At 35.1% G+C, this 288,358-nt stretch overlaps 3 protein-coding genes and 2 pseudogenes across 10 annotated transcripts; 2 read left to right on the forward strand and 3 right to left on the reverse strand.

The window, feature by feature from the left end:
• Positions 1-37,813: 37,813 nt before the first annotated feature.
• Positions 37,814-83,835, reverse strand: DNAAF6 (dynein axonemal assembly factor 6). Of its 2 annotated transcripts, XM_079124972.1 has the most exons (8): positions 83,747-83,816; positions 83,065-83,344; positions 75,185-75,355; positions 71,491-71,563; positions 68,938-69,043; positions 66,574-66,670; positions 44,702-44,787; positions 37,814-39,702 (listed from the first exon to the last, which is right to left on the reverse strand). In XM_079124972.1, the coding sequence occupies exons 3-8, from the start codon at positions 75,350-75,352 to the stop codon at positions 39,573-39,575; spliced, it is 660 nt and encodes a 219-aa protein (XP_078981098.1). In that variant the 5' UTR covers positions 75,353-75,355; positions 83,065-83,344; positions 83,747-83,816; the 3' UTR covers positions 37,814-39,572. The 2 variants fall into 2 exon arrangements, with proteins under 2 accessions (XP_078981098.1, XP_078981097.1); XM_079124971.1 differs by lacking the exon at positions 83,065-83,344 and having other exon boundaries at positions 37,815-39,702; positions 83,747-83,835.
• Positions 83,836-84,016: 181 nt separating this feature from the next.
• NUP62CL (nucleoporin 62 C-terminal like) lies at positions 84,017-159,739 on the forward strand. Of its 2 annotated transcripts, none has more exons than XM_079124970.1 (9): positions 84,017-84,152; positions 112,085-112,194; positions 121,786-121,942; positions 126,864-127,014; positions 127,272-127,321; positions 127,443-127,577; positions 129,540-129,651; positions 132,823-132,889; positions 157,945-159,739. In XM_079124970.1, the coding sequence occupies exons 2-9, from the start codon at positions 112,137-112,139 to the stop codon at positions 158,037-158,039; spliced, it is 825 nt and encodes a 274-aa protein (XP_078981096.1). In that variant the 5' UTR covers positions 84,017-84,152; positions 112,085-112,136; the 3' UTR covers positions 158,040-159,739. The 2 variants fall into 2 exon arrangements, with proteins under 2 accessions (XP_078981096.1, XP_078981095.1); XM_079124969.1 differs by lacking the exon at positions 84,017-84,152 and adding an exon at positions 111,272-111,411 and having other exon boundaries at positions 112,087-112,194.
• On the reverse strand, positions 149,643-153,399 carry LOC306651080 (vimentin-like; annotated as a pseudogene). Its single transcript has 2 exons — positions 153,287-153,399; positions 149,643-151,241 (listed from the first exon to the last, which is right to left on the reverse strand). The product of its transcript is annotated as a vimentin-like (transcript).
• A 3,848-nt stretch (positions 159,740-163,587) lies between the features above and the next one.
• RBM41 (RNA binding motif protein 41) lies at positions 163,588-232,765 on the forward strand. Of its 4 annotated transcripts, none has more exons than XR_013761184.1 (9): positions 163,588-163,647; positions 166,604-166,720; positions 167,272-167,464; positions 167,762-167,966; positions 169,823-169,894; positions 200,664-201,067; positions 220,474-220,621; positions 222,560-224,632; positions 228,234-232,765. XR_013761184.1 is itself a non-coding variant. In XM_079124417.1 (8 exons), the coding sequence occupies exons 1-8, from the start codon at positions 163,589-163,591 to the stop codon at positions 222,724-222,726; spliced, it is 1,365 nt and encodes a 454-aa protein (XP_078980543.1). In that variant the 5' UTR covers position 163,588; the 3' UTR covers positions 222,727-228,200. The 4 variants fall into 4 exon arrangements, 2 of the variants coding, with proteins under 2 accessions (XP_078980543.1, XP_078980544.1); XR_013761185.1 differs by lacking the exon at positions 228,234-232,765 and having other exon boundaries at positions 222,560-224,389; positions 224,527-228,200; XM_079124417.1 differs by lacking the exon at positions 228,234-232,765 and having other exon boundaries at positions 222,560-228,200.
• On the reverse strand, positions 191,121-191,943 carry LOC306651698 (eukaryotic translation initiation factor 1-like; annotated as a pseudogene). The gene has a single exon. The product of its transcript is annotated as a eukaryotic translation initiation factor 1-like (transcript).
• Positions 232,766-288,358: the final 55,593 nt, after the last annotated feature.

Below are 288,358 nucleotides of genomic sequence, written 5' to 3' on the forward strand. Positions count from 1 at the left end.
TGAACATTGGTGTGCTTGTATCTTTACAGAATGCTGACTTCAGTTCTTTTGGGTATGTAGAGATATGTTTACGGCTGTTTGAGGCAGTAGCTCTAAGATGGTGGCTGGCGTTGGGCTAAGAAGTGGCGCATAATTAGTGTTAATGTGGCAGTGATCTCTCATGACCTTTTGCCTGATTGGTTGATGTCTCTTCCACGCTCGTGGTCAACACATGTTCCTCATTCTTTCTTAATTGGTACTGTGGTGTGTGCTCCTATCATGCTACTTAATCCTAAGCTGATTGGCTGCCTTAGACATTCTCTTCCTCTGGGAGAAGGAAGCACCTCTGATAGGCTGCACCTCTAGAAAGAAAGCACCCCTGAGAGAAGAAGCACCTCTGAAAGCAAAGCACCACTGGAAAAAAAAAAAAAGCAGCACCTCCAAGAAGCTAGCACCTCGGAGAAAAATAAAGAAGTTGTTCATTCCAAGTCCGCCTCTAATTCTTTCCTGTGGTCTCGTTGCTGCAGGCAGCAACAGGGTAAATACTGAGGAGTGGTATAGCTGGATCATATGGTGGTCTTATTCCTAGTCTTTAGAGTAACCTCCATACTGATTTCCATAATAGCTGTATTAATTTACATTCCTACCTACAGTACATAAAATTTCCTCCCTGTCAGGCGCATTGGTGCACACCTGTAATCCCAGTGGCTCCGGAGACTGAGGCAGGATGATTTTAAGTTCAAAGCCGGTCTCAGCAACTTAGCAAGGGCCTAAGCAACTCAGCAAGACCCTGTTTCTAAATAAAATATAAAAAGGACTGGGAATGTGGCTCAGTGATTAAGCACCCCTGGGTTCAATCCCCAGTACCAAAAAGAAGAAAAAAATAGAAAGAACAAGAAAAAGAAAAGTTCCTCCCTACTCCCATCCTCACCAGCATTTATTGTTATTTGCATTCTTGATGCCTGCTATTCTAACTAGAGTGAGGTGAAACCTCAGTGTAGTTTTGATTTGCAATTCCCTGATGGCTAGAGATGTGGAACATTTTTCATATAATTACTGGCCATTTGTACTTCTTTTAAGAAGTGTCTGTTTAGTCATTTGTCCATTTATTGAACAGGTTTTTTGTGGGTTTATTTTTTGATATTCAGTTTTTCTATTATTTTTTATTCTTTATGTACTCTAGATATTAATCCTTTGTTAGAAGAGCAGTTGGCAAAGATTTTTCTCCAATTCTGTAGGTTCTGTCTTTGCACTGTTTTTTTTCCTGTGCAGAAGGTTTTAAGTTTGATGGCATCCGATTTATTCTTTTTTTATTGTAAACAAATGGGATACATGTTGTTTCTCTGTTTGTACATGGAGTCAAGGCATACCATTTGTGTAATCATAAATTTACATAGAGCAATGTTGTTTGATTCATTCTGTTATTTTTCCCTTCCCCCCACCCCTCCCATCCCTCTTTTCCCTCTATACAGTCCTTCCTTCCTCCATTCTTGCCCCCCTCCCTAACCCTAACTCTAACCCCTTCCTCCCCCCATTATGTGTCATCATCCACTTATTAGCGATATCATTTGTCCTTTGGTTTTTTGAGATTGGCTTATCTCACTTGGCATGATATTCTCCAATTTCATCCATTTGCCTGCAAATGCCATAATTTTATCATTCTTTATGGCTGAGTAATATTCCATTACATATATATACCACAGTTTCTTTATCCATTCATCAATTGAAGGACATCTAGGTTGGTTCCACAATCTGGCTATTGTGAATTGAGCAGCTATGAATATTGATGTGGCTGTATCTCTGTAGTATGCTGATTTTAAGTCCTTTGGGTATAGGCCAAGGAGTGGGAGAGCTGGGTCAAATGGTGGTTCCATTTCAAGTTTTCTAAGGAATCTCCACACTGCTTTCCAGAGTGGCTGCACTAATTTGCAACCCCACCAGCAACGTATGAGTGTACCTTTTTCCCCACATCCTCGCCAACACCTATTGTTGCTTGTATTCTTGATAATCGCCATTCTAATTGGGGTGAGATGGAATCTTAGGGTGGTTTTGATTTGCATTTCTCTTATTACTAGAGATGTTGAACATTTTTCCATATGTTTGTTGATTGCTTGTAGATCTTCTTCTGTGAAGTGTCTATTCATTTCCTTAGCCCATTTGTCGATTGGATTATTTGCATTCTTGGTGTAGAGTTTTTTGAGTTCTTTATAGATTCTGGAGATAAGTGCTCTATCTGAAGTATGATTGGCAAAGATTTTCTCCCAATCTGTAGGCTCTTCCTTCGCATTGCTGACAGTTTCCTTTGCTGAGAGAAAGCTTTTTAGTTTGAATCTATCCCAGTTATTGATTCTTGCTTTTATTTCTTGTGCTATGGGAGTCCTGTTGAGGAAGTCAGGTCCTAAGCCGACATGTTGAAGATCTGGACCTACTTTTTCTTCTATAAGATGCAGGGTCTCTGGTCTGATTCCGAGGTCCTTAATCCATTTTGAGTTTAGTTTCATGCATGGTGAGAGGTAGGGGTTTAGTTTCATTCTGTTGCATATGGATTTCCAGTTTTCCCAGCACCATTTGTTGAAGAGGCTATCTTTTCTCCATTGCATATTTTTGGTCCCTTTGTCTAGTATGAGAAAATTGTATTTATTTGGGTTTGTGTCCGTGTCCTCTATTCTGTACCATTGATCTACCTTTCTATTTTGGTACCAATACCATGCTGGTTTTGTTACTAATGCTTTGTAGTATTAGTATTGCAATACCCCCTGTTTCACTCTTCGTGCTAAGGATTGCTTTAGCTATTCTGGGTTTCTTATTCTTCCAGATGAATTTCATAATTGCTTGCTCTATTTCTGTAAGGTACATCATTGGGATTTTAATTGGAATTGCATTGAATCTGTATAGCACTTTAGGTAGTATGGCCATTTTGACAATATTAATTCTTCCTATCCAAGAACATGGGAGATCTTTCCATCTTCTAAGGTTTTCTTCAATTTCTTTCTTTAGTGTGCTGTAGTTCTCATTGTAGAGGTCTTTCACCTCTTTTGTGAGATTGATTCCCAAGTATTTTATTTTTTTTGAGGCTATTGTGAATGGGGTAGTTTTCCTAATTATTCATTCCAAAGATTCATCACTTATGTATAAAAATGCATTAGATTTATGTGCATTGATCTTATATCATGCTACTGTACTGAATTCACTTATGAGTTCTAGAAGTTTTCTGGTGGAATTTCCTGGTTCCTGTAAGTATATAATCATATCATCAGCAAATAATGATACTTTGAGTTCTTCTTTTCCTATTCATATCCCTTTAATTTCTTTGGTCTGTCTAATTGCTCTGGCTAGAGTTTCAAGGATGATATTGAATAGAAGTGGTGAAAGAGGGCATCCCTGCCTGGTTCCAGTTTTTAGGGAGAATGCTTTCAGTTTTTCACCATTTAGAATGATATTAGCCATGGGCTTAGCATAAATGGCCTTTACAACGTTAAGGAATGTTCCCACTATCCCTATTTTTTCTAGTGTTTTGAGCATGAAGGGGTGCTGTATTTTATCAAATGCTTTTTCTGCATCTATCGAAATAATCATGTGATTCTTGACTTTAAGTCTATTGATATGGTGAATTACATTTATTGATTTCCTGATGTTGAACCAACCTTACATCCCTGGGATGAAACCCACTTGATCATGGTACACTATCCTTTTAATATGTTTTTGTATGTGATTTGCTAAAATTTTGTTGAGAATTTTTGCATCAATGTTCATTAAGGATATTGGTCTGAAATTTTCTTTCCTCCATGTGTCTCTGTCTGGTTTAGGTATCAGTGTGATATTGGCTTCATAGAATGAGTTTGGGAGGGTTCCCTCCTCTTCTATTTTATGGAATACTTTGAGAAGTATTGGAATGAGCTCTTCTTTAAAGGTTTTGTAGAACTCGGCTGAGAACCCATCTGGTCCCAGACTTTTCTTTGTTGGTAGGCTTTTGATGACTTCTTCTATTTCAGTACTTGAAATTGGTCTATTTAAATTGTGTATGTCCTCCTCGTTCAGTTTAGGCAATTCATATGTCTCTAGAAACCTGTTGATGTCTTCAAAATTTTCTATTTTGTGGGAGTATAGATTTTCAAAATAGCTTCTAATTATGTTTTGTATTTCAGTCCTGTCTGTTGTGATATTTCCTTGTTCATTCCGAATTTTAGTGATTTGGGTTTTCTCTCGTCTTCTCTTTGTTAGTGTGGCTAAAGGTTTATCAATTTTGTTTATTTTTTTGAAGAACCAACTATTTATTTTGTCAATTTTTTGTATTGTTTCTTTTGTTTCAATTTTGTTTTCAGCTCTGAGTTTAACTATTTCCTGTCTTCTACTACTTTTGGTGCTGGTCTATTCTTCTTTTTCTAGGGCTTTGAGCTCTAGTGTTAGGTCGTTTATTTGTTGAGTTTTACTTCTTTTATTAAATGTGCTCCATGAAATAAATTTTCCTCTAAGTACTGCTTTCATAGTGTCCCAGAGATTTTGATCTGATGTTTCTTTGTTCTCATTTACCTCTAAGAATTTTTTAATTTCCTTCCTAATATCTTCTGTTATCCATTCATCATATAATGGCATATTGTTTAATCTCCAGATGTTGGAATAGTTTCTGTGTTTTACTCTTTCATTTTTTTCTAACTTCAATCCATTATGATCTGATAGAATACATGCTAGTGTCTCTATCTTCTTGTATTTGCTAACATGAGCTTTGTGGCATAATATATGGTCTATTTTAGAGAAGGATCCATGTGCTCTTGAGAAGAAAGTGTATTCGCTCTTGGTTGGATGGTATATTCTATAAATGTCTGTTAAGTCTAAATTATTGATTGTGTTATTGAGATCTATGGTTTCTTTGTTCAATTTTTGTTTGGAAGACCTGTCCAGTGATGAGAGAGGCATGTTAAAATCACCTAGTATTATTGTGTTATGGTCTATTTGGTTTCTGAAATTGAGAAGGATTTGTTTGACATACATGGATGAGCCACTGTTTGGGGCATAGATGTTTATGATTGTTATATCTTGCTGATTTATGCTTCCCTTAAGCAGTATGAAATGTCCTTCTTTATCCCTTCTGACTAACTTTGGCTTGAAGTCCACATTATCTGAAATGAGGATGGATACTCCAGCTTTTTTGCTGAGTCCATGTGCATGGTATGTTTTTCCTCATCCTTTCACCTTTAGTCTATGGGTATCTTTTCCTATGAGGTGAGTCTCTTGCAGGCAACATATTGTTGGATCTTTCTTTTTGATCTAATCTGCCAGTCTATGTCTTTTGATTGATGAATTCAGGCCATTAACATTCAGGGTTATTATAGAGATATGATTTGTATTCCTGGTCATTTGGTTCATTTATTTTATTTTATTTATTTATTTGACACGACTTGGTTCCTCCTTTATTTGACAATTCCTTTAGGATAATTCCTCCCGTTGCTGATTTGCATCGTTGTTTTTCATCTCTTCCTCATGAAATATTTTGCTGAGAATATTCTGTAATGCTGGCTTTCTTTTTGTAAATTCTTTTAGCTTTTGTTTATCATGGAAGGATTTTATTTCATCATCAAATTTGAAGGTAAGTTTTGCTGGGTATAAGATTCTTGGTTGGCATCCATTTTCTTTCAGGGCTTGGTAAATGTTGTTCCAGGCCCTTCTAGCTTTTAGCGTCTGGATTGAAAAATCTGCTGATATCCGTATTGGTTTTCCCCTGAATGTAATTTGGTTCTTTTCTCTCACAGCCTTTAAAATTCTGTCTTTATTTTGTATGCTAGGTATCTTCATTATAATGTGCCTTGGTGTGGGTCTGTTCTAATTTTGTGTATTTGGAGTCCTATAAGCCTCTTGTACTTGATTTTCATTTCATTCTTCAGATTTGGGAAATTTTCTGATATTATTTCATTGAATAGATTGTTCATTCCTTTGGGTTTCTCTAGGCCTTCCTCAACCCCAATAATTCTTAAATTTGGCCTTTACATGATATCCCATAGTTCTTGTAGATTCTGTTCATGATTTCTTACCATCTTCTCTGTTTGTTCAACTTTGTTTTCAAGGTTGAATATTTTGTCTTCAATGTCTGAGATTCTGTCTTCCAGGTGTTCTATACTATTGGATATGCTTTCTATGGAGTTCTTAATTTGGTTTACTGTTTCCTTCATTTTAAGGATTTCTGTTTGATTTTTTTTCAATATCTCTAACTCTTTATTGAAATGATCTTTTGCTTCCTGTATTTGCTCTTTTAACTGTCGATTGGTGCGATCATTCAATTGCTCTTTCATCTCATCGTTTGCTTCCCTGATCATTTTAATTATGCACACTCTGAACTCCTTTTCTGTCATTTCTTCTGCCATGCTGTCATTAGGTTTTATTGATGTAACATCTAGATTTGTTTGGGGCATTTTCTTCCCTTGTTTTCTCATATTGTTCAGGTATCAGTGGACCGTTGAGATATTGCACATATCCTCTATTGACTTATAATGTCCCTGAAGATTTCTAGTATATCCCTTCTTCAGTGGGCTGAAGCCTTGGAGGAAGTTGATAGTGCCATGCTCCACAAGGAAGCTGCCTCTCCACAAGGAAGGTGGTGGCCTTCAGGTGGGGTGTATTCCATGCTAGTGGGCAGAGGTGCCTCCACTTGTTGACCAATGGTCATCCAAAGGGGAACTAGGCTGTGGGCTGAGGCAAGGCCTGTTTGGGCCTGTGTCTCTGATTTTACCGTCCTTGTGGGAAAACCTCACCCAGCAGGGAAGACTCACCCGGTGGGGAGGTCTTGCTGGTCAGTTCCCCTCCTAGAGGTTCCCCTCAATCTACAACTACTGCCTGGGCTGGGCTGCCTTTCGATGCAATGTTCCCAGGGGCCCGGACCTACCTCCTGGGCCTGGGAGCCTCACCCTTCGCAGACGAGTCTCCTTAGGCTGCCTCTCCTCAGAGAATCTGCCTGCAGTCCTGGAACCTTCACTCTGCCCCTAAGCGTGTCTCTGTGCGGCTCTTCCACCAAGAAGCCGCCTAGGTCCTGGGACCCTGCTGTGCACCTAATCGCCTGGCTATGCGGCCCCTCCTCTGAGCAGCCACCTGGAGCCCCGTACAATCTCTCTGAGTCCCAGCGACCCGCCACACGCCTCTTCCTCCGGACAGCTGCCCGGTGTTCCGGTGCCGTCTCTCGGAGTCCAAGCAACTCACTGCGTGCCTCCTCTTCCCTCCAAACGCCCGTAGCCCTGGGCAGTCACTCCGAGTCCAAGTGACCCGCCCCGTTCCTCCTCCTCCTCTGGGTAGCCCCCCGGGTGTTCAGGAGCGGTCACGCTGAGTCGCTCTAAGTCCAAGCAACCCGCTGCATGCCTCCTGCGAGCAGCTGCCCAGAGCTCTGGTGCAGCCACTGGAGACCAAGCAACCCACCGCACTCACCTCCAGGCACCCCCCCGGTGTTTTGGAGCGGTCGCTTTGAGTCCAAACAACTCACCAATCACCTCCTCCTCTGAGCAGCCACCTGGAGCTCTAATGCAGTCACTGCGAGTCCAAGCGACCCGCCACGCTCCTCTTCCTCCTCCAGGCAGCCCCCCGGTGTTCAGAAGTGGTCTCTCTGAGTGCAAACAGCTCGCCGCGCAGCTCCTCCTCTGTTACCGCCTGTAGCTCTGGTATAGTCACTCCGAATCCAAGCGGCCACGCTCCTCCTCCTCCTCCTCCTCCTCCTCCGGGCAGGCCCTGGTGTTCAGAAGCGGTCTCTGTGAGTCCAAACAGTTTGCTGTGCAGCTCCTCCTTTGGCAACCACCTGTAGCTCTGGTGCAGTTGCTCCAAGTCCAAGTGACCTGCCGCACTCCTCCTCCTCCTCCTCTTCCTCCTCCGCGCAGGCCTCGGTGTTCAGAAGCGGCTGCTCTGAGTCCAAACAGCTCGCCTTGCAGCTCCTCCTCTGGCGACCGCCTGTAGCTCTGGTGCAGTTACTCCGAGTCCAAGCAGCCGCGCTCCTCCTCCTCCTCCTCAGGGCAGGTCCTGGCATCAGGAGTGGTCACTCTGAGTCCAAACAGCTCTCCTCGCAGCCCCTCCTCTGGGCCGCTGCCTGGAGCCCCAGTGGTGGCTCCGAGTCCCAGCGCTATGCTGAGTGGCCTCCTCTATGATGCTCCAAGTTGTCCAAGTTCACTGCTCCAGCGGGGGGAGGGGTGTCTCGCTGGCGGCTCTACTTCACAAAGTTCCCTGCGTTCCGGGACTATCGCCCCATCCGGGACGCCTCCCCAACTGGAGAGACTCACCCGGCTGCTTTGAGTTGGTCACAAGTCTCTCAATATCTCCTCTTTTGAATCCTGAGTCCTGGGGCAACATGAAATGCAGCCACCCTCTAGTCTGCCATCTTGAAAATCCGATTTATTCTTTAGGCATAGGAGAAGATAAGTAATTGCTTTGTGGTTTTAGGGCAACTGGCTCCCAGATGAATGGAGATTTTTTTATTGCAAAATATCAAAATGGTTTTCTAGGCAAAACCAGTTCAATAGAACTTAAATTGAATCAGTAAGAACTCTTATGTCCACAAAATTTCAAAACATTTTCCTTTCTCTAGTTTACCTCTTTTCAAAATAAAGAATTAATATCACTACATACCTATCGAAAAGACTAACAAAATATAATGATGCTGCTAAATGATGGTGAGGATATAGAGAAACTGGATCACATATTCATTACTGGTTGGTATGTATGAAAGGATAGCCACCCTGGAAAATTGATAGTTTCGCTCTTAAATCTAAACCATGCAACTGCCATGTCCCCCATTCCTTGGCATCTATCCCAGAGAAATGAAATTTTATATTCATGCAGAGACCTGTACATAAATGTTCATAATGGCTTTCATCATAATAGTTACATGGACCACATGTTTGTATAACCCCTCCCAACAAATTCCTAAGTTGAAACTCTCCAATGTGATAGTTTTAGAAGTTGTGGGACCTTTGGGTGGTAAATAGGTCATGAGTGCAGAGTCCTCATAATTGAGATGAATGCCTTATAAATAGGACACCAGAGAACTTTCTTATCCTCTTTCCACCAATGTGAAGATACAAGAAGTAGGCAGTCTGCATTCAGGAAGATGGCCCTCACAAGAGCCCAACAATGCCAACAGACTTGATCTCAGACTTCCAACCTCCTGTCTTAGCCTCTTTTAGGCAGGTGCAACAGAATACCTAACACTGGACAATTTCCAAAGAATACAGATTTATTTCTTACAGTTGTAGAGTCTGGGAAGCCCAAGACTAAGGGGCCCATATACGATGAAGAATCATGTTTGGTGTCATCTCATGGCAGAAGGGCAAGAGAGCATGAGAAAGACAGAGATCAAACTCACAGCTGTAAGACCTTTTAGAATCAGCATTAATATATATGAGCATGAAACCTAAACTCTCATTAGGCTCCACCTCCCAACATTGTTGCCTTGAGGAATTAGCTTCAAGCACATACTTTTTTGGCACATATGCAAACCATAGCAGTCACCTAATCTATTGCACTTTACTACAGTAGCCCGAACAAGACAAACCAAAGTTGGAAACCCAGATATTCATCAACAGGTGAATGGTTAAACAAACTGTGGTACATCCATACTATGGAATACTATATAGTAATAGGAAGGAACAACTATTAATTCATGCAGTGACTTGGATGAATCTCCAGACAAATTATGCTGAGTGAAAAAAGCTGATAACAAAAGGTTTTGCACTTATATAATATTCTTGTGTTGACAAATTTATAGAGATGGAGAACAGATTAGTGGTTGTCAGGGGTCAGGAACAGGAAATGATGAGACGTGAAAGATGAGTTAGTCTATAAAAGGCCACATGAGTGTTGATCTGTTCAATATCTCAGCTGTGGTAATGAATACATGAACCTACACAGGTGATAGACTTGCATAGAATGTAACGCATAAACATACACCATGATGTCAGGTAAAACGGGGGAAATCTGATTAAGATCAGTGAATTATATCAAAGTCAATATCCAGGTTGTGGTATCATACTATCATTTTGCAAGATGTTATCATAGGTGAAATCAGAAAAGGTATACAACTGATCCTTGTCATTTCCCCCTCTTTTTTTGGTTTTTTTTTTTTTTTTTTTTTTTTGGTACTGGGGATTGAATGGCTTTACCATTGAGTCACATCCCCAACCCTTTTTATTTTTAATTTTGAGACAGGGTCTCACTAAGTTGCTTAGGCCTTGCCATATTACTGAGGCTGACTCTCTGTTGTTCTTATAACCATAAGAGATAACTGTTATTTCTTTTTTTTTCTGTTACTTCTTATAACCATATGTAAATCAATAATTCTGAATTAAAATTTCAACTAAAAAGAAGTTATGGGAAAAAAAGTAAAGAAAAGAAAAAAATGTTCTTGATTCCACTTGACTCCAGGGTTCTCCATTGAGCAGACTTAATCTAATACAGGCATTTAATCCACTTGCTTCCTCCAGATGTCCCATCTTTCAGCACTGGCCTTTTTCTCCATCAATGTCTTCATTGAAGTGACTATATTTTTCCACTTTCTCCCAATTTACTACAGTGAGTTGTGTGCTTGAAGCAACATGTTTCTTGTTCATCTTCTCATGTCTCTCATCTTATACTTAATTTCACTTTTAGTTTTCCCATTGGTGGACTTTCTTGTCTTTTTTTCTTATGGTTCTTCTAACTTATACATGACAGTAGGATCCATTTTGATAAAATTATACAAGCAAGGGATATATCTTATTCTAGTTAGGAACTCATTCTTGTGGGTGGACACAATGGTGTTTTTTTTTTTCTGTCATTGTTGTTTGTTTTTTATAAATCTGATATAGAATCAACAATGATGACAACACTGGTCCAGGGCATTTTACTTCCAGTCTGTCTGAATCTGATCTGGCAGCGTCATCCAGGGCAAGCTTTTCTTAAACCATGTCACTCTAATGCATCTTATTTACAGGAAGGTAGTCTAGGAAAATCTTATTTTTAGTCACTTTGGAGTATTCTGATTAGGAGCAAGAGCTGTAAAATTAGACCTAGGTTTAAACCAAGGGTTTTTTACTTATTAGCTGTAATCTCAGACCACTGAGCCCATTTCCTCATTTATAAAATGAGGATAATAATAATATCTATCTCATAGGCTGTTGTGGAGATTAAATGAGATAATGCATATCAAGCACCTAGTATACAGTAATTGCTCACTTATTGTTATTCCATTATTCTTGTTCTTTCTGTCCTTAGACCTCACAGCATGTCCACCTTAGTATCCACGTGCCTGTATGTATATCCAAGCCAGGATCCATTTCTTTACTCTTTTGCTTCCCAATGTCTTGCATGCTTTTGCTACCTTTGAAAAGTTAAAACAGAAGTCTGGACAGAATGTGGTTACTGACCAGATATATTTGAAGGTTCAGTTCCACACTTTTTGAATCTTAAACATAGATTAAACATACCTGTGCATAATTTTCTTGCTTTATTCACCCTGGAATGGGTCTAATAATGTCCCATGTGGGCCACCATAGACATGGGATAAACATCAAAAAGCTGGTACCCTTATCCTTTTCTTTTCAGTCCTATCATACCCTCAGGCTCTAGAGCTCAACCAATGCATCCTATACTAGACAGAAATAGATAATTCTGGATAGGTGAGTGGAATAATTCTTTCCCAATAAACTAATGCAGAGTCCTTTAGAGTCCAGTGGATGGAGCAAGGAATGCCAAGAGAATCACAAACCTTTCTTTTCCCATGAGAGGTAATAAATGGTAGGATAGTGATTCTCAAAGTGAACTAGCAGCCTCAGCATGACCTGGAAGTCTGTTAGAGACAAAAAAAAAAATCTTGAGCCTAATTCAAGACCTTTTGAGTCAGAAACTCTGGGTGTTAGCAAACTCTACAGATGACTCTGAAAAACACTAATGTTTGAGAACCACTGGTGTCATGGTTAGATTCTGAAGATAGATTATTGTGGTTTAAATCCCTGCTCTTCCATGACAGGCTATGTAATCTCAGGCAAACTACTTGTAATTCCATGCCTCAGTTACTTTATATGTAAAATGGTATTTTTTTCCTCAGTATTTGTAATAGTATTTTTTCTCCTGTTTTTCCCTCCTCTTGGCTTCAGAGATCCTGCACTTTTTTTGGTTTCTCTTATGCCTTATTGGTCCCTTCGTCTCTTTTGCTGGACCCTTGTCCTCTGCTTGACTTCTAAATGTTGGAGTCTTCAGAGCTCTCTTCAGGAACTTCTCTTCCTTGTTTTCATTCTATTTTCTCTCTAGATAATGTCATGCAATTCCAAGGCTTTAAATGCTATCTATTTGCTGTTGACTCCAAAATTAATATCTGCGACTCTGATGTGACTCAGAACTTGAGACATGCACATATATTGGACACCTCCATTTGGAATTTTATTGGACATCTGAGTCTTTAGATATCTAAAATAGAACTCTTGGTACCTGACCATCCCTTCTCCACATCCTTGTCCTCTAGTCTTCAGTGTTTTAGTAAATAATTTCACCATTCACTCAAGTCAAGAAAAAGGGGAATACTCTCAAGACTTTTCTTTTACATCCTCCATACTAACCATCATCAAAATCTGGTGGCCCTAACTCCATAATACATACAGAATTGCCTTTGACTATGTTCCTCTTCACCTTACTCCAAATCTACCACCTCTCCTATTGTCTACTTGCAGTAGTCTCCTAGTTGTTTTTTGTTTCCTCACTCACACTATTACAGTCTATTCTCCAAAAGTATTGGGGGAATCTTTAAAAATGTATATCTGATCACCTCACTCCTCTGCTTTAGAACTTCCAATATCATCCTTGAACAAATAAATGTTCAGAACAAGAATGCAGGCCAAGTTCCCCATCAAGGCCCACAAGCCCTCCATGACGTGTGCTTTGCCTCCCTCTCCAACATTGTTCTAGACACTCCTGTCAAACCAATCTTCTATGCATTTCTTAAACATGCCTTCAAGCTCATGTATTAGGTATGCCCCAAACTGGAACATTTCTACCCTGGGTCTGCAACTGGCTGGATTTTTATCATTCAGATCTTGACTCAAATGTCACCTCCTTAGCCATTCACTTATTGACTAATTAAAAGTGGATCCTCCATTTCAATTACATAACTCCCTGTTTTTATTTTTTCAAAGGGCTTATCAAGGCATCTGTCATTATATATTTGTTTATGTGTTTATTTGTCTTATCACATTGGAATGTAAGGTCCATAAGAAAAGGAACCTTGACTGAGATGCTTACTGTTTTATCCCAGTGCCTTGCACGGTGCCAGTACACAAAATGACCTAAATAAACATTTGCTGAATTAATACATATTCTCAAATAGTTATAGCTATTGAAAAATGGTCACTCCTCCAACTTTTTGTGGAAACATGCCAGACAAGCTTCGTGTGGTAGCGCATGCCTGTAATCACAGCAATTCAGGAGTCTAAGGCAGGATGATTGCATGTCCAAGGCCAACCTCAGCAACTTACCAAGAACTTGTCTCAAAATAAAAATAAAAAAGGGCTTGTCAGGGATTTTAGCTTAGTGGTAGAGCACTTGCCTAGTACATATGAGGCATTGGGTTTGATCCTCAGGACCCCATACAAATAAATAAATTAAATAAAGGTGTTGTGTCCATCTACATCTAAAAATCATTTTAAAAGGGGGTGCTGAGGGTGTGGCTTAAGTGGTACAACACCCCTGAGTTAAATATCCAGTACCCCAAAAAAGAAATATGGATACCAGACATATGCCTATACTTAACCTTAGGCATTATTTTGCTCTGAGTGACTTATGGCATATGGCAAAGTGCTCAATAAATGTCCACTGAATGAATAAATGAAAGAATGAACTTCTACAACCTCCTCAGAAATGAGCAACAGTGATGATTTGATTACTTCCTTAGCCATCTTCAGGGCATTACTTTAAATGTGCTGCCCTCCAAATGAAGGACTAGGGATGCCTATATGTACTGATGGAAAACGTAACAGTTAGAAAAGGCAGAACCAGTGTGAGCTGCAGGCTGGCAGTGGCTGGGAAGTGGTGGTTCTCAGTGGGGAGTGTAGATGAAGTGCTTTGGTCACTGTGGTAATTCTCAAATTTCAATAGTGTAGGAAAGTCATAGTTCTGGGGGCTGGGGTTGTAGCTCACTGCTACAGCACTTGCCTAGAATGTGGGAGGCACTGGATTCCAACCTCAGCACCACAAACAAAATAAATAAATAAATAAAAGCATTGTGTCTACCTACAACTAAAAATTTAAAAAAGAATTGCATTTTTTTTTTTAAAGCCTTAATTCTGATTTGGTAGGTCTGATATATGGTGACCACCAATCCTGGTTTTTCCAAAGCTTTCCCAGTTTTATCACTGAGTGTACAAGTCCAAGGGAATCCCCAGTCCTGGGAAAACGCACCCTATCTCTGGGGTGAGTTATTTTAAATCAACATTACCAGGTGTTTCTGATGTAGGTGAAACCCAGGCCAGACATGGAGACACTGCACCATGGGCTAAAAGCTTGGTGCTGTGGCTAGGGTTGTGGCTTAGTGGTAGAACACTTGCTGGTATGTATGGGGCACTGGGTTCGATTCTTGGCACCATATAAAAACAAATAAATAAAGGTATTGTGTCCATCTAAAACTGAGAAAGATTTTTAAAAAGGGCTTGGTGGCAGCCCAACATACTTCACTAACTCTGATCTCTGCACTGATCCCAAATAATAGGGTTGGCTCAGCTGCTGCTGTTCTCTTTCCAACCTTAGCTAAAAGGAACACTTTGTAAGGCTTCAATTGATTCAAGAAGATTGAAAATGCAGGGCTAAGTGATTAAACCTCTTACAGATGGAAGAACATTTAAATGCCTAAATTGCTTGAGTACTTTAAAAATAGGGAGGAATGGCCAAATTGTATCACCCAAAAAGTTCTCAAATAATCAACTAAAAGGAACCACTCAGAATGTGAGTGGCATAGTGTCATTTCTTCTCAGTCGGCTGACCTCTTCACTTCAATGGCTATGGGCAGAGTTGTTAAGTGATCTATGAAATGTTAACCTTTCTAACAAGGCTGCAGATGCTGTCACTGGAATAAATTTGAATTCAGTCGATGAAAGGGTGTCAAAGGACACCAATCTCTCTTTCCTAAATCATCTCCGATTCTTTCAAAGATTTTCTGCTCAGTTGTCACTGTGGCTTGAGATCCATTCCAGTTTCTTCACCTTAGATTTCATAGTTGAAGTGTGTACAATTAAGGATACAACATTTAGTTTCAAATAAGCCAGGGAAAAGCAGGCCAACTACCTAAGTAAAGGTATATTTCCAATATACGTGTTTTCTATGGTTTGTGGTAAGTGTTGGTGGAGATATGGAAGAATTCTAACCCTCATATATTCCTGGTAGGAATGTAAAATGGTGCAACCATTGTGGAAGATTTTGGCAGTTCAGCAAACAGTGCACCATAGAATTATCATATGACTCAGTAATTCGACTCCTAGGTATATGCCCCAAAGAATTGAAAATAGAGACTCAAACAGATACTCATTCAAATGTTCATAGCAGCATTATTCACAACAGCAAAAGGTGGAAACTACCCAAATGCCCACTGGTGGATGAATGGATAAACAAATCATGCCATATACAAACAATGGAATATTATTCAGCGATAAAAGGAAAGAAATTCTGATATACATATAATATTATGGTTTTGGGTTTGTCCCCAAAAGCTCATGGGTGAGACAATGCAAGAAAGATTAGAGGTGAAATGATTGGGTTATATGATTCTTAACCTAATCAGTACATTAATCCCCTGATAGGGATGAACTGCATGATGGCAACCTTAGGCAGGTAGGGTGTGGCTGGAGGAAGTGAGTCATTGCAGGGCGTGACTTTGGGGGCTATATTTTGTTCTTGGTAAGCAGAGCTCTCTCTCTCTCTGCTTCTTGGTGGCCATGTTCTGACCAGTTTTCCTCTGCCACACGGTTTTGCCATGATGTTCTGCCACACGTCAAGCCTGGAGAAATGGATTAGTTGTCCTTGAATTGAGACCTCCAAAACTGTGAGTGACAAATAAACTTTCCTTTTCTAAAATTGTTCTTGTCAGGTTATTCGGTCATAGCAGTGATAAAACTGACTAAAACATTTAACAATACAGATGTACATTGTGCTGAGTGAAATAGCCCAGACACAAAAGGAAAAATGTTGTATGATTCCAGTTTTGGGGGTGATGAAACCACTATAAAAATAGATTGAGAGAGCCCACCGTGTCTGCTTGCTGCCCCAAATACCAACTAACCAATCATCTGCCCCAAGTCTCCCTGCCAAGATTTCAACAGACCTCACCAATGTATGTTCTCAAATGAAAAACACCATGGAAACCATGATGTTTATATTTCACAACTATTTAACCAAGAAAAGTGGTTACCCAAGTGTACTCATGGAAAAGGCATTCCATGTAATTTTGAAAATTCAAAAGGATAATCTACTATAATCCCAATGATTTGGGAGATTGAGGCAGGAGGATTACAAGTTCAAAGCCAGCCTTAGCAACTTTTCAAGGCCTTAGCAACTTAGCAAGCCTCTGTCTCAAAAATAAAATAAAAAGGGCTGGGGATGAGGCTCAGTGGTTAAGTGCCCTTGGGTTTAATCCCTGTTCCCCCCCCCAAAAAAAAAAAGACACTCTGTGGAAAAAATAATGAAGGACCTGGATCAGTGCTGAGATGGCAAAATGGGTATCTGAGTATCCGGAGCTTATTTTCGATATTTGCAGGACTCATCATTGCATGCAGTAACTATTTTGTAGTGCAAATGAAGAAGAAGGCAAAGAAGCAGGCAAAATCCAGCGATCAATTCCATCCTGATAAAGAGTTCTCCCAAGGGTGACTTAAGGAATCTGCCCTGCAACTTACCCTTGGGTAAAGATTTCATGAGAAATTTAGCACCCTTAGAAAATGTGTAAATAACGTCAAACTTCCATACAACAAGCAGAGAAAACAAGTTAAAGATTTTGATATTTATATTGTTTACATCCTCTTTCCCTCAATAAATAAAGTCTATTTTTTAGTTCTGAAAAAATAGATCATGGTAATAGTTGTACAACAAAATTAATGTTATTAATGTCTCAGAATTATATACTTAAGCAGGTGCACACCTGTAATCCCAGTGGCTTGGGAGGCTGAGGCAGGAGGATCATGAGTTGAAAGACAGTCTCACCAACTGAGCAAGGCACATAGTAACTCAAATATTAAAAAGCTCAGTGGTTAAGCGCCCCTAGGTTCAATCCTCAGTACAAAATAAATAAATAAATAAACACTTAAAATGAACACTTTAATGTCATATATATTTCACCACATTTTTTTTAAAAAGGTGTGATGGCAAATGGGAAAGAGGAAGATAGGGTGGCAGTGGGTTGGGAGACAGAATGAGTAGCCTGATGCCCAGAAGGTAGTTTCCTGGGAAGCCTGGCAGCTTTGAAGAAGGGAGTTATGTAGGGCCTGAAGCATTATAAGCCACAAAGATATATACAGAAGGTGCTATATTTCATTTGCATGCTTAATAAGCCACTCCTTACTAAGGAGTCACTTCCTTAATAAGGAAGGTGAGTCATGCAGTTGGTCCTTGGAGCACATTTCCATCAGCTCCAGAGTCCTTGAATGGGTAAGTGGTATAAGTCTTGCTAAGTGGGAATTTGAATGAGTGAATGAGTATCATGGAACCTAGCACAGCACCTAGCAGGTTCTGCAAAAATTGTGTTGCATTATTGGTTGATGGGAGAAGATGGAAGACTCAATAAATATTTTTTAATAAATGAATTTGCTATTGCTTCTTTTCGAAAGGCCTTTGCCCTCCCATCTCTGGGAAAATCCTGCCATATAACTCAAAACTTGGTCTAAACACAGTCTTTTCTGTGAAACTCAATTTCATGTTCCCTACCCCACGTAAATGTGACATCATCTATGACTATGAGGGGTTAAGGAGAGGCATTAGTGATGGGGTTCAGGGGAGTATTAGGAACACTGAGAAAGGCACCTGAGCTGAAAATGTCAGGAAGGAACACAAATTTGCATTTGGAGTTTGTATACTGGAGTCAGGGTTGGTACAAGCTTAGGAAACTGTCAACAAACAGCATAGTAAATGAGGCCAAGCCCTGTGATTGGGCACAAAACATGAATAAAATCACAAACTTGAGGTAAACTGTTAGAACAGTGTGAAGGTAACCCAGGCCTAACCCCTTGATTTGTCCCAGTGGCAAATTAAAACTACAATGCAACTGCATTCTTTAAATTTACAGTAATGTTCTTGCCTCCTTCTTTGTTTCTCACCTCTGCATGTGGAAAACCTGCCCTGTTCTTCAAGGGCATATTAAAGCCCCTTCTATGAAGCTTTCTCGGCTTCACATCTCCCATCCCTAAAAGGAAATTGAGCATGGGACACCAGTCCTGTGGTGCTGGACAATGTTGGAAGTGCTGGAATAAGAGAAATGGGATAGTGCTAGAAGGAACACTTTAGATTTGTGTACCAAGACATCTTGGCTCAGGTTGTGGTTACTGTAAATAGCAAAGTAACCAACGTGTGCCTCTGACAGTAACAATGAGGTAGTATAATACAGGGACTAGGTACTCACAATGACACCTGAAAAAGGAAAGTGAAACTACAAATAGACAGAGCTGGAATCTGAACCCAGGTTCTTCAAACTCTGAAACCCATGCCATTAACTTCTATATCAATTGTTCTCAGACTTTAGTATGTATTAGAATTACTTGAGTAGCTAGCTAAGATACACATTCCTGAGTCTCATACCTGAAAGTTTGGTTCACTTAAAGGGGAACAGGAATTGGAATTTTAATTAAGTCCTTAATTGATCCTGAATTCAATAATCCAAGGACCCACTCTGAGAAATTCTCTATTTCCTTGGTACCAATGGTCTCAATCCTCACCCCACTTTTGATACTCATGTTGAGCAGTGTCACAGACACCTCGATTTAGGAAAGACTATTTTACTACATTGATTGGTCTTAGCACCCTTGTTGCAAATCAACTGAACACAATATATGGGTTTGTGACTAGACTTTTGATCCTATCTCAATTTATAATAGATCTCAATTACTTATATGTCTATCTTATGTTTCTACCATACATCCATTTTATATGAAGGCAAAGTTCATGTTACATAAAATTGACCATTGTAACCATTTTAAGTATGTGATTTAGTGTCTTTTAGTACATTCACAATGCCATGCAATCATTACCAATATCTGATTCCAGAAAACCAAAAAGAAGCCTTGTACTCATGGAGCCATTATTGCTAACTCTTCTTTCCCTTCAGCCCATGGCAAATATTAATCTGCTTTCCATGTCTATGAATTTGCTTGTTCTGGGCATTTCATCCAGAGAATCATAAATACATGAATGTGTTTTCAAGGTTCATCCATGTTGTAGAATGTATCAACATTTTATTCCTTTTTATAGTTGAATAATATTCCATTAAACAGATATACCTTATTTTATGGATCCATTAATCTGTTGATGGACAGTTGGGTGTTTTCCACTCTTTACACTTATGAATAATTCTGCTATCAATATTCATACACAATTTTGTGTGAACACATGCTTTTATTTCTCTTGAAGTAGAATTGCTGGGTCATGTGGTAATTTAATTTTCAAGGAATGTCCAAAATGTTTTCCACAATCATTGCACCATTTACATTCCTATTGGCAATGTACAATGTTTCCAATTTCTCCACACTTGTTATTTTCTTTTCTAAATTAAATCCAGTTTAATCAATGCTAAATGGTATCTTGTGGCTTGATTTTCATTTTTCTATTGAGTACCTTTTCATGTGTTTGTTGAACATTTGTAAATATTCTTTGTATAATGTGTAATCAAATCTTTTGCCAATTATAAAACTGGATTGTCTTTTTGTTGAGCTGTACAGGTTCTTCACGTAAACTATAGACTAGAACTTTATCAACTATATGGTATGCAAATACTTTCTGTCATTCTGTGGGTTGTATTTTTACTTTTGGCATAGTGTCCTTTAATGCCCCAAAGTTCAAATTTCGTTGAAGTTTAATTTATTTACTCTTTTCATTTGTTGTTTTTGTTTTTGTCATATCTAATAATCCATTGCAAACTTCAATGCCATGAAGATTTTATCTCTAAGATGTTTACTTCTTTGAAACTTAAAATTTTAGTTCTTGCATTTAGGTCTTTATTCCTTGTTTCACTAATTTTTACATGGTGTGAGGTAGAAACCCAACTTCATTCTTTGGCATGTGCACATTCAATTATCCCAGCACCATTTATTAAAGAGACTATTCTTTCTCCAATGCATGATCATGGCACCTCTTTGAATATCAATTCACCTTAGAAATATGGGTTATCATGTGACTTTCTTTTTTTTCACTTCTGGTCCAAAGGATGCATGTATTTATTTATTTATTCTTTTTAGTTATACATGACATTAAAGTGTATTTTGACATATTGTACATACATGGAGTTAACTTGTATATTCATACATGAATATAGGAAAGTTATGCTCAATTCAGTCTGTGTTTCTTATTCCCATTCCCCCTCCCTTCCCTTCATTCCCCTGTGTCTAACCAATTGAACTTCTATTCTCCCCCCACCATTGTTTGTTAGCATCCAAATATCAGAGAGAATATTTAGCCTTTGTTTTTTTAGGATTGGCTTATTTTGCTAAGCATGATAGCTCTCAGTTCCATCCATTTACCAGCAAATGCTATAAGTTCATTCTTCTTATGACTGAGTAATATTCCATTGTGTATATATACCACATTTTCTTTATTCATTCACCTGTTGAAGGGCACCTAGGTTGGTTCCATAGCTTAGCTATTGTTAATTGAGCTGCCATAAACTTTGATGTGACTGTATCTCTGTAGTATGCTGATTTTAAGACCTTTGGGTATTAACCGAGGAATGGGATAGCTGGGTCAAATGGTGGCTCCATTCCAAGTTTTCTGAGGACTCTCCATATTGCTTTCCAGAGTGGTTGCACCAATTTGCAATCCCACCAGCAATGTATGAGTGTACTTGTTTCCCCACATCCTCTCTAATATTTATTGTTGCTTGCATTTTTGATTATTGCCATTCTGACTGGAGTGAGATGGAATCTCAGTGTAGTTTTCATTTACATTTCTCTGATAGAGATGTTGAAAATTTTTTCATATATTTGCTGACCATTCACATTTCTTCTTCTGAAAAGTGCCTGTTCAGTTCCTTTGCCCATTTATCAATTGGGTTATTTGGTTTTTTTGGTGTTAAGTTTTTTGAGTTCTTTATATATCCTGGAGATTAATGCTCTATCTGAGGTGCAGGCAGCAAAAATTTTCTCCCATTCTGTAGGCTCTTTGTTCACATTCGTGATTGTTTCCTTTGCTGTGAAGAAGCTTTTTATTTTGATACTATTATCTGACTTTCAATTCTAATTTCATGGACCTCTATGTCTATTCTTATGCCAGTACAATACTGATTGATTATTCTAGGTTGTGGTAAGTTTCAGAGTTGAGAAGTCCTAGTCTTCCAACTTTATTCTTTTTCAACAAAATTTTGGTTATTTAGGGTCACTTGCAGTTCCATATAAATTTTAAGATCATCTTGTTCTTTCCTGCAAAAAAAGGCAATTGCATTTTGATAGGGATGGAATTGAATCTGTAGGTAGCTTTATATAATATTGCCATCTTAACAATATCAAGTTACTCAATCCATGAACACAGGATGCCTTTCCATTTATTTATTTAGGCATTTAAAATTTATTTCAATGCCGTTTTAGATTTCAGTATATCAGTCTTGCACTTCCTTGGTTAGATTTATTACTAAATATTTAATTCTTTTTTATTTTATTTTAAGTATACTTTCTCTCTCTCTCTCTCTGACTCTCTCTCTCTCTCTCTCTCTCTCTCTCTCTCTCACACACACTTCCTCCCTCTCCCTTCCTCTCTCCTTGCCCCTCCCTCTCCCTCTTTCTTTCTTTCATGGTGTTGGTGAGTGAACCTAGGACTCCAGGCATGCTAGGCACAAGTTATGTACCCAACCCTATTTGTCTTCTTAGTTTCTTTTTCAGATTATTCATTACAAGTGAATAAAATACAAATAAATTTCATATGCTGATCTTGTATCCTGCAACTTTGCTGAATTTATTTATGAGCTCTGGAAATTTTTTACAAAATTCTTAAGGGTTTTATATATATAAGATCATATCTTCTGTAGATATATTTACTTTTCCTTTATTCATTTGGGTGACTCTTTGTTTTTATACTTGTTGACTAAATTTTGGTCTTGTTGATTTTCTCTATTGTTTTTATTTTTTCCCACAGTTTTATTGAAATACAACTGTGTTATGGACCAGGCTATATGGGCAATGACCAAACAGACTCAATTTTACCCTGAGACTCCATGTCATGGAAAAAATGCTTCTCTCATGGGAAAACCCGACCTCTGTACCCACCAACAGTTGCTTAGCATAGCATATTTGGCAACACAAAATGGCAATTCTTATACGCTGTACTTGTGCAATGTACCCTAATTGCATAGAATGTCAGAGAATGTTTGTCTAGATGTTAGCAGCAATTCTTTAAATTGTACTCAACTAGGGTTGTTTTAACCCATTTCCCCTTCTGCTTATGATTTTAGATCTCATGATTTTTGCTTATGGTTTTACATCATAGCAATGGTCACTTATGATGAATGTACTGACATGCTTTACTTGTGGTTTTGAACTGTAAAAGACTTGTTCTAATCCCTGGAGGGGTCAAAGAGTGTAGACTTGCAGCTTGCCTCTTTGCCTGCCAGCTGATGAATAAATTCTATCTCCCACTTCAAGATTGACTCAGTGATTTATTGCAACCTCTCCATAACATCTGACAAAAATTGTATATATTCCATTTGTACAACATTGTGATTTGATGTATATATAAATTGGGAAATGATTAACACAACCAAATTAATTAACACAGTGTATTATTCCATTTCTGTTACTACAATGAAATACCTGAAGCAGGCTAACTTCACAAATTAAAGAGGTTTATTTGCTTTGTAGTTTTGAAAACTGAAAATCCAAGATTGGATAGATTTAGTCTCTGGTGAGGGCCTAATGGCAGATGGCATCATCATGGGAGCACATGGAGGAGTGAGAGACAATATCATCAGACAGGAAGAGAGAGTTTGGTGCTGCCTGGTTTGTCTTACATAGCAAACCTGTCTCTTGAGTATTAACAAAGAGGTCTCACAAGAATTACATTAATCCCCTCCGAGGCCAGCTCACTGAATGACCCAAAGAGCTCCCAGTGGGCCCCACCCCTTAAAGGTCCACACCACTTCTCAACATTGCCACACAGGAAACAAGCTTCTAACACATGGACCATTGGGCGACAAACCAAGTTCAAATTATAGCATACATACATCACCACACTTAATTATCATTTTACGTGTATGGGTGTGTGTGTGTATCTGTTAAACACACTTAAGATCTACTAACTTTGCAAGTTTCAAATAAGTAAGAGAGTATAAGTATACAGCTATGGTCACCATGCGGTATATATACATTTATACATTTATTATGTGTGTGTGAACACACAGAGCACTATTATACACCCACACACACAAGCATATATGTATGTATAATACATATGTATATATATAATTTTTTTAAATTAATTTGTGGTATGGGAGATCAAATCCAGGGATGCCTCATCATTGAGCTACATCCACAGACCTTTTTATTTTTTATTTTGAGAAAGGGTCTCACTAAGTTTGTTCAGGCTATTCTTGAACTTGTGATTCTCATAACTCAGCCTCTTGAGTTGCTTGGATTGTAGACATGCACCATCATATATTAAATCTTAAATTTCCAGAATGTATTCATCTTATACTGAAAGTTTGTACTTTTTGGCCAATACTTGCCAGTTCCTCTACCCCTGCCAGACTCTTGCAACTACTATTCTACTCTGCCTTAATAAGCATGACTTGTATTTTATGGATGAATAATATCCATAATGTATCTTATAATACATTTCCTTTATCAATTAATTTGCCAATGGCCACTGAGGCTGTTTCCATATCTTGGCTATTGTGAATAATGCTGAAATAAGCATGTGAATACAGATATTTCTTTTAGATACTGATTTCATTTCTTTTGATATATACCAGGATTGCTGGATAGTATGGTACTTCTATTTTAATATTTTGAGGAAACTCCATACTGTATTCACCACTGAATATATCAATTTACATTCCTACCAATAGTGTAGGAGGTTTCCCTTTTATCCTCACCCTTGTCCATACTTTGTATTGCTTCTCATTTCAAAAATAGAAATCCTAGCAGGTATTAGGTGGTATCTCATTGTGATTTTTGGTTTGCATTTCCTTGATGATTAGTGATTTGGGGCACATTTCCATATACTTGTTGTCCATTTGTATGTCTTCTTTGGAAAATGTCTATTCAGGTCCTTTGCCCATTTTTCAATTAGGTTATTTGCTCTTTTGGCATTTAGTTATATGAGTTCCTTATAAATTTTGGATATAACTCCTTATCAGATACCCCAGGGATCCATGCCATTAAAACCCTTGCCTCTGAATATTGAGAATACTCTTTGGGGGATGTGTCACTCAACTTTTTGTCACTATGATCAAAGTACCTGACAAGAACAACTCGGAGGAGGAAATGTTTATTTGGTATCACAGTTTTAGAGGTTCAGTGCATGGTCAGCCAATGCCAACACTCTGGGCTTGAGGTAAAGCATAACATCATGGCAGAAGGGTGTATTGAAGGAAAGCTTGATTCATGGCAGCAAGGAATCAGAAAGAGTAAGAGAGGAACCAAGAACAAAATAAAAACACTCCCCAAAGGTACATCCCCAGTGACCTTCTTCCTCTAGTCATGCCCCACCTACCTACAGTTACCACCCAGTAATCTATTCAAATTTTTATTTCATCAAAATTAAATGACAGGGGGGACACCTTGTATCCAAAACACAACAGGGATGAACTGTTGGGACTGTGCTACTGATAAAGACAGGCCTTTCAAGCTAGTCTTCCAGGAAGACTCTGAAAAGATCAAATAATGACAATTTTGGCGGGATGAGTTCTGTTCTGCTCTCTTCAGTGCTGGGAATATAGGCTGTCATTCTGAAGAACACTGGCAAGCCAGTGAAGGGGAAATGGAATGTGTAAGTTAAAATGCCACGAATATCACTGTTCTTAATGAGAGTCAGCCACTATTTTGATTATATGCTTCCCAGATTGTTGTAAGACTTTGGTTAATTTCCAGAGTTCTGAAAAAGTTGAGTCTGACAGGTTGTTTTTTTTTTTTTTTTTTGTCAGTTTTTCTTTGTTTTAATGGAGGGGTAGAATTTTGAAGTTCCTTACTCTACAATTTTCACTGACATTATTCCAGTAAATATTTTAAAAGTATACTTAGTAACACTTTAGAATCACTTGTCCCTTGATCTCCCTAGACCAACTAAATTCTCTCTCTTTCCCTTGAACACTACTAGAGATAGTTGCAAACAAGTGAAGGTCATGGTCCACTATTTATTTATGCTATCCAACTTGATTATTTTATCCATATTGTAGTCTTTTCAATCCTTACTTATTGAGTACAGGTAGTTGTTCCAAATCTCTTCCATTCTTTTCAAGCTTTCAATCCCAGTCCTACCTATCTCACTTTGTACTTACAAATTTCACAACCTGAAATCTGTTTTTTATCTTATTTGGATTTCTCTTAGTAATAGAGGCCTGAGGTCAAACTGTCTTGATTCTGTCACTGTGTTTGTGCTTATTAGCTGTGTGACATTGAACACATTATCAATACTCTTTATCTCAGTTTTCTCATACCCAAAGGGCCAGTGTGAGGATTAAATGAAATTATCTCTGTACCACTCTTAAAATAGTGCCTCCATTAAATTTTAGTATTATTACCACCATCATCATATCATTATCATCATCCCTATCACTCAACTGTAAGGAACGTGTCTATCCTCAATACCATCACCTGTGTTCACTTGACCCCATTTCTTCTATTACTTGAATCCTTAGTATTGACTTCTTTTCCTTGGCCTATATCTTATTCATGTATCCAGATTCTTAAAATTCAAAAACAAAAATGAAAGCAGAAATAAAACAATACATCTATCTTCATCTTCTCCCACAAACTGTTGTTTCGTCTTTTCCTTTCCTGCCCAATTTCTCCAAAGTTCCATCTTGTTATTCATCTCCCTCTTTCTTTGTGGCTTCTACCTCCCAACATTTTCCCAATTCCTATTTTCCCATTTTCCTATTTCCTTAATTCAAATAATCATTTGTTTTTATTTTGCAGATTCTGTATAACATCTAATATTCTTCACTTAGTTTTCCTTAACACTAACTTCTTCTGGTCTTTTCCCAACTCATTCTGGCTCTCTTAGGGTCACAGGGGTCAGCTGTTAGTTACTTGTCTAGGTAATAAGAACACCTTCATATCCCTAGTCTTTCCCCTTAGTTTAATTATACATCTTTGTTCTGGTCCTATCAGTAGGGGGAAGTATGCAACACTTGTCTATGCCAAACTTGTAAAACCTATGCTATTTGAACTATCATCTGTGTGCTAGAATATAAAGGATCCACAGCATCTTTTAATGTTACCTGTGGATTCCTGTAATATTATCTCAGCATGTATACCCTTCCATTAATCCTGCTGACTATTGCTAGAATTTTCCTGAAACACAAAGATGCTAACATGGTCATATTTGGGAGGGACAGGAAAAGGAGGAAGGGGAGAGGAAGAAGAGGAAAGAGTAGAAAATTCTGGAGGAATAAAAAGCAGCAACAGGGCTGGGGTTGTGGCTGAATGGTAGAGCGCATGCCTAGCATGTGTAAGGCACTGGGTTCAATTCTCAGCACCACATATAAATAAAACAAAATAGAAGTCCATCGAAAAAGCAGCAACAGCCTTAGATATCAGATTTATATAAATGTAATTAAGATGCATTTTATAATTTCACATAATTATAGTAATAAACAGTGCCACTCCCCTCTTACCCCAAGTTATGCTGTGATTTCAGTAACCCACAGTCAACAATGGTCCAAACTATTAACAGAAAATTACAGAAATAAACCATCCTAAATTTTAGATCATGAGCTGTTCATAGTAGCATGATGAAATCTCACATCATTCTGGTCTATCCTACCTGAGGACATGAATTATCCCTTTGTCCAGTGTACCCATTCTGTATACACTACCTCCCCATTAGTCACTTAGTAGCCATCTCAGTTATCAGAGCACCATCATGGTGTCATAGTGCTTGTGTTTAGTAATCCTTAGAAGTAGCCTAATGCTACTTCACAATACCTATTTCATTCACTTCACTTCATCTCAACGCATAGCCATTGCTTCATCTCAAATCATCACAAGAAGATGGATGAGTTCAGTATAGTATGATTTTGAGAAAAAGAGAAAGATCACATTTATAGAATTTTTAATATAATTAGTGTTACAGTTCTATTTTATTAGTACTTATTGTTAATCTCTTCCTATGCCTAATTTTTAAATTAGATTTGATACAATGTATAATGAAGTTGTTTTAAACAAAAAGTAAAATTTTATCATAGTTATGTCTGAATATGAAGAAATGTAGTATATGTAGGATTTGGTACTATTTGAGGATTCAGGCACTCACCGGGGGTCTTAGAAAACAACCCCCATGGATAATGGAGGACTGTGATTATTAGCCTTTTATATTCAATTGTTGACATAGGCTTTCTGAAAAGGTTTATTACTAGGCATCCTTCTAGCTCTAGCTTTTACACTAAAAGAAGACAAGTGCTAAAGTCTTCGTAAAGTTAATTTCTCAGTACTCTGAGGCAATGTATCATTTTGTTCACATTATTTACTAGAAAAGTAATGGAAGGTAGATTTTAGCTCAGCTCAGGATAAACTATTTCAAAACAAATTTCCTAAGGATTTTAAATGTAGCTGAGGATCAGGCTAGCGAACTTTACCAGAGCCTTGTTGTTCAATCATTCTAGGCTTACAAAGAGAAATATTTAGAACAAACAGAAGTGGGAGAGTGCTTGCACAGTTCAAAAGAAAATGACAATAATGCCCTGCCCTACCACGATTGAAAGATACTAATTTCAAATCTGTGAAATAGTAAAGGTACAATGGTCATGGCGGAAACAGTCTGAGCCATGTTTTAGTTATAGGCCTGTCTTATGCTAGAGTTTTTTTTTCCTCCCAGTGCTGAAGATTGAACCCAGGCACTCACACAGGCTAGGTAAACACTCTACCATTGAACTACATGCCCAGCCGAAGGGCTTATATGCCCCTCTCCCTGGTACTAAGGAATGAATTCAGGGATGTTCTACTACTGAGCTATATTCCCAGTCCTTTTTATCTTTTAAGGCAGGGTCTCACTTAATTGCCCAGGTGGGCCTCCAACTTACCATCCTCTGGCTGCAGCCTCCTGAGTAACTGGGATCCCAGGCATGGCCACTGTGCCCAGCTTAGAACCTGTGTTTTTAAATTACTAGCTAATATACTTCCTTTCCAGTCTGTATATCATGTCAATTCTCTGACAAAAATATGGATTTACTAAGTGAAAATTAAACTCTGCTGATTTTCAAGGTCCTTAACTTTTTTTCCCTCACCTACTTAGCCAATCTTATTCTATGTTAATTTCTAAAGTAATCATTATTCAGATCAGTTTCCTTACATAAACCAAATCTGCCATGCTCATTTCTAATTCTGGGCCTCAACTTACCTGGAATCCCCAAATCTTAGCCATTCTTTAAAGCTAAATCAAGACCTATTTTTAAGAAGCCTTCCCCGTTCTCTTATTTCTCTGAATACCTACAGAATTTATCATCTATAGCACACACGTTTTTCATCTAGTCTTTCAAAATGATTTTTAATCGAGTTGTAATTCACGATCCATAAAATTTGCCCTTTTAGAGTGTGCAATTCAGTGGTTTTTAGTATATTCACAAAGATCTGTAACCATGTTTTGATTGCTTGCTCTTCACCCATAAGTGAGGGAGAGAGTGTCACCCTAGGATTATAGGGATGGTGAAAAGCATGATACCTGACACTGGGCATATGAGATTAAGAGCACTACATTAATTGCACATACTCAAAGCCCAAGGGAGTACATAGCATGTCACAGAGGGCCACACAGGAGTTGTACTCAGGAACAGAGTGAGTAAATGGGGAGAAACTGGGAGGTTGCTTCATAATATTGAGAAAGTACCCCCTGATTCCCACGGGGGATGTAATTGGCTTGTTTGAATAATTTCACAGACTAGCAGAGAACTGAAATCTGCTACTCAGGGAAAAGCAGGAATTTTGACTGAGGATAGCTTATATATAGGCCATTAGAGCTACACCCTGCCTCTCATTTCAGTTGTCAAAGTAGCACATAATCTTTAACCTTAATTTTAGATCTTACACAACAAACCATCACTACTTTTTATATATAGAATCTTTTATTCACCCCACAATGATCCCTATGCTCACAAGCAGTCATTACATATCTTTGTTTGAGGTGCTCTCACAAAGTGCCACAAAGGTGGCTTATAAATAACAGAAATTATTTCTTGCTGGAAGTAAGATCAGGGTGCCAGCATGGTTGTGTTCTGAAGAGGTTGTAGACCTCTTCTAGGTGGCAGATTGCTAACTTCTTGTTGTATCCTCATATGGTCTAGTGACTTTTTATTAGGACACTAATCCCATTCATGAGGGCTCCACCTTCATAGCCTCATTACCTTGCAGTTCCAAGAAAGAGTTGTAACAATTATTTGTATTTTTTTAAAAAAATATTTTTCTTAGATTTTATGGGCACAATGCCTTTATTTATTTTTTTGTGGTGCTAAGGACTGAACTCAGTGCCTCACACATGCTAGGCAAGCGCTCTACCACTGAGCCACAACCCCAGCCCCACAATTCTTTATATATTCTCAATGTTCCTTATCAGATGTATGATTTACAAATATTTTCTCCCATTCTCTGTGTTAGCTTTTTCCTTTCTTAATAGTATCCTTTGAAGCACTAATATTTTTTCATTTTCGTGAAATCCAATTTATCTTTGTTTCTTTGATTGCTCAGAAGTTTTGTATCATATCTAAGAAAAAGTTGCCTAGCACAGGTCATAACATTTTACACCACATCATTACCTAATCCAAGATTATTACAAATTACACCTGTATTTTCTCCTAAGCATTTTAGTTTTAGTTTTGTATTTAGGACATTGATCCACTTTGAAATAACTTTTATATATGGTATGATGTCAGGATCTAATTTCATTCATTAGCATGTGGGTGTTCAATTTTAACAGGTCCATTTGTTGAAAAGACTATTCTTTCCCTCATTGAATAGTTTGGCATCCTTACTGAAAATCAACAGACCATAAAAGTATGGTTCCATTTCTAGGATATCAATTCTATTGCATTTGTCTATATAATTATTCTTATGCCAGGACTGCATATTTAAAATGTACCTTTGTAGTATGTTTAAAATTGAGATGTGAGTTCAACTTTGTTCCTCTTAATCAAGATTGAGCAATTCTGAGTTCCTCCTATTTCCATGTGAATTGTAGAATCTGCTTGCCAATTTCTTCAATAAAGCCAGTTGAGATGTTGATAGGGCTTGTGTTGAATCTGAAGATTGAGAGTATTACCATGTTAACAATATTAAGTCTCTCAATCCATGTCTATGGAATGTCTTTTCATTTATATCTGTCCTCTTTAATTCCTTTCAATAATGTTTTATAGTTTTCTATGTACAAGTCATGCTGTTATTTAATTCCTAAATATTTTATTATTTTTGATGTTATTGTACATGGTATTGTTCCTAATTCTTACTATTTGAAATACAAATGACTTTTATGTTGATCTTGTTCCCTACAGCTTTGCAGACTTGTTTATTAGCTATGAATTTTTAAAAAAAGATTCTTTGTATTTTTCCATGCATAAGATCTTGTCATCTGTGAATATAATTGGTTTTCCTTTTCAGTGTGGATGCCTTTTATTTCTTTTTCTTGCCTAATTGTCCCAACTAGAACTGCTAGTCAAATACTGAATGGAAGTATAAGAGTGGTCATTCTTGTCTTGTTCCTTAAGTTAACTGTGGGTTTTTCATAGTTGAATTTTATTGGGGTGAGGAAATCCCCTTATTACTAACTTGTTGAGTGTTTTTACCAGGGTTTTTACATTTGTGAAATGCTTTTTCTGTATCTATTGAGATAATCATGTACTCCCCCCTTTATTCTATTAGTATAATGTATTACATTAGTTGATACTCATTTATTGAACCAATCTTCCATTCCTGAGTTAAATCCCAATTGGTCATGGTATATGCTCCTTTTTGCATGTTGCTGGCATGTTGTTGAGGATTTTTGCATGCATGTTTGCAAGGGATATTGACCTACAGTCTTTTCTTGTGCTCTCTCTCTCTCTCTCTCTCTCTCTCTCTGTATATATATATACATATATTATAATCATAATATATTATATATAATATGTAATATATATATTATAATCAGAGTGACTCTGGGTGTGGAACTTTGAAGGAGTTCCAACCACATTTTGTACCCTCCAGTGGTTTCTAGGTTGCTTGTTTTTACGGTGATTGTGGTCCATTGATTTTCAGAACTACTATAGAACAGAGGTTGGTTTAAGAGTGGCAAGAGGGTAAGTTAAAATGCCACAAATCTTGCTACATTTACTCAGATTCAGCCATTTCTTTTGAATAAATATTCCCTGAATTGTTGCAAACTTTTAATTTCCAGAGTTCTGAGAAACTAAATTTTTAGAGTTTTTGCTGATGTTCTCATGGCATTTATGGAAGAACAGATTTTTAGACATTCTTACCCCACCATTTTTACTAATGTCATTCTTACTCCACATTTTAACACTTAAATATTGTCTTGTGTGTTTTCTTTTGTATTCTGGGTGCTACTCATGTCTTCCAACTAATTGTAAATTTTTTTGATAACATAATTCACATAGTGTCTAGCAAAGAAGTTCATTAATCTACCTTATCAGAGTTGTTATTCAGCTCATTATTTATGTTTCTATGTTGAACAGGGTGTATTTGGGAAATAAAAACAGCTGTCATCCACAAATGGATTCCTCGTATGGTGCAATATATGCAGCAGAATTGGAAACACACCATAGGTGAGAATAGGTGAGAATGGCAGAGTTCAGAACTACAAAGGAAGATAAAACAGTGGTGCTAGAATCAAAATCCTGTAACTGCATTTCTTCCCTGCTTGATTTTTAAAATAAACTTTTTATTTGGAAGTAATTTTAGATCCAGAAAAAGTGGCAAAAATTATACAGATATGTCATATTCCCTTCACTCAGCTTACCCTAATGTTAATATCTTGCATAACCATAGTACAATGGTCAAAACTGAGAAATTAACATTGATACAATACTATTAACTAAATTACAGGCTTTATTCAGACTCCTCAACTGACCTTTAAAGTCTAGTCCAGCAAGCATTGAAAAGGAAATTTAGAAAGGAGGATGCAGAGAAGGTTATGTGGGGCCAACAGCATCTAAGCAAGACAGAGCAAAGGGAAATGAAAATTGCATAGCATGCACTGTTGACTGCTTCTTTCTAATTCAGTCTCCCTGGGGTGGGAGTGGGGGTGGTTTTTTGTAATTTGTTTGTTTGTGGAGGGTGACCTTTTGTCAATGGTGGGAGGCTTTTCATATTTGCATATAGTTCCAAGTTAACTTTGGCTTTCCTTTTCCATGAACTCTGTGTTATCCACACAGAAAAGGTTCTAAACAAAAATAATTAGCTTTTACCCTCACTATCCATCCATTGAAGAATATTCACATGGTATATATAAATTAAAAACACAGCTTAGATTGAAAGGTGAAAATGTCTTTTCCTGCATGGGGTAAGAAACAAACAACAAAACATTTAAACAGATTGGCAGGGTAAGGAAAGTTGTTTCCTTTCCAACATCTCTCAAGTTAGATGTTCATAATGAGGCTTCCGAAATTTGGACTGGTATAAATTTAGTGTAAGACCTATCTATGTGGGGGGGATGCATTTTAAAGTCAAATAGAAACATTTAAAAATTATCTTGTCAGGGAAGTTGACTAAAAGTGCATTGCACTCAAATTCCCTTGCTTTATAATATATTACGAATCATATATTACAAATCATCAACTGCTGTTTTAGCAGCAAAATTTATGGATGATTTCATGGTAAAAATAAATGGGAGAATGCAGAGTGTGACAGTGAATGTTTTAAACATATTTTATAATGTTCAAGTCTAGAATTAGGAGGCCAAAAAGTAATTGTCCCAAAATAAATTCCAGATTGATAGAGTTGAAAAGACCTTTAAATTACAATAATAAAAAATGTGAATAACCTAAGAATATGCAACATAAAAATAAAAAAAACCTTCCTATTAAAAATAGTAAGGTGCTGGGGTGCAACTCAGTGGTAGATCACTTGCCTAGCATGTACGTGGTCCTGGTTTCCACCCCTGGTTTCTATCCCCAGCACTGCAAAACAAAACAAAAAAAAATCTACAAACAAAATTAAAAGGCAAAGAACATCCTTGGGGAAATATTTATAAAATATATTACCAATAGCTTACTTAAATATTCTTAATATATATAAGAAGCTTTTATAAATCAATAAGAAAATGTTAAATATTCTAATAGAAAAATGAGAAAGAGACAAGAATAAATAATCCTCAAAATCAAATCATAAATGGCCAATAAATATATGAAAAATTGCTCAACCTCATCAGTATGTCAAGGAACAGAATTTCTAAAAATAATGTTATGTTATTTTTCCTTATTAAATTAGAAATGATGAAAAAGGATTATGATATTCAGAGTTTCTTAAGGTATAAAGAATGCATATCAGTACAAACTTATTGATGATTTGGCTGAATTTATCAAAATATTTTAAAATGTGCATATGTATTTCATCTCTAGGACTTTAACCTAAGGGGAAAAATACAAGATGCAAATGAAGAGACTGTATAATAATGCTCATGACAGTATTCATATAGAAAAATTAGAAATATCCAATCCATGATTATTGGACATTAGAGTTAAGAGTCAGTAAGGGGTGTGTGTGTGTGTTTAGCTAGTTATGTTGCTGGAACAAAATACCAGAGGTAAAGAACATATAAGAAGGAAGAACATATTTCAGCAAATGATTTCAGAGAGTTTCAATGCATAGTCACTTGGCTCCATATACCTCCATTTAATTCACAATCACGCTGAAGAGTATTTGCTAATATGCAAAGATATTTGAAATATGTTAAGAAGACCAGCCATTTCCAGCAATATCGTAAATTAAATTAGCTGAAAATTCCTTTGATACAAACTTCCATAAGTGCAAGATAAAATATACAAAAAGTGTTTTAATTGCAGAGCCACGCCCCCAAGAAATAAAGGAAAACCTGGAGATGCCAGAAATAAGGAAAAAACCCCATGGAAACGACAGTGATAATCTTATAATTGGAAACTGTGTTTGCCTCAAGAAGGAAGTTTCAATTTTCAAAAACCATAGAGACAGAAGATGAGGTCTTGGGCCCAAGGGTCCTTTCATAAAACTGGGTTCCTGGGAGGGCAGTATCCTCTGTAAAAGTTAGGGTATAACAAGAATTTGCATCCTGGAACAGGGAAAAGGAGTCTTACGTGTTTCTGTCTAAGCTCAAGGTGGAAGGATAAAGGTCATCTGATAATAAAGCACAAGCCTGGAACTCATGTAGGTTTTAATCTATGCTACATGCATGGCTGGGAACTATTTTCCTGAGACTTTTAGCAGAAGCAATGGCAAAACTTCTTTGAGGGGATTCTCCCTCAATGTAGACCACAAGATATTTTCAAATAATTTTTAAAAACCCCATTAAAGAAGATATCATAAGAAAAACTATATGAGTACATTATCTACTGTGAATGAGAGTCAGTGGACATAATCATCAGCAAGATTAGGAACCGGAGAATTATTGAAATAAGGAATAATTTTAAGAAAAATTATCCAATATTAAGAGCAAAGAAAGATGTAAATTATAACAAAGAAGCTAAAATTCATGGGGTATAGATTGAAAGGTTCAACCTTTATCAAGAGGAGTTCCAGAAGAAAACTAGAGAAAGTGAGAGAAAGGTAATCTTCCAAGAGACAATGTCTGAGAATTTTCTGGGATTGATAAAAGACTTAAGAAGCACAAATACAAATAAAACAAAAAAAAAAAAATCTCGGCCAAGACATATCATAAACAATTTTCAGAACCCTACCCCCCCCCCCCAAAAAAAAAAAAGAGCAAGCAATCTTTAAAATTACCAGAGAGGAAAAATAGATTACCTACAAAGGAACAACAATGAAACAGATGAGAGACTTTTAAGTTGCAACAATATAGGTCAGAATAGGTAAATAACATCTTCAGAATTCTGAGGGAAAATAACCATTAACCTAGGTTTCTAAACCCAGCTAAATTATTATTCTAGAGTTATGGCAATAAAAACACAGAAATGAACTGAGAGAATCAAGAATTCACAAATTCTTGCTGAAGAAAATGCTAAAGTATATACCTGAAAAATGAAACAGTAAGGTGGAACAACGAATGGTAAACAGATAACAGTAAACGTGGATAAATCTAAACAAGTATAGACTGTAAAAATGATGAGGATGAATAATTTGGAGATATACAAACAAAGCAGGAGAGGTATGGGTGGGTTAAAAGTAAGTCCTCATATTATTTTAAGAGAGAGTACAACTACTGACAAACTTTAGACATTTAAGTTTTTAAAAAAAAGGAACACAACAGAATGTACAGCTTCTAACACTTTAGTTAAGGGGAAATAATAATTTAGAAAATTGACTAATGGGAAAATGCAAGAAAGGAGAAAAAAGTATAGATAAAGCACAAGAAAAGACAACTCCTATGATAATATAAATTAATCCAAATGCACCATTAGTCACAGTAAGTGCAACTGGACTAAAACTTGTGAGCTTAAAAACAATCTTGTGGGAATAGTGGTGCATGCCTGTAATCCCAGCTATTCTGGAGGCTGAGGTGGGATGATTGCAAGTTTCAGGCCAGCCACAGCTATTTGGTGAGGCCCTGTCTCAAAATAAAAAATAAAGGGAGCAATGGGGTGTAGCTCAGTGGTAGAATATCTCTGGTAAGAAAAAAATCGCTTCTAAACACAGAATCTTGGTTGAATTAAAAATCGCAAATTTTGGCTACATGCTGTTCATGTTATCTAAAACATGGAAAGCATGAAAAGTGATGTAATAAGATAACAATTATTATAAGGGACAAAGAATCACAACATACTAATAGAAGGAATAATCTACCAGGAAGATACAGCAATTCTAAATCTCGCTACCTAAAAACACAGTCCCCCAAATTCACAGAATTACAAGGAGAAACTGACATATCTATTATCAGTGGTAAATTATAATATACCTCTCCATGTTGAAAAAGCAGACCAAAAATTAACAAGAATGTAGATGATTTGAACATCAGAATTTAAAAAGTACTTGAACTGACATATACAGAATTCTGTACTTAACAATTATAGAATGTTCATTCTTTTAAAATACTCGTAGATCATTTACCACACTGTTTTACTATAATGCAATAAAATTAGAATTCAGGAACAAATGATAATTGACAATGAATGCACTTGGGAATTTTAAAAAGTAGGTTATAAAACCAGTTTGTGCAACATCATCCCATTTGAGAAAAAGTACCTATGGTATGCACTGGGAAAAACAAACTGGAAATAGCACTAGCTTACAGGTATTTTCTAGTTTTGCTTTATTTTAGAGTTTTTTAATATTGTTAAGGTTTCTGGGTTTAGTGTTATCATCATGAATTTTTTCCTAACTAGAAAAAATTAGGAATAAATTTTACTCAGGAGAACACATGGAATAATAACTTGCCTGAGCTATTGCAATAGTCATCCAATTGCTCTCCTTTTTTCTCATTCTTGCTTCCTAATATATTCTCTTCCTCTAAGCACTGAGAATAAAATTCAGTTCCTAACCTTAGCCTAAAAGAATCTATAAGATACTGCTCCAGCCTAATTTTCCAACCTTACTTACCTCCATTCACATTCCCCCAGGTTCAATCTACTCTAGCCTAGAGTTCTCCATGTTCTTTCCACCATATCTTCCCATTTGCTACTCTTTGTACCAAATAGAAGCCTTTTTACTCTCCTTCCTGCAATGCCATCTTTACCCAATTCCTAGGTATTCTTCTCTTATTAGTTGACGTGTTAAATCCTTAAAGAAGCCTTTTTCTACTCCCCTTTCTCAGACTAGGTTTGGTTTCTTTGGGAGATATTCTCACATAGCCATTCTTTGTCTTCATAACAGTAATAACAACTTGGAAATATATGTTTTTGTGTTTATTTATTTTTTTGTCTCCTCACTAAAACTGCTCCATGAGGGCAGAAACCACATCTGGTTTGCTCATTCCTACAGCCACAGCACCTATCGCTTTGCCAAGCATGTGGCATGGATATTTGTTGAAAGAATGTATAAATGAGTGAGTGAATGAATAAATGAACCCCCATAGCATCTGTTGGAGATTCTGGAACCCAAAAATGAGCCGAGGAAGTTCATGAAGGAGAAGCATATGTAAGCTATGTACAACAGTGCTTTTAATTCACAGTTCTCCTAGTAATGACTCAGATTCACTGAAAAATGCTGACTGTCTTTTCTACATTTGATTTAGTGGACTATTCCTTTTCAAAGGAGAAAAGTTCTATGAATTAGTTCAAAAACAAAATAACAATATAACTACTATAGTTTTTACTTCTAAGGCCAAGGACAGTGAAGTAGAATGATTTCTAGATGGGATAAATTACTGAATCACATTTCATTGTTCTTAAAGTTCTGTTTCATTAAATAATAGATACAGCATGACATAACCAAGAGCCCAATTCAAGTTGGCCTGAATATGCTCTATGTTATCTTCCAGAGACAACTTGTACATGTTCAGTAGGTTTGAGTAATAGTGGTCTTTGTAACTAGGGCCACTGTATAGGAAAAAGAGATACATTTTCCACTGTCTATCTATAAAAGAAAAATATTGGTTAGACTTGCCCCAGAGTATACACTTTAGGTTATAATCTAAAATTCTTAAAATGCTCCCTTTTAAAAAGATGCTAAGGAAACCAAAGTAGGGTTTTTAACATTATTTTGGTTTTATAACATCATGGACATTCACATTCACAACACTAGCTTCCACCCTCAACTCTTGCCCCCACAGAAACAAGTCATGGTGGTAGTTTCAGTGACAAATTCTTTTAGTTTAGTTTTAATCCAATCACTTTTTCTAAAATCTCAGTCTGATCCTTCTATTTAATCAAGTCACAAACTAGATGTTTGATAGTTATTTACATAATTAACTCCAGAAAACATCGTTTTTAGTATTTCTTCCCTTAATAGTTCACATGGAATTGATAAACATATTTTAGTTGTTCATTTCTTTTCAAAAGTTACTCCCAACTAATTCTACAGTGCTATAATGATGTGTAAGTTCTACTCATACCAGTTTAAAAATATAATTTATTCATAAACAATTATGAAACAAACTTATGCAATAATACAAAAAAGACAGGGGACTGCCACAATTCATAAAAATAGGCATGTCCAATTAAGAAGAAAGCTAGGAAATGAGAGAACAGGATCTGTAAATGTGTCATTTTTTAATAATATTCCTTTTAAATGTCAAGGATTTCAGTTGACTAAACAGAAACATAGTATGCCAAAAGGCATGACTGTCAATTATTATTGCAGATAAAGTATTTAATTTTTTGGTGATAGGGATTGAATCCAGGGCCTAGCATATGCTAAGATCATGCTTTGCCACTGAGCTGTACCCTCAAGAAATATTTTAACTTAACTATTCAAGCACTGAAAGCATGATTAGGGAATCCAAATAATACTGTATGCTTAAGAGTATTACTTACTCAAGTAAATATGTGTCTGGTATGATGCTTCAAATTATTTATAATACTTTGTTATCTGTATTTTTTCCACAGTTTTATTGGTGCATTGTAGTTGCACATCATGGTGGGATTTGTTGTTACATATTTGCACATGCACACAATATAACAATATAATTTGGCCAGTATCACTGTTATCTGTATATTACAGAATAATATTGATAGCCTAGACAGAATACTCTAAATCATTTGATCAAATCAATGAAAAAGCAACCAAATGAATTTCTCTGGTGATAATAATGGCCAATTTCTATACAATCAATTATATTGTAGTCTAATTAATTGGCTTAAGTTCTTCAGATTGCTGAACTAAGTGGATCAACTATTTTGCCATCATATTTGTTCTGAAATTGATCATGTAGTAATCTAATCTAATAGTAATCTAATTGGTTAGACTCTAAATATTCTATTCAGTAATCAGTATAAAAATGGAATAGCTCATTAGTATGAGGGAACACTTCCTAACATAGAGTAACAGAAATGACTGTTAATGATCAGAATATCACTAGGATTATATATCAGCCATTTAAAAATTGTCAGAATAATAGGACAATATGGAAAATGTTAACCAAAATTTTCAGTCTTTTAATTTTATCAATGACATTTTACCACCTTTTCTCATATTCATGCAGTTTCAGAAGAAATTAACAAAATCCAACTCTCTTTGCATAGTCATGGTGATTTCAAGTGTCTCAGTCTCCAAAATATAGAATGCTTTAGCACTACTGCATTCCACAGGCTGGGGAAGGGTCACCAACAGCTTCCTAAAAATAAAATATAAAATAAGATAAAAACCTAGAATTAGCCTCTTAAAAATGACATATCACTTTCAATAAGGCAACAGAAAGCAATATATATCACCAGAATATTTGAACCCCACTCCAAAAAAATCCCCAGCAATATTTAGACAGCAAAAATACTGGATCAAAAATATGCCAAGTAACACAGATAGTATACCATTTTTGGCCTTAAAATATTTTTTACTCCTTATCTGTAAAAAAACTGACCTCATGTTGCATTGTATAAACATCATCTCAGGCAATGTTTTTAAGAATAGAAATAGAACCATGTAACTTTAAGTTTGTTGGACAGATCTGTTGCTAGTCATATTTATGTAGAGATGGAATCGTCTGACTGATACAAATCTGAAAATTGGAGTAGTTATATAACACTTCTGCTAACACAGCTTTAGGTTGAGATTCTACTACAGGTGTAGCTTTTGAAAATCAGGCTTCGAGTTATTGTAATATCAGATCAATGAAAGTGCTTTTCTCTGCTTGCTGTTGATTCTTTCAGGTACACATTGACAAAAATTCCCTCTGATACATTGCTGGGTTTATTTTGTGGTTTATGGCTCAGCTGCTGATAGTTGTATGCTTCAGATGCATTGCTGGGATGAGACATCCATAATTCTGTCCTAGTGCTATGAATCTGAATTATGCATGGGGTCAGCACATGCTGGTATCAGAAGAAAATTAAATGCCTAGAACACTTGTTACCTCATATTCTCAGTACAGAAGGCCTGAGTGTCTCTACAAAAGGTGGACAGAAAAGATTTTTTAGACACAAATCTGTAAAGGATTCTGGCATTTTTTAAAGAGGCACTTCTTGGATACTTGAATAGAGAACTAGTATTTCTTCCCTCATTTGCAAAGACCTAAGTTCAGGGGACTGGGCTTATTAAAAGTATTTATTATACATTCCTATGAGAAATCTTGTGTGACTCTTGTTCCATTTCAGACGGGGTACAGTTCCCTCTACCTGAAGTAATTAAATGGCAAAGTATTTTAATGTCACTTGAAATATTTGGCATCTCAAAACAGTAAGTGCACAAAACACTTAGAGTCCATCCTTTAAAGCTATTTAAAATATAGTTTGTACTAGAGTTACATTTGCTTCATCCTATATTCTATACATGATAAAATATTTAGTTTAAAAAGAAGGCAAAGCTTAATATGGTAGCTTCATTGCACTAAAAGATATCTATAAATCAGCTCAAGAAGGAATTCCAATGATAATGTGCACTTCTCTGTCCAGAGAGAAATAAATTCCAAAGAGGCAGTTAGAGGCCATTGGAATGATCCATCTATCCCTGCATTTCTGTCTAGTCCTGAGTAGTATGGCCTCACACACTAAAATTTTGAACTATAGAATCATGAAAGTTGTCAAAGCTCTTAGGAAAATGAAGTATTTTTATCTAGTTTGTTTTACTGTCTAATATCTGTATAGAGATTTATATATAAACAAAATGAAAATTCTACAAATACTTAACTATGTACAATTCATTGAAGGACAACACTGGTGATCCCCTAGTATCTGGCAGACTATAAATGTTGATTGAATTAATAAATAAATGAATGAAAACCAAATATTCAGGTGAGCAACAAATCACATTTTGAATAATTACCAGACAATGGTAGTATAAAATATGAATGAACATTTAAACCCAAACCCAATGCCTTTATATTGATAATATGTTTGCTTTGTAAGTTGTTACACTTTAGGCACTAATCAAATGCTCATCCAGTTTTAATTTGCATTAGAAACTAAGTGCAAAAAATATATGAAAGTGAAAACAAAAAAACTATAGTATAAACTCAACTTTAGAGACTTACATATTGAGATTTATATTAGAGAGTTTAAATTGATGTTACTTGGAAGACATTTAAATAAAGGACAATACTGTTCTGTTCATGAACAACTGAGTTTTTATTTTTATGTAATCAACAAAGTTATTTGGTTTGAATAGCTAGGTTAAAAACAAATGTGGCCTTTTTAAGGTTTCCTATAGGGGACATACTATTTTCAAAGAAATTGCAGATATTCTTGAGCTACAATTCTGCTATTCCATTTAGGAAAAAAAATTATGTATCAGTGTCTTTGAATATCAGTTAATCCTCAATCTAAATTAAAGAGGCACAGCAAAGGCATGAATAATCTAAAGCAGCACTTGACCAAAAATTAGATTAGACATCTTTACAATGTACATTCAAAGTGTTCATTTAGGATATTCTAATAATTCGCTTTAAAAAAACAATGTAACCTCATGTGAAGATGAGGGATGCAGATTCTGGGAAACTACCTAATTTCCTCCATATTTTCTCGTTTACATCTATTCCATGTGGGAAATCTACATGCCAAAATGATCAACTGGAAAAAAAATTAAGAATTCTATAAACTATTATGTTTGGTTGTATAATGCTAAATATCTTGGCTTTATGGATAATGCCAATGTCATTGACTATTGTTTGACTGAAATCACTAGTCAATTCAGTTAAAATAAATTAACTTGTTCTGCCTTATAGATACATGAACAGAAGAATGTTTTCTCTTAAATCTTTCTTGGTAGCCAGGTGTGGTACCGTGTGCACTTGTAGTCCTAGCTACTCTGGAACTGGAGGTGGGAAGATCACTTGAGCCCAGAATTTCAAGACCAGGGATTAAACCCAGGGCCTCACTCATAATAGGCAAGCACTCTACCACTGAGATACATCCCCAGCCCCAACAAAATTTTTCTCAGAGTAAATAAACATATAGTGTTATAGGATGTCAAAGTTAGAAACTAAAGAAAGTATGTATGAATATCAATACACTAAAAAAACCACATTTCTGATAATAAAATTTGGATAAGAGCCTGACATGGTAGTGCATGCTTGTAATCCCAGTGACTAGGGAGGCTGAGGCAGAGGGATCACAAATTCAAAGCCAGCCTCAACAATTTAGTGAGGCCCTAAGCAACTCGGTGAGACCCTGTCTCCAAATAAAAACCAAAAAGGTCTGGGAATGTAGCTCAGTGATAAAGTGCCCCTGGGTTCAATCCCCAATACGAAAAAGAAAAAAAAATGGATAATAGCATAGATGTAAAGGTGCTCAGATATTTAGGAAAAGTGATAAAATACATCTATTTTCTACCATCTATCTTAATTAAGTTTTCTTAAGAGATTGTACCTCTGTGCACTTAGCATTTATTATTAAAGTGCAGTATGTACAGTATTTATCATTTGTGTATATCAGTTATATAATTTAATATATAAGTACAGTATACAAATGACCTGAGCAGCCCACACTCTGTGTGGAAAAGTACCTCTGTGTGAGACTTTCATTTAGTGGGTTTTGATAGATATCTGAAATGACAGCATATCCAGAGCAGCTGCCTAAAGATTGATGGAGACAGTGAGAACTGCTAGGGAAACGGAAATTAACTCCATGGTGGGTAGATATGTGTGTGCTTTTAACAAGCGTGCAAATATAACAGAAGACTGTTCACTTAACCAACTTTCCTTGCAAGGTTGTGTGGAAGAGGAAACGTGTATAAAATACAATACTCCTTGAAGTGAATGGTAAGAATAGTGAATGTAATTTTTTATACCATAAGGCTTTTTTTGGTGAGAAATACTTTTTTGAAATGATGTAAAATAATGAGAAAATATTTGTTGTATATTCTTTTGTGGATCATTTTGGGTTAAATGCATCTATTATAGCAATCAAGATTAAGCTATGTATGTACATTAGATTGTTTGAATATAGTAGTCTTCCATAGGAGAGGTCTCCTTTTTATCTTCTTAAATCCCTAAGTTCAACAAAGGAGAACTATAGGTACTGATAATGGAAGAATGAGAATGTGCCAATAACTGGCTATTCCTCAAACTCTGAAATGTTCATGAATTACAGAGAAAGGACTACTGCAGGTAACCAATGTGTGCTTACTACTTTATACATCGAGATGAAGAGTGAATAAAACTGACAAATTTAGCTATTTTATCTAACACATACCAGGTTCCATCAATTCCCTTTTTAAAGAGTTAGTTTTGAGACAGTACTGATTTATCCATTCTTCATGAAAAACACTTTATATCAGAATTTTACTATTTGTATTATTTTGGCAACATGATTTATATCTCTAATAAATAACAATCCTGTAATAACAAGACTATGTTTGACAATATAAAAACATTTTTTATATTTTTAGTTGTAGATGGACACCATATATTTATTTTACTGTTATTTTTATGTGGCCCTGAGAATCAAACCCAGTGCCTCATCCACTAGGGACAAGTACTCTACCACTGAGCTACAACCTGAAAACATTCAACAGAATTATTCTTCATCTATATTATTTTAAAATGTGTTCAAGCAATCTGAGGATCTAGTAATAAATTTGTTGTTAGAATTTTTGTTTTTAAGTAACTAATGACAAGACTTTTATTGATTTTCTTTAGATGAACATAATCAAGTTTTAGCTTGTAGCTCCACAACATCAGAAAAGTTAAAAGCTACTCTTTCTCTTATGCCATCACTATACAAAAAAAAAAATCATATATAAGACTTAAAACTTGGGCTGGGGTTGTGGTTTAGTGGTAGATCACTTGCCTAGCATATGTGAGGAACTGGGTTTGAGTCTCAGCACCACATATAAATAAAGGTCCATCAACAACTAAAAAAAATATTTAAAAAAGACTTAAAACTTAAGGGATTTTCACTTCTAGCTATTTTTTCTGACAGATAAACTATCTGAATGTTAAGGATTATATTTTCATGGTATCAATCCCTCCAAATATATAAATGCAAAGTGGAAAAAAATCTAAGTATTTCCAAACATGTGTATTTATACTATGTAGGTCAAGCATCTGAATAATTAACTGAAATTTCTCTGTTCTTAGGACTTTAGGGGGTGAGGCATAATAACTGTGTACACTCTCTAAAAGATTATTTACTACTAAAGACTCATTAATATTACAATATATTATTCTAAGTTTTACTCACTTATTAGGAGTCCGAAGATCAATGATCATTTCCTGGATATCAATTTTAATTTCAGAAGGGTTTGTATTGGGCAGTTTAATTTTAACCTGAGAAAAAATGAGAAGAAAAATACTGTTATCTTAGAGAGCACTTAATTTGAAAAGTGTAATTATATATGAACAAGGGAAAACTAATATGTATTAAGTGCCAACTATATGCCATGTATGCCTTCTGCTTATATCAATCTTGAGAAGCAAGGATTCTTAGCTCCATTTTACAGATGGAGAAACAGAAAGGTTTAGTGAGTTACTCAAGGGCAACTGTCTGTAATTTGACTAAGGTTTATCTGACTCCAAAGTTATACAGAAACAGTGAGGTTACTTGCCTGTAACCTTCATTGTCTAAAGCGCACTGCCAGAGTTCTTGGGGACCTTTGACCACCTTTATATCAGTGGGTAATTTGTATTAAAAAAATGTCATGTTATTTGTGGGCTAGTGATGCATCTTGTAGTCTCCTGGTAAAAAACTCACATACCAAATTTCCTAGGGAGGTGTAGGAATCCAGAAATGTTGTTAACATAACAAAGAGAAACAATAGTATGGCCTCCACCTCCCAAAAAGGACTACTTTCTGGTTTAGTTAGATTCCACTTACAAATGTCTCATCTGAATTAGCACAAGGTCCAGCAATTTCACTCCTGGTTAAATATACCTGAGAGCATTGCAAACAAGTGCTCAAACAAAAACATGTACATAAAGTTTTTGTTCATAGCAACACTATTTGCAATAGGCGAAAGATAGAAACAACCCAAATATGTATCAACCAGTGAATGGATAAATAAAAGTAGTCTATCCAAACAATGGAATATTATTCAGTCATAAAAGGAATAAAGTTCTCTTATATTGATGAACCCTAAAAACATGCTAAATGAAATAAGTCAGACATAAAAGACATGTTTTTAAGATTCTATTTGTATGAAATGTCCAGAATAGGCAAACCCAAAGAAACAAAAAGTAGATTGGAGGACCAGGAACTGGAAAAATGAAGAAAAGGGGAGTGTGAGGTTTCCTTCTGAGTTTAAGAAAATGTTCTGGAATTAGATATTGGCAATGGTCGAACAACATTGTGAATGTACTAAATGTCAGTAATGGTCACTGTGTATTTTACTACCAAAATCTCATCTCTAATTTACATTCATTCTCTTTTTGATGGATTTTTTTCTTTCTCTCTGACATGGCATAAGGTTTCTGTAACAGTGAAACAAAGAAAAATGCAATCTAAGCTTCAGGTAAATCAAGAAGCCTTGTCTAAAATAAGCTAGACATGAAATCTTGAGTGTTTGGAGATTTCATGGCTAGAATGACCAGAATGAAAGTAGCAAGTTATGAGGGAAATACATATCAACTAATTAATGGGACAAATTGGAATTCCTTATAAAAAGCTCAAGGTAGGCACAACATTTTTGTAGTACCATGTATATGGACCAAAATATTCTTGTGAGTTTTATGCTATCTTATTAAATCTGTATTCAAATAAAACTTTGCATATAGAACTCTAGAGGTGCTACTATCTAAATATTTCATGTCATTAATATTTTTATTAAACAAATAATTATTTTCTAATATATTTCAAAAATTCACAACTTCATATTTGGAAATGCTTTAAGTAAAGGAAACAGAACATTTCTCAAAAGGTAGTTAGACATGCTCTGACTCAAAGTAAATGATTATTCTATTGTACAAAAATGTCCCACTTTTACTGTATTACATTCAGGTTGGAGAGTCAAAGAACATCTCATGTTGACTCATATCACTTGGATCAAGGGATACAAATATTTGCTTCTTTACTCTGAAATGTTTACATCTTTCGAGGTAAAATATTATTTCCCCAGGGTTGAAATGACAATTGAGGAAGGAAATGAATTATGATTTACATGAAATTTAGGTACAGATTTTAGGGAGAACTTCAAAGTGGTACTTAAAGTCTTTTGTGGTTCTAGTGAAGAGTAATTCAGAAACAACTCACTAATTTTCCCTTAAGGAAATTAAAATTGCATACTAAAATGGTTTCAGAGAAGAAACAAGAAAAGGAACAGATTAGGTGGAATGGTGCACATTATTTCCTAATTCCATTAGGAATCTTAACAGAAAAACCCCTGATGAAACATAAGTCAGATTTCCTTGTAATTCATACTTTCAGTGAATTCATGGGAAATAGACATGACTATTAACTGACGTCTGATTGTGTCCAAAACCTTACTTGTTTTACTAACTTGTATCTACTAACACTAGTAAATACAGGATGTCATTGATCAAACAAATTCATTTCAAAGAAATATTCAAACAAATATTCAAACAAATTCATTTCAAAGAAATATTTTAATAAGTAAATTTAAAAAACTGCTAAAATTTTCATGGGGAAACTTTCAACTTTTTGGGGAGCTCCACCTTTGCAGTCAGACTTGGGTTTGAATTCTGTCACTTACTAGCTATTTACTGTCTACTACTCATCTATTATTGTATAACCAAATACCCCCAAATTTGTGGTAAAAACAACAACAAATAGTTATCATTTCACACAATTTCAGTAGATCAGGAACTTGGGAGTGCCTTAGCTTAGTGGTTCTGGCTTAGGGTCTTTCATGAATTTGTAGTAAATATATTGGCTGGGGTTGTAGAAATATGAAGGTTTCACTGAGCCCAGAGGATCTGCATCTAAGACAGCTCATTCACATGCCTGTTGGCAGGAGAGTTCAGCTCTTTATTGCATGGATTTCTTCATAGGGTTGCTTGAGTGTCTTATGGCTCAACAGCTATATTCTCCCCAGAATGAATAATCCAAAGGTCAAAGCAGTAATAATGCCCTTTAAAATCCAACCTAAGAAATTACACTCTTTCATTTTTGTAGTATCTTGTTGGTTATTCAGGTCAGCCCTATTCAATATGGAAGGGGACTGTACAGAGGGAAGAATATCAGGAGTGAAACTGTTTATAAATAACTTTAGTCCAAACATCTGCCTTCTAGTCTGGTAAGAGAAAATTAACAGGAACAGTGTTCACTAATTAAAGGTTTATGAGATCCTCTCTTTCCACTTTCACCTTCTCTCAGGCAAGTATGAAAAAAACTATTCAGTATTTTTACTCTCGAGGAATTCACTTTAAGGGTTTCCTGGAAAGAGGCAGAAGTAGGTCAAAGTGCTCACAAAATATTTCCATAAGCATTCATTTATTATCCTATATGTTTTGTAATAGAGCTGGCCCATTAAATCAGTCTTTGGTGGGGTCATTATTGTGGGATTATCATTTTGAGTTTTAAATCTCTTATTTCTTTTCTTGTTCTTATGAGAGATTTATGTGACAAGATGATTCCTGAAAGATTATCTTTCTATAACCTGTAAGTGATTAACAAAGGCTCCTGAGCTCCTCAGATAAGTATATTTGATCTTATTACAAGATGTTTGAAAATTGACATGAGAAGTCCAAATAGCAGGTATTCTGTGGAGTTCATTTGTTCTAGGTTTTCTCTTGAACTGTCATTTTGTCAGTACCAGAAGAAAAAAAAAATTAAATACCTCATATGTTACTTGGCCAGTCTAAGCTATTTATTGAAATTAAAGTGAAACTTAAATATATACAGAAAGTTTTGGGTTAATACTTTGGAAGATATCCTAAATTAATATATGGGTTATAGATATTTCTAAAATATTTCTGTTTGATAGAAATACATAAATAACTGTCAAAACATTTGGTTCTTAGGAAAGAAGTTAAGACCACCTGAGTTTCCGTTTGAAACTAAACATTAGAAAGTCCAGATTAACAGAAAATAATTGGGTAGTTTCATTCTGAATTGTTTCAGTTATTTAATTTACCATCATTTAGCTATGGAAACACACATGAAATATTTTTTAGTGCAGCCATGCTAAATATAAAAATTATCATGAGCAGTAAAAACCTGTAGAACCCCCCAAAAAGTGGTAGATCCCTACCTTGAAGTTATATGAATATCTGCCTCCATATAACAAAAATATCGAAGTGTGTATTCTCTAAAACTAGGACACAAAACCATTAGATTTTCTTTTTAAATTAATGGATACATTTTCTATAATCTTACCATTTTTAAACATTCCAGTACTATATCCTCATGACTGTCTTTTTAAAAAAATAGATCCTGGAAGCATGACTCCACTCTTATTTCAGGAGTCAAGTAAGCTTCCTGCTCATTCTGGACTTTTATCTACTAACACTAGTAGCAGTAGTAGTAACACATTTCATCCACAGGTCTCCTTACCTCCACTGGCATTCACCATACCTCAAACACTCATAATCTCGATACCACTATGTGCCTTGAGATCATTAGAACTAAATTCATTATGCATGTATTTCTATTTTCTATTTGTTAGTAACCACAGAAAGTCTCAGATTTCCAAGTCACTTCATATCACCTAATAATTACCATATGGATCTTAATATCTCCTATTTTGTCTCATTTTCTACCCCTCATCAACCCCTGAAACTCTTCCATTAGGTCCCCTGTAACATGAAGTACATCATCCCTTATTGTTTATCTCTTTGAAGTTTTTCTTTTCTTTTTTTTTCTTTTGTGGTGCCAGGGATTGAACTCAGGGCCTCACATGTGCTAGGCAAGTGCTTATACCACTGAGCCACAACCCCAGTCCTGAATATTTTCTTAAACAGTTTTAGTTCAGCTGAAATCTGGATCTTCCCTAATGACACTGCTTTCCCTAGTCTTCTCAGATGTTGCCTGTTTCATTCCTCCAACCTCCCTATAACACTGCTTGTCCCTTCCCTTTCATTTAAAGAAATCTCATGTCCTTTATCATGCTAAGTGAAAAAGTCATATACAAAAAGAAAAATACTGTGATGATTCCTTTAATATGTGGACTCTTTTTTAAAAAAAGGGCTAATACACAGAAATAATGGCAGTTATCAGAGGTGGGAGAATGGGAGATGCAGGTCAGAGGTAAAAAGTTTTGGTTATGCAGGATGAATAAATCTGGAAATCTAAAGAACAGCATGAGTACTACAGTTAACAATATTATACTGTATACTGTAAACTTTCTAAGAGAGTAGATTTTAGGTTCTTTTACCATACACATACACATGCATTCCAGATGTGTTATGGTTTAGATATATGTCTCCTAAAAGCTCATGTGCAAGACAAAGACAAGGCAAGGTTTAGAGGTGAGATGAGTAGGTTATGACTGTCTTACCCCAAACAGTGAATTGATCACCTAATTGGGACTAACTGAAAGGTAACTTCAGGCAGGTAGGTTATGGCTAGAGAAGGTGGGTCCCTAGGGATGTGCCTTTGGGGATATATATTTTGTCTTTTTGAACAGAGCTCTCTGTGCTTCCTATGTGATATCTTGAGATGCTTTCCTCTACCACATTCTTTGCCATGATGTTCTGCTTCACTTTGGGCCCAGAGCAACCCAGTCAGCCATCCATGGATTAAGACATTTGAAAACATGAGCCCCAAAATAAACATTTCCTCCTCTAATTTTCTTGTCAGGTCTTTGGTCACAACAGTGAAAAGCTGACTTAAACAAGGTGGAATGAACAACAAGGAATCAGGAAATAAAGGATCAGAAACAAGGCCAGGGTAAGTAGAATATAATCAACAATGAAGAAAATGTGACATCATATGAAATTAAAAGTAGGTAAACATGAGCTCATTTAGGATGTCATAGCTTAAGATAAGGACTTTGGATTTTATTCTAATTGCAATAGGAAGCCATTAAGGGTTTTGAGCAAAGAAGCAACATGAACTGATTTACTTTGAAAGACGATCTCTGAAATTCCATCTCACTCCAGTCAGAATGGTAATTATGAAGAATACAAGTAACAATAAATGTTGGTGAGGATATGGGGAGAAAGGTACTCTCATACATTTTTGGTGGAACTGCAAATTGGTGCAACCACTATGGAAAGCAGTATGGAGATTCCTTGGAAAACTTGGAATGTAATCACTATTTGACCCAACTATTGCACTCCTTGATCTATACCCAAAGGACTTAAAAACAGCATACTATGGTGGCACAGCCACGTCAATGTACAGAACCAACCTAGATGCTCTTTGACAGATGGATGAATAAAGAAAATGTGGTATATATACACAATGGAATATTACTCATCCATAAGGAAGAATGCAATTATGGAATTTGCTGGTAAATGGATGGAACTGGAGAATATCATGCTAAATGAAATAGACCAGACTCAGAAAGTCAAGGATCAAATATTCTCTCTGATGTGTGGTAACCCAAAACAAGGGAGGGGAATAATAGAAATCCATTGGATAAGACAAAGGGAAATGAAGGGAAGGGAGGCAGAAGGGCATAGGAAAGACAGTAGACTTAACCAGATATAACTTTCTTAGCTTTGTATTTGAATCATGACCAGGGTAACCATGCATTGTGTACAACCAAAAGAATGGGATCCTAAATAGAATAAGTTATACCCTATGTATGTACAATTTGCCAAAATACATTCTGCTGTCATGTATAACTAAAAAGAACAAATAAATTTTTTTAAAAAAGAAAGATGATCTTAGGCTTTTTGGAAAGGCTGAATCAGTAAAAGACTTAAAGCAGGGAGATGAGATGAGTCAAGAGAGAACCATCTCCTGAGATTCATGCCCAGGTGAGACATGATGGTGGTTTATAACATGAAAGCAGTTGTAGTTGTAATGAAAACCAGATGAATTTATAATATATTTTGAATGTAGAGCAAGTAAGGTTTGCTGATGTATTGAATATGAGGTATTAAGGAAAAAGGAATGAAGGGTGATTTTGATTTTTAGCTTGAGCAACTGGGTGAATGTTATTGCCTTAAGGATGATAAATGGGAAAGAGGTTTGAGGAAAACAATTGAGTTCTGTTTCAGGCATGTTAAGTTTGAATTGCCTATTAAACAAGTGGGAGATGCTAAGTGAGCACTTGAGGGATAAACTCTTTAAAGCTATGGGACTAGATGGAAGAGAACAGATAAAGAAAAAATGATGCAGTTCAGGGCTGGGGATATAATTCAGCAGCAGAATGCTCGCCTACCATGTTCAGGGCCCTGTGTTCCATCCCCAGCACTGCCCACTGCCAGAGAGGGTGGGGGAGAGAGAAGGAGAGAGAGAACGTGCATGCATGAAAGTACACAAGCACCAAAGGTCAAAGCTTAAGAAAACTGTAGACAAAAGAGGAAGAGGCAGTGATTTCGGAGCAAAGGAGGGGAGGATTTCCCAGTGATTTTGGAAGAAAATCAGGAGTAGGATCATTAAAGAGAAAGCTGTGTTTCAAGAAGGAGGAAATAGTCAAGGTGGAATCCTGCTGAATGGACAATCTCATACTCTTTTTCTAATCAGTGTTTCTAAATCAGAGAGAAGCAATATTGGTGTTATTGTATAGGACAATTCTTCACTTTTCAAGCCTGCCCATTTTGTGGCAGGGTTTAAAGCATCCCTGGCCCCTGAGTACTAAATGACAATAATATTCTGTAATCATTGTGACAACTGAAAATGCATTCACCCTTTTCTAAAAGTCCCCTAAGGGCTCATACCATGACTAATTTTTTTTTACTGTTTGATCATTAGCTATAGTGATGTACAGCAGGAACTAAATAAATATTACATGAATGAATCTTTGTTATCAACTGAAAAGCATACTTAAAACTCCTATCCTAAAAAAATCCCTAAATTGTGCCTCGTCCTCAATACTTTTCTCTTTTCCTACACTGGTAAACTTCTTCAAAAGACAATCTGTATTTGCTGCCTTCCCTTCTTCACTTCCTCTTCATTTCCCAACTTTCAATCCACCATTAGCCATGACACTGAAGTTCCTTCTCTTCCACCCATCACTGAACACTTAATTGACAAATCTAGAAGTTCCTTCCATATCCCAATCCTGTTCTACTTCTATTGCAGCACTAGACACTATTATGGTTTCCTTCCCACCTCTGAGAATCCTTCTCAGTTCCTCTTCCTTTTTTTACTTTTAAATTTATTTTTAAACTGATATATAAACCCATAAAAATTACACATAACATTGGGGTACCATGTGATATTTCAATTCATGTATATATTGATTAATATTTAAATCAGATTAGACATATCTATTTCCTCAAACATTCATCTGTTTGGTGAAAAAATTCAAAATCATTTCTTCCAGCTTTTTGAGATATACAGAACATTACTGTTAACTATAGTCACCCCACTGTATCATCACACACAAAAACCTCTCACTCTTATCTAACTATAATTTAGACCCACTCATTCCTTCCCCACCTCAAATGTCTCCAAATGCTGGTAACCACCATTCTACTCTCAACTTGAACAACATTAGCTTTTTTATGTCCCATGAATCCTCCTTTGTTCATCCATCAAATATTGGTATTTTCTAAGGTCAGTCTATGAAACCTCTTGCATTGAATTAAAAAGTTTCTGCCAATTTCAGATCAATGATTCTGGACCATGTACTTTAGATATTTTGATGAAACACCCTCAAAATGACATCATCAAAATGTAAAATTACTGGAGGATTCAAGATGGCGGACTAGAGGGTGACTGCATCTCCCGTCACTCCAGAACCCAGGATTCAAGAAGGGGAGGCATTGAGAGACTTGGACCAATATAGAGCCGCGGGATGAGTCTCTCCCACCAGGTGAAGCTCGGCCCGGGCGGCAGGCCCGGACAGGGGCAGCTTCTCAGAGCAGGGCAGGGCAGCTAGAGTCTTCCCCATGCAGCCCTGCTTTCTCCGGCAGCAGGTTCCATCCACAGCAGCTTCTAGGAGGAGGCCTGCACAGTGAGAGCTTTTCCACACAGAACCAACCCCAAATCCTGAACCCAGCAGTGGGCCCCGGCCCGTAGGCAGCTTCTCAGAGCAGGACAGGGCAGCCAGAGACTTCCCCAAGCAGCCCTGCTCCCTCCAGCGGCAGGCTCGATCCATAGCCAGCTTCTGGGAGCAGACCCGCCTAGTGAGAGCTTTTCCGCACAGAGCCAACCCCAAGCCCCGGACCCAGCGGCAGGCCCTGACCTGCAGGCTGCTTCGAGGACCAGGGCAGGGCAGCCAGAGATTTCCCCAAGCATTCCTGCTCCCCGGCAGCACACAGGGTCCACAGCCAGCTTCTTGGAGCAGGCCCACCCAGTAAGAGCTTTTCTGCACAGAGCCAACCCCAAGCCCTAAACCCAGCAGCGGGCCCTGGCCCACAGGTGACTTCTGGGACCAAGGCAGGACAGGGAGAGGCTTTCCCCGAACAGCCTGGCTCCCTCAGGCGGGGGCAGGCCCTGTCTATAGCCAGCTTCTAGAAGTAGGACCGCCCAGTGAGAGGATTTCCACGCAGAACCAGCCCCCAGACCTGGACCCAGTAGCGGGCTAAGGGCAGCTTTCTTCGGAAGCACTGCATTATCAAGTTCCTCCAATTATTGGGATTGAGGAAGGCTTAGAGAAACAAACCAAAGGAATGAACAATCTATTCAATGAAATAATATCAGAAAATTTCACAAATCTGAAGAATGAAATGGAAAATCAAGTACAAGAGGCTTATAGGACTCCAAATATACAAAATTAGAACAGACCCACACCAAGGCACATTATTATGAAAATACCTAACATACAAAATAAAGACAGAATTTTAAAGGCCGTGAGAGAAAAGAATCAAATTACATTCAGGGGGAAACCAATAAAAATATCAGCAGATTTTCAATCCAGACCCTAAAAGCTAGAAGGGCCTGGAACAACATTTACCAAGCCCTGAAAGAAAATGGATGCCAACCAAGAATCTTATACCCAGCGAAACTTACTTTCAGATTTGACGACGAAATAAGATCCTTCCATGATCAACAAAAGCTAAAGGAATTTACAAAAAGAAAGTCGGCATTACAGAACATTCTCAGCAAAATATTCCATGAGGAAGAGATGAAAAACAACGATGCAAATCAGCAACGGGAGGAACTAGCCTAAAGGAATAGCCAAATAAAGGAGAAATCAAATCATGTCAAAAAACAAAAATGAGTCAAATGACTGGGAATACAAATCATATCACAATAATAACCCTGAATGTTAATGGCCTGAACTCATCAATCAAAAGACATAGACTGGCAGATTGGATTAAAAAGAAAAATCCAACAATATGGTGCCTGCAAGAGACTCATCTCATAGAAAGAGATACCCATAGACTAAAGGTGAAAGGATGGGAAAAAACATTCCATGCACATGGACACAGCAAAAAAGCTGGAGTATCCATCCTCATTTCAGATAATGTGGACTTCAAGCCAAAACTAGTCAGAAGGGATAAAGAAGGACATTACATACTGCTTAAGGGAACCATAAATCAGCAAGACATAACAATCATAAATATCTATGCCCTGAACATTGGCTCATCCATGTACGTCAAACAAATCCTTCTCAATTCCAGAAATCAAATAGACCACAACACAATAATACTAGGCGATTTTAACACACCTCTCTCACCACTTGATAGATCTTCCAAACAAAAATTGAATAAAGAAACCATAGATCTCAATAACGCAATCAACAATTTAGACTTAACAGACATATATAGAATATACCATCCAACAAAGAACGAATACACTTTCTTCTCAGTAGCACATGAATCCTTCTCTAAAATAGACCATATTTTATGCCACAAAGCTACTGTTAGCAAATACAAGAAGATAGAGATACTACCTTGTATTTTATCAGATCATAATGGATTGAAATTAGAAATAAATGGCAGAATAAAAAACAGAAACTTCTCCAATACCTGGAGATTAAATAATACACTATTATATGATGAATGGATAACAGAAGACATCAGGAGGGAAATAAAAAGATTCTTAGAAGTAAACGAGAACAAAGACACATCATATCAAAATCTCTGGGACACTATGAAAGCAGTACTTAGAGGAAGATTTATATCATGGGGTGCATTCAACAAAAGAAGTAGAAATCAACAAACGACTTAATGCTACAGCTCAAAGCCCTAGAAAAAGAAGAGCAGACCAACACCAAAAGTAGTAGAAGACAGGAAATAGTTAAAATCAGAGCCGAAATCAATGAAATTGAAACAAAAGAAACAATCAGAAAAATTAACAAAATAAAGAGTTTTGGAAAAATTAAACAAAATTGATAAACCCTTAGCCACACTAACGAAGAGAAAGAGAGAGAAAACTCAAATTACTAAAATTTGGAATGAACAAGGAAATATCACAACAGACATGAGTGAAATACAAAACATAATCAGAAGCTATTTTGAAAATCTATATTTCAATAAAACAGAAAACCTCGAAGACATCAACAAGTTTCTAGAGACATATAAATTACCTAAACTGAACCAGGAGGACATACACAATTTCAAGCAATGAAATAGAAGAGGTCGTCAAAAGCCTACCAACAAAGAAATGTCCAGGACCAGATGTATTCTCAGCCGAGTTCTACAAAACTTTAAAGAATAGCTCATTCCAATACTTCTCAAAGTATTCCATGAAATAGAAGAGGAGGGAACCCTCCCAAACTCATCCTATGAAGCCAATATCACACTGATACCTAAACTAGAAAGAGACACATCGAGGAAAGAAAATTTCAGACCAATATCCTTAATGAACATCGACGCAAAAATTCTCAACAAAATTTTAGCAAATCACATAGAAAAATATATTAAAATGGTAGTGCACTACGATCAAGTGGGTTTTATCCCAGGGATCCAAGGTTGGTTCAACATCCAGAAATCAATAAATGTCATTCACCATATCAGCAGACTTAAAGTTAAGAATCACATGATTATTTCAATAGATGCAGAAAAAGCACTCGACAAAATACAACATCCCTTCATGCTCAAAACACTAGAAAAAATAGGGATAGCGGGAATATTCCTTAACATTGTAAAGGACATCTACGCTAAGACCATGGCCAATATCATTCTAAATTGTGAAAAACTGAAAGCATCCCCCCTAAAAAGTGGAACAAGGAAGAGATGCCCTCTTTCACCACTTCTATTCAACATCGTTCTTGAAACTCTAGCCAGAGCAATTAGACACACCAAAGAAATTAAAGGGATATGAATAGGAAAAGAAGAACTCAAAGTATCACTATTTGCTGATGATGTGATTATATACTTAGAGGAACCAGGAAATTCCACCAGAAAACTTTTAGAACTCATAAGTGAATTCAGTAAAGTAGCAGGATATAAGATCAATGCACATAAATCTAATGCATTTTTATACATAAGTGATGAATCTTTGGAAAGAATAATTAGGAAAACTACCGCATTCACAATAGCCTCAAAAAAATAAAATACTTGGGAATCAATCTCACAAAAGAGGTGAAAGACCTCTACAATGAGAACTACAGAACACTAAAGAAAGAAATTGAAGAAAACCTTAGAAGATGGAAAGATCTCCCATGTTCCTGGATAGGCAGAATTAATATTGTCAAAATGGCCATACTACCTAAAGGGCTATACAGATTCAATGCAATTCCAATTAAAATCCCAATGATGTACCTTACAGAAATAGAGCAAGCAATTATGAAATTCATCTGGAAGAATAAGAAACCCAGAATAGCTAAAGCAATCCTTAGCAGGAAGAGTGAAACAGATCGCAATACCAGATCTTCAACTCTACTACAAAGCAATAGTAACAAAAACAGCATGGTATTGGTACCAAAATAGACAGGTAGATCAATGGTACAGAATAGAGGACCCAGACACAGACCTAAATCAATACAATTTTCTCATTAGACAAAGGGGCCAAAAATATGCAATGGAGAAAAGATAGCCTCTTCAACAAATGGTGCTGGGAAAACTGGAAATGCATATGCAACAGAATGAAATTAAACCCCTATCTCTCACCCTGCACAAAACTTAACTCAAAATAGATCAAGGACCTCAGAATCAGACCAGAGACCCTGCATCTTATAGAAGAAAAAGTAGGTCCAAATCTTCAACATGTCAACTTAGGATCAGACTTCCTTAACAGGACTCCCATAGCATAAGAAATAAAAGCAAGAATCAACAACTGGGATAGATTCAAACTCAAAAGCTTTCTCTCAGCAAAGGAAACTATCAGTAATGTGAAGAGAGAGCCTACAAAGTGGGAAAAAATCTTTGCCACTCATACTTCAGATAGAGCGCTAATTTGCAGACTATATAAAGAACTCAAAAAACTCTACACCAAGAATACAAATAATCCAATCAACAAATGGGCTAAGGAAATGAACAGACACTTCACAGAAGATGTACAAGCAATCAACAGATATATAAAAAATGTTCAACATCTCTAGTAATAAGAGAAATGCAAATCAAAACTACCCTAAGATTCCATCTCACCCCAATTAGAATGGCGATTATCAAGAACACAAGCAACAATAGGTGTTGGCGAGGATGTGGGGAAAAGGATATACTCATACATTGCTAGTGGGGTTGCAAATTAGTGCAGCCACTCTGGAAAGCAGTGTGGAGATTCCTCAGAAAGCTTGGAATGGAACCACCATTTGACCCAGCTCTCCCACTCCTTGGCCTATACCCAAAGGACTTAAAATCAGCATACTACAGAGATACAGCCACATCAATGTTCATAGCTGCTCAATTCACAATAGCCAGATTGTGGAACCAACCTAGATGCCCTTCAGTTGATGAATGGATAAAGAAACTGTGGCATATATATATAATGGAATATTACTCCGCCATAAAGACTGATACAGTTATGGCATTTGCAGGCAAATGGATGAAATTGGAGAATATCATGCTAAGTGAGATAAGCCAATCTCAAAAAACCAATGGACGAATGATTTTGCTGATAAGTGGATGATGACACATAATGGGAGTGGGAGGGGTTACCGTTAGGGTTAAGGTTAGGTTTTGGGTTAGGGTTAAGGAGGGTGGGAAGAATGGAGGAAGGAAGGACTGTATAGAGGGAAAAGAGGGGTGGGAGAAGTGGGGGGGAAGGGAAAAAATAACATAATGAATCAAACAACATTACCCTATGTAAATTTATGATTACACAAATGGTATGACTTACTCAATGTACAAACAGAGAAACAAGAAGTATCCCATTTGTTTACAATAAAAAGAATGTAATATTACTGATTTTTATTAACAAGTATATGTATAAGACAACCTATACGCTTATTTCTTCCTAATTTTAAGTCTACTTCTCAATTTCTCTGTATTTCGTTATAGGCAACTTTCATTTACAACTCTGCTAATTTTGGTATTAACATTTTAAATATATATATATATATATATATATATATATATTACTTTCACAATTAGAAATACCTTAATTCTATATAATTAAACTAGCTCTATTTTTGTGGTACTTGGGATTGAACTCTTGAACCCAGAGCTCATGCATGCTAGGCAAGTATACTACCACTGAGCTATATTTCCAGGCCTAAATTGACTTTTAGGGAGACATTAGTTCCTCACTCCCACTTCTACCATCATTGTGAAGGAATACTATGATATTAGATATAAATATATGTATGTTTGAGAATTATTAGAAATTTAACTGAAGCTTTTGCTGCCTGGAGCTGATAATAAAGTATCATATTACATCAAAAATTTCCTTTTCCCTGCCACACAGTCTAATACACAGCCAATCAAACAAGGTCAGCATAATCAGGAAGCATAACAAAACAAAACAAAATAAAGCAGGTATCTATCCTCTAGAAATTTAAATGGAAAAAGAGAATCCATTTATTTATCAGGCAGCCAAATTACTCATTCATTAAAAGTAAATGAATATGAATATTTTAATCTTAGGAGAGAAATCAGGATTTGAGAAGCAGACCATTCAAGAAACAAGTGAATTTTTAGAGGATGAGCCGACACTTTGCTCAAGATGAATGATAGCTCTTTCTGAGATAAATACATGTGATAAACATGTGATTCCTAGTTGTTCTGCCACATGGTGCCTGACTTCTACCCTATTCCTGACTCTAACCTTGTTCTCAGTGAGATTTAGGGATGGGAACGAGACTCATTTCCTAAGGAGGAGGTGATGATAAAAACTAAAAAACCAGGCTTAACAGCTTGTTTGTTAGGTCACATCAGAATGTCCTCTTATCGATATAAATCCTTCAACGTAGGAGCGCAAAAAATATTGTGCATCCATTCTAGTTCAAAAATTTATCTGCAGACTACTTTTCCCCTCTCCTTGAACAGAATTATTGGCAATATACTTGGTAAAATAACAATAATTCTAGTTCCACTCAGTGTGGGATTTTAGAGATAGTCTGTTGTTCAACACCCCTGAGTGAAAATGGGAATCCACTGACCTATATCCCCAATGCACCTATCCCTCTTCTTGCCATAAACACTCCTATGGAGAAGCCGGGCTACTTTCTTACATATCTTTGGTATCTATTCCTTTTTCCATATGCCTTATTTGGCACCCAAAAGTTCAGTGTCTCAATCAGTCCTGTCCTCAAGAGTAGGCAGGTTCCCACTCTTTCTTACCTAGTTTCTATGATGGATTTGTTTTACTTCTCCCATTGTCATTGTTTGTACCTCTAAAGCCATGCTACAATCCCAGCCTCACTGATCCAATCCCCCTTGTTTTTTTTAATATTAAATTAATACCTAATTGTAGAACTATAGGAAAAACTTATAATGTCTGTTTTGAACTGTCTCTGATTGTTGGTTTTATCTCACTGGCCCCATACTGTGTCCCCAATTAACCCAATTCCTTTAGGTTTCATAGTATCCCTCTCAACACCCCTCCCCAAACACATTCATATGTGCATGCATGTGTGTGCATGAGTGTGCACAAACACACACGTACACTACTAAAAATCACATTGAGTTCATTCCAACCCTGATGTAAATCAGGCACTCTGGTGGTAGATTCTAATACTTGCAGGAAACAAACACCATCTACTTTGAAAATCAACACCTCCAGTCTCTTTCTTCTTCTTGAGTTCCACATAGATTTGTATTTCTAACAGCCTCTTGGATACTTTCAACAAAATTTCCCATAGGCACTTCAACCTACTATAACCCAAAATTAATATCTTTCTTAGAACTTTGTCTCCTTTTTGCATTCCATATCCCACCCTTACAACACACAAATAAAACCAACCTTTGATTGCTTACTGTCCTTCTGAAAGTAATTGATAGTAATTGTAAAAAATGGAAAAAATAAGATTAAAATGAAACAAAAACATCTCTAAGTCAACCATTTATAGATAGCCATGTTATATTCCTATATCTAAATTAAAACCATCATCATTCACACAGTCACCTGGATTAGAAACCTGACTTTTGTTTTTCCTATACATATCTCATTCAATCACTTTCAAAGTCCTATCAATATTAACACTCAAATATTTACTGAAGACATTCTTTCCTGTCCATCCTCACAGACACAATCTATTCTTACTTCCTTCACTTTAACTAGTGTAATTGCCTACCTCATTTACCCAAACTCAAATTTATCTCCCACCGCAATCACCACTAAATTCTATGTTCATACTGCCACTAAAGTTGTTCTGAAATATGCATCTAGTCATTTAACTCACCCATTTTATTTTTAAATTTTCATTGTTTTAATTCAGTAGTGGGGATTGAACCCAGGGGTGTATCACTGAGTGACATTCCCAGTCCCATTTTGTTAAAATTTTGAGACAGGGTCTCAGTAAGTTGCTGAGGTTGGCCTTCAACTTGCAATCCTCTTACCACAGCCTCCCAAGTTATTGGGATTACAGGCATGTACCACCACAGACAGCTCACTCACCCACCTTAAAATATTTACTAACACTAGTATGCAGAAAATAAAGTCCAAATTACATGATGTTTCTATTCCTGAGCTTCCTTAACAAAATATCATACATTGGATAGCTTAAACAATAGAAGAAATTTTATAGTTCTGGAGGCTGGAAATCAGAGATCAGGATGCTAGCATGGTTGGGTTTAGTGAAGGTCCTCTACCTGACTTATACATGGCTGCCAATTCCTTGTGTCCTCACAAGGTGGGAAGACAATAAGCAACCTCTCTGTTGTCTCTTATAAGGTTACTAATCCCATTATGAGGGTGCTGCTCTCATGACCTCATATAATCCTAATTATTTCCCTAAGGCTCTATCTCCAAATTCCATTCTACTGGGAGTTTATATCTTCAGCATATGAATTTTGGTGGGACATATTTCAGTCCACAGCACATGATATGGCATTCAAAGTCTTTCGCAACTAGCCCTAAGTCACTTATTCTGTTTTATCTTCTATATTACTTAATACCAGTGAATTCTAGGGCTCCAAAATATCACAAATAGTTCTTAAAACACACTATCTACTTTCATAGTATTATCTTTGCTCATGCTGTTCATTTATTTGGAGAACTTTTCACCCTTTGCTGCCTGACAAACTCTTATTTGTTCTTCAAATATTCTAGTCAAATGCTACCTCTGTTGCTATTGTGGTACTGGGGATCGAACTCAGGGCCTTGTGCTTGTGAGGCCCGCTTCTTTTCATTCATATAATTTTGCAGAACTGTCCATTGAATTCAAATAACCTGGGCTCAAGTCTATCAAAATCTACAAGTGTGACCTTAATGTGATTGTAATTCTTTAACATCTACAAAATATGGGTAATAATAGCATCTTGGCACGGTGATTAGTGAGGTACTATGTATAAAGTTCTTAGAGAAATTCCTGGTACATAATACATGTTATATAAAGTGTTTGCTATTGTTGTTGTTGTTGTTATTATTATTACATTAAGTGAAAACAACCAGGACAAAAATGTTTATTCATATCATATAAATATAGGGAAAAAGCTCCATTATGATACTCTAATGACTCTGCACATGGACCACGTAGGCAAAGTTCAACTACAGTGTGACCCAGCTCTTGGCAGAACATCCTATGATCCTCCCGGAACATGGGAAGATAGGCAGTCTTTGAGGAGCTGCCTTATTCTGTTTCTTATCTGCCTCTACATTGTGGGAGGCTCCATATTTTGCAGGAAGCTTCTGTGAGACAGTTTCTCATTCTACTCTCCAGTTCCAGTAAGGCATATAACTTCCTACCTCACTCCCCTTGGCCATAGATGCAGACTATAAAATAGCTAATTGTAGGCTAGAGTTGGCTTTTCAGCCATAGACTCCCACTGCTCGTGTTACCTGCTATTTGGTTTGATGTCCTTTTGCAGGCAAAGGCATATAAGGAGCTGACATTATATTGGTTGTGCTAAGGCTGTGTAAGTAATGAACTATTTTCTTTGGGGGTTATTGTTTACTTATTAGATCAGTCTGTAAAAGTCTGGCAAGTCTACCTGATAGTTACCACTGCATTGCTGTGTATAAGTGGCTTAATATCTTGACAATAAGCTCCTAGAGAGAAGGAAATCTTGTCTGTTTTTTTTCAACATTGTATGACCATTACCTGGTCTATAGCATTTATCACATACTAAGTGTTAAATAAGTATTGTATGAATTAAAATTTTATAGCAAACAATGACACATATGTATTCAAAGATATATTGTCAAGGATATATATCAAACCCTTCACAGTGGGAGACTTGTGGGGAAGAATGGAGACTACAGACAAAGGAAGAAAAGGACAAGAAAATAAAATCAAAAAAGGTAAAGGCCTCCTATTCATGAGGTGTACACAGAAGAAGCCCTCTAGCTCTCTTATTATTCTTCCCTTAAATTATGAGTATTTGACACCTTGTAAGCCTGACATTAGTTTCTCAACTATAATGCAAGGAAGAGAGACTAAATCAGCATTCTTCTAATTTTGTTCCAAGGAGCCCCTGCTAGTCTCATAAGATGTATCTCATGAGTGTAGTACCTTTTATTTCCCCAAGGTGATGGTACTTTTACATGTTTTACATGTTGGGTTTTCTCATAAAATTTTATTTGAAGAAACGGCATATTGGTAAAACAACAATAGCAACAAATATGCAAACCACAGATTTAACCTGGCTCTAAAATACCTACATGTAGATTAAGGCCAGGGAGACTTGGTAGCTACAAACTTAGGAGTAAAGCAACAGAGAATAACAAGAGTACAGGCAGAATTTAGATATTAGATTTTCTTAGGTTTGGGGTTAGAAGTTTGCTGAAGACACACATATTGTTAATCTAAAATTTTGTTTAGGAGTATCATTTGATTTAAGGTTCATAAAATTTGCATTCTTGTTTGGAATCTGTGGCAGGTAAAGGAAAGGGTGGCTTGTGAATTTCTAAAGCCCAAATCACTTCTTATACTTAAACAGATTGTATTCCTATTACCTTCCTCAGCTTCAGCAAGGGTAATCTTCTTAAAGTCTTTTGATTGTATTGTTACATATAGACCACGTCCAAGACCCAAATAAAATTATTTAACCAATTTAAGGTACAATTTTCCCACATTTTCATGTTTCTGATATTTATATACATCACACAATCAATGCATACATTTAGTGTGGTAGTGTACCTATTTTCTTCTCAAGTATTGTTATTAAATAAATGCCACATTTAGTCAGAAGTAGTGGCATATGCCTGTAATCCCAGGGGCTCAGGAGGCTAAGGCTGGAGGATCACAAGTTCGAAGCCAGCCTCAGCAACTTAGCAAGGCACTAAGCAACTTAGTGAGACCCTGTCTCAAAATAAAAAATAAAAAGGGCTAGGGATGTAGCTCAGAGGTAAAACATCCCTGAGTTAAATCCCCAGTACAAAAATTAAGAATAAATGGCACATTTATAATTTGACGATGTCTTAAATTCAAGGAAACACTATAAGTTAATAAGTATATAAATTTGAGCAATAAATACTTGAGATGAGGTCAACAGTTTCTTTAAGTCTTACTAATAGGGTTAAGCAATGATGGTAAATATCACCATCAATAAGCCTACAGGATAAAATTCCAACTACAAATCAGGTTTTATTTATTTTTTTCAGTGCTGATGATCAAACCCAAGGTCTTGAACATGCAAGGAAGTACTCTACCTCTGACCTACATACCCCCAACCCAAATCAGGGTTTTAAAATCTTTTTTGAGAGACAGTTTACCAGGATGCCATTACCCACAGTTATTCCTGATTCTTTTTGTATTCATTACTTACTCAAATATACCATGCTATTTCATGCCTAGATACCTTTTTACATGCTCTTACCTCCTCTGCTTAGAACTCTCTTGGAAACCAAATGGAATTAATTGATCCCTTTATGTTTTATATCACAGTGTACCTATATATGCCTCTACATATGCACTTACCAAACTGAACTGCAATAATTTATTAGGGGTCTATCTCCTTTACTGTAAATTCCTGGAGGAAAATTGGCCATTTCTTAATTATCTTTGCATCTCGGTAATTAGGACAGTGTATGGTATGTAGTAGCATTCACTAAGTATTTAAAAATTGAATAAATGGGCATATAAAGCACTTGTCTAGCATGTACAAGGTCTTGGGTTTGGTCCCAAGCAACACAAAAAAGTTGAATAAATGAAGAAATAAGAGAAAGGAAAGCAAGAGGAAAAGAATGAAAAATAAGTGGTAAAGTGCTGTAGCACTGATAAATGTTTTATTTCCTGCTGGCTTCAGTGAGTGATGTCCAAGCCTTATCCAAACTCTCTGAACTCCTAATACACTTACAATTGCCTTTCAATGAGTTTGTTTATAATAAAATTAGCTCATTTATGTTAGCTTTGTCTCTTCAATCAATTATAAATTAATTAGAGGGAAGGATCGAGTCTTCTATATATACTTATTGAGTTTTAGATACACTGCATTTCCTATTATGAGGTATGATTTAGTTTCTAAGATTCATTGTTCAAGATACTTTTATTATTAAAACTAGTAGTAACAATTTGCATGAGAGAAATGGAAAGGCTCACAACAGTTTTATTTATTTAGGGTCTAGAATTTCTCCAGAGCTTAGAGCAATCCCAACACTAGACATTGAAAACATAATTTTACAGTAATTTATGAGAGAGGAAATTTGAATATTACTGGTAAAACCATGGGAACTAATTATTTCAAGATCACTTGAAACCTTAACTCATTAGAGTTTGAAAAATCTCCTGAGGTACTTAAAAGTCACTATTCCCATTATTTTACTTGATTCAATTGAATATCTTAGATTTTGCTAATAAGAGAAAACTTGAAGTTCATGCCAAAGAGAGATTCAAATTCCATTTATCATTTGCTTAAGGAAAAAAAATATTAAGCATCTCCTATGGGCACCTCAGTATTCTATAATGTATTCTAAGAGAGTAGGGACAAAGATAGAAGCATAAACCCCACCTCAAAAATAACTTTTAACAGCATAATCACTTGTTTGTTGCCAAAACAAGTCTCACACTATAGATTAGGCCCAGACTTTTCAATAAGATCATTAGGAGGATCAAATAAGCAGAAGTACAATGGTATTATTGATTTCACTGGTTATCATTAAGGATATTTTACAGAAACAGCAACTTAGAGCCTCCCCAACATGCTGTAGTGTCATTCAGATAAGGGAGTGAAGTAACATTCTAGATATCTTCTTAGTAGTTTAAATCAGATATTCAGAGATAAACCAATTTGGGGAAGGTAATATTTCATTCCGATTGCCTGTCAGCATCCAAAGGTAATAACCAATCAGACAACATGTATGTGACAGTAGTGAGAGGAAAGAATATTCAGTACAATCAGATTGGATGGTTTTAGTAGGACTACCTGTAGTAATCATGTATTGTGTCATATGGTTTTATTATATTTGTAAATTTTGTCCAACATGTGTAAACTTCAACGATTTTGTAAATGTTACCAATTTTAAACTGTGTACCCCATCAGTCCCTTAGTGCCTGAAACATAGCAATGACTATGCAGAGTTTACATCCTTGCCTACAATGTTATGTATATAGCAGTCAGTTGATTCAGTGGTAATGGTCATATAGACAATGAGAAAAGGGAGGAGAGTCTTACCACTAGCTCCTGACAACATGCAGTTGAAGAATCCTTTCTTGTCAATCCTAGATATATATCCTCAGTTCCCACCTGCTGTTTGAATATGATCTCATACCTGAAAAAAAAGTCAATTATGATAGGGACTCAAATGAAAGAGCAATTTCCTGTCACAGAGAAGAAAACTAGAATCATATGAGGATAAGCTATTACAAAAACTAAAAGGACTAAATAAAATGCTTGCTTTTTTCAGACATGTAGTAGAACAAAAAGGAACAAAAGTCTAGAAACAGTAAAAAATGCCAGACTCTGAAAAGCAAGATTATTATTTTGTACATATGTATTTTCTAAAATAAAGCTTAACTCTTTTAGAACTATATGGATAAAATGGATCAAGGGAATTTCTAATAATACTCTCATAAGATTAAAGTAGAAGATAAAAAAGTCCATTCTTATAACCCAGGGTTTGATGGATAGATAGAAACCCTCCTCTGCTCATTTTAAACCACAGAGTAGAGTTAGAAAATCCAGGTTGAATACTGCCTCTGTGTGACCTTAGTCAAGTTACAAACTCACAGAGTCTTGGCATATATACTTGTATGATTCATGGAAAGGGTGGGTGAGAACTAAATGACTTTTATGGTCTTTTCTATTTCCATAGTTCACAATGGTATTACAGTCAGCACAGCTACACTATGGCATATAGAAACTGATCCTACAGATTCTTAGTTCAATTAAAGATTTTCCTGTTATTTTACCCCACAAAGGCAATTCACAAATCTTTCCTTCCTCTTAAATTTGGGCTCTTCCTTCCTCTTAAATTTAGTGCTGATGATTGAACTCAGGACCTCATGCATACTAGGCAAGTACTCTATCACTTAGCAATACCTCCCACCCTAAAATTTGTTTTCTATGTTTAATTATACCCTAATGAAGAAATAGTAAATCCCCGAGCTGGAAGACTAAAGGACTAGAATGAACTTCTGACCATTTGCAAATAGGAATGCCCAAGAATAGAAAAGGGATTTTGCGGGAGGGGGTTGAACAAGACTAGAAATATGTAGCTGTTTGATATAGGGTACTTCTCTCTTAATAGGCTACAATGTCTACCAAGTATTTACAAGTGTTAAGCCAGGTTCAAACAAAACAGAAAGGATCATTCCATAAGCTCATAACTCCCAGATGGATTTGCCCTCAAGTTCCTGCTCTTTTCCTTAACAACAGATACAATTTTCCAACAGTTTACTATATGGGTTTACCTTCATGTCTACATATCCAACCAAACTCACTGCTTCTTCTCCACCTGTATAACCTATCTCCTTTGAATTTTTACAAGGTTTATATTTTCTGGCATAGTTTACTTGAAAGCTGGATACTTCTTTTTCATTAATTATCCCCACTCTCCCACTGCTTCTATTTTCAAAACTGATACAGAGGACAGAAGCATGGGTATTTTTTAAAATGAATTGGACAGTTAGTTTTGTAGTCACAATTAGAAAAGTTGACAGATCACTTGCCATAAAATTCTTTAAGAACTAATAAAGTACATTATAATTTTATAAATATTGGCTTTGTTTTTCAGTTCATCTACATACTCAAAGTTTTAATTTAAAACATATTTAATGCTAACTCTATTTAAAAATTATCTTCATTAATGTATGTAAACGTATTTTATATTCCTTAAAAAGTATGAGGGTTTTAAAAAATCTGAAAGGTTTTTTTTCCTGATAATGATTCTAAATTTTATATCTAGAGTTTGATGGTATTGAAAAGGTTACAAATTTGAGTCTTGTTTGCAAAATACACCGAATAAAAGCATAATCCTTAAATATCTAGTAAGTAAGTCTGGGTAATAATTGATAATTGAAGGGAATACATGGCCTTTTGCTGAAATTATAAAGCACTGAGTAATTAAAAGCAGGTCTTTGACACATAAACATAGTATTATAATTGAGTTTGTATGAATAGTTGCAATTTAATGGGGTGATTTTCTCCTACTGTTAGTTCTACACTAGACAACAAACTGACATTAAATATAAATTTATAATGAAAATGACAATTTTTCATTTTTTGCTAGATAAAACTGAAAGGAAGGTATTATGTTTCATTATTGTTTTTGCCTTAGAAGGGGAAAAATGATCAATTATACATGCCTTCTGTGTGTCCCTATGGTTTTATCTTTTATGTGGTATAAGTTACTTTATGAATCTTGTCAAAAATAGAATGATTCATGCACAACCATAGAAACGAAAAGATACCCCATTTGTGTACAATGAATCAAAATGCAGTCTGTAAAAATAAAAATAATAATTAAAAAAATAGAATGATATCAGGTGACACATCTAACTTAAACCCTAACCACATTCCTGGTTTCATTTGACTTACTCTGGGATTTCTCGAACATCCCACATGTCATCATGCTCTGCTCCTTCGGGAACTTCTTCTGGATTCCAGATGTCCTCACTATTTTCATCACCAGTTTGAGAGATGACTGTGAAGAAAGGGAAGATAAAGCTGAAGTCCTTGCTTATTTTCCTTCTCTAAATGGTTCAAGTTCTTCACATTCTTTGTGGGATAACCAACATAAACATTCTTTATTTGTAATCATTAGCTTGCTCTTTTGGTCCAGACAAGTTAAATTAGTAACAACTGATTTTAAATATTATCAACATAGACCAATACATTGTAGAATTATTAATAATAATTATAGAAAATACATAAGCAAAAATTTAAAAAAATAAGATAATCTATAACCCAACTGCCTGGAGATAATTAATGTTGGCATTCTGGTGTTTTATATCTTTCCAGTTCCTCTCTGTTTCTGTCTGTCTGCCCCTCCCTCTCTCTCTCTCTCTCTCTCTCTCTCTCTGTATATATATATATATATATACATATATATACATATATATGATATATAGATATATAAAAAATACTATACCTTTTTCAGAAACAAACAGGATCACATGTAAAATATTTATATGTATATATACAAAAGATAAAAATAATATATATGATCAATCTGATTTAGATAGAAATATGTCCCTAGTATTGTTTTTTACTACATGAAAACCCTTTAATACCTTTTGTACAAGCATGACATAAGTAAAAAAAAATAATATCAATTAAGGAAACTTAAAGCACTGGATGAAGATAATTTTTTAATCCAGTATTTTCATCACATATACATGAGCTTTAAAGAAAATATCTGTCACTTCTTGTTCTTTATGCAGAACTTTTGGTTTTCCATATGCCATCTTTAAAATATTTAAAAGTAGAAAGGCTCCAGTAGGCATGCAAAAATACATCTTTCATTTGTTCTATTGTGGCATCCAATGGGGACATGCATTAAGTGCAGAACATTGAGTCCTTTCAAGCATTCCCAGAAATGCACCTGATTGTCCGGTTTTCAATTCTGCCAATTCTTTTAAAATTATCTGCTTCTATCTAGCATGGGCCTTCTAAAGCTTGAGTACGGATTTATAGGTAACATTTTGCATGTGACTCATCGCCCTCAAAATTCAGAGTTATTAGACTTACATTACCAGAAATAACAGGCAGCACAGAAGTACATCTGGATTGGAACTAGTATTCCATGTAGTGAATATCTCTAAGGTAAAAAGTCTCTTGAACAACAACTAAAAACTTTAAATATTCTCAGACCTCATTTTAGCCATTATTTTGAACATTTTCCAGATAATATCTTTTACAATTAACTAGATTAATGAATGAATTCACTTCTTCTCTTTGCCCATCTTCTGGTAACTGTGATCATGACCAACAGAATTAGTCTCCTGTATTTTTAAAGATTTGAGAAAAGCTCAACTCTGTCAAAACGTACGCCAAAATGCTAGGAAAACATCACGAAATGTCATTATCCTAGATTGTTATTATTTTTGGAAGGACTAGAGATGGAACCCAGGACTTCTACATGCTAGGCAAGTTCTCTGCCACTGAACTATATCCCCAAACCCTGGACCTGTGATTTTTAAAATAATTCCATGAACTTGAATTCACAAGTATCCAATGTAAGATAAAATTGTGTGGATACTTGTTTTATTGTCTTCTCCAAAAGCCTATTAGCTCAAAGAGAGCAGGGATCATTTTGATCTTGAATATAGTTTCAAAGATTATCATACTGCCAAGTATATAACAGGCTCTCAATACATAGTTATTGAATTAATTAATCGATTTTGTGAAATTGCCAGAATATAGAAGGCTAGAAGCATCTTGAGACCATAAACATTAAAACAATTATCTAATCACATACAACTTTCTTAGACAGATGTCAGAAAATATGTCAAGTAATGTGGATAATTCAAGGAAAATTATTTTTCATTATTAGGAAAACTACTTCCTGCCTCTGTAGAGTAAAAACAGCATCACAGCATCTTTATGTGTAACTGGCTATTCATCATTTCCATGATTATTTCTTTTTCCTTTTTAATTTTGGTACTGGGGATTGAACCAGTGAGCCACATCCCCAGTCCTTTTTCTGTATTTTATTTAGAGGCAGGGTCTCACTGTGTTGTTTAGTGCCTCACTGAATTGTTGAGGCTTTGAACTTAGGATCCTCCTGCCTCAGCCTCCTGAGCCACTGGGATTATAGGTGTGCACCACCACACCCAACTTCTTTTTTTTAATATTATTTATTTTTATATTGACAAAAAAATTATATACTTGTCATGTACAGCATGTTTTAAAGCTTGTAAACATTGTGTAATGGTTAAACCAGACCAAATGGCATATACATTACCTCATATACTTTTATTTGTGGTGAGAACACTTAAAATTTACTCTCATAGCAATTCTTAACTATGCAATACATTGTTGGTTAGCTCATCTTCATATGTGCTAATTTTGGTATTACTGTTCCTATAATTTTGCTACCAAGTATTTATATTGATTCTATTGATCTTTATTGCTTTAATAATAACTTACCACTGAGCTCTTCTGATTTTGGTGGTCCAATATTCCCGGGACCCATTGCTCCAATAGTAGATGAACAGTTTGGCTGGGGAAGAAGAAAAAACATCCATCATTCTATAATTACTACTGGTATAACTATATGACTAGTAACACTTTAAATTTGATAAGATTTCCACTAGAAAAGCTCATAGAAATTTTCAGTTTAATTACTCATCATCAATGTACAATAGAGAGACAGATACCAAGTATGATTTTGAATGTGTTTTCCTAGTCCTTTCAGTTTAATAGACTCTGGATCAGAATTGATTTTTGGTCAGACGAAATCCCAGGTTCCAGTTCAGTGAACCATGCATCCCTGGGGATAGGGGAATGAGCCACATTCATCTCCATGAAGGTTAGAACCAAGTGTTAGTAGAAAAGTGTTGACACTTTTGGATTGGGGCACTGTATCATCATAGGTAGATTGGGGATAGAAATGTGGGAAAGTTGTATAGAAATATAAACTAAAAAGTAACTAGAGGTTAAATATTCAGACTTCCAAAGACCCATTCAAAAACCCTGACAACTTTCACTGTTTTCCACTATGAGAATGAAATATTTCCTCATCCCACCACCTCATGACACTGAATTGGTAGATTTATACAGCAACCCCAAATGAATATTGTCAAATACATGCTGAACCACATTATTCTTCATACATTTTCATTTTGCCATGCATGTATACCCCAAGCAGACTGACCCTGACTCCAGAACAAGAACAGTCTTCAGTTTTTGAAGTATTACACCATCAGTATAGTGGCAACCACATCATTGGCCTTTCTCAGGGATTCTTTAATATTTCAAGAAAGTCCCAACTTCTTGTTAATTGTTCTTGCTGACTTAAGATTCTGTAGCTCTAATTCACTCTTTTGCTGGAAGTCAGATATTTTTATCTCCTTGGGTCCTGACAAACTAGCACCTCTAGCTTCCTTTTCTCAGGTCCCTGATCTCATCTCTAGCTTCCTTTTCTCATGTCCCTGATCTCATCTCCTAAGATTTTAGACATGATCAAAAGTTATAATGTCCTGTTTGGACAAGGGGAATGTGTCTGTCCTTGAAAGCTCACAGAAAAGCTCACCTGGGTCTTTATTATGCTAAACTATTCCAACAGTTATAAATCAGAAATTAATCTATAACATCTCAACAGTATCTGAGACAGTAAGTATTCTTTTTCAAAAAGAAGATTCAAAAGTGCTATGTCTGCAGTTAAGGCATCTCTGACATTTTTATGTGAATATCCCAAGACAGTAAGTATTCTGGGCAATTTTTTCCTCTTTTTAATCACTAAGGTCATATAAATGTGTAGTACCTTTATTAAATTATTAATCATCAGAATACTAATAGTCAATAATGGTAAAGCATTTCTTGGAACATGAGGGCCTCTTGTTTTGTTGAGTACCTCCTTCCACAGAAAATTAAAATCAGTAGAAATAAAACCTTGAACATTCCTGACAAAAATTGGTATGTTCGTCATAGAAAGTGATTGGATCAGAATATCAGAACATGGGGGGTCATGATTTATTAACAATGAAAATAAATGATTAAAAATAAAAATTACAATTGAAAATATGTAATGAGGAAATAAAAGCATTAAAAACCATCTGGCAATTGTTTTCTATAAGGACATCCTTTGAGTCTTTACCATGAATCCACAGCCAATTATCTCAGCAATTTATCATTGCAATTCATGCCACTTTGCAATATATAAGAGTTTGAATATCCTTGTCACAATGTCTGTGAAGAGTAGTGAACCTTATTTCCCACAGGCTTTAAGATCCCCTCAGGAGTTTGAAAAACGACGACATACTCGCTTACCAATCTCCCTGACTCTTAACAATTCATTTAGAAGAGGGATAGGGTAAATGAACCAATGTGTATGCAATGGTTCTCTTGCTGTTTTCTGAGAGTGTATTTTCAAAAACACATCACTCTTGTAATCATTCCACAGTTCCCTAGATTAATACATGTTACAAAATGAAAGGCAGTTTCTCTCCTGGAAAATTTAATAGTTCATTAGAAACATTAATTATTCTCCCACTGTTCTGATACTCTAATTCTATACCCTCTAATGATATCTTTACTGTAGTGTCTGAATGACCAATTATCTCAAAATTGCTTATAACCCAGATATACAGAATCATATACTATTATAGTAATTTTCCTTTATAAATTGTACAATTTGGTAAAATGATGTTATAGTCTCTGTTCTCATAAACATCTTTCCTCCTAGAAACACCTCAATATGCAAATAAATGTCTCTAGACATAAACACCAAAGGGAAAAGGATTTGTAACCAGGGTATATCCTTATCTCTGAATCTGTTCCAATTATAAGTTTCACTTTACTATATTCAATATCACTCTCTCAAATACTTAATATACTTTTTTTAATATTGCATAACCCTACCTTTCTCAAGATGTCAGCTTCAGAAAATTATCATTCTGTTATTTCAAGGTAGCAAAAATGAATTTGCTTTCCCAACATCATTGATAAATTGCTCCTTTTTCCTTTTTCTCCTGTATAGTTGTGTGCACGTGTGTGTTTTACACTGGTATTAATTGCTAGGATCTACTCAGATGTTTCCTTTACTAAAATTTCCTAGTTCCAAGAAAACTCAGTTTCCCTGTACTACAAAATTTATTTCTATTTCATGTCTTATTTAATTCTGCCCTGTTCCACCTAAGCTCTTCCTTCAGGGAGAATACTCAATCCAGTGTCTGAGTCACTAAATTTATAGCCTGTTCAGAATATACTTACTTTCCCACACAATGGCAAAAAGGAATTTTTGGAGGAGTAAGTAGTTAAACGCATGTTCATGGAAGATGATTTATTTATGATCACAATAATGAAAAACCTCATTAAATTGTTTTATGTAAATTGATATATTCTATTAAAGTATGAGATTTCTGCCCTAAACTTTGTCTTATCATAGGCAGTCTGAGAGCCAAGGTTCACTGATATTTAAGGAGTTCAGAATGGAGGACAGAGGTTTAAAAAGTGTCTTGGTTATTCTGTAAATAATGGCAGTGACCTGGAAGTTGCCAAAGGTCAGTTCAGGGAACCCTTCTGTTTCCAGTGAAGCCTATCTGGCTCTTGCAAGGTTCAATAATGTTATCTGTTCTGAACTCAAATGCTATTCAGCTAATTAAGACTCCACAGTTCTATTCAGGTGTGTACTAGGAAGCTGATCTTAGTAGGCTCGAACAAGTTTGTCCTATGATTTGGTTCAAAATATTTTGTTATATTTTCATATTTAGGCATTTTTTTAAAAAATCAAGGAACTGGTACTTGAGGGTCCAATTAATAATGTATAATTGAAAAATACTTCTTTTATAGAAATATTGTCTAGGCAAAAATAGTCTAGCTACTACTCTGCCATGGTTGTCAAGCATTCTTTGACCATAAATATAAATGACAAAGGTGGCTATTGCTACCATAGTTACAGAACTGTTTTCCTATTCAGTGTTCAGGTGGTTTAGAAAAATATAATTACGTTTGCTGGAAATGTACTAGAGGTTATACTCTCATGCATAATCAACCTTGCATCCTCCTGTGAATGTATCAGATGACACAGCTTTGCTCCCACAGTAAGGTGGGAACAAGTTGTTCAAATACAGCTCCACAACTTCACTGAACAGAACTAATTCATCTGTAAGTATATGACCACCTGTCCAAAGTCGAAATCATCCTCTTCTTCAGGATAAAGCAGATTAGAGAGGGCTTGTAGAGTAGAAATTGAAGAAATAGTCTCAATTTCCATATTTTCAGATTCAGTATTTTCTGTTTCCATATTTTCAGTTTCTGTATTTTCAGATTCCATATTTTCAGATTCCATATTCTAAGGAAGAAGATAATCAGAAGTAAATGTTTTACTTTTCTGTTTTATTTAAGACATGAAGACTTGTTTATTGTCATATCTACCTTCTTTCACTGGGTAACACCACTCTCTCTCATTTGAAAATATTTGTAATCTCCTTTAGAGAGATATATGTATTTTGCTAACTCACAGACCTGGGGCAGTGAGTAAACTCAAGCATTCAGCTTGCTTTACTAAAACTTCATATTGAATCTAACAAGCACTTCATCTACTGATAGTGGTTCTCAGGTTTTAGTGTGCTTCAGAATCACTTAAAAAAAGAAAAGATAAAAAGAAGAATCACTCAAGGAGATGGTTAAAAAATGTAGATTCTTACAGGTTATATAACATTATTTGGGAACATATATTTTAGACTATCTTTTTAGCTGTTTCATGTGTGCTGTTTAGGCTATATTTTCCATTTAGTGAACTGAAAAAAGTTGTTGCTTGAGGGATATGTCCAGGCAACCTTTACTCAGTTCACACTTCAGCCTCAGGCAAGCCTCTTCCTATCTGCTTTATTTCAATTCCTTTTTTTTTTTTTCCAGTGGTGCTGGGAATGGAACCCAGAGCCTTATTATATAGGTTAGGCAAGGTTCCATCACTGAGCTGCACCTTGCCACCAGTCATCCCTTTTTAAAATTTTGAGACAGGGTCTTACAGACTGGCCTCTGACTTGTGATCTTTCTGCCTCAGCCAACTTGGCTGGGATTATAGGTGTGCACCAGCATGACTGGCTATTTCAATTCTTAATTAACCCTTGGTGATGCCCAGCATTATATTTCCATTTGACATCTCTAACGAGCTGTTTCATTGACTTTAGTGAAAGTTACCATACAATGAGATAATTGTTTTCTATGACTGTAACACCAATACTATATATTCTGATGTGGAAAATTTTAGAAATAATACATTAAAGTATAAACAATAAAATCACAAATATTTAAAATCTAACTATCCTGAAACTAGCATTTTAAATAATCTCTGCAGATATTTTTAGAGTAGGATATTTAGGATCTTTAAAAACCTCAGAGGTGTCAGACTTTAATGAATAACCTGAATAAAAACTGTAGAATTAGGCCTATTGTTAGTGATTTGGGCATAACCACAATAGGAATCCTTATATACTTCTGCTGATATTTTTTAAAACATCCTTTTATAAAATAAACTCTCAGGAACCATTTCTTTAATGCTTTCATTAAAATGGTCCATTAAATCTTTGCATTGTACCTAGAATTGTAATACAAAGAGATTCTTAAGTGTTTGCTGGTATAGTCTCCTGTCATAATCCAACTACTTGTAGATGGTGTTTGACAGATCTTCTGTTTCATTATTATGTTTTATTCTTATTTTGACTTTTTTTGTTAATATAAAACTTTCCTTAATACCTATTGGAGATGTCGAGGATGATACAAATATTAAATTTTCCTGTTCCTCTAGCATAGAGGCAATATATCACAATAATTAAGAGCAAAGGTCCTGGGGTCACACTGCCTGGATTTGTATTTATCATTGACTTCTTAGTTTTGTGACCTTAAGCACATTATTTAAGCTCTTTATACCTAAATTCCTTTATCTGTGAAGTAGGGATAATAATAGTATCTATCTGTTAGAGTTGTTACAAGGATTAAGTAGCTTAATGCATGTAAAAGAGCTAGGATTGTGCCTGGCACATAGTCAGCACTCAACATATGTTAGCTATTATTAATTCTTTAAAAGTTTAATTTTGCTGGGCATGAATATGACTTCCAATAATGATGTAGAATAAGTTGATGATAAAACTCATTACATTGAAAACTCATTAAATTGGAAAAGGTGAAATAAAAGGTGATAAAACAATTTTCTCTCACAGTATGGTCTGGCAGTCTGCTATGGTAATGAATAATTGACACATATTAAATTAAACAAAGAGGCTCTTGTTTATATTTTAAAATTCTAAGTTGATTGTGTTCATTAAATATTTACCTAATATTAAAGGCAAAAAGTTTATTGAAACATTCTCTACCTTTGACAATGAAAGGGAAAACTGCATTTAGATATCAGTTATAATTAGTATTTTGGCTTGTACAATGAGATGTTGAAAAACAAACAAATCAGAAATTTTTTGTTATACCAGCATTACTTACTTTACAGAATTGTTGTGATGGTCAACTTATACAACATAGGTGAAAGAGTTTGCTAAAATATGAAAAGCTACATAAAAAAATATTTTCTGGCCCTAGTGACAATACCCACAGATAGTTGATCATGAGGTTGCGAGAGGTCAATGGTGGACTAACGTGTAAGAGAAGAATAAACTGGGACCAGTAAAGCTAACTCATAAGAAAGGTCATCAGAAATCCCAACTACAGTGTCTGAGGTAACAGTTCAAATAGCTACTCATGTGGTCTTATCTACTTGGCAGAAACACAGCAGCAGGAGTTTCTGTACATGAGCAGTGCTTTAGGGCAGAAAGGTTGAATAGTCGTGGTTACAAGGAGGTGTATTTAGCATGAAGTAGGACCCTGTCCCCTTGGTGGAAACATTGAGGGTCTACTTCTTGAGAATTGTGGGGCAGTAGGCAGCTAGATGAAGGTTCCTGTAGGAAAAGAGAAAACAAGCCAGACACTGAATCAGTGGCTTGTGGTGTTACCTGATGCCCACAATGGAGGTTATGAAGGAAGGTTGTGTTTCAGCGGAAGCACTAGATGTAGGATTTAGGAGAGACAGATTAATTGCAAATTCCTATGAGTTAGTTCTGAAGAAACTCTGATCTGAGTCCCTGAGTCCTCGTTTGGTGAGAGACAGGGTAGTGTGGGCAGTGGGAAGCTATAACCGTAGACTGCAAATTTTCAATAACTAGAGCTGGTACTCAGTCAGCAGTTGATGAATACTGAATGAAGCCTGATTAAATTCATAAGATTTTGATATTTCAAAATAGTCACCTTGGAAGGTTATACATTGATGTAAATTATGCTATCAGTGTTCATAATATTTTGGAATTTTCCTTTTCTTCTTAAATTGCATATATATATGTATGGGTGTGTGTGTGTGTGTGTGTGTATATATATATATACATATATATATATAAAATCACCAAGAATATAGGTATTATTATGGTATCATTCAGTTTGATTACATATCAGATTTGTCTCCAAGTGATTTCTACATATATTGAGATATCACATCTAATTTCAAAATATGAAGATTTGCTTCTCTGAGGATATTCAAAATAATGTGCTATAAGCCTCAAGGCAATTCTAAAAGAGTAGTTTCAAAAGTAATTTAAGCAATAACAATGTCATTAGGATAAGTAGATTAGTCTCCCAAAGTGACTACTTCGAAAGGGATACCACTCCTTAGTATGTATATGTTTGGATGTGTTAAATCATTCACAATAATCCTTAGTAATACTTTATATATATTAAGGATATTAGGAACTGTGCTCCAATTAGATTTCTCAATTATGCTGGCATAAAATGACACAGACTAGCACGCTAGCTAAATTAGAGTAGAAATACAATGACAAAATTAGCACTTTTGCAAAAACAATTTTACCATATCATATGGAATAATAATCTGTAAGCACACAAAAATAAATTCTGAAAAGTTTGTTGTATTTTGAGAAACAAAAGAATCACAAATATTTTGTAAATACTAATTAAATAGTTCAAGATATCAAAAGAGAAAAATAATTACATGATTTTGGGAAAAATTCTAAATTGAATGAAAATTAAGATTCTACTAGCTTTTTAGAATTTTAACAAAACAAAATTATATTTTAAACTTTAATAGAAACCATATTTATTAATCCATTTTCCCATTGTCCCAGATGCGGAACACCAATAAAAACTTAAATTGAGCAACATATATACCACTTAATGTAACTTTTAAATAATATTTGAATATTTTTGATGTTCTGAGAATTGAAAACTTGGGACTTACTGAATTAAAGTTCATTTTGCACACACAGATCATATTTTTAAAAAGCAAGGGAAGATGCCTTTTGATGAATTATTTGTAAATCTGAAATACATTCACCTTGAGTCTGGCAATCATGATCCTTCATGATATAGTCCTAGCCTCATATTCTACCCTTCCCTCCTATTATTCTCTTACATGTGTTCTGTGTTTTGTTAAAAACTGAACAGCTTATTAAATATACTCTGTGATTTCCTGCCTTTATACTTCAGAGTATATTCTTCTACTTGTGTAGTATCGTGTAGTGATTAAAAAAAAGATTCTGGGGCTGGGATTGTGGCTCAGTGGTAATGCCCTTGCCTAGCACATGTGAGGTCCTGGGTTCAATCCTCAGCACCACATAAAAATAAAATAAAGGTATTGTGTCCATCTAAAGCTAAAAAAAAAAAAAAGATTCTGCTTGTGTTTGTGGCATTGTCAAATAGGCCAAGAAAAATTTAAATTAGGGAAAAATCAAGTAATAGTTTCAATAAAACCAAAATACAGTGCTAAATATTTGAGATTTCATTATTTTAAAAATAAATTTTCTGCTGGGCATGGTGGTGCATGACTCTAATCCTAGCAACTCAGGAGGTTGAGGCAGCAGGATCATAAATTTTAGGTCAGCATCAGCAAACTTTGTGAGACCCTGAGCAACTTTAGTCAGACCCAGTATCAAAATAAAAACAAATAAATAATAGGACATAGCTCAGTGTTAAAGCAATTGCTTAGCATGCCTGAGGCCTAGGGTTTGATTCTCAGCACCATAAATAAATAAATAAATAGATAAATAAATAAATAAATAAATAGGACTGGTGATGTAGTTCAGTGGTGAAACCCCCCTGAGTTGAAAGAAAAAAAGAAAAGAAAGAAAGAAAGAAAGAAAGAAAGAAAGAAAAAAAGAAAGAAAGAAAGAAAGAAAGAAAGAAAAATTAATTTTAGGCCCTGTGTTTTTGTTTCTCTCATTCTATTTTGCTAGGCTAATGCCAAGAAATCATTGTCCAGGCAAAGCCTTTGTTTTTCCCACATCAATCTGATCTCTTAGGGTCCTCACAGATAAAAGTAGTTGGGGGAATCTGTTTTGGTATTAGCTACAACTGGCTTAAAAAGCAGATACTGCAGAACTAGCTCATTTACAGAACATTGGAGTCAGTTAAGTACTAAAAAATTTAAATCAGGATGGCTTCAGACCCATGGTATTGAAGCATATCAGTAATCTTTGGATCAAGTCAGTTCAGTTGTTTTTCAGTTGGGAATCATGCTATTTTATTTGCCTTTGTCCATAGTATCAATAAGGATGACTTGGTGGCACATACATATAATTCCAGTGACTCAGGAGACTGAGGCAGGAAGATTGCAAGTTCAAGGCCAGCCTTGGCAATTTAGTGAGACCCTGTTTCAAAATAAAAAAAAACAAAAGTACTGGGGATGTAGCTGAGTGGTAAAGAGTGACCCTGGGTTCCATCTCTAGTATCAAAAAAGAAAAAAAATAAAAATAAAAAAGATGTAGGGCGTGTAATTCTAGCTACTCCAGAGGCTGAGGCAGGAGAATTGTGGTTCAAAGCCAGCCTCAGCAATTTAGCAAGGCTCTGAGCAACTTAGTGAGATCCTGTCTCAAAATAAAATAAAATAGGATAAAATTAAATCAAATAAAAGGTCTGGGGATGTGGTTCAGTGCTTAAGTGCTCCTGGTTCACTCCCTAGTACCAAAAAAAAAAAAAAAAAAAAAGACTAATTGACTTTATTTAGAAAAAAGTTTAAATTAGTTAAAATGCTATACTGTAGATTATTTTAAATGATATTTTATTAATTCAAGTATATATGGTAAATGAAATCAAGGTAATAAAAATCATCAAACAGCATCCATTTGGAATTTACTTAAGTAAATAGGTAAAAAAAAATCCCTCCCAAAATTCTGTTTATAACTGAATGATTTCAAAGTATTCAATATCCATTGATTCTCTAAATAAATTGGGCATTTCTTCTGCAACTTTATTTATATAGTGACTTATTTAGTAATTTCTGCATTAAAATTATTTTGGGAACACAAAAGTAAACATCATCTCTGCCTCTGTCTGAATTATATTATAACATACTGGCTTACTAGCTAATTGCTTTTCTTTTTGGTTTTTGATTGTGCTTTTTTCTTTTTGGTTGTGCTGGGGATAAAACCCAGGATCTGGCACCTGTTAGACAAGGACTCTACCATGAAACTATAATCCCCAGTTCTGCTTTCATTCTTCTTTTCACATGGTTTGAAAACTATATTCATCAATAATTCCCTTCAAATTAAAATAGTTCATTTGAGATCTAGGGTTGTAATTCAGGGCTTAGTATGCACTAAGCTATGGGTTTGACTTGGAAAAACATTCATTTTTAGTCTTCTCTTTGCAAAACCCAATAATAGTTTCCTTTTGGGTTTCTAACTTTTTCTACTAACAATATACGAACTCAGAAGTAGGCACAGAAATTTAACAGAGTTTTTGTTACAAATTTGAAGTATATTTAATGGAATATTGATTTTTGAAAGAGCCTGTAATTTCTATACACATAAAAAATTAACCTCTTTTTATTTAACATTTTCTCTATTCTTTATTTTAGCCATAAGGAATCTCTACCATTCAAATTTTTTTTTTTTTGGTCGTTGTTGTTTTTGCAGTATTAGGGATTGAACCCAGGAGTGGTCTGCCACTGTGATCCAACCCCAGCCCTTTCTAATTTTTATTTTTCGGTGGGTCTTGTTATGTTGTTGAGGCTGGCCTAAAACTTTCCATCCTTCTGCCTCAGCTTCTGGAGTCGCTGGGATTACAGGCATGTGCTACCACGCCTGGCTTTAATTTAAATTTTTAGGTGTCCTATATATAGGACGCAGGAACATAATTAGTTGAACAATCCTTCCCAACTCAGCCTATTGAGTGCTACTACACATGTGAGGTTTTTTTGGTTTTTAGGATTGAACCCCCAGAGGCACTTAGGGAGTCACATTCTCAGTCCTTTTTATGTTTTATTTAGATGGGGTCTAGCTAAATTGCTTAGGGCCTTTTTAAAATTGCTGAGGCTACCTTTCAACTCGAGATCCTCCTGCCTCAGTCTCCCGAGCCACTGGGATTACAGTCGCAGGCCACCATGCCCGGGTTAAAAGTGTGTTTTTATGTGGAGATGAAAATCCTTGGTTTCAATGGAATTCCTTCTGATTTACTGAAAGCTGCATAGTACATTTCGGACAATACATTTGGCATTAATTTCTCTCCGTGTTTCTATGAAGTCTCATATTCCACTTATATCTTTTTTTGGGGGGTGGGGGTGGGAATTGAATCCAGGGGCACTTAACCGGAGCCACAACCCCAATCCTTTTAAATATTTTATTTAGAGACAAGGTCTTGCTTAGGGCCTCCCTAAATTGCTGAGGCTGGCTTTGAACTCACCATCTTCCTGCCTCAGTCTCCCAAGCCGCTGGGATTACAGGCGTGCGCCATGTACCTGGCTCCATTTATATCTAAACAGGGATTAAGATGACAAATTTTCTTTTGAGAGCTTTGAAATTTTCCTCTATGTCAACAGTCCTGGCTACTTTTTCTATTGTTTGTGTTTTGAACCACTATCAGAACAGCAGGCTCTTAGAAGAAACAATCCCCCTCTCTCCTGGCCGAACTCGTTTCCCTTCTCTGACCCAGATTTATTTATTTTTTAATCCAATCTCCCCCCCCCCCCCTTTTTTTGAAAGGGATAGTCAAACGACAGAGAATACTTACTCCCTGTAATCAGCCCTTGGCGAGTAGCAGGGTAGTTTTCGCACACCACACTCCGTCTCACTAAGTGCGGATCTGACTGCTCCCCTCTCCTTAGTGAATTTGATCAAGTTCGGTTGGAACTCTGAGGCCACAGCATCAAAATTCTCGCACACAGGTCATTGTTCACGCAGCAAGTGGCAAGGTTCACGTTTTTCCGTCTGAACAGTGTTATTCACGCCCCCTGCCCCCATCTATCCCAACCAAGACTGCAGCTGCTCCAACTTGGAGCACTGGGATCTACCTGAGGAAACACGATTTACATCCTCCAATTAGTCAATTTGATGGGAAGGGAGAACAGCTAAGTGTGTGAAAGCTGAGGCTGCCAATTGGGAAGTCTTCAGATGTTTGTTTTGGCTTTCTGATAGTTGATCAGCACCCATCCCTTGTATTCTACTTCCCCATCTCTCACGTTCTGAGAGACTTAGTTTTGTTTAAGCAGCGCTCTGCTTTTAGTGTCTAGGACTGAGGGATTTAGAGAACGGTTCGCCTCTACTTTGAGCAACTTGAGGTTTTTTTTTTTTTTTTTTTTTTTTTTTTGAGTATTTCTTAGTCTTAAGTATCTACAGTTCTCCCCAGGTGTCTCTGATAGTCACGGCATCTGAGGACCCTATTTTTGCCCCTCCTGAGGTTTGGGTTTCCTCACCTTGGTCAGTTTTCTGGTCGCTGGCTAGGCTCCGAAAATAGCGGAGAGCTCTGCGTCTTTCAGTTGCCTGGGTAACAACTTGATTACCCTATCCCCCGCCCCCCACCCCGCGCACCACCACCTCCGGGTTCCCGCTTGACCTTCCTGGCCAATCACAGAAGAGTCTCTTTTAAAACAATACCAGAATCAACCAATCCGAGTGCGTCTAGGTCGAGTCAATGGCCGCCCTTTATAGTTAAGTAGGTCGACCCCAGTTAAGCCTCAGTCGCGGTTCGCGTCTCTCCAGTTAGTGAGCGACTTGTTTCCGGCTCGCATCGGTCCGGGTCCGCCTCTTTGGTGGCTCCACAGCCTCGGAGGCCAGCCCGTTTACTTTGCGGACGGGACAGAAAGCAGCGACTGCTACTAAGGTAAGTTTGCAGGATTTTCGTTTGTACCGGTCGTTGGTAGGCTTCGCTCACCATTAAGCTTTCTGGCGCTGTGAACTTCAGATCTGAGGACTTTTTCTAGGACGCGCGTCTCCAGCGGCGAGGGTGGAAGGGTAGGGTCTGTGGGCCAGGAGTTGAGAAGGATTTGTTTTGGCTCTTCAATTCGCTCCCCACGCCCCTTCCCCCCGTGACAGAGGCACGTGTAGTGCTTCTGTCGCCGCTCAGCGCGCGCCGGTGTGTAAAGTGAGGTGCTTTTTCTGTGCTTGGGCAAGCCGTCCTGGCCTCACGTCCCAAGGGAGCACTGGCTTGGTTGTGGTGAGGCACCTGTGGGGCATGGGTTATAGCTGCGCGTGGCTTCAGATCCTGAGAAAATCGCCAGATGGGCTGCCCTGCTTTTCCCGCCTTGGAGCGGAGAAATGCTGACTGGCCTCCCGCTTGCCACTACTTGGGAATTTGGGTATCTTCATTTAGGGGTAGTTATATCCCTAGTTTCCCATGCATTGTGCGGTTTGATTTTAAACAAAGGAGAGGGAGAGATGGCGCGATACTTGTTTGGAGTTTCCTGAACTGTCTGGCTGTGGTTAACAATTGGGCTCCAAATACATTGTTTGAATGTTGCAAACAAGGTCAGACAGGATGGTTTTCATGAATACTTGCTTTTGATAACTGTTGAATTTTGGATTGGAATTTGATTACAATGCACTGAACTGTTTCCCTTCTCATGCTTTTCTTAACTTCCACCCCATCTGGCAGAAGTGATGGTGAAATTTGAGTAATTTTTCCATTCTGTTTATTGTTGTCTATGGTGAGCAAACAAAAAATGGGGTTAGAATATTTTATTCACTACAGTAAAGTTATTGACATTTGACCAGTTTACCTGTATCATAATTCCCCTTATTACTGCGGGTGATCACAGTTTGTGTCTTGCGTTTTGTTAATTCACTAGAAACTTACGGAGCTTAAGTTGTGTGTTTTGTTATCCTCTTTTCTTGCTTTGTTGTTTTTATTCTGCTTCATTATGCATTATTCTAAAGTCTAAAGTGCTCAGCCAGTGTTTCATAGACCTTTTCGCCATGATTCACAGTGAGAAATAAATTTTATATTGTGGCTCCAGGACACACATATATATAACCGACGACTGCAAAAACGGTACTTAGTACATGCAGTGTACTCTGACTCATTCCATTATATGTTAATGAATTATCATTCACAGTTTGAAAAATATTGACGTTAGATGTTTGGTTTTTGAACTTTTGTATGCACTTTGGGAATTTATGGAAAACACAGATTGCCCCAGCTCACTCCAGAAACTGTTTCTGTGGGTCTGCTGTGGGACCCATGAAAGTGTGTGATAATTATATCATATATAAGAAAGAAGTGCTTGGTACAGTGTCAGATGCACACGTGTTTCATAAATATTAGTTTTCTTCTTGGGTAGCAAAGTTATTTATCTTTAGGAGTATCTTCTCTTCAAGGGTTTGGCCCCCCTCTGGCAAAGTGAAGTCAAAACTCTAAACACTTTTTCCCCCAGGATAGAGGAAGTAGGGAGGTAGGGATGTGTCCAGATCTGAGATTAATCTTCAAGCACTTGGCTTCTGTGGAGAATATCCTTACAGAAACTTAGAGATTGAGTCACACAAGATTTAGAGATGTTTAGTGTCAAGCCTTAGGTCACACTGTTGATGAGTGCATTTCAGAGAATAGAACTAACTTGATTTAAGTCTAATGTTCTTGATTTGTTCTACCTTGATAGATCAGATCTAGAGGCAGAAATTAAGTGGGGAAAACTCTGATTTTTCCAATCCAGAGCAGAGGTAACTAAATTTCACTGCTAGTTTGTTTTTAATGTAATGAACTTTAAATATTGAAAAGATAAGAAAAAATAACTAAAAATTTCTGTTTATAACTATGAAAAAAGGGATATAGTTTAGATAATCCTTTTGTAATATGTAGAGTAACTCTTTTAAAACACTGGTGACGTGATTTATTAAGCCAGCATTGAAAGAAATTAAGGATAAAAATTTTTCACCCATTTCTCTACTATCATAATATAGCTGGTTCTGTCCCCCTCCCTGTTTTATCCATATATAACAATATCTTTTTACATAATCGTGCTCCTTGTTTATATAGTATTTTTGTTGCTGCTCTTTTAATACTGTTCCGGATTTTTTTTTCTGTTTGATAGTCTTTATAATTTGCATAATTAATATTACCCTAATATTTTAGAGTGAGTTGGTTATAATTTACTTAGCCTAACTAAGCCAGCAACAGAAGACTTATTTCCATTTATTTCATGTTATAAAAATAATACTGCAAAGTCTTCTTTATAGTAGATACATATAATTTTTGTTTGTCAATTTAAATACCATTTGCAATAGCATCAGAAAACACGAAATACTGAAGGGTGGATTTAACAAAATATGCCCAGTGCCATTGCACTTCACTGCAAAGTCTTAGTTACTTAAAATCCTTTATATAACTTTTGTCTTCCATTCACTGGACTTAAGAGGACGCCTAATAGGAAGGCCAGGGATCTGGAACTGGACTGAGAGTTTTTGCCCCACTTAAATGTTTGGATTTGGCCTTCCAGTTTCTGTATGCCAGAGCAACAGTGACCAACTGTGGTGTTCTTTATACATGTGAGTTAAGTTGAATGTATTTTTTAAACTAATAAGTATAGACATTTTCAACATGATATACTTTTTAAAAAAGCATGAATTATAGCAGGTTCAGGCAGATGCAAGTGCCATATTAACACTCACACTGATTAGATTTCTTTCTGAATATCTTTTCCAAAGATTATATTAATGTGTATTAATTTTTAATGCAAAATACTTTATAGAGCAGCCAATTAAATTTACAAGAATAAAAGTTATAATTGTTCTATATTAGCACATCTCCCTTTTCAGAGCACACATATTGCCTTACTTTCTGTCACTTAAAAACATTAAGTAGTCCCTTTTTTGTTTTTGTTTTTGGTAGTAGGAATTGAACCCAGAGACACTTTGCCACTGAGCTATATCCCCAGGTCTTTTTATTTTTTATTTTGAGACAAGGGTCTCAGTAAATTGCTTAAGGCCTCAGTAAGTTGCTGAGATTGGCCTTGAACTTGGACTCCTCCTACCTTAGCCCTCCTAATCACTGGGGGATAATAGACGTGTACCATTGTGCTGGGCTAATAGTCCCTCTTTTTAAAATTATGAAATATTTCAAAGAAAAAAACACAGATACCATTGAAACATCTTCATTCTGGTACCCACCAAAGATTTAACAGCTATTAAAAATTTGCTATATTTTTCTTAGATGTTGAGATATATATATATATATATATATTTTTTTTTTTTTTTAAGATACTGGAGATTGAACCCAGGGCTTCACACATACTAAGCATGGATTCTACCAGTGAGTTATTCCTGCAGTTGTTTATTTTCAGAACTAAAACATTATAGCAAATTTTTTATATCACTTTCCAGTCTCATTTCCTTCCCATTGCAGTATGTATTGCATACATTCCTTCCCATTGCTTTTATGTATTTAGTATATATTTTCCAATATATGTTTATAAGTGCACTAAGATGGGCCCATAAATGATTTGTAATATTTTTGTGTCTCCAACATTTACATACATGGCATACTGTATTTACTCTTCGGCAACTTTTATGGTCAATATTGTTTTTGATATTTAAATACAGGTAGTTATTTTTATTGCTATATAGTATTCTATTATATGACTATACTATTTTTAAAATTTATTTTAGTGCATTATAGATATACCTAACAGTGGGGTTCATTTCCACATATTCAAAATGCATTTAATGTAGTTTTCTCCACTTCATTCCCCAGTACTACCCCCTTCTCTTCCCTTTTCCCTTCACTGATCCCCTTCCTCTACTCACTGGTCTTCTGTTTATGTATTTATTTTTAATTGATGCATCGTAGTTGTATACATGGAATGCACTGTAGTATATTCATACACATACCTAGTACAATTTGGTCAACTTCACTCCTCGTTTTTCCCCTTTCCTTCCCCTCTTCCTTCCCTCTAGATCCCCATGCTTCTCCTCTACTGATCCTTCTTCTATTTTTGTGAGATCCCCTTTTTTATTCCTTTTTTTCCTCTTTAGCTTCTGCATATGAGAGAAAACATTTGAACCTCGACTTTGAGTCTGCTTTATTTTATTTAGCATGATGTTCTCTAGTTCCATTCATTTACCAGCAAATGTTATGATTTTCTTCTTTTATTCTTCTTTATGACTGAGTAAAACTGTGTGTGTGTATATGATATGCATCATATAATATACATCATATATATATACATATATATGTATGCACATACACACATACATTTCTTTATATATTTATCTATTGGTGGGCACCCAGGTTGGTTCCATAACTTGGCTATTGTGGATTGTGCTGCTACGTAGATATTGCTATGCATGTGTCACCATAGTATGCTGATTTCAGTTCTTTTGGATAAATACCAAGAAGTGGGATAACTGGTTCATATAGTGGTTCTCTTCCTCGTCTTTTGAGGAACTGCCCTATTCCTTTCCAAAGTCGTTGTACTAATTTGTAGTCCCACCAACAATGTATACATGTACAATTATCCCCCCATCCTTGCCAGTGATTATTGTTATTTGTGCTCTTGATGATTGCCATTCTGACTAGAGTGAGAAGGTGGGATGAAATCTCAGTGTAGTTTATATTTGCATGTCTCTGATTGCTAAGGATGTTGAACATTTTTCATATAGTTGTTGTCCATTTGTATTTCCTCTTGCAAAATGTCTCTTTAGATCTTCTACCCATTTATTGAGTTATTAGTTTTGTGTTTTTTGAGTTTTTGTAAATTTCCATTCCCTTACTGTTGTTGGCGTTTTAGGCTGTTTTAGGTATATAGTTTTCCACATAAATCATACAAATATTATGTGATTCCACTTATATGAAGTATGTAAAATAGGGAAAAGAAAGTAGAGGGGTTACCAGGGACTGTTAGAAGGGAGAATGAGAAAAGCTAGTGTCCAAGGGGTACAGAGTTTCTGTTCAGAATGATGAAAAAGATTTTTTAAATAGATAGTAGAAACAGTGAATGTACTTAATGCCACTGACTTTACACTTAATTGTTAAAATGGTAAATTTTATGTTATATGTATTTTATCACAATAAAAAATTTAAAAATGCAAATAAGAATCATGTTTAGTTTCCAAAAGCATATTCTTGATGGTCATTTCTTGGGTAGTGAGGCCATGAACAAAGTGAAGATTTATTTTTAAAAAGTTTTAAATTATATTAAATATTTTTCCATAGAAGTTATAGTTTTTGAGATCCTTAAATGAAAACTTTGTTCACTTCCATTCATGTAAAAGGTTTATATTTTAGTAATTTGACTATTTTATTAATTTTTGTTAGTACAGTATAATTATACATAATGAGATTCATTGTGACATATTCATATATACACATAACATAATTTGCTCCATTTCAATCTCCAGAACTTCCCCTCCTCCCTTTCCTCTGCTTTTCTTGTCTTCCTTCCATTTATATTTTTAAAATTGCTGCATTATACATATATAAAAGTGGGGTTCGTTGTGATGTACTCATACATACACAGCATAATTTGATTTCAGTCTATAATTTCACCTCCCTTTCTCCCCCCCTCTCTTTTGAAAGGTTTTTATGAATACCATGCTTCAAACTTTTTCAGTTTTTCTCATTTGTTTGTTTTTTGGGGGGATTTGTTTTGCTCAACTCCTCCAAACTTTTGGGTACATTCTTCTACATATGGGTACACTTTTTTTTTTTTTTTTTTTTTTTTTTTTTTTTTTTTTGGTGCTGGGGATCAAACCCAGGGCCTTGTGCTTGCAAGGCAAGCACTCTACCAACTGACCTATCTACCCAGGCCCATGGGTACACTTTTAAAGTTATCTTTTGCACTTGAATGCCATCTCTCAGGTGTTTTACTCTCTTCCCTTTTCCCAACCAGTGCTTACTTCTTTTCTTCCTTCCCCTATATTTTGCCCTCTCTTGGGCCCCTCTACCCCCTTTTCACATAGGTGTCCCACTGAGTTCTGCCCTTCATGCTCACCCTCTTTGAGTTCAGCTCTTTTAAGATTGACTCTTTTGAGTTATTCTGCAGTTTTCTACTTTCATCCCACCCTTCGTCTTTTCTTTTCCAATTTTGTAACTACTAACATCATTTACTGTAAATGAAAACTATTTCATAGCAATTTACAGTCTTCTGCAATATTGTGCTTTTATTTTTGTAGTACCAGGCATGTACTCTATCACAGAGTTACAGCCCCAGTTCCACACTTCTAATATTTGGGCGTTAAATTTCATTTTGATATTTAAGAAAAAGCTTTTCTTAGATCTTAAAATTAGATTCTAACCTTATGGCTTTGAAAAGTAATAGTATGAAGATGAAAAAAGGACAGTGTGAAAGATGATGAGTAAGTTATACTGTTATTATATCATATTAGATGTTTAATATGAACTCAAAATCAGTACATGATTTTCAGAAACCCTGTGTTTTGTTTTGGCGTCAAATAAAATGATGGCCATTATAAGTTTGATTACTTTCCTGTTTCCTTCAAAGTCCCTGTGCACATTTCATCTCTCCCTAGGCATTTTTCTCTGGGGACTCATTTAGAATAAGACATTAGTAACTCAGTTTTTACTTCCAGAATTAGCATCCATAATTATTAGTGACAAAGTCCATAGCGTGTTTTGAGGCTTAGATTTTTCTACTTTCTTCTTCAGTACTTTTTGGGGAGACTTATATCTTGGTGGAAAAAGGGGATTTCTTCCGTGAATTTGTACTTTTGCTTCTCAGCCTCTCATTGATATTATGTTAAAAATCATACGTATTGTCAGAGATGACTTTATATTAATGGTTTTATAAAATGACTAATCACATTATATGAATTTTTGGACCAGATCTCTTAGTCATGATGTTCTTGAGAAGGTGGAAGGCATTCATGAAATTTGATGGTTGTCAAGTAACTAAGCAGTTATAGGGAAAATGTTGCCTCTAAGGAAGAATAGTCTGTTTGCTTCCAAGAAGGTAGGAACAGATTTTAAATTGTTTGATTGAGCTTCTATGCTAGTTACCTCTTTATAGTCATTTATCAAAGAATTGTAAGGAAATAGTAGTATGAATACTCACAAAAAAATCATTTCTGCTTTGTGAGATGGAAGTCTCTATACATTATGCTGAAATGGTTTGTAATAGGTTCCCAGGCTTGATTTCCTCTTTCTCTCTCTCTCTCCTTCCTTCCTTCCTTCCTTCCTTCCTTCCTTATTTCCCTAACGATGTGTTGTTTAAGCTAATAGTAAAATAAAACTAATAAAATCATCATGTTCAGTTCCTTCACTTGTTAGTTACTTGACTTAGGAAAGTTACTTTAAAAAAAAAAAAAAGAAAGTTACTTTATGTCTCAGCCTCCGTGACCTCAGCTATAGAGATCAAATTCCTTTTTTATTTGTTGTTAGATCATTAAAGATAAAGAATTGTAGATTCGTTAAGTGGTTCCCTTTATCTTTTCCTCTTTGTTACAAGAACTTGAGTGGTAAAGTGATGTCGTGAAATGATCAACCATCATTTATTGATCCTAGATCACAATTTCTTACTACCCAGAACTCTCTTCCCAATCAATAAAATACAGTAGATAGTCCAAAATGCAGGCAGTTTGCATGCTAGTAAATGAGATAGGTGCGTAGTACATTTTTTGGAACTGTAATTTGAAATCCAATTTATGTTTACTCTCTGGGCCAGCTGAGAGTGCTCCATAATTAACTTTGATTGGCTGATTCTTCATGGACAGTGAGGATAACCTCAGCATTATATTTAGAAAGCTTTCACATAACACTTAAATTAATTTTTTAAGGTAATATATGTGAAGAGCCCTTATTGATCTTATTTTTGAGTATTTACTTATGTATTTATTTATTTTAGTATTTTCTTTGCTCACTCACTGAGACTGCCAGAATTTTGGAATTGAGGAAACTGAGGCACCTTTGTATTTAAGACTAGAATAGTCTGGTAGACATCAGTGCTCATTTAATTGTTTTCTATCTCTCCAGTCATTTAGTTAATTCAGTAAACCCCATTTAGATTGGCCTGGCAGGCAGGGGCCATCTGCCCATTTCCAATAACCCTTCCAGTGAACTCTGATGATTTATCTGACCTCAGTGGGTTTTCTGCAGAAGCCATTTGCCGTCTAGTATTTTTTTCTTTCAGCATGTGTGTGTGCATTGAGGCACCCTAGAAAGAACTGTATAGTAGGCTTAGCATGCAAAGCTATAGTCTTATTAATTTTAAGCTTCTATAGTTAGGGTTGTTTGGATAAGTAGAAGGATAGAGGTTGACTAGAGGAACTCAACAAGTCAAAGGCAGCTATTCCTCCTGATAGCCACAGATTCTGAGTATAGACCTGTTTTCTAATTTTTAAGTAAGATAGTGATATGCATAGGAATGCCAAAGTGAACTAAAATTCTGTTTGTTGAAAAACATAGAGAATAATAATTGACTTCAGGCTTTGTTAGAAGAACATGAATTTAGGCCTGTAAGCCAAAAGAATTCAAGAGAACTCACACAAATTAATATAATTAGAATATGTAACTTCTAAACCTGATGAAAATAAAGGGAATAAAGAAAATTCCATCAATCCAGATATGCAAAAAAGATAAAAGATGCATAGAGTATGGCAAATACAAAACACAAAGATGGAAGAAAAAAGCCCTATTATATTACTCACAATAAAACCAAATAAGTTAAACTCACTCTCTAAGAGACTTGTCATATTGAATTTGAATAATTTCAGCTCTGTACGCTATATACAAAAACCACACTTAAAATGACACAGAAAAGTTGACAATGAGGGGTTAGAAGAGGATACACTAGGCAAATGCCAACCAAAATAAAAATGGTAAGACAACATCAATGTCAGCCTAATATTTTTCAAGGAAATTTAGTAATAAATAGGCACTTTATTTTGATGAAAGGAAGAAAATCTACCAAGAGACTATCAACCATGAACTTCAAAATATGCCCCCAACAACATAGCCTTGAAATATATAAAGCAAAAGCTATAGAATTATAATTAGAAATTGATCATTCATAATAACAATGTGAGGCTTTTCAAAACTCCTTTGTCAGAAACTGGTTAAGCAAAATAGATTTAAAAAATAAACAAGGATGTGAAAGATTTAAAATTTAAATGAGATGAAAGAAGAGAATCTTTAATTTCAATTTTTTAGTTATGAATGTCCATTTTTAATCCCCTAATAACTTTTGGGAGAGCTTCATGACACAAAATTTTAAGTCAAAAATTAAAGAAAAATTCTTAAATTATTTTGAAAAGTATACAAAGTCTGTTGTACACAGGAAAAGATTCCATCTTTTGATGACTATCAATATAAATAACATTGATGACACTAACTAAATCTGAAAGTGTGTGTCAATTTCTATTATGGCATCAACACCATGTTTGACAACAGTGAGTTTTTCTATCAGTATTTATAATATTATATAATTGTATAATAAACAGGCTATATAAGATATAATATGTTATGAGACATATAATATTAATATTATAATTTATAAAAACATAACGTGCAACCCCAAGAGAGTGGTACATTTGGGAATACAAAATTAAATACAAGTGCTTTTTTTCTGTTCAGAACACTTCCCTGTTTGTGCCTTCCAGGACTGAGTTACTACATTTGAAATTGTCATTTGGAGCTCATATTTTAAAAACTTTAAGATATGTGTATGACTTAGAAATAGGTATGTTGCCACTGATACATTTAGTATTGTCCTTTAGAGTTATTCTTGGAAAGGTTTTTCCTTACACCCATGATATTAATACTATTCAAATTACTATATCTCATTAATTTTAATTGGTATACATAACTTTCATATTTTAACATCAGTGAGATGGAAATGAGTCTACTGGTTGATAGTGTTTTTTGACCAGGTGGCAGCTATGACATGATGGTTGTTTCTTGCATGCACAAGTGATATGTAAATGTCTGCAATCAAAACGTGTGTGATGAACAGCTGGGGTGGAAATTCCCTGCGACAATGGGGAATCACCTTTAACTCCAAGAAGCCAGTAATTGTGGGGAGAGAATGGAGGAGATGGTAAATTAGATTTAGTTATCAATATGATGAAATGGGAAAGCAAAAGAGGCTAACCTATACATTTGCAAAATCAGTGAAGAGTATAGCAAAAATGACTTTCATTTTTTTTAAAGAAAAGCTGCTTCAACCGTGTTCTTGGTGACATAGAAGACATCCAAGAAATTGGATTTGAAAGATGGATTAGGAATGTGAAGTCTAGAGATAACCAAGATACTTGGCTTATGTTTTTTTAAAATGTAGCATGTTTGATTAAAATCTATGCTGACAATGAAAAAAAACCTCTTTTGAAAAGCATAAAAAATTAAGTGATAAGGAATTATGACAGGTTGGTATTTTTTTCCCTTTGTTTCTTACTGGTACACAAAATAATAAGAATCAGCTTTGTTGAAATATTTTTGAAACTGATTACTTTAAATTACCTTTCATAGCCATTGTGTAAAAACTAATTTTGGGCACATCCTATTCCATTAATCTTGACTGGGATAGGATTATAAATTCACAATGATTTTCCCACAGCATTTTAAGGTATTTTTTCTATTGTTTTCTAAGATTTATTGTGGATAATGAAGAAGCTGCTGTCAGTCTGGCTGTTACTGTTTATTAGGTAATTTTTTTTCTCTCTGGTAACTTTCAGATATTTTTTCTCTACCCTTAATACTCCAGTATTTTAATATATTGTATGTAAGGGGTTATGTGCACTTGTATGGTAATGGTGAAGGGTTGCTTGCTTGCACTTGGTGACCTTTTTGATCTGAGAAGTCATTTTTGTCAGTTCCAGCAAACTCACTTATTAACCCTTTGAATATTGTCTCTGCCATTCCATTTTTCCTTCTGTGTTCCTTCTTTTTATATATTGGACCATCCCTCCCCCACCCCCCTTTCTTTCTTTTTTTCTTTCTTTCTCTTACTTTTATCTGTACTGTGGTCTGGCAGTATCTTCTGTTTCTCATTACTCTGATTTTTTATCTTTTCAATTGTGGATAGCCTATTATTTAAGTCTATCTCTTCAGCCTTTTTCTTTCTGTTTTTCCCCCCAATACTGGGGATTGACCTCAGGGGTGCTGTACTCCTGAGTTACATTCCCAGGCCTTTTTTTTTTTTTCTCGGTGCTGGGGATCAGAAACCAGGGCCTTGCGCTTGCAAGGCAAGCCCTCTACCAACTGAGCTATCTCCCCAACCCCTAGCCTTCTTATTTTTTGAGATAAGGTCTTACTAAGTTGCTTAGGGTCTGATTAAGTTGCCAAGGCTGGCCTTGAACTTGTGATTCTCCTGCCTCAGTCTCGAGTTCCTGGGATTACAAATGTGCTGAGCCTTTTTATTTGTAATACTAATACCCATTTCTTGGATTCTCCTTGACTCTTTTTCACATTCGCCTATTTGTTTTATGGATGCTGTTTTTATCTTGAGTCCTTTGAACATATTAAACATTTTAATGTGCCATTCAGATTGCTCGATTATCTCTAATTCCTTAGAAGAGTGTTCTCTCATTTTTTTATTTTTGTGTTTTTTTTTATTTTGAGAGGGTCTCGCTAAGTTACTGAGACTGGTTTTGAACTTGCTATCCTCCTGCCCATGCCTCCTGAGCCGCTGAGATTACAGGTGTGCCGCACTGCCCTGGTGCCATTAAAATATTTTAAAACTTTTTTCCCCTTTAAACTGGATCAAGTTGGGTGACCTTTATCTATGGATAAGCAAATCAGGAGCTCTATAAATGTATTCTATTTTAATGTCTGATTATTTTTATTTATATATTGAGATGAAATAACCAATAAAATAAAATCTTGTAAACTGCTCATCTTTAAAACTTAATTTGATAGGAACTGTGTTATTTAGCTGCTACTTCATGTGTCAAAATAACTATTATGTTGAGTTTTTCCCCTTTCTCTATTTAGAATAAATGCACCAAAATTAAACTTGAACAACGCTGTTTCTATACAATCTTAAATGTTTGCAAGGGCTTTTGGTACAAATACTCTTTCTACTATGCCGTAACCAACAACAGTTTATCACATCAAGTGACAGCAACCCCATCTATGTCTTTTGCTTTTGGCTTTGAAACCCCCATGGCTACTCATTTATTGGTGGAAGCGCACCTCAGACTGGGATCACCAGTTTCAATGTTATCTCCATGGGGAATACAGTTCAACCAATATAATTTTCAGGATTACCCATTATTCCTGCTATCCAGTTCTGTAGTTGAACAACCAATTGTTCCTTTCAACCTTGGCAGACAATTCTTGTGTAAGGTTTGAACTTTGCTCTCTAATGAAGAATAGTATGCAAGATTGATCTCAAGATTATTTGATAGAAATCCAAACATAGTTACTTCTCTTGGAGATTATTGTTATTTTTGATGACTGTGGTACAAGCTGAATACAAACTACTAATTATGTTTTGTAGTTTTAGATTTAGAACCAAGTGGTGTTTTTTTATTTTGAAAAAGTTAGGCCTTCTGAGAACCAGCACCCTAGATCAATTGACATTTAGTAAGAATCAATTGACATATTGTAAGAGAGTTATGCAGAAATGTTCTGTTCAACTGTTTAATGCTGTTCTTTAACAAGTATTTCTTATTTACAATCTGTTGGGTTTTTTTCCTTTTGAAAGATAATACTTCTGAAATGAAATTTTTCATGAAGTACAATAGAAGAGGAAAGAATAATATCTCCAGTATCAAGTTTTAGAGAATATGATAATAATGCAATAAGAAGTCATTGTTGGGGAGTATATATTATTGATAAAATATTTTGCTGATAGCACCATCTTATATACTATATATAGGTTGCCAGTTTCTAAGTAATTAGGATTCAGTAAAATATACTTAAACTATACTGAATGTTAATGGAAAGATAGTATCTTGCTAAGCCAAACTACAGTTAATAAACAGTTCTGATATATAAACCACACATGGTTTTGTTTTAGATACCTCAGATATTTTAGAATGTTGGAATTAAACTGAATTACCTTATATATATTTTATTTAATTAGGTATTCATAGTCATGATTTCAGAACTTTTGAGAATAACTGAAAAGGAAAAATACTTTAAAAATTATGGACAATACATAAGTAACTTATGTATAATTTTAATAGTACTTATAATGCCAATTTGATTGATTGGTATGACATTGTAGAATATAGGACAGGAGTAGAGCATTGAAATTATGATGCTAAAATATTCAGTCTCTACCCTAAGGGGTTATCATTTTAATTGTGCACAAGTTAATTTTTGATGTTATAAATAATGCATATCTGTAATTACAAAACAACTGCGAAACAAATATTTGAGTCTTGGCTTTGCCATTTACTACTTCTATGTATATTAGCAAATTATTTAACTTCTCAGTGCTTAAGTTAATATAGGTAAAATGCTTTGAACATTTCCCCACAGCAGGCATATATTGGATATTATCCTTTTTTGTGTGAGTTCTTGAAGTTTAGGTGGTTTAACGGTGAAAACAGCACTTTCATAATCTTTTTTTTTTTTTTTCTGTTTTGGTACTAGGGATTGAATCCAGGTGTATCCTGCCACTGAGCTATGTCCCTAGCCCTTTTTATTTTTTATTTTGAGACAAGAGTCTCACTAAGTATTTAGAATGGCCTCGAACTTGTGATTCTCCTGCCTTAGCCTCTCAAGTCTCTGGGACTACAGGCGAGTGCCACCTTGCCCAGCTCATCATGTCCATTTAATTTTTTTGATTAGTAATAGTAAGGCAGAATTCAATTTTTTTATTGATTAATCATATTGTGTGTGTGAGAGAGAGAAATTCCCTTTGTATGTCCTTTGCTCAATTTTCTAATATGATGCTTATCTTTTCTTCATTGATATGTAATTGAAGTGCCTTAACCCTTTGATATTTGTATAAGCATTATTTTTTTAGAGTTTTATTAGTGTCTAAAATATTATAACTTTTTAAATGAAGTATGTACTTTGACATAATTGTAGATGCTCTTACAGTTGTAAGGAATAATACAGAGAGATCCAACATACCTTTTACACTGTTATCCCACTGGTAATATTTTGCATAACTGTAGTACAATGTCACCACCAGGATATTAATATTGATAGTCAAGATATAGAATATCTCTGTCATTATAAGGATCCCTCCTTCATTTTGACTTTTATAGCAGTATCCACTTTTCTCCTGTCTCACCCACTTTTTAAACTGACAACCATTAATTTGTTCTCCATTACTATAATTGTCATTTGAAAAGTGTCATATATTTTTATCCCTGGCAACACACACACACACACACACACACACACACACACACACACACACACAAAGTTATGTACATGAACCATATAGTATATAATCTTTTGGGAATGATCATTTTCAATCAGTGTAATTTTATGGAGACTCCCCAGATTATTGTGTATATCAATTCTGTTTCTTTTTATTGCTGCATACTGTGCCATCATATGAATGTACTGCAGTTTGCTTAACTATTTGTCCATTGCCTTAGTTCATTTTATGCTGTCATAACAGAATATCTGGGACTGGGTAGTTTTTCTTTTGTTTTGTTTTGTCTTGTTTGCAGTACTTGGGATCGTATCCAGGACCTTATGCATGTGATGCAAGTGCTCTACTACTGAGCTACACCCTCAATTCTTTTTCTTTTTATTCTTTTAAAGATTTTCAGACATGTTTATTCTAAGTTGCCCAGACTGGCCTCAAATTTGCAATCCTCCTTCCCCAACCTCCCAAGTAGCTGGGATTATAGGTGGGTGCTACTGCACCTGGCCCAGACTATGTAATTTATAATGAATTCATTTCCTATAGTTCTGGAGACTGGGAAGGCATGCATCTGACCAGGGCCTTCACACTGTATCATTCCATGGCAGAAGGTATCGTGTGTGTGTGTGTGTGTGTGTGTGTGTGTGTGTGTGTGTAGAGAGAGAGAGAGAGAAGGGGAGCAAATTCATCCTTTCATAATGAACCCACTCCCACAAACATGATGCTAATAAATTCATGAGGACAGCACCTTTATGACATAATTACATCTTTAAGGTTCAATAACACTTGAAATTTAGGGCACACATTCAAACTATTGCACCCATGGATGAATATTTCTATTGTTTCTACTTTTTGACTATTACAAATAAAGCTGCTGTGAGTATTTGTGTTCAGGTTTTGGGGGTTTTGTTTCTGTCTTCTGCTTTTCATATTTTGGTGAATGTAAGTTTTCATTTTTCTGAGATGAATGCACAGAAGTTCAATTGCTGGGTCATGTGTTAGTTGAATATTCAGTTTTATAAGCAACTGCAAAATTGTTTCCAAGATTGGCGAGGCTATTTTACATATCCACCAGCAATGTATATATGCTCCAGTTTCTCTGCATCCTAGCTATCATTTGATGTTATCACTATTTTTTAACTTTAGCCTCCTGTAGATAATGATACCATATTGTGATTTTAGTTTGCAATTTCCCTGATGGCTAATGATGGTGAACATCTTTTCCAGTGCTAATTTCTCATCTGTATATGTTGTCCATTCATGTCTTTTTTTCAGTAAGAAAAAAGTATCTGAAATAATACTGTATTTTATGGATCCTTTTTACTTAGAGAGTTGGGTAATGTCAGTGGATAATGTGATCGTATAAAAGGCAGAAGTGCTATTCAAGTAGGATTTTTTTCTAATTTTAAATTTATTGATCTTTTAAAGAATCAACTCTAAAAATCACTAATTTTTTCCTATTTTTGTTTTTAATTTCCTTGATTTCTACTCTTTATTTTCTTTCTTCCACTGCCTTGAGCCTTATTTTTGCTATTCCTTTTATAGATTCTTGATTTGGGAAGTTATATTATTCATTAGACTTTTCTAATATCTACATTTATACCATAATTCACCATCAGCATTGCTTTGAGTCCCACAAATTTTGATATAAAGTATTTTAATTTTCATTCAGTTCAGTGTATTTTTAATTTCCTTTGAGTCTTCCACTTTGACCTATCAGTTATTTAGAAGTGTATTTGGTTTCCAAATGTTCAGATATCTTTCTGTCACCCTTTTGTTATTGATTTGTAGTTTAATGTAGTTGTATTTGGAGAAAACAACCTAGATCATCTTAATTCATTTAAATTTATTGAGATTTGTTTTATGGCCCCAGATATGATCTCTCTTGACATTTGTTTCATGAACACTTGAAGAGAATGTGTATTTGTATTTGTTGGGTAAAGTGTTTTATAAATGTCAATTAGATCCTGACACTTAATGGTGTTTTTGTTTTGTCCACATTTTTTATCGATGCATTACAGTTGTACACAATGATGAGATTTGTTGTTATATATACATGCACACAATACAACAATATAATTTGGTCCATATCAGTTCCCAGTACTTCCCCCCTTCTTCCTTTGCCTCCTACCACATGGTCCCTCTCCTCTATCAATCTCCCTTTGATCTTTAGGAGGTCTTCATCCACCTTTCTTTTCCTTTTTCTTCTGTAGCTTCCGCATATGAGGGAAAACATGACCCTTGACCTTCTGAGTTTGACTCATTTCACTTAGCATGGTGGTCTCCAGTTCTATCCATTTTCCCGAAAATGACATGATTTCATTTTTCTTTATGACCGAAAAAATAATATTCTATATTATTTTATAATATATAATATATACCACATTTTCATCATTTTCTTTATCAGTTAATGATATTTTTCAGTTCTTCTGTGTCCTCACTCTTTTTTCTTACTAGTTGGTAACAGAGGTGTTGAAGTGTCTGTGTAAAAGTGAATTTAGGACCCCTTTCATTTTTATCACTTTTTGTTTCACATATTTTGAAGTTCTGCTGTTTGGTGAATAAACATGATTGCTAAGACTTCTTAGAGAATTGGCTCTTTTATCATTATGTACAATCTCACTCTGTCTATGGTAATTTTCTTTGCTCTGAAGTTTATTTTATCTGATAATAATGTACCTTTTTTTTTACTGTCTTTTGATTAATGTTGCATGGTATGTACTTTTTCATCTTTCTATTCCCAGTCTGCCATTTTATTTTTAGAATGAGTTTCATGTAGACAACATATATTTGAGTAATGTTTTTAAATCCCCTCTGCTAATCTGTCTTTTAATTGGTATATATAGGCCAATTACATATATTATAATTATTGCTATTTTAGGGCTGAAGTCTGCCGTTTTTAAAATTTCTTTTGCTATTTTTCATTTCTAATTTCTATATTTTCCTTTTCCTGGTTACTTGAACATTTTTTTAAATTCCATTTTGATTAATTTGTAGTACTTTTGAGACTTTTTGAGTGGTTGTGTTAGGTATTATATATACATAATTTACCATGGTCTATTGGTGTCATTTTACCAATTTGAAACCAGCCTCTCGGGTTCCTGGGATAGGGAGTCTCTGGAGAACAGATTGTTGCTAGCTCAGCTCTCCTGCACCCTCTGCCTCTTGTCCCGCCATTTGAGTCAGGCCTGGGCCATGTGGTGTGGCTCTCTTGGCAGAGTCTCTCGCACTCCCCATTTGCTCCTCATTTGGAGTGCAGAGGCTTAGGAAAACAAAACTCCCAGGATGGAGGAGGGGGGAAGGAGGGTGCTCAGAAAGGTCACTCCCAATTCAGCTCCTTCCCTCCGCCATTAAGGCAGTCCAGATCTAGCACCAGCCTCTGCAGCCCCTCTTCTCTGAGACTGCCTCCTTTCCCAGTCTCACCTTGGGCTTTGAGAAGATAGAGAGTGGCTTACTTCTCAATAGAAAGCATAAATTTCCTCCCCCCCCCCCCCCTCTCTCTTTCTTTCTCTTTCCCTCTCTCTCTCCCCTCTCCCTCTCTCCCTCCCTCCCTCCCTCTTTCTCCCCCGTCTCTCTTTCTTTCTCTCTTTCTTTCCCTCTCCCCCTCCCTCTCCCTCCCTCTCTCTCTCTCTCTCTCCCTCTTTCTCCCTCTCTCTTTTCCCCTCTCTCTCCCCCTCTCTCTCCCTCCCTACCTACATGATACCTTTTGCCATGGAATGATACAGCCCGAAGGCCCTGGTCAGATGTATGTCTTCCCAGTCTCCAGAACTATAGGAAATGAATTCATTATAAATTACCTAGTCTGGGCCAGGTGCAGTAGTACTCACCTATAATCCCAGCTACTTGGGAGGCTAGGGCAAGAGGATTGCAAATTTGAGGCCAGTCTGGGCAACTTATTAAAAAAATTAAAAATAAAGGATTGAAGGTATAGGTGAGTGGTAGAGGACTTGCATAGCATGCATAAGACCCTGGGTTTCATGCTCACTACTGCCAAAAATAAAACCCCAAATTACCCAGTCCCAGATATTCTGTTATGGCAGCACAAAATGGACTAAGGTAAAGGGCACATGTTTAATTTAAGCAAACTGCAGTACATTCACACTATGGAATAGTATGCAGCAATAAAAAGAAATCAAGACAAGAAAAGAAATCCAATTATATTCACCCCTATTTTTGTTCTTTATTTTGTTGTTTTTTCCTTCCTGAGTTTCCAAGATTCTGTATTGATTTTCTTTCTGTTTACATAACTTTCTTTAGACATTCTTTGTAGGGCGGCTTGCTGGTAACAAATTCTCTGAGTTTCCTTCATCTTTTCAATACTTTAATTTCTCCTTTATTCCTGGAGAATATTTTCATTATTATAGGTTGACAGTTATTTTAGTACTTGAAAAGCATTGGACTCCTTCCTTGTTTCCATAGTTTCTTTCATTCAAACAATTTTCCCCCAATAGTTTAGATGTTATTTTTTTCTTACTGCTTTCAAAAGTTTTTATTTATACTTAGTTTTCAGAAGTTTGATTGTTATGTGTCTTTGTGTTGATTTACTGGGTTTTTACTTTTTGGACTTGCTCTGCTTCTTGAATATATTGGTTTAAGTTTCTTGTCTAATAAGTTTTCCATTATTATTTCTTTCAAGTATATTTTAAGCCTTTCCTTCTAGATCTTGTTATACCTTTTGTCATAGTCCCATAGGAACTTCTACTTTGTTTATTTTTTCAGTCCGTTTTTCTCTGTTGTTCAAATTGGATAATTTCTGTTATTTTATTATCTAGTTCCCTGATTCTTGTCTCTGCACCCTTTTTTCTGCTGCTCAGTCCTTCTACTGACTTTGTATTTCAGTTATAATTTTCAGTTCTAATTATCTTCCTTTCATCCTCTTAATATTTTCTATTTCTTTGTTGCAGGGGGGCATGTTTTTCTTTATTTTGCTGAAGTTGTTTTGTTTTTGTTTATGTTTTTGGTTACTGGGAGTTGAACCCGGGGGCACTCAACTACTGAGCCATGTCCCGAGCCCTATATTTTGTATTTTATTTAGAGACAGGGTTTCATTGAGTTGCTTAGCAGGTTGCTTTTGCTAAGGCTGGCTTTGAACCTGTGATCCTCCTGCCTCAGCTTCCTGAGCCATTGGGATTACAGGCAAGCACAACCATGCCTGGCAGGATGGGTGATTTTTGATTAAAAACTGGACATATTCATATTATGTTCTGAAAGTCTGGGTCTGATAATCTTTAGCGGAATTTATTTGACATTGCTGTGGTAGGAGAAGGTTGCTTGCTGCCTTGTTCCTGCAAGGTGGAAGTAGAACTTCATTTTTCCTTCTTGGGCATGGTGGGCACCTGAGGGGACAGTCTTCTAAATACTGCTAGGCATGGTGGAGATTCCTGCCCCCAATGTAGTTTCTCCTAACAATATAAGGACTAGGTTTATTAACTGCAGGAGGAAATGAAAAAAAAAAAAAAAACAAAAACAAAAAACCTGTTTCTCTACTTGGCCTTCTTTGATCCCACCCTGACTGGGCTATTGAGATGCCTTATTTTACCCTCTGAAGGGTAAAAGTCTGGGCTTCCCCTCTTGCTGGTTGACTATATAGGTGGGTGCTGGACTGGTGTTTGGAGTAGAGTGGGTTCCTACCTAAATGTTTGTTGTCTTGTTAGGCTCTGCCTTTCCTTGTTCTTTGTCTAGAGAGAACAAGATTTTGTTGGAGCCAGTTTGGGTCTGTACTCATTGGCATTTCTAGGTTGCCAATCTGCTTAACTCCAAGCCTGGGAAATATGATGCAAAAAGGAAACCTAAAGAACTCTGATTGTTTCTTTGGTATTGAAATCCCTACTCAGTTCCCTTCTCTTTTCCACTTTTCAGGGTCTTATTATATTTGTTGTGTATATAACGTTAAGGGGTTTAGTCGTATCTAGCAAGAGGAAGGGAGAAAGGTACATCTCCCACATCTGCATGGAAATGGAGTTAAGATTTTAATTTTTATATTGCCAAATCTTTTATTCATGTGGGCCTCATTCCCTGGACTTATTTACGTGGGCCTTTCCACCTCAATATTCTAAATTCTTTTTTATGATGGATATTTTTAAGAGTCTTATTTTTGCTGAATTATTAGTGAACTGAACTATTGTATTTTCTTAAATCAACACCCTGTCCCTATTGATGACTCTGTTCCTGATACACCAAATTATTGTATATACTTGACTCTGCTTCTGGACTAGCTATTTTGTTCCATGTATCTGTCTTTTATTGTTCTAGTATCACTATTTTCATTATTGTAGCATGTCCTACCCAAATTTTAGGGTAAGGCCACCTTCTCCCATTCTGTTAAGAAAAATCTTGACTCTTTTTTATGTTTAACAATTTATTATGATAGTTTTTTTATACTTTTATTAAACAGAATTGAGACTGGTTTTGTTGTCCTTATAGCACTAAATAGAGGAAATCATGATATCAAACTTTTCCTCTAGATGAGTAGTTCTCTACTAGAGACAATTTTGTGTCCCCCATTCTTTCTCCCCAGCAGTATTTGGACATGTCGGGAGACATTTTTTGTCATCAAGACTGAGGAGGTGTTACTGACATGTATTTGGTGAATAGCTGAGATATACTGCTGGATATCCTACAATGTACATGATAGTCCTCTGCAGCAAAGAATTATCTGGCCCAAAACATCAGTAGTGCCATATTGAGAAACCCTAGTCTAGTCCTATAATGAGGAAAATAGGATTTCATATTTTAAATCCTTTTCTATTTTAGAGTAAGACTCATTCAACTTAAGAGCAAATCATATTAAGTGGTATTCACTTCCTTAGTTACTCCTGGATATGTGATTTAAGGTTAGGCCTTGAAATTCTGCCAGTATCTGAGACAAATGATCAACATTTAAAATATGGGCATAAATCAAGTACAAATTTAATTACAGATAGTGAAGGTTTCCGTAATACAGCCAGATACAAAATAAATAATACAAAAATCAATTGCTTCTCTATGTTTAAGCAATAGTAGTTGGGAAATATAATGGAGAGAAGTCCCATTAACAATTTCAGCCAAGAGTATGAAATGCCTAGGAATAAACTTCTAAAAATATGCATGACTTAAATGAAGACTACCACAAAATTTTACTAAGGAATATAAAAGAAGATGTGAATAATGATGAGACCTACTGAATACAGACCCAGTAATATAAAAATATCCTTTATCCCCAATTTAATCTGTACATTTAATGCAATTCTTGTAAAACCATAATGGGAATCTTTGGGGGGAATAAAAGGAAAGAAGGATTTGACAAGATTTTAAAGTTCAAATGGGGAAATAAATGCATGAGACTAGTCATCTCTTGTTTTTTAGGAAAGTAATGATTGAGTCCTTTAGGAAAATATATGAAAATGTATGAATTTATTCTGTGCCTGTAGATTTAAAATGTTATGTAATATAAAAATAAATGAATTCTGGGGCTACAATAATTGAAACTCTGTATGGAACAGGGATAAAAAGAAAAATCAGTGAAATATTTTAAAGTACAGAAACAAACCTGTGTTTATGAAGGTGACATTTGAAATCCATGGAGGGAGAGGCTGGGATTGTGAATAAAGGAATTGCAACAGTGGGCTGACTGGATTTTTGAGGAATATTTACCTAAAAGATTTATCAAAAAAAATCTTGCTTGAATTAAAGTTAAAATTGAAGCATAAATATTTTAAACACATAGATGAATGTGAAAATGTGTAAATAATATTTCTGATTAGGGAGAGGAACATTTATTTGTATACAATTTTGAAATAACATAGACAAGTAATTCTAAAATAAAGCTATAAATGTTATAAATAGATATACTGTCCCCCATCTGTACTGTACTATACCTGTCCTCTTTCTGCATTCAGTTAACAACTGCAATTGTATATTTACTTTCATGCCTTCTCCATGGATTTGTTAGCAAATAAAAATTTGTATCCTTAGGCCTCTACCTTTTTTGACATAAATTATATATGCTACACAATATTATGTACCTTAATTTCTTAAGCTTTTTACACTTATTTGAAAGTTTTGCAGTTTTTCACATCATTTATTACATAGAAAGCTTCCTCAGTATTTTCTATAGTATCATGGCACTCGGTGATCCAGATGAATAATAATTTCATATCCAGTTCCTTGGTAATGGGCATTTGAGTTGTTTCCTCTTTTGCTAGTACAAATAGTAATGTAATGGGTGTTATTTTACATGTCAGTTTTCAAGTATACAAATACGTTATATACATGTATAATTTTTTTTGGTGGTGCTGGGAATTGAACCCAGGGCCTTGTGCATGCGAGACAAGCACTCTACCAACTGAGCTATATCCCCAGCCTAAATTTTTTAATGTGGTAAAATGTACATAGCAAAATCGATCATTTTAATCATTTTAAGTGTATGGTTCTATGACATAAAGTACATTCTTTATGGATAAATTTCCAGAGGCAGTATTCACCGGTTCTAAAGAAAGGTAAGTTTGTAATTTTTAAAACTTTGACCACTTGTTTTCCACAGAAGTTGTACCAAATTTACACTCCCATTAGGAACCTGTGAGGCTGCCTGTTTCTTCAGGGTCCTTATCAGAATGTTTCTGTTAGGTGAAAATGTTCTCAGTGTACTTACAATTCCCAGTATTCCTTTAAAATGACATGGAACACTTTTTATATGTTTAAGTAGTAAAGTCTTTAAAAACATGATAGGAAGACAGACCATAAGGGAAAAAGTGATGAAAAATTTGGCTACATATAAAGTAAACTAAAATTAAAGACCAAAGACAAAGTGCGGTAGGGGAATTTTTACACCAGCAGACAAAATAAATAGCCTTGATAGATACTCTTATTAAAAACAATAATAAGCAGATAGTGTTTTCCAATAAGAAAATGGGCGGATGACATGAATAGGTAGTTACAAATGAAGACATTAAGGTTGCAATTAAGCCCACAAGAAAAATTCAGCCTCACTAGTAGGTAATGACTTGTAAACATAAATGTCTTTCTTATAAAACTGGTTATTTCTTTAAAAGTGTAATGTGGTACTTCTCCTAAATGAAACATAGAGATATTCCATTGTGCACATTTTTAAGTGGGTGGAGGTACATGGTTAAGTTCCCAATTGCTTCCCATCATATGCTCCCTACCCACATCACTCCCAGCAGACCTAGATATTTTGGATAGCAGAGTCTTAGCTCACATGTTTCCATGAATTGCTCTGTACTTGGATGCAGGCAATAATGGATGCAAGTACAGTTACTTATTAAGTACTTTTCCCTTTTAGAGGGGAAATAGAATATCAGTAATGACTTGTTGGATTCTAGAAAAAGTTGATTCAATTCTGCAAAAACATTTATTGAACACTTACTACCATGTGCCATGTACAGTGATCTATAGTGAGTATGAAAAGATAGTGATTTTGATTTTAAGTAATTCATTAATCTTATTTATGTCTTTATGTACTTAATTTTTCAACTCCTACTTCTTTCATAGTTTTCTTTTGAAAATTTTAAGCAAGAGGCAGGTAATCTGTTTTCTGAAAATTTATTCTTCACTTCTGTTTGTTTATTTTGTGGTACTAGAGATTAAGGCCAAGAGCTTCAATCCCGTCTGGGCTGCATCACCAGCTCTTTTCATTCTGTTTTGAGTCCCGTTTTTGTTAAGTTGCCCAGGTTGGCCTTGAACTTGCGATCCTCCTGCCTCAGCCTCCCAAGTATCTGGAATTACAAGTGTGCACCACCATTCCTGGCTTGTTTATTATTTTTTAATCATAGTTTGGGTATGGTACAATTCATATTCCTCAGAGTTCACCCATGTAAAATAAATAATTCATTAAATTTTAGTATATTGTAAGTTATGCAACCATCACTGTAGTCAATATTAGAACATTTTCATAATCCTTAAAAGGAACTCCATACCCATTAATAGTCACTGCCCATTCCTCTCTCTCTCCTCATAGTCCCTGGCAACCACTACTCTGCTTTCTGTCTCTGTAGATTTCCCAATTCTGGATATTTCATTTAAGTGGAATCATACATTATTTGGTCTTTTGTGACTAGTTCCTTTTACTTAGCATTACATTTTCAAGACTTATCCATGCTATAGCACGAATAGGTACTTATTCCTCCCCACATTTTTTTGTACTGAGGATTTAACCAGTGGGATTTAAGCCAGTGGCACTTAACTACTGAGCCACATTTCCAGCTCTTTTTATTTATTTTGAGACAGCGTCTTGCTAAGTTGCTTAGGGCCTTGCTTTGAACTTGTGATCCTCCTGCTTCAGCCCCCCAAGTCACTGGGATTACAAGTGTGTACCACCAAGCCCAGCCGCCTTTTCCTTTTTTAAAAAATGTAATTTTAGTAGATGGACAAAATGCCTTTATTTTATTTACATATTTTTATGTGGTACTGAGGTTAGAACCCAGTGCTTCACATGTGCTAGGCAAGCGCTCTACCACTGAGCTACAACCCCAGCCCCTTCTTTTTCTTTAGATGGCAAATAAGATTCCATTATATAGATATACCATATTGTAGTCATACACCATCAGTTAATAGACATTTGGGTTGTTTATATTGTCTTTTAAGTCTATTAACAGTGCTGCTATGAATATTATGTACACATTTTTATGTGGGTGTATATTTCATTTCTCTTGGGTATATATGGAAGTGAAATCCTTTGAGGAAATGTCCAACAGTTGTTCAGGGAAATTATGCCATTTTATATTCCCAGAGTAGTATATGAGGTTTCTAATTTCTCTACATGCTAATCAACAGTTGATATATATCTCTTTGACTATAACCATCCTAATGTATATGAAGCAATATCTCAATATGGCTTTGATTTGCAATTCTCTAATGATTAATGACATTGAGCATATTTTCATGTGCTCATTGGTTATTTTTCTCAGCAACTTTTCATCTTTCTGACCATCTTTTTTTTATTTTTTATTTTTTTATTAAAAATCATAAATTTACATAGGGCAATTTTGTCTGACCATCTTTTGTAGTCACATTTCCCTTTGACCACAGCCTGAAAGGTTTCTTGTCATTAAATTTTTCTCATCTGGATATTCCCAGACAATCTCAAGATTTTTAACTTTAATCCCATTTTAAAAGTTCTTTTTGTCAAGTTCACACAGTATTAGTCTTACACTTCTTTTGTTAAATTTTTCTTAAAGTATTACATTCTTTTTAGATAATCATAAATATAATTATATTCTTAATTTCATTTTGTATTATTCATTGCTATAATATAGTAGTGTAATTTTTTATATGCTGATCTTATATATTGTTAACCTTGTTGAACTTATTTATTTTTCTAATACATTTTCTTTGGATTTCTTGGAATTTTCTATATTCATAATCGCGTTATCTATGAATATAATTTTATTTCTTTCTTTTCAATTTGGATTCCTTTTATTTAGTTTTTTGCCCAGTTGTCTTGGCTGGAATTTCCAGTGTATTATTGAACTGAAGTGGTAAAAGCTGACATCCTTCTTTTGTTCCTGATGATAGTAGGAGAAAGTATTTTCTCACCATTAAGTATGATACTGCTGTGGAGTTTTCATTAATGCCTTTTATCATGTTGAAGAAGTTCCCTTCTCTTCCTAGTTTGTTGGGGGTTTTATTATGAAAGGGTGTTGGATTTTTGTCAAATGCTTTTTCTGCTTCTCTTGAGATAATGTGTTTTTTTAATAACAGTGTAATTGAGGTATAATTCACATCTTAAAATTCACCCTTTGAAAGTGTACAATTCGGTGGTTTTTAATATAGTCACAGAGTGTGCAGTCATCACCACTATGTAATTTGAGAACATTTTCATTACCCCAAAAAGAAACCCTGTACCCATTAGCTGTCACTCCCCATTACTTCCTCCTTCAGCTCCTGACAACCACTAATAAATTTTCTATGGATTCACCCATTCTGGATGTTTCATATAAATAGAATCATGTGATATGTGATCTTTTGTGTTTGGTTTCTTCCATTTAGTATATTATTTCCAAGAGTTATCCATGTTGAAACAATTATCAGTACTTACTTCTTCTGAGCTCAGGCCAGAGCTTTTGAAGCTTCCTTTGTCCCTGGTTATCACTGATAAACTAAGCCTTTTTTTTTTTTTTTGTACCAGGAATTTAACCCAGGGTCGCTTAACCACTGAGCCACATCCCCAGCATGGTTTTATATTTTACATAGAGACAGGGTCTTGCTGAGTTGCTCAGGATCTTGATAAGTTGCTGAGGCTGGCTTTCAACTTGTGATCCTCTTGCCTCAACCTCCTAAACTGCTGGGATTACTGGCATGTACCACTGTGCCTGGCTAATTCATGCTGTGTTGAAGCTACTTGTCTCTTAATTGCTTACCACCAATTCTGCGTTTTTTAAAGAGAGAAACTATCAGTTTAAAGTTCTTCACATTGTTTTTCAAAGTTCTTTCTTTTGAATATAGCTTAGGAGCTATCCTACTGGGCAAAATCTTTGAGCCAGGGCTTTGGATACTAGGCATGGGTAATAGCTTCTGTTCTTACTTACCTCTTCACATGTGCAACTTAGCCCTACAAGTGAGCTTTGGTGAAGTAATCGGTGTGAAGGGTGATTGTGATCCCATGGATCTAAGCCTTTTGTGGCTGGGGTAGATCCACTGCCCTATGAGTGGAGGCTGGTTAAAGGAAGTACCTCCCCTCCCCTGCCCCCACTGGAACTTTTGGCTGTACTTACCAAGAATTTTATGCCTTCAGTTCTTTGTTGGAGGTGATAAGAGTAGTAGCTACTTGTCTCTCCCATTGAGATACTATATCCCCTGCTTGAGAACTGGGGCAGAGAGAGTCCAGTATTCTTGGCCACTCTACCAGGAGTGTAACTTATATCAAGGTAAGCAATGGGATGGAGTAATGAAAGGAGTGGCTTTGATTATGGCTCATATGCCATGGAATCATTGTTAGATTACTGAGTTTTAGCAGATCTTCTTGAAAATTGTTTTTTTTTTTTTTTCTACTTGCTCTTTGTCCTCAGGACAATTTCCAGAAGTTTCTAATTAAAAAATAGGTTTTGCCCGTTAAGGATATTTCACTGGGAAACAGTTCCACAGGACTTTTGCTACAATTCTGGGAGTGGATCCCTCTCTTATGTCAACTTTTTCAGTAAAGTAGAATTTGAGTTTTTTAAAAATACTTTTTAGTTGCATATGGACACAATACCTTTATTTTATTTATTTTTTTATGTGGTGCTGAGGATTAAATCTAGTTCCTCACACATGTTAGGCTAGCACTCTACCACTGAGCCACAACCTCATTCCCTAGAATCTGTTTTTTGTTTTGAAGGTGTTAGAAGGTTGGCTATATTAAGCAGTGCTGATGAACTATTTTTTTAAATCTGGTTTTTACTATTTTAAATTTTTATTTTAAAATTTTATTTATTAGTTTTTAGGTTACATGCTTTTCCTTGCTTTGTTTTTATTTCTCCATGTAAATGAACCTTGTTATAATGGTGTTTGAGCTTGAGAAATATGTTCAGTGACATTTTTCTGCCTGCTACTTTGATTTTTAGGTTTGGCTTTACCATCTACTACTGTCACCACTACTGCTTGCTCAAGCACCATGCTGTTTACCTCAGTATCAAATGCTCTTTCATCCACAGCGGCCTCGGAGCTCTCATGTAAGTTATACTTATTTGAAAGAAAATACTATAATTTCCTGTGAGGCCACTTAATTTGCCAATATAAACATTGGATCTCTATGAATCTCCTGTATCTCAAAAATTACTATGTTTGAACCCATTTATGGTTGTTGAAGTCAGTAGTAGCTTTGCTTAGAGCCTGTCGTGCCTTTAGCTTAAGTTTTTTTTTTTTTTAATTAGTATGTTTATTATATCTTAAAATGGTAAATGTAAGCGTCTGGTTCATTAACACTGAGGTTTTGGAGGACTTCTTGAAGCTATTAAGAGTGGGAGTTTTGCCAAGTATGTCTGAAAGAACGAAGTCCTAATTATCTAGGTGAAGAAGATAAAGTGAGGAATAATTTTTGGAGCCTTGCTATAGTTTTATTCTTCCATAGAGTCCAGGTTGTGGTCCTTAATATTGTATCTGTCAGAAGTAGAACACCAAAAAGAACAAGCTGTAGTTTTGGGGTTCTAATTGATACTGTGGGATATCTCATGACCTCTCCCTCTGAAGAGGAATATCTAAGGGCTGTGAGCTGAGAAGTGGGATGATAATTATCTTGTAACCCTACCTTCTTTTGTACTTCTTTCATTAATAGAGTAATTCTAAGTGTTGAAAATACTGAATTCTGTGTGCATCTTAGATACTTTTTTCTTAAAATGCTATAAATTGACTGTACTTTTGAGGTATCTTCTTCACAATGCCCTGGTGTCCATCACTAAACTTTATTGTATTGTAATTCCAGCTGTAATATGGTCTCCCCAAAGCTTTGTGATAGCACGATTGTTACTATTCCTGGGAGTTAAACCTGCCAGGACATGCTGATACTCATTTAAGAGTGTCATGTGGCATACAGTCCTCATCCACTTCTATAGCTGGCAAAGCTAAACATTCATTTAAATTGTTGGTTATCACGTGAGTAGTGTTTTTTTTTTTTTTTTTTTTTTACCAAGTAGACTTCTATTTTGAGACCTGGCTGTGATTCTGGAATCCTTCTGATATATGTAAGCAACATCTTTCTCAAGTATAATAGATTTATTGAATATGATTTAATGAATGTGATCTTGTCTGAGGTTTGAATTAATTCCATTTTCAAAGACTTAGCCTTTGACTTTTGATTGGCTTTTTCTCCTTCCTACCTCTGATGTCCTTGCCTAAAAAATGAAGAGATATGTGGATCATAGTATGTTTCAATTACCTTTAATGATTTATACCTTACGAATTTTAAATTTAACTTATTTTAAGTATAAAATTCAGTGATTTTTAGTAAATTTGCAAAATTGTGTGCCCATCAGTATACCTAGTTTTAGAATATTCCCATCATCTCAATAAGATCCCCCAGCTGTAGTTAACAGCTAATCTGTTTTCTATCTCCATAGATTTGTCTTTGCTGGAATTTCATATAAATAGATTGACCAAGATTTTTTGAAATTTAATCTATATTTTCTAAAGGACTCTTGAGTTGAAAAAGACTCTGTATAAATGCCTTGTTTTGATTAAAAGGGCAATTGTTATATTATGTTTTTCTCTGCAGTTGGTGCTCCAAAAACTTTGGTTAGAATACTTGTATGACTTTGGGATTTGGATTAAAATTCCATGGAGCAGTTAGAACAGCTCCTACTGTTTCTAGTAAGATTTTAGAATTATTGGGATATGTTGGAACACTCACTGGAAATGTAGTGCATACATATAGTAAGTAGATCCTAGTTCTATAGTATGTCTGGAGATGTCAAAGTGTGTTTTGACCATCTTATCAGAATATCCAAATGGTACCTCAACGTTGATGATTGCCAAAGTGTAGAATGAGATAGTTGATATTAGTACAGTGCTTGTTTGACTAGCTGTTGATGAACAAAGAAATAATATCATTGAAACCCTAATTTGTACATTACACATAATACATGTATTGAATAATCATGCCATATTCAATAAATATGTATAAATATTATGTGTCAATTAAAAATAATAATTAGGTCTGGGAATATAGCTCAGTGATAGAGCACTTGCCCAGCATGTGTTTGGCCCTGGGTTTGACCCCTAGTACTATGAAAAAAATAATTAAAAATTATATACTCTTTTGAGATGATCACACACAAAATTGTTATCAAATTGTGGTAGACTTTTTTTGAACCTAAAAATTTTTTGTTCCTATTAATGTTTAACTTCTTGGACCAATAGAGACTTTTTGTTCTCTAAATGTAATTTATTTAAGTTTTGACCTCCATTAAGGTCAACCTTCTCCTAAAGTTGATCCCAAACCTGTCCTAAATTTGTTTCTTTCAGTAAGGACCTAGTTATGTTGTAGATGGAAGAAAACTTGGTTAACCATTGCCTGTAGCTATTGTAAGCTGGTCATTTAAACCTTACTTTTAAGTTGGATTCCATTTTAGGAAAGTCTTGTTTATTTTTACAAAGTTTACTTAGGGCTGAAATGAATCTTTCTTCAAACCTGGCATAAACTAAAACTCAACTCCTTTTAAGCCTAAAGTAATTATTCCTAAACAGATATGTATATCATTTCCTTATGTCTTCTTTTACAGGATCAGTACTTACTTAGTTTCTATCAGGTAGTAGCCTTGCTGACCAACCATTGAGAATTGTAAATGATGTGTTGTGAGAACTTTACAAGTTACCATGTTTAAAAAAAAAACCTTAATGCATAATCTCCACCACAAAATCACAAAATACTGGGGAAAAAAAAAAGAACTGATTCAGTCATGGAGTAAGTTTTTGAAATATGAAATGGAAAGACAAAAAAGTATGAATTGGAAAGCTTCTTGGTGACTGTCATAGCCTATCTCTTATGTATCTAAGTATCAAATTCCTTCCTGCAAACTGGTACCTTTGCCACTAACAAAGAGGTAGAATTTTCTTGACACAATTCTCTCCACACTTCCATATGTACTTACACTGTTCTCCTCACGTATGTCACAATTTGACACCCTGGGCCCCAAGTTTCTTTCTACTTACATTTCCTTACCCCCAAGTGTATTTACTTTCTCAAAGACTTCACCTCACAAACCAGCATTTATCTGTAGACTTTCAAGTCTTTGGGATTACACTCTGGTCTAAGTATAATCATCAGATTTTAAAAGAAGATTGCTTTTTTAAAAAAATATTTTTAATTGTAGATGGACACGGTATTTTTATTTATTTATTTTTATGTGGTGCTGAGGATTGAATCTAGTGCCTCACATGTGCTAGGCAAGTGCTCCACCACTGAGCTGCAACCCCAGCCTGAGGAACTTGCCTTTTTAAAAATAGATAATAAGGAAATTTTATTTTAGATGAAAACATTTACATTTGAAAAATTATAATTTTTATTGGATCTTTATAGTTATACATCAGAATAGAACCCATTTTGATATGACTATACAAGCATGGAATATATCTTATAAATTTCGACCTCATTCTTATGGATGTACATGGTGTTGGGATTCACTGTGGTGTATTCATATATGTACATAGGAAAATTATGTTGGATACATTCCACATTCTTTTCTCCTATTCTCCCTCCCTTCCCTTCATTCCCCTTTGTCTATTATACTGAATTTCTGTTTTTCCCACCACTGCACACTTACTGTAGGTTAACTCCCACATATCACTGAAAACATTCAACCTTTGACTTTTGGGGACTGGCTTATTTCACTTAGCATGATAGACTCCAGATCCATCCATTTACTGGCAAATGTCATGAAGTCATTCTTCTTTATGGCTGAGTAATATTCCATTGTATATATTCTTTATGCCTGAGTAATATTTCATTGTGTGTGTGTGTGTGTGTGTGTGTGTGTGTGTGTGTATACATACTGCATTTTCTTTATCCATTCATCTGTTGAAGGGCACCTAGGTTGGTTCCATAGCTTAGCTATTGTGAATTGAACTCTAAAATTGATGTGGCTGTATCACAATAGTATGCTGATTTTAAGTCCTTTCGGTATATATCAAGGAGTAGGATAACTGGGTCAAATGGTGCTTCCATTCCAGGTTTCTGAGGAAGCTCCATACTGCTTTCCATAGTGGTTGCACCAATTTGCAGTCCTACCAGCAATGTATGAGTGTACCTTTTTCCTCACATCCTTGCCAATTTTTATTGTTGCTTATATTCTTGATAATTGCCATTCTGACTGGAGTGAGATGGAATCTCAGTGTAGTTTTAATTTGCATTTCTCTAATTTCTGGTTTCTGGTCTAATTTCTAGGTCTTTGGTGTACTTTGAGTTGAGTTTTGTGCAAGGTGAGAGATAGGAGTTAAATTTCATTCTACTACATATGGATTTCTAGTTTTCCCAGCACCATTTGTTGAAGAGGCTGTCTTTTCTCTAGTGTATGTTTTTGGTGCCTTTGTCTAGTATGAGATAACTGTATTTATGTGGATTTGTTTCTATGTCTTCTATCCTATTCCAGTTGCCTTTTTGCCTGTTTTGGTGCCGATACCCTGTTATTTTTGTGACTATAGTTCTCTTAGTATAATTTAAGGTCTGGTATTGTGATTCTTCCTGCTTTGCTTTTCTCACTAAGGATCGTTTTGGCTATTCTGTGCCTCTTATTTTGCCAAATGAATTTCATGACTGCTCTTTTTATAACTGTGAAGAACATCAATTGAATTTGGATGGGAGTTGCATTGAATCTATATAGGACTTTCGGAAGTATGGCCATTTTGCCAATATTAATTCTGCCTGTCAAAAAACACTAGAGATCTTTCCATCTTTTAAGGTTTTCCTCAATTTATTTATTTAGTGTTGTACAGTTTTCATTTTAGAGGTCCTTCACCTCTTTTGTTAGATCGATTCCCATATATATAAATTTTTTATTTTTTGAAGCTATTGTGAATGGGTGGTTTTTCTGATTTCTCCTTCAGCTGATTCATTGTTGGAGTATAGGAACAGAGTAGATTTATGGGTGTTGATTTTGTATCCTGGTGCTTTGCTGAATTCACTTATGAGTTCTAGAATTTTTTTGATGGAGTTTTTTGGGGCTTCTAAATATAGAATCATGTCCTCAGCAAACATAGTTTGAGCTCTTCTTTTCCTATTTATATCCCTTTAATTTCTTTTTTTGCCTAATTGCTCTGGCTGTAGTTCAAGGGATGTGTTGAATAGAAATGGTGAAAGTGGTCATCCCTGTCTTGTTCCTGTTTTTAGAGGCAATGCTTTCAGTTTTTTAGAATGATACTGGCCTTGGTCTTTGTCATGTGTTGCTTTTACAATGTTGAGATATGTTCCTTCTATCCCTAGTTTTTCTAGTGTTTTAAACATGAATAAATGTTGTATTTTATTAAATGCTTTTTGTGCATCTATTGAGGTGATCATATGATTCTTTAAGTCTATTTATGTGATGAATTACATTTATTTATTTCCATATGTTCAACCAGCCTTGCATCCCTGGGATGAAACCCATGTGATTATGGTGCACTATCTTTTTAATGTGTTTTTGTATGTGATTTTCCAGCATTTTATTAAGAATTTTTGCATCTATGTTCATCAGGGATATTGGTCTAAAGTTTTCTTGATGTGTCTTTGTCTGGTTTTGGTATCAGGGTGATACTAGCTTCATAGATAATGTTTGGAAGATTTCCTCCCTTTTCCTTTCTATGGAATAATTTGATGAGGATTGGTATTAGTTCTTCCTTACAAGTCTGGTAGATCTCCGCTGAGAATCCATGCAGTCCAGGGCTTTTTTTTGTTGGTGGGCTTTTGATGGCTTCTTCAGTTTCCTTACTTGAAATTGGTCTGTTTAAATTCTCTATATCCTCCTGATTAAATTTGGGTATGTCATTTATCTGTAGGAATTTGACAAGATTTCAAATCTTGATGATTTTCTGTCTTAATGGAGTATAAATTTTCATAATATTTCTGATTGTTGTCTATTTCAAAAGTGTTTGTGGGGATATTTTCTTTTTCATCACAAAAAAATTTTAATAATTTGAGTTTTTTCTTTCTTTTGGTTAACTTGGCTAAGTGTTTATCAATTTTGCTTATTCATTCAAATAACCAACTTTTGTTTCATTGATATTTTAATTGTTTTTAAATTTCAATTTCAATGATTTCAGATCTGATCTTAATTATTTCCTATTTTCTATTGATTTCTTTTTCTAGGGTCTTGAGATGTATGTTAGATTATTTATTTGGTATCTTTCTATTATTTTAATGTATGAGCTTAATGCTATGAACTTTCCTCTTAGAACTGCCTTCATAGTGTACCAGAGATTTTGGTATGTCGTGTCTCTCTTCTCATTTACTTCTAAGTTTTTTCCTTTTATTTCACCCCTTATTTCTTCTCCTATCCATTCATCATTCAATAGTGAATTATTTAGTCTCCAGCTTAGAGCAGTTTCTGTTTTTTATCTTATTGTTGATTTCTAATTTTATTCGTTATTCTTCGTGGCCCAAGATATTTTCTGTTTTAGAAAATGTTCCATGTGCTGCTGAGAAGAGAGTTTATTCAGCCATTGATGGATAATGATTTAGACCTAACACACATATGTAGCCTTATTTAATTGTATTTTTTAGTTCTATGGCTTCTTTATTAAATTTTTGTTGAGAAGATCTACCTCGTGATGAGAGAGCCATATTAAAGCCATCCAGTATTATTATGTTTTGGTCTGTTGGATTCTTGATATTGAGAAGGGTTTGTTTGATGTATGTCAGTGCTCTATTTTGGGGGCATAAATATTTGCAATTGTTATTTCTTGTTGTATGATTCCCTTAAGCAGTATGAAATGACCTTCTTGGTCCATTCTGATTATCTTTGAAGTCCATTTTATCTGATATGAGGATAGAAACCCCTGCTTGTTTGCGAGATCCATGTAAATGATATGTTTTTTCCTTTCCTTTCACTTTCAGTCTGTGGATGTTTTTGCCTATCAGATGAGTCTCATGGAGACAGCATATTGTTGTATCTTGTTTTTTAATTCATCTGCTAGCCTGTGTCTTTTGATTGATGAGTTTAGTCCATTTACATTCAGTGTTGTGATTGAGAGATTATTCTTATTTCCTGTCATTTTGATTTATTTCTAGTTTTTAAGTTGAATTGGATTTTCCTTTGATTGACAATTATTCGGTATATTCATCTTACTTGGTATCATTTCATATGAGCTTTCAAGGACCTGTTTCTGCAGACATGGATCTTTGGGATTACTCTCTGTCCCAGGTATAATCATCAAGTTTTAAGAGAAGCTTGCTTTCTTCAAAAAATCAACCTCATTTTTCTATGAGTTTGAGCAGGTGATAATGTACAGTCCCAGCATGGAGTGAAATTGTCAATTAGGCACAGGATAGGAAAATTGCATAATAGATCTTTTAAAGGATATTTTTACTATTTTTTATAATGATTTTAAGATTATCAGAATGAAATTTATTTAAATGTTAATTCTAAATATGTTTTGCAGTAATTTTTATAATCTACCGAATTGTGCTTTCCCTTGACTACATATATAATGTAGGATTGACTATATTAAATGCTTTAGAACAGGGTTGTAACTTGCAAAATCGGACTGTGATAAAACCTTCACTCTTTTCCATTTTCCATTTTCCATTGCTTTTTTTGATATTAATTGAAATATTATTGTTATTTTAATATGCCAGACCTAATTTATTCCTTCATAATAGCATGAATGATGATGAAGAACAAAAGGTACTGTACAAAAAGGTCAAAATAATCGTACCATTTTTATAAGACTCAGATTCCTTTATGTTTACACTAACAGGTATTAATTTCCTGAAGATACCATTCAGCATCTTTGAGGGAGGTATTTTGTTTTGTCTACCTAGCTGTTTCTTTTCCTATGATGATGCTTGTTTTTTTTTTTAATTAAAAAAACATAAATACTTGTATAACTTCTGGAGAGAACAGTTTGGTGTTTATCTTTCTAGCCATTTTTTCCAAGTGTATAAACATACATTAAATTTATCTGTTTTACAAAAACAGGATCTTTCCATACAATTTCCAAAGAACTTGCTGTTTTCTGTTTAAGTAAACATCTTTGTGTATCTGTCCATCTCAGGAAATACAGATTATTCGACAATCCTCTTTGGATGAATATCTGTTCCTTTACTTGAAGAACTCTTTTACTTTTTTTTCTAGAATGTAGTTGTTACTATTTTTGAGTAGATTAATTGATAAAGTGGGTCTTTAATTTTCAGCTTTTTGGGGGTAAGGATTTCCTTTCAGATGATATTTTTATTCTCAGATGAAGAAAATAATCACAATTGACTGGATCCAATATGTAATCTTTCAAGTGTTCTCAATGATAGTGATGCCAGAGATATTTTGTGATTGGGCATGTTCTTCCTCTGTAGTGCTCATTTTATCCTCACAAGGGCTAGCACAGAGAATGGGGAATTGTAAGAATCCTTGGGCCAAAAGGGAAACTGAATTTTATGAAAATCTAGTACAGACATTGGTGTGGCACTGTTACTTCAAGGAAATTGAAACTCAAGAATTGTTCATAAGGCAGTTTTAGGGACTGCCTAAATCAAATCTTGTAAAAATATAGTTGTTATTTTCCCTTTGTATAATTTTTCTTTGTTTAAACCTCACTTTGGTTTCATTACCTATTTTGCTGCCTTTCTGTTTTACCTTATTTCTATTTTTTTATTTACTCACAGTCCCTTATTTTTATTTCATATTATTTCTCTGTCTTTTCAACTCCCTCTACTGACAGTTTGATTTGTTCTACATTTATAGAGATATTTTCCAATTTCTGATTCTTGTTTCTGAAAGTATTTCCATGTTTCTACCTAGATTCAGATTTTCCCATAAATTTCTGAAAATGAGATTCTAACCCATTTTATCCCTATTTGTTGAAAGCTTTTTGTGCTACCCTTCCAAAGGTAGTAGCATATGAGACAGTTTCCCATACTGTTTATACCCATCCCTGGCCAAATCAACTGTGAACCAGGAACAAACGACAAAACACCTGGAATAAAGCATGGGTGTCTGAACCTGTTCCCTCAGCAGGAATGGCGGAGGCCAGGCTCCCTTAGAATAGTGTGTGCCACTTTGATAGACTTTCCTTATTAGGTTTGCAAAGTTGTATGCCTCTTTGACCTATGATGTAGAGAAACAGTCACTTTCCCTTCAATTTGGTAGGGAAGTTTCACATGGTATATTAAAATTTAGAGCATTCTTACCCTTTCATCTAGCAATTTCCTTTTTAGGAAGTAAATTCACAGATATAGTCATATAAGTGTGCAAAAAATGTAGAGATTTTTGCATAAATTGTTATTCTTTCCTTGAAAGTTTAGTAAATCTTACAAGGGAGGTCATCAAGGTCTACAGTTTTTCTATGGGAAGAGTTTTGAAGATTTATTCAGTTTCTTTAACATAATTATGGGCATAGTTAGGATATGTTTTATTTTTTCAATGAATTTATCCAGGAGTCTTAGTTTTCATCAGGAAGGTTAATCCAGATACCTGGCGCACCATATATCACTTCATATTATAATAGAGTTGAGTTAAAATCTACAGATTTTAGTTCAAATTCACATCTTAACAAATGACTCTCTGATTTTTAACCTTGATGATCAAGACTTAAGTGAAACAAGTTTCTCATTTCTTACTAACATGATATATTTTGTTTTCCAGCTACAACTTCAACAACTACCACCACGACTGTTACCACCAATACTACTACCACAATTACTAGTGGCTTTAACTTGAATCTAAGACCACTGACATCACCTGGGATTAATAACACTGATCCAGTCAGTGTTTCTTCTGTACCTCTTACATCAACTGTTAAGTAAGCTTACTTATTTGACAATTCACTTTGTGTTTCATTTTATCATGTACAAGGCATAGTTTGTTTGTATAGTCTTAGAATAGTACTGGAAAGTTAGATAATTGAGTTGAGGGAACAGTTAGAGAAAAATTTCTGTAATTTAGGAAGTTGAACAACCAAGGGCCTTCTGAATACCATTATAATACAATTATTATTACTCATAATAGCTACTTTTATTGTGTGGTTACTCTACGCTTATCAAGATGACAATGCTTTAAAAATGTCTTATGATTTAATCTTCACAGTAACTCTATGAGATAGACACCATTTTTTGTTCCCATTTTATAGATGAGAAAACTGGAGCACATAGAGATTTTATAATCTGCTTAGTCAGGTATTAGGTAACAGTTGAGCCAGGATTAAAATTCAGACAGTCAAATACTAGAGCCTGTATTCCTACATACTTTATAAAATATCCTGTATGTCTTTTATATTTCCCCCAACAATAAAATCTTACAATACTATAAGTGTCACAACCAGGATATTGATATTGATGCAGTCAATATATGAAATGGGTCCTTCACTTCAAAGATTTCTCCTATCACCCTTTAATAGCCACACTCATGACCCTTCTCCTTTCCCTAACCCTGGGCAACAATAAATGTGATCTTCATTGCTATAATCAGGATATTTAACAATGTTACACAGATGAAATTGTACATATATGACCCTTGGTGACTGGCTCTTTTCATTCAGTATAAATCCTTAAGATCCCCCCCAAGTTTTCATGTGCATCTATCAGTAGTTCTTTTTTATTTCTGAGTGGTACTCCATGGCATTGTGGTATACTATTATTTAAACATTCATTCACTTGTTGATGGGCATCTAGGTCGTTTCAGTATTTTTGGCTACTATGAGCATCGCTGGTAAGAACATTCATGTTCAGGTCTTTTTGTGAACCTCGTATCTCTCTGGGATAAAAGCCTAGTGGTTTGAAAATTGTTTTTTTTTTTTTTTGTTTTGTTTTTGTTTTTTTAACTGCCAACCTCTTTTCCAGAGTGGCTGTGCCATTCTACATGTTTACCAGCAATGTATGAGTGATACAGATTGTCCTGGTTTGGTGTCACTATTTTTCATTTTAGCACTTCTGATAAATCTGAAGTGATAGCTTATTGTAGTTTGAATTAATATTTCCCTGATCACTAAAGACGTTGATCATCTCTTCAAGTATTTCTTTTTTCTATTACTATGTCCTCTTTGGTGACGAATCTATTCATATCTTTGTACGTTTTCTACTTAGGTTATTTGGTTTTATTGTTCAGTTTTGAGAAGTTGTTATATATTCCAGATACCAGTCCTTTGGCAGATACGTGGTTTTAGTATCAATTATAAGAAAACACTTTTTCCTAGCTCTAGATCCCAATGTTTTTCTCTTCATTTCTTTTTAAAAATTAATCTTACATCCTTTCTCTTTCTTCTGTTTTCAACCTTTCTGTCCTTATTTTTGAGGTGAGTTTCTTGTGAATAGTATACTGTTGGATTTTGTTGTTGTTGTATCCCAGGTGTGCTTTACCACTGGACCACATCCCCACCCCTTTTTTATTTTTTATTTTGAGAGACAGGTTCTCACTAATTTGTTGAGGCTGGCCTTGAACTAGCAATTCTCCTACCTCAGCCTCCCAAATCACTGGGATAACAGGCAGTGCCACTGCAGCTAGGATTTTTTTTTTTAAATCCACTCTGCCAATCTGTCTTTAAATTGGTATATTTAGCACATTGACATTTAAAGTAATCATTAATAAGGTGAGGTTTAAGTCTGATGTTTTATTTATTTGTTACTTTTAAATTTTGTTCTTTTGATTCTCATTTTTAAACCTGGTGGATGATAATAATAAAACAGGTAATATTTGTCCATTAAAAGTGCCAGAAAAAGAGGAAGGAGAGAACAGGACCAAAAAATACTCAGGAAAATAAAGTTTGAGAAGTCCTCAACCTTTTTGGGTTGTTTGAATATTGTGATGGTTCTACCTTGTTCTATTTATAATGTTTTTTCATATACTGCATTATATAATTTTCTTACTAAATGCTTCTGTGTACTAAAGTATACATGGGTTAACTTATAACAATCTAGTCATATTGTCATTTTACCACTTTGGGTGAAGTATAGAAACTTTACTTCTATTTAGTTCCCTTTACCCTTCTTACCTTTTATGTGTAATTGTCTCATGTATTTCTTCTGTGTACACAGAGTATAATATCACATGGCTTTATATTTTTATTTGAATCATGAAATATCAGGTAAGATAGAATAGTATATTTACTGTTCTTTTCATCTATTTTGATGATGATCTTTCCTTTATATGATGTTCCAAGTCTTCTGTTTTCATTTCCTTTCAGTTTAGCTAATCTTCAAGGATCAGTTTATTAGTAAAAAATTATTTTAATTTTACTTTGTATGAAAATATCTTTATCTTTTCATTTCCAAAGGACATTTTCATCAGATATGGAAGTTATTTGTCAACACATATTTTTCTAGCTCCTATGGACTTAGACAAGAATCAGCTATAATTCCAATTGTTCTTTTCTAAGTAATGCTTTCTTTTCTTTCTAGTTGCTTTCAAGATATTTTTCCTTTGTCTTTACTTTTCAGAAATGTAATTGCTTTGTGTCTTAGTATGGATTTGTTTGAGTTATTCTATGTGGGGTTTGTTCAGTTGAATCTGTGCTTTTGTATCTTTTGCCCAATTTGGGGACTTTTCAGCCTTTTATTTTCTCCCCTTAACATGTTTTTAGTTCTGTTCTTACCTTCTTCTTTTTCTGCAACTTTTAATATATGAATATTACCTCCAGGTCCTTGAGATGTTTTTTTCACCTTTTCCTCCCTATGTTCTCTTTGTTCTTTTATAAATTCTACTTACCTATCCTCAAAGTTCACTGATTGTATCCTCTGTCAACTCTACTAATATCAAACCCTTACTAAAATTTGTTTTATTTTTCAGTTGTATATTTTCCATTTTTTTCATAACTTGTATTTTTTTCCTATTTTTTTCTTTTGTTTCAAGAGTATTTGAAATTGCATGTTCAAAGCTTTTTTATGGTTACTTTAAACTGTTTTTTCATATAATTGCAACATTTGGTACTTCTTAATGTTGGCATCTGGGTTGTCTTTTCTCTTTCACGTTGTGCATTTCCTGGATATTTATATGACATAGTTTTTATTGTGTTCTAGACATTTTGTGTATTACACGATGAGAGTTTGTGTCTTATATATATCTACTTTTTAATTCTTTGGTACTAGGAATTGAACCCAGGGGTACTTTACCACTGAGCTACATCTCCAGCACTTTTTATCGTTTATTTTGAGATAGATAGGGTCTCACTAAGTTGCTTAGGGCCTTGCTAAGTTACTGAGGCTGACTTTGAATTTTCAATCCTCTTGCCTCAGCCTCCCAAGTCTGGGATCACAAGCATGTACCATTGCACCCAGCTTATATCTAGTTTTTTTTTTTTTTTTTTTTTTTTTTCATTAGGTAGTCCCTTTGTTGAGATATAGTGCAAAGGCTGTGTGTACTTTTATGTTTAGCTTCCCACTGGACCTTATCCATACCACCCTAGCAGAAATGGAGCACTGACTCACACTGCCCCAATGCTCATGGTTGGTGTGGAAATTCAGTGCCTCCCTTAGCTCCACAGACTCATTCTCTATGAAAGTGTTCCACTGCATCATAGCACTTCATTGCCTCTTAGTGGGGATGTGAACTCTGGATCCTGGAGCCCACAGATCAAGGGGAAGTAGACTGATTCATATTACTTAGTTGAGGTAGGGGGAAGCAGAATTTCAGCTTCTTGTTGCACCCCACTGACATAAGGGGAAGGAAAAAGAAGGATGTCAGTTACTCGGCCTCATACCACTTCATTCAACATTATTGATGCTGTGTTGGCATGGAGATTTGGCTCTCTAGTGGGCACTGCTGATACAGGGCTTATGGAAGAAGGGACAGATTGCTGATTAGCCTGGCTTTGCCCTGCCTCTGTCAGTCTTGGTTTTGCCAGCAGGTATGGAGGTCAAGCTCCCCCTAAGCTTTGTGACCTCAGGGGTGGTAGAAAGTGGAGCCCTAACTAGCCCCAAGTTGCATACTTTGTTCCATCTTAATAAGGCCAGTTAGATATAGAGGGTAGGTTCCCTACTGCATCCCACTGATATGAAAGACAGTTGTAAAGTCTAATGGTGACTACTCATATTCACTTTGCCTCATTAAGTCTTGTGCTGGGTGGGGATTTAGATTCATCTTGCCATTGGGTCCCACCAAAAGTGCCCTGGTGATAAACTGGGGTCTGTCTGCTTCGGCCAGACAGGGAATTGACAATTACCTTCCCACTGAGCCCTGCTGTTACTGCCCCAGCAGAAGAATCAGAGCATGTGACCTGGCATTTCTGATCAGGGGATCAAAGATCAGCTGGACAATCAGTCTTTTTGATACCACTTGGCAGGGGAATTGAATTTCATCATGGTTCCACCTGGTGTGGAATACCCATTCTTTCACAAATTCTACTCAAGATAGGGAATGGGTTACTTTGACTAAGAGCTAGGGAGAAAGAGAGCCCTATCTCCCTGGACACATCCATCAGAAAGGAGCTTCCATCTTGCTGAGCTGAATGAGGGAAGGGAGATCACATTGTGCTACAGACTTTCGCTTCTCTTACTGTGTGATTTTGTATATTTCTTAATAAACGTCCGTCTGGCTATATTCCCTTAGGATAATTTCCAGAGCCTTCAAATGGTTGTTTTTAAATCATCCTTACCTGTTATGGTTGTTTTGTTGGGGAGCAGATATGAGAAACTCCTCACATGCTAACTTCTTCTCTAGACTTCTTGTGTTGTTACTAAAAAAAGATCATACATTTAAAAGTGTGATCATTCTGCTTTCTTTCATTTATTTAGTTCAATAATAACACCAGTGATGACATATGGTCAGCTGGATGGTCTGATAAACAAGTGGAGCCTTGAGCTAGAAGATCAAGAAAAGTACTTTCTTCGTCAGGCCACCCGGGTCAATGCTTGGGACCGCACACTGATGGAGAATAGTAAGGAGGTAAGAAGATATTCTCATTAATCTACCTGCATCGTACAAGTATTTTCAAACGAACACAAGAGAATAGACTTGTGTCTTGTGGTTAATTTTCTGTTACAATGTTGGCAAGCGGCTTAAAAATATTTTCCTTAGGTAATAAGTGCCTTTAATTAGGAACTATTTCATATTTGAGGTGTATATGGGAACATTAATATTGCTCTGAGGTTATTGAGTAAATTCAAATATTTATGCTATTTTATTCTTATTTCTCTTCAAAGATTTCTATTTTACATGGAGAAGTGGAAAAAGTGAAACTGGATCAGAAAAGGTAGAACCTTCGATTTCTTTGGTTGAAGAGCAAAGAACTATCTTTTATTTTTCATATTTTCACCTTGTGATATTTATTTTGTTAGTTCAAGTTCCCTCTTTTATTGACTTGTTTTATTCAGGTTGGAACAAGAATTAGATTTTATCCTGTCACAACAGAGAGAACTAGAAGATCTTTTGACTCCTTTAGAGAAGACTGTGAAGGACCAAAGTGAGGCTGATTATCTACAGCACGAAGATAAGGAGTATGAGAGGATGTAAGTAACCGAATAAATATTGAGGAATGGGGAACAAGTTACCTATTACGAGCATTCCAAAAATCATGGAAGGCAGAGTAGAAACGGAGAAATTCTTACAGTTGACATTTATCAAGTTGTTTGTTTAGTGGGCTTTGTTTTGGATATTTGAAAATAAATCGTTTTGGCAGTTTTGTTTTAGAGCATTCTGTACACTGTTATTAATCTCAAGCTTATGTATGTCCACTGTAAAGTTTTTATATTTGTCAAGTTTGTTCTTAAATTAGAAATAAAAATTTTATTTGTGTGGTGTCAAAGTATTGTAGAATACTTATGGTCTCCTATTATATTGACTTGTCTAAACCTAATGTTCATGCAATTGCTTTAGTGATAAATTACTTGATGTTTTAAAGGCAATTTATTAATCTGGGAGTAAACTATATGAGTTTCAAAATTGGAATGATTTTCATCAATGTCTCAGGGTAGGTATATTTACTGTACTATTCAGTCTTTACCTTCTGTCAGTTCATTGCTAGCGTTCCCAGAGTAACTTCATCCCTCTGGAACTGAGATTTGGTGATCAGTTCAATTTAAGAAGTGTAAGGAGACCTTCAATAAATGTACTATATAATCTAAATTGATATCATTTTATCAATGGCTTATTAGTGAGTTAAGACTGAGTTGTTTTTGTTTTATTTTTTGAGATGAGGACTTGCTATGTTGCCCAGGCTGACCTTGAAACTCCTGGGTCAAGCAATCCTCCTGCCTCAGCCTCCTGAGGAACTCAGACTATAGGTGCATGCTACTGCACCCAGATGAACTCATTTTTAAAAGGCTTTCAAGTTAACTTTTTTTGTAGGGACATTAAATGTGGTAAGTTCAGCTAATTTGTACTGTCCCTAATTCTTTTCCTTCTTTTGTATTTCAGCCTTTGTTGATCAATCCTCTCCCTCATTCTCTTTTCCTTCCTTCCTTCCTTCCTTCCCTCCTTCCTTCTTTCCTTGTTGTTTTCTATGTGTTCTACCTTTTTTGACACAGTTATATTTTTGTTCATAAGATCTTAACTGTACTTTGAAAAAATATTTGTAACATTAATTCCTAATTGCTCTTTTGTAGTCACATTTATATTGTGATAAATATTTAACCATAATCCTCAACAATTTAGGCAATCTGTAAGTACTTTAGCACAGAAAGGCCAGATGGTTACCAGTAAATCTAATTGAGTCTTTTAATTTTTAAAGACATTAAGGTTGAAAATTCTCTGGCCACTTTAATTCTTGTAAACATTTATTGGCAAGGTTAAGTGTGTGTGTGTGTGTGTGTGTGTGTGTGTGTGTGTGTGTGTACGTAGTAAATAGTTTGGGTGGATATGTTGAAAATGTAGGCCACTAATCAATTTGTCATGAACTTAGATTTATCTGTCTTTTATTGTTATAAAACTCATTTCACAAAATAGCTTTTGTAGCCTGGTGGAATATATTTATATGAGGTTTTACTTTGGAAATCTTTGTATTTATGACCATTGAAGACATCTCAGCATTTCTTGAAAATTGCTAAACTTGAACTTCTTTTATATATCTAAATGTCCTACATATGTGTTCCGACATTAAAAAGAGTTCTTCTGAGACTGGGGATATAGCTCAGTGGTACAACATTTGCCTAGCATGTGTGAGGCCCTGGCTTAAAACCCTAGTATTGGAAGAAAAAACAAAGAGTTCTTTGCTCACCAGAGTATTAGCAACATGGTAAATAGGTGAAAGTAAAATAATGGCAAGGCAGATAAAAACTTTTACCTTCGAAATCTGATTACAATATGGTGATGAATATTGCATCCATGAAAAATGTGCCATTAGTCATAACTGATACCCTCTGAGAAAGTAGGGAAATTGGGGCAAATCCAGTTGGCAGTAGTATCTTCGTATGTAAATAATAATAGATATAGGGAAAACATTTCTTGTTAATTTATTTTACCTGTCCTTGCAGTTACAAATTAGCAGAAACTATAGATGCTCAGCTGAAACAAATGTCTCAAGATCTCACGGACATTACTGGTCACCTGAACACATTTGGAAGTCCTGCTGCCACTACTGATCAGGTGTGTTTTTTGCTTTATATATTCAGACAGTCAGGATGTAGTAAATTACCATTCTATAGATTTTTTTAGTTAGTCACAGTCTGTCCTTCATAATAGTGCTCCTTATCTGCATCTAGACGTATGGAGCACTTGGGTGTGGTTAGTGGGGCTAGAGATATTTAGAAGCAGAAATAATTTTGAAATTTTTGTGGTTATTCCCAGGAAGTTGAAAAAATTACTCTTTTCTCTTGATATTTTCAGGGTTTTCTCCCTTGTTTGCATAATTAAATATGTTTCCCTATACTTTTCTGTTCACTTACTCATCATCTGGTTTATTCTTCTTTTTACATATGTATTTATGTTCTCATATAAATGTGAGTAGATATATTTAGGTCTCTTAGACATATTCAGGCAATCCTTAATTTATGAGTAGGTTATATCTTAAAAATCTGGAGTTAACTCTTGGTACTTAAAACATATATTTATTCATAGAAAATTTGATAAATGTGGTTATTAGGTTCCTACCTGCCCCATAAAATACTACTTAGCTCATAATATAAATGCATTATATCATGCAGAAATACAGCTGAGGCTTCAGTTAGAATAGAGATGCTGTGAATTCATTAGATGTTAAGAAAGAATTCTAGTTTTTATTTTTCTATATTCTAATTAGTTTATTTCCTCTGCCTTTCCCTATTGTCTTAGCAGCTAAATGGAGTCCTTTTTTACCCCTACATCCGTAATAGTCAGAGGAATCACACATTGTGGGAGCTCCTATTATACTTTTTATCAGTTAATTATAACTAGGAGTAGGGTAAAGGTCTGGGTAGATGAGAATGAATGACATATATACAAGTGATGATTATTCTTTAGTAAGCTTTTTGTCCAATTATAAACAGACAACTCTTTACCACATACATACTACTAACTTTTTTAATTATAAAGAGCATGTTATAGTTGAGAAAGTATTAGAATTTTCTTTAAGTCACGTAATCTCTCTGGTTCTTGGCCCCTTCTTTTGCAAAAGGTCAAGGATAGAATAAATGATCTTTAAGTCCCTTCCAGCTACGAAAATTATGCCATTCTCTACTCTAGGTGAATCTAAAGTTGAACAGAGACAAATATAAATTAGTCGGGGATTACCCATGCTGCCATCTCCCTATATTCACACAAATGATCAAAGGCTAACCAAGTAGTTTTTCTTCTAATGATATATTAGTCATCATTGTGATTCCAAAATTTAAAATTGTTTTGTTGTAATAGAATTTTGATGCATAGATAAATACATGCAGATTTAGACATGAACGAAGCAGAGCTGGTGTCTAATCCCTCTGTTGAATTAATATTAGAGGAGTGTTCTCAACAGAGCAAGTAAAAGGTTACTGTAATCCTATCTTCATCCTTTTTCTCTCCTAAGCCCAGTATTGCTTTGTTTTATTTTAGTAATAGATAGTGAATTGTTTGATTCTTTTTGTTTTTGTATTTCCTGGCAGGGGTGATTGGGATGTTTACAATGAATGAGTTAAAGCGTAATTACTACTTGATAGCAGGACAAAAGAAGCAAGAGATCTTCAACAACTCATCCCTTTTTTTCTTTCTGTTCATAAAGCATTGGACAGGAAGCAGGAAAAAACACTTTCTGAACAATAATATTACTGAAAATAATTTATTGTATCCATCAACAAAGCTTTGTTATAGTGGGCCATATATAAGGGTATAAAATTAGTAACTGTATTTTCCTTTTCACAGTGAGGGAATTAACCTGTTTTTATTTCCCTTTTCTTTTGACAGAGTTGGAGGGAAGGGAGTAGGGTAGGGATGGGAGAGACCACCTAATGTTTAATTAAAATTTTTATTAAGTGAATCCCTATTATTATCTTATTCAGGTATATTTTCTCACAAAATACATGAAGGGAATTAAATCACCTATATTACCAGCAACCTACTATTATATTAGTGTATTTCTTCCTAGTCATTTTGCTATGCTGGTAAAAAATGCTTCTTTTGTTTTAAATAACACTGGAAACATACCTGTATACATTTTTGCTTTCTGTCTTTATTGTTTCATGGTGTTTTCCCAAAGTTTTAATAGTTTTAGGATATTTTCATCAGAGAAGACTATCATAATATATTAAATCATTTCTTAATTGGTAGAGATATTTTTTTCCAATTTTGGGTCAATATAAAATAGCCCTGTACTGATCACTTATATTTAGATTTGATTATTTTTTCTGCATAGACTCCTGGAAATAGATACAATATACCAATTGAAAAGGTATGACTATTTAAACTTTGATTTATGTTAAAGAAATGTGTATTTTAAAAGGTTGAGTAAATTTATATTACCATTGACAGTATATTAATGTACACATTTTTCTCACATATAAATTGAGCATTCCTAATGTGAAAATTTGAAATCTTAAATGCTTCAAAATCCAAAACTTTTGAGTGCTGATATGTCACTAAAAGTGAAAAATTCCACACCTGACCTCATGGGATGTGTCACAATCAAAACAAATATATAGCTGGACTGGGGATGTAGTAGCTCAGTGGTACAGTGCTTGCCTAGTATACATAACACCCTCAATTCAAGGTCTAGCAGTGCAAACAAACAAGAAAATAAAACACAGGCATAATAAAATGTTGCATAAAATTACCTTCAGGCTATGTGTATGAGGTATATATGAAACATAAATGAATCTAGACTTGGATCCCATCTCTAAGATATCACATTGTGTAATATGCAGAGCTTTCAAAATTAAAAAAAAAATCCAATTCTTAAAACATTTTGGATAACAGATATTCCATCTGTACTTGACAATTGAGTACTACCATTTAAAAAATACTGATTTGATTGATAAATACTGCTTTTCAAATTTTTTATATGAATTTCTTTTCTTATGAAATGTCTCTTAATGTTCTTTATTTTTGTACCATAGTAGGCAGTTTCTTATTGAATTGTAGGAATGTAATTCTTGACAGTTAAAAAGTTAAGTAGGTTGTACTAATATATAAAGGTGATAAACATTCCAAATATGAAATAGCAAAATAAACAAAAATTAATTAATATTTAGTCTATTCTCAGTCCTTGTCTTACTGGAAAAAATAAAAGTCACTTCCTAATTTCAGTTTATTTTTTTTGTTGACCATATCAACATAATCATAATCTAAAAGTATTGGGTATGTTTTTAGCTCCAACAGATCTGCAAAATTCTGAATGCTCATCTGGACTCTCTGCAGTGGATTAACCAGAATTCAGGTTAGAATTTATTCATATATAAGACCCTGTTTATGATAATGTATTACAAGTCATCTTGTGTGCTCCATGACCACACTTACATAATAGCTCAGTTTTAGGGGTATCGCTTAACTTATGCCTACCATTGGTTCTGAAGAATTATCTGGAAATTAATGAAAATACATGGTGGATAGGAATGAGATGTAGGGAATGGGGATAGACTCGGGACTTCTCTGAAGTATACCTTTTATACAGTTTTTGATTTGGGAATCATGTAAATATTTTATATACTAAAAAATTATAATTAAGCCAAAATTAATTGGAAGAAAGACAAATACTAACATGGAATATATACTGAGACCAAACAGAGGCATATAATTATAACAATGACTCAATTCAGATAACTTATGAACATAATGTTCTTGATAGTACATTCTTACAAGGATGTTATCTGAAAAGAACTGCAGAGAAATCTTAAACTTTCTTAATAGAGCCTTGCATAGTGGTGCATGCTGGTAATCCCAGTGATTGGGGAAGCTGAGGCAGGAGGATTACAAGTTGAAGGCCAGCTTCAGCAATTAAGCAAAGCCCTAAGCAACTTAGCAAGGCCCTGTCTCAAAATTTAAAAAGATAATAAATGAAAAAGGACTGGGGTTATAGGCCAGTGGTAGAGTGCCACTGGATTCAATCTACAATACCAAAAACAAAATAGAACTTTTTTTATTCTTTCTTAATAGAATATTGTTAGTTTTAAATTACGATACCAAAGTCGCTACATTTTATGGTAGAATAAAGCAAATGTATATGTATATTACTGATAATAAAAATTACTGTTTTCATTGAAATATAAAAGAGATACTAGTATTTTTCTTTCCTTTTATATTTGTATTATAAATTTGAGTTACAAATAGTTTTATTCCTTCGTTCTCTATATAGACAGGGACTAGGAGCAATGAAAGGCTCCTCGGTACCAATAAGCATAACCAGTACCTAGATCTTGGTTTCTAAATACCATTCCCACAAAAAGGAATCAAGTCTTTTTAACTATCTGATCTTGGGTCTCAGGCAAGGAAAGTACTTTTTGTTCAAGGAAGCAAACATGGTTAAATGACTAATGAGCTTTTATCAGGACACAAGATTATATTTCAAGGGATTCCTGCTGACACATTAGTATATTTTGAACATGAAAAAGAATAACAAAAGTAATAGATTATAATATGTTGAAGGAGGAAAAAAATCCATGAGTTCACAATGATAATCCAAGAAAAAGAGAGAGTAATGAGAAGTAAAAGGGAATGTCTTTACAAAAGTACACCAACTAATAATTATAGAAGAAATGATAGAATTCAAAAACCACCATAAAAAAATCAGCAGAACACTTTTCTTAAGTTCACCTTGATCTTGAATATCCTGCTTCATGTATAAAATATTTCACCTGTCAGTCATTCCTTGCCAGAAATGTAGATGAGCAGGAAGTAGACCAAATACAGACTGCAAGTTACTGAGTTAATTAAAAAAAGTTTTATTGATGCATAATTTATATTCCATAAAACTCAGCATTTTAGTTGTACAATTCAGTGAGGAAAAATCACCACTTTACAGCCCAAATATAACAGTTGATTCAGGCAAGCATCATCAGTGGATGCTAAAACTATTGAATTCAAGATTGTTGGGGAACAGCTTATTTATGTTGTCTCAAAAGTATCACTCTACTGGTTACTTAATAATTCCAAATAAAATATATGCCTTTACAAGAAGAGCTTTGTGGCATGCACCACTTTAGTGAAATGATGAAATTTGGTTTCACCAGTGGTGGGGTAACTTGACATAATGTGCCTCTTGGCTTGACATGATAAGAAGTACACAATATCACATATGTAAGATTCTTACCAAAATGTTTTACATTAATCTAATTCAAGAAAAAATGAGACATTCTGTGTGCAAGACATTGAAAAAATAATTGGCTTGGACTCTTTAGAATGTCAGTCATGGGAAACAAAAAATTCAAAACAAAAATTTTAAGGGGATGATCTTAGGTTATCTTAGGATGATCAGGCATAGGGCTTGAGATATGGCTCAGTGGTAGAGCACTTGCCTAATGCATGCAAGGCCCTAGGTTTGATCCCAAGTACTGAGAGAGAGAGAGAGAGAGAGAGAGATAGAAAACAGACATAACAATTAAGTGTACCACGTTAACCTACATGGAATATATATTAAATGATATTAAGGAACTGCTCATTTTCCTAGGTATGATGGTTCTGTAGGAAAATAACCATTTTTCTTAAAAAATGCAGGCTACATTATTTAGAGGATTTTCATGTCTGTAGTTTACTTCCAAGTGGTTCAGCCAAAACCATTTGTGAAGAGAAAGACATTTAGTAATTTGTGGCAAAATGGTAACACCTGGTTAATCTTGGTGAAAGGTATTCAAGTATGTGATTTTGACTATTCTTTCAACTTTCCTACAAATTTAAAATTAAAATTTTGGAAAGCCATTTTTTAAAGACTTTGCCTAAATATGGAATATGATGAGACTGTAGGAATTGAGGTAAATGAGAACTAGTTATGAAATCAGTTATTATTTTCAAGATGTGGCCTTAAAATAATATAATTTTTCTTAGAATTATGAGTTCCTCATTCTCTGCATGAATAGAGGTCAGCAGCAATGAACTTCTTTAGCTTCTTTCCCTTTCCAGACGTACCTACATTATTATTCATCTTTATGTTCTTCTCTCCTGTGTTAGAGAAATAAATATCTTATCCCTTCCTAAACTGTGTTTAGAATCATCAGAGGGAAGTTAAATAGTGTTAATATTCATTTGTTTAAATTATCTGATGAGAAGGAATTTCGGAGTCAGATATAGGATTCAAGTCAAGGAATTAACACTTCATAGTTGTACACCTTACTTTTTACTTGGTCTCTGAGTCTATACCCTTATTTTTAAAATGAGGGATAATATCTACCTTTTAGATATTTTGTAGGGATTAAAAGAAGCACCTTTGAACCTGGTCCTGTGTTAGGTAGACAGTGAATGGTAGTGGCAGAACTGGTTACTGGTTATCAAAATTTACTATGTACATGAGGTGGGGGAGAGAGAAAAGAAAGGTCGTGGGGTTCAAAAGGTAGCTATTAAATTAGGTCTTGAGAAGATAGTTCCAGATAAACTATCATTAAAACTCATCTAGATAAGCTGTAAAAACAACTGTGATATGGGAGAATGTCAATAACAGGAAAACACTAAGGAATGAGATTATACAAAATATCCCTGTTACATGCTTTTCTCCATTGAACAATGATTCTTGGGCAGAGTGGAGGGGGATGTGAAAAGGTAATTTGGATTATAAAGAAAAATTGCAGTGATTTTTTTCTTGGCAGGGTTCCTCTTTGTCATAAATGAAATCTCAAGGCTTTCATCCAGTGTCTCCTTTATAAAATTAAGGTTGTTGGTATTGCAAGGGACTTACTTTATATAAATGAAGAAATTGTAACTCAGAACACACATCTAGGGCTGGGGTTGTGGCTCAGTGGTAGGGTGCTTGCCTAGTACATGTGAGGCACTGGGTTCGATCCTCAGCACCACATAAAAATAAGTAAAATAAAGGTTATAAAAGAACACAATTATTAAAAAAAAAAAACCCAGCAGGGCTGGGGATGTAGCTTAATTGTGCTTGCCTAGTATGTACGAGGCCCTGGGGTTGATCCTCAGCTCTGCAAAATAAGTAAATAAGTATAAATAGTTTTTTAAAAAAAACATTTCACAGCCAATTAGTGGCAGAGCTAGGGACAGGATCCATATTTTCTTATTACTAGATGTGTTATTTCTTCTGATATGATTTTAAAACAATTCGAATGTAGGTAGGCATCACTTGATATAAAAAAGAAATCTTATTCATGCACCTATCAGTAGAGGACAAAGGTTTAAAAGTACGATAATAATTTGGGGTATGAGTTTTGGGTATCTGGGTAAAGCTCTCAGTCAAAACAGGTAATAAGACTAAGACAATAGAGAGTAATGATTACTGGGAATTGCTTTTCTGCTAAAAATTAATTTGAACTGAAGAGGCAATGAGATTTTGTGTAGGTTCTTAACTGAAGCAAGCAAGGAAGGTCATGCTGAAGAATAGGAAAAGGCCTCATAATTCTTTTTATTTTTTTAAATTTTTTGGTGGGGTGCTGCTATAGATTGAACCCAGGGACATTATTACCATGAAGCTACATACCCAGCCCTTTTTTATTTTGAGACAGGTTCTCCTTAAGTGGCTCAAGCTGATTTTGAACTTGTGATCCTCCTGCTTCAGCCTCCTAAGTCCCTGGGATTATAAGTGTGTGTTCACCATGCTGGGCAGCCTGGTAATTCTTGATACTGCACACTTCTTTTTGCCATTCCCACCCAATGAGCCTTTCCTTTTCATATCAGGAAATGACATGATCAAGAATTGGAGCATGACAGGGTTTAATTATACTAAGAGGGGTTTTATTTGTTATTTTATTTTGTTTTTTAATAGTTAATTGGATCATGTCTGCTGAAAGGGTCTAAGATCAGATAAATCCATTTATTCACGTTGAGATAATATAGAAAAACTAATGAATGTGTTATTTTGGCAATACATACACTCATATTTTGCTAAAGAGAAATTTTGTATATAAAGTCAAATCTTCATTTTAAAAGGTTTCTGGGAAATGTTTTTATGATTTAATATCTGTAATGTTGGCACAAATTTTTTCCATCATAAAACATCAACTGATATACTAATAGAATTACATATTTAACTGAAAAGAATCAGCTCTTTAAAAGTGATTTTGATGTATATTACTAAGTGAAAGAAGCTAATGCCCAAAGGCTATATGCTGTATGATTCTGACATTCTGGAAAAAGCAAAACTATAGAGATGGTAAAAAGATCATTGGTGGGAAGGGGGAAGAATAGGCAGAACATGGAGGATTTTTAGAACACTGAAAATATTTTGTAGGATGTACCATTATTGAATGATGGCTACATATCATTATACATTTGCCAAAGTCTAAAGAATAAACAACACCAAAAGTGATCTTTCATGTAAACTATGGACTTTGGGTAATAATGCTTTGTTAATGTAGGCTTATCATTTATAACAAATGTACCACCCCGGTATAGGATCTTGTTAGTAGGGGAGGTTGTGTGTTTGTGAGGGCAAAAAAATATATGTCACTTGAGGGACTGAGTTCCACTTGCTGCTCAGGATGTTTCTTCTCTATCTCTCTGTCTCTCTCTCTCTCTGTCTCTCTCTCTCCCCCACTCTTCCCCTCTCCCCCTCCCCCCCTCTTTCTCTCTACCCTTCTCCTCTCCCCCTCCCTCCCTATCCCTTGTGATTCTGGAAGAGGGTGGTGACTGGAGATTTCTGCACACCATTTCAGCAGTCCGGAGTATATGGAAAATCTCTATACCTTCTACTCAATATTGCAGTGAACCTAAAACTACGTGTTAATTGATTTTATTTAAAAGGAAAATTAAAAGTGATTTTGAAATTGGGCATTATACCTCAAGTATGTTACTTATTATACTGTCCAATCAACATTTAGATATCTGTGAGCAAGTTATAGAGAACCAAGCCCCTTTCTTCCTCTTACCTATATTGAACCAGTCCCAGTGATGGGACTGAGATAGAAAGGAGTCAGTCATTATTAAATTAAGGAATGTCTGAACATGTGCAGGTAATGACCAGTTTTCAAATTTGATACTTATCCATTGTTTGAGAGTGTTTATGCTTCTTTTCCTCATGATGAGTATAGGTCATTGGGAGTTGGTAATAGGCATCGTCAAACACCAGTTCTGGCTCTTACCTTTCTTTGTAAAAATTTACAGCATTATTTCGAGGTATTCTTCATGGCAATGCTGCAGTCATACATCTGTCTTCTGAGTTGGCAGTCACTGAAACTGCAGCAACTCCAGCTCTTCTGGGACCACTTATGACAGAGTTGGCAATCCATCTGAGCCAATTTGTTATTCATTTTTAGTATGTGGAGTTACTTCTCTCAGAGGGGAGAGGTGGAGTGAAGAATAGGCATTTTCTGTTGCATCATATGACAAACCATCACCCTGTTTATTAATATTTATCAAACACACAAAAAAGAAACAGGCAGTAGAAAGTCTTACACTAGTCATTATTTGAAAGTTTAGTGAATATTTTCATTGCATTTTACTTCTTTCACAAAGTATCCCAAAGCATCAAGACTAAAATATATTTCATCCATAATCATTGTAGTCTCTTGTGGAATAGAACTACATAATTATTTCATAACTACTCACAACATATAGATAGCTATTTAAGGAAGAAGGAGTTACTCCTTAGAGTAACTAAAAATGCCATAAGAGATTTTATAATATTTCCAAAATACAGTCCCATTAGTTCTAGACTGGGTGTCTTTGTTGACCTTATTTTTTTTCACTTAAATCATTCATAATTATCTACTGTGCATGATGTGACAAACTTACATAAAATGCCTTAGATAACCAGCCCTGAGTGGTGTGTCATAATCATGCTTCATTTTTACCTAACGTTATATTTATTATTTGATGGGATTGTTTTAAAATTAGATTTATTTTTCATGGTGAAAAGCAGGAAAGGAAACTTTCAGACATGGCCATATTGGGAAAGCAAAGGGAGTCCAACACCTTGTCCTTGTTTTCCTAGGTGCTGGTGGGAGCTTTAGGTTTGAATGGAGGAAGGAGTGGGGCAGGGGATAAGAGGTCTGCAACATGAAGTGATCTTGGTCAAACTAGTCTGGTTGTTCATTCTCAATTCTGGTTCTGGGAAGAATTGGCTCCAGAGAAGTCCTGATACACCACTTGACAAGCTGATTACTACTTGCTGCTCAGGATGTTTGTTTCTTTTCTCTGTCTCCCCTCCCTCCCCTCCCTTCCTCTCTTCCCCTACCTGCAGTACTTTTTTCAAAGACAGTGGTCATGATGCAATTAGGAACACACAGATATAAGCCTAGCCATAACTCAGTTTCCAAAGCAGTGTTTGAGATTTTTTAAAACTTCGGTCCAGACAATAAATGGTTCTAAAAATATTTTATTAATCACTTTTAGCTCTCTCATCTGAAAATCCATCAGATGTTGAGATGCTAAAAGATGCCTTTGAATTCCAATTGGAGTGTCTTCTTTCTCTTTCATCTTCTAGAATGGAATCTGATTTACTGATCAGACATCAATCAAAACTGGTTCTTTTACCTCTCTTCCTTAAATTCTTTGGGAAATCTCGGTGACATTAGTTGATTGGTGAGGTCGTTTCTTGTTCTGGAGTATAGTTCTACTTCAGATACTTGAGATTTGAATGCTCTTGATCTGCCAGAGATGTGGCAACAGCACAAAGACACCTCTGTTATGAGGCTCACTTATAGTGTCTCTTAAGCTCAACAGAGACACTTGCCTCTTCCCACTGCAGTTAATTGAAAAGTATTTTATGTTCTAACATTGTTTAATGAGCACTTTTGCTCATCTGTGCTCCCCTTTACAGACAAAATAGAGTCATTGTCACACTTCTGTCCCTTGATTCTAAAGAACTTCTTGTAGGTTAGATTAGGCTACTAAGATTAGAATTAAGTGAGTCTTCAGTTCCTGTTAGGAAAGTGTGTGATGGTTAATATTCTCAGAACTCCACTTCCCAAACTTCCTTTTCTATATGTAAATCCAGATTTGAAATACACTCAATACATCTGCAAAATTAGATTTCTCACTAATCCTACTTATGTACATTTTGTGCCCAAGTGAATTTCCTCAAGCTGGAGAGCCTCCCCAGATGAATTATATGTAACATAATTTACATCACTTCCAAATAGCAGAATTTATATTGTTTGTAGGAAAGACAGATTTTTCTGCAAAGCAATATTCTTTCTGTTGGTAACTAACTAACTACTACATCGGAGCCTCACACAGTGCTGTTTTGGGGCCCATACTGAATGGCCATCTCAAAGATAAAATAACCTGATGATATGTCACCAACTAAACCTCCCCAGATGGAATCAGATATGCTAGTGTTATTCTGAGAAATTCAGTGTTTGAAGGAACAACAAATAGTGTTATGCTGTGGTGGCAATTATTAGTTCAACATAGTACTTTTATTTTATTTTGACCTAACATGTATTCATTACACATATTAATGATGTTCAATAAGATATTTAAATACATAATTCATACAGTGTATGGTATTTATTCAGAAATTTCACAGCATCTGACAAACAGATGCCCTGTAATAGAGTAAGCACTGTTACATGGAAGTCTAAAGATATAAGACCTAATATCAATTCTCCTTAGTTTTGGCCTTTGGAGAGTTACTTAACCTTGTATTTTCAATTACTGCTTTATCCCAGAATATCATGGAAATCAAATGAAGTAGTCTGTGTAGGCATTTTGAAAGCTGAAGTGCAGGCTGGGGTTGTGGCTCAGTGGTAGAGCGCTTGCCTAACGTGTGAAGCACTGGGTTTGATCCTCAGCAAAACATAAGAATAAATTTAAAAAAGTAAAATAAAGGTATTGTGTCAAAAAAAGAGGAATCTACTTTTTGAAATAAAGCTGCAATACTTTATAATTGGAAGGTATTATTTTAGATGCAGGTCAAAGCCACAGAGTAGTTGTGACTGTAAATCCAGAGCACCTACTGTGCGCTTAAGGAACTGTGCTACTTAGTGTAGCAGGTAGAAACATCAACAGCACCTCTGCTTTGAACAGGTACACAATGAAGCGGTGGCATGTGGTAAAGGAAGGAAAACATCTTTAGTTGGTTTCCTGGGAGAGGAAGGATTTAAAGTGAGACTTGAATAATGTTGCCACAGGATGAGTGAATAAAGACCACATAAGGATGTAATTATTGTACTGTCTTGACCCTGCCACTGCTGCCTGCCTCCAAGAATTTGGGATACTTTCACCATCTTTCTTTTGGCATCCCTTCCTCAAATGTGTTTTTAAATTAATTTTGGGTGAAGAACAGGGCTGTACACAAGCAGAATGCCTTGTCACCAACTTACTGTACCAATTGTAAGATCAGGATGTGAATTCTTGTGACCAAGATGGGAGTTGTATTTCTCTCTAAGCACTCTTTTTCTCCTAGCAGATATTAGTTACCAGTAAGAACTCAATTACATTTATTGTTACTTTAATTTTAACAAATTGGGTATCTTCTTAAAAGTAGTTATGACTAGTGGGAAGATACTGTTCTTCTTCCCTTCTTTTCTCTATACATACCCATGTTCTCCATATCTCCTCTCTCTCCCTCATTCCCTTTCAGAATGAGAAATGGACTTAAGTATATAAAATTTCCAAATTTTCAAGATTGTTTTTAAATAGTAGCCTAACCTACTACATAAAATTGATTTTACAGTAGCTAAAACTTTAAAATATGTCATTGGTTTAGTAGACAGCAAGAAACAATGAAGAAGCATATATTGAAAAGCTGAGAAATGACCGACCCTGTCAAGCAGTTAAGAAAACAGTTTTGATAGAACTGTTGCCTGATATAAATTTGTGGTAATATTGCTTGCATATTGAGCTGAAATTTCTAGAAAAAAATGTTCTGGTTTAGATGTGAGGTGTACCCCAAAAGTGATGTGTGAGACAGTGCAAGAAGATATAGAGGTGAAATGATTGGGTTATGAGAACCTTAACTTAATCAGTGCATTAATTCCCTGATAGGGATTAATTGGGTGGTAACTGTAGGCAGATAGGGTGTAGGGTCCTCCTACCTGAGGCATGCCTTCGAAGTATATATTTTTTCTTCCTGAGAGTAGAAGCCCCTCTCCCCGCTCCCTCTCCTCCCTCTCCTCCCTTCCCTTCTCCCTCTTTCCTGGTGCCATGTCCTGAGCCACTTTCCTCCACCACGCCCTTCTCCCATGATGTTCTGCCACCTTTCGGACCCAGAGCAATGAAGTTGGCTGTCTATGGACTAAGATCTCTGAACCTGTGAACCCCAAAATAAACTTTTCCTCCTCTAATTGTTCTTGTCAGGTTTTTAGTCAGCAGCAAAAAGCTGACTAAAACAAGTCAAAACTTCATTTATGTATGTGTTGGTCATTTTTTGGATTAAAATTTTTATTGAGGTAATTGTAGATTCACATGCAATTTTAAGAAAAACCATAAAAGTCCTTTTATTATTTACCTTGTTTTCCTCATTGATAACCCTTTACAAAACTGTAGTATGATTTCACAATCAGGACCTTGACATTGATACAACTTAACAATCATTCATTTATTTCTCCAGTTTTACTTGCATTTGTGTATATATTCAATTCTCTATAGTTTTATAACATGTAGGTTTTTATATCCATCACCATAGTCGAGATACAGAACAGTTTCATACCTCCAAGTTTCCTCACATTCCCTTTTATCATCACACCTCCTTCCCTCCCATCATATCCCCCTATCACCAAATTTCTAACTCCTGGAAACCACTAAGCTATTTTCTGCTCCTAATTTTTTATTTCATTTTGACATATTCTATAAATAGCATCATGCAGCATGTATTCTTTGGGGATTGGCCTTTTGTTATTCATTTAGCATAATTTCCAGATTTATCTGAGGGCTGGCGGTCTGGCCGAATGGTACAACACTTGCATGTGGTGCTGAGAATTGAACCCAGTGCCTCACACTTGCTAGGCAAGCACTCTACCACTGAGCCACAACCCCAGCCTGCACACTTAGTTTTATAAGAAACTATCACACTGTTTCCAGAGTGGCTGTACCATTTTACATTCCCATCAGTAGTGTTTGAGTGATACATTTTGTCTGTGTCCTTACAAGTATTTGATGTTTTCATTTTTTATTTTAACACTGTAATGGATGTGTAGTGATATCATTGCAGTTTTAATTTCCATTTCCTTGATGTTTAATGATGTTAAAATTGTTTCTTGTGATTACTTGCCATCAGTATATTCTGTTCATGGAAATGTTTGTTCATGTCTTTTGCCCATTTTAATCATTTTTTTTTCTTTAAGAGTTTTAAGATTTGTTCACATATTCTGGATGCAAGTCTGTTGTCAGATTGGTGATTTGCAAATACTTTCTCCTAGTCTGTAGCTTATGTATTCATCTTCTGATCATGGTAGTTCACAGAACAAAAGTTTTTCAATTTGATGGAATTCACTTTATCAATGTTTTTATTTTTATATATTATGCTTTTGGGGTCAGCTCTAAGAACTTTTTGCCTATTTCTTTATCCCCAAGATATTTTTGTATGTTTAATTTTACAAGTTTTGTCATTTTACATATAAGACTGTGATCTGTTTTTTTAAATTTATTTTTAAATTTTATTTGTTCTTTTTAGATATACATGACAGTAGAGTGTATTTTAACTAATTACACAAATATGGACTATATCTTACTCTAATTAGGATCCCAGTCTTGTGGTTGTACATGATGTGAAGATTCATTATGGTGTATTCATGTCTGTATATATGAAAGTTGTGTCAGATTCATTTCACTCTTTCCTATTCTTATCACCCATCACTTCCCTTCATTCACCTTTGTTTAATCCACTGAACTTCTATTCCCCTCTTGTTTTATGTTAGCATCCACATATCAGAGAGAATATTCAACCTTTGGTTTTTTGGGATTGACTTATTTCACTTAGCATGATAGTCTCCAGATCATTCCATTTACAGGAAAATGTCATAAAATCTTTCTTTATGACTGAGTAATATTCCATTGTGTATATATACCACACTGAGATTTCATCTCACTCCAGTCAGAATGGCAACAATCAAGAATACAAGTAACAGTAAATGTTGGGGAGGATATGGGGAAAGGCTACACTCATACATTGCTGGTGGGACTGCAAATTCTTACAACCACTCTGGAAAGCAGTATGGTGATTACCCAGAAAACTTAGATTGGAATCATCAGTGGGACCCAGTTATCCCACTCCTTGGTATATACCCAAAGGAATTATAATCAGCATACTACAGTGTCACAGCCACATCAATGTTTATAGCAGTTCAGTTCACAGTAGCCAAGCTATGAACCAACTTAGGTGCCCTTCAACTGATGAACGGATTAAGAAAATGTTTTTATTTAATTTCATGAAAGATATGAAGTTTAGACTAAGGTCTCCCTCCCCTGTGGATATTCAGTTGTTCTAATACCATATGTTGAAAAGGCTATCCTTGCTCAGATGAATTGTTTTTGCATCTTTGTCCAAAATCAGTTCAGTATATTTGTTGGAGTCTTTCTCTGAGGTCTCTGTTCCATGGATTTATGTGTCTTTCCCATAACCAGTGTCATCATTAGTATAATTTATAATAAGCCTTAACCCACTTTGTCCCATCATCCCAGGTATGGAACACCTATACAAAAAATTACTCAAAAATATACCACTATGGTAACTTCAAATAATTTTTGAATATTATGTTTGCAGAATTGAAAATTTGGGACTTAATAGGTTAATTTTTGGTAGAGAAATTCCTTCAACTCAGTTCTCTGTCAAAATTTTTAAAATTATTTTAGTTCCTTTGCCTTTCCACAAAATTTTCCTGGGAATTGATAGGAATTACATTTTAACTATAGATCAATTTTGGGGAGAATTAGCATATTTGTTATGATGTGAGCCTTCTCATCCATGAACGTGGTGTGTCTCGAAATTTAGGTCTTCTCTGATTTCTTTCATCAGCCTTTCATAATTTTCATCACCCATATTACATACATGTTTTGTTAGACTTTATACCATTGTACTTCATTTTCTTTATAGTAATTATAAGTGGTATTGCATTTCACATATTCACTGTTAATATATAAAAACAATTTTTGTGTGTTGAGCTTATATTCTTTTAACTTGCTAAATTCACTTCTTAGTTCTAGGAATTCCTTGTGAACTCCTTGGGATTTTCTAGCTAGGTAGTTATGATGTCTACACATAGGTATTGTGCTATTTCTTCCTTTCCAGTCCATCTGCCATTTATTTGTTTTTCTTGCCTTTTCGCACTGTCTAGAACTTTTCCAGTAAACTGCCAAATAAGAGAGATAAAAAAACACATCCTTGCTTTGTTCCTGGTCTTAGGTGGGAAGTCTTTCTCTTAAGACTGATGTTAGCTGTAGGTGATTTGTGTTTGTGTGTGTGTGTGTGTGTGTGTGCGTGTGTCTGTCCACATGTGTGAACTTATGTGTGCTTGCTTGTGCACAGTAGTGGGGATTGAACCCAAGGCCTTGCACATCCTAGGCAAGTGCTCTACCACTGAGCTGCATGCATAGCACCCCTTTTTTAAATTTTGAGACAGAATATCACTAAGTTGCCTAGGCTCATCTTGAACTCGTGTTCCTCCTGCCTCAGCCTCCTAAGTAGCTGGGATTACAGGCATGTGCCCCTGTGCCCAAGAGCTGTTTTTTTTTTTTTTTTTTTTCTGGATGATCTTTATCGATATCAGGTACTTCACCTCTGTCCCTAACTTGTTGAAACTTTTTTTTTTATGAAAAAGTACTATATTTTGTCAAATGCTTTTGCTGTATTAATTGACATATGATTTTACTTCTTTAATTTCTGTGGTGGTTTATAGTAATAGGTTTCAAATGCTAAGTCAGCTTTATATATATGGAATATATTCTACTTGGTCATGGTTTATAATTCCTTTTATACGTTGTTGGGTTTGGTTTGCGACTCTTTTATATAAGAGATTTTTTGAATGTTCTTGACATTTATTGGTCTAAGATTTTCTTGTCTTCTACTGGTTTTTACCTGGTTTTGTTATTAAGGTAATACTGCCCTCTATTTTTTAGAAGGGTTTGTGAAGAATTGGTGTTAATTCCTCTTTAAATGTTTGGCAGAGTTCTCCATTTAAACTTTTTCGGACCTGGTTATTTCTTTTTTTATGGAGCTTTTAAACTACAAATTCAGTTTCTTTAATGATTCTAGGACAATTTAGATTACTAATTGGTTGAATTGTCATAAAATGGTGGATTATTTTTACCAAGTTGTTTAATTTATAAGTATACAATTGCTACTAGAATTTCCTTTTTATCTTTGTAATATCTGTAGGATATGTACTGGTATGTACCCTGTTTCTTTCCTGATACTGATGATTTATGTTTATTTTTTATCCTGCCTAGATAAAAGAGCTTAATTAATTTTACTGTTTTTTTTTTCCTCAAAGAATTAGCCTTTTGTTTCATTGATTTTGATTTTTCTCTGTGGGTTTTTTGGTTTTGTTTTGTTTTGTTTGCTAGTTTTTTGGATTGTTCATTTTGAGGGTCGAACCCAGGGGCACTTAGCCACTGGGCCACATTTCAGTCCTTTGTTATATTTTATTTTGAGACAGAATCTAGCTAAGCTGCTTAGGGCCTCACTAAATTCCTGAGACTGGTCTTCAACCTGCAGTCCTTCTGCCTCAGCCTCCCACATCTCTGGGATTACAGGCATGAGCCACCACACCAGGCTTTTTTGTGGTATTTCTGTTTGCAATTTTATCAATACGTGCTCTTATCCTTACTGTTTTCTTCCTCCTGCTTGCTTCATTTTTTTAATTTTTCTTAAGGTAGCACCTTAGATTATTGATTTGAGATCTCTTCTTGTTTCTAGTCGTTTTATATTTTAATGCATTTTTGTATAATCCGCAGTTTTTTGAAGTCCATCTGTCACCTCCAGCCATTAGTTTCACTAATGGTTATTGTATTATTCATTGTAAAGTTCAATGTTAACAAACATCTGCACATAGATATCCCAAAGGGACCTTAAGTGAAACTTGTCTAAAACTAAACTTCATGTTTCCACTATCTCTCGGGCCTCCCAGATATAGAACTCCTTTACTTTTCCTCAGCTAACAATTACTTCTATTTAGTCAGGAATCTTAGGCAGGATATTTATGTTTCTTCAGTAAGTAAGAGTGATTATACTTCTTAACTAGCTTTTGAATCATTTGTTTTCAGTAGATTGCCACTCCCAGATCCCCCTTTTAGGCCTTCTTTATTTGCCATCTTGAAAGTAACTTTATAGGGTTTATGTAAAACACCAGCTCTTTTTAGGCACTACATTTCACATTCCTCAGTGACAAACACTTTAAAAGTATTTTACCTGAAGTTTTTAACTATTTACTTTTATTTTTCTCTAAATATCATATATACTATTACTTTTTAGTTTTACCATATTATGCTTTTAAAATGGGAGGTGAAGATTTAATGTTTTTATAATCACGTGTGTACACACACACACACACATTTCCCTCATCCTCCCAGTATGTATATATCTCAACTTTCACATAGATAATAATATTTGAATTACAGTTGTATAAATGTATAAATGTTATTCATGGCTTGGCCCTGGAGCATACTATGTTATGTCTTCTTTATTTTACAAGTTTTTGATTTCCTTTGGATTTTGTGTTCTCATTTGCTTAGTTTTCTGCATATTTATCAATAATTCGTTCACCAACTCCCTGCTTTTAATTTAAATCTACCGATTTCATCTTGGATTCCTCTCTCCCAGATTCCTCTAATCTCTATTGTACCATCTGGAATTGTGGCTCTTTTGGTCTGCTATTCAGCTAGAGTCTCCCTCCTATAGATTGTTTTCCCTCTACTTTGTTTGCTCTTCAGGTTAGTGGCTCTTATTTCCCATTGCTTGGTTTATTTCCTTGTTTCCAATATACCACATATTCCAGCAGCATCCATAGTAAGTGCATGGAAGGTAAATTTTTTGAGACCTTCATGTATGAAAAGATATTTATTCTACCATCACACTTAATTGATACTTTTGGGTATTGAATTATAGCCTGGAAATAATTTCCCTTGAACTTTATTTTATTCAATAACATCTATAAAACATTAAATAGAGTCACTTAACATCTTTGTTATTTTTCTTCCTGGTCTTCCTCTTCTCACCTTCCTTCTTCCTTCCTTCTTTCTTTTTTGTTTTTAGATTTTTTTTATTAGCACATTATACTTACATATATTAGTTGGGTTGATTTTGAAAGTCATGTGTGCATGGAATTTGACTTATTCCATTTTAGTTCCTATTCCCTTGTCTTCCCCTTCCCTTCTGCCTCTTCCTAGTCTCCTTTCTCTACTCTGTTGATCATATGTTTGTTCCTTTATTTATTTATTGAGTTTTTTACATATAAATTGAAGTTTCCTGCCATATAGCATGATTTTGTTTTCTGCATTTCCTTCCCTTTCCCATCCCTTTTCTCTTCCTCTTAATCTCCTTGTATTCCACTGATCTTCCCTCTATCTTTGTGCTATCCAGTCCCTCCTCTTTTTTCCCTTTTAGCTCTATCTTCCAACAGGTGAGAGAAAATATTCAACCCTTGGTTTTCTGTGTCTGAATTATTTTACTTAGCGTGATATTCTTCATTTCCATTCATTTACCAGAAAATGTCACAATTTCATTATTCTTTATGGCTGAGTAAAACTCTATTGTGTATATATACTATATTTTCTTTTATCTTTTCATCCTTTGACAGGCATCTGGGCTGGTTCCAATTTGGCTATTGTGAATTTTGCTGCTATAAACATTCATATGACTGTATCACTGTAATATGCTGATTTTACTCCTTTTGGATAAATGCCAAGGAGTGGGATAGGTGGATCATATGGTGGTTCCACTCCTAGTTTCTTGAGTAATCTCCATACTGCTTTCCAGAGTGGTTGTACTAATTTGCTGTCCCACTAACAATGTATGAGTGTCCCTGGCCCTCCACATTCTTGCAAATATTCATTACTATTTGATTTCTTGACAATTAATATTCTTACAGGTATGAGATGAAGTATGAGTAAAGTTTTTTTTTTTTTTTTGCTGGAAAAAAAGTTTTCATGGCATTCAAAAATACTTTATAAAAAGTAGTCTAGCATAAGACTTCTTTGTAAACCAGATTATGTCGTGAACTTTTTTCCTAAATCTTTTAGGAGTGTTGGTTGTTAAGAACTAGAGCTTATTCCTATTCCAAATCTATCTTGTGCTCCTGCTAAACTACAGAAAAGCACTTGAAAGCTGTTTCTTTAAGATAGGAATTTCTTATTTTTCTTGCTGATAATATACTGCTGCACTGGGTATATTCAGTTTTTATTCAAGATCATCATGATGCTGAGAAATTTTGTTGATAACCCGTCCATCTCTTGTTTCAGCCATCTTAATTAAAAGTGTTGTTTTTGAGTGGGTGTCAACCAGAGGGACTGAAGGCAGATTAGTTTCCCTCAGGTTCAGGGAGGAAAAGTTGAGAAGAGCAGAGAAATCCTGTTCTTACCTTCCAGCAGCTTCCTGTAGGTGGCAATCTCAATGTCAAGAGCCATCTTAACATTGAGCAGGTCTTGGTATTCACAAAGATGACAAGCCATTTCTTCCTTGATGTTCTGAATCTCATCCTGCAGATGGCCAATAGTGTCTTGGAGTTAGCAGCTTCCACAACAAAGTTCTCTTCCATTTCACACATCTGGTGTTCCAGGGACTCATTAGTTCCTTTAAGCACATCCACTTCTCAGGTGAGAGACAGGATCTGTCTCCAGTACTCATTCGATTCCTGCTTTGCCTGGCTTAGAGTTAGTTATTCCTCAGTGAGATCAGCAAAATTGGACTTGTACCTTTCTTCTGCCTCCTGAATCTTCTCGACAGTCACACTTTCATACTGTTAACGTACATCACACAGGGCAGCTGTGAGATCAGGCTTAGAAACAACCACATCAATTTGAACATGCTGTTCCTGAATGTGTATCTTATCATGTAGTTTCTTCAAAAAGGTAATCTCTTCTTGCCAGGATTCAACTTTATGTTCAAGGTCAAGGCATGCTAGAGGTGCATTGTCAACATCCTGTTTGAAAGATTGCAGGGTGCTCTTGGCTTCCTTTCGGTAAAGCATCTCTCTGCAATTTCTGTGGGAGCCACATGATGTCCTTGGTCAGATTGTCGCACTCCACTCCCACATGGGCCTTGTCATTGGTGAGCTGGTTCACCTGCCAGTGCAACTCTTGGATCTCCTTCTCCTCCTCCTAGAGGTCCCCAAAATGCAACTTGCCCTGGCCTTTAAGCTGTTTGAGCTTGGCTAGCAGGATCTTGTTCTGCTGTTCCAGGAAGCACACCTTGTCAATAGAGTTGGCAGTGGTCAGTTAGCTCCTGCAGCTCCACCTTCTCATTGGTGCAGGTTTTCTCAAATTTGGTATTGATGGCATTGGCTATTGAGAAGTCCACCAAGTCCTGTTTTAGTCACACCCCAGGCGTGCTACTCCATAGGTGCATGACCAAGGAGCACATGACATATGCACTGCCCAGGGAGCAGGCATATAGGCTGCAGCTGGTGCTGGGGCACAGCACCCTGCCCAGGCTGTAGGTGCAGGTGGATGTGGTATTGTAGTTCCAACTGGAGCTTGACTGACTCACAGTGCCCAGGCCACTGAACATCCTGCAGTAGGAGGATGAGAACACAGACCTGGAAGGACATAGCTACCGAGGAAGGCAGTAGTCTGGGTGGCTGCCGTGGTGCGAACTAGCTCTGGGAGGGGGCGCTAGTGAAGGCCCAAGGGATGTAGGCAGTGGGAGCACGGCTGTACCTCTAGCACAGGGACCCTGAAGAAAGAGTGGCAGAGATTGGTGTAGTTTTTTTTTTTTTTTTTTTATTGTAAACTATACAATGGAATATTACTCTGCCATAAAGAACGATAAAATTATGGCAAATGGATGGAATTGGAGACCATCATGCTAAGTGAGATAAGCCAATCTCAAAAAATTAAAGGACGAATGATCTCGCTGATAAGTGGATGATGACACATAAGGGGGAGGGTGGGGGGAGTTAGTGATTGGTGTAGTTTTGATTTGTATTTCCCTGATTGCTAGAGATGTCCCACATTTATTCACATATTTGTTTGGCATTTGTTTCTTCTTTTAAGAAATGTCTACCTAGGTCTTTGCTAATTTATTAATTGGGTTCTTTGTATTTTTGGTGTTAAAATTTTTGAGTTTTTTATAGTCTCAATATTAATCCTGTGTCAGAGGAATAGCTGGCAAAGATCTTCTCCCATTCTGTAGACTATCTCTTAATGTTCTTAATTGTTCCCATTGCTGTGTAGAAGCTTTTTAATTTGATGTAATTCCACTTATTGATTCTTTTATTTCTTGAGCTTTAGGGGTCTTGCTAAAGAAGTCAGTGCCTGCACCAGTATGATGGTGTGTTGACCCTATGTTTTCTTTGAAGAGTTGGAAAATTTCTGATCTAATTCCTTAGTCTTTAATCTACTTTTATTTGACTTTTGTGCAGGATGAGAAAAAGGGATCTACTTTTATTTTTGTACATATGAATATCCAGTTTTCCAAACACCATTTGTTACAAAGGCTATCTTTTTTTCCAACATGTATTTTTGGCATATTTTTCATGTATCAGATGACTAAATATTTGCATTTTTCTCTGTGTCTTCTATTCCATTGGTCTATGTGCCTAGTTTGATGCCAAAACCATGCTGGTTTTTTTTACTATAACTCTATAATATAATTTGAAATGAGGTATTTTGATTGATGCCTCCTGCATCCTTGCTCAGGATGGATTTTAATATTATGGGTCTCTTATTCTTCCAAATGAATTTAGGGATGGTGTTTTTCTAGTTCTGTGAAGAATGTTATTGATATTTTGATGGAGATTGCATTGAATCTGTATATTGCTTTTGATAGTATAACCTTTGACAATATTCTACTTATCCAAGAATATAAGAGGTCTTTCCATCTTCCAAGGTCTTCTTGAGTTTCTTTCTTCCATGATACATAATTTTCATTGTAGAGCTCTTTCACTTTCTTGTTTAGATTAATTCCTAAGTATTTCATTTTTTGGAGTTTATTGTGAATGGGATAGTTTTCCTGATTTATTTCTTAGCAGAATCACTGTTGGAGTATAGCAAAACTATTGATTTTTGTATGTTGATCTTCTATCCTGCTACTTTGCTGAATTCGTTTTCAGTTATGGAAATCTTCTGATGGAATTTTTAGGATCTTCTAGATACAGGATCATGTCATCAACAAACAGTGAGAATTTGACTTTTTCTTTTCCTATTTATATCCCTTTAATTTCCTTCTGATGTATTTATTTTTGGGCTCTGTAATCCTCAAGTCAAGGGCTGGGGTTGTTAGGTCCAACATCTTTGTTTTCCTTACCTAACTGCTACCTGTTGTGCCTAGGAGCTTGTAGATCTGTTTCCCATCTCCCAGTATAGGGTGGGATAGACTGGTGAATGCTGACAAATTGTATATTCTTATAGTGGGCCTAGTGCAGAATTCTAAATTAGAAGTGCCAGTAGCTGGGGTTTGGTCTTGGGTGACCCTTGGAACTCTGTCAGTGGATATTTGAGATTAGTCCATGCCCCCTGTTGATGGAGAGATGCCAAATTCTGCTGGACACCTGGGGCACCAGCAACAAAGGGCGCTCCCTCTCCTGTATCTGGAGCCTTTATGTACCAGGCACAATTTTTTTTGTGTGCCTATTTCAGTCACACTGGTCCAGGAAGACTCCAAGACTCAAGAGTTGGGCAGCTGGCAGCTTCCTTCATGAGTTCCCAGTCTCCTGCCTCTGCTTGTGGCTGTGCAGCACTTTTATTGGTTCTCATACTGGTGACCCCATTTCCTTCTGAACTACTGCCAGTGGGCCAAGTGATTTTGGTTGCTTTTCACTCAAAATCTTTTCCCACTGACTCTGGGTTCATTACGATCAGCCTCCCTCTGTATTCCACAGATTACCCCAATCCATTTTTCTTCTTGTTCTGCTACAATTCCTCTCTCTCTACCCGTGTTCCACTTTCCCTGCCATATTAATGCCAGCCAAGCTGGCACATCTCTAATATATTTTTTTCTTATATTATATTCACACTTTCCAATGTTCTGTGTCTGTGGTTTTCTTTATTCTCCAGTATTGAATTTCAGTGGGTTCCCTTAGTTACTTCCCTCATCAAGGAGCAGTCTTCCAGCTTTTGAAATTTGGTGCTAAGGAACTGCTGGAAAGTACACTCTTCCTCTAACCCCCCCATGTTCTGAGACCCTTCCTTCCTCCTGCCTTGAACTTTTGAAGATACAGTTCTGTTATCATCTACACTTTGAGGACTGTTTTGAATCTGAACCTCCATATGACCCCTTCATTTTTGTGTTTTATTTTTTTTCTATGGACAATTTTGAGATTTTTTTCAGAATATGTAAATTTCAGGTGATCAGATGGTGTGCTTTGATATGGATCTCTGATCCACCGAGCCTGGTATTGGTGAGTAAAGAAACTCATTTATTTTTTTTTTTTCAGTTTGTGGCTCTTTTCTTGAATTAGGTTTCTGTTAATCTCCTTCTCTATCTTATCTTTGTTCTTCCTGGAAATATACTAACTCTAATGTTTGAGTCTCTCAACTAAACTGTATTTCTTTTCTCTCCTGTTTTTGTCTGTATTTTGTTAAATTTTCTGGGATATATACTAATCTTATTATTCAAGATTTTTTAAAATTGATCTTTAATTTTTAATTGATTTTTATCTTGCAGGAACTTGTTTCTGCTTGTTTGCAGAAAAATCATCTGCAAAAATTAGGTAGGGAAATCATTTAGAAGTAGGGTGTGGAGGAGAGGAAGGGACTGCTTTTAATCATTCATAATCCTGTTGCAAGCTCCAATTTCAATGCCATTTTGAACTACTTAGTTCAATTAATTCCATATCCTTTCTGGGGTTCTAGGGTTTCTCTAATACAAACCAGTTGCAATTATCAAAGTTTTATCTCATTTCTTCTTATTTTTGTCCTTATGGTTTTGTGCTTTTATCATTTTCCTCTTTTTATTTTTCTAAATTCTTTAATGCTGTTTTACAGGTGTTTTGAAATGGAACAGTGGTGAATGCGTGCACTCTCTAGAGACCTTAATGATCTCCTTCCCCAGTCTTACTCCACTCCAGTTCACTTTCACAATCTACTCTCAGAGTGATCATCCATTCGTTAAAATTCACCATTTTCTGATTGACCAATGCAAATTCTGGTGCTTTACTTAATATGCAAAGTACCCTGTATAATCTAACCCCTACATTTTTTTCAACCTCACCTCTTGTTTGCAGCATTTCTTTTTGAGAAGTATTTATAGTTGTTCCAAAACCTAATAATCTTTCCTCTTCTATATTTTTGGATAATCAGTTTCTTCTGCCTGGGGTACCCCACCACTTCATTATCTGCCTAGCAGTGTATTTAAATGTAGTTTAAAACTTATTTCTTCCTTAACTCATCATTCTAGTAGTTGCTTATCCTCTTCTTTGTATCCATACTATGTACAACTTACTATATTATCAGCATTTATCATACAGTATTGCAGATATTTATTTATATATCTCTTTCTGGAAATTTGAGTTTCTATATAGAGATTATACCCTTATGATTTCTGTGTTTTCAGGATTTATCCATGCCTTGCATTAGGTTGGTGTTCAATATACACTTTGAATTCATTTGTCCTGTGCTATATACACAGTACACCATATTCAGCTTTTGATGGAGAAAGAGATACAAAGTGGAGAGATGTGTTCATGAATATCTTTCAATGTTATTAAATATTCTACACTTTAATGGCTGCTAAATATTTTATTACATGGATATGCTGTGGTTTTTAAATTAATAGCCTATTGCCAAATATTGATTGATGTTTCCAAATTTTTCTTTTTTTTAATTGTGCTTCACTAAACCTAAATGAAGGTAAATTTAAGATACATCAGTGATTACTAGACATAAATATAATTCTTAGAAGTTAAAACAGTGAGTCAGGAGTAATGTCTGCTTTAAAAGCTTTTGATTTATATTTTCTTTCCAGTTAGCAGTACTGATTTATACTTTCACCAGCAATTCATTATTAGGGTACCCACTCCTTCCAGTACTGCTACTTCTATAATCACCACCACCACCAGGAATCATCATCATTCCTTGCCAAATGTTATAGTGAAAAGAATATTTCTCTAATTTAATTTGCATCCTTCTGGTTACTAATATTTTTGAAAAGATGTTTATAAACATATTATATATCATCTTATAGGCTGACTACTTGTAACTTTTGACCATTTTTCTGTTAGAGCATTTTTTTTCTCCTACTGCCCCAATTATTTTTCTAAGAGAAGGAGATATACTATAACAATATTTATGAGGGTACAGTGTTTACTTTGACAGTTAATCTTTGATATATAGTAATATTTATGTGTGTAACTTAAAAGTATTAATTATAGTAGAAAACTGTTTGGTTTTAATGATGGAATCTATTTTTATAAACTTCTAGAAAAATGTTTGAATTGTTACCAAAAATATTTGCAAGTGGACTAAATTGAAGAAAACATCTATTCCCAAATCACAATGAGATTGGCTGAAACAGTTTCACCAGTATCTTTTAGGGGGAATAAATCACTTTTAAAAAATATTTTTAAGCACACAAATATATCATTTGAACATTAACCACTTTCATGTTTGACTTCTTATGCTTGGGATGTTTTTACAAGGTTTATTTATGTGTAACACATATCAATAATTCATTTCTTTGTATTGTGTTCTGTGTAGCATTGTATTTTATTTACATACCACATCTCATTTATTGTGAATGAAATTGTTTTCATATTCATCAGTAAGTTTGGGGGCAGTTACCATGGATTGAACTCAGGGGCACTTGACCACTGAGCAACATCCCGAGCCCTGTTTTGTGTTTTATTTAGAGACAGGGTCTCACTGAATTGCTTAGGGCCTCACTTTTGCTGAGGCTGGCTTTGAACTCTCCATCTCCCTGCCTCAGCCTCCCAAGCAACTGGGATTATAGTAGAGCACCATGGCACCCAGCTGATCAATATAATTTTTAAAAATAATATCAAAATATACATGGCACATTCCCTCCTGCCATACACACAAGTTTTGGCTACTGCTAACATTTTACTTCTGATGTGATATATAATTTAATATGCTACCAAAAAAAAATCACTGATGTTTATCATGGGACCAGAACTCAGAAGTAAATAACTTAGTGCAGTTTTTTCACTTAAAGAATGAAAGTCTTTAAAAAATTTAAAAGTATGTTAATACAGAAATAGTCCTGGGAATTCAATTAGAAGACATGACAAAATATTTACAGTGAAGTTCTCTTAATAACACTGACTTGTGGTTCTTGACATTTTATTGATTTTTAAAATGGTTATAAATGTACTCCTTTACACTTAATATGTATCAATCAGCAAACTAGTAAAATGTGCTTATGTTGACACTTCTGTCTCAAGTTAGTGGTTTGTCGTACTGCTCATTTGTGTTTCTATCACATTAAAAAGGTTATTTAGAGAAAAAAATGCACCATGCAGTTAGTTATTACAGAAAAAGGGGGAGGGGATTTATTTTGCCAGCCTCAATGTACAGTTTTTCTAGGCTTTTAGTAGAGACCCATTATTTCAATCACTTGTTGTTAAAGTATCATCTTGCAGAATGTTTATAAGATAGGATGAAGTATAACACTTTAAATACTGAATATATATTAGGGCTGTTCCAGTTGACTAGAAAAAATAATGTATGTTTAAGTTTTATTTTATAATTTTTTTCTTTCTTCTTGGATACCAGTTGTTGTTTATCCTCTAGTAAGCATTAATGAACACTAAAACAAATGACCAAGTTAATTTGTACATGTTAGTAGAAAAATTCAGATTATTATGCTTATTTCAACAGTTTATTTTTACTGGCAGAAAATTACTGTCTTGTGTGGTAAAATTAATGGCACTGTGGTATGCTGCCCCCAAGCAAACTTGAGAAACATGAACTTAGAGAGTAACAGAAACGTAAATATACTCAGCAGATTTATTTGCTTATAGGGAGGTAAGACCCACCAAAATCTATGCCCTCAATTTAATGACCACCCCATATTGCACTTTTAGGCTGTAATGAGTAACTACAACAAAACACAAATGTCAAGTAGACTGTTATTTGCCTGAAAGCTAGGGAGAGCAGATAAAGTATCCACTATTTTCAAATAGTTTTAAAACAGGTAGGTGAATGTGGTTTTTCTTCCTTATTTTCTAAAACTTTATAAATTGATATGTAAAGTTTTATAAATCATAGTTTAGGGGAAAATGTGTTATGTTTCTGTAATATTTTGAGATCGGATTAATGATTGCGTGACTTCCTCCCATATAGGCATGATGCAAAAAAAGGTGGAAGAGATAACAAAGATTTTTGAGGATTTTCAACGCAAGGAGGAGGAACGCAATGTGAAGATTTCCTTTGACTAAAGACCATATCTTTAGCATACTGATTTTGGATTGTTTGTTTCCTATAAATTCTGATGATGTTGAAGTGTTTACAGTTACTACTTAATCTTCAATTGCAATAAAATGTGCGTGCTTTTTTATCTAAATACTACAATACTGAGAATTATACTGTAGTTTTCTTCTCAGCATTAAATAAAACTTATTCCCCTAGTACAGGCAGCAACCTATTAGATATTGATTCGGTATGTGTAATGCATACCTTGTTCTCCTAGATTCCACATCCTTTCACTAATACACATCTTCCTTTTCCAACTAAAATATGGAGAGATGTCTGCCAAAAAGTACATGCCAACCAATCTTTACTGTGTGCTTGTTAGATTCAGCATAAAGTGCTAGATACTGTGAAGCCTCTCTCTTTAATAGAACTTACTGTCTAGTTTGAGATAGAATTAGTTTCTGTGTAAAAATGAGTATAGACAATACAAGGAAGTATGTTATGAATTACAGAATGTATGAATTACAGAATGTATATTATTGAAATTCAGAGAAGGACCAGGTGTATGGTGGTTTATGCCTATAATCCCAGTGACTCAGGAGGCTGAGACAAGAGGTTCGTAAGTGGCATGGGCAACTTAGCAAGACCATGTCTCAAGATAAAAATAAAAAGGCCTGGGAGGATAGCTCAGTGGTAGAGTGTCCCTGGATTAAAACCCCAGTACCACCAATAATAATAAGAAGTAAAATTCAGAAAAGGAAGGAACAGTTAAAGTGAAATTGGTATTTTATGTTTTGTGTGTGTCTGTGTGTGTGTAGTGTGTGGGTGCCAGGCAAGTGCTATACCACTGAACTATACCCCATATTTGAACTTGGTTATTTTAAAAAGAGTAAGGTAAGGTTCAGGCAATTTAATTATTTTTTATTGTATACGTGTCCTGGTATTATATTTGGTTTTAGTATGATTTATAGTTGTTGAGTTTTCATATTTCTTTATTTACTTTTCAAGAAAATGCCATGTCCTTAGCTTTGGAACATTCTAATATCTTATGTTTCACTTAAGTCATAAATAAATATGATGTTCTACAAAATGAAAATATAACACAAAAATAAAATTAACTACTTTAAAGTGTTTAAGTTACTGGAGCTCAGTTGCCTATAATCACTAATCTAAATTTCTGTTGTCCTGCCTGCACATGACCATCCTGAGGGGTATATACTACAGGAAGGAAAACATTTTGAAGTGAATGTTAGTGATGGTAATTATTAGTGATTAGTATGCTAAATGCTAGAAGTTGCATGGCCTCTCTTTCTTACCCAAACTTTTCTAAGAAGCTACTTCTTATCCAGGTAATTTTTGTTACCACTCAAAATTATAAATATAAAATTAATCCAGAGACTGTTTAATCTTGTGGATGATTTATATAGGTAAATACAACTTTTGAGTAGAATCTTGAGTAATATCTAATTTTCAAGTTCATATTATATACAGATATTTACTCCATTGGATATGGAGACTCAATAAAGTAACCAGAATATAATAAGTTCTATATTCAGTAAAGAGAAGATAGTGTTTTGAAAAAAACTCTGGTTTTAGTCTTCTCTTTACCCAATTAACTGGACAAGTAATTTTATCTTGAGCATTATATTTTCACTAAGAATAGAGTTGTCTCATATTGTAATTATTCCAACTGTTTTTTGAAATAAACTAGTTTTGAATTCTCCAATGTCTCAATGCTCTTATGTTTTTTTCTCTTCTAGCAGAGTACTTACTGTAAATTTTAGTAAAATAAAGTGGAAGCTAAAGTATTGTTTGTACTATCTTTTTAAAAAAATTTTAGTTGTTGATGGACCTTTATTTTATTCATTTATTCATATGTGGTGCTGAGAATCAAACCCAGTGCCTCACACATGCTAGCCAAGCACTCTACCACTGAGCCATAACCCCAGCCCACTTCCTATAAATACCTATTTGCACTGTTTTCACTGGGAGTTCTAATTTTTTTTTTTTTTTTTTTTTTTTTTTTTTTTCTTCATTATGTGGAAGATGCTGGAGAATGGCAAGTGGCTTCCAGAACAATCCAGTAATACTGTTAAGATTTACTGGGGAATCTCAATGTACTGTCTGAAATCTGGTGCTGTGGACTAAATCATTTCTAAGCTTCCTTCTGATTCTGGTTCTAATATATCTAAAATACATGATGTTGAATAAATATTAATTTAAAAGATCAGAAATAACTCATTTTGCCAGTAATGTTAAGGCAACATTTTTGTTAGGCACAGGGATTTTGAGCCCCTCCTAATCATTGTTAACCAGCTAAGATATTAGCTAAAAAAGAACTTTGAAATTTTTAATGTTGACACTTCTCAGTACACATCCATTTTTGTCCTTTAAAAAGGTGCTATGTTTATTCTAACAGCATTTATGCTATCTCATTTAGGATATTTGAAAGACATGCTCAGTTGTTGGCTCCTAATATTAGATAAGTAGATTCTTTTAGTTTTAACATCTTCTCCTATATTTTTTAATTATAATTGCTTCCTAATGTGTTCATCAGAGGTGTGCTGGAAACAAAGCCCCCAAAAAGGACAAACTGTGAAAATACGTCTATGTTAAGGAGGAGCTTAATTAAACTAACCTTGTTAAATTGTCAGAAAGACAAATGAAGCATATTTTTTCGTTTTTCATAAATTGTTCTGGGAGTGAATTTGTGAAAATGCCTCATGGTAAGCTCCCTGACCATATATAACATCTGGAGATAACCAAAGCTTTTTATACTATGTCTGATAACGTTTTAAGGTGGGGAGAGGGATGTTGTGAGACTCTAAATAGGTATTATTACATAGTTAAGTTTGGGAGAGGTAGAAATGGCCTGATTTTCTGTCTAGTGCAATTTTCTGAATGTCCCTTGGTACCTACACTTGGGACTGGCTGCAGTTATATACAGGTACATTGAGTATTTCTCATGACCTTGCTTTCCAGTTGCAATTCCACAGTTCTGTGAATGTGTCTTTTAGCCATTCATTCTCCACTCATCCCACCTAGTGGATTTATAATGTATTGTGTATCACTTCAGTACCAATAGACTATTTTTTATTAGAAGTATACAGTGGTGGTGTGATGTTTGCTCCACTTTTTGTCATCTTCCCAGAGGGACAACACACAAGCAACCTTGGTGCATTTTCCCATTTCCTTATCAAAAAGTTTGTCAGTTGGACAGTTTGGTTGCACAGCAGAATTCAGCTGTACCACCTGACAGGATTTACCTGATGCAGGCTCTGATGTGACCCACATTTTGTTTCTGCTTACATTCATCCTCTTCTGTCTCTAAGCTACGAAGTGGAGCACACCTGTGTACTCCAAGAGCGCTGTCATTTCCATGTGATAGATGTTGGATAACTTAGCCACCATACTCTCAGTCTGCTGGAAGTTCTCCAGATATAAGTATAATGTGGGGGTAGAGTTGTTTTGTTTTGTAGCTTCTCTTTGGTGTTTTTTACTTGAGCATGTCGATACAAAGAAGTTTGAATAAGCCTGGACCCACTAGATAAACTTGGAATATTTACTCATAAATAACTACCCCATCACGACAGAACGTTAAAACCATGCTTTTGTGTAGTGCTTTACAGTCACCCTGTTCTTCCAAGGTATTGGCCCTGTTTTACCTATAAGGAAGCTGGCAGAGATCAGTTGCAGAAACTTAATGAAACTCTCATACTCTAGCAACTTACCAAAGCAAAGATTAAAGTCCAGGCAATGTAATCCCCCAAATCCACAATTTTTTTTCTTTTTTGACTCTGTAAAATAAGAAGGCTGCTCTTTAATTGAAAAATATTGAGTAGGTAATACAGTCATGTGGTTCAAAATTCAAAGGACATGAAAATCCACACAATGAATTTTTTCCTGCCTTTGTTCTTTAGACATTTAGTTCCTCTACCTGTGGGCATTCACAACTACTGTGTGTTCTCCCAGAGATACTTTGTGCATATGCAAGCAAACACATTCTTTGGTTTTTATACAAATAAAAGCATACTATATTATGCTGAACCTTGGTATTGCACTAGATATATTTTGGAGATTGTGTAGTAATAGTTCATTAAGGTCCTCGCCTCCCTTTAATTGTATAGTTTGTTGTTGTTGAATGAATGTATCATTTTGTGGATATCTTTCCAGTATTTTGTTGTAAACTCACAATAAAAATGATGCATATGTTTGAAGATATAATGTGTTGATATTAGTCATAAGTATTGAATTACTGCTTTAAAGGAAATGTGCAAACATGAAATAGATCTTTAAAAAATAAAGGGAATGTGCATTTGAATTTCACTAGTATTCAGAGGTTTTACCAGTTTATACACATACCAGCAATGTATTCAGAGTGTCTTTGTCCCATCAGTCTCAACAAATGTGTTGTCAAAGTTTTGTATCCTTCCCAATCTGTTACATGCAATATGTCATTTTTAGTTTTAAAAAATAAACTTTTCAGGACAGTTTTAAATTTACATAGAAGACACATATTACAGTGTTCCATACCTCCACCCAATTGCCCTTAATGTTAACATCTTACATAACATTGGTACATTTGTCACAAATGAAAGAACCTTGTTATTAACTAAAGTGCATAGTTTATTCACATAAACTTAGTTTTTACCAATAGTGTTCTCTTTTTGTTCCAGGATCCTATCCAGGACACCACATTACATTTACTTAATCTTGTCTTCCTGGGTTTCTCTTGATTGTGAGATTCTCAGACTCCCTTTTTTTGATGATGACCTTGAGGATTTTGAGGATTACTGGTTGTATATTTTGAAATTCCCATCTTACTTGTAAGTGAACATCTTTCTTTTCACATACTTAAGGATGTGCATTTCCATTTTAGGTTACTAAGAGTCCATGCTTTTAACCACTATACCTCTTTCTTAATTCATTGTAATTACCAATAAGGACATTCAAGGGCCTGAATACACACAGATTTCTGACTTCAAATTGAGAGAATTCAGAAGTACCTGTTAGAACCATTCGTGCAAGCATTTTTTTCAGACTTCATCTTCATGGTTACAATGCAGAGGATGGACTAGAGGGTTCACTGGAAACAGATCAGATAAAACCTTGAAAGGGAAGCAGTGTTGCTAGGCGCGGTGGTGTACACCTGTAATCCCAGTGGCTCCAGAGGCTGAGGGAGGAGGATGGCAAATTCAAAGCCAGTATGAGCAATTTAGTGAGGCCCTAAGCAACTCAGACCCTCTCTCAAAACAAAATAAAAAGGGCTGGGGATGTGACTCAGTGGTTAAGCATCCCTGAGTTCACGCCCTGGTACCAAAAAAAAAAAAAAGGAAAAAAGGTAGTAGTGTCGAGGGGGACAAATCCGAGGGAAATTAGAGAAGAATCAAGTCAAGGAGTTCTAGGTGACTCCTGAGTTTATGAGATGTATATTTGGGGTGTTTAACTTAAAATATACTGGTCACTGGAAACCTACTTTCTCTTTCCATTCTATGAGGGTTTGTGCTACTACAACTCCCAGAGGCCCATGCTCCACCACAATCCCCTTCGAGTCTGCCGCGCAGAGTTCTGGGACATGAGGTCCCTGACCTATTTGCTGAAGTTAGTGATAGGGTCCTGTGGAAACATGAAGAGGTAAGGGTTTGTCTGTGTTGCAGACGGCAAGGGGAGCTTTGTTTTATCTTTTACTTTGAAAATGGGTTTGTTACTTTCCGTCACAATTTTGGGAAGCGGTTTCGTGTGAGCGGGAAGACAAAGGAGAAGGGAGGAGGGGAGAAGGGATGGTCGCGTCTGTAGGGCGAAGTTCGGGAAGGGCCGCGACCAGGGCTGTTTTGATAGGAATGCCCTCCCGGCACAGGCCCCAGGAACTGGCTGGGTGCTGTGGATACTTCCTGTTTCAGACGGACCCACCCAGGCAAGAGTGCTGGCTGACATATTCTTTCGCCAGAGAGACCCAAGGACGGCTCCTCCCTGGCCGGCCATACCTCCGCCTCACTCCGAGGGGTGCTCTGGGTGGATGCTTTTATTTGCCTTGTTTGGGTGTTGAAAACTGCTTTCTGGAACCACGAAACCATGTAGCGTTTTCAAAGGTTACAGTAAGAGATTGATACTTTGTTTCTACAAATTTGAAAAGAAAACCCAAATGGGCTCTATGTATTATAGAAAAAGAAGGGCATTGCTGCTCTCGGTTCCCCCTACTGGTTCTTCAGTAAATGAACCCTGGTAGTCATTGTTGAGAGCCTGTGCCTCTTAATTTTGACAGGACAAAGCCTTTTAAAAGGATCCTTATTAAATTATTTTCATATCAACTCGGCAAGAGTGAGCACTCTGGAATAGAGCTCCTGCACCCTCAGACCCTCAGTGCCTTTTATTTTTTTAAATATTTACTTATTTATTTGTGTGTGTGTGTGTGTGTGTGTGGTGTTACTGGGGTGTGAAGCCAGGGCTTTGTGCATGCTAGACAAGCACTCTATCACTGAGCTACATCCCCAGACCTTTTAATTTTATTTCCAGGCATGGTCTGGCTAAATTGCCAAGGCTGGACTGGAACATGGAATCCTTCTGACCCAGCCTCCCCAAATAGCTGGAATTTCCTTGCATGTTTTAAGAACCTGTTTCTCATTTTCCTTGTCTTTTAAATTTTTCAATGACACATCTCATACATGTAAAATAGTGTGTGTGTTTATTTAAAGAATAACCATAAAGTCTTGTATCAAATACCAATTTAAGAAATAGGATATTGTTAGTACTTTAGAAGTCTCTATGTCTCCTTCCTGATTTCTTCTCCCCCTATTTTTCCCCAATGAGGTGACCACTATCCAGGATTTCATGTTAATTTATTACATTGTTGTTTTTATAAAAAGATTTTTCACATATGAATTTATCCCTGAACAATTTACCTAGTTTTATCCATTTTCACATTCATACAAAGTTCTCCATTCAAAATTTATACATACTGTATGAATTTTTCTGTGACTTATTTGAACTCAACATTTCTTTTTGAGAGTCATGAGTGCTAGTGTATTTAGCTATGATTTATTCATTTGAAAAAATAACCTTTAAACTTAGCAAAAACTTTGGGAATTCTAAATAATCAATAAAAATTGTGATAAAGGATTTTTAAAAACCTTGGATCTAAAGATATTTTAGAATTTTCCAAAATAGGGCCAAGTCTTTCTGGAGCAAGGGAATTTTCTTATATTTACAGTGGTTTTTCTCTAGATCTTATTATATCTCTACTAGGAATGGGTGGTTCTATAAGGAAGGCACTTAAAATTTAAAAATTATTTTCCTCATGGAGTTAACTCACTTTTTGTGTTCATTTTTTTATAATCAATTGTTGCATTGTAAATGGTCCTATTATTTTTTTACATTCTAATAAGAGTTTTCACATATTTAAGGTTGGTTAGCTCATGATAGTCATTACCTAAATTTCTACATAGTGATGCCTAGGCTATAAAATACAATCCTCTTCATATATCTTTCTATACTTTCTCCTTTAGACATCTTGTCTCATAGCTCTAGATCTTTTCCACACAGGTGACTCCAGATTTCCATGTTCAACCTCAGAATCTCTTCTATAAAACTTTTCTTTTAGCCAATCACTTATGCTATTACCGCAGACAGCATCTTCAGAGTAGTGTTTGAATTGTAATAGGTAGTTGATTCAACATGACTATAATAATACTTATTTCCCCAAACCATTGACTCCATTTGGACCTTCTTTTCTTCACTAGCTTTCATATCCCACCAAGTCTGAGCCATCATTCTAGTTACATGGTTTGAAATTTGGGGAGTATCTTTGACATCCTTACCCTTCCCCACTTCAAAAGGCCTCTCTCATCTAACCTTTTTTTTCACTTCTACTATTACCACTTTGGTTTGGAATTTCATCACCTCATACTTCAATCATTAACTAGTTCTTTAGGTTTCTTCCCTATTAATCCATATGGCATATTACAACCACATTCTCCTTGCTAAACCATTGCTTGCACCATGTTACCTAATTGCCTGATAAATTACTTTCTAATACCTACACATTGATGTCCAGGCCCTTTAGCTGGTATATGTAAGGCCATTCACATTATGAATTTAAATTGAAATTCCTTTTATCTCTAGTATGTATTTCTGTCTTTTCACACTTGTTTTCCATTTTATCACACCCAATGTTCTAAATGCCACTTTAAGAATATCTTTCTGAAGTCTTCACTTACCACCCTAGCTCTCAACTAAATTTTCGTCTATCAACTCTTAATTTGGCATATGCTGCCCTATATCATTAATTCATATTTTTTATTCCCTCAGGCATATGCACACAACATTAACATATTTCTTTTCTCTAAATAGATAATAAGCTTCTTGATGCTAGATACTGTTATCAATCTTTGACTTACATCAGTACCTGGCACAGTGCCTTCTGTGTGAGTCGGTATTTAGTAAATGTGTGTGGAATGAATGATGAAGTAGAATAGATGACTAAAGAAGTGTCTGAACAAATGGGGTCACTAACGATAAGTAATATAGATAGGAAATAGATTTTCAGATTCCCTATCTCTTTTACTTTCTGTGTGTATTTGTATGTCTCCTCCAGGGTAAACAGCTGTGTGAAGAGTGATGAGCATGTCCTGGAGGAGCTGGAAACAGAAGGGGAGAGGCAGCTGAAAAGTCTCCTTCAACATCAACTTGATACTTCTGTCTCCATTGAAGAGTAAGTATTGATTTTACAAATATGTAGAGTATCAAAGACCCTCACTCAAAGTGATAGACCCCTCTTAAAGTCTGGAGGGAACACTCTACTTTCTCTCACCCACTTTCTGTTTTTCTTCCTGTAGGAAACTTTCATATCCACCAAGTCTGAGACAGTACCTTTCCTATGCCTTTCTATAGCATGCTGTATTTCTTCCACCACAGTACTTGTAACTTGATATTGTCATTGCCTGTTTATTTGCCTTGCTACCACTATTCTTTCATAAAAACAGGAACGATTTTTTTTATCTTTTTTGCTATTAAATACTCAGTACACAGCATACATCTGCTGCACAGTAGGACTCAGTAAATGTTCATTGATTTACTCATTTATTAGTTCTGGATGAAGAGACTGTTGATGGAGTTCCATTTTGTTGCAGTGGTGCTTCAGCTAGTAACAGAATGTGAGACAGAAATTGCCAATGACTTTTATTGTGCTTCTTATAATGGCACAATTCCTGTGAATTGTGGTAGCCTCAAGGTGTTCTTACTCCCTTCTTGCTTGTTTTGCAGATGTGTCTCTAAGAAAGAGAGCTTTGCCCCTGGTACTATGTATAAGCCCTTTGGAAAGGAAGCAGCTGGGACTATGACTTTGTCCCAGTTCCAGACACTGCATGAAAAGGACCAGGAAACTGCCTCTCTCAGGGAACTAGGACTTAATGAAACAGAAATATTAATCTGGAAGAGCCATGTTTCAGGTGAAAAGGTGAGTGGGGCATTGTTTTTTAGGAGAATAAAGAGCAGGATCTGTTCACTTTGGCATTAGGAAGTCTTGCATTTTTAGTTCCACAAAACTGAGCTTTGAGTCTGAATCTTCTTTGGTTTTAAGCATAAGGACATTGGTAAAAGAAAACCTATTTGTTTTTTAACTTCTTAGCTAACACTTTAAATAAACACTTTAAATTTCTGTGTCCTGATCATCTTTTTCTTACTTGAAGCAAGAGATCATCACTTCCAGGATATGTTCTCTATGATATATGCCATTTCATTTCCCTGGTTTCAGAGGACAAGGCTGAGGGCAACTCCTGAAGCAATACAGAACCGTCTTCAAGATATTGAAGAAAGGATCTCTGAACGTCAGCGTATTCTTTGCCTGCCACAAAGATTTTCAAAGAGCAAACAACTGACCCGGCGAGAAATGGAAATAGAAAAGTCTTTATTTCAGGGAGCTGATCGTCACTCCTTTCTTAAAGCTCTTTATTACCAAGGTATGTGAACCTCACTGCTTTCATATGTTCTTTCACCGACAGAAAGATTTAATATCAGGGCATTAGATATAAAGAATTAGTGAAGGGAGTAGGGGAAAGACAAACTATTACTACCCCTGAATATATAGTCCCATGAAAGAGACAAATATACGTCTAGTTAGTTGCATGACAACATGGAAATTATTTTAGAGACTTGAATCAAAGGCTGAGGGAGAATAGAACATAGAGCACTTAAGTCCAGTTGCGGGAGTCAGAAATTAACTTTTGTACTGTCTTGATGGATCAGCAGGTATTTTTCAGGTAAAGGGGAAAGGGCATTACAAGATAATGAATAGGAACAGGATTGTGAAAGGACCTGGTATGTCTGGGGAACAGAAAAATTCAATGTGGCAGGGGTAAATCAGGGCAGGGAATGACAAAGGATGGCACTGAAAAGTGAGGCAAGGCTCGATTGTAAAGCATCTTTAGGCTGAAATATAAATTAGCACTATATATATAAAACCCACACACACACACACATATATATATATATGTGTGTGTGTGTATTAATCAGAAGAATTAGGTTAATGGATTGATTTTGCTAGGCACTGTGGGAGGTGCACAGAAACTTAAAAAATAATTCTTGACTTTGTGCCAAGTACAGTCTGGTTGGAAATACAAACATATACCATTTAGTAACAATGCTAGATACAGTTGCTAAGTGCTATGGGAATTCAGAGTTTTATTGCTGTGAATGAAGAACGCCTTTCAAAGGAGGTAAGATTTAATTTTTTTTTAATACTACCTGTTTAGAAAGGAGAAGGAATGGCATTTGAATTGCTGGAACTGGTGTGAGCACTATTAACCGGGGGAGTTGTAAGAGGCAGAGTTGGAAATATAACCAACAATTTTGGGCTTCATTTGATTAGTAGTATAGAGCTATGTAGATTTCATTTTTAGTTAGTTTAAATATAGTTAGAATTTTTTAAGGCAGGAGTAACATGTTAAAAACCATATTTGAAAATGATTCATGGGGTAACCAGTAATTAGGAATAGATAAGGAAGTATTAGAAGCAGAGAGAATGGTTAGGAGGCATAATAGTCTTTTAAACATGAATATTTTGACTAGATTGGTGACAGTAGAATTGGAAAGACAGGTAGGTTTGGATATAAGACATGTTACAAAGGAAGAAGTGATAAAAATTTTTGACTGAAGATGAAAGAAGAAACTCAATGGAAAGGAATATGTCAAAGATAATCCAGATGTTTCAGGGCTGTATGACGTAACAATTGGCAAAATTAAGAAAGCCTTTATGGGGGAATTTTGAGGAAGGATGATGAGTTTGATTTAAACATGTTGAAATGGAGAATGGCAGGACCATCGCTTTCAGATATCAAGGAGATAGAAATAATGCAGTGAAACTCAGGAGCGAGGTCAGAACTAGGTATGTAGAATTGGGAATCATTTCTGCTTCATTCATATGTTAAATTCATTACAACGATTGAATACTTTGTTAGAGAGACCATAGACATGGCAGAGCAGTGGTAAAGGAAGGAATGAAAAATGAAGTTACCTTTTGTGGAGAGACATTATGGCATACTGATTACAAACAGGCTCTGGAGGCAAACTGGGAAAATCCTGGCTCCCCCACTTACTAGCTCTGAGATGCTGGGCAAGTTACTTCTATATGTTTCAGTTTCGTCATCAGGAAAGTGAGAGTATTAATAGTAGCTGTGTTACAAGATTATTAGGATTAAGTAAGGTAATACATGTAAATCACCTAGAGCAGTACCTGGTATTTGGGTGGGGGTTGGGGGGGATTTATGAATCTGTTCTGTTTTCTATCTTTGAAACTCCTTGCTTTAAACCTTCACAGCATACCACAAAAAGACAAGTGCAGACAAGTACATGACCTCAATGAAGAGGAAGATAAAATTAGGCACAAAAGGCAAGTCGAGAGTTTTCTTACAGTGTTAGATTTAGGAATGTAACCTAGGGTCCCAGACTTCTAAGTTGAACACTTATTTAATTTCATATTCAGTATATAACAATGCTTATAGGAAATGATCCAGAGAGAACATATTATCCTGATATGAAATATTAAAGAGAAGAATTAGTAGAAGTTGTAAAACTTTTACATTTAGTGCTGTTTTTATCTCTATAACTTAAAGTTATTGTACCATACATAAATTGACCTTACTGATTTTTAGATCCCATTTCACAAATAATTCTGAATATTTTTATTAAGTAGCAAAATATGAATATTGATGATGATGATAATGATAGTATAATATTTAATATTTTATTTTTGAAATGAATTTGCAATAAAATTGCATGGGGCTTTTTTTGTGTATAGTTCTGTGAATTGTAAATCATGTAGATTCATGTAACCACCACCACAATCAGGAGAGAGAACAGCTCCATCACAATGAAAAACTACATCATACTATCTCTTTCTAGTCACTCCCAATCCCCACCCATAATCCCTGGCAATCACTGATCTGTTCTCCATCACTTTAGGTGTATCTTCTAGAGACTGTCATATAAATGAATTCATGAAATGTATAACTGTGAGACTGGGTTCTTTCACTTAGCATAATACCTTTGAGACTCATTCAAGTTGTTATTGTTGTCATGTGTATTAACGGTTCATTCATTTTGTGGAATCATATTTCATTGTATGAATGTTCCAAAGTTTGTTCATTCACCCATTGAAGTGAATTTGGGTTATTTCCAGGTATGGTGGTTATGAATAATACTGATATGAACATTCTTGTACAGGTTTTTGTGTGAACATAAGTTTTTATTTCTCTAAGGTAAATATCTAGAAGTGGGATTACTGGGTCATATGGTAAGTGTATATTTAACTTTATATGAAATTGCCAAACCATTCTCTAGAGTGGCTATACCATTTTGCATTCCCACCAACAATGTATGAGAGTTCCAGTTGCTCTACATCTTTGTCAGCACTTGGTATTGTCAGTATTGATTTTAGTTGTTCTGAGGGGTGTGAAGTGGTACCTCATTGTTGTTTTAATTTGCATCTTCTTAAAGGCTAATGTTGTTGAGCATCTTTTCATGTGCTTATTTGCCATATTTATATTCCATTTGCTAATGTATCTGTTTAAATCTTTTGCCATTTTGTCATTGGGTTTTTTATTTTCTTCCTCGTGACTTTCCAGAGTTCTTTATATATTCTAACCAATCTCTATTGGATATGTGATTTAGAAATATTTTCTCCCAGTCTGTTGCTTGCTTTTTCATTCTCTTAACAGTGTCTTTTATAGAGCAAATTTTTGTTCTTACTATGAAAAAATATACGTGTAAAGTTTACAATTTTAACCATTTTTAAGTGTATAGTTATGAGGTATTAAATGTATTCCCTTTTTTCTGCAACTATCACCACCATTTATCTCCAGTACTTTTGAACTCTGTACCCATTAAATACTACCTCCTTGTTTTCCCCATCCACAGTTTCTGACAGCCACCATTCTACTTTCTGTCACTATGAATTTGACTAATCTCGGTACCTCACACAGAAGCACACAGTATTTGTCCTTTTGTGACTTGGTTATTTTACTTAGTATAATGTCTTCTAGGTTTTTTTTTTTTTATGTTGTAGCATGTGTCAGAATTTCCTTCCTTTTTAAGGCTGAATAAAATTCCATTGTATGTATGTACCACTTTTATAAGTGATACTTAGGTTACTTCCATGTTTTAGCTATTGTGAATAATGCTTCTATGAACATGCATATACACATATGTTTGAGTATTTACTCTTTTTTTTTGATACCTAGGGGTGCTTAATCACTGAGCCACATCCATATCTCTTTTTTAATTTTTTAATTTTTTATTTTGACACCAGGTCTCACCAAGTTGTTTAGGGCCTCCCTAAGTTGTTGAGGCTGACTCTGAACTTGGGATCCTCTGGCCTCAGCCTCACGATTTGCAGGGATTATAGGCATGCACTTTCATGCCTGACTTCATATATTTTTTTTATATACTCAGAAGTTTAATTACTGGATCATATGGTAATACTACATTTAATTTTTTGAGGAACCACCATATCATTTTCCATAGAGATTGTGACTCTACATTCCTACCAGCAATGCACAAGGGTTTCCATTTCTCTATACCATCAGTAAGACTTGTTATTTTCTGTTTTCTTTTTTGGATAATAAAGTGGTATCTCTTAGTGGTTTTGGTTTGCATTTTCCTAATGATTAGTACTGTTGAGCAACTCTTCATATACATTTTGGCCAGTTGTGTATCTTCTTTATATAAATGTGTTTTCAATTTCTCATGCTTAATTTTAAATGAATTCTTTATTGTTGACTCATAGGAGTTCTAGCTACATTCTGGTTATTAATTCCTTATCAGATATATGATTCACAAATATTTTTTTCTACTCCTTGGGTTGCCTTTTTAACTCTGTCATGGTATTCCTTGATGTACAAAGTTTTAAATTTTTATGACGTTTAATTCATCTTTTTTTCTTTTGTTGTCTATGCTTTTGGTGTCACATATAAGAAATTGTTGCCAAGGTGCCATGTCATGTAACTTTCCCCCTGTGTTACTGTCTGAGCTTCCATACTTTTTGCTCTTTTACTTAGGTCTTTGATTCATTTCAAGTTTTTTTTCCATATAAGGTAAGGATCCAACTTCACTTTTTCTTGTTCATATCCTGTTTTCACAGTAACATTTTTTTGAAGACTATTCTTTCCACACTGAATGATCTTGACACCCTGTACAAAAATCATTTGATTGTTTGGGTAAGAGTTTATATCTGGTTTCTCTATTCCACTGGAATATATGTCTTTGTTATGCCAGTACCACATTGTTTTAATTACTGTAACTTTGTAGTAAGTTTTGAAATCAGGAAGAGTGTAACTGCCAAATTTGTTTTTATTTTTCAACATTGTTTTGACTGTTTGAGGTTCCCTTAAGATTCCATCAGAACTTTAGGGTAGATTTTTCTGTTACTGCAAAAAAAAGGGTCATTGAAATTTTTATAGGAGGTATGAATCTGTAGATAGTTTTGGTTAGTATAAACATCTTAACAGTATTAAGTCTTCAATAGATGAACAGGGAATGTTTTTCTGTTACTTGTATCTTCTTTAATTTTTTTTAGGAACATTTTGTAGTTTTCAGTGTGGTAAGTCTTCCTATTCAATGCAAATTTTTTGAACTCATAAAATCTAGTTTATTGTTTCTTTCATGGATCATGCTATATGTGTGGGTTGTATGTGTATGTGTATATACGTGTGTGTGTGTGTGTGTGTGTGTGTGTGTTAAGAACTCTACCTCATACCTGTTCATGAAAAGACCTTTTTCTGTTTTCCTCTGACATTGTTATAATTGTACATTTTAAATTTAGATCTATAATCCACTTTGATTTAGTATTTTAGAAGATGTGAGGTTTTTATAAGATTTACTTACTTGCCTATCAGTGTTCATTTGTTTCCTTTCTCCATTTACCTATCTTTGCATTTTTGTCAGAAATTAATTGGTTACATTTGTGTGTTAATATTTAATATAATAATTACAGGTGAAAGATAATTCTCCTCTGAAAAGTAGAAATGAGACAAAGATGTCTGCTCTTCCACTTCTATTTATGGTGGAATGAAATCAGAAATCAATAACAGAAGGATTGATACATGAAATTTATAACTATATGGAAATTAAACAGCACTTTATGGAATAATTGATGGATCAAAAAGAAATCACAGGTGACATTTGAAATTATTTTGAGATGAATAAACATAGCATACAAAAACTTATGGGACACAGTTAAAGCAGTGGTTAGGGAGATATTTATAGCTGTAAATGTACACATATATAAAGAACAAAGGTCTCAATTAACTTTAACCTTAATAAACTACAGAAAGAAGAGCAAACTAAACTCATCAAACTAAATAAAGGACATAACAGAAATTAGAGCAAAACAAAAGAAGCAGATTTTAAAACTCAAGAAAATCAATAAAACTCAAAATAATTTCTTTAAAAAAAATTTACAGTCAGCTAGACCCATCAGTTTACAAGAAAGAAAACTCAAATTTGTAAAACCCAGTTCTACTTTGGTTTCTGTTTGCATGAGATGTCTTTTCCTATCCTTTTATTTTCAACCTGTGTGTGCTTTTTAATCTAATTTGTCTGCTATAGATAGCAAATAGTTGGATTGTGTTTTCATTTATTAATCAGTTCTTCTATTGTCTGTCTTTTAAAGTGGAGCATTCATTTATTTTAATATAATTGGAGCCTATTAATAAGAGAGGATTTACATCTGGTACTTTGCTATTTCTCTATTGTATGTTTTGTACTTTTGTTCTATTTTTCTGTTTATTCCTTCTTTTATGTACATAGATTTTTTTTCCAATGTTCCATTTTAATTAACTAGTTGTTTCTTTTACTGTGCTTTATTTCTCTTACTTTCTGCCCTAGGGCTTACAACTAACATCTTAGTTTAAATATGAAGTTTGTAATAATCCCAAATTAACTCAGATTACATTAAAGAACTTTATATAGCTCTGTTCTTCTCCTTTTGCACTATTACTGTCATACAAATTACATCTTTATAGATTTTTAAGTCCAATGACAGTTTTGTAATTATGGTGGTTTTATACAGTTATCTTTTATGTCAGAGAGAAGAAAAGGGGTTCCAAAGAAAAATACATTTGTGCTGCTTTTTATATTTACCTCTGTAGTCAACTTTATTTGTGCTCTTTCTTTCTATGTGTGGATCTGAATTACTATATGCTGCTATTTATTTCATCCTGAAAGACTCCTTTTAGTTTTTCTTGTAGGGCAGGTCTTCTAGTGATGAATCCTCTCAGTTAATTTCTTCTTCAATTTTGGAATATAGTTTTGATGGATGTAAATTTTTGTTTTATAGTGTTTCTTTCAGTTCATTGAATATGTTATCTTATTGCCTTCTGACCTCCATGGTTTCTGATGAGAAGTGAACTTTTAATCTTATTCAGTTCTTACTCCATGTCCATGATGGGTCTCTTACTGTTTTAAAAATTCATTCATCTTTCACCTTGGACAATTTGGTCATATGGTTATTTGCTAATCTTTTTGAGATTATCCTACTTGGAACCTTTTGAACTTCTTCAGTGTGTAAATTAATGTTTTCATCAGTTTGGGTAAATTATCAGCCTTTATTTTTAAAATATTCCTTCTCCCTCCTTCTGAGAATCTTGGTATGTTTATGTTTGTATCCCAGAGTTATAATGATATCTTACAAATCTCTGAGTCTGTTAATGTTCCCTTATTTTTACTTTCTGCTCCCTAGACTGGGTTCATCTCCTCAGATTAGATAGAGGACCAGTCTTCAAGTTTACTGATTCTTTCTTCTTCTAGTTCAAATCTTCTGCTGAGCTCCTTGGTGAATTTTTCATTTATTTTACTTTTAATCTCCAGTATTTGTTAGATTCTTTATTATAATTTCCTTCTGTATATTTTTATTGTAAGACATTCTGAAACTTTCTATTAGTTTTTTTTCTTTTTTTATAAATTGTTCCTTTATTTTTCTTATTTGAAGAACATATCATAAATGGTTCAAGTTTTTGTCTAATAAGCTCAACATGCCTTCTTGGGAGTTTCTGTTGCTTTTTCCTGTATATGGGCCATGTTTCCCCTTTCTTTACAGTATCTTATTCTTTTTTGAAAACTAGATATTTTAAATAATGTTATGTGATAACTCTGGAAATCACTCAGTCCACCACCAACTACCACCCCTGGGTTTACTTTCGTTACCATTTGTTTAATGACTTTCCTCAACTAATTCTATATATTCTTTATTGTGTATGCTCAGTTAGTGTAGTAGTCCTCTAATGATTGGAAGGTTTTCCTTAAATGACTTTATTGAAAATATCTAACAGCCTTTGTTGAGGGGCTATGTTGATGTATATTTTGGGGCACTATTTCAAAGCTCAGGCAGGCAGTGTATGACTCTGCCTTATCCTTTATTTTCTGCTTTCACATGGCCTCAATGTCAGCTAGAAGTGATTAGAGTCTTTCCATTACCTTCTAGATTCTCAGGAATGTGCCTAAACTTTTCAAAGCCCCTGTGAACCTCATTCCCTGTTTTTCCTTTTAAGTGTTATTTGTCAGTCTCTTATGAATCTCATCTGTAACTGCCATCTCTAACAGCTATAATGCTAAACAGTCCCTACCAGTTAATTTTGACAAATACCCTAGGGATGGACTATTCTCACAGAGTGGGATATGAGCAGTGTCAAAGACAAGCCCTCATAATATAGCTTTCCATTGAGGTACCAAGCAGGTCAACTAGTGAATATTCTCTTAGGACGGGGGTTTTGGGAAGCTTTAGAAATGTTTTGCTCCTTCAGTTTCAGCTATGCTGCTGATTTTTATAGGTACTGTAGTTGTAAGGTTGTTGATTGTCAAGGTTACTGTAAAGCTGGAGAGAGGGAGGTGGGATTATAGAAAGTTGAAATGCTACTGCACTTACTGAGTTTTCTTGCAAAACTGTTCCATGTTTTGCTGCAAGCCTTTAGTTTTTATTTCCACAAATTTTATTTATTTTAACAAATTTTGCCGGTGTTCTTTTTGCTTTTATGGAAAGCAGATTTTCAGAAATTCTTAGTTGAATATTCCAAAATTACTTTCTGTATCCTATCTATATTATTATATTTAAAAGTGAACTTTTCCCTTTTTCTTTCTCTTCCTTTCTTTTCTTTTCTTTCCTTTTCTCTTCCTTTCTTTTCTTTTCTCTTCCTTTCTTTTTTTCTTTTGTAGTGGGGATTGAACCCAGGGGTACTCTACTACTGAGCTCCAGCTCTATTTTATTTTTATTTTGAGACAAGGTATCACCAAGTTGCCCAGGCTGGTCTCAAACATGAAATCCTCCTACCTCAGCATCCCTAGTATTGGTGTTACAGGTGTGCATCACCATACCCAGCTCTTATTATTTTTTAAAAGTAAGGGTTTTTTTGGTTTTTTTTTTAGGGGGGAGGGACTGGGGATGTAGCTCAGTGGAAAAGTACTTGCCTGGCATGCATAAGACCCTGGGCAAAAAGTAATAAGTTTTTTATAGCATTAAATTGAACCATTTTTTCACTATTCACCATTTACTACATCCTATAGAACTCTTTCAAATTTAGTGATTTTTAGTAAATTTACAGAATTCATCAACCATCACCACCACAACCTAGTTTTAGAACATTTCCATCATCGTAATCATTGTTCTCAATCCTTGCTTCTAATGTATAGCCCAGGTAGCAATGATTTCCTATCTGTTCCTATAGATTTGCCTATTTTGGTAATTTTATATAAATGGAATCACAGACAGTGTTCTCTAACTTAGAATATTGTTTGCATCATGTTTAGGACATTATGTCTAGAATTAGTACTTTTACAATCTTTTCTGAGGGATTCTTTGTGCATGGTGAGAACATCTTCAACACTAGGCCATGCAGTTTAGGATTCCATTTTAGCTTCCATTTCCTGATTGCACAGAGCCTCAAGGTTAGTCAGAGGGCTTTTAGGGCCTTTTTAGGTCTTCCCTGAGTACACACAGCCCTGGGAATGTGGATAACCCTAGGCATGTGCCTGCCTGTCTAGATTACTAGAAGGATATTGGAGCTTTTTCAAGCCCCCTATAACATCTCTTTCCTGAGATTTTACCTTCTAAGTTTTTTGATTAACCTGTAATTTCCCCATCTGTTCTCTACCACCTCAGATACCTGTGAAATTCAAGGGTTGCCTCTGATCATTTTGACAAAAGTTTCTGGGGAATAACCTGTTAGTTCTTGGTGAGCCTTGAGTCTAGTCAAATAGAGTTGTGCTTGTGGGATTTTCCTGGAAACTACCGGAAAGGTCTAGTAATGACAATTCTCTGGGAAGTATGTTTTTCAAAGCACCAGTGTGGGGCTCCAATTCTATTGGGGCTCCAGTTCCATTCTTCTCACTTAATGGCTGCTCTGCTGCTGGGTTTTTTTGTTTGTTTGTTTGTTTTTTTAACCTTTAATTTCAAGTCAGTGGTTTTCAAGGTTACCACAGACCTGGGAGAAAAGGTGGGAATAGGGCAAGTTCAAGCACTACAAAACTCATTACCGTTACTGAGGTTCAGCAATTTTTCATGAAGAAATACTCCCTGGGTTGCTGTAAACCTTTGGTTATTTTCCAGTTATTAAAGTTGGTTCTGACAGTTTTTACCAATTTTTTTATTGCTTTTCTGTAGGAAATTTTCATAGGTCCCTACTCTGTCCACTATTTTCAGTGACATTATCTCTCTTACTCTAGCATCTTTTGAAACTCTGAAGTTTGTGATTTTGATGAAGACTATATTGTTAATTTTTTATGGCTTATGTTTTTGGTTTTGTAATGAAGGTTCTTTCTAACCCAGGGATACACAGATTTTTTTTTCATGTGTTCTAAAAGATATAGTTTTAGCTCATACATCTATGTCGGTGAACCATTTTTTAAATTTTTTTTAGTTGTAGATAGACACAATACCTTTATTTTATTTGTTTGTTTGTTTATTTATTTACTTATTTATCTATCTATTTTTATGTGGTGCTGAGTATCAAACCCAGTGCCTCACACATGCTAGGCAAGCACTCTACCACTGAGCTACAACCCCAGCACTTATGAACAATTTTAAATTAATTTTTTGCATATAACAGGTTTAGAGTTACATTAATCTCTCTATGTATAAATTTTGTATGTATCTATATATGTGTGTGTGTAGAGTCTATATATGGGGGGAGGGAGGGGGGAGAGAGAGAGAGAGAGGGAGAGAGAAAGAAAGAGAGACACACACATTTGTATGTATAAAATTGTTAGCTGGACTTGGTGGCCACACACCTGTAATCCCAGCTACTTGGGAGACTGAGGCAGGAGAATTGTGAGTTCACAAATATAAGAGTTTTTTTCCCTTTATTTTCAGCAATTTGATTATGCCATGTCTGGATGTGAGTTCTTTATTTCAAATTCTGAACTTTTATTCCTTCTACCTGCTACTTTTTACTTCTCACAGTCTTCAAATATACCATACCTTCTCTCCAAGTTTTATTACTGTATACATTGGGAGAGACAGGGTGAAGTATTTGTATTTCATCATACCCAGAAACAGAAGTCCTAATAGATAATATTGTTTTTAATTTATGCCAGTCCTTTTTCTAAGCATTATTCCAAATTAATGTGTTTTTTACAACAGCCCGTGAGATAGTGGCAGTATCATACCCATTTACTGATTTAAAAAATTGAACTTTCAGAGGAGGAGACTTCTCAAGAAGTTTTTAAGTGACCATGCTGAAACCTAAATCCATGACCTTATACAGAAGTTTATGTTTTGACCACAGCACTTGCATATGTGATTTGAAAAGATTTATTGATTTATTAAGTGTGGTTTTACTATATCTTGAAACAGACTTTTTTTTCAAATTATAATGTCCCATTTTCTAACCTCAACTCAGTAGAAAAACAAGATATATTTCTCTAGAAATATACTTCTTCTGAAATAAACTCTAGTATATACTTTCTGATTACTTTATTTTTCTTATCCTTCTGGCTTTCTCTTACCCCCATTATACCCTCTCTTAAATGCTGTTAAAAGTTCTAGTTCCTTGGCCCTTTTTATTTTCTCCCAGTCTGTCAATCCCAGCTTGTTTCCTCTTCCTTTCTCATCTTTTTTAGACTCCATCATCCATTATTTAACCACATTCTTGCCGATGAATCATTCTCCTTCCTTGACTGTATCATACCCACCTAGGAAAACTTCAGCCCTTTATCAGTACAACTAATTACCTTCTTTATTGTTGCGCCATGCCTTCTGAGCTGTACTAGAGAAAAATCATGTAACTTTGTTTTTAGTGCCTCTACAAGTTCCTCATCTCTGATATCTCTGTATCTTGTTTGACAGGCTATCGCCTAGTTCTTTGTTAGCTCTTTCATTCCTTATCAATACTATTTTAGATCTTCATTACTTTCTCCTAGCCTACTATTTCAATATTTTTAAAGTATAGCATTCTGTCCAGTTTCAAAGCAGCAAGAAATTTCATCCACTCCCTGCTCAGTTCTCTGATAACTTCTGCATTCCTATCTCTCCCTTTCTTCCCATTCAACTCAGAGCTAGGGAAGTCCTTGCTGCTTCAAGCTAATTTTTATACCTTATTGCTGAATCTTATCCCTCTTATCACCAAGGAACCTCAGTCATCCCTGCTTCTTTCCCTTCAAGACTTTAACATGATCATTGTATCATTTGCCAATTTCTGGTGGAGTGCATACTCCTACCATAAGCTGTTTACATGATAAAAAATGGAAAATGTCCTTCAATTGTTTAGGTACTTGAGCAAACCATCTATGTAGATTTTCTCCTCTCACTATATAACATAATGAATAGCAGTTTGTTTTAAAAATGAAATGTGGCATGCTGGGGAGATAGCTCAGTTGGTAAAGTGCTTGCCTTATAAGCACAGGGCCCTGGGTTTGATCCCCAGCACCGCAAAAAAAAAGAAATGTAAAAGGTCAAGTCATAAGAAAGAGAATTAAATACATATTAATATTTTTATACCCAAATGGGAAAAATTTTCATTTTTTATTTCAATGAAAATTTTTTAAACATATAGAAAAGTCAAAATAATTTTATCACTAATGCCCGTTATATTACCATCTAGATTCTACCATCAATATTATTTTCCCTATCATATCAAATCTGTACCTCTATCTATCTATAAATCAATTTTACTTCATAAATGCAGTTTTTAAAACTTGCTGATGTTGGCAAACATCTGAAATTCCAGCTACTTGGGAGGCTGAGTTAGGAAGATTGCAAATTGGAGGCAAGACTGAGAATTTTGAGACCCTGTCTCAAAATTTTAAAAATTTTAAAAAGGCCTGGTATATAGCCCAGAGGTAGAATTTCCCTGTGTTCAATCCCCAGTATTGCAAAAAAAGTGTTCATATAAATTTATGACCCACAAATAATTCAGTATGAATATTGTTAGCTAAATATTTATTAGTATTTTTCTTTTGTTATGAAATTTTCATGCAATTAAATGGACATATCTTAAGTGTTCATTTGATGACTTGATCAGCATATAGATCTGTGTATGATATGTTGATAAATGTTTAACAGCTAGCTCTCCAGCAAAAAAAAAAAAAAAAAAAAAGACCCTAATATATATTATTTGACAGTTTCCTTTGGTGTAGATATTCCTGCCACAGTAGATTTCAAGCTGGTAGTTAGTGTCATCCATTGAACATGGAGTTGAAAATAGATGCACACAGCCATCAGACCATCTCTAGCATACTGCTGCATGTATGTGCCCTAACTTCTGTCAACACATGAAATATTTCCATCTCCCCAGAAAGTTTTCCTATTCTGCCCTCCTAGAAGCAGTTTTGGTATTTTTCCACTACATTTATTTTTACCTGTTTTAGAACTTCTTATAACTGGAACTATACAGTATGTATTCTTTGTATGAAGCTATACTTAAAATACTGTTTTTAGGATTTATTCATATTCTTAATAATTTGTCCTCTGTTACACAATTTTTGGAAGAGTTTTGTATAATCACTGTATTTGTTTCTCAGGGCTGCTGTAATTACCACAAATCTGGTGGCTGAAAATAATAATAAATAATTCTCTCTGTAAATCTGGGTGCTAGAAGTCTGAAATCAAGGTGTTGACAGGCCTATGGTTTCTCTGCAGGTTCTAGGAGTGTATTCTTCTTTGCCTCTTCTAGCTTTTGGTACTTGCCAGCAATTCTTGGTCTTTGAGATGTAGATGCATCATTCTAATCTCTGCCTTTGTCATCAAATTACATTCTACTTGTGTGTCTGCCTCTGTGCCTTCACATGGCCTTTTATAAAGACACTAGTTATTGAATTTAGAGCCTACCTTTATCCAGTATTACCTCATCTTAATTTAACTACATATGCAAAGAACCTATTTCCAAATAAAGTCACAGTCTAAGGCTCCGGGTGGACATGAATTTTGGAGGTATACTATTCAACCTAGACCCATCTGCCATCTGTGCTCAAAAAATTCATATCCATCTGGACACATGCAAAATGTATTCAACCTATCACAACATCTCCAAAAGTCTTAACCCATTCCAGCATCAAGTCTAAGTGCTAGATCTCATTTAAATATCAAGTCAAAAGCCCCAAGCCTGATTACCTAAATCGCCTAAATAAAGTATGGGTGAGGCTGTGGATATGGTTCTTTCTACCCAGAAACCAGTGAAACTAAAAATCAAGTTTTCTGCTTCTAATGTATAATGGTGGGACAAGCATAGGATGGACATTTCGATTCTGAAAGGGCAAGAAGGAAGGAACAAAGGGGTTGTTGAGCAAGTTTGTAATTCAGCAGTGCAAATTCCATTAGTTTTCAAGATCCAAGTGTAATACTCTAAGCTCAATGTTCCATCCTCTGAGCCTGCCCTCTTAGCCCACTAGTGTAGCCACTACCCCAATCTCTCCAGCCCCTGCATCTATAGCTTTGCATTTGGAGTTATCCTTCATTTTGTTCTGTGTCTCTTTTTCACATCAGACTGGCACTAAATTATCTAAAATTATCAAAGTCTTTGTCAATTTCATGCATGTCAACAAATCTACAACATTACATGAAGGTTTTCTACAGATCCTTCCTGTATAACCTATGTCTGTTCCTGGCTTCTGCTGAGATGATTGATTGGATCCATAAACCATATCCCTCATCACTTCATGAAAGTTTGTCCAGCCACAATCTTGGTTCCTTTTCCAGAGCATGTTGTCTGGGTAGTTTTAGGATTTTTTAGATCATTAAGTGCTGGTTTCTTTTTCTTTTACAGTTCCTTTTTCAATTTACCTCTTTCTCTTATTATTTTAAGCATCAAGGAGAAACCAACCTGTATCTTTCCTTAAAAATATCCTCAGTGAAATATCCAAGTTTATCATTTATAAGTTAGTCTTTTTAACTCAACAGCAGAAATTAATTCAGGTAAGCTTCTGCCACTGTATAATGAAAATTGCCTCTCATCCAGTATCATAACAGGTCATCATTTCCTTCTAAGATCTCACCAGAAACACCTTTAATGTTCATATTCCTAGCAATATTTCATTAATGATTAGAGAGAGAGAGAGAGAGATGCTTTCTCTCCTGTGCTGTTCACTTCCTTCTGGGCCCCTATCGGAATTGCCTTTAAATGTGGGCCTTTACTCTCACAAACCTCAGAATTTTTTTAGCCTTTAGCCGGTACTCAATTCTGAAGCCAATTCCACATTTTAAAGTATTTGTTGCAGCAGCATTCCACTTCCCAGTACCAAATTTTGTATTAGATTCCCAGGGTTGCCATAACAAAGTACCACAAACTGGGTGGCATAAAAAAAACAGAAATTTATACTTTCACACTTATGGAAGCAAGAAGTATAAAATTAAGATGTTGGCAAGGTTAGTTACTTCTGGAGGCTCTGAGCACTGCTTCCATTACACATGCCATTTTCCCTCTGTGACTGTGTCTCTGTGTCTTTGCATGATTTTTCTAATAAGAATGTCAGTCATTGGACATAGGGCTCACTCTAATCTCCTGTGACTTTATCTGTTGTTTTTGTTTTTTGTTTTTTGTACTACAGAGATTGAACCCAGAGATGCTATACCACTTAGCTAAATCCCCAACCCTTTTTATTTTTTCTTTTGAGCAAACTCTCACTAAGTTGCTTACGGCCTCCCTAAGTTACCAAGGCTGTGCTCAAACTTGTGAACCTTCTGCCTCAGCCTCCCAAATCACTGGGATTATGGGCGTGCACCCATATGCCCAGCCTGTGTTTTTATCTTAATTAATTATATCTTCATAAACTTCATTTCCAATTTAGATCAAATTTTGAGGATCTGGGTAGACATAAATTTTGGGAGAATACTATTCATCCCAGTACACTAACTTATTGCCACTTCATCACCTCTCATTAACTTTTTTACGAACCTTATTTTTAAAAAATGAGTGAGATCATACTAAAGTGTGCTTAAAACATAAATGTTCAGTTAGATCAAGAAATAGAATATTGCTGATACTCTAAAAGACCCTATATGCCCCTCAAAATATCATAACCCTCTTCCCATCAGATATAACCACTGTCCTGACTTATGATAATAATTTCCCTACTTTTTTCATATTTTTATGGCCTATACATCCAGCACTAGGCAGTGTTTAGTTTTGCCTGTGTTCAAGCATTATATCAATGAATTGTACTGTTCATATTCTATTGGGTCTTCTTTGTGTAATTGTGAGATTCATCCATATTTCTATGTGTAGCTGTAGTTCATTTTCATTGAAGTTTGGTATTCCTTTATATGAATGTAGTATAATTTTTCTATTTTATAGTTGAACATTTGGGTTGTTCCCATTTTGGGCATGCTATAAGTATCAATCCTGTTACTATGATTGTGTTTATACAGGAATCCTATGACTTGTGCAGAAGTTTCTCAGGGTATATACCTTGGAGTGGAATTGAGGGGTAAAAAGTTTGTACATCTTCAACTTCATTAGATATTAATTAATTTCTGAAGGAATTTCTCCAAGTTAAAATCCCACCAACCATGCAGGAAGAAGGTTCAGGTTGCCCCATAACCTTGTCCACACTGGGTATTTTCAGATTCCAGTTTGATCAGCATTTGCTTATATTTCACTGTGTTATCTATTCACCTTATTAATATTTGTTCCCTTAATTAGTATTTGTTTGTTACTTCTGTTTTTCATCCTTAATAAAGCATTATTTTTCTCAATGTTTTATTTTGAAAAGTTTAAAATGTGGAGAAATAAAAGAACCTCTGTTCGCCAGCTGTTGGCATCTTGCTATATATGCTTTGCCTCTCTTCCTCCACATTGAGTATGTGTATATGTAATTTTTTACTGTTAAACTATTTGAAATAGGGTCAGATGAAATTAGGTATTATTTTTTTTTATTGTAAACAAATGGGATACATGTTGTTTCTCTGTTTGTACATGGCGTAAAGGCATACCATTTGTGTAATCATAAATTTACATAGAACAATGTTGTTTGATTCATTCTGTTATTTTTTCCCTTCCCCCCACCCCTCCCACCCCTCTTTTCCCTCTATACAGTACTTCCTTCCTCCTTACTTGCCCCCCTCCCTAACCCTAACTCTAACCCTAATACTAACCCTTCCCTCCCCCCCATTATGAGGTATTATTTCTAAATACTTCATTGAGTATTTTCAAAGAACGATCACATTCTCTTATACAATCACAGTATTGTGATCACTCTTAAGAGATGTAACACTATTATTCTAAAATTAACTAATAATATGATTTATAATCAGATATCTCAGTTTTATCCATGTTACAATGAAGGATCATACATTGCATTTTGTTTGCTTTAGAACAGTTTTCCTGTTTTGTGTGTGTTTTGTTTTATTTTTAGGCATTTATATTTTTTAATAATCCAAGCCTTTATTGTTGGTTTCATTGTGGTTTTAATTTCATTTTCTTGAAAACTAATGATGTTGGACACCTTTTCATGCATTTATTGACCATTTGGATAGTCTCCTTTGTGAAATTGCTATTCAATTATTTTTCCCATTTAGCAAATGTGAAAATGCCTATTTACTGCCAGAACATCTTTCCATCTGTTTGTACCCTGTCCAGATGTAGTCTTGGTTCAGATTACTTTAAGCATGTATCAAAACTATTTATAGCTCAGCCCCAAAAGCCCTAAAATATGGCAGATCTCAGCAGTTACCACTTACCTCAGTGTTACTGTATAGCAAAGAGGAAGCTAGGAACATTTTAGGGTTATATATCCTGAATAGTCTGTCTCTAGCTTTCTTCTCTAATCTTGGGTATATTTTCTTATAAATTTGTACAAGTTCTTTATTATTATGAGCACTTGCTCTTTGTTGGTTATATTTGTTGAAAATATCTATTTTCATTTTGTTTCTTATCATTTCACTGTCTTTATGATATCTTTTGATGCACAAAAGTTTTTCATTTGTATGTAAAAATGTATTATTTTTTTGTTGGTGGAATATTGAGGATTGAACTCAGGGGCACTCAACCACTGAGCCACATTCCCAGCCCAATTTTATATTTTATTTAGAGACAGGGTCTCACTGAGTTGTTTAGTGCCTCACTTTTGCTGAGACTGGCTTTGAACTCATTATCCTCCTGCTTCAGCCTCCCGAGCCACTAGGATTACAGGCGTGCGCCGCCGTGCCTGGCCATTTTTTCTTTTTATTTAATACTGCTTTTGTGCTCTCATTAATAAATCCTTCTCTACTATAAGTGCAGAAAGATATTTATTCTAAAACTTCTTTTTGTCTTTCACAGTTAAGTCTTTAATCCACCCAGAACTGTATTTATATGTATATGGTATAAAATAGAGGTACAGTTTATTTTTTCCTCTCATATAGAAATCTCTCTGTCCCAACACTTTATATCAAAATGTTCCAGTACTATTATTGTACCTCTTTCATAGATCAGGTGTTCATGTATGGATGAGTGCTTTTCTGAATTCTCTTTTGTTGCTTTGATATTTTGGACTGTTCGAGAATCAATATTACACAATCTAGCTATATAATATTTTGATATCTGGTACAGTAGAATGACAATTTCTTTTACCTTTTTCTTCAAAAGTGTTTTGTCTACTTTCAACACTTTGGCTTTCCATGTATATTTTAGAATCAGTTTATCAAATTTTATGTATACATATATATTTATATGATTTCGATTGGGATTCTATTGATTCCTTAAATCAACTATGGTGATTTTATATATTTATACTATAAATCTTCAAATCTTCAAAAATGTGAACATGGCATCTTTATTAGCTTAATTTTTTAATTTTTTGCATATGGATTTCAAATTGTCCCAGCACTATACCTTATAAAGACTATTATTTTATCCATTGAATTTGCTTGACACGTTTGTAAAAAAAATCAACCATAAATGGAAGGGTTTTTTCCTAGACATACAATTTGATTCCTTTGGTCTACATGCCTATCCTTATTCTTTAAGTTCCTTTACTTTTATAGTAAGTTTGGAAGGTAGTGAAAGTGTTCCAAATTTGTTCCTCATTTTAAAAATTGCTTTTTGTAGCTGGGTATGGTGATGCATGCCTACAATCCCAGTGACTTGGGAGACTGAGACAGGAGTACTACAAGTTCAAGCCAACAACTTAATGAAACCCTGTCTCAAAATAAAAAATAAAAAGGACTGGGAATGTAGCTCAGTGGCAGAGTGCTCCTAGTTTCAATACCCAGTACCATGAAATGAAATGAAATGAAATGAAATGAAACATTTTTTCTATTCCAGATCTTTCCTATTTCCATGCAGATTTTAGATGGAACTTGATAATTTTTTTTTACAAAAAAGCCTGCCAGACTTTAATAGGCATTGAATTGAATCTATAAATCAGCTTGAAGAAAAATGTCATTTTTAATGAGAATTTATTCTAATCCATGAACATGGAATATCTCTTCTTTTATGTACATGTTCTACAATTTATTTCAGCATTGTTTTATAGCTTTGAATTTAACAATCTTATACTTATTTTCTTAAACTTATTTCTAAGTATTTTATTCATTTTAACACTAGTGAATAGAATTGTTTTCTTATTTAATTTTTCTGATTTTTGCATGCAATTATACAGAAGTACAGTCGGTTTTTATGTATTCATCTTGAGTGTGACTAGTGAATAGTATTTTTTTTTTGGTGGTACTGGGGATTGAACCCAGGGCCTCATGCTTGCAAGGCAAGCACTCTACCAACTGAGCTATATCCCCAACCCCTAGTGAATACTATTGTTTTCTTCTTTCATTTCATTTTAATTTTGCATGCAATTATATAGAAATACAGTTTTTGTGTATTGATCTTGAGCCTGTGATTACACTCTTCTATTAGTTGTAATGCTCTTATCATGGCTACCTTGATAATATCTATACTTGTTGCATAGATAATTTTGTTTTCTATGAATAAAGCTTTACTTCTTTCTTTCCAATCTGGAAGCCTTTTCCCCAGCTTGTACTGTCCAAAACCTTTAATACAATGTTAAATAGAAGTAGTCCAACCTAACATCCTTGCCTTACTCTCAGTCTTAGAGGGAAAGCATTCTGCATTTAACAATGAAGTATAAGTTTAGCTGTAGGTTTTTTGTACATGCTTTTTGGCAGCATATTACTTTCATGTGGGTGCTATCACTAATTACCATAAATTTCAGGGCTTAAAGCAATGCTTATTTCTTATAATTCTAGAGATGAAAAGTCCTAATATCAAGATGTTGATAGGGCAACATTCCTTGTACGTATTCTAAGTGAGCTTTTTCCACCTTCTAGAAGTCACTGGCATTCCTTGACTCATGGTCCTTTCTCATATTACTCCAACCTCTACACATATAGTCACATCTCCTATCTCTAACCTTCCTCATTGCTTCTTATAGGGAGTCTCACCATTATATTCGCCTCATCTGCTTGATCCAGGATGAATCCTAATCAATAGCCTTACCTTAATAATACCTACAGAATCCCTTTTGCTGTGTAAATTTTATTTTCAAAGATTCCAAGGATAAGGATGTGGACATTATGAGTTACCATTATTCAGTCTACCACAGGCATTTTGAAGTCATTCCCTTCTATAGATAGTTAAGTAAGGTTAATTATATTTTATCATGAATGACTATGGGGTTTTGTTTAAGGCTTTTTCTAACCTACTATGGTGATCATGTGATTTAAGGTTTTAATCTGTTAATATATTAATTGATTTTTTAGATTTTATACCAATCTTTCATTCCTTGTATAAACCCAACTTATATGTATATAATCCATTTAATATGTTGTTAGATTAGGTTTGGTAATATTTTAAGTATTTTTACATCAATGTTCATGAAGACTATTAGTCTGTAGTTTTATTCTAGTATATTTGTTTAGTTTTAGAGTCAGTGTAATACTAATAGAATGAATTGGAAAGTGTTCCCTCATCCTCTGTTTCTGAAAGCGTTTGTATAGGATTGGTATAATTTCTTCAAATTTTTGATAGACTTTACCGGTGAAGCCACCTGGACCTGGGTGTTTGTTTGTGGCTAGTTTGTTGATTACTGATTCAACTTCTTTTCTTGTTATATTTTTATTCAGCTGTCCTCTTTCCTGAATCTGCTTTGATAATTCATATCTTTCTATGAATTTGTCCATTTATATAAGTTTTCTAATTTTTTGGCCTAAAGGTATTCATAATATTTCTACATAACCATTTTACATTTCTGAAGGGTGAGTAGTGATATGCCCTCTTTAATTATCGATTTTAGTCATTTTTGTCTTTTTGCTTATTTTCATGGTTGTTCTATTTTTAATTTGGCTAAACTTTTCAAAACACCAGTGTTTGATTTCCTTCATTTTTCTCTATTTTCTACTGTATTTATTTATACCCTAATATTTATTTTTATTGCTTGCTTGCTTTATATTCAGTTTGATCTGTTTCTAGGAAAGCTGAGATGCTCAGGTTATGGATTTGAAACCATTTTTCTTTCCTGACTTAGGCACTGTATAGAAACTATAAATTTCTCTTTGAGCATGTTTTTTTTAGCTGCATCCATAAATTTTGATATGTTTCACTTTTTTCAGTTCAAAATATTTTTTTAATTTATGTTTTTCTATTTATTTTTGGTATTAGATATTGAATCCAGGTGTGTTTTACCACTGAGCCACATCCTCAGCCCATTTTCTTTTTCATTTTGAGACAGGGTCTCATTAAGTTGCTGAGGGTGTCCTCCAACTTGTGATCCTCCTGCCTCAGCCTCTTTATTACCTGGGATTACAAACATGAGCCACCACCACACCTAGTAGTTTAAAATATTTTAAAATATTTGACTAATGGACTGTTTAGAAGTATGCTGTTAGTTTGTAAACATTTGTGTATTTCATAGTTCTTAGAATAGTGGATAGCTTAACATAATTATGTTATGGTCAGAGTATAGTTTGTATGATTTCAGACTTTTATAATATTTTGGGATACTCTACCTTGGGCCCATACTCCAGTATCATGTATAGATGCTGTCACTTTGTTCAGGTCTTGACTCAAATAAGACCTGTCCAAACAGATATTAAAATTAAACCACAAGCCAGTCATGGTGTGCACACCTGTAATCCCTGGAACTCAGGAGTCTGAAATATGAGGATTGCAAATTCCAGGTCAGCCTGGGCAACTTAGCAAGACTGTCTCCAAATCAAAAATCAAAAGGGTTGTGCATATAGCTGACTGGTGGAGTGCCTCTGGGTTCAATCCTTAGTATCACGAAAAGGAAAAAGAGAACTGCAACCACAATTACTAATGCTTCATAACTCTTACTCTCTTATCCTACTGTTTTTTTTTATAGCACTTATAATCTTCTAATATAACCATAACTTAGCTCTATGTAAGTAGGGATTTTTTTTCTTTATGGCTTTTATTTTTATTATTTTAAACTGATAATTGAGTATTATGCAATAATGTTCAATACATGTATACATTATATAATATTTAAATCAAATTAAACATATTTATCTCCACATTTTTATCATTTGAAATGCACAGTTCTTAAGTGTTGTCAATAGTCACTATACTGTGTAATACTATTCCAGAACTTCTTGCACCTAATTGTAACTTAGTACTCTTTGATCAAACTTTTTTCATCAATGTCACTCCCCCTACAGTCCCTGGCTTCTTGAAATCATTATTCTACCCTCAACTTTAGGAAATCACCTTTTTTATATTCCACATGTGAGTGAGATCATGCAGTACTTGTCTTTCTGTGCCTCATTTCAACAATATAATGATTTCCAGTTCCATCCATGTTGTTGCAGACAATAGGCTTTCACTCTTTTTATGGTTGAATAATATCCATTTTATATGTTTATCACATTTCTTTATCCACTCATCAGTTGATGGACACTTAGGTATTTCCATTTCTTAGCTATTTCCATTTCTTAGCTATTATGAATACTGATGCAACATCCACATCAGTTGTTATTTGTTCCCTTGTCAAAAGTTTAACTGATATTAAACTGGCCTCATGTTCTGTTGTTCTGGACACCCCTTAGCTAGAATATGTCTACTCAAAAAGACCTTGGTGGCAAGCCAGATGTCATTATCACCTCACTGGAAGGAAGGTGTCCTTTGCGTTCTGCCCATCTGGTCAGGTTAGACACCAGGGGCTCTTTTTTCTTTTTCTTAAAAAAAAAAAAAAAAAAAAAAAAAAAACCACCAAAGGCTCCCTCTAGTGGTACAGCTGCCTTACCCCATCTTCCTGATCAGGTCATGGCACTCTTAGGATAGGGGCCTCTGCTGAGGGAGAGTTGAGAAGCTTCTGGTCAGACACAGCCATCTGATCTTGGGCCTCTGGGCTTTGCTGAAACATCACGTTATTGCTTTGTTTCAGAGTGGACACTGCCAGGTACCTACTGCTTGACCTCTCTTTAAATGAGGGACTTCAAGACTAGACAGCATGGCTCTTTTCAGTTTATTGCATGAAGAAGTTACACTAGTCCAAGTTAAAAGCGGACCCCAAATGGTTACATTATACAAGCTGTGAGGTTTTTAAAATTGTGACAAGGGACAGAAGGGAAATTCTACTCATTGCAAGGAAATCCTCACTTAAGCTTCAATGAGCCACAAGCACTTAAAACCCATGAGCCTTCAGCTGATCGTCCTTAACCAGTTCCAGTCTCTACCAGGAACTGGCATATGTTCTTTCACTGGTCACCCTGTAGCTGGATTACTTCTCCATATTCTGGATGCTCAATTACAGTACCATTGCAGGAAAATTTCTTCTTAAATGCCTTCACTAGTTTCTTTTCATCATAATCATCAGCGATCCCTTGGACCGTGGTAAGCGTCTTCCTACTGTTTCTCTGTTGAATTCTTAAATGGATATACTCCTCAGTGCCAGCAGGAAGCAGGTCATCACCCTTTCTTGCATCAGCAAAGGGGTCAAAAGAGTGGAGGTTCTGGATAGCAGACATACAATATGATTCCTTTTCCTTGGTGGAAACGGCCTGTGGAAGGTGGCTGCGGGAGAAGGCGGGCGGGGGGAAACAGAGTGTCGGAAAGCAAGGGGGCTAGAGGGGGAGGCTGCTGAGTCCTCGGTGGCTGCTTAGTGACTGGGGCCTGGGTTCTCTATTCTGTTCCATTGATCTATGTATCTGTATTTATGTTAGTACCATGCTGTTTTGATTACTACAGCTTTGTGGTATGTTTTGAATTCAAGTAACATAATGCCTCCTGCTTTGTTATTTTTATTTAAAATGGCTTGGCTATTCAAGGGTTTTTATGGTTTCATATAAATTTTAGAATCATTTTTTCTAGTTCTTTGAAGACTTTTTATTATGTCAAGATAACATCCTCATATGTCTAATTTGTTCAGCATTTTTATCATGAAGGAATGCTGAATTTTACCAAATGTTTTTTCTGCAACTATTGAGATGATTATATGGCTTTTAGTCATTCCTTCTTTTGCTACAGATTGTCAAATTTATTGATCTGCATGTATTGAACCATTCTTGCATCTCTGGGATAAATTCCACTTGATCATGTTGAATAACCTTTTAAATGCGTGGTTGGATTCTCTTGACTAGTATTTTGTTGAGGATTTTTGCATCTGGGTTCATCAAGGATATTGGCCTGTAGTCTCTTCATTGGTATGTCCTTATCTGGTTTTGTTATCTGGGTCACGCTGATTTACTCCATAAATTTGTCATTTCTTCTAGATTATCATATTTGTTAACATAAGTTGTTAATAATGAACTCTAATAATCATGTGTGTTTTTGAAGTGTCCGTTGTTTTCCTTTTCATTTCTGATTTTGTGTCTTCTCTCTCCTTTTCTTGAGTATGCTAGATGAAGTATTGTTTATTTTATCTTTTGGAAGAATCATTTGTTTAGTTGATCTCATTTTTTTAGTCTCCATTCATTTCTGTTGTGATCGATGTTATTTCTTCTACTAATTTTAGCTTTAGTGTCTTCTTGTTATCCTAGTTCCTCAAGATGCAGTGGTAGGTTTTTATCTGAGATCTTTCTACTTTATTGATGTTGGCATTGATGTTATAAACTTTCCTCTTAGTACTACTCTTACTGTATCCAATAGGTTTGGTGTGTAATATCTCCATTTTCAATTGTTTCAGTAATTTTTAAATTTCCTTCTTGATTTCTTCTTTGAACCATTGGTTACTCAAGAGTAAGTCATTAAATATCTATGAATTTATATAGCTTGCAGAGTTCTGCATTTTATTGATTTCTAACTTTGTTGCATTGTGCTCAGAAAAGATACTCAATATGATTTAAATTTTTTAAATTTCTTGAGACTTGTTTTGTAGCCTATCATATGATCTGTCATTGAATGTTCCATGTGCTAATGAGACAATGTGTAGTTAGGTAACCATTGGAAGAAATGCTCTGTAGATGTCTATCCGGTACATTTGGTATAGGGTAAAATATAACTGTTTCTTTGTTGATATTGTCTTTCTTTTTAAAGAAATGTTTTTATTTTATTTTGCAGGACTTTGTATAAGCTAGATGAGCTCTCTACCACTGAGAGAGCCCATTATGGATGATCTGTCCATTACTGGAAGTGGGGTGTTGAAGTCCTCAGTGATTAACATGTTGGAGTCCATCTCTCCCTTTCACTCTATTAATACCTGCTTTATATGTATGCGTGCTCTGATGTTTGATGCATGTATTTTTAGAATTATTTCCTCTTGCTGAATTGAACCCTTTATCATTATGTAATGACCATTGTTTCTTCTTATTGTAGTTAAAGTTGATTTTGTCTGATATTAGTATTGGCATTCCTGCTTATTGTTGCATCCATTTGCATGAAATATCTTATTCCAGCCCTTCACTGTCAGTCTATATATACCTTAGAGGTGAAATGAATTTCTTATAAGCAGCATATAGTTGAATCTTGTTTTTATTCCATTCAGTCATTCTGTGACTTTTAGAGCTTTTAATCCATTTACATTCATGATAATTGAATAAGATCTTATTACAACCATTTGTAACTTGTTTTCTAGCTTTGTTGTAGTTTGTTCCTTGCTTATTACTTTTAGCTTGTGTGCTACAGATTTTTGCTTTACGATGATTACCATGACATATACAGAAACATCTTTTGATTATAAGAAGCTATTTTGAAAGGATAGCAATTTGATACGATCATAAGGATAATTGAAGAAACAGATGAGTGAACAAAAGAACAAGATAATATTACTTATACTAAAATATAAGAATATACTCATAATAAAACTCTGCAGTTGTCTTCCATTCCTCTCCACATCTTGAATTTTATATCACTTAACATAATAATATACTTATTGTTTCCAGTCTTCATACTTAAGATATGAATTGTTTATGCCCCATGCTTACTGAATCAGAACATTCTGAATTTATTTGTATAATTACTCTTATCAGTAAGTTTTATGCCTTTCCATATTTCCCCCTTATTCATTAATGTTGGTTTCTTTCAATTTTAAGAACATTCTTTAACATTTCTCATAGAACAGGCATGATGAAGATACATTCTCTCACCTTCTGCTTGTCTGGGAAAGCCTTTGACCCTTCTTCATTTCTAAAGGATAGCTTTCTTGGGTACAGTATTCTTGGCTGAGTTCTTTTCCTTCAGTGCATTGAAAATCTCATACCACTCTCTTCTGCCCTATATGTTTTCTTCTGAGAAGTCTGCTATCACATGAATTGGGGCACCCCTCCCTATTTGTCATTTATTTCTTTGCTTTTGCAGCCTTGAGAATCTTTATCTTTTACCTGTGAGAGTGTGATTTTAAGATGTCTTTGGGTAGACTTGGTGGAGTTAAATGTGACTGGTGACCTTTGACTTTCCCATCCCTGGGTGTTTGTATCCTTCTCTTGGGAAGTTTTCTGCTATTATTTCTTTGAGTAAGCATTATCCTTTGGCTTTCTCAGTTTATTTCGAACCCAAATAACCTAAAAATTTGCTCTTTTAATACTGTCCTGAAATTCCCATAAACTTTCTTCATTCCTCTTCAGTCTCTTTTTTTTCCTCTTCCATCTATATATTTTTAAATAACCAGTCTTCAAGCTCAATGATTCTGTCTTCTATTTGTTCTGCCCTGCTGTTGATGCCTTCTATTATATTTTTAATTTTGCTATGTATATTTTTCAACCCAAGAGTTTCTGTTTTCTGGGTATGGTGGTACACACTGATAATCCCAGTGACTCAGGAGGCTGAGGCAGGAGGATTGCAAGTTTGAGGTCAGAATCAACAAAATAGTGAGGCTCTAACCAACTTAGCAGGACCATTTCTCAAAATATAAAATGAGCTGGGGATGTGGCTTAATGAATAACCACTCCTGGGTTCAATCTCCAGTACCAAAAAAAACCCCAAGAATTTCTGTTGGGTTTTTTTTTTTTTTTCAGTGCTGTGATCAAACCCAGGGCTTCATGCAATGCCAAGCAAGCACTCTACCACTGCGCTGCATCCCTGGCACTCAGTTTTGATTTTTTAAATTTCTTTCATCTCTCTATTAAGTTTCTCTGTTAGAGTATTGAAACATGCTCTGTTTTCTACAAACTCATTTAGTTTCCTTAAAACAGCTGTTTTATGTTCTCTATGTGAGAGTTTCCCATACTGAACACTGTCTGATCAGTTCCTGGTACCTTGTTTTGAGTAGTAGGTGAGGTCATGGTTTCCTAAGAGCCTTTGGTACTTGTTGGTGTACAATGATGTCTGGGCATTGGAAGGTCAGCTTTTATTCCAGTTTTCCTTTGTTTGTTCCTGTTTTTCCAGGAATTCTAAGTAGGCTGCTTCTTTTCTCTGATCCTACAGTCACTTCCACTCCTTCAACACTAGATGACTCCCAGATCCAGATTTGCCAGGAGTTTGCTCTTGGTGTGTTGTCATTGTTTCACTATTGGAGGAAAATCCAAGCCTAGGTGTATACCAAATACTCTGTTGCTGTATTGTTCAGAAACAAGAGAATACCTACAGAGAATGATCTGTCTCCATGAGCTTCTCCCTGGAGCCATTGTAGGCCCAGATTCCTCATACACACTGACCTGTGGTCAGACACTGCAGCATTCTTCCCAGCTCTGGGCAGTGTCACTGTGAATGAACTGCCCTGGGCACTTATGTCACTCTTAGGGCCACCAAAGCCACCAAACTGTGTCATACCCTGAGCCCACACTCCACCAAGATCAGCAGCACAACACTGGGTTAAGACCAAGGCCTTCACTTGTGTGGGTTACTTGTTGCTGAAGTAGATTCATGGCCTACGACTGCTGCAACCAGCCAAAGATGGTGCTAACTGGAATATAATTGCAATGGACAGGAGCCATGTGTCTTCCCCTGGTACTGGAGCTATGTCAAAGATTCCACCCTGAGGTAGGCCTATGGATGGGACCCATTAAGAGCTGCACAGTGTTAGGTTTCACCAGGCCAGTACTAAATTCTAAGCTGAGTTCTTACCCCAGCAAATGAAGTCTTGCACCAGGCTATGCTGCCCAAAGTTGGGGTTGTGGTAGTCAAGGGATTGGCCCTAAGCTGATGCAACGCTAGGTTGTGCCTGAGTCTCATACCCACATGGAACCGGGTTACACCAAGGCCCATGCCATAAGTCTTGCTGATGCAGTGTGAAACACAAGTCTGTCTCACGGGGAGTTCAGGTCTTTGCCTGGTGTTATGGCCGTTATAGAGCTCTGTCTATGAGTATTGGCCTGGTGATAGCTGTGCTGCCTGAGGTTGGGGGATGGGTGGTGAAGACATACCCTTGGCCACCAAGACTGGTACTAAGCTGAGTTGCATCTGAATTTCACTTCCACGGGGGTCTGAATAGACTTGGGAAGAGGATGGTTGTTCCTTAGGCTCACTCACTTCAAGGCTGAAACTGATACAGGCCAAAACTTGGGTCTGTCCTACAGGCAGGCAGATTTCCACCTGGTACCAGAACTGGTCTGGATATTCTGTTCTGTGGTCTCTTACATGTGTGCAGGGCCTTCTGTTTCTGCTGAGTGCTGGACCTCACCACAGTGTGTCTGACTCTGGGCTTCAGGAACAAGCCCTGAGCTAACTTTCATGTTCTGCTTCCTAGAGGGTGGGAGGTGCTCTCTACTCTGCCAGTGAGTTTAGAGGAGGGGTACTAGAAGCAGTCTCTTTACCACCTGGCCTAACACAGTTCCTGAAGCTATGTTCACAGGTCTCAATCTGGCAGTAGAGATTATGGGTTTTACTCAGCACTGGATTTCACCATGGAGGACCTGTGGTATTGGGTTTCAAGTCTCAGTCCTATGCTTAATTCTTTCTCCCTTTCCCAAATTGTAGGTGCCTCTCTCCAGGCTGGGCAGCTTGGAGTTTGTAGAGGGGTAGCAGAGCTATTCTTCCCTTCTGCCTTCCTCAATTAATCTTTTCATTTTTTATACTAAAAGCAGTTGTTATGGTCTTACCCCAGTTGCTTATCTCTTGTGCTAGTAGTTTGGTGCATGAATAGCTGTTCAACTTGGTGGGTGTATCTGTGGGGTAAAATTGCCAGAGGATCTTAATCAGCTACCATCTTGATCAGTAGTGACAGGGATCTTTATGTATTGCTGTATCCCAAAACCCAAAATATTTCCTGGCACCTCATGGTCATTGAACAAGTATTTTTGAGTGTATACATTAGTATATTCATTTGATTCCAGTTGCTCTCTAACCTCACGGACATGTATTATTGGCATTCTTTTCCAATGTCAGTTTTCCCTATGTATCTCATTCCCTTCTAAATTTTCATTTCCCTGAATTATAATATGGTTGAGCACTTTTGCAAACATTTACAGACTATGCATACTTCCTCTTTCGTGGGATACCTCTTCAGTCTTTCACTCATTTTCTTAATGGTTGTTGTATTTTCCTTATTGATATTTAGGACATTTTTATTTACCTGGATTCAAGTTTTTAGTTATTTGTGTAGTAAATAACTTTTTAAAATTCTTTGGCTTTTCTGTCTCTTTATGGCATCTTTTTGATGAACAAAAGTTTCTAAATTTTAACAGTTGAATTTATTAATCTTTTCTTTAATTGTTAGTGCTTTTTGTGTCATAAGAAATATTTCCATAAATACTCTTATGCCTTGCTGGTGGAACTACAGAATAGTATAACTCCTACAGAGCAAAATCCAATAATATATAGGAAAATTACATACACATTTATCCTTTGTTTCGGCAATTTTACTTCTTAGAATCTATTTCAAAGATATTCTGGAAAAGTACCAAATCCCATATACACAAAGCTATTGTTTCAGGACATTATTCATAACAGCATAAGACTGGATATAAAGCCATTATATATCAGGGGAACAGTTGAATAAACTATTGTACATCCACACAATGGAATACTGTACAACTACAAGAAGGAAGAAGAGCCCTATGCATTAATATGGAATTACTTCTAGGGTGTATTGTTAAGAACACAAAAGTTGTAGGACAGTGTTTATAATAAGTTACCTTTATGAAGGAGAAGGGTATAACTAATGAATTTTATGTGTGTGTATGTTTGTGTGTGTGTGCTTATTTGTTTATATTTTTAAAAAAGAAACAATGGAACCATAAGCCAAACTTAATAAGAAATATTATTTATGGGGAAGGAAGGGAATGGGATGAAGGGGACAGAGATGGAAGTGACACATCTGTGAAGGTACTGTATAACAGTTTTCACTTTTGATCCGTGTAAATGTTTTACATATTTTAAAAATGTAATTACAAAAGGACAAAGGGCTAGGGGGATGTAACTCATAGTAGAGTGCCTGCTTAGCATGCACAAGGCAAGGCCCTGGGTTCAGTCCCCAGTACCACACACACAAAAAGTGGGGAGGGGAATAAATTCATAAAATTCAAAAACAACTTAAACCTAATTATCCTAATGATAAGGCTGTAGCATAACCACACAGAGAAAACAATTACTTCAAATGACTTTAATACCTGTATATTCCTAAGAGGTTTAATCTAAAGGCAAAGTAACTGCAAAGAAACTGTATTCAGTAGTTTTATTGTTGATAGTGATATTAGTACTGTATTTGAAATTTTAAAATTCTGTAAGTATATTGTTGTAGGAAGACATTAAATAATTTTGATATTGTTAAAATCTAATATCTGAAGCATGTAAGACATGTCTAAAATCAAAAAGTTTAAATAAAGTCCTTGTAATCTTAAATTTGAATTAGAATTACTTATATGAACTCAAGTTCTATTTTTCTTTTAAAAATGTGTTAATTTTGCCCACTAAATAGACCTGCAAGCAGCAACTCAATAGCAATGAACACAGGTAGCAACATACCCTGGTTTCTAAATACCACTTCTCATTGAAAGGAACCAGGGGTCAAGTTATTACAGGTTTGGATTAAGAAATGTACAAGATAAGCTTGGGCTGTCTTACTGTGCCAGAAAATCAGGAGGCAATACAGGAGCTGATTTGCAGGAACTCCCATTGGTCTTAAGTAGGATAATTTGACTACTAAAAAGAATAGTGACTATTTAAATAAAGTTTATAATTATACTAAAAGTAACCATTGACAACTATTAGACATTTCTAAGATAGTTTCATAATTGATAAATAATGAGAATTGAGCATTTATCCTTCCTATATGAACTATATTTAGGGAAACCAAATAGTTGATGATGATAAGTTGAATATAGAATTCCAGATAATAAACACAAAAGCAGTAATAGAATTAGGAAAGCCCCATTTTGCAACTCTTAATAAATTAATAGATCTAGGCAGTAGTCATCAATGGATATAAAACTCATTAGGTAAAAGGTGAATGTAAGAACTTCATAATGGAGGTATATGACTAACACTATCTAAATCCACTGATTAAGTTCAGCATGACTAAAATTGGAGCCACCAAACATTATGTGCCTTATGATGTAATGAAATAGAAAGGACACATCTATCTGTAAGAGATTCTTGCCTAAGGAATACTGAACATAAACCTAATCAAACATTGAGATCAGCACTGTTCAGTGCAATGTTCTCTTATTATGTAAATGGTCTTTGTCTATTATGTCTAATATAGTATACACTAGCCACACTGTAGCTATTGAACATTTGAAATGTGCTCAGTTTCACTGAGGAATTGGTACTAAAAACTTAAATAGACGCATGTGGCCAGTGGCTCCTGTATTACATAGCATACTTCTAGATTTAACTGCCCAGAAATAGAGGAACTTGAGGAACAAGTGAACACCATCAGGAAACTTACATTTGTTCACAGAACAAATAGAATTTCTCTACTAAATTAATGAAAGGAATAGAAAATAAGCTAGAGAGATGGAAAGGAAGGAGCACTGTTTTAGAAAGAGATTTAAGAGTTATAACATCCAAAGACTGATTTAGATCCTGAATTAAATAACCAAGTACAAAAAAAAATCTTTGAAATAATCAAGGAAATTTACATATGAACTCAGTATTTGATGATAATGAGGAATTGTTTCAATTTAGTTAAGTGTAATAATGCCATACTCATTATATTTTTCAAACATCAGTTAGAGGTGCATATACTTGCATGTTCCTGAGAGTCCTAGGTGCCTCACTTGCCTGGCCATCATTCTGGCCTTGCTTGAGATGCACTGTAATAAGATATAGTTATATACCATTGTCATTTCTCACAGGTTGTAAAGACTTTCCCAGCAGAATTTCTGTATTGGAGATCCATGTTTTAATTTTTGTTTGTTAAAGATTGTGCTGGTAGGCTTTGTAGAACTTCCCTATCTCTTTGTCTTGATCCAGATGAACCCCAAAAGAAGAACAAAGGTGATCCCATGAACAACCTGGAATGTTTTTACCAAGAGATGATAATGAAAAAACGTCTTGAAGAGTTCCAACTTATGAGAGGTGAACCCTTTGCTTCCCACTCACTGGTCTCAGCCACATCAGTGGGTGATAGTGACACAGCTGAGAACCCGTCATTACTCCAGGACAAGGGAAAACAGGCAGCACAGGGTAAAGGTCCCAGTCTCCATGTGACAAAAGTTATTGATTTTTCACCTGAGCAGTGTTGGACTGGGCCTAAGAAGCTGACGCAGCCAATAGAATTTGTCCCAGAAGATGAGATCCAGAGAAATCGTTTGTCAGAGGAAGAGATCCGAGAAATTCCTATGTTTTCTTCATATAATCCAGGGGAACCAAACAAGGTATAGGCCAAACCAAGAAAAACAACATGGGTTGTTTTCATTTTTATTTACCTCTTCCAAAATAATATTTTAAAATTAGGTTTGATTATATCAAAGATCATGACATAGGCATAGTGATTGTGTTTATCCTTGACCTTGACTATTCATTCTCTGCATAGTATATAAGTAGCATATTTCCCATGATGTTCTTTACGCTTCTCTTAGGTCCTAAACTACCCTTAGAATTTTAACAAAATCTTTATGACATGCTAGTCCTGCCCATTAGAAGCCCTTAATTGAAGGAAAAGTAACCTCTAATTTGCTAGACTAGTAATAATCAAGTATTATTCATAGGACCACCATAACTGGTAGCCATGATGCTTCTGGAATTAGTCAATAATAATTGACCACCTGGTTGTAAGTAGAGTTAACTGTTGGTTAACATGTGAGTTTTCCAGAATGCTCTGCCTGACTTCCATGTGACAAATGACTTAAGTTTCTTTAAGAGAAGAAGCAAAATGAAAACATAGATCCTCTGAGCTTTGAGAAATTGGCAACAAATTAACATTATGTATTATCCTTGTTTTACAGATCAAATCATTATTTCATGTCCATGGTATGTATATGTAATATCTGAAATGGAAAACTCATTACCATGTTATCCAATAAGACAACACAAGCCCTTAAAGGATTACTATACTGTGTCTAATTCAAGATATAAAACAAAAGAATAATGCCAGTTTCTGACTGTTCCTGATTTTTTTTTAAAGCCATTGTGGATGAGGGACATTAAAGTACTTTTGTTTTAGTGTTTGAATTCCTAATGTTTTTGCTATTTGTTCAAGGGTAGCTTGATTTTTATTTAATTTATTAAAGGTCATATAAAATAATATAGCAAACACCTGTGTACCTAGCAGCCATATTTATCAAGTCTTAATAGTTTCCATATTTTGTTAATCAAAAAAACTGAAGCATTATAGATACACCTGAAGACTTCCATGTATCCCTTACCAATCCCATTCACCTTTCCAGATAATTACTATCCTGAATTTGCTATTTCCATTCCTGTGAACATTCTTATGTCTTTGTTATGTATCTATATATAGATGGTTTCTGACTTATGATGGCTCAACTTATGATTTTTGACATTAAGACTATGTGAAAGCAGTGGGCATTCAATAGAAACTGTACTTTGAATTTTGAGTTTTGTTTTTTCCCCTAAGCTATTGATATATAGTACAGTACCCTCTTGTGATGCTGGGCAGTCACAGCAAGCTGCAGCACCGTCAACCATGCAATCATAAGGGGAAACAACTGATTACTCTACAGTGAACTGTTTTGCTAAGTTATAATGTTCCACAGTTTACGTATATTGAATGCATCTTTAAATTAAGATATTTTCAACTTACAATGGGTTTATTGGTACATAACCCCATTGTAAGTCAAAGAACATCTGTATTCATGCACAACATATAGTTTTATATATTTTAAGACTACATAGACAAAGTCATACACTATATATCTTTATATATCTTGTTTTTTGACTCAATATGTGCAATGTTTTTCAAATTTATTTCTAATGATACGAGGAATGATTTAGTATTACATTGTAGAAATATACTAAAATTCATTTATCCATTTTCCTGACAATTTGTCCATTTGATTAGTTTGCTATTACAGATAGTTCTGTAAAAAATGTTGTGCATCTCTCATTTTACATATGCAAGAGATTCTCAGTGACAGTGTTTTTCAAACTTAGATTAAAATTAGTAGGTTACGATCAATTTCTTTTTTAAATCAAGTAAAATATAATGCAAAATAACAAAATATGACCCATGCCATTAGAATAATTTCTTAAAACAATTTCTTAAACAGATTCTTAAACAAAATATGACCTATGCAGTTAGAATAATTTCTTAAAACTTTTATTTTGTTGTGTGTGTGTGTGTTCTTAGAGAGAAATAATGAGAGCAAGCAAGAGGGAGAGAGGTAGAGATGTGTGTGAGCCATGATGTAAAATAAGGTTCTTCCTGTAGCTCTCAGTCAAAAAAGTTGCACAAGTGTCACTCAGTTGCAGTGGTTCTCACGTTGTTGGTGTGCATCAGAATCACCTAAAGGACTTACTAAAACACAGATTGCTGGCTTCACCCCCAGAATTTTTGACTCAATAGCTCTGGCATGAAAATTTATATTTCCAACAAGTTCCCAGGAGATATTGATGCTGCTGGTCTGAGAGTGACATTTTAAGAGTTACTGTTCTACATTATTACCTAGGAGTGGAATTACTATAATACAGGATATGCATATCTTCAAGCAGGATTTCAGAGATTCCCCTTCACATCTTTGCAAAGACTTTATAGTATTAGACTTTTAATTTTGCTAGGCTACTAGGTTTGAAATGATATCTCATTATTTTAATTTGCATGTTCCTGATTTCCAGTGAAGTTTTACTTTTATTCATACATTAGACCTTCATCAACCCTCTGAGTTAGCTTTTCCATTCTTTTGCCCATCCTTTGTTCATTTTTCCATATTTATTTATAGGGATTATTTTAAAATTCTAGACACAAATACTTGATTTAGTAAATATCTTCTCGCAGTAAGTAGCTTACCTTTTTGATATTGTTTGTGGTGTCTTTTGTTGACTTTCATTTTAATGTTATCTAATTATTGTTATTTTTTTCTGTTGCTTTGTGCTTTTTCTGAGTCATTTTAAGGAAACTCTTCTCTACAAATCAGTGAGAAACACACAGCCTATTAAAAATGGGCAGAATATATAAACAGGCAATTAACAGAGGGGAAAATTGAGTGGCCAATAAATTTAAGAAGACTCATTAGTAATCAAGAAAATGCAAAATAAAATGATGGGCTGTGGTTGTAGCTTATGGTAGAGTGCTTGTCTAGCATGTGTGAGGCACTGGGTTCAATCCTCAGCACTGCATAAAAATAAACAAAGGTATACAAAAATGATAAATACCATTTAATAGTATATTGGCATACACTTTAAAGACATGAAAATTCCACATGTTGGTGAACATGTGGAATAAGAATTCTGAAATACCATTGACAGAATATAAATGTGTACACCCCCTTTCAAAAACACCAAGACAATATGTCAAAATACACTCTACTGTTGTATATATCTAAAAAGAACGACAAGAATGACAAAAGAACACCATGACAATAACTAGTAAAATTGAAGACACTCCAACACTATCAGTCAGCAGTCATACTTCTAGGCCATCTATTGTAGAAAAACTCTTGCACATGAACAATAGATTTCACAAGGGTACTTATAGCATCATTTACAAATAACATACATGCTCATCATTTGGACAATGGATTAAGAGGGTATATTCACAAAATGAATACTATACAATAGAGAATTAATAAAATAGAATTACAGGAAACTTACAAAAAAATGTTAGACTCTTGCAAGAAGAAATAGCTTAATGAACTAAAAATCAATCACTTCTCCTGGACTCATCAGAAAATCAGTCATAGGGCAAAACTATGACTCTGAAATCTAGGGAGACAGACAATTATAGGAAATCACATCCCATATCTGCTTATAGGAATAGAAGACACTGGAACCATAAACTGATAGGAACAGATAAGCAATAACTGACAAATTACTGGAGGTAGAATACAGAGTATTGTGGGAGTGATAAATCCCTGGCAATTGAAATCTAAAGTGATCCCCATGTTTTAATGACTTTTACTTCCAGTGGTCCTATAGACTAACTCCTATTACTTGATAATTCATATCTGGCTTTCCAGCCCCCTTCTCCCCACAAATTATAAAGCATGCTTAAAGAAATATCACATACTTGAGGAGATAAAATAAGTATGCAAACCAAACTCAGATACGACACAAGTTTTTTAAAAATATTTTTAAGTTGTAGATGGACACAATACCTTTATTTATTTTTATGTGTTGCTCAGGGGATAGAACCCAGTGCCTCACATATGCTAGCGGAGTGTTCTACCACCGAGCCACAATCCCAGCCCTGACACAGGTTTTTGAATTAGCAGATATAAAATTTAAAATATCTATGATTAGTATAGTAAGGAATCTATTTGCAAAACTAGAGAGTATGCAAGAGCAGATGACTAATGGAAGTAGAAAGGTAGAAACTCAAAGAATCAAAAGGGGGTGCTAGAAATAAAACACTGCAACTAAAATGAAGAGCCCTTTGATAGACTCATGAGTAGGTTGAAAATGAGAAAGGAAAGAAACAGTAAGCTTGCAGACATGGGCAGTAGAAACTGCCCAAGCTGGATTACAAAGGAAAAAAAGAATAGAACAAATGGAACACAATATGTAAGAACTGTGGGACGATTCCAAAAGGAGTAGCATATGCCTCATTGGAATGCCAAGAGAAAAAGAGAAAAATAAAGAGAAAATTTTGGAGTCATAATGACTGAAAATTTTCTGAAACTAATGGCAGACAGTAAACCACAAATCCAGGAAATTAGAAAACATCAGGCAGGATAAATATCAAAAACTACTCCTAAGCATAACTTGTTCAAACTACAGAAAACCAAAGACAGAAAAGAAAGTTTCAAAAGAGCCAGAGAAAATAAACTTTTTACCTATATAGGAACAAAGGTTAGAATTTTATAAGACTTCTCATCAGGCAAGAAATATTAGTATTGAGAGGGGTGGAATACTCACCCACCTAGAATTCTGTATCCAGAAAAATGAACCTTCAAAAGTGAAGGAAAATTACTAAAGAATTTCTCAGACAAAAACAGGGAATTTGTCACCAAAAAATATTCTCCAAAGAGAAGGAAAATGGTACAAATCAATAACTCATATCTGCATAAAGAAAGAGCATAAGAGAAGGAATACATGAAAGTTAAATAAAATCTTTTTATTTTCTCATTTTAAAAGTACATAATTAACTTTTCAAAGTAATTATAACAATGTTTTGGATGATTTTAGCATATGGATAAAGTGAGATGAATAACAGCAATATAAGGGATAGTGAGGAAGAATGCAATATGTGTGTATGTATGTATATGTGTGTATCATATATGTGTTTGTGTATGTGTGTGTTTAAAAATCTTAACCTCCATTTATAATTAAAAACTCAGCAAACCAGGGTAGAGGAGAACATCCTCAAGTTGATAAAGAATATCTATAATACTTGTAGATAATATCATTAATAATGAGAAACTTAATGTTTTCTCCTTTCTCTCAGGAAGGAGGCAAGAATGTTTCCACTCTCCACCTCTTTTTGACATTGTATAGGAAACACTAGCTAGTGAAATAAGACAAAAAAATTTTAAATGTGTGGATTGGCAAAGGAAAAAATAAAACTGACTTTACACACAGGCAACATCTCTTATCTGTAGAAAATCAAAGAATTGACAAAAACTTGAAACTGGTAAGTGAATATTGGTTGGAAGATGCAGGTTTATATACAAAAGTCAATTGTTTTCCTATGTAACAGAAATTAATAATTGGAATTTGATATTTAAAAACAACACTTTATAATAGCACCAAAAAGAATGAAAGACTTAGGTATAAATTTGACAGAATATATATAGAATTTATATGCAGAAAAGTGTAAAACTCTGAAAAAATTTTAAAAGATCAAAGTAAATGCAGAGGTATTTAACATTCACAGATTAAAAGACTAGTATAGTTAATATATCCATTTTTTCCAAATTAATCTATAGATTCCACACAGTTCCATCAAAATCCTGGCAAGCTGTTTTGTGGACATTAACAAACTGATTCTAATTTTTTTTTATGACAATACAAAAGATCAAGAATATCCAACACAATGCTAAAAAAACAAAAACCAAGTTGGAGGATAGACATTATGTAATGACTTACAAGACTTACTGTAAATCAGAGGAGCAGAATAGAGATCCCCAAAATTAAACCCTCACAAGGGTAGTGAACTGATCTTTGTCAAAGATAATTAAATGGAAAAAGGAAAGTCTTTTCAACAAATGGTGCCAGAACAACTGGATATTCACGTGCAATAAATAAAGAGACATAAACCTTTCAACCTTAATGAAAATTAATTCAAAATGGGCCATAGACCTAAATGTAGAACACAATATTACAAAACTTCTAGAAGTAAACAGCAGCAAATCTAAGTGACTTTTTGCTTGGAAATGCATTTTAAGGTATTACACCAAAAACACAATTTATGTAAGAAAAAATAGGTAAATTTACTTTATTCAAATTATAGACTTGTACATGAAAGATACTTAAGAGTATCAAGACATGTGACAGACTAGATGAAAATATTTGCAAAACACGTCTAATAAATGACTTGTATCCAAAATATGCACTAAAATCCTAAAATTCAACAGTAATAAAATGAACAACTCAACTTATAAATGGGCAAAAGATAAAGACACCTCATCAAAGAAGATACATACATGGCAAATAGGCCCATGAAAAGAAGCTCATCAGAATATGTCATCAAGAAATTGCGAAAGAACAATAGATAATCATTACACACCTACTATAATGGTTAAAATAGACATTAAAACTAACAATACCAAATCCTGTTCATTGCTGGTGGGATTGTAAAATTGTACAACGTCTTAGAAAGATGATTTGGCAGTCTCTTATAAAACAAATCATTGTTTTATCATATTACCCTGCACTCCTAGTATTTATCCAGTAGATTTGAAAATAAAACCCTATGTGTACACAAAAACTGGCTTATTAAAAGCTTTATTCTTAATTTCCAAAAACTAGAAGCAATCCAGATGTTCTCCAATAGGTGAATGGATACAGTCACCTATGGTACATCTATACAGTGGAATGTAATCCAGCACTAAAAAAGAAATGTACTGTCAAGACACGTAGACATAGAAGAAGTTTAGATGCATATCAATAAATGAAAGAAACTAGCTTAGAAAGACTATATACATTGTATGATTTCATTATATGATATTCTGGAAAGTACAAAACTCTAGAGGCACCAAAGTGATAAGTGAGTGCCAAGAGTTTAAGGAGAAAGGGGAAGCAGTATGTGAAGCATGGGGGATTTCTAGTGGAGTAAAATTATTGTGCATGATACACTATGGTGGAGGCAAAACATGCACTTGCCAAAACTCCTAAAACTGTAGAGTATAAAGAGTGATTCTTAATGTGTACAAGTATTTAAAAATTATTTTGGAGTTTGAGGTATCTCAGGAAAAATGCAGACTGTGAAAAGATAATCTAATTGTATTACATATGTGTGAAACAACCTTATTGAAGGGTTGGGGGAAAGGGTGCTGACCTGAGTATCTTGGGAAATGTAGTCTGGAAACCTGAAGGCAAACAGAACTGCACATAAGCATTGTAACCTAGTTAATAAGATCCAGTCGGAGCACTTATTAGCAATGCTGATGCTGTTACATGCATAATTGAGTGGAACAATTAAGTAAATGGATGAGAGATGGTGGGAGCCAGGTTTTTCACTTTGAAATTTACAGATAAGTGAAGGGAGGATGCTAGAATGATCCATGTGGTAATGGTTTTATTGTTTGGGACATCAATATGAACTGTCATTTAACTTAATATAGATATTGATAGTTATATACGGAAATATTTATATGTATATAGAGAGTTATATAAACACATATTTTTGCTCTGTGGGCCAAGCAAGCCCAACTGAAAGGACACTGCAGTAGCAGTGAGCTTTCTCAGAATTACTATTGGCTTTTAAGATCATTCTCTAATAAAAGGAACCAAGAATCCTTGGAGAGATGGCTGCTCCTAGTACTCGGGCAAGAAGTATACAGGATGAGTCTTGTGCATCTTGTAGTGTCAGAAAGTAAAGAAGTACTAAAAAGAACAACAGCATAAAACCCTTGCTGGGGAGTACATCAAAGGAATGCAGAAGCCTATTAAAGAACTTCCCATGATCAAAGCTAGAACTATTTGTGCAACAAAGTAAATTAATGTTGTATAATAATTCAAAGTATAAAATATCCATGAGTTCAAGTGATAAAAATAAGTGATTGAGAAAATAAATTAAATGGAGGTGATGAGATCAATCTCTTGTGAAAAGAAATTTCAAATAATTTACGCAAATACTTTACCTCCAGTAGGGGTATCATAACTACTTACTACTTAGTTTTTAATTTCTCATAGCAACTTGTTTCCAAAGAATACAATATAAAAAGTCAGAAAATGTAATTTTATAATGGATAAATCTGACAAACACTTCCTTAGCCACTTGACATTTATGACATCAACAATCATATATCAGTGTTGATAGTATGTGTGCCTGATAGGTGAACAAAACTGTACTTTTCCTCTGTTGTCTTCCTCCCAATAACTCATAAGTCTAGTCTAACAATGAAAAAAAAAAAACAGAAAAATTCTATAGTGGGGCATCCTATAAAATAGCAGTTCTCCCTCAAACTATCAAAATCATTATAACACAAGAAAAATCTGAAAAACTGACAGAGCCAAGAGGAGCATCAATTCATTTGACTTGATCAACTATATGAGATCCTGAAACAGGAAATGACATTTACATATAAATGAAGGAAATCCAAATAAACTATGGACTTTCTTTAATCATAATGTATCAATGCTAGTTTGTTAATTATAACAAATGTAACATACTAATGTAAGATTAATAGTAGGGGAAACTGGGTGTGGGGTATATGGGAGCTTTCTATTATCTTTTCAATTTTTCTGTTAATCTAGAACTGTTCTAAAACTGACTTTTATATGGATTCTTTAAAAGGTAGCTGCAGAAAATGCATACAATATAATGTCATTTATACTGTATGTTAAAGTTCAAAACAAACAAAACAATACATTGTATAGGCATACCAGGAATAACTTCATCCTCTATTATTGCTTGGAGATTTTCTTTTTGTTTCACAGGTATGTTTATCTTGTTTTGGAGCCTAGCAGTATCTTTGGAATATCATATATATGTAAATATATGCACACACATATCAATATGTATGCATGTTGTGGCTATGCACATACATGCACACATGTATATAGGTATGTATTTGTGTATATGTATATTTTGTAGTGCGGAGCATGCATCCAAGCAAGAACTGACAGAGCTACATAGACCAGAAGCCCTTTTTTTTTTTTTAATTTTCATGTCAAGGGGAACATACTTAGTACGGATCTTTCCTAATGGGAGAGAAACTTGGAGTATGTTTTCACATACTTCTTTCTGTAGTTATTTAATTTGGTGATGCCAAATAAGTATAAGTATTTGAAAGCCAATATGTAAGTTCACCTGAAATTATTGAAATGAATCACAAGTCAATTATTCTATGGCCTTACCTTTAAGATACAAACATAAATGCTAAATGTTAACATCCAGGTATTTAAATTTTTCAGACAAAATGTCCAGTTCCTTGACCCATTTATTTATTGGGTTCTTTGTATTTTGGATGTAAACTTTTGTAAGTTCTTTATTAATTTTGAAGATTAGTGCTCTCTCTGAAATGCATGTGGAAGAGATTTTCTCCCACTCTGTAGGTTCTCTTTTCACATTATTTATTGTATCCTTTGCTGAGAAAAAGCTTTTTAGTTTTAATCCATCCCACTTACTGATTCTTGCTTTGATTTCTTATGCTTTGGGAATCTTGTTAAGGAAGTCTGGTCCTAAGCCAACATGATGAAGATTCAGGCCTACTTTTTCTTCTATTTGGTGCAGAGTCTCTGGTCTAATTCCTAAGTCCTTGATCCATTTTGAGTTGAGTTTTGTGCAGGGTGAGAGATAGAAGTTTAATTTCATTTTACCTGCATATGGATTTCCAGTTTTCCCAGTACCATTTGTTGAATAGACTATCTTTTCTCCATTGTATGCTTTTGGCTCCTTTGTCTAGTATGAGGTAACTGTACTTTTGTGGGTTTGTCTCTGTGTCTTCTATTGAGTACCATTGGTCTGCCTATTTTGGTGCCAGTACCATGCCATTTACATGCCGTTCACTTTACAGAAGATGTACAGGCGATTAACAAATATATGAGGAAGTGTTCAACATCTCTAGTAATTAGAGAAATGCAAATTAAAGCTACTCTAAAATTTCATCTTAATTAGAATGGCTGTTATCAAGAAACAAACAGTAATAGGTGTTGGCATGGATGTGGGGAAATAGGTACACTTTTACATTGCTGGTGGAGTTGCAAACTGGTGCAGCCACTCTGGAATGGACCCACCTTTTGACCCAGTTATCCCACTCTTGTTTATAACCAGAAGACTTAAAATTAGCATACTGCAGTGACGCAGCCACATCAATGTTTATAGCAGCTCAGTTCACAATAGCTAGATTGTGGAACCAACATAGATGCCCTTAAACAGATGAATGGATAAAGAAACTGGTATATATACACAACAGAATATTATTCAGCAATAAAGAATAATAATATTATGGCATTTGCAGGTAAATAGTTGGAGTTGGAGAATACCATGCTAAGTGAAATTAAATCAATCCCAAAAAAACCAAAGGCCAAATGTTTTCCCTGATAAGTAAATCATAATACATAATGGGGGTAGGGAGGATGGGAAGTGAGAGAAGGAGGAACTTTAGATTAAGTAGAGGGAAATGAGAGGGAGGAGGGGATGGGGGTATATGAAAGGTGGTAGAATGAGACAGACATCATTACCCTACCCTATGTATATGTATGATTATAGGAATGGTATGAATCTATATCATGCACAACCATAGAAACAAAAAGTTGTATCCTATTTATAATGAATCAAAATGCAGTCTATAAAAATCAAAAAAATCCAAAAAATTTCAGATAAAGATTCCGCTTGTTAGCATTATTTAATATGTTTATTCATATATATTTATTCATACATTTTAGTGGTTATATCATGTAAGTTGTTTCCCTTTTTAGCTATTTGCTTTTACTGTTCCTGTCTGAATTCTTCCTTATTCCTTTAATCTTAAAAAAGGGTATAATTAATGGTAAATATATAAAATATTTTTTCTCCATCTTCTTTTTATTGGGTTTAAAGACACAATGAATCTACCCTTTTAACAAATTTTAAGTGTCTAATACAGTATTGTTAATTATAAGCATAATGTCATGCAACAAATCTAGAAAACTTTTTTATCTTGCATTAATGAAACTTTATATCCATTGTGCTCAACTCCTCATTTCCCCCTTCTATCTCCTAGCAACCACCATTCTGTTTTCTACTCTGAGTTTGACTACTTTTTGTACTTTATAAAAGTAGAATCAGGCAATATTTTTCCATCTGTGAGGGGCTTAGTTCTCTTAACATATAATCCTTAAGGTTTGTTTGTGTTATAGCATATGACAGGGTTTTCTTATTTTTAAGGCTGAAAAATACTCCATTGTATGTATATGCCACTTTTTCCTTATCCATTTTTCAGTGAACATTGAGATTATACCCACCTCTTGGCTATTGTGAATACAGCAGCAGTGAACATGGGAGTGTGTATATCTATTTGAGATCCTGATTTCAACTCCTTTGCATAAATAAGAAGAAATGGGATTGTTGGATTATATGATAGTTATATTTTTTGTTTTTCAGAGGAACTTCCATATTGTTCTCTACTGCAGGTGCACTATCTTATATTCCCTTCAACAGTGTGCAAGGGTTCCACTTTCTCTATATCCTTCCCAGCACTTACTATTCTGTAGGTTTTTTAAAGTAGTGACCATCTCAATAGGTGTAAGGTGATAACCTCCTTGTAGTTTTGATTTGCATATCTATGGTGATTAATAATATTGAGAATCTTTTCATATATCCATTAGTCATTTTATGTCTTCTTTAGAGAATATGTTTTTAAGTATTTTGCCCATATTTATTTGTGTTATTTTGTTTTATGCTATTGAGTTGCAGGAGTTCCTTATATATATTGGATTTTAACCCCTTGTATGTTTAGCAAATATATTTTCCTATCTAATAGACTGCTTTTTCACTCTATTGTTTCCTTTGCTTTGCAGGACTTTTTTCTTATTTTTTTTAGTTGTTGATGGACCTTTATTTTTACTTTATTTGATTTATTTATATGTGGTGCTGAGGATCAAACCCAGTGCCTCACACATGCCAGGCAAGCACTCTACCAATGAACCATAACCCCAGCCCCTTGCAGAACTGTTTTAGTTTGATATAGTTCTACTTGTCTGTTTTTGCTTTTGCTGCATCATATTGAAATCACTGCTAAGATAAGTGTTAGGAAGTTTTTACTTTCTGGGTTTTTTTCTAGGAATTTTATAATTTTCTGGTGTTACATTTACATATTTAATCCATTTTGACTTGATTATATGGTATAAGGAACTTATTTTATAAATTTGCATATGAATATCTAGTTTTCTTTACATTTTGTTGAAAAAACTATATTTGCCTCAATTTATGTTCTTGGCATACTTGTTGAAGATCAGTTTACTATAGATGCAGAAATTTCTAGGTTCTCTATTCTGTTCCATCGGTCTATAGATCTGTTTATGCCATTATCATACTGTTTTGATTACAGTAACTTTGTGATATATCTTGAATTAAGAAACTGTGAGGTCTCTAGATATGTTTTTTCTCAAGATTATTTAGGCTCTTTGGGAACATTTGTAGCTCTGTATGAATTTTGGAATTTTTTTTTTCTGTTTCTGTTTAAAATGGCATTGAAATTCTGATAGAAATTTCTACAAATCACTTTGGTAGTATGACTATTTGAAAAATAGTGTTTCTATGAACATAGGGCATCTTTCCATTTAATTTGTATCTCCTTTATTTCTATAACATTTTGCTGTTTTCAGTGTATAAGTCTTTCACCTCCTTGGTTAAATTAATTCCTCAGTATTCTTTTTTGATGCTGTTACACATGTTTTCTTAATTTCTTCTTAGTATTGTTCATTGTTAGTATATAGAAACACAACTGTGGGTGAGGGTTTAGCTCAGTGATACAGTACTGACCTAGTATGTAAAAAACCGGGGGTTTGATCCCCAACATTGCAAAAAGAAAAAAAAGTACAAGAAAAAAAAAGTACAACTGATTTTCTGTGTTAACTTTGTATCCTCCTACTTTACTGAATTTGTTTATTCTAAATGTTTGTTGAGTCTCTAGTGTTTTTTATGTGTATGATCAGTTCATCTGTGAACAGATACAATTTTCTTTCTTTCTCATTTGGATGCATTTATTTAATTTGTATTGATTAATTGACTCTGGATAAAACTTCCAGTACTATATTGGATAAAAGTAGCAAGATAAGGGATTCTGATCTTGTTCTTTTTTTAACAAGTGATTTTTTAAGTACCTTTATTTTATTTATTTATTTTTATGTGGTGCTGAGGTTCAAACCCAGTGCCTTACATGTGCTAGGCAAGTGCTCTACCACTGAACCACAACCATAGCCCCTTACCTTGTTCTTGATCTTCTGTGTTTCATTTTTGAATGTGGTGTTTGTTATGGGCTTTCCATAAATTGCTTTAATTTTGTTGAGATAATTTCCTTCTATTACTAGTTTTTAGAGAGTTTTTATCATGAAACAGTTGTTGAATTTTGACATGTTTTGTCTGCATCTCAAGATAATCATGTGACTTTTTAAAAACTCTTTTGTTTTGTTAATGGGCAGTATCACACTGATGGGCTTTGGTAGGTTGAACCATCCTTGCAACCCATGAATATATCCCATGTGGTCATGGTGTATGATATTTTAAATGTGCTGTTGAATTCACTTTAGTAGGTTTTTTTTTTTTTTTTTGAGGATTTTTGCACCTATGTTCATTGACCTGTGCTTTTCTTACACTGTTGTTTTCTCTGTGGGTTTCAGGGTGATTCTGGTCTCATAGAGTGAGTTCAGAAGTATTCCCTCCGCTTCAATTTTTTGTGAGTGTTTGGGAAGAATTCACATTATTTCTTTAAACATTTGATAAAACTCACCAGTGAAACCATCTGGCCTGGGCTTTTTTTGTTAGGAATTTTTTTTATTATTGAACTAATCTAACTTATTACTGATCTAGTTCAGTTTTCAATTTGTTTATGATTCAATCTTGGTAGTTTTTTTTCTTGGAATTTATCCTTCTATGTTATCCAGTTTGTTGTTCTGTAATTGTTCATAGTCATTTCTTATAAACCCTTTAATTTGTGATATTAGTTGTAATGTGTTCCCTTTCATTTCTTATTTTCTTTTATTTGAATTTTTTCTTTTTTTTTATTGTAAACAAATGGGATACATGTTGTTTCTCTGTTTGTACATGGCGTAAAGGCATACCATTTGTGTAATCATAAATTTACATAGAGTAATGTTGTTTGATTCATTCTGTTATTTTTTCCCTTCCCCCCACCCCTCCCACCCCTCTTTACCCTCTATACAGTACTTCCTTCCTCCATACTTGCCCCCCTCCCTAACCCTAACTCTAACCCTAACACTAACCCGTCCCTCCCCCCCATTATGTGTCATCCTCCACTTATTAGCGATATCATTCGTCCTTTGGCTTTTTGAGATTGGCTTATCTCACTTAGCATGATATTCTCCAATTTCATCCATTTGCCTGCAAATGCCATAATTTTATCATTCTTTATGGCTGAGTAATATTCCATTGTATATATATACCACAGTTTCTTTATCCACTCATCAATTGAAGGGCATCTAGGTTGGTTCCACAGTCTGGCTATTGTGAATTGAGCAACTATGAACATTGATGTGGCTGTATCTCTGTAGTATGCAGATTTGAAGTCCTTTGGGTATAGGCCAAGGAGTGGGATAGCTGGGTCAAATGGAGGGTCCATTCCAAGTTTTCTAAGGAATCTCCACACTGCTTTCCAGAGTGGCTGCACTAATTTGCAGCCCCACCAGCAGTGTATGAGTGTACCTTTCTCCCCACATCCTCGCCAACACCTGTTGTTGCTCGTATTCTTGATAATCGCCATTCTAATTGGGGTGAGATGGAATCTTAGGGTGGTTTTGATTTGCATTTCTCTTATTACTAGAGATGTTGAACATTTTTCCATATGTTTGTTGATTGCTTGTAGATCTTCTGTGAAGTGTCTATTCATTTCCTTAGCCCATTTGTTGACTGGATTATTTGAATTCTTGGAGTAGAGTTTTTTGAGTTCTTTATAGATTCTGGAGATTAGTGCTCTATCTGAAGTATGATTGGCAAAGATATTCTCCCACTCTGTAGGCTCTTTCTTCGCATTGCTGATAGTTTCCTTTGCTGAGAGAAAGCTTTTTAGTTTGAATCTATCCCAGTGGTTGATTCTAGCTTTTATTTCTTGTGCTATGGGAGTCCTGTTAAGGAAGTCTGGTCCTAGACCAACAAGGTGAAGATTTGGACCTACTTTTTCTTCTATAATCTGCAGGGTCTCTGGTCTGATTCCGAGGTCCTTAATCCATTTTGAGTTTAGTTTCGTGCATGGTGAGAGATATGGGTTTAGTTTCATTCTGTTGCATATGGATTTCCAATTCTCCCAGCACCATTTGTTGAAGAGGCTATCTTTTCTCCATTGCATATTTTTGGCCCCTTTGTCTAGTATGAGAAAATTGTATTTATTTGGGTTTGTGTCCGTGTCTTCTATTCTGTACCATTGATCTACCTGTCTATTTTGGTACCAATACCATGCCGTTTTTGTTACTATTGCTTTGTAATAAAGTTGAAGATCTGGTATTGCAATACCCCCTGTTTCACTCTTCCTGCTAAGGATTGCTTTAGCTATTCTGGGTTTCTTATTCTTCCAGATGAATTTCATAATTGCTTGCTCTATTTCTGTAAGGTACGTCATTGGGATTTTAATTGGAATTGCATTGAATCTGTATAGCACTTTAGGTAGTATGCCCATTTTGACAATATTAATTCTTCCTATCCAAGAACATGGGAGATCTTTCCATCTTCTAAGGTTTTCTTTAATTTCTTTCTTTAGTGTTGTATAGTTCTCATTGTAGAGGTCTTTCACCTCTTTTGTGAGATTGATTCCCAAGTATTTTATTTTTTTCGAGGCTATTGTGAATTGAATTTTTTCTTAGTCTGCTAAATGATTGCCAATGTTGTCAGTTCAAAACAAGTTTTAGCTTATTGATGTTTTTTCAGTTCTCTATTTCATTCACTTCCACTTTAAACTTTATTATCTCTCTTCTTCTGCTTTGTTTAGTCTTGGTCATTTCTTCCTTTTCTACTTCCTTGAGGTGTAGAATTAGGTTGTTTATTTGAGATCTTTCTTTAATTTAGATATGTATCATTATAAAATTCCAGCTTGGCACTGCTTTTACTGCATCCTGTAAGTTTTGATATATTGTACTTTCACTTTATCTCAAAATATGTCCTAATATCTCTTGACTTCTTGTTTGACCCAATGATCATTAAGAACATGTATATTTAATTTCTACATATTTGTAATTTTCCAGTTTTCCTCTGCTATTGATTTATAGTTGCATTCCATTGCAATCCAAAAAGATACTTAGTTTTATTTCAGACTTTTGAAATTTGTTAAGACTTGTTCTGTGATATTACATGTGACCTGTCCTGGTAAGTATTTCTTATGCACTTAAGAAGAATGTATATTCTATTGGGAGTGTGTGGAATATTCTGTACATACATGTTAGAACCATTTGACCTTAATTGTTGTTCAAGTCCTCTGTTTCTTTATTAGTTTTTATATGTGTTTCTGGTGCTAGGGATGGAACCTAATATCCTCGTGAATCTAGGCAACCATTCCACCATTGATCTATACCCCAGCCCTCAGTTCTCTTTATTGATCTTATATCTAGGTATTCTGTCCCATTATTGAAAGTGGGATATTGAAATCTCCTACTGTTATTGTGATGCTGATTATATTTCCCCCTATTACAGTCACTGTTTCATTTATTTAGGTGCTCTGATTTGGGGTGTATATACATCCATACACACATATTTATATTTGTCATTTTTATATCTTCTTGTTGAATTGACCCTTTATCCATTAAATGATGTCCTTCTTTGTTTGAGTGATGGTTTTTGACTTAAAGTCTGTTTTGTCATATAAATATGTCTACCACTACTCTCACTATTGCATAGAAATTTTGTTTACATCTTTTCATTTTGAGCCGATGTGTGTCCTTTTATCTAAATGAGTGTCTTAGCTAGCATAAAGTTGGATTGTGCTTATTTTACCCATTTGGCCACTCTGTCTTTTGGTAGCTTTAATCCATTTATACTTAATTATTGATAGGGAAAAGCTTGCTGTAGCCAATTGTTAATTGTTTTATTTGTGTTTTGTAGCTCTTTTATTTCTCTTTTCCCTTAGCTCTCCCTCTTTGGGGTTCATTTTTGCTTAGCTTATTTTGCTTTGTTGTTTTTTTAAATATCTTTATTTATTTTTATGTGCTGCTGAGGATCGAACCCAGTGCCTCACACATGGGAGGCAAGTGCTGTACTACTGAGCCCCAGCCCCAGCCTATGCTTTGGTTTCGTAGTGACATGATTTGATTCCTTTCTCATTTTCTTCTGTGTTTATTATAGACATAATAGCCTGTTTTAGCAGCTTAAATTCAATCACATAAAATAGCTCTTTTCTTCTCTTAGATTTTTAAAATAGTATCCCATTTCTAATTGATAGAATATTTTGTATTATTTCTCTGAGGGTATTAGTTACAATTTTTTGAAATATTTTTCTCCCTCTGTGGTGTCTGATTTTCCCCATTTTCTTTCTTTCCTTTTCTTTTTGTTCTGTTCTCTGTCTTTCACATTAGAAGTTTTCCCTCAGATGCCTGATAATCCATGCTTATATCTATGAATAAGGACTAAAAAGCTGTTTGGGAGATCCAAGAACGTGAATGGCCCATATAAACTTTGAATTTCATTTTAAGGTATTCTAGTTGAGAGACTGGGGACATAGCTCAGTTGTAGAGTGTTTGGATAGCATTTGCCAGGTCCTGAGTTTGGTCCCTAGCCTGAGAAAAACAATGGTCTGGCTGTGTCATTTGTTAGAGAAATTTTCCATCCCAAGTCAGTATTTTTACATCTTTCCTCTTGGAGTTTATCAGTTCCCCAGAGGAGTCTGTTCCAAACGCTTTCTTTTTTCTTTAATTTGTTCTTTTTACTAATATTTGACAGTAGGCCCAATTTTGACATGTTTATACAGACATGGAGTATATCTTATTCTAAATAGGATCCCAGTCTTGTAGATGTACATGATGTGGAGATTAACTATGGTGTATTAATATATGTACATAGGAAAGTTATGTCAGATTCATTCCATTGTCTTTCCTATTCCTATCACCCCTCCCTTCCCTTCATTCCCTTGTTTGATCCACTGAACATCTGTTCTTCCCCTACCCCCTTGTTGTGTGTTAGCATCCACATATCAGAGAGAACATTTGGCCTTTGTTTTTTGGGATTGGCTTATTTCACTTAGCATGATAGTCTCCAGATCCACCCATTTACTGTCAAATGCATAAAGTCATTCTTCTTTATGGCTGAGTAAAATTCTTTTGTGTATATGTACCACATTTTCTTTATTCATTCATCTGTTGAAGGGCATCAAGGTTGGTTCTGTAGTTTAACTAATGTGAATTGAGCTGCTAAAAACACTGAATCTGAGTAACTGTAGTGTGCTGATTTTAAGTCCTTTGGGTATATGCCAAAGAGTGAGACAACTGGATCAAATGGTGGTTCCATTCCCAGTGAGCTTTCCAGAGTGGCTGTACCAATTTGTAGTCCCACCAGCAATGCATAAATTTCCCTTTTTCCCCACATCCTCATCAACATTTTATTGTTACTTGTACTCTTGATAATTCTCATTGTGATTTGAGTGAGATAGACTCTCAGGGTAGTTTTGATTTGCATTTCTCTAACCAAATTTTTCTTGTGAGGGTACTTCAAGCATTCTAGGAGCCAAATGGCGGGAAAAGACCAGGGAGGACCTGCATTAAGTATGTATTCTTTCTCTTAGTCTCCTTGCTTTCAGAAACAATATTCATATCCTCAGTTATGTTATGGCATTATTCATATTCCAACAATGAACCTACGGTATTCTACCAGGATCAGCAAATTGCCATTACCCAGTAGCATATTGTAAAGGAAGTATTTAAAGATCAAATTAGTTTTTAAATAGGTTTCAGTGTACCAACTTTATTTTAACCCCATCTCTTCATATCCATTTTCAGAGATAGCTGAAACTGTCAATTTCTGAACTGTTTGAGGATTCTTAAGTAGAGATGTGGATTCTTGGCTTATCCCCCACTGCTGGTTTAATATGAAGATTTATGGAGTGTGCTGAGTTGTTTCCTATACATCCAGTTATTTTCCAGTTTCCAGAATACTGTTATCATTGCCTTCTTTCCTTATTCTCCTTACCTTCTTGGTTTGTGTTTGCTTTTTTAAAGTTCCTATAGTTTTAGAAAGTTTTGTGCAGAGAATAAAATTAGATGAATGTGTTCAATCCATAAATTTTATATGAAAACATTTCTAACCATAATGAAAGTGTTGCCTTACCTACCTCATGTGATATTTCTGTTGATCCTCAATTTACATTAGGTGTTATACCTGAAGAATCTTAGCCCTCGGGTGACTGAAAGAGATCTTGTGTCATTATTCGCTCGGTTCCAAGAGAAAAAGGGACCTCCAATTCAATTCCAAATGATGACTGGACGAATGAGGGGACAGGCTTTCATCACATTTCCCAGTAAGTAACTTCATCTCCATACTTACTGTTGTAGTATCAGTTCCCTAGAGACTATAACCTCTTGAGATATAGTACTTTTATTTCTTTGGATATAGCTCTGTGATTTATCAGCAGCACATGAGAAGTAAGAAAAATATCTTTTTAGTGCTCCTCTATCCCCCTTTCTGTTCTTCCTCTCCTCTTTTGGCAGTGTATAACCACCATATCTGTGTCTTCAATTTTCCCAGTATTAGTATTTTCTTCTTACCCTACCAAAATTTATTTTCCTTTTTCTGACAATGATATTTCTAGTCCAAGTTAAAATTATTCATTAAGTAATATATTGATATTCTGATCAGAACACATGTACTTGCCTTATGTCCCATTCCTTTAGGACTAAGTGACTACAAAATAATATACTAATTCATAATTAGTGAAGGATGATGCATTCTTCTAAATATCACTTGCATGTTAATACATAGTTTCAGTGTTCTAATCCAGGTGCCAGAATAATACAGCAATTTTGATTTCTATGATAAAAGTCAATATGTCTTTTGGGGGAGTGCTAAGTAGAATGTGTACCTTTCATTGTGACTGGACTGTCATCATTTATAAATAGTCTTCTATCCTTTTTATAAGCAAGTAACCTTACGCATGAGTACTGCCAGCTCCTCTCCATTTTTTTTCATACAGTTTTTTGTTTTGTTTTGTTTTGTTTTTGGTACTGGGGCACTTTATCACTGAGCTACATCCCCAGCCCTTTTTTTTTTTAATTTTGAGACAAGGTTTCACTACATTACTGAGGCTAGCTTTGAACCTGCAGTTCTCCCACTGCAGCTTCCCAAGTTGCTGGGATTATAAACATGTTTCACCATTCCCAGCTTTTCACACAATCCCATGCCGTCTTTCGTATCTCATTGAAAGTTTATAGATCTTCTGTACCAGTGTTTATCAGTCTTTTCAAGTGTGAGAACCCCTTTTAAATTGAAAAAAAAAATTTCACATTATATGATCCACTAATTAAGAAATATGTAATAAAAGTGCTTACGAACTAAGTACTTTTAATGCACGACTGTTTTACTAATCAGAGCAGCAGATACACTACACATTTGAAAATTTGTAGTTCATATATCTGAGACAAAATGTGGTTCATTCTAATAGCATTGTCTACATATGGTTCCACAACTCCTGGCCATAATCCATAACTTTCTTATTTATTACATCCAAGCCCCAAGACCCATAAATTGAATATGTGTACTGTACACTACATATTCTCATACCTGAAGCTTCTATATGCTTACAAATCTTAAACTTATTTATCCAAGTATTCCCATAACCACTGACTCAACTGAAAGAAAAATGTAGAAAAAACTGGGGGAGAGAAATGGGTTTATATAGGAATAATATTTCTATATATCACTGACATTAACTTAGTGTATATCTTTAGTCAATCCAGTTTACTTAAGGTGTGTATGGTAAGCCCTGGAACAACCACTGAGGAAATAGCTTTTAAAAAAATGAAATATTAAATTTAAATGTCATATTAGAAATAATATAAAAGGCAAAAGGAGGAAAGGAGAAACAAACAAAAGTTTTGGTTTTCATAATACCTATAATCTGTATCAAAGATAAAGGCTTATGTGTAATTAGGTATAGCTTGTACTACTTTAGCATACTGCCTGTATTCATATTTCTTTACCTGTGTTTTTGATTCAGAATACACCATCAAACATCTATTTGAAAAAAAATCCTATTTGAGTTTTATTGTCATTATTGTTAGACATTAACTTAGTCTTGCCGAGTTATACAAATTTGAGGTTTGTGTAAAGTTGATAAAATCAAATGATATGACCTTATAGCCTACAGTTTAACACTAAAGCAAAACAATCTAAACTAGACTTGGAATAAAATTGAATTATTAAGCTCTGTGTAAGTTGATTTTTTTTCTTTTTCTTTTAGATGAGGAGATAGCACATCAAGCATTGCAACTAGTAAATGGATATAAACTGCATGGGAAAATATTGGTGATAGAGTTTGGAAAGAATAAAAAACAACAGTCAGATCTCCAGGCTACTTCTCCCATATCATGTACTACACCTAGTAGTACAGAAATCAGTGGTAGCTAGGGAAAATATATATATAGTGGGTCCTGGATAATCTTTCTTGCATTAGAATCTTGGATTATAGATTTGCATATACATAGAAATTTGTTTGGAGTTGAAGAATATAAATTAACTGAGAGAAGAAAACAGTAATTAGGACAATGCCTTTCACTTTTCAGAGAGCATTAGTAGAAAACATTTTTTTAAATCAGAGACTCTCTAGGACAGAAAATATCCTGAGTATTAAGAGTAATATACAAAGAGTATTATTTTTATGATAAATTTCATAGAATTTTTCCTGAGGATTTTATAAAATCTCTATCAATTTCTGATGTTTTTAATATTTACCCCTAGAGATAACATTCTTTCCAGGACTGCCTCCTTTATACAAAACTTTAAACCTGATTAAACATTGAAATATTTATTTACTAGCGTCTACTTTTCCCTAATTTTATCCACCTAGTAAATAATAGAACAGGCCCCCCAGGCCTCAGATCAACAAACACTGTTGTGTCAGAATTGTCAGCAGTAAAAGTAGGTAGTTTCATAATACATACAACATAATACAGTCATAATACAGTCAACATGCTTAATGAATTCTTCCTCACTAAGTTATCAGAGTCTTCCAAAAGCTATATATTTTTTCTAATGAAATCTTTTTAAACCAAAATATTGGTGTTTTCATGGGCATTTAAGCTAGATACAATTAAGCAATTTTTGACTTCACCACAATAAATATTAAGTTTCTAGTACACGTTAAATACAAGGTTTATGCATTTTAGAACAGGAATATACTAGCAAAGAATTCTAAAGGGATATGGAAATAGAGAGTTCTCTGGAGGAGAAGTAATCTGTCTCAAATCCCCTAGTTGTTTGTTTATTGTTGCTGAATAATAGAAAGACAATACGGCATTGAGGAAGTAGTACTAACTTGGGGATCAAACCCGTGAACCTCACAGCCACACTTGTACTTGACAAGTCACTTTATGAGCCTCAGTATTCTCATCTATAAAGTGAGGATAATAATGCTTCTTACCTCATTTGGGTTGTGGGGATTAAGTGAGATATTTCTATCTAAGGTGAAGAACAGAAATAAAACAGAATGGATAAAATTGAAGAGAGTATAGGCCTTGTGAGACACCATAAGCACTCCAACATACAAGTAATGGGAGTGCCAGAAGAAAAGAGAATGAAAGGAGGAGAAAAACACTCCAAGAAATAATGACTGTAAGTGCTTCAAATTTGTTGAGAAACATTAATTTACACATTGCAGAGCCTCAGAAAACCCCAAGTAGGATAAACAAAACAAAACTACATATACATCCTAATGAAAATACTGAAATCCAGAGACAGAAAATCTTGAGAGTAGCACAAAGAAAATGAACTATCACTTATCAGGGAACCCCAGTAAGATTAACAACTGACTTCTCAACAGAAACATTGCTGGTGGCAATCAGATAACATATTCAAAGTACTCAAAGGAAATAATTTTTGACCAGAATCCTGTATACAACAAAACTATTTTTTAAAAATGAAGGTGAAATAAAATATGCACTTGTAACAGAAACCAGAGAATTTGTTACAAGCAAACCTCATAGAAAATATTAAAGGAAGTTCTTCAGGCTGAAAGCAAGTGTACTCAGACTTTATTTGAATATGCAAACAAATTAAAAGATCATCAACAAAGGTAAATACGTAATTATAAAAGGCAATCTAAATCTATTTTTCCTTTATTAATTTAAAAATAGTGGTATAAAGCAGCATGTGTATAGTTGCATTGTTTTGTTTTTAGCATAAAACATATAATATGTTTTCCAATAACAGAACAAACAAGGCAGATGGAAATAATGCTGTGTTTTATTAAAGAAAAGACTTCCGATGGTAGCTCAAATCCACAGGAACAAATTAAAAAACAAGGAGAAAAAGAAGGGTAGTGTAAAAAAGCTGTAAATAGACTTGCTTTTCTTCTGTCAACTTGTTAAAAGACATAGAATTATGTTAAGTAATGATTATAATGTATTATGGGGTTTATAATGTGAAAATAATACATAGGACTATCATACCACAAAAACTGGGGGAGAGAAATGGGTTTATATAGGAATAATATTTCTATATATCACTGACATTAACTTAATGTATATCTTTAGTCAATCTGGTTTAGTTAAAGTGTGTATGGTAAGCCCTGGAACAACCACTGAGGAAATAGCTTTTAAAAAAATGAAATATTAAATTTAAATGTCATATTAGAAAATAATATAAAACGCAAAAAGAGGAAAGGAGAAACAAACAAAAGTTGAAACAGATAGAAAACAAACAGTAAAGTGGCTTTCATAAGTCCACCCATACCAATAGTAGCATTAAATGTGAATGGTTTAAACAGTCTAAACAAGAAGTGAAGATTGTCGCACTAGGGGAAAAAAGCAAATTCAACACTTTGTTGTTTATCAGAGACACTAAGAATTTGTACAGAAAACTGTGCAGCTCACAAATATGTGGAAATTAGTCATGCTTTTAAATGACCAATAGGTCAAAGAAGAAAACAGTGGAGAAATATCAATGGAACCAAACCAAAAGTTAGTTTAATAAGATCAAGAAAATTGACAAAACTTATGCTAGATTTATCAGGAAATAAAGGACTTAAATTACTAGAATCAAAAATGAAGGAGAAAATTTTAGAAATAAAAATATTGGAAAATAATCATGCAAACAGCAACCATAAGAAAGTGCAGTGGCTATACAAATATTCAGCAAAATGGACTTTAAAACAAAAAATATAACTAGAGGTAGAGTTATATTTAATAATGATGAAAGTTTCACTCCTTCAGGAAGATGTAACAGTTATATTGTACCTAAGAACAGATCCCAAAAATACATGAAACAAAAACCGAGATAAATGGGAGAAATAGATGTCTACAAAAAAGTTGGAATATTTAATACCCCCATTTTCAATTAGAAGAACTTGATAGATGATCATCAAGGAAGTAGGAGACTTGAACCACATGATAAGCCAAATAGATCTAAAGGACATCTATAGAATATTCTACATTCTACAACAGCATCACAATACATGGTCTTCTCAGATTCATATGAATCATTTTAGGATAGATTATAAACCAAAAAACAAGTCTTAATAAATACAAGTGGACTGAAATCTTGTGAAGTATGTTCTCTGACCAGGTGGAACAGAGTCAGAAACCAGTACAGAGAACTGTGCAAGTTATAATGATGTGGAAATTAGGCACACTTTAATAACCAATAGTTAAAAGAAAAAAATCACAAGGGAAATTAGAAAATCCTTTACGATGAATGGAAATGAAGACAACATTCCAAAACTTATGGGATACAGCTTAAGCAATGCTTAGAGAGAAATACATAGGTATAGACCTAGTTAAAGAGAAAAAAAAATCACATAAAAAACCTTTCTTTATACCTTAAGACCCCAGGAAAAGAAGAGCAAACTAAATCTAGAACAAACAGAAGGTGGAAATACAAAAAAATAGATGAAGAGTAAACCACATTGATGACAGAAAACAGTACAGAAAAATCAATGAAACAAACCAAAAGTTAATTCAGTTAAAAAAGATCAAAACTGGCAAAACTTTCACTACATGTATCAGGAAATAAAGGAGAATCAAATTACTAGAATCAAAACTGAAAGAGAAAATATTACTACTGACTTTGTAGAAATAAAATAGGATTATGAAGGAATTCTGTGAACAAATACATGTCAATAAGTTAACCTAGATGAAATGGACAAATATATAGAAAACCACAAATTACCAAAACCAACTCAAAAAGGAAAATCTGAACTGCCCTAATAACAAATAGGTTAAATGAGTAAGGAAAAAAAATATCCACAATGAAAAGCTCAGATTCAAATTGCTTTTTAGATGAATACTGCCAAAACTTTAAAGAAGAATTAATACAATTTCCTCAGTATATTCATCCAAACAGTAGAAGAGCAGGGAACACTTCTGACACATGCGGGACCCCTGAGAATGTGTTCAGTAAAGGAAACCAGTCACAAATGACTTATATATGATTCCATTTATATGAAGTGTCCAGAATTGGCAAATATATAGTGACAGAGGATTAGTGGTGTTTTTGAGTTGAGGTGGGAGGGAAGAAATGGAAATGGCTAGGGATTAAAGCTCAAGTATATGAGGTTTCTTTAGAGGTTGATTAAAATGTTCCAAAATTGTGTTGATTATAGCACAACATTATGAATTATACTGAAAACTATGACCTATATACTTTAAGTGGGTTAGTTATATGTGAACTATATCTCAATACAGTAGTCACAAAAATAGGAAGTTGGATATCACCCAAATATCCATCAGTAGAAAAATGTGTAAATAACATGGCACATACACTTAATGTAATACTATGCAGCCACTTAGATATTGGACTATATCTATGAATATATTCTGACCTGTGCTCATATCCAAGATTTTTTTTTGTTAAAAAGTTAGATGCAGAAATATGCATAGTGTTAATACAATTTTAAGCTAAAGTGTTTATATATATGGTATATGTATATATAGATATTTCAAAATTAATTTAGGAAAAGGCTGGGAAATACATATACCAAATTGAAACCTTTGGGAGATAAAATTGGATAGTGAAAATAGGTTTCAGTTTGTAAAATTTTTGAAATGATGTGATTTGGACTGTTTTTACTTCTTTCAGTATTTTTAAATTAAAAAAATTAAATACTCTTGCAATTACTTGGCTTCCAGCATATTTGTCAGACCCATTATGAAGATATCATCTGACTTTACTCAGGACAAACTTCTATTCCTCTGATAGACTGTTCACTTAGAATTAACTCTCCAATTTTAAATATAATTTAAGTGATAGGTAATAAGTTATCCTGGTATAGCCTCTTGCACATGTAACCCAGGAACTTACTTCTCAGCTGAACTTTCTGAAAGGATCTGCTTCCTGTTGGGTGGAAAATCTCACCTCTGCTTGTTACTAGACCACAGCCTATTAACAGTGGAGGAAAATAAATATGGAGGATATATTTCAACTGGTGCATCAATACAGAAACTAATATATCCAGACAAATTCTACGCAGCAATAAAAACAGTGAATCATACATGCAACAACTTGGATGAATCTTCAATGCATTTTGCTAAGTAGAATAATCCAAACTCAAAAGGCTACTACTGTTTGATTTCATTTGTACATTTTCCGGAAAAGCAAAATAAATAGGGATAGAGGAAAAATATCAGTGGATATCAGGGGACAAAGATATAGTACTCCTTAACTACAAAATGGTAACAATAATGGAGATTTCCTGTATCTTGATTGTAGTTGAGTGTGTGCATTTGTCAAAATTCAGAATTGTATGCCAAAAGAATGAGTTGCTGTATGTAAATTTTTAAATAAATGTATTTATAATGGAGGAAAAAAAGTTTGGAGAAACAGTCCTTTCCATTAACTAATCTACCTATTCTGAGGTCTTTAATTATTGTTGAAAAGGTAAAGCCACTTTGCTACTATTCCTTTTTTTTTTCTGCCCACAGGTGAACAGAAATCATGCAGAAACATCTGTGTACACATGCATACAAAATTCCACCATTTAAAAAAAATCAAAAGAAATACTGAAATCTACCAGTTATCAAAAGGAGCTAATAAATATATAAATGTTTTACTACATTACTCACCACTTAATGGCTAAGGATACATTCCAAGACCCCTGGTGAATGTGTGAAACTGAATCGTTTCAAATCCTGTGTGTCCTGTTTTTCCCTGTATGCCCTGCAGCATTGTCACATAGTACCAGAGTTAATTTTCCTTCTGTTTTATGCCCTGGTGCCTCTGTTGCATCACTACTTCTGCACTATGGGTCATTATTAAGTTTGTTTGTGGTGAACATTTCAATGTTTACATTTGTACATAAAACCATCAAATTACATCCTAAATATATACAATTTTAATTGTCAACTTAGTACCATACCTCAATAAAGCTGAAAAAATATATAACAAAAATTGTTACAAGATACAGTGACATTATACATTGATGAAATAATCCATCAAGAAGTATGTATGCATCTAACAACCAAGCTCCAAAATAGATGAAGCAAAAGTTGACAGAATTGCATTCTCCAGGGAGGCAGAACAAGATTGTAATTGAATAGGATTTCCAGTGATAATCCTTCCACAGGAACACCAAGTTGAACAGGTATTCACATACCAGACTACCTTTTGCAAGAGTTGAGGAAGAACATAGTGCCCGATTTGGGTATAATAAGAAGAAAATACATCCAAAAAGACAGGAAGGAGTTGCCCTTTTCAACTCTTAGCGGCATAGACAAGGTATCTCTTATTTGGGGGAGAGAGAAGGAATAAGCCCAGGCTTAGACTTGAAACCCAGTACCAGGCAAAGCCCGTGATCTCTACCCCAGGTCACAGACTCAGCTACTGGATCTGTTAGCTATGCAGCCAAGTGACTACCTCTACCACCCTTGCCCCAACCTTGGGCAGCAGAGAAGAGAGCAAAACTTCACCTACTAGGGAGCAGTGCACAAATGCTAACGAGACTTTGCCTTGGAGTTCAGTGCCAGGCTGACTGTATTGAGATCCAGCACCAGAGAGAAAACTAAGGTCCCTACATTCAGGCCAGAGCTCACAGATGGAGCATCTAGACCTGCCCCAGTATGGGGCAGAGACATGTATATGGGTGAGACAGACTGCAGTTTTGACCTGCATCATTGCCACATTTAGAGTAGGCCTGAGGTACACATCCCCCAGACTGAAGGCCCTTGTTTCTGTGAGACAAGTGCAGCTTAGTACCATACTTGGTGGCCAAGGGATTGTCACCAAAACCCTTTCTCCAACCTTAGGCAGCATAGCAATTCTCAGGCCACTGCTTACACATGGAGTTCTAGACCTGCACACTGGTGGTTCAGCCATGTGTTTTGGCCTCTATCACTGCCAACTGTGGGTACACCCTTGAGACTGCAGGTACTTGCAGCTGTGAGACTCAGGAACTACCCAGTTTAACATTGGCCTTGGTGGCCAAAGGACTGCCTTTACCAACATTACCCCAAACTTGGGCAGCAAAGTGTGGAGCAAGACCCCATTCACTGGGGCAAGGACAGGGTAGTAAACCCAGGACTTCATCTTGGAACTTACTGCTGGGCTGATGGAACCTAATACTGGTAAGATCTTGATGGCCTCATCCCAGGCCAGTGCCCATGGATGAAATGTCTGGAATAGCCAGGGTCAAGTGGGGACATGTGGCCTCAGTCTATTAGACTTCTGACCAGCATCACCTGTGACTATAGTGGTGTTGGGCCATGAGTCTACCTCAGCAGTTAGCAACCCATAATAGTTTGGACTTTGGTCCTACTTTGTCTACAGCTAGTATCAGTAGACTGTGGACTCAATTTGACACAGTGCTGTGGTGTTCATGGTCACAGTTGAGACAGAACACCAGAACTAGTCTCTCCACAGTAATTGTGCCCAAAGCCAGGGGGAATTCCACAATTCCTGACCACAACCAATTACTGTGGACAAGGTGTTTGAGCCTACCCCAGTTCCCAGGAGAGGCTTTTGAGGAAACACCCTTTTTAGGTGCTCCAACAAATTAATGCTGATTAACAACTGCAGATTGGAAACAAACCTGGTTTTCCATCGCCCTCTAGTGCTGAAAGAAATAACACACCAACAGTGGACTTGAGGCAGACCTGGAGTTTGTGTGACATCTAGTGCTAATATAGTGGAAGTGATTACAGACACAGAGAAAATAAGCAGACCGCTTGAATTTCTGGAAAGACAGCCAGAAAGCAAGCCAGATTTTGAAGACTGGAATAAACACCTAATCCTTCAATGTCCAGATGATGTTACACAACAAGAAATATCAAGAAGTTTCAGAGAGGGGCTGGGGTTATATCTCAGTGTTAGATCACTCACTTAGCACAGGTGAGGACTTGGGTTCAATCCTCAGCACCACACAAAAATAAAATAAAGGTATGGGTTCACCTACACTAAAAATATATGTGTATTTTTTTAAAAAAAGAAGTTTCAGGGACCCATGATTTCCTAATAATAAAAACAAGATACTAGAAACTGACCAATAGTAAGCAGTATGGAGAAATTCTTGGTAGTAAGTTGAAAACAGCTATTTTAAGGTAAGTTGATTAGCTTCAACAGAACACACAGAAATGATTCAATAACAGAGAAACTTTTTAAAAAATTTTTTAGTTGTCAATGTACCTTTATTTTTTATTTATTTTATTTATATGTGGTGCTGAAGATCGAACACAGGGCCTCACACATGCCAGGCAAGGGCTTTACCACTGAACCACAACCCCAGCCCCTAACAGAGAAACATAATAGAGAGATTGAAGCAATTAAAAGAATTATATAGTAATCTTTAGGCTGAAAAATAGACTAAGTAAAATTAAACACACAATAGCAGGCATCAGTGGTGGAATTAATCAACCAGAAGAGAGAATTAGTGAGCTCAAAGACAGACTACTTATTAATACAAAAAAGGAGAGACAAAAACAGTTGGAGGAGAAAAGAGAATGAAAAGGAATGGTTTTATGGGAATTCCACAATAGCATTTAAAGAGCAAATATTTGGATATTGGGGTTCAAGAAGGACTTGAAAATGTCCAAGGAATAGAAAGCTTATTCAAAGAAATAATAACAGAAAATTTCCCAAACCTGGAGAAGGATACAAATATCCAGGTATAGGAAAGTCAAAGGCCATCAGTTACATTTATCTCTATTCCAAGACATCTTACAATCAAGCTCTCACAGGGGAAAGAGGAAGAGAAAGATTCTCAAATCAGTGAGATTTTCAAAATACTGAAAAAGAATTCCAACCATGAGTTCTGAACATAAAAAGCTATCCTTTAGAAATAAAGGAGACACATTTGTAAACAAAAGGTGACTGGATGTGTCCACCAGACCTGTCCTGCAAGAAATTCTAAAGAGAATTTTTCTAATTGAAAGAAAGAGGTGTTAGTAAGAAGAAAACAGGAAATTATAAAACTCACTGGTAGGGGGAAATACACACACGAAATCATAATGCTCTAATTTTGTCAGTATGGTGCATAAACATTTCATGTCTTTAGTATGAAGACTAAAAAAAACCCTTTAAACAATCATAGCTACATTTATGTGTTGAGAGGCAATGTAGAAAGATGTAAAATGGGATATTGAAAATTTAAGATGAGAGGTGGAATGGAGTTCAGGCATTCATTGCAGCACTACTAGTACATGATAGCCAAAATATGGAGTCAACTAAGACGTATATCAACTGATGAATGGATAAAGAAAATGTCACATATATAGAGAGTGGAATATTAGTCATCCATAAAAAAGGACAAAATCCTGTTATTTGCAGCAACATGGTTAGAACTAGAGGGCATTATGGGAAGGGAATAAGTCAAGAACAGAAAGATAACATATTTCATTTTCTCAATCACATATGCAAACTAATAATGTTGACTTCATATAACTATAGAGAGTAGAATTTTTATAAATTTCAGGTGCCTTATTTGTTCGGTTTGTATGTCTATAATAAGGAAATTATCTGTGAATAATGGTGAATTATTTCTTCTTTTATATTCCTATACCTTTTATTTATTGTTTTGTTGTACTACTCCTATTCAGTACTGAATAAAATTGTTGAGAGTGGCCATCCTCATCTCAATCCCAATACCAGAGGGACAACTTTCAACATTTTACCATTAAGTATAATGTTCATTATAGTTTTTTAATGTTATCAGAGTAAGAAAATTCCCTCCTATTCTTAATTTGGAGACCTTTTTAAACAGGTACTGCTGTTGTCCATGGGAACGACTCTTTCATGGCTGAACTATTTTAAATCCAGAAAGAAGAAACTCTGCAAATTCTACAGTTAGTTATGTAGAGGCTGGGGATTTTAACACTTCTTTTTTGCTGGAAACTCTTTGGTAGAAAAAAATCAGAAATTGTGGGTGTGCATTATTAGAGGCATTATTGTAATTGGGCCTGTGGGTCCCAGAATCCTTTGGGGAAAAACACTTGAAAGATTTCATTACCAGCAAAACTGCACTAAGAACAATACTATTTCTTTCAGGCTGAAGGAAAATGATATTATATTTAAGAACATAACCTGCAGGAAGGAATGAAGAGCATCAGAAAGGGTATATGTATGGATAAAGATAAAAGATTGTCCTTTAAAGTTACACTTTAAAGGGGCTGGGGTTGTGGCTTAGTGGTAGAGTGGTCATCTAGCATGGGCGAGGCCCTGGGTTCGAACCTCAGCAACACATAAAGGTATTGTGTCCACTGACAACTAAAGCAAAAGATTTTTAAAAAATAAAGTTACAATTATAACAAGGCATTGACGTGGAGTTATATGTAGACGTGAGTACACTTCATTTAGTTGTCATGTCTCCTTAGGTCTACTGTCATCTTTCCCTTGTGTTTCATGACTTTGACAGTAGAAGTAATGTGTCCTCTTTACATCATATTGAGAGTACATGTTATCAACAAGACTTATCACTGCATCCTTATTTCAGTTGACCTTAAATTTGTAATTTTGCACTTCATAATTATTGCAAAATATAGGACGGTAAAGGTTTAATTATCTGCCCTTATCATTTTGTGCTATTGTTTCATTTCTATGGTGTTTTCTACAACCCTCAAACTCCAGTCTAATCATGGTAACAATAGCTGATAAACACAAATTAAGGGACATTCTACAAATGACCTGACCTGTACTCAAAAAAACTTTCCTGTAAATCAAAAATTTTGCCAAAATGAGTTTATTCAAAAATTGTAATATCATTGTGGGGGGAAAGAACAAAAGAAGGAATGAATCAGGAAAAGAAAAGAAACAATAAATAATCAGGTTAAAAAGTAAATTAAAAATTTTCCATCCCAAACTTTCTGTTTATACAATTCCAAGATTTTCTATGCATCTAGGCATAGTCAAATATACATATTTTATAGAGAAGGAATAATGTATCTTATAACTTGATTTTCACTTGATATATGATTGCTATATTTTCATTAATTCACACATTCATTCAGAAAATACATAGTGCCTGGTAAGTATTCAGGAGGGAAGAGCATGAGAATGTTACCTTACCAGCATTTTTTTATTTGTTCTTTTTAGATATACATGACAGTAGAATGTATTTTGGCATATTATACAAACTTGGAGTGTAACTTATTCTAATTAAGATCCTATTCTTGTGGTTGTACATGATGTGGAGTTACACTGGTCATGTATTCAAATACAAGGCTAGGAATGTTATGTCCTATTAATTCTATTGTCCTTTATATTCCCCTCCCCTGCTTCCTTTCATTCCCCTTTGTCTAATGCAATGGACTTCTATTCTTCCCCTCCCCACCCTCCCTTGTTGTGGGTTAAACTAGGTGTCCTTCAGTAGAAGAATGGATAAAGAAAATGGGATATATATACACACACACACACACACACACACACACACACACACACACACACACACACACAAGGGAATATTACTCAACCATAAAGAAGAATGAAATTGTGGAATTTGCTGGTAAATGGGTGGAACTGGAAACAATTATACTAAGTGAAATAAGGCAGTCCCGAAACACCAAACGCAGAATATTCTCTCTGATATGTCTATACTAGCATTTCTTAAAGTTATTATGCTGATGGGACTCTGAATTTTTAAAAGACTGAGTCTTTGCCTAGTGAGGGATGTTCAGACATTACTGGATGTGCACAGATTCTTTGGGTATGAAAACACTTCTACAACCCAAACCTTAGTCATTTCACATGAAAACTTAATCTGACTGTTCACCTTTTGGTGGTGAAAACAATTTAGCCTCTTGTGAACCATAAGCAATGAAGAACTAAAAGTATTCACAGACAGGTCTATACCAGTAAAAGGGAAGAAGCATATAAACTATTAACTGGGACACTCTATTTAGCAGCAACAGTGGTAAATACCACATGTAAGAAAAAGAAGGAGGAGGATGAAACAAAACCAAAATATTCACATTCTCCACGGAAGCAAAGCTTTAGTTAGAAAGACCAAATATCTGAAAACTCATGAGTTGGCATTTGAGAGCATTGAAGAGGTGTTCTGGAGCAGCTGAAATGATAATAGGGACTGGTGTAAATGATTACAATTCCAAGGGAAAAGAAGGTATGTGGTCTTGCAATTCCTCAAAAGGAAAGCCACCGGATAAAGGATTACAAGGATGCCACAAAATTTGCTGATCTGTAAAATTTTTACCTTTTAAGAAGCTGCTAAACAGTTTTCTGATGTAGTTTTACCATTCTACCGAGGATGTATGAGATATCCACTTGTTGTGCATCCTCACCAACAGTATTTGCAGTTCTTCAAATTTTAGCCATCCTAGTGGACTTGCAATGGTAACTCACTGTGTTTTAATTTGTATTTCTTAAATGACTAATGATGTTGAGCATCTTTTCTTACGCTTACTTTCTAATCTGTATATTTTCTTTGTTAAGATATAATTTGCATGCTTCAAAATTTACCCCTTTATAGTGTAAAATTCAGATTTTCTAGTATATTTGCAAGATTGTATAACCACCATCACTAATTCCAAAACTAATATATTTTTAGCTAAATATCTGCTCAAATTATATGCCCATTTTTAAATTAAGTTGTTTTTCCCATTATTATATTGTGAGGATTCTTTATATATTCTACAAGGAAGTCATTGCAAATAATTTGTCCCAGCAGTAACCTACTTTTTCATTTCATAAAAGTAAATTTTTCCATGTTCTGAATTTTACATATGGTAAAATCGTATGCTTAGGATTTTATCAAAATGAATGTTGAATTTTGTCAAATGTTTTTTCTCCATCTCATCTCATATTGACTTTGTATCCTTTGGTGTACAGTTCTACAAGTTTAGATAAATGCGTTCGACTCATGTGACCACCACTACAATCAAGATATAGAGAAGCTGGAACTCAAAAAATCCTTCATGCTGCTCTTTCTGTTAAGCCCCTACCTCTGCCCACCATGCTTGCAAACACTGTATTTTTCTTCCTATAATTTTGCCTTTCTACATTTGATATGAATGGACTCACATAGTATGTAATCTTTTAAAAATAAATCCTATGGTTCGTTTTGATTTCATTTTCCTTTATCTTAATTTTAAGGGATCATACAGTTAAATCAACTTTTCTGGTCTACCTACTATACATTATAACATATATGTAGATCCATGTAACCACTGCCACATCAGGTACAGAACAGTTCTATCACCCCTCCAATTATTTTGTGCCATTTTTCTTTCCAGAGTCAAACCACATCCCCACTCATAACCACTGTTCTGTTTCCAATCAATAAATTTTTTCTTTTCCAAAATGAAATATGAATGGAATCATAAAATGTGAAAACTTACTTCTTTCATTTACCATAATCCTTTTGAGAATCATCCCAAATTTTTGTGTGTCAGTATTTTGTCCTTTTTTATTGCTGAGTAGTACTCAGTTCTGTGAATTTCAAAGTTTATTTATGCATTTAGTCACTTAAAGAACTGTGTGTTTGCAGTTTTTGGTTTTTGTTGCAGTGGGGATTTTGCAGATTCTAACTAGAGGTGCTATAAGCATTCACATAAAAGTTTTATAGCAAACATAATTTTTAAATTTCTCTAGAGTAAATATCTAGGAATGAGATTGTTGGGTCATATTTTAAGTGTATGTTTCCATTTATAAGGAGATGCCAGACTATTTTCCAAAGTAGCTATGCCATTTTGCCAAAAATTATGAATTCCCACTGTTTGGATTCCTTGTCAATATTTGATATTATTAGGGTTTTTCATTTGCCTGTTTTGTTTTTGTGTTTTGCTATGCTAACAGGGATGTAATAGTATCTCATTCTCATTACGATTATGATTTTCATTTTCCTAATTGCTGATATTATTGAGCATCTTTTCACATACTTAGTAATCATACATTATATCCTTTTTGGTGGGTGTTCAAGATTTTTGTTCATTAATAAAATTGTATTGTTGGTTTTCTTTCTGACATGGTTTTTATCTTATTTTTATTTTTAATATTTTAAAAGGATTTTAAATTTAGACTATATTTAGAGTTACAGAAAAATTCAGAAAGAATAAAGAGAACTCTTACAATACTCCACACCTAGTTTTCTCTGTTATTAACATCTTCTATTAATTTGGTACACTTGCTGCAATTAATGAACTGATATTGATACATAAAGTTAATACTTTATTCAGATTTCTTTAGTTTTTAACCTAATGTCCTTTTGCTATTCTAGGATCATATCCATGATATCACTTTACATTTGGTTGTCATGTCTCCTTTATATTCTTCTTGGTTGTTACAATTTATTAATGTTCTTTGTTTTGATGACTGGCAGTTTTCAGGAACGCTGGTCAGGTATTTTGTAGAATGTCCCATATTTTTTTTTTCTTTGATGTTCTTCTCATGATTAGAATGGAATTTGGGAAAAGAAGACCACAGAAGTCAAGTAGCATTCCATCATGTCACATCATGACATCTCCATGACTCACCAATGTTGATATTAATCTTGATCACCTTGTTATTGGATTTTGACAACTTTTTTTCTGTTCTCTATACAAGTCCTCTGTCAGGTCTATGTTTTTCAAAAATCTCCTAGGCCTCCTAGTCCGTATTTTTTCTTTAGGTTGTCTTTAATTTTGAAGAAGTGTAATGTATCAATATTTTCTCTTGTGGATTTTACTTTCACTATCACGTCTAAGTATTCTTTGTCCAACCCAATGTTACGAAGTCTACCAGAGTTCCTTCTAAAGTTTGGCAGTTTCATATTTTACATACATTGAGATCCATGATTTGTTTTGATTAAATTTTGTATAGGGTTAATGAAAATGTTATGGTTTTTAGCATATAGATCATATATATATATATATATATATACACACACACACACACTTAGATTAATGCCTGATTATTTATTTATTTTTGGTTCATTGTAAATAATGTATTATTTTTATTTCTAATAGTTTATTGATATTACATAGAAAGAAACTTGATTTTTGAATATTGGCTTTGTATACTGGAGCTTGCTAAACTTGTTTGTTTATCCTAGGATATTTTTTGTAGATCCCTTGGGATTTCCTACTTAGATCATGCTATCTGCAAAGAGAAATGGTTGTAAGTTTTCATTTCCATTCTTTGTGCTTGTTATTTCTTTTGCTTGCCTTATTGTACTGGGTAGGACCTCCAGAGCAACAAGAGTAGACATCCTTTCCTTTTCCCTGATCTTAGGGGAAAAGCATTCAGTCTTTCACCCACAAGTAAAATATTACCTGAAGATTTAGTCACGTGTTAAATTAAGATCCCTTCTATTTCTAATTTGTTTAGGATTTTATCAAAATGGATGTTGGATTTTGTCGAATTTTTTTCTACATCTAGTGAGATAGTCACAAGGGTTTTATTTTTTATCGAGTAATGTAGTGAATTAATTGAGTGATTTTTCTTTATTTTTATTTTTTCAGTACCGTGGATTGAACTCAGGGCACTCGACCACTGAGCTACATCACAGGACCTTTTTCTTTTTCATTTTGAGGCAAGGTCTCACTAACTTGCTGAGGCTGGCCTTCATTTCCTGTCCTCCTGCCTTAACCTCCCAAATCATTGGAATTACGGGCATGCCCCATACTTGGCTCTTTTATTATCCCTTTAATCTGTAGTCATGCCCCCTCTGTAAGTGATGTTTCTTCTCTCATTTCTGATAGTTATCATTTGTGTGTTCTATCTTTTCTCCTGATTGGGAGACTGAAGTTTTCTAAATTTTATCTTTTTAAAAAATCAGCCTCTATTTAATTAATTAATTTAATTTTCTATTTAGTTGTTTCTGCCCTCACCTTTATTATTTCTGATTTTGGAATTATAAAGGATTTAATTTGCTCTTTTTTCTATTTCTACTTTCTTAGAATGGTAGTTTAGATTATTGGCACTTTTCTTGTTTTCTAATATAGGCCTATAATGCTATAATCTTTCCTCTTAGCATTCTTTTACGTTCACCTTACTATGTTGTCTTTTTTATTTTCACTGAGTTCAAAATGCTCTCTAATTTCGCTTCTGATACCTTCTTTGACATACAGGATTTTTAGAAGTATCTTGTTTGATTTTCAAATAGTTGAGAATTTTCAATTATCTCTCATTGATTCCTACTTTAATTTCATTGCAGTCAGAAAGCATACTCTGTATTTTCAATACATTGTAACCCTAATGAAACGTATATTTTTTAAAATTAAATTTTTTGTTTATTGACACTTATTTTCTGACTCATATTTTGGTTAATATTCTGTATGCACTTGAAAAGAAAGGGTATTCTTCTGTATTTGGGTGCAATATTTTATAATTGTCAATTAGGTCAAGGTACTTGATAATTTTATTCAAGTCTTCTATATCCTTATTGATTTTTTGTACTCATTGCCTCATTTAAATTTATGACTACAATTGTGAAACTGCATTTTTCCTTTCAGTTCTATCAGTTTTTGCTTCATGAATTTTGAAGCTCCATTGTTAAGTAAATAAACCAAACAATGGATTGTATTTTCTCTTAATGAGTTGTCCCCTTTTCTATTATGAAGCAACCCTCTTTATCCCTGGTAGTATTGTTTGAGTTGAAATTTATTTTGTATGATAGTAATACAACTAATCTAGTTTTCCTTTGGCTATTAATAAAAGAGAATGTTTTTGCTGTTAATAAAACACAGTATCTTTTGTCCATTCTCATGATTTTAACCTACTTTTTTAGTTTTCATGTGGTTTCTAATAGACAGGTCTTACTTTTTGTCTATTATGACAACTGCTTATAGACGGATCTTTTTGTCTATTATGGCAATGTCTGCTTTTAACTAGGATGTCAAACACTTATATTTAACATGATCATTGATATGCTTGGGTTTAATTCTATCATTTCATTCTGTTTTCTAAGTGAACCACCTGCTTTTTTGGTCTTTTTCTTATTTTCTACCTTCTTTTGTATTAATTATTTTTTTGTGATTTTATTTATTTATTTTATTGTGTTGTTTGTCATACCTTTTTATCTTAGTATTTTATTGTCATTTTATGGTTTATAGTATATGTATATAACTTAACACAATGTGTCTTCCTACAAATATTGTATTACCTGATGTTTACAAGTATACTTCTATTTCTTTTCTTCTAGCCTTTGTTAATATTTGGCCTTTTTACAAAGGTTATAAAACCGTATTTTTATTATGATTATTATTATTTTATTGGTTCTGGTGATGGAACATAGGGCCTCATGGATGCTATGCAAGTGCCCTACCACTGAGCCAAACTCTCAGTCCTAATTCTTATTAATTTTTGTATAATTCATTTCTTTGTTTAGATTCAGAATTCCATTTTGAATCATATTCCTTTTGCCTAAAGTATTTCCTTTTTATAAGTTCAATTCTTATGTCATTTTAACCATCCAGTTTATAATTCTGTGATATTAGTTAAATTTGCAGTTATACAACCATCACCACCATTTCCAACATTTTTCATCATTTCAAAAAGAAACCACACACACAAAGCAGTAACTCTACATTTTCCTTTTCCATCAGAACTTTGCCTAGCATAGATATTTCATGTAAGTGAAATCAAACAATATTTTTCCTTTCAGGTCTGACCGTAGTGAATTCTTACAATTTGATGTTGCTTTGGCATCCAGTTTGAATATAAGTTGGACTTTCCCATACTAAAAGCAGGGTTTAGTCACCCTTAACATAGATTTCAGTTGTCTACCTTCTTCCAGTTCTTTAATGTCATCAGTTCACATATCTACCTTATACAATCACCTCCAGGCAACAGCCTCCCTATAATACAACTAGATATAACCTACTTGAGCCTCACTGACTCCACACCCCACATGGCCTGCACAGATATGCCTCAGTTACAACCTCTCAGTTACAGCATGGCTCCCTGTTATGATCTGGAACTGGAATATCCCCCATACTGTCATTTTGAAAGCACAGTTCTCAATTACAACAAGGTTCAGAGGTGGCTCAAGGTCTAGGTTTAGGTAATGATTGGATCATAGCAGCTCTGAGCTTATCAGTGGATTAATAATCCATTCAATGGTTTGATTAATGCTGAAAGAACTACTGGAAGGTGGAATCTACTTGGAGGAATAGGTCACTAGAAGAGTATATCTTCCCCCCAGTCCCTTTCTCTCTTTCTCTGTTTATTGGCTTCCATGAGTTAAGATCTCCTCCTTCACACCCTTCCATCATGATGTTCTGCCTCCCTTCAGGCCCAAAGAAATGGAGCCTGCTGACCATGGATTCAAATCTCTGAAACCACAGGTCAAAATAAAACTTTCATCCTCTAACTTATTCTTGTCAGATATTTTGGTCACAGTGATGAAAACCTGACTAATACACTCCTCAAAACTTATTCCTGCTTGCTCTAAATTCTGCAATTAGAATTCCCCACGAGAAACCTGCTTGGGCAATGTCCTGAGTTCCAATAAAGGTTTGGGTTCACAATTCCCTCACTCTCCCTTGTTTTCCACTGTTGAGTATGTGTGTCCCAGACTTCCCCCACTTTCTATTGGCCCTACAAACCATGCTGCCTTCTTCTCTCTGGAATCGAAGTAATAAACTGCTTCTATTATTTCATGTGTTCTGTTGATCTGCCTCCTCTGTGTCTCACCTGATCAATACACTTCAATCTACTTTTCCTGTCAGGGTTTTTCTAGAAAGTGACTATCTTGGCAAGAATTAACTGGACACAGGTCAAGCAAGATCTCCAAGGGCATATGCCAGTATGAACAAGTTTCCTGTGACAGGGACACCAGGTCATGTGTCAAACAGACCATCTGCAAGAATAAAGAAATATCTTTAAAAAGGCATGTTGTAAATACCCACGACCAAATCTCTGGAACCCTTTCACCGGAGGGCTAAAGTTTATAGTCCATTTGTGAGAGGGACCTCAAGATCAAATTACAAAATAAAAATTACACCAACTTATTTAACTTAGCAAAATGTTTTAACGTTTTATTCTCATTTTAGCATGTAGCAGGACTTCATTTATTCAGATATATGCAAGTATACAAACATACATATCAAGAGTGGATTTGTTGGATTATTGCCAAATTTGAAGTCCTGCGCATTTACCCCTATGGTTTCTTCTAAGAGTTTCTTGATATTAGCTCTTAAATTTAGGTCTTCGATCCATTTTGAGTTAACTTTTATATATGATATAAGGAGAGGCTCCAACTTCATTCTTTTGCATGTGGAGGTCCAGCTTTACCAAAACCATTTGTTGGGAAGACTCTTCTATTCCCATTTGAATGGTCTTGGCATCATGCCAAAAGACATTTGACCATAGATGTGAGGCTCTATTTCTGAATTGTTTTCTATTTGTCTGTATGTCTATCCTTATACCACTGCCACATGGTTTGGATTACTGTACCTTTGTGATAGGTTTTTTAATTGAAAAGTGTGAGACTTCTTGACTTTGCTTTTCTTTTTCCAAGATTCTTTTGACTATTTTACATCCCTTGAAATTCCATATGAATGTAGGATTATTTTTCACTTCTGAATATACTGCCATTAAAGCTGTACGTCACTAAAGGTAGTATTGTCTCCTTGACAACATCATTTTGCAATCCATGTACGAGATGTCTTTCATTTATTTATATCTTTTATTGTCCCACCATTTGCTGACCAGGGTCACCTCAAGTCTCTGTTCCAAGCATTGTAGCTCAGCCCTCTTTGGCCACCCCAGCTGTGTATCAAATAGGCTCAGGTGTGGCTCAGTCCCCTCACATGAAGAGAACAAGCTGTAAACCTTCTGTTCACCATGTGGTCCCTACTCTGCATGCACAGAGTACACAAACTGTGGAGGGATGGATTCCTCCACCTAAATTTCAAAGAGTGCCTTACTCTTTTTGACCTGCTACCACGTGAAGACATAGTAATCCTCCCCCTTGAAAGGTGGAGCAACAAGGCACAATTTTGGAAGCAGAGACCTGGCCCTTCCCAGACACCAAACTTCCCAGTACCTTTATCTTGGACATCTCAGACTATAGAACTGAGAGAAATAATTTTCTGATATTTTTCTAATAAATTCTCAGTCTATGATATTTTGTTAAAGCAACACAAGGGACTAATACAAAGCCCACTACCATTGCTTCCTCAGGGACAGTTTCTGTTATTTTCTTTTATTCATTTGACTAGGCCATACTTTCCTATTTCTTTGCATGCTCTGTGAATGTTTTTGTTGAAACTCAACATTCAAATATCATAATGTGGATAATCTGGAAATCAGATTATCTTTAATTTCCTTCAGGTTTGTTGCTTTTGATTGTTGAAGGCTTAGCTTTTGTTCAATCAGTGTTTTGACTGAGATTTCCTTGAATTACAAGAACTTTAAAAATAAAAACAAACCTTTCCAAGTTGTAATAAATTTGCTCTGTGTGGCAAAATATTGCATCTGTGGAACATTTAGCTAGGTCATTTACTATTCTTCCTCAGACTTCCTTTCCAACTTGTACTCAGCCTATAGGTCTGCCAGTGGTGAAAACAGGATCTTGTCAGGTCATTTCCGGACATGGTTCTGTCTTTGGCATGGGCATGGTTTTTCAAATTCCACAGTATATGAATGCTTTTGAATACTCTAATTCCCAAAGAAACTCGTTCCTGAGCTCAGGTGGTCTATTATATGACTCAACCATAATATTTTACCCTACGTGACTTCAGGGTTTTTGATCATTTACAATATTTTTAGGCAGTGCCCATTATTTTTTCACCCTCAGCAGGTCTCAATTTATGCAAAAAAGATGAGCGCCTCACATCAGTCTCTCAGGTAATCCCCAATATTTAGAATAGACAGATAACAATAATTTGTGAATAAGGTTTGTTGTACTTCCTCTGGAATTATGGACCAGGGTTTCACACTGAGAACATAACTTCCGTCTTTAAGATTTCCATTGCCTGTTGAGATGGGAAGAGGGTGGGGCAAGGGTAAGTAAAAACACTAAAAAGTTTTATTAAAATTTTAAAGTTACTTATTTTGATAAATCGTTCACTTTGTTGGTGTAAACATTTGACAGCTTTCCAGAGGTGGATTATTTTAATGTTTCTGTGGAATTGTGTATTTGAAGCTTCCTACTCTGCCATCTCATTCACATTTGAAAGATTCCCTTTAATATTTGTTGAATCACTGGTTGACTGGTTATATATTTTTGAGCACTGGTATGTCTGTAAATTCTTTTATTTCATCCTCACAATGAAAGATCTTTTATGTAGGTATAAGTTCACACTTAAATATGTTACTTCTCTCTACCTTGCATTCTTTTCAGTGAGAAATCTACTGTCATCCTTATCTTTTTCCTTCTGTAAGTAATATTTCTCTGCATGTAATGTGCTTTCTGGCTGCTTTTAAGACTTTCCATTTATCACTGTTTTTAAGCTGTTTAAGATATGCTTTGGTATATTTTTCTTCATATTTTATGTGCTTGAGATTCATTGAGCTTTTGTGAGTTGTAGATTTATAGATTTAATCATCATATGGTTTCTGCTATTGTTTCTTCAACCATTTTTTGTTCTCTTGAGCTCTACACATATATTAGGTTGTTTTAAGTTGTTTTACAAAGCTAAATGGTGCTCTATTCGTACTTCTCTCTCTCTCTCTCTCTCTCTCTCTCTCTCTATATATATATATATATTTATATCCCCTTTTTTACCTTTCTCCTCCTCTTTCTCTTCCTCCTCCTCTTCTTCCTCTTTCTCCTGCCATCTCTTTCTCCCTCTTCTCCTGTTTGGTTCTCTCATTTCCGTTACTGTACCATTCAAATTCTACATACCTTGGTCTCCTTGAATTCTCTGTATCTTCAACTTGGGGATATAACTAAGCAATAAGCTGATGAAATTTATAGCTCAACTCTTTTTTCCCCTTTCTCTTACAGATAAATTATCCTGCGTTGCCTATTATTCAATGTCTGAAAACTATTCTTTAGTATTTTTTATTCTGTTTTGTAGTTGTTTACAGTAGAAGGATAAATCTGGCCAGAAGCCCACCACCTGATCTTTTGTCCATTTTTGTTTGGGTTTTAATTAAATTTGTTTAAATTGGCCCCCAAATTCTGTGGAAGATTTTGCTAAGTCATTTCCACTTTTAAAGTGCCAACTGTATAAACTAACAATGAAATGATATATCAGTTACTATGCGTTAGGGGGCAATGTGTTAGTTTGCTAGGACTTCTGTAACAAAGTACCATGGCTTGGGTGACTTAGAATATTATGCTAAGCAAAATAAGGTAGACGCAAAAAATCAAAGTCTGAATGTTTTCTCTGATATGTAAATGCTTATTCACAATGGAGTGGGAGGTAAAAATAGTTGCTTTAGATTAGGAAGAGGGGAGTGAAGGGAGGGGAAGGGGTATGGGGTTATGAAGGATAGTAGAGTGAAACAGACATTACTACCTCATGTACATATATGGCTGCAGGACCAATGTGATCCTACAACATGTACAAGCAGAAAAATGAGAGCTTATACTCCATTTATGTATGATTTATCAAAATGCATAAATGCATTCTACTGTCATGTATAACTAATTAGAACAAATAACAATTTTTTAAATACAAAATTTATTTTCTCACAGTCCTAGAAGTTGGAAATCTGAGATCAAGGTGTCAGTGGGGTTAATGCTAGTTTTTTTGGAGGCCTCTTTCTTTGGCTTGTAGATGGTCATCTCCCTGCATCTTCACAGGGGCTTCCCTCTGTCCTTGTCTGTGTGCAAATTTCCTCTTTATAAGGATATCGGTCATATTGGATTAGCATCCACCTAATGGCCTCATCTTATGCTAAAAGAGTCCCAGTGTCTGCAATCTGTTTACAGTTACATTTCAAATAACCCCCTTTTATAATCCTAGTTTCTACATATTTGTGACTACAATTCCACATGATGCACACATAACACTTTAAAGAAAGATAGATTATTTTACTATTGCTAAAATAAATGGGAACTGTCATATTGGCTGCAGCTGGTATAATGAGTTCTTCATCTAACCTCCACCATCCTCATATTATTATCCATTTACTTCCATTCATAACGTATAAGAAGGTTTTTAATTATTTTTTTAAATTCTGGATAGTGGGACCATGAGGGATGAATAAAGAGGACAGAAGTAATGATACCGGATATGTCCTCAGCCCTGTGGGCTGAGTGACACCTTGTGGTTAGTGAAGGGTGAGAACCAGACGTTGCAGGGAGCATTTAAGAAAGGCTCTGAAATTCTGAGCACGAGCAGATTAGCTTTAGATCCCAGGCAGCAAAGTATAAGAGAATAGGGAAGCCCTTTCCTGTGCGTCTTTATAGGAGTCAGTAAGAGATACTTGAGTGATTGGGCATTTTCAAGGGAAGCAGAGACAGCTTATTTGACCCTATAGGTGGTGTCAGTGGTGATGCTTTTCTGAGTAGCTTGACAGGTGGCAGATGTGGACAAAAGGAACCCAGAAATGGAATAAAGAACATAGTGAACACTTAGTAGTAACTACAGCTGATAGCTTAGTTCATAGTCACATGTGAGGTGTCACTTTGTTACAGTTACCCAGAAAGTATTTTTATTATATACTTATACATAGACACACATAGTCATGGAAAAATATATAGTAGTACACCCTATCTGAGGTTCTGCTTTTTATGGTTTCAATTACCTGCACTCAACTACATTCTGAAAATATTAAATGAAAATTTCTGGAAATAAGCAATTTATAAGTTTTAAATTGTATACCATTCTGGGTACCATGATGAAATCACGTGTTGTGCTATTGCAACCTGCCAGAGATGTGAATCAGTCTTTCGTCCAGTGTGTTCACTCTGTACTTGCTACCCATCCATTTGCAACTTAGTAGACAACTCAGTTATCAGATCAACTGCCCCACTATGGCCGTGCTTGTGTTCAGCCATCCCTTACTTTACTTAATAGTGGCCCCAGAGCACAAGGAGTCATGAAGCTGTCAATTCAAATGTGCCAAAGAGGAGCTGAAAATGCTTCATTTAAGTCAAAACGTAAAAGATCTCAATAAGAAAAGGAAAAAAATTGTATGCGGAGTTTGCTAGGAGTACAATATGATATTTTGAAAGAGAGCACATTCACATATTTTATTATAGTGTGTTATTAAAATTGCTCTCATGTATTAGTAGTTACTATTGGTAATCTCTTACTATGCCTAATTTATAAATTAAACTTTATCATAGGTATGTATGACATATATTGTATATATAAATTTCATTACTATTCACAGTTTCAGGCATCCACTGAGAGTCTTGAAACAAAACAACCATGCATAAGGTGAGGGGACTATTGTACTGATTGCATGAATATATATGTACAATAACCAACTTACCTACAGTTAAATATTGTCATTAATAAGTGAGTTTGGTAATTTCACTGGAGAAAAAAGTCAATATGCAAAAATCAATTTTATTTCAATATACTAGCAATAAGCAATTTGAATGAAAACTTTAAAAGATACCATTATTAATAATGTATCTACTAAGTAATTTAACAAAACCTCTGCACAAGAAACTATAAAATGTTAGAGAGAAGATGAAATAAGTGTAAACAAATGGGAGAATTTACTAAATTCATAGATTGAAGGACTGGACATTGTAAAGATGTCAGTTCTATTCAAATTAATTTGTAGGTGTAATAGAATCCAATCAAAATCTCAGCACATTCTTCTTTCTTTTGGTTGAAATGTATAAGCTGACTCAAACATGTAGAAAGTAATGCAAATAGGCAATAATAGATAAGGCAATCGTAAAGTAGAAAAACAAAAGGACAAATAAAGCTATCAGAAAACAACATTTGTACAACTACATTAATAAAGACAGTATAGTCTTTTCAAAAGTATAGACAAATAGACCAATAGAACAGAAAAAAGAAATATGTCAACATCCATGCAAATATTTGATTTATGATAAAGGACACTGCAGAACAGTGGGAAAGGGAATCCTTTTAAATTAATTATGCTAGGTCAATAGAAAGGATGAAAGAACAAATGAAACTTGGCCACAACTTCACACCTATGCAAAAATCATTTCAAGATTGATAGTAGATTAAAATGTGAAAGGTAAAATAATACACCTCCTAGAAAATAACATAATAGAAGATTATGACTTGGAATAGAAAAAAATTTCTTAAATGGAGCAAAAAAATACCTCTAAACATTAAAAGAATTAATAGAGTGAAAAGGCAAGCCACAGAATAGGGCAAATGTTTGCAAAATATATAATGCTAAAAGACTTATATGCATTTTTCTAATTGCTAGAAATGTTGAACATTTTTTCATATGTTTGTTGATTGCTTGTATATCTTCTGTGAGGTGTCTGCTCAGTTCCTTAGATCATTTGTTCATTGGGTTATTTGTTTTTTTTGGTGTTAAGTTTTTTGAGTTCTTTATATATCCTAGAGATTAATGCTTTATCTGAGGTGCATATGGTAAAGATTTTCTCCCAGTCTGTAGGCTCTCTCTTCACATTATTGATTGTTTCTTTTGCTGAGAAGAAGCTTTTTAGTTTGAATCCATCCCATTTATTGATTCTTGATTTAACTTCTTGTGCTTTAGGGGTCTTGTTAAGGAAGTCATATCCTAGGCCCACGTGGTAAAGATTTGGGCCTACTTTTTCTTCTAGTAAGTCACAGAGTCTCTGTTCTAGTGACTAAATCTTTAATCCACTGTGAGTTGAGTTTCATGCACAGTGAGAGATAAAGGTTTAATTTCATTTTGTTACATGTGGCTTTCCATTTTTCCTAGCACCATTTATTGAAGAGGTACCTTTGTCTAGTATGAGATAACTGTAGACACTTCACAGAAGCAGATATACAATCGATCAACAAATATATGAAAAATGTTCAACATCTCTAGCAATTAGAGAAATGTAAATCAAAACTACCCTAAGATTTCATCTCACTCCAATCAGGATGGCAATTATCAAGAACACAAGCAATAATAAATGTTGGTGAGAATGTGGAGAAAAAGGCACACTCATACATTACTGGTGGGAGTGCAAATTGGTGAATATGGAGATTCCTCAGAAAACTTGGAATGGAACCACCCATTTGACCCAGTTATCCCACTCCTCAGTTTATACTCAAAGAACTTAAAATCAGCATACTACAGGGACACAGCCACATCAATGTTCATAGCTGCTCAATTCACAATAGCTAAAATATGGAACCAACCTACGTGCCCTTCAGCAGATGAATGGATAAAGAAAATGTGATACACACACACACACACACACACACACAAAGGAATATCACCCTAGTAATATAAAGAAAGAAGAATGAATTTATGGCATTTGCTGGTAAATGGATGGAGTTAGAGAATATCACGCCAAGCGAAATAAGCCAAAAGGCTGAATGTTTTATCTGATATGCAGATGTTAATTCACAATAAGAGGGGGCAATAGGGAAGAATAGAGTTACCTTAGATTAGATGGAGGGGAGTGAAGGGAGGAGAAGGCGTATGGGGGTAAGAAGGATAGTAGAGTGAAACAGACATTACTACCTCATGTATATATATGACTGCATGACCAATGTGATCCTACAATATGTATAATCAGAAAAATGAGAAATTACACTCCATTTATGTATTCTCTATCAAAATTTATAAATGCATTCTACCTTCATGTACAAATTACTACCTTCATGTACTAATTAGAACAAATAAAAAATTTTAAAAATAGTCGTATGCCAAAATAAATAAAGAATTCCTACAAATCAGTACAAAAAAGACAAAAAAAAAATAGAAAAATGGGCAAAAGACTTGAGGCACTTAATAAAAGTAGACAATTAACATTAAAAAGCATACCATGTTATCAGTTGCCAGAATTAAAGAGTGACCATCACAAATGAATATTGTAAACAACAGGAGTTCTTATATATTGAGTAAAAATGTAAACTGGTACAACCATTTTGAAAAACATTTCAGCAATCTCTACTAGAACTACATATGTGGATTTATAATGTATATAAAAGGCTTATCCCTACAGTAACATTTCAATAAAAGGATGTACAGGATATATGGGATAAAATATTTTGAAAATACAGTAGAGTAAGGGAAAGATTATCTTGAAGTATGGCTTTTAAGAATAGATTGTTGCTTGTTGATTGACCACTAAGCCTTTCTTTTGTGACATGGAATGGCAAGATGAAGGTGTCGGATATCTGTGAATAATGGGGGCGATCTTGAGAAACAGTTTCCATGAAGAAGCAGAAGAGAGATTATTAATGAATAAAAATTCTTCACTGAAACTGTAGATATATTTGATAACTATCTATATGAAGTTTCAAAATGATGAGTGATATAAACTCTTTCCCTGGCTTGGATTTTTTGGGGATTCACAGTGTACCTGGAACAAGAACAAGATTTGCCTGGGGGGATCACATCACATATTGGTGGTGATGGCTATTATGCCAGCCATATTTTCACAGTATTATGCCCTCATTATTATTGAAGGAAATATATCTATAGCTTGAAAATGGCTTTTTGCCTTTGGAGGTCACATCTTTGAAGTTGTCTAGGGAAGATACCATACTATCTTGCCCTTCCAAATCCCAGCTGGTGGCCCTGAAAGCAGTTTTTGAGGATCAAAGAAATTCAGGAATAATACAAGGCTTACAGATCAAGAAGAAAAACTTTCAGAAAGAATGTGTTGCTCAGGGACACACAGAGGCTAAAAATCCAACCAAGGAGGATTTTAAGTACAAGATTAATGATACAAACCAATTGGCATTAAACACATGGCAAAGGAAGTAAAAAAGAAAAGAAAGAAAACCCAGGCAATTTGACAATAGTAACTCACAATATGCTTGAAATGTAGCTAAAAGCAACTCGATGTGAATAATTCTGGGTCCAAGGTTGTTTTAAGGTGTTATTGCAACATAGTGTGACTGTGGAAAGATTATAGGAAGGTTACAGAGTAAGATAATGAAGTAGAGGAAAGGGAGTGTACAGAAAACAGCAATGTCCATTAGAAAAGGGTGCCTGTTAACATAATAATTCCCTAAAGTCACAAACCTGTAGAATGAATGTTTATAAATTCATATTCCAGATAGATCCAATTAATCTACATATCCAGTATTATCTAATCAATGTTTTTTAAGTAGTTGGCTATCAAAGTCTTGCTCACATTAATGCTGAGGGAACCAGGAGGATGACAAAGTGGATTCACAGGAGAATATTAGAGATCAAACTTATATTGTTGAAATAAAATTCTAAGTTAGACATAAAACTGGTTAGTATCCTTACGAGCAATAAAACAATAAACTTTGGGGTTGTATTTTCCTCTGGACATTATTACCTTGCATTTGTAATGGACAAAAGATGTTGCAACTGAATCTTCAGTAATTAACATCTAACTCTGCAGAACTGGAACCGTAATTAGTAATAAATAGTAAATAATGAATTGAAGTTACAATTTCTTAGAGCATAAGATGAATCTTACTTAGGAAGGCTTTTTAGGCAATACTCTAGAATGAGGGTCAGCAAACAGTCACACATTGTAAATATTACATTACTGAACATCTTTCTTTTGCATGTGAATATTCAATTGTCCCAGCACCACTTGTTAAAGTCACTATTCTTTCTTAACTGAATTCTCATGGCCTCCTTGTCAAAAGTCAATTGACCATATCCACAGGGATTCATTTCTAGGTTCTCCGTTCTATTCTACTAATATGTATGTCTATTCTTATGCCAGTACCACACTGTCTTCATTACTATAGAAGTGTAAGTCCTTAAACTTTGTTCTTTTTCAAGAGTATTTATGCTGTCCTAGGTCCCTTGCATTTCTATATGAATTTTAGAATCAGTTTGTTAATTTTGGTGAAACACTAGATGGGATTTTAATAGGAATTGGATTGATTCCATATATCAATTTAGGGAGTATTGCTATCTTAACAATATTAAGTTTTCATTTTTTATTTGTTAATTGCTACTATGTAAAATACAATTTACTTCCAAACCTTATATACCACAGCCTTATTAATTTGTAAAAATACAATTTACTTCTGAACCTTATATACCACAGCCTTATTAAAACTTGTTTTCCTTAAAATTGCTTTTTAAATTCATTACATAAAATTTTTTATTGATACAATCCTTTTATATGAAATAGGTAGTCTTATTTCTTCCTTTTCAATCTAGATGTCATTTATTTCTTTTTCTTGACTTATTGCCTGGGCTAGAACATCCAGTCCAATGTCAAATGGAAATGGTAAGAACAGACATCCTGAATTTTCCCTGACCTGTGGGTAGAGCTTACAATTTTTCACCAAAATGCGTGATGTTAGCTGTGGGTTTTTCATAAATATCATATATAAGATTGATGAAGTGATCTTCTATTCCACCATCACTGAGTATTTTTATCATGAAAGAGTGATTTTTCCAATATTTTCTCTGTATATATTAAGATTAATATATACCTTTATTCTAGTAATATGCTGTATTATAATTGATTTTCAGATGATAAACCAACCTTGAATTTCTGGGATAACGCCCACTTGGCCATGGTGTATAATCTTTTTTATATGTTGCTGTATTTGGTTTGCTAGTATTTTGTTGAGGAGTTTTGCATGTATGTCCACAAGATAATTCATCCATAGTTCTCTATTCTTTTGATGTGTTTGTTTGCTTTAGATATTAAGGCAATAGAAGCTTCATAAAATGGGTTGGAGATAATAGTCTTATTTTGGGAAGAGCTTGTTAAAAATGAAATTAATATTTAAGTGTTTAGTAGATTTGACCAGTGAAGTTATCTGGGCCTGGATTTTTCTTTATCACAGCTCAAAAAGTATTAATTTTGACCTATTAACCAATTATGATCTATTAAGATTTTTCTATTTTTCTCTTGAGGAAGTTTCAATAGTTTCTGTATTTCCAGGAATTAATTCATCTTCATCTAAGTTATTTAATTTGTTGGCATACAACTATTTATACTATTCCCTTATTCTCTATTAGTCTGTTTTCTGTTGCTAATAGCACAATACCTATTGGTCTATTTAACTTATAACAAACTGTTATAAATCATCAAGAGGTTTATTTTGACTCACAGTTCTGGAGGTGCAATATCAAAGGGCTCTATGGTATTGACCTTCTTGCTGACAGAACCCTGAGGTGATGAAGGGCAACACATGGCAAGAGATAGGGGTTGCACATGTATGTGACTTTGTGTGTGTCTCTTCTTGTCTCCTTCTTCTGAAGACCATTAATCTTTTTACTATCTCTGTAGTTTTGCCTTTTACACAATATCATATAGTTGAAATCAGAGTATATAGAATTTTGGATTGGCTATCACTTCATAAATAAGCAAATTAAAATGTATTTAGCTTCATCCCCCTCCCCTCTGCTTCTGGTTGCCATGGAGCTGAACAGCTTTCCTCTGACATTCCCTTCTTCCATGATGTTCTGCCTCATCTCAGTTCCAGAGCAATGAAATCACCCAACCATGGACTAGACCTTGAAGCCATGAACACAAAATAAATTTGTCTTCCTCCAATTCAGTCTTGTCAGTGATTTTGGTCATAGAAATGAAAAACTGACTAACACAAATTGGTACTGAGAAGTGGGGTCACTGCTCTGATTATAACTGAGTGTGTGTTTCAGAAACTTCTGAAAGTGGTTTGAAGGTGAAGTTTTGAAAAGGTAGGAGATGCAGGCTGGATAAGTCTTAGAATCTGGTTAGCAGACCATAATGAGCAATTCTGGTAGGAGCTCAGAAGACCAAAATGTGGAGAATAATAGAGAGAATAAAGATTGTACTCATGAGGTTTCAGATAGGAATGAGAACTCTGTTGGGAATTGGAATATCAGTCATTCATGTTGTATTTTGGCAAAGAACTAGTCTACATTTTGTCCATGTCCTGAGACTTTGTGTGAGGCTGAATTTAAAGGTAATGAACTAATTAATCTGGCAGGGAAGATTTCAAGGAAGATCAGCATTCAAGCAATGATCTGGTTATAGCTGGAAAGTTTCAGCAATATTTTCTATGAGAATTGAAAGAGAAAGCAGTGGAGGAAAAATTTGATAAACTTGCAGTTTTGGACATATAAAACTGGATACAAGGAAGGTGTGGTTGCTGAAGAGATTGTCTCCACTAAAGAGTACTTTTCACTGAGACAATAGGAAAAAGGCCTTGATGATATCTCAGGAATGATCAAGATGAAACCATGGCAAGCTCAAAGGTATAAGTGCGAGAACTTGTTCAAGAGCGGGCACCCTCACTTGCACGGGGGTGCCTATGAAGTTGTTTCCCCAGAATTAGTTTCACTATGCCTCATCACCCATGAAGACAGAGGCTGGTACAGTTGTGGTCCAAGGAGGGCTAGCTAACACTTCAGCTAGCAGCAGACCTTGGTGTTGCCCACATAGTGTTAGTTCTGTAGGAATGCAGGATACAGGAGTTAGGGGGTAGTGAAGGCTTCCACTGAAATTTCAAAGGAAGGCCTGGGAGATCAGGCAATATGTAGCAAAATCTAAATCCCAACAGGCTTCCCCTGAGAGTGTTAGAATAGGTAACTAGATAGAAATAAGCAGGGGGATGGTGGAGGAAAAATAGGACTCTATCTAGAGAGACTAAAGACCACTATACCTTGGATGACAGAAAACCCTACCCATGAACCACAAACTCCCTGACTCCTGTGCATTTTGCTTAGGTACTGATGAAAAAAATATTTAAGAATTTATTTATTAGTGGACAAGTGTGATGGCACATGCCTGTAATCCCAGCAACATGGGAGGCTGAGACAGGAGGATTGCAAGTTTGAAGCCAGCCTCAGCAACTTAGCAAGGCTCTAAGCAACTCAGTGAGACACCATTTCAAAATAAAAAATAAAAACGACTGGGAATGTGACTCAGTGTTTAAGCATTTCTAGGTTCAATCCCCAGTATCAAAAAAATGAATATTTATTGGTTAATTTATGCATATGATCTGTGTTCATTTTGGTACAGTTATACAATGATGGAATATAATTTGCTCCAATTCAGTCCCCAGTACTTCCCTTTTCTCTTCCCTCCTCCCTGCCCCTGTTCCCTTTTATCTACTTTACTGATCTTCCTTCTATTTATTCATAGGTTTTTTTAAAATTAGAGTTTCATAGGATATACATAAAGGTGAAATTCACTGTGGTATATTCATTTATGTACGTAGAATAGATAGCTCAGTCACTTTCATTGTACCATTTCTGCTTTTTCCAATTCTTCTTCCCACTCCTTAATCGCCTTCCTCTACAATCTCTCTGCTATTTTCATGGGATTCCCCCTATGTTTTCCCCCCTTATTTTGTTCTAGCTTCCACATATGGTAGAAAACATTCAACTCTTGACTTCCTGAGTCTCATTTATTTCACATAGCATAATGTTCTCCAGTTCAATCCATTTACCAGCAAATGCTGTAATTTTATTCTCTGTGGCTGAGAAAGACTCCATTGTGTATATATATAACACATTTTCTTTATCCATTCATCTGTTTACAATCATCTGGAATGGTTCCATAACTTGGCTATCATGAATTGTGCTGTTATATACATTGATGTGGATGTATTCCTCTAGTATGGTGACTTTAGATCTTTTAGATATATATCAAGGTGTGGATAGTTGGGTCTTATGATGATTCCATTCTAGTTTTTTCGGTAATCTCCATACTTCTTCCCACAGGGGTTGTACTAAATTGCAGCCCCACCAACAATGTATGAGTGTACCCTTTCCCCACATCTTTACCAGCATTATTATTTGTATTTTTGAGAATTGTCATTCTGCCTGAGCTGAGATGAAATCTCAGTGTAGTTTTGATTTGCATTTCCCTGATTGCTAAAGATGTTGAATATTTTTTCATGTATTCATTGGCTATTTGTATTTCTTCTTTTGAGAAGTGTCTGTTTAGTTCTTTTGGCAATTTATTTTATTTTTTTTCTGTGCTGGGGATCGAACCCAGGGCCTTGTGCTTGCAAGGCAAGCACTCTACCAACTGAGCTATCTCCCCAGCCCTTTACAATTTATTAATTGGGTTATCTGTTGTTGATTTGGTGTTAAATATTTTGAGTTCTTTATATATTCTGGATATCAATCCCCTGTCAGAGGAGCAGGTGGCAAATGTCTTCTACCATTCTTAGGCTCTCTCTTCATGCTCTTAATTTTTTCTTTGCTGTGGATGAGCTTTTCAATTTTTTCATCCCACTTAATAATTATTGGTTTATTTATTATACTTTAGGAGTCGTCTTAAGGAAATCAGTGCCTGTGCCCATACATTAGAGGGTTGACTTTATGTTTTCTTCTAGCAAATGCAAGATTTCTCTTCTAATTCCTAGGTGTTTGATCTGCTTTGATGTGACATTTGTGCAGGGTTAGAGATAGTGATCTAGCTTCATTTTTCTACGTATGAATATTCAGTTTTCCTAACGCCATTTGTTAAAGAGGCTGTCTTTCCTCCAACATAAGTTTTTGGCACCTTTGTCAAGTATGAGATGACTCTAAGTACATGGATTTGTCTTTGTGTTTTCTGTTCTGTGCCATTGGTCTGTATGTCCATTTTGGTGCCAATATAATACTGTTTTTGTTATTAGAGCTCTATGGTATAATTTGAAGCTTGCTATTGTGATGCCTCCAGCACATTGCTCTTCTTGTTCAGGACTACTTTGGGTATTCTTGTTTTCTTATTCTTCAAAATTAATTTTAGAACTGTTCTTTTCTAGTTCTGTGAAGAATGTCTTTGGTATTTTGATGGGTACTGCATTGAATCTGTATAATATTTTTGATAGTATGGCCACTATGATAATATTCTGCCTATTGAAGGACTTGGAATGTCTTTCTGTCTTCTAAAATCTTCAATTTCCTTCTTCTATGTTCTACAGTTTTCATTGTAGAGGTTTTCACCTCCTGTTGGATCTATTTTGGGATAATTTTCCTGATTTCTTTTACAGAAGATTCATTATTGGAGTATAGGAAAGCTATTGAGTCATATATGTTTATCTTGTATCTTGCTATTTGCTAAAATGTTTTTCAGTTCCAGAAGTCTTCTGGTGGAGATTTTTTGGTCTTCTAAATATGGGATCAGGTCATCAGCAGAGAAAATTTTACTTCTTCTATTTTTATTCCTTATTTTCTTCCTCTTGCCTGATTGCTCTGGCTAGAATTTCAAGAACTATGTTGAATAGGAATGGTGAGGGGGGCATCCTTATATTGTTCTTGATTTTAGAGGAAATATTTTCAGGTTTTCTCTATTCGGTATGATATTGTCCTTGTGTTTGTTGTACATAGCCTTTACAATGTAAAGGTAAATTCTATCCCTAGTTTCTCTAGTATTTTAAACATGAATGGGTTCTGGACTGTGTCTACTGCTTTTTCTGTATCTATTGTGATAATCAAGTGATTCTTGTATTTTATTCTACTTATGTGGTGAATGAACATAAATTGATTTGTGTATGGTGAAACAACCTTGCATCACTGGGATGCAACCCACTTGATCATAGTGCACTATCTTCTTTATGTGTGTGTGTTTTTTTTAAGTGCTATAACACTGAGCCACAACCCCAGCCTTCTTGATGTTTTTTTTTTGTTGTTGTTGTTGTTTTGTGTTTGTTTTTGGTACCAAGGATTGAACCCAGGGGCACTTAACCACTGAGACACATACTCAGCCCATACTCCAATAATGAATCTTCTGTAAAAGAAATCAGCCCACTTATTTTTTATTTTCAGACAGGGTCTCACCAAGTTGCTTAGGGCCTTGCTAATTTGCTAAGGCTGGCTTTGAACTCATGATCCTCCTGTCTCAGCCTCTTTAGCTGCTGGGATTACAAGTGTGTGCCACTGTGCCTGGCTCTTACTGTGTTTTTAATGTGGTTTGCCAATATTTTTAAAGGACTTTTGCGTCTATGTTCATCAGGGATATTGGTCTGAAGTTTTATTTCCTTGATGTGTCTGTATGGTTTGGGTGATACTAGAGTCATAGAATAAATTTGGTATTGTTTCCTCGTTTTCTATTCCATGAACTAATTTGAGAAGGACTGGCATTAGTTCGTCCTTAAAGATCTGTTAGAACCAAGCTGAGAATTCATCTGGTCCTGGGCTTCATCAGAAAGTTTTAATTGCTGCTTCAACATGATATTGGTCTATTTAAATTTTTTGTATTCTCACAGTTCAATTTGGATAGGTTATATGTATCTAGAAATTTGTCAATGTCTTTAAGATTTTCTACTTTATTACAGTGTAAATTTTCAAAATAGTTTCTAATGATCCTTTGGATTTCAGAAATGTATGTGGTGATTTACACTTTTTCAGCTCTTAGTATTTTTGGTTTGGGTTTTCGCTTTCTTTTGTTAGTTTGATTGAGAGTTTATCAATTTTGTTTATCTTTTCAAAGAACCAGTTCTTTCTTTGTTTCATTTATCCTTCACAGTTGTTTTATTTTGTTTTGTTTTTGTACTAGGGATTGAACCCAGGGGTACTTAACCACTGACATATCCTTTTTATTTTGAGACATGGTCTCGCTAAGTTGCTTATAGTCTTGCTAAATTGCAGAGGCTGGCTTCAAACCTGCAATCCTCCTGCCTCACCCTCCCAAGCTTCTGGGATTACAGGTGATCATTCACATTTGTTATTCTCAATTTTATTAATTTTGGCTCTGATTGCAATTATTTCATCTTCTGCTGATTTTGGAATTAGTTTCTTCTTTTTTCTAGAGTTTTGAGGTGTGACATTAGATTATTTATTTGATATCTTTATATTTTCTATTTTTTTAATGTAGAAACTCAATGCTATAGGCTTTCTTTTAGAACTGCCTTCACACTAACCCAGAGATATTACAGTTATCCTGGGGAACCACATTAAACATATCTATGTTGTCCTACAGAGCCACATTAAACATACTTAAGAAAAATGCATTTACCTCTTCTAGTCCAGATATCTTATTCAGTTTTTAATAAGGAAATTATAGAAGGAAGTCTCCAAAAAGTTCTGTAAAGCAAGGGAAAGAAAAATAATGGTTCCCTGTCACTCCACAATAATAAAACTGAAATCAGTGGTGACTTCCTGCAGAATTCAGCTGTATACAACCAGGGTTTATTTTGAAAGAGATATATGTAAGATATGTTTTTGTGCTGAAAGGGAATAATCCACATGGTTCATAAATACTATGCACATCTTCCTAAAGCATTTTCTTCAGAAAGACCTAGACCAAGTACAACTGATTGAAGTTACTACTGGCTATCTCCCTTTAAATATGTCTGAGAGTGAAGCCTGGCGGGTGGCACACACCTGTAATCCCAGTGGCTCTGGAGGCTGAAGCAGAAGGATCACAAGTTCAAAGCCAGTCTCAGCAACTAAGTGAGGCCCTAAGCAACTTAACAAGACCCTCTCTCTGGGTTCAATCCCTGGTGCCAAAAAAAAAAAAAAAAAAAAAAAAAAACCCACAAATATCTGAGATGAGAGATTACTATCTCATACCACATTCTGTAACTCTAATCCAATGGCAGGTGGACATATATGTGGCAAAGCATATACCCCCTCATGTACTAGCCAAAATATATTTGGATACTTTCTGAATGTGTAGGTTATGCTTTGTGCAAAAACCCAGAAAACCCAGAAAACCATGCCAGACACAGGAATTCACATAAGGGAGTTTATTAAGCACACACAGAGTGTCTCCCTGCAGGGTAAGAGAGAAAATGAGAGGAAAAGAGAAGGGGCACGCGTGCAGGAGAGACAGAAATGGAGGAGACAGCACGAAAGAGAGGAGGAGAGAGAGAGAGAAACATGAAAGTGAGGAGAGATGAAGAGAGAGCATGAGAAAAAGATGGCAAGGAGCTATCCTTAAGCAGTGGAATTCCGTGGGCTAACAGGGGACCAATAACGGAGAAGGATACTTGCAAGCTGAGGATGAACCAATAGCTAGCTAGGATGTTCACAGACTGACAAGAAGTTGGGAGGTGGGGAAATGGCTGCAGCGGAAAGGGCAGAGGAGCAGCTTTATATTATACTTTGCATGTGAAGTGTCCCCCAAAAGCTCATGTGTAAGACAATGCAAGATTTAGAGGAGAAGTTATTGGGTTATGAGAGTTTTCACCAAATCAGTGAATTAATCCCCTGATGGGATTAACTGATTGCTAACTGAAGGTGGGTAGGGTGTGACTGGTGGAAGTGGATCCCTGGGGGCATGCCTTTGGGGTTTATAATTTGTATCTGGAAAGTAGGCTCTTTCTGCTTTCTGATCCTCATGTGAGCCACTTCTCTCTGCCCACGCTCTTCTGCCATGATGTTCTGCCTCACTTCAAGCCCTAAGGAATAAAGCCAACTGTCTTTGGATTGAGATCTCTGAAAATGGGAGCCCCCACAAATAAACTTTTCCTCTAAAATTTTTCTTATCAAGTATTTAAGTCACAGCATCAAAATCGTTGATGGAAATAGTGTCTGTAAATGTCAAATTTAGATATTGATAAAAAACAGTCCAGGGAGCAGTACTTCACATCATTATCAACTGATTAGAAACACTTAATTGTAGGATATTCTATTTGGTAATTCAATCTCATCCACACAGTTATACTGAGTAACATGTTTCCCAAATAAAATGTTTAGAAAAGTAAGTCAATTCTGGTAGGTTCATGTTAAAATACACATGGTAGGAATCAGTCAACTTAGAATCCATGTGAAGGGTGAAGACAAACCCTCTCCATGTGAAGACAACAGATTCATCAAAGACATAAAAATAATGAGGCTAATTTAATTGAGTTTTAAGATTAAAATAAATTGAGCTCATGGAGCAACATTTTTTAAAAAAATTCAACTGAAGTTTATTTTGTTAATTTTAACTTAGTGTTTCTCCACACTAAACATAATTTTAAATATATCTCATGAATTTTTATCAAGACAAGAAAACAAATCTTGTCCTTAAGCCCTGAATTTAGATGAAGTAGGGTCAGTCTCACTAGCCAATTTGCAAGTGGGATAGTTCTTTCACATGAGTCTTAATATTCACACACCTACTTTCTGTTTAGTAATTTGATACTACTCCTCACTGAAATTGATTAAAATCCAAGTGTTACTGAAGATCTAGGCTCCCTCCTTCATCAAAATTAGCCCTCAAATTGACTATTACCACTTTAGTGTAGTCTTAGGTTTATAGTAGGATCAGGAGAAATTCCTATGGGAGTTGCAGAGTGCATAGGTATATGTTGTTCTACCCAAAAGGAAAGAAAAATAGGACAGATTGGAGCTTTTACAGTAGTGAAGGAGGGAAAACTCACAACCTGAGCTGCACTAAGATAAACAGTTTCTCTGTTGCCATGGCTTTATAATTTATCAAACAACATCTAGAAAAACAGCAGCTTGTTCCAAAAAAGACTAGAAATGTTTTTTAAAAATTAAATTTATTCACCAGGAAGATTTTGTTGCATTACATAAACCAATGATTTATGTTATCTTTATGCCTTCAGAGATTATCCTTAAAATTGGTAAGCCTTCTTATATGATTTTGAATTCTAGTATAAGTGGTTTTCCCTTTCTCTGTGATCATGATGAAAGCCAGTGGAGCATGATGGATACAGTCATGCGTGAAAATTAAGGAATCAAGGGACTGTGAGTCTCCACCCTGATAATACCAAGGAGTTCTGCCAGCTTTGAGATTTTCTCATCTAGTTCTTAAAGAAGTTTTTTAACTACCAGGATAGTCATTTAAAAGCTCAGATGGTATTCATACCTTCAAATGGGAGGGTCCTGCTAAGTAAATTAGTCAAACAGCATGTTCCAAGTACAATTTCAGAGGGCATGCCATTCATTCAAAGGAACTGAAGTATCTAAAACCTGGCTAGGTACTAGAGATGTAATGGTCAATAAAACAGAATTCCTGACTCAAAAGTCATTCAGATTATTTGGAGATACAAAGTAAGCACCCACTTTTAATGCAGTATGATAATTACTAAAATAGTGATGAGAAGAATGTCACAAGGAATCTTCTTAGGATTGCCTATAGAAAAGCTATATGGGATTCTTCTCCTCTTGCTGAAAGGGACTACACCTGACCTCAACTTCTTCCAAGGCCTTTTGGCACTGAGAAACTGGCATTACCATCAACTCCCAGGAAAACTGATGTATATGTTCATAATAACTGGTGTCAAAACTTGGGCTCTTTTGGCAAGACTGCTCTCTCTCTCTTGCTCTATGTAAATGGAGAGCAACATCGATCTAGTTCCATCTTCTTGAGCACAGTCTTTAAGTGTCCAGCCACATCTAACCAATGTACCGCTCTCCCCAGGGTATCAGTAGAAAAGGGAACTGTGAAAATACTCCTGGTGTCCACTTGAGCACTGTGTACAATATTTGAGGATGCTATGGGGGCATGTAGAAGAGACCCAACCCTGTTGGGATCACAAAATGCTTCACAGAGGTAGTGATATTTAAGCTAAAATTATTAGGCTGAAGAGAAGTTAATTCGATGAGGAGGAGGGAAGTCAAGACTTGAAAATTCCAAACAGAAAGGCTCAGAGGCTTGAAAATGAACAAGAGTTAGTGTGTTAGGAAAATGAGACTAGTTCAGTCATGCCAAACCAGCCCAGGGAGAGAAAAAATGGAGAAAATGTAAGAATTAAGCACAGAATAAACATGAACAGTAATGTGGGTGGGTCCAGAATATATAACTTGTCATCTCTACAGAGTTGCTGTGTGACTTCATGCATCTAACTTGATGACATGCCCCTAGTAAATATGGGTATGATACTGGGGCATCTGCATCTTGAAGACAAAAGAACTTGATTTCTTTGACTTGTCCAGTAATCAAATCTTCCTCAGGGGTTATGGTTGTGGCTCAGTGGTAGAGCCCCTGCCTGGCATGTGTGAGGCACTGGGTTTAATTCTTAGCACCACATATAAATAAATAAATTAAATAAAGGAACATTGACAATTAAAAAAACTGCAAGAACCAATAGGATTAACTTTTTAGGAAATATGGGATCTAATAAAAGACCTTCAGTGATATGAAAAGTACTTTTTCAAGAAAAACAGGTGAATCTGAGTAAGAATGGCAGGCTTTCTGGTGTTTTAATTTATTCTGGTCCCATCTTCCACCTTTGAGATCAGTATAGACTTGAAAATAACAGCCCATATTCTGGGTATAAGAGGAAGCAGAATAGACTGCATACACAAAAAAATGTCCTGATTTTACCTGTCTGGTGATTCTCTATAAGACCTACTAAATAGACTTTTCTTTATTTTGCCTGTTGGAATTAACCCAGTGCTAAAACCCCTCAGAGGAATTTGTCAGACATTTATAGGCAAATGTTTTAGTCACCACTTCTTGGGGCAATGGATAATTGAAACAGATAGTAGAATAATAAAAAAAATCTTGGGAAGAAATGCTGAGAAGTTGGTTTTACATTAGATCTTTAATTGGCTCCAACATAGAATTTAGAGTCTAGAAGACCATGAACACAATGCCCAGGGCTGTGTCCATGCCCAGGAACTACCTGAGAAAGTCCTAAGCTCTTACCTATGGTTGACCTTGAGTCTATGCAAAGTGACAGCATATACGAAGAATTTCTATGCAAATACTAGAAGATTTTCTGGTGGCAAGCATTTAATGAAATCTCTGTCCAATCATTAACTGACTACTAAATTAACGGATTGGAGGATTTAGTGGTCACACATTAGAGTGAATACAGATACTACAGAAGGAGTTCAGAAAAGTCTCTAGGCAAAGGAACAACAACAAATCCAGGGAAGGGTGGAATATCAGATTTCCAAAGTTGATATAATGCAATATTCATCATGTCTAGCTTTTGCCAAAAAATATGAGACATACAAAAAATAAGAAAGCACATCCCATACACAATGAAGAGCACAAGAAGAAAAAATCAATAGAAATTATTCCAGAGGAAGGCCACATGTTGGGCTTACTAGATAATGATGTTAAAAACTTATTTTAAATATTTTCAGATAGTGGAAACCATGTCTAAAGAACTAAAATAAAGCATGAAAATGGTATTTTACCAAAGATTATCAATAAATAGAAAATATTTAAAGGAACCAAATAGAAATTCTGGATTTGAAAAGAACAATCACTATGGGGAGGCTGAGACAGGAGGATTGCAAGTTCAAAGCCAGCCTCAGCAACTTAGCAAGACCTTGTCTTTAAATAAAATATAAAAAAGGGTTGTGGATGTGGCTCAGTGGTTAAGTGCCCCTGGGTTCAATCCCTGGTACAAAAAGAAAAATCACTGTGGGGCTCAATGTAGATTTAAGCATGCAAAAGAAATACCTGGCAAGTTTGAAGATAGATCAATTGAGATTATCAAGATTTAGAAGGAGAAAAACTTTTTAAAAAATCAATGGAATCTCAGAGAAATGTGGGAAACCATCAAAAACATCAAAATGTGCACAGAAGTCCCAAAAAGAGAGTAGAAAGACAAAAGGTAAGGACAAATATGTGAAAAATGAATGGCTGAAAATTTCCCAAATATGCTGAAAAACTCACTTAAAAAGCTCAGTGAAACCAAGGAGCAGGATAAACTCAGAGATACACCCCTAAGCAAGTTATAATCAAACTGTTAAATGTGAAGAGCAAAGAATCTTTAGATTAGCAAGACAGAAGTGACTCATCATGTACAAACATTCGTCAGTGAGATTAATGGTTCATTTTTCATCAAAAACGACAGAGGCCAAAAGACAGCAGACTGACATATTCAAAGAGCTAAAGGAAAAATATGTCAACCAAGAATTCCATATCCAGCAAAACTATTACTAAAGACATCGCCAGATAAATAGAAACTAAGAGAGTTGAGTCATCACAGGTCTTTCAACAGGAATTCTTTGGACTGAAATGAAAGGACAATAGAGAGTAACTAAAATCCATATGAAAATTTTTAAAAAACGGTAAAATATCTGACCTCAAAGAAGAAACCTCCAAGAAGAAAACCCTGAAACAGCCCAAAAAGCAGACCAAGGAGATGGATGAGGAAGATGAGGCTTTCAAGCAGAAACAGAGGAACAGAAGAAACTTGAGGAGCTAAAAGCAAAGGCTGTGGGGAAAGGCCCCCTGGCCACAGGTGGAATTAAGAAATCTGAAAAAAAGGAAGCTTTTCCTTGTGCTTGAGATGACGGTGACCTTGATTCTATTCCTATTTAAACATCTGGATCGCAGCTGTACCATCTTTTTCCATCTATAGCTAGAATGAAGTGTTGTCTTGGAGTCTGTTGTAAATTTAAGAATAAACTTTTGTGAAAAAACTCACTGGCAAAACAAACTGCATTATAAATATAAAAGACACAATGAAAATTTATTTTGTGTTTTAAACTTAAAAAAATCCAATTTAAAACACAATTGCACAAAGTAATAATCATAAAACTAGGGCAATAAACTCATAATTTGTAAAGATAATAATCCTCATAAAATAATAGCAGAAAAGGAGAAACAGAACTATAAAGAATCCAAGTTTTTATAGCCTTGAAAATAAGTTATTAATGTGAACTAGATTTTTATAAATTAAAGCATTAATTGTAATCCACAGGTTAATTACTAAGAAATTAACTGAAAGTATATATGGTAAAAGTAAAAATGAGGTAATTAACATAATACACTAGAAGATACACATTTAGCAAAAATGTGATGAAGAAAGAATTGAACAGAAAACATACAAGACATAATAAGAAACAAATAGCAAAATGGCATAAATCAGTCCCTTGTTAAAGTAATCATCTGTTACATTAAATGAAAAGGAATTTAAGCTCTATAATTAAAAGTTAGAGATGGGTGGACAGATTTTTTTTAAAAACCCATCATCTAGAGCTGGGGTTTTGGTAGAGTACTTGCCTAGCATGTGTGAGGCACTGGGTTCGATCCTGAGCACCACATATAAATAAATAAATTAAATAAATGTCCATCAACAATTAAAAACAATTTTTAAAAACATAATTATATGCTAATTATAAAATACTAATTTTATATTCAAAGATACAAATATTGAAAGTAAAATATGAAAAAAAGATATTCTATATAATACTGAAGTGGATATAATAATTTATGACAATACATACTTTAAGACAAATATTATTACTAGAAACCAAAAGGATAGTCTATAATGAGAAAAATGTTCATACTTCAAGAACACACAACAATTATAAACATATATACACCTAAGAATGAAAACCAACAAAGCTTGAAGGAAAAACTGACAAAATTTAAGGGACAAATTAAGCAATTTAGCAATAACACCTAAAGACTACAATACCATACTTTCAATAATGGATGGAATGACTAGTCAGAAGATCAACAAGGAAATATAAGACACTCAACCAACTAGACCTGAGAAACATCAACCAACTAGACCTGAGAAACATCTATAGAACACTTCATGAAACGACATCAGAATACACATTGTTCTCAAGCACACGTGACACATTCTCCAGCATAGTCCATATGCTTAACCATAAAACAAACCTAAATAAATTTAAAAGTCTTGAAATTAAATAAAGTAAGTTCTCCTACCACAATGGAATCAAACAACCTCAGTAACAGAACAAAATGTGGAAAATTCACAAATATGTGGAAACTACACAACATACTCCTAAGAACAAATGTATCTGCAAAGAAATCATAAGGAAAATTGGAAATATTTTTAGAGGTATGGTACCATTGTCAACATGCCCAAAGTTATGGGATGTAGTAAAAATGGTGCTTAGAGGAAATGTTATAACATTTGAATTTAAAACATTCAAATTGATAGGGTTATCTTTCATCTTAAAGATCACAAAATTAAGAGTAAAATGAACACAAATTAAGCATGTAAAAGAAAAAAACAAAGAATAGAGAAGGGAATAAAGAAACACTCCATGGAAAAAAGAGAAAATTAATAATGCTTTTATGAAAAGAGCAACAAAATTTTTTTCTAGGTTGGCCAAGAAAAAAAGAGAAAAAACTAAAATTACTAATTTCTGTAATGAAAAAGATGACTTTATTAATGACTTTTACAGAAATAAAAAAATTGTAAAATAATAATATGAAAGCTTATAGAATAATAAACTGGATAACCTAGATGAAATGGGAAAATTCCTGGAAACATAAACACCAAAATTAACTCAGGAAGAAACAGGTAATATGAATAGATATGAAACAAGTAAAGAGATTGAAGTAAGTAATAACAAATCTTCAGACACAGAAAAATTGAGAAACACAACCACATGACTTTATTGATGAATCGAAATTTTTAAAAATAACTGTACTGGGCTGGGGATATAGCTCAGTTGGTAGAGTGCTTTTCTCGAAATCACAAGGCCCTGGGTTCAATCCCCAGCACTGCAAATAAATAAATAAATAAATAAATAAATAATTTTTGAAAAATAACTGTACTGATCTTTCACAAAATCTTCCAAAGAATTGAAGAGGAAAGAATATTCTATGAGGCAAGCATTATCCTAATACCATAGCCAGAAAATGATACTACAGGAAGACAACAGACCAATATCCCTTATGAATACAGGTGCAAAAATATTCAATAATATGCTATCAAAAAAACCCAACACTTAATAATTATACACCATAATCAAGCAGGATTTATTCCAGGTATGCAAGGTTAGTTCAACATATGAATCCCAATCAATATAATATACCATATTAATATAAGAACAAAAAACCCCACATGATCATCTAAGTAGACACAGAGGAAGCATTTGACATAATCCAATACATTTTTATGACGAAAACACACAACAGATTAAGAATAGAGGGAATTTCCTCAACCTAATGAAACACATCTTTGAAAACCCAGTAGCTTGCATCATATTCAATGACCAAATATTGAAGTCTATTTCCTAAGATCAGGAAGAAGTAAAAAATGTTTGCTCTCAATACTTCTATTCAATATTGTAGTGGAAATTCTAGACAGGACAATTATAATGACAAGAAAAAGAGATTAGACATTTATATTGGAAAAGAAGAAGTACAACTATCTCTAAGTACATCTATCATGATCTTGTATACAGAAAATCCTAAAAACTAAAAAGTATTAGACTTATTCTGAACCAAGAAATTATAAGACTTAGACACTGAAAAGTACAGAACTCTGTTGAAAGATATTAAAGAAGGCCTAAATGAGTGGAAAGGTATCCTCTGTTCAAGGATTAAAAGACTTAATATTGTTAAGAAAGCAATGCTTCCCAAATTGGATATAACATTGAGTATAATCCACCTGCATTTTTTTTCAGAAAAGGGAAAATCCAATCCTAAATGCAAGACCATGAGTAGCCAATTGTATTGAAAAGGAAGCAAAAACTGGTGTTTTAGTCAGCTTTTGCATGCCTGTGACCAAAAGACCTAATAAGAATAATTTTAGAATAGGAAATGTTTGTTTGGCACTCATAGTTTCAGAGATCTCAGTTAGTAGATTATCAACTCTGTTGCTCTGGGCCAGAGGTGATGAAGAACATCATGGTAGAAGGGCTTGGCAGAGGAAAGTGGCTCAGAACATCATACTAGGAAGCAGAGAGACTCTGCGTACCAAAAACAAAACCTCTAGCCACACCCTACCGACACAGTTAATCCCTATCAGGGGATTAATGCACTATGCTGATTAAATTAAGACTCCCATTTTACCTCTAAACTTTCTTGCATTGTCTCACGTGAGCTTTGGGGGAACACCTCGTATCTAAACCATAAACGATGAATTACACCCATTTCCCAGTTTTGAAAATATATTATGAATCTATAGTAGTCAGAACAATGTGATATACTGCCATAAGGATAGACACAAGCAAATAGGATAGAATTGAGATTTCAAAAATAATCCACACATCTATGCTTAATTGGTTTTTACTAATAATCCCAAAGTCATTCAATAGAAGAAAGAATAATCTGCTCAACAATTGACACTTGGGTAAATATACAAGCAAAAAACGAATTTGGACTCTCACTTCACAAGATTATAAAATTAAGCCAAAATGCAGAAAACACTAAATCTAAGAGATAAATCCATAAACCCTTAGAAGAAAACAGAGTTGTAAGTCTTCAAGATATTGTATCAGGCAATGGATTGTTGTTAAGTATTTGTGATCTTGGATTAGCCAGTGGTTTCTTACATATGGCACCGAAAGCAAAAATTGCATAAGAAAAAATAGGTCAATCAGCGTTCATCAAAATTTAAAACTCTTGTCCTGCAAAGGACACCATATCTGTGTCATAAGGTAACTATGTTTAAATTTACAGGAATTGCCAAATGCTTTAAGCAGTTCCTGCACTATTTAACATCCCTGCTAGGAATGTATGAGGTTCCCAATTTCTCCACATAATTACCAATACTTGTTATTTTCTGATTTTGATTTTTTTGTTACAGCCCTTCTACTAGGTATGAAGTAGTATGGCATGGTGGATTTCTTTGGAGGGAGGGAGTACCAGGAATTGAACTCAGGAGCACTTGACCACTGAGCCACATTCCCAGTCCTATTTTGAATTTTATTTAGAGACAGGGTGTCACTGAGTTGCCTAGCACCTCACTGTTGCTGAGGCTGGCTTTGAACTCGAGATCCTCCTGCCTCAGCCTTCCCAGCCACTAGGATTATAGGTGTGTGCCACTACACCCAGCGGCATGGTGGTTTTCATATGTACTTCCATGATGATTAAAATCATGGGATAGAGTTAAATTTCCATGTAATAGGATAAAGTATTTACAAGTTATACATCTGACAAGGGTATATTATCCAGGATATATAAATCACTTTAAAAAGTGAGTGTATATATGTTTGCTAGGACTTTCTATAAAATCACCTCTAAACACAGGGTAAAAGCGTAGGCCCTATTAAAATTCACCTTCTTTCATCAAAGAAGTAGTTTCATAAAGGTTAAATAACTTTTACAAGATCACTTAACTAGAGGTTCAACTAGGCTTTCAAACTAAGATCTGCTTTCAAAGTTTTCTTTCTCTCCACTGAATAACTACCTCTTAAGAAACATGTCCAACAATATGAAAATGGTTGAGCAAATTAAAAGAATCCAGTTAATTAAATATGTCAGTCATTAAAAATTGCAAATATTGTTGAATGCAGTGGCACACACTTGTAGCCTCAGCTACCCAGCAGATTAAGGCAGGAGAATTTCTTGAGCACAGATGATGTTCAGTAGCCTGGGCAACATGGGGGAGAACTACACTTTCCCAGATTACAAATATATAAAAATAAATAAATAAAAAATAAAAAGTCAACAATAAAAGGCATAAACTCCAATCAAAATATGGTCAAAGTATTTGAATAGACATTTCTCTAAAAAAGATAAATAGCTAATAAGTTCATGAAAAGATGGCCAATATTAATAATCATCATTAATTGCATATCAAAACCACAGTGCCATAATACTTTGTACCTAGTAGGATGGCTGTAACAAAAAGTAAAAATCAGAAAATAACAAGTGTTGGTGAGTTTGCAGAGACATTGAGAACCTCATACATTCCTGGCAGTAATATAAAATAGTACAGCTTAAAGCATTTGGCAATTCCTCTAAATGTAAACATATTTACTTCATAACACAGCAATTCCATTCCTATGTTTATACCCAAGAAAACAGAAACTGTGTTTATTTACAAAAATTTGTAAATGAATGCTAATAGTGGCATTATTTATAATGGCTAAAAAGTGGTCACAACCCAAATATTCATCAACCAAAAAATGGAAAAGTAAAAGTGGTACCTCTGTCCAATGGAATATTATTCAGATATAAAAAGGAATGCAGGCCAGGAGCCATGGTGCATGCCTGTAATCCCAGCCACTCAGGAGGCCGAGGCAAGAGGATCATGAGTTCAAAGCCAGCCTCAGCAACTTAGTGAGAACCTGTCTCTAAATAAAATATAAAAAGGGCTGGGGATGTGGCTCCGTGGTTAAGTGGCCCTGGGTTAAAACCCTGGTACCAAAAAAAAAAAAAAAATACTATGTGAAAGAAGCAAACACAAAAAGCTAGTTATTATATCATTCCATTTATATAAAATGGCAAGTGTAGACAAATTCATAGAGATAGAAAATAGAGTAGTGGTTTCCAAGGGATGAGGGAAGGGGGAATTGGGAGTGACTGCCAATGGCTAAGGGGTTTCTCTTTGAATTAATGAAAATGTTCTGAAATTAGTAGTGATGGTTACACAACTTTGTGAATATATTAGAAACTCTGTAGGCATTAAGATTGCAAAATTTATGTTATTTGAATCTCAATTTAAGAGCTTAAGGAGATCCACAACTTCTATATGCTCCTACTAAATTTAGCTTTATGGTATGATCTTCAGAATTCCTCTTAAAGTTGTAGTTAGGTACATTGTGAGAGAAAGTGACTAAGACATGAATGTAGAAGATAGGGTGCCCTTTGCCTAGGAAAGCTGATTTAGGCCACAGATTTGCTGCCATCTTAGGCTGTTTTCACCAGTCTCAATGTCAATTTTAGAAATTGCAAAGACATTGAACATGTGTGTTCAAGAAGAGGGGAAAGACAGTCTGTTTCATACTTTGCTAAGGGACAGTTAACATCTTGAATTCCATGAACACAAGACCCTGATAAACAATAATGATGGAAAATGACCTATAATTAGGTGCATGTAAGTAAATAAATTCTAGTAGAGTTTTGGTACTCTACATGACAGGGAAAGGAAGAAGTTGACAGTTTTGATCTGTAACGTAGTCTTGTTAAGTGGCTATACTTATGCATGAGCATACGTGATACACCATCAGCTCTGAGCATTATTTACATGTCAGACTCTAGGGAATGTGTTTTGCCTTTGAGTACATATGAATAGGTATTACTATTGTTCTTATACTTTGAAACCCTGTCTAAAAGAGATCAAGAAGGACCAGGATTGGAATACAAAGTCCACATCCCAACCTCTTCCCCAAACTATCCCTATGCTGACCAGTTCCATCAACCTATCATGAACATTAGACTGAATTGCTAATATTTGTTGGAATTCAGGCACTGAATAAAGACAATTCCTCTGGGAAGGAATCTGGCTGCACTCCCTTCAGATGTGTTACACAGCTGTGCTGGCCTTCAGAGCAGAGCAAATTCCCATGTCAAGGTCATTTTGTTTTGTGAGCAGAAGGCAAGTGGAGGCAAAGGTTTATAAAGGCATGGTGGAGCAAGGCATAGTGGCACATGCCTGTAATCCCAGTTCCTCAGGGGCTGAGGCAAGAAGACTGCAAGTTTGAAACCAGCTTGGACAATTGAACAAGACTCTGTCTCAAAGTAAAATTGAAAATGAGGTGAGGATTTAGCTTAGTGATAAAGCACCTGCCTAACATATGCAAGGAACTGGGTTCAATGCCCAGCACTGAACAAAATTTTTAAAAAGGCATGGTGGGGTCAGATCAGTAATAGACTGCTAAGGAAGTGATATAGGCCAAGGTACAGTGGATGAGTGGATGCTGTTATTAAAGAACAGATTTGAATCTGAAATAGTTATAAGGAACACAAGAGCAGAATATCTAGGCTCTGTACTTCAGGTCTTACCCCAGAAGATTAGGACTTGAATCATGACACCACATGTATCCTGAAAGTTGGCCACTTTTCTTCCACAAGTAGTTTGCTTGAGCCTTGGTTTTTAGGTTCCAATCAAATCATAATCAAAGAGACCACATACTCCACATTTCAAGTATTGAGAGTTCTAGTCATATACCCTAAGGAGTCCATTTCACCCTTCAATTTCCTTTTTCCAAAGGCGCTCATAGCAAATATAAGCCAGTAAACAGAATCTAAATTGCCACCTGCCTGAATTAACAGTTTCAGAAATGATATCTCCAAACTTTATCTCCCCTTTACCTGAAATCACAGCTACAAATACAGTATGGCTCACCTACTCTCAACAGCCTGCCACAAACACCTATCACAGAATCAATCTTTTGGTTATCTTCTCAGTAGTTCCCACGTCAGATGAGGTAGATTTCTGCATGACTAAACCTTTTCGTTGTTATTATTATATTTTTTGTGGTGCTGGGGCTTGAACCCAGGGTCTTATGCATGCAAGGCAAGCACTCTACCAACTGAGCTATATTCCCAGTCCCTCGTTGTTATTTTTGTTTTTGTATTTTTGTTACTGGGGATTTAACCCAGGGGACTCTACCACTGAGCTATAACGCCCATTGGCTCTTTATTTTTTTGTTGTTTTGAGACAGAGTCTTGGTAATTTCCTGAGGCTGACCTTGAACTTGTGATCCTCCTGCCTCAGCCTCCCAAATTGCTGGGATTACAGTCAGGTACCACAATGCCTGGACTACATATATTTAACCATATAAAATTTTGAGCACATTTAAGTAGGTGAACTTTTTAGTATTTTAACAAAGCTATTATTATATTTTTAAAATTTCGAGCACAAATTTCAATAACATATACCCTGTAGGTACTCAATCCAGTAATTTTGGACATCAATGGCATACAGAACAAAAACACAGCTAAAATTAATGAAATCATCCTATTTATTCATGTGCTTTTAAAAAGGCAAGTGAGGGTTGGGGTTGTGGCTCAGTGGTAGAGCACTTGCCTGACATGTGTGAGGCACTGGGTCCAATTCTCAGCACCACATATAAATAAACAAATTAAATAAAGGTCCATTGACAACTAAGAAAATATTTTTTAAAAAGGCAAGTGAAGGAGAAATCGGGGTGAATACCTTGCAAAATAGCCAAAACCATCCAACTGGTATGATAGGAACCAGACAAGTAATATAAGTATATCTTTTCTGGCACCTGAACATATTTAGATTATGGTGATTAGAAGTGAAAGCTACTAGACCATTAGGTCTTGAGGTGATTTGGTGATGACCAGGGACTTCCAGTTGATCAATAGGGTTAGGTTGACTATAGTAGATAGCCCAGGAAGGAGTCCCCTTTCTCTATCAGGAGCCCTACATGTGCCTCCTTATATTACATATTTTGTTGGAAAGTACACTTTCTCAAAATAGAAGCGCTATTCTTCCCCCAAGGAATCCCATGTCAGCTCCCAGAAATAAGATCCAAATATATTTCCTATAATACTTCCCATGGTCACAATATACCTTTAATAGAATAATTGTAGAATGAAACAGTTTTCTGCAATATAAAGCAGAGATTATGGTATGGTTAAATCCTGGGCCCCTCAGTATGGAAATCCTTTGTGCACAAGAGAAAAGTGAATTTACTCATAATGAGATGAAACAAAAACCCCTCAGGCTACCAGATTTCAGGGGTTAAAAAAGTCCTCCACATTCACACTTGTTTAAGTTTAGAGAACAATTTAAGGCTATAAACAGATTTCTTTTAAATAGGCAAGGCTTTAATGAATAGGGGGTAATATGCATGCTCATTAAATGTGTGGAATAGCTGGAGTTAGAAAACTTCATGAGAATCACTTCCTCCAACATTTCCCACTATGTGACCTTGAGCATAATTTAATTAATTTAAGTCTCAAATTTCTCATTTGTAATATGGATTAGGTTTTCCTTGTTGGATATGCCCAGGACACCTTATACCACCTTTACCATAATATTGATCACACTGTGCTATAATTGCCTGGTGAATGATTTGTAATTCCTACTAGATTATAAGCCTCTGTGGTTTCTTTATGGTGGCATTCTCATCATCTAGCAGAGTTCTTCCTGTGCAGTAGGAATTCAGTAAATATTTGGCATTGATTGATTGGTACATAAAGCCCTCAGTAATCTGACTAAAAGAAGTAGATAGGGTAAAAGTGAGACAAATATGTATATATGTTGACTGACATCTAGAACCCTGAAGTGCAGGAATGAAGGAGAAATTTATCCTAGTACATAAAGAAGAATAAATAAGGTACAACAGAGAGGCAAGGTGAAATATATCCTTGCTCACTCAATATAATCTTATTATTAAATAGAATACAGTATTTTAAATTTAAAAGGATATTTTAATTGTGAAATATCCAAATTATACAAAAAGTCCAATAAAACAGATACTGTTCTTTAACCAAGATTAAAGATATTAATATTTTGCTAAACATAATTTACATTTGTTTCCCAACAAAATATTACAGATACCACTAAAACTCAATTCCCTCTCCACCTTCCCTAGAGGTGGCTATCATCTTGCAGTTGGTGTGTATCCTTCCCATATGTAGTTCTATACTCTTACTATGATCATATCCATTAATAATATACTGTTGTTTTGTGAGTTTTTAAATTTTCTTAAATGGTATCATACTTTTCATATCCTTTTTCAATTTGTTTTATACACTCAATATAGTGTTTAGGGGAGTCATTAATTATGATATTTTTAGATCTAGTTCATACACTTTTACTCTAGAATGATTCAATATACCATAAATTATTTACACAGATTCTTGGTGGTGGTTAATTGATGGATACTTGCATTCTTTCTCCATTTTTTCCTATTAAAGTTGGTGCTGCAATAGACATTCTTAAGGAGTTTATTCAGAGATTATATATCCTAGAGATTATATTCTCTAGGGCATGCACCTACATGTGTAACTACTAAACCACAGGGAGTGCTTATCCCTTGAAGTGTAATTGTGAGTCTTAGAGAGTGCTTATCAGGTTTCCAAATGGCTCTCAAAGTGATTGAACCAATTTATGCTCCCACTAGTAATATGTGAATTCCTACTTCCTAACATTGTTACAACACTTCATGTAATCGGTCATTGATTTTTCCAATTAGATGCTGAAAAATGAGCAATCATTTAAATATGCATTTACCTGATTACTAGTGAGGTTGAGTATTTTTTCATTGCTCCTTGTGTGACTTGGTGTCTTCCTCTGTGCAGTACCATTATATCCTTGGTGCATTTTTTCTGTTGCTGTGACTGTTTGCCAGACCAACTTGGGTCACTTTATATAATTTGTGTATAAATCTATTCTATGTGTGTGTATATATATATATATATATATATATATGTATACACATACATAAATCGATTCTATATATATATATATATATATATATATATATATATCTTCAATGTGTGTCCATACCTTTTTCACTTTTATGTGTATTTTGAATCATTTACATCAATTGTTATTTATAAACAATATTCTGTTTGAGCATTGTTTTATAAGCATTTTAAAAATTGAATAATAAAGGATTTAAAAGTGGGTTACAAGGAATTAAAGTTTAGTACTAGGAAAATTCTTCCCTTCTTTTGTGGTAATGGAGATTAAACCCTGGGCTTTGTGCATGCTAGGCATGTGCTATACCCTCAGCCCCAAGGAACATTCTTATCTTCTCCTCCTTGAGTGTTGGAAGACTGAGAATAACTTCAAAACAAAAATGCAATTATCTTGAATGGAATAGAATAGAAAGCCCAAAATTAAACCTCCACATATATGGTCAAGGGATTTTCAACAAAACTCCCAAAAGTACACTTCAACATATAGTCCTGGGAAACTGGATATCCACAAGCAGAAGAATGAAAATTAGACCCTTCACTTATACCACATACAAACATCAACCTCAGTGTATTATAGATCTAAACATAAGATCTGAAACTGCAACATTTTTCAGGAAAACATAGGGGGAAATCTTCATGACATTAGTCTAAGCAATGATTTCTTGGATATTGCATCAAAACACAAGCAATGAAATCTAAAATAGACAAGTAAGACTACATCACACTAAAAATTTCTGCAAACAAAAGAAAAAAAATCAACAGAATGAAAGGGCAATTCATGTGTGGTGGTGCATGCCCATAATCCCAGCAATTTGGGAGACTGAGGCAGGAAGATCACAAGTTCAAAGCCAGCCACAGCTACTTAGTGAGGCCCTAAGCAACTTAGCAAGACCCTGTGTCTAAATGAAAACTAAAAATATCTGGGATGTGGCTCAGTCTTTAAGCACACCTAGTACGAGAGAGAGAGAGAGAGAGAGAGAGAGAGAGAGAGAGAGAGAGAGAGAGAGAGAGAGAGAGAGAGAGAGACAGGGGGGGAGAGAGAAAAGAAAGAAAAGAAAGAGAAAGAAGGCAATCTATGGAATGGGAGAAAATATTTGCAAACCATAAATCTGATAAGAGGTTAATATCCAAAATATATAAAGAAGTTCTACAACACAGTAGTTTAAAAAAACACATGTAATGCAATTAAAAATATGGACACAAAACTTGCATAGACATTTCCACAAAGATACCTAAGTGGCCAACAGGTATATAAAAATTGCTCAGAATCACTAATCATCATTGAAATTCAAATCAAAACGAAATATCACAATGAGATATCATGAGATATCACTTCACCTGGGTAAAAATGATATTATTAAAAAGACCAAAAATAACAACCAATGGCGAGAAGGTGGAAAAAAAATCCTGGTAAATATTGGCAGGAATGTAAAATACTACAGCTGCTATGAAAAAAGGTCCTCAAAAAAGTAAAAATAGAGCTGTCAGTGCCGGGTATGGTAGTGCATGCCTGTAATTCCCGCGGTGCAGGAGGCTGAGGCAGTAGGATCACAAGTTCAAGGTCAGCCTCAGCTACTCCTAGAGACCCTAAGCAACTCAGTGAAAACTGTCTCTAATTAAAATATAAAAGTTCTGGGATGCTGCTCAGTGGTTAAGGCCCCTGGGTTAAATCCCTGGTACCAAAAAAAAAAAAAAAAAAAAAAAAAAAAAATAGAACCATCATAAGTCTCAGCATTCCACTTCTGGATATATATTCAAAAGTGTTGAACTCAGGATCTTGCCTGTAATCCTAGCAATTCACAAGGTTGAGGCAGTAGGATAGCAAATTAATTGGACTTTGTCTGAAAATAAAACATGGACTGGGGATGTAGCTCAGTGGTAGAGCACCTTGGATTCAATTCCCACTACTGCAAAAACAAAAGAATTGAAGTCAAGGTTTCAAAGCATTTTCTGAATTTCTGTATTTATTGAAGCATTATTCACAATAGGCAAGATAGGGAAACAACATAAATGCTCATTGATGGATGAGTAGATAGTGAAACTGTGGTATATACTTACAATAGAATAGTATAAGGAAATCCTGCCATATGGGACAATGTGGATAAACCTGGAGGACATTATGCTAAGTGAAATAAACAGGTGACAAAAAGACAAGTATTTTATTATTCCACTTGCATAACTTACCTGGAGTCAGAATCATAACGACAGAAAGCAGAATCATGAATGCGAAGGGGCTAGGTGAAGAGGGGAGTGTTGTTTCATGGGTATAGAATTCCCGTTTTGCAAGATGAAAAGAGTAATGGAAATGGATGATGGTGACAGTTGTATAACAGTACAAATGTGTTTAATACTACTGTGCTGTACACTTAAAATAGTAAAGATGGTAAATTTCATTAGATGCAATTTATCACAATAAAAAATATGAAGAAAAAATGTGCACAGATTCTTTTACACTCTTCCTATTGAGAGACAGGATTAATTTATATATGTTCTCCTTGAATCTGCGCTTAGTTACTCATTTAAAACGGTTTACACTGAAATACCCTTTTATTCTTCATTTAAGCTGATAGGACAGGAGGCTTTATTCAATGATCTTTCCAAAAGTTAGCTAATTTGGGAACAGAATTTAATACATCAGTTGTCTCTAACATTTTTGGCATATAACACAAACTTTCCTATAATTATTATTAGAGCTTTTGAACTTTGAAAAATTAAGTCAAATATCTATGAATGAATGTACTTCCATTGTACTTCTATTAGTCTAATAAAGCTACCAAAAATTACCATAGGTTGGGTGGTTTAAACAATATAAGTTTATTTCTTACAGTTCCAAAGTCTAGAAGTCCAAGATCAGTGTGCTGTCAGTGTTGGTTTCTGGTGAAGACTCTATTCCTGGCTTGTAGATGGCTGCTTTCTCATGGTGTGCTCACAATGTCTTTCCTCTATGCATGTGTGGAGAGAGAAAAAGAGAAGTTGTGATCTGGCATCCCTTCCACTTCTTATAAGGACATTAGTTCTGTATAATTAAGGTCCCACCCTTATAACCTCATTTAACCATTATTAATTCCTTATAGACCCTATCTCCAAATGTACTCACATGGCAGGTTTGGGTTCTAACATGAGTTGCGGGGAGACACATTTTAATTCATGACAATACCCTAGAGTTCTCTGAAGCATTCTGGGGCAAAAAGTTGATCTAATCCATTCAGCCTGCTTCTTTATCTATGAGGAAGTAGGTTCAGAAAAGTACTGTGGCTTTCCTGAGTTAATGTCGTGCTGTAACACAGGTCTCCCAAATTTGTGATGCCTTTCCTGGCACAACGAATGCAATGTTTTCTTCTTTCTGTCTTTAAAAGTTTTCAATTATTTTCCACAGCTTCTCACCTAGAAGTCATTTTTAAACAAGAGTTTGAAAACATGTATTTTTCCCCCAAGCATTTGGCAAAAAACTGAAATCTAAATGCTAGCTCACCCTGGATTCAGCAGAACCCTGTCACTCTCCACACCACAGCACACAGCTAACTCAGGCAAGTCATTGCCTCCTAGGCCTCAGCCTCACTAGAAAAATGGTGCTGACTATGCTTTACCTGCCAAATGACTGGGCTGGTGAAACGAAGCCCAAGGATTCCACTGTTCTAGGTTTAACAGAAAACTAAGATTTCTACTTCTATGGCAGGTCCTACTTTGCCTTTCCTTCACTGAATTCTATACTTGACCCTCATAATAAAAAGTCAATGACATAGAAATACATTTTGAAAGATATCATCCCTGTCCTCAGCTAGAATCTCTTCCCATTCCTGGGTTGGTAGAGGTGATAGTGGTATTCAAAGGGCAGAATCAATTGCTAGAAGGCCATGGTCTTTAAGGCCCTGACTGTACTTAGGACATTCCAGGAAAATCTGTGCTTATTAAGGGTTTTGCCTGTATACTTGTTTCTGTTGTTTATTGAGGCATAATTCACATAGCATAAAATCTGTCCTTTTAACAAAAGCATGCAATTTAGTGTTTTCAGTATATTCACAGAGCTGTACATCTATTACCACAATTTTAAACATTTTCATTATTCAAACAACAAACCCTGCATCCATCAGCATTCCCCTTCCCAAACCCTATCTCTAAACAACCACAAAATTTCTATCTTTATAGATTTCCTTATTCTGGATGTTTCATGTAAGTGGCATCATAAAAAATATGTGGTTTTTATGTCTTTTTGTCTTTGGTTTCTTCAACTTAGAAGAACAGCTTCATTTTTTTGCATATATCAGTACTTCATTTCTTTTAACTGCTAAATAGTATTCCACCACGTGGATATTACATATTTTGCTCATTTGTAAATTAATGGGCAGACATTTGAGTTGTTTCTACTTTGGCTATGGTAAAAAATCTGCTATGAACACTCATGTACAGGTTTTGGTGAGGACAAATATTTTCATTTCTCTTGGGTACACACCTAGGATTAAAATTGCTGGGTCATATGGCAACTCTATATTTAATATTGTGAGAAATTGAAAAACTGTTTTTCAAAGTGGATATATTAGTTTATGTTCTGACCAGCAGTTTGTGAAGGTTTCACTTTCTTCACAACCTCACCAAAACCTGTTATATGTCTTTTTCATTACAGCCATCCTGGTGGGTGTAAAGTGGCATCGCACTGTGGTTGTGATTTCCATTTCCCTAGTGACTCTTTAGGGATGAATAATTGAACATCTTTTCATGTGCTTATTGGTTGATTGTGTATCTTATTTAGAGAAATGTTTATTCAAATCTTTTGCTCATTTTTAAATCAGGTTATTCAGTTTTTTATTTTAAGTTTTAAGAGTTCTTTTTTTATTCTGAATACTAGATTTTTATCAGATATATGGTTTTCAAATTTATTCTCCTAATCTGTGAGGACTTTTCACTTTCTTGATAATGTCCTTTATCCTGGGAATTTAAATTACATACTTAATTTATAACAACCTTATTTGGAGTAATACCTATTTAATTTCAGTAGTTAAAAACTTTACTCCGATAAAGCTCCAATGTCTCTCCCTCTTCTTTGTCCTATTATTGTCATAAAGATTACCTTTATGCTTTTTATTCTCATTAACACAGATTATACTTAATGGTTTATGGAGATATCTTTTAAATAAGATAAGGGAAAAGGTAGTTAAAAATAATTCTATACATGTTATATTTACTCATGTATTTAACATTGCCAATGCTTTTTAAATTTTTCATGCTGATTCAAGTTACTGTTCAGTGTTTTCTCATTTCAGCCAAAAGGACTCCCTTTTAGCATTTATTTTGTTGGTGGTGGTGGTTATTTTTGTTGTTGTTGCTTGTTTATTTGTTTTTGGTACCATGGGTTGAACCCAGGGGCACTTAACTACTGAGCCACATCCCCAGCCATTTTTATTTTTTATTTTGAGACAGGGTCTCTCTAAGTTGCTGAGGCTGACTTTGAACTAGCAATCCTCCTGCCTCAGCCTCCAGAGGCTCTGTGATTACAGGTGTGCACCACTGTGCCTGGCTCCCTTTAGCATTTTTTATAGGGAAGCTCTGCTAATGAAAATTTCTTTCTGTTTTTCTTAATCTGTGATGATATTAATTACTTTTTGTACCTTGTAGAGAAATATTAATTTTAATCTTTTTCTTTTGGTGTTTTGACATGTCATTGCATTGCCTTGAAGCCTGATTTCTGATGAGAAATTGGCTGTTTATCTACAGAGGCCCTCTTGTATGTGATGCATTGCTATTCTATTTCAAGATTCTCTTTTTGGCTTTGGCTTTTGACAGTTGGTTATGATATGTGGATACCATTAAATTTATCCTACCTGGTGTTTGCTGAGTTTCTTGGATGTCTAGATTAAGGTTTTCCATCACATTTAGAATTTATGGACACTATTTTTCATGTAGTTTTTCTGTCTCTTTCTCTCCTCTTTTGGGACTTGCATTGTACATGTATTGATGTGTTCAATGAACACTCACATTTCCTTGAGGCTCTGTTCATTTTTCTTCTTTTTATTCCTTACCTCATACAGGATAAACAATTGATCTATATTCAAGTTCACTAATTCTTCTGTTTGTTCAAATCAACTTCAAGTTCCTCTATGGATTTCTAAAATTTCAGTTAGAATTTTCAACTCTGAAATTTCTACTTGGTTCTTCTATAATTTCTTTCTTTATTGACATTCTCTATCCAATGAAACGTCATTCTTATAATTCTCTCTAGTTCTTTTTATCAGTAGTGGGGATTGAACCCCGGGGCACTTAACCACTAAGCCAAATCCCCGACCCTATTTTGTATTTGATTTAGAAACAGGGTCTCCACTAAGTTGCTTAGGGCCTTGATAAATTTCCGAGGCTGATTTTGAACTTGCGATCCTCCTGCCTTAGCCTCCCAAGCCATTGGGATTACAGGCCTGTGCCACTGCACCCAGCTTCTCTGTAGCTCTTTAAACATACTTTTCTTAAGTTTCTTGAATATTTGTCAGTGGCTTATTTATAGTCTTTGTCTAATAAATCCAGGGTTTGGGATTCCTCAAGGTCAGCTTCTCTTCACTGCTTAGTACCCTATATATTGGTCACTGTTTGTTGGATTATATTTTTATGCATCACAATTTTTTGAAAGCTGAATGTTTTAAATAATATAACAACTCTGAAAATAATATAATCTGGCAAGCTCCGTAGGTTTGTTGTTTTGGCTATCTTTTGTTTGTTGAGTGACTTCTCTGACCTAATTCAGTATGTCTGTACTCTGTTTTGTGTGGCCATTGAAGGACATGATCAGTTAACTCGGTGGCCAGGTACTTGTTAGAAAATGGTTTTCTTACATTCTCAGAACTAATAATTCTCCTAACCCTTTCTAAAGAGCTCTGTGTGGATGTAGGAGCATGCCGTTGACACTTAGCAAGGCAATTGGCATTTCTGTACTGGGCTTCACTTTTTATTTATACAAAGCTACAGAGTCAACCGGAGGTGAGAACTTAGGGCTCTCTCAGATCTTTCCTGGACATATACCCTGCTCCACACATGTGAATGGCTGTTTATGTCCTAAGACATATGTTAACATTTTCAAAGCGAAATGGAGAAATAGCATCTCTTTCTCCAGCTTTCTTTTTAAATTTTTGAATCTCACTTAGATATGAAGACTGTGAGTTATTAGTTTACCAAGGTTCTGAGGAGAGGGAAATGGGAATGAAGCAAGTGAAAACGTTACAAAGCTCACTATTCTTAATGGAATTAAACCTTTTTTGCAAATAAATGCTCCCTGGATTATTACTAACCTTTGGTTACTTTCTAGAGTTTGAAAAATGTTTATTTTGGCCGTTTTTGATAATGTTCTCATTGCTTTTATGGAAAAAAAATTTTTCCAAAAGTTCTTACTCTGCCATTCCCACTGAGATCACCACTCAGTTTACAACTCAGCAGCAAGTCCACAACTGGTATGGCAAACGGCACAAGCTGAGCTGAGGGTCATGGTAATTGTTCAAATTTGCTATACCTGCCTGTATATAAGCTTTAAATTTACATTATGTAGGTTGGTATTTGAAACTATGTAATTATAAACATTGGTTTACAAGTAAAATACGTTATAATTGAAATAATTGTTTTTGTAAATTAACTCATATAAGAAGTAGGCAATATTGTTGAATTGTATAGACCTATGAATTTTTACCATGTAAATCTAAGTTAAGATGAAGATTGCAATTGTACTCTAATACTTTTATATATTAATATTTGTGTTATAATGTCAATGTTATTGTTTCAAAATATTGACACTGCGATATTACAATAATTCAAAAATGATTTTTTAGGACTTGGAATGAAATAGGGATGTAATTAATGCCCATAAACAACTAAGAAATTTAGTATTTAACATTAAAAATGCCTGGTATAAAAAGTTGAAAAAAAGGATAATCCCTGTATGGACTCTACATATTTTCATCTAAATACGAACTATATAAGTTTTTCTAAAGCTCCAGATAAAATAATAAATAATACATTATAATTATGACTAGTATCTTAATTATATGTTTAATAAGACAACTATAATTTTAAAATCCATTCTTTTACATTAAATAGCATTAACATTTAAGTGCTAGGGAAATCTGCATCTAGCATAGAATATTAAACTTAATAAAATGTTATACATGAAAGAAAAATCACAATAAATCAGAAAAAATTGAAATGCTTTCTTAAAATGTAAGAAAAATAATACTATTTTTCTCAAATTGATTCATGATCAAGTTTCTTTATTTCTTTCATACCATCTTCTTTCTCATCAAAGCTTTGTTACCTTGTCGCTAATCTTCAGTCCCAGCTGGTGACTGCTTTCCAGTTCATTAAGAAAACAGAAACACTCAAAAGACAACTATCAGTGTGTTAGTAGTCAGCTTTTCATTGCTGTGACCAAAATACCTGACAAGAACAATCTAGAGGAGGAAAATTTTATTTTGAGTTCACAGTTTCAGAGATTTAGTTTATCTCGGTGGTCCAACTCCATCACTCTGGGCCAAGGTAAGGCAGAACATCATGGCCGAAGGGTGAGGTGAAGGAAAGCTGCTGACTTCATGTCAGCCAGGAAGTGGAGAGCAAGAGAGAAAGGGCAAGGGGCTGCAAAGGGCACACCCCTAGTGATCCACCTGCTCCAGCCACACCACACCTGCCTACAGTTACCACCCAGTTAGCCCATTCAAATGAGGATAGATTGATTAGATTAGAGATCTCACAATCCTGCATTAACACAGAGACTTTGGGGGACACCTTATATCTAAATCTTAACAAGTTAAAAGAACATTTATAAAACTAATCTATTTAATGACCACCTAAGACGAGCAATAAAGCAACATAATAATCCACACCCACCCATTCTTCTGCTCTACTGATGACATTCATTACTCCAGGTAACCCCTCTCCTGACTATTATGATTATCAATTATTTATATTTCTTTATATAGGCTTATCTTCCATATAAGCATCCCTAGAAAACAAAGTTAGGTCTTATAGATAGTTGAACTTCATACACCTGTAATGGTCCGTATGTTTTATATTGTGACTATCTTCTTTCACTCTATGTTTGTTGAGAGATTTATTCACATTCTTGTGGACAGTTGCATGTAGTTGGTTCATTTGTATTGCTGTGCAGTATGCCAGGTGCAATGATGCATGCCTATAGTCCCGGTGGCTCAGGAGGCTGAGGCAGGAGGATTGCAAGTTCACCAAAGTCAGCCTCAGCAATTTAGTGAGGTCCTAAGGAACTCTGCAAGACCCTGTCTCTAAATAAAATTTATAAAAGGGCTAGGGATGTGGCTCAGTGGCTAAGTGCCTCTGGGTTCAATCCCTGTTACCAAAAAAAAAAAAAAAAAAAAAGAAGAAGAAGAAGAAGAAGTATTGCTGTGTAGTACACCATCTGTCCATTTATGGACATTCATTTGATGGATATTTAATGGACAATCTGTGTCTAGTGTTTGACAGTTATAAAACAGTGCTACCATGAATATTCTTGTACATCTCTTCTAGTGTATATAAGCACTTGAATTTTTCTTACTAATTTGAGATGGTAGGTCAACAGTTTTCTGGGAGCAGATATAACTATAAGTTTTGTATTCTATTCTAGTCAACTTTTTCACTGCTGTGACTAAAATAATTGACCAGAACAATTGTAGAGGAGGAAAGTTTATTTGAGGGCTCACAGTTTCAAAGGTCTCAGTCCATAGATAGCTGACTCCATTCCTCAGGACTCAAGGTGAGATAGAACATCCTGGCAGAAGAGTGTGATGGAGAGAAGCAGCTCACATGATCAGAAAGCAGAGAGAGAGACTCCACTCACCAGATACAAAATATGTATCCCAAAGGCTTGCCCCCAGGTACCCACCTGCTCCAATTACACCCTGCCCACCTTCAGTTGCCACACAGTTAATCCTATCAGGGGAATTAATTCACTGATTTTGTTAATACTCTCATAACCCAATCATTTTTCCTCTAAACCTTCTTGCATTGTCTCACACATAAGATTTTAGGGGATGCCTCATTTCCAAACCATAGCATTCTGCCTCTGGTCCCCCAAAACTCATGAACATCTCATGGTGTGAAATACATTTAGTTCATTTCCAAGTGTCCTCATGGTCTCAACAGTTCCAAGATTGTCCAAAAGTTCAAGTCCAAAGTCTTCTCTGAAACTCAGGGAAAGCTCACATCATGAGTTTATGTAAAAATCAAAAGTGATTTACAAGTATCCAATATATAAAGGTACAGAGTAAACATCTTCAATCACAAAAATAGGGCCATAGAAAGAAGAGATGAGACCAAAACAAGACCAAAATCCAGCTGTGCAAACAAGTCCTATAGCTCCAGTCTGGCATCTGGGACACATGGCATGGTGATGTTCTCTCCAAAGAATTTTGATAGATATTTAATGGACAATCTGTGTCTAGTGTTTGACAGTTATAATACATTGCTAATATGAATATGTTGACCTTGTTGGATGCAGCCCAAGTGGCCTTTCTGTTGGCTTGTCCCAGCTCCAGTCCTGCAGCCTTCATCAGATGATTCACAGTACTGGCATTTCTAAATCTTGGGAGTCTCCACTGCAGCTTTGACTTCGTCCTCACATCTCCGTGCATCACCCTCTCAGGAGTTGCCTGCAAGGACTCCAACCCTGCTGCACTTTGCCCAGCCTTCCAGAACTTCCTTTGAAATCTTGGTGAAGCCTCCATGACCCACTAATGCCAGCATCCTGCATTCCTGCAGAACCAGCACCACGTCCTTGACGCCAAGATCTGCTACCATCTTGAGCAGTAGTAGCCAAGTTTCCAGGGACTCTGGCTGCAGCAGCCTCTGACTGCCTGGGTAGCTGAGCATGTTGAAAATAATTCCTAGGCCCCTTTGTACAAGAAGGGTGCCCACTGTTCTCTCTTCAAGAGAATTTTTACTTTTATTTCCCTGAGTCTGAGATGGATATAATCTTGTCAACTCCTGAGATGCCCTCAAGCCATTTTTCTTGTTGTCTCTGAGCAAAGTCTTCAGCATTTCTTTACTGGCAGTAATTTCTCTAACCACTGCAACTTTCTTAGCCCCAGTATTACTCCCACCTTTCAAGTCCAAGTTTTTCAAATCTTTCTGCTCTGCTTTCTGCTCCTGGTTATCACAATAAATTTGGCTAAAAGATGCCGGAAATATCCATGCCACTTCCTGAATGCTATGTTGTCTAGAAATTTAGTTTTCCAGATTAAGAAGTTAATCACTTTTAAAATCAGTCTCACATGAATCAAGGACCTAGGTGTTAGACCAGAGATCCTGTGGCTACTAGATGAAAATGGAGGCCCAACTCTCCATCATTTCAGCTTAGGAACCAACTTCCTCAACAAGACTCCTAAAGCACAAAAACTGAAATCAAGAATCAAAAAATGGGATGGTATCAAACTAAAAAGCTTTTTCTCAGCAAAGAAAATTATCAACAATGTGAAAAGAGAGCCTACAGAGTGGGAGAAAATCTTTGCCACCTGCACCTCAGATAGAGCTTTAATCTCCAGGATATTCAAAGAACTCAAAAAACTTAACAACAAATCCAAATAACACAATCAACAAATTGGCAAAAGAACTGATCAGGCACTTCACAGAAGAAGAAATATAAATGCTGAAAATATATGGAGAATATGTTCAACATCTCTAGCAATTAGAGAAATGCAAACTAAAACTACACTGAGACCCCATCTCACTCCAGTCAGAATGGCAATTATCAAGAATACAAGTAACAATAGGTGTTGGTGAGGATGTGGGGGAAAAGTACACTCATACATTGCTGGTGGGACTGCAAATTGGTGCAACCACTCTGGAAAGCAGTTGGAGATTCCTTAGTAAACTTGAAATGGAACCACCATTTGACCCAGCTATCCCACTCCTTGGCCTATACTCAAAGGACTTAAAATCAGCATGCTACAGTGACCCAGCTACATCAATGTTTACAGTAGCTCAATTCATAATAGCTAAGCTATGGAACTAACCCAAGTGCCCTTCAACAGATGAATGGATAAAGAAAATGTGGTATATATACACAATGGAATATTACTCAGTCTTAAAGAAGAATGAAATTACGGCATTTGCTGATAAATGGATGGAAATGGAGACTATTATGCTAAGTGAAATAAGCCAATCCCCCCAAAAAACAAAGATTGAAAGCTCTCTCTGATAGACAGATGCTAACACACAATAAGTGGGGTAGGGAAGAATACAAGTTCATAGGATTAGACAAAGGGGAATGAAGGGAAGTGAGGGGGATTGGAATACAAGAGACAATAGAATGAATTGGGCATAACTTTCCTATGTTCATATATGAATACACAGTGAAACTCCACATCAGGTATAACCATAAGAATGGGATCCTAGTTAGAATAAGGTATACTCCACATATGTACAATATGTCAAAATACACTTTACTGTCATGTATGTCTAAAAAGAACAAATAAAAAATCCTCTTGAAAATAAATAAATAAAATCAGCCTCACAGAAAATCTCCTGACACCCTCAAAATACAGACAACTTCTCAGTCAGAACATTACATGAATGGCCTCTACTCCAAATTCTAATGGAGTCCTCCTTCTCTGAACCCTCTAGAGCCCTGTCTTTACTGTCTATAGTTCTATTGACATTCTCATCTTCTGATCTCCCAACCAGACTCAGTCCTTAAGCTCCACTTACAAAAATCAAAATCATTTCCAGCTTGCACTTCTAAGCATTTCAAAATTCCTCCCACCCATTTCAAAGAGCTCCAAAAGATTCTGAACCAGGTGGTCATGTTAGTCA

Source organism: Sciurus vulgaris (genome assembly GCF_902686455.1).
Source record: "Sciurus vulgaris genome assembly, chromosome: X".
NCBI classification, from domain to species: domain Eukaryota; kingdom Metazoa; phylum Chordata; class Mammalia; order Rodentia; family Sciuridae; genus Sciurus; species Sciurus vulgaris.

Bases quoted from the DNA above. Each gene is read 5' to 3' on its own strand.
- DNAAF6 (XM_079124972.1), bottom strand. From the start codon at position 75,352: ATGGAATCTGAAAATATGGAATCTGAAAATACAGAAACTGAAAATATG. The intron at 69,044-71,490 runs GTAAGTTATTAT...CTTTCTTCACAG, and splicing joins AAAATCAGAAGAGCTCAGTG to TCATCTCTCAAACTGGTGAT. The intron at 39,703-44,701 runs GTGAGTAAAACT...TTTTATTTTTAG, and splicing joins GATCTTCGGACTCCTAATAA to GAAGCTGTTGGTGACCCTTC.
- NUP62CL (XM_079124970.1), top strand. From the start codon at position 112,137: ATGCTGTTTACCTCAGTATCAAATGCTCTTTCATCCACAGCGGCCTCG. The intron at 127,015-127,271 runs GTAAGAAGATAT...TTCTCTTCAAAG, and splicing joins TGATGGAGAATAGTAAGGAG to ATTTCTATTTTACATGGAGA. The intron at 127,322-127,442 runs GTAGAACCTTCG...TGTTTTATTCAG, and splicing joins GTGAAACTGGATCAGAAAAG to GTTGGAACAAGAATTAGATT.
- RBM41 (XM_079124417.1), top strand. From the start codon at position 163,589: ATGAGGTCCCTGACCTATTTGCTGAAGTTAGTGATAGGGTCCTGTGGA. The intron at 201,068-220,473 runs GTATAGGCCAAA...AATTTACATTAG, and splicing joins ATCCAGGGGAACCAAACAAG to GTGTTATACCTGAAGAATCT. The intron at 220,622-222,559 runs GTAAGTAACTTC...TTTTTCTTTTAG, and splicing joins GGCTTTCATCACATTTCCCA to ATGAGGAGATAGCACATCAA.